The sequence below is a fragment of the Megascapheus bottae genome, chromosome 6 (genome assembly GCF_031878675.1).
Source record: "Megascapheus bottae isolate mThoBot1 chromosome 6, mThoBot2.hap1, whole genome shotgun sequence".
Taxonomy (NCBI): Eukaryota; Metazoa; Chordata; class Mammalia; order Rodentia; family Geomyidae; genus Megascapheus; species Megascapheus bottae.
In genome coordinates, this window is record NC_143514.1 from 77,556,943 (window position 1) to 77,837,706 (window position 280,764).

Here is a 280,764-nt window from a genome sequence, read left to right on the forward strand (position 1 = left end):
CACATACCTATATTAACATGTATGTGAAAACACTGCATGCACGCACATGCTGACACAGGTGTGTGCAATGCACATACTCACATGCACATCCACATGCGGGCACAGATGCATGCAGCTTCGGCACGCCTGTATGCCTGTACACACGGTTACATGCATGCACTCATGTGTTTGTATGCTTGCACATGATACACACTTGCAAATTCCAGAGAGCCCCTGTCTCATAAAACAGACCAACAGGAGAAGTCATTGGAGACCAGTGGACGGTTGCAGCAGGAGGCCAGCTGTCCAAGAGAGCAACAATGTGGTACAGAAGAGGTTGAAGAGATTTCTCCTTGCAATAAGGAAATACTTGGACAAGCAGGGGAGCACAGGCCTGTAACCACAGCTACTCAAGTGGAAGAGATAGGGAGATCAGGGTCTGACATTAGCCCTGGGCAAAAATCATAAGCCACTTACCAAAACATAACCAACTCAAAAAGGGCTAAGGGGACGGCTCAAGTGAGAGAGCGTCTGCCAAGCCAGTGTGAAGCCTGGAGGTCAAATCTCAGTACTGAAAAACACATTGTATGAAGCAAGCTCTGTGTCGGATGTGCCATCCCTCTGCTCCATGACTCTGAGCCTGGGTTTTCCTCTCCGAACTCGGTACTGGGGGCTCTGAGGGGTTAACATTCCTCATTACTAGCAGCTCAGAAATTCCCCTGCCATGCTCAGCCAGAGTTTAATAGAATCCAGGGCGTAAAAAAGAACCGGACGGCTACAACATCGCAGCGCTCTCCGTGCCATCACTCATAATTGCCCTGGTCCGTTTATGACCCTCGGTTGCCACGGTGATGAGACAGCCCTGGGGGCCGCCATTCCCAGACAGAACGTTCCTGTCCTCCCTGTGAGGAAGCAAGCGCTCCAGGAAGAAGGGCCTGGGCCTTGTTAGAGAGAGAACTTTTAATCTGCTTCACTTGCCTTTTTTTTTTTTTGTCGTCGTTGTTAGAGCTAATTGCTCACAAGGGCTGAGAACCTCCATGACAGTCTTCAGTGATGCTAGTTAGGAAACAAACAAACAAACAATCAAGCCAACTAAAACCCCAGGATAAGCAAGGGCAGCCTAGCAGGACTTCCTGCAGGAGGCAGCCCTGCACCCCCCACCCCTCATTTCCATCCATCTCTGAGGAAGTCTGACAGCAGGGAGGCTGTGGCCAGGCAGAGAGGGAAGGTCACGTGGCTCTGCTTATTCCTCAGGAAATAACTCTGAGAAGCCAGTCAGTGACTCTTGCTTGTAATCCCAGCTACTCAGGAGGCTGAGACCTACGGATCATGGTTCAAAGTCAGCCCAGGGAGTGTGTCCTTTCACCACCAAAAGACCAGAAGTGGAGCTGCGGCTTAAGTGGTAGAGTGCGAGCCTTGAGTGAGAAAGCTCAGGGACAGCATCCAGGCCCTGAGTCCAAGCCCTATGACTGGCACACACACACACATGCATCACATGATACCCACACAGCTTCTGGTATGTGTGTTTGAACTGAATAGGCCACACTTTAGAAACCCTGTCCTAGCCCAGGGCCAATGTCTCAAGCCTCTAATCCTAGCTACTCAGGAGGCTAAGATCCGAGGATCATGGTTCAAAGCCACCAGAAAACTAGAAGTGGAGCTGTGGCTAAAGTGCCTGCGCACTAGCCTTGAGCGGAAAGCTTATTAGGGACAGTGCCCAGTCCCCGAATTGAAGCTCCACAGTGACAAAAGAGAAAAGTTTTCTCTCTCTGCACCCCCACACTCCAGTTCCCTGCCAGCAGGACTGGAGGCCTTGCTGTCTCTTCCCCACACCCCATAGCACTTCCTTGAGAAGTTGAAGGCCAGGTATCCTCTGAACTTCTTGGGGACACAAAGCAGGGCGAGGAGGGGAGGGTGTGTGCAAACAGACTCATCTCTAGAAGAGAGGGATTACGCGAATTACAATTGATTTTCCACTGTTAATGAAGCATGAACCCGTGTGATTGCATCTTGAAAAGATTTATAATTATTCATTGAATCTGGGAAGATAATTAAACTTCATTAAACGCAGACATGACAAGCTTTCAGAGCAAGCCGAGACCTCCACGTGGGTGCTTGTGTGAGGCTCTTGATCGAGTGGGAGCTGGAGGTGGAGGAGAAGGAGGGAAAGGAGGAGGAGGGGGAGAAGGCGGAGGGGGAAGAGGAGGAGGGGGAGGATGGAGAAGGAAGAGCTGGGGGGAAATCTCACAGACACTCCACTCCTAGATCTGTTAATCTCTACCCTTTGGGAACCCCACCCTCATCTCTTCCCTGTCCCTCCTGGCAGATGAGGATGGGAGATTGGAGGCACCTGTGTCCTGTCCAGAGCCCCTAAAAAGGGTTCTGGAAGGGGAGACTGCCCATCTGCCAGACCTGTGTGGGTTAAAGCAAGGGTAGCAGGGAGAGCCTCCTGTGGTGTCTTTGTGTGTGCACAGATGCACATGGATATGCAGGAGTGTGTTGTGTATGTATACATGTGCAGTGTGTGCTTATGTGTACATGACAGTGCACACATGCACATAGGCAGTGGAGAGGTTTGCAGGTGGCATGTAGTGCCAGGGGTGACAAACCCATTCACTTTGATAAATTCTTTTATATGATCAGATGCACAAGGCATTGCACTTTTGTGTTCCTCTAAGGATGGTGGGCAGGGCTGGAAAATGGAAATGGCCTGGGAGGGGGAGAGGAGACTGGATGAGGGAGGGCTGTCCTGTCAGGAAGTGAAGGTGGGAGCTGTCCCTGAGTACAGATCTGGATTCTAATCATGCATCTGTTACCCCGCAACCCTGTGGCCTGTGAAGAGGGACTCAGCCTGGCTGGGCTCCCATTTCCTCACCAGTGGGTTAATAAGATTGCTTTTCTTGGGGTAATGAGAGTTTGGCACTGTGCTGTACATGGCAGAAGAGCTCGCTAATGGACAGTGGTCTGGGGTAATCTGAAGGAATTCACCCTGCCACTTTTTGAGAACTCAGATCTTGTGTCAGCTCTCAGAAGCAGGGGCTGTGGCTTGTGGATCTCCAACTCTCTTGTTCTCACCCAGGAAGTAGCACCACAAAGATGACACAGAGAAGTATTTGATGTGTGGCCAAGGAATGAAGAATAAATAAAACACTGCGTACTGCTAATAAAACATTCATGCCTGTAATTCCAGTTTATTCAGGAGGCTGAGAGTTGAGGATCATGACTAGAAGCCAGCCCAGGTAATAAAGTCCATGAGACTCATCTCCAGTGAACCAAAAAGCCAGAAGTGGAGGTATGGCTCAAGTGGCAGAGTGCCAACCTTGAGAAAAAAAATATCAAGGACAGTGCCCAGATCAAGCATTTAATCCCCAGGACAGGCACATGTGTGTATGTGTGCATGCACTTGCACGTGCGTGCACACACACACACAGCTTAAGTTGTTGGATGAACTATTTCCAATATTAGTGTGTGGATAGGCTGGAGAGAATAAAGAAACCCTTTGGAGGTTAAAGATTATAGGACAAAACCTATAATTCCAGAACTAAAAGTGACAACTTACTCCAAGCCAGTGTTTCAATGGGACATCTGGTCAACCCTGACTAGAGCTTTAAAACATCGGTAGATGAAGAAAGGAGCCAGATGCCAGTGGCTCATGCCTATAATCCTAGCTACTCAGGAGGTTGGGATGTAAGGATTGCTGTTTGAAGCCAAGCAGGGCAGAAAAGTCCCTGTGAGACTCATCTCCAATTAACCAAAAACTAGAAGTGGTGCTGTAACTCAAGTGGTAGAGCACTAGCCTTGAGCAAAAGAGCTCAGGGAGAGAGCCCAGGTCCTGAGTTCAAGTCCAGTGATCAATGAGAATGGGGAGGGAGGGAGGGAGGGAAGGAAGAGAGGAAGAAAGACCAAAAGAAAGAAAGAAAGAAAGAAAGAAAGAAAGAAAGAAAGAAAGAAAGAAAGAAAGAAAGAAAGAGAGAGAGAGAGAGAGAGGAAGGAAGGAAGGAAGGAAGGGAAGGGAAGGGAAGGGGAGAGGGGGAATGCGACTGAGGCCGTACAAGGCAGAGACTGAAATGGCCAGATCTCTGCTAGGAAAGTCTTCCAAAGCTGATCTGAGAAACCCGCCCAGGCTCAGGTGGAGGAAAGAAGAAAACAGGAAAAGAAAAGAAAAATCACTCAGCAGGAAACTCTTAACCGCATGCTGTTCCTCAAGTGGGTCTCAGGTTATATTGTACTCTACTCTTGTGGCCTAAAATACTATGAGCAGGAAATTGGCCCCTGATGGGCAGAGGCACCTGGGTGAAACATACACAAGTCTTTGCTTGAATCCGAGGCTACAAATTATTCCTACAGAAATGCACTGTGCATCTCGGTCACCCAGAAGAAAGGATTGTGAAAGTTCAATGGCAGATACTCTACTACTTGAGCCATGCCCAGACTTTTTTGTTGTTGTCATTTTTCTAGTAGGCTCTTCGTTCTCTCTCCAGGGCTAACCTGGACTGTGATTTTCCTACTTACGCTTCTCATGTAGCAGGCATGCAATATCGTGCCTATCTTTTTATTGTTTGGACAAGGTTTCACTAACTTCTTGCTAAGGTTGGCCTTAGACCACAATTCTCCTGACTGTGGCTTCCTCAGAGGCTAGGATTATATGTATGAGCTACCACATTCAGATTCTAAGGGGATTTTTTGTCATTTTTTTGTTGGTCACAGGGTATGAATTCAGGGGTTGGGCATTTTGAGCCACAGCTCTACTGGTTTTTTTTTTTTTTTTTTGGTGCCAGTCCTGGGCTTGAGCTCAGGGCCTGAGCACTGTCCTTGGACTTTCTCAAGGCTAGAGCTCTACCATCTGAGCCTCAGCAACACTTCTGGCTTTTTTCTATGTATGTGGTACCAAGGAATTGAACCTGGGTCTTCATGCATGCTAGGCAAGCACTCTACCACTAGGCCAAACTCCCAGCCTGTCTTTTTTTTTTTTAAAGAAACCGGTGACATTGTTCAAAAAAACAGAAATGTACACATTATCTGACTTATGAAATGGTAATGCCTCTGTACAACACATTCATAATAGTAAATTATATTTAATAATCAAAATCATGAATTATATTTTAAACCCACTGTGCTGTAGGACATTCTTCTATTAAGCAGTTAGTCTCAGAAATAGCTATTAAAATATTTGAAAAATTGGAAAAAATAATAAGAGAGTCCCTTCAGGTAAGAACGTATAAGAAATATGAGTGTAAGGCTGGTGTCACTCCAGGATTGGGAGCTGAGGCTGAGTACCGACATTTCAAAGCTAGCCTGGCTAGAACACAGTTTCATCTCAGAAACAAACACAGTGAGTAGATAATAAGCTACTTTGAGCAGGCATTTTGTCAGAAACAGTAACTACAAACCTGAACTGCAAAGATGGCAAATGTTGGATTTTTCAGATCTGAAATCCCAAATGAGTATGTAAATATTTTAAAATGTAAATGTGAGTATCTAAAAGTATGACAGGAAAAAAATGAGATGATGGTAAAAAAAAATTGTTTTAAAGAAAAATACCAGCCTAATTGGGGGAAAAATTCAAGTGAAATATCTAGCCATGAGAAGTATCATAAATGAAATTAGAATGTCATATTAACTAATTAGGATCAGACAGAAGATGAGACACGGCTATGGGGAGAATTAGTGAACTAGAGCGAGACAAAGCAAAAGGTTAGCACACAAGAGGGATGGAGAAAGGTCAGGGATAAAATTCTGGGGTGGGGGTGGGGTTTATAACATGAAGAGTCAGGTCCAAGAACAGAATTGCTCAGAATTTTCCAGAATTGCCTGAAAACCCTCCAACTTTGCAGTTCAGAAAACTCAATGAATCCTAAGCCAGATAATTAAAAAAACAAACAAACAAACAAACAAAAAACAGCTTCCACTGAAACCAACTATGGTCAAACTACAGAGTATCATAGACAAAGGGGAAAATCTTAAAAGCAACCAGAGATGAAAGAGAGCTTTCCTAGAAAGAAATGTCATATCGGCTGATAGACGAGTTCTCAGAGAAACTCGGGGTGCCAGAAGACACCTCAACACTGTAACACTTTCCCAGAACTGAGAGACAGAACCTGTCACCGAGAATTCCTTTATTGCTCAAATGAATTTTTAAGAATGAAATCAAAATAAAGACATTTCCAGACAAACAAAAAAACTGTCAGAGTTTACAACCAAGATCCTCAATAAAGAAAGTCTTAAAAAAATAATAATAATCAACTTCAGGAGGAAAGGAACTGATCTGGGTAGGAAGGCCTAAGATTCAAGAAGAATATTAACAGAAAGAAAAGAATAACTATGTGGATAAATGTCAATGCACATTGACTGACTATTTTTAAATATTTAAGTCATGGCTTGGAAATAAATGAATAAGAGAAATAACATGTGAGATGGCAGCCGCTCACGCCTATAATCCTGTCTACTCAGGAGGCTGAGATCTGAGGATCACAGTTTGAAGCTAGCTCTAGGGGCAGAAAAGCCCATGAGACTCCTATCTCCAATTAACCATAAAAAAGACAGGAGTGGAGCTGTGGCTTGAGTGGTAGCTCTTGTTTTTTTTTGGTCAGTCCTGGGCTTTGAACTCTGGGCCTGAGCGTTGCTGTCCCTGAGCTCTTCAGCTCAAGGCTGCCACCCTAACCCTGGCACCACAGCGCCACTTCCGATTTTCTAGTGGTTAATTGGAGATAAGAGACTCACAGACTTTAGTGCCTGGACTGGCTTTGAACCGCGATCCTCAGATCTCAGCCTCCCGAATAGCTAGGATTATAGGCGTGAACCACTGCACCCGGAGGTAGCTCTCTTTTATAAGCTCTTTTTTGTTTTTAAAAAAAAAAGAGCTAAGGGGTAATGCCCAGGCCCTGAGTTCAAGCCCCAGTGCCAACACACACACACACACACACACACACACACACACACACACACAGAGCAATATTTGCATGTAAGTTGGAAGGGATATGACCAGAGTAAGTGCATGTGAAGGTCCTGGAATTGTGAGGGAGGAGAATATGGTTAGAAATCACAGATATCAATTATAACCGAAAAATGCATGTCAAATTTTCTATGTTAATAATAGAATTGGAATAGCATATATTGTTATTTTTACATTAATAGGAAAAATAAAATTAGAAATAAAAACATTTCAATCAAGCCACTCAAAAGAAGGGAAAGAGGAAAGGAGTATAAGGGAAGGAAGGTGGAAGGATGGAGAGAATGAGGGGACTGGGAGGGGTTGAGGGACGGAAGAAGGAATTTGGGACCAGATAGCAATTGCCCTGTCCAGGGTCACACAGCAAATTAGAAGCAAAGTGAGGACTAAACTCCAGATTTCCTGTCTCCTTCACTTTCGTGTTTTACTCCATAAACCATGTGTCCTCCCTCAGTCTAGTGGGGATCCATTAGAGCAAGAACCACTCCCAACCGCGGCAGAACCACACTTTTCAAAGTGCATGGAAGGATTGGACATGATAGTGCATTCCTCTAACCCCAGCTAGAGGCAGAGATAGGAGGATCTTGGACCAAGGCTGGTTCTGGGCAAAAGCATGAGACCATATCTGAAAAACAAAGTAAAAATGAAAGTAGTACTCCCCTCCCCCCCAAAAAAAGTACAAGAAAAGTCTATAACAAGAACTCCTTTGATCACTGGAAACAAAAAGTCTTGTGTCCGCCCATCAACCTAAGATTCAGCATCCCTATGGATACAACACAGGGGGTGCTCACAGAAAGCATATGGGGTGGTGACAGCAACTGGATCCTTTTGGAAACATGGTAGCCCAGGCACAGGGATCTGAACCCAGGTAGCCTGTCCCCTCAGCTGGAGCTCTCTGTGCTTCCCAGCCCCCCCAAGCTGTGGGCAGAGGAAGGAGACCGTGTTCTGGAATGATTCTAATTAGAGCTTGGATCTGAAACAATGCAGACAACAGCTCTGAAAACTGTCTGGGGACACTTGGGGGACTGGATATTAGATGATGTTATTGTTAACACTCCGGCGTGTGCTCACGCTATTGCAGTTATGTAAGGCTGTGTCCTCGGGAGACAGGAGCAGTTCTAGTTCTAAACTCTGGCAAGCAATTTCTTCCCTTGGCCGTCTATTAAAGACCAGGTAAGCTAGGCGTCGGGGGGTCACACCTGTCATCCTATCTACTCAGGAGGCTGGGGCCTGAGGATCACAGTTTAAAGCCAACCTAGACAGGAAAGTCTGTGAAAGTCCTATCTCTAAGCAACCACCAAAAAATCTAGAGGGAGCTGTGGTTCAAGTGGTAGAGCATCAACTGTGAGCACAAAAGCTCAGAGACAGGGCTCAGGCTCTGAGTTCAAGACCCAAGATGGTGAGGGAACAGAGAGGCCTTTTCTGGGCCCTGTGAATGAACTCAAAGTCCTCCTCCAACTTTGAAGCTGTGTTCTTTGACCTGAGTGATTCTCTGCTGCCTGCAGTCAACTTTACCATCACCATGGGCTCCAAGAAAGGCGGGGTTCACAGGGAGTGAGTGGGGTGACAGGAACGCTACCCGCACACAGGCCGTGGATTCTTGTCATCCTAATGCAAACATCCGAAAACTCAGGGGACACCTTTTCCTGTGCTGATCCAGTAAGAAAGTGAGAAGAATTCTCTAGAACTCCTTCAAGGTCGACGGCTGAGCTCAAGGTCACCCCAGCATCATCTGTGACCCGGGGCGGTTGTAACTGGGCAGATCTTCCTTCCCCCCTGCCCCCCAATTCTCTCTACTTACCCTGAAGTCAATGCTTGCAGCCCAATGATGGCCCAAGACCTTGCAAAGTTCTGTCTCCCCATGGAACAAAGAAATCTCTCTCTGCCTTCACCATGTTTCTTTATTTGATGTCTGGGGGTGAATAGCTAGGCCTAATTTGGGACTCCTGGACTTTGGGGCTGGGGTCAGATCAGTGCCACCACTGTTTCCAGGTTTCTTCCAGGTCATCTTGGTGCCTCCCCCCCACACAATGGCCCAGGGGGTGTTGGTTCCCTCTCCTCCCTGCACCCAGCCACACCCCACTCTCACAACCTTGTACTTTACCACCATTGTCAAACATAACGATCCTTCCCCTGGAGAGAAACTGGGTTCCATTTTATGTTTTATTGCCTGAAAAAGGACATTTTTTACCTTCCCACAGTCAGCAGCCGGCAGGAACAGGGCGATAAATCTCAGCAAAGACTTCCACTGAGATAGATGGTCCAGCTAGGAGACCACAGTGTTCCAGGCCAGGAAGGAGAGGATAAACAAGCAGTCCATTCGCTTTGCCAGCCCCTCCCAATGCCCGCCCTGTCCCCTGAGCCACTAGGTGCCTGTGGTGAGGAGGGGCTGCTACTACAGGCCCCAAGGAAAGGGCAGGGGTAAGAGAAAACCCTGAGCCTTGGACCTGGCCTCTTCTCCAGTCCTTCTTGGACCACCTCAACAGAAGACACAGATAAGTTTGTCAGGTGATTTCTGTACACCGGCCCAGGCTTCTTTGTGTCTATGTGCTGGTGCCAGGTCCTGAACTCAGATCCTGGACAAACAAAGAGCTCAAAGCCAGCAGTGCTCTATTTGAGCCACAGCTCCACTTGTAGTTTTTGGTGGTTCATCAGCAATGAGAATCTCAAAAACTTTCCTTCCTAGGCTGGCTTTGAACTGTGATCCTTAGATCACAGCCTCCTGCGTTGCCTGGATTACAGGCCGAGAGCCACAGCACCCTATCCAATCCAGGCATTTTGTGTGCAACAGCCCTGGCACACGATGTGTCCCTTCTGATGTCCAGACAGTGGACCGAGGCTCGTGATAGAAGTCAGCTAGGAAGGAGGAAGCCAGAAAGGGACCGTGGGATTTTCTGGAGCTCAATCATTCAATCACTGGCCAAGGAGCTGGCCAAGGAGAGCTTGGGGAAGATGGCAGCAGAGGTCCCAGGACCAGTGCGGAGCTGGCCCTTGTCTTGAGCTCCTCCTGGAGGCTCCATGATCTCCCTGGGTCCTTCTCAGCAGCCAGTCTGTCACTTGTGTGAACTGCAGCCCCTAAGCGCAGGGTGGACGGGCCACTCCGGAAAAGACCGAAGCAGCAGCCTAGATCTCACAGCGTGGGTCCTGATCACCCCCCTTACCCAGCCAGCATCTTGCCCCATCCCTAATGATCGTCTAGATATTTCCTAGTATTTATTTCATTTTGATTGATTGATTGATTGATTTTTTTTGTTATATATGACAGGGTCTCATTTATCTAGCCCAGACTACCTAAACTTGCAACCCTCCTATATCTCAGCTTCCAGAGTGATAGGATACAGACATGCAATACCAGGCCTGGCTCCTACGCATGCTTGCTTGCTTGCTTCCTTCCTTCCTTCCTTCCTTCCTTCCTTCCTTCCTTTTCTATTTCCTTTCCCCTTCCCTCCCCTTCTTCTGTCCCTCCCCTCTTCCTCTCTTTTTTCTTTCTTCCTTCCTTCCTTTCCTCCTCCTCCTCTTCCTCCTTCTTTTTCTACTTCTTTTCTTTTTCTTCTTCTCTCCCCCTCTCTCTTTCACTCTCTCTCTCTTCCAACACTGAAGTTGGAACTCAAGATCTTCTGGTTGCTCAGCTTGTTTTGCATGACTAGTATGCTATCACTTGACTCCTGCTTTGCTTTTTTTCTGTTTTGTTGTTGTTGTTTGGCTTTTGGTTTTGAGTCTTATACATACTTTTCTGCCTCAGTTGGCCTGCAACTGAGATCCTCTGAATGTCAGCCCCCTGGGTCACTAGGGTTTCATATCATTCTGTGTGTGTATGTGTGTGTGTGTGTGTGTGTGTGTCCATGCTAGGGTTTGAACTCAGGGCCTAAGCACCGTTGCTGAGTTTTGCTCAAGGCTAATGTTCTAGCACTTGAGCCACACTTCCACTTTTAGCTTTTTGGAGGTTAATTGGAGATGAGAATCTAAAAGATTTTCCTGCCTGGGCTACAATCCTTAGCTCTCAGCCTCTTGAGCAGCAGGAATTACCAGTGTAAGCCACCAGTGCCCAGCTCGTATCATTCCATTTTAATATACTTGAAAATGTGCATTTTCACCACTGACTATCCAATAACAAGATCATGAAGTTGTAAAACGTAGCACCTGTGAAATAAACCAGGCACACAATACCACAGATTGTGTGATTTCCATATATATGAAATATCCAGACAAGCAAATCCATAGAGACACAAAGCAGATTAGAGGTTGCCAGGGACTGGGGAGGATGGCGGCTGGGAGAAGTGGGGTGGGGGAGGAGAGTGAGTATATTGTCAAATTGGCTGTGCTGATGGCTGCACAACTCTGGGAGTGCACTAAAATCTAACCACACACTTCCACATAGTAGACATTCTATGATGTCAACTCTCTCTTAGGAAAGCTGTTTGTTTGCTTTCTTTTAGGTGAGTGAGCTTTTAATTCATACCTCCTACTCTCCTACTGTGTGGCAGCCAGCGCTGGGAATGGTACCCTCCAGTCCCTGATGGAAGATACGCCCCCCTCCTCAGCTGGGCATGGTAATTCCATTTCATAGCATTTTTTTGTTCTGCCACACTCTAAAAAAGCAGGAAGGAAGGGCTTTGTAATGTGAGTCAAAAATCCCAGGAAGCTGGGTGTCAGTGGCTCACGTCTGTAATCCTAGCTACTCAGGAGGCTGAGATCTGAGGATTGCAGTTCAAAGCCAACCCTGGGCACTAAAGACCATGAGACTCTTATCTCCAAAGAACCACTAGAAAACCAGAAGTGGTGCTGTGGCTCAAGGGGTAGAGGGCCAGCCTTGAGCTGAAGAGCTCAGAGACAGTGCCCAGGCCCAGAGTTCAAGCCCCATGATTGACCTAAAACTATAAGTAAGGGCTGGGAGTTTGGCCTCGTGGTTAAAGTGCTTGCCTAGCATGCACAAAGGCCCGGGTTCAATTCCTTGGTACCACATACATACAAAAAAGCCGGAGTGGTGCTGAGGCTCAAGCGGTAGAGCTCTAGCCTTGAGAAAGTCCAAGGACAGTGCTCAGGCCCTGAGCTCAAGCCCAGGACTGGCAAAAAAGAAAAAAAAACTACAAAGTAAAATCCCGTCCTTTCCGGTCAGCCCTTGCACTACCACTTGGGCCGAGTTCAGGATCTGCAGAACTCGGATCCGATCACTAGGGACTTGCCCAGGGCCAGATTCCAGAGACTGCGGCAGCTCAGGGGCACACGATGGCTGGCAGTGGTTGGTACAGAGGAACATACTATTCTCTGGTTTTCTGTAGGCCATAACAACAACAACAAAAGAAATCAAAACCCTGGGATCTCTAGACAGTTTTGTATCTCAGGTGCATCATCCCAAGAGTGTGTGTGTGTGTGTGTGTGTGTGTGCGTGTGTGTACATAAATACATGTGTGCGTGCCCGGCAGCCTTCGAATCCTGATTCTCAGATCTCAGCCTCCTGAGTAGCTAGGATTTATAGGTGTGAGCCACAAGTAACTGGCAGTAACTCTGTTTTTTTTTTTCCAGTCCTGGAGCTAGAACTCCAGGCCTGAGCACTGTCCTTGGGCTTTCTCAAGGCTAGCACTCTATCACTTGAGCCACAACACCACTTCAAGCTTTTTCTTTGTCTGTGGTACTGAGGAGTTGCACTCGGGGCTTCACTGGACCACTAGGCCCCACTCCTGGCCCTCTGGCAGTAACTCTTTACCTGTTTCCCCTCTGCCATATTTGAGCCTCTTTGTTCCTCTTAGGAAATTTCTTTGCGGCTTTCCTGGAGGGGAAGGCTAGACAGAAACAAGCTGCAGTTCCAACCTGCCCAGCTGTTTCAGAGGCTGCAATGAGCACAGCAAGGGACTAACTTGTTTAGCAGATCTTTCTGAGCTTTGGTTGTGTCTTCATTCCATTGTCTCCTTGATTCCTGGAAGATTCTTCATGGGACATTACACGAGGCCTTCTCTAGAATAAACTTCTGATAGAAACTCAGGAGAGGAACTGAGGATTGCTGGCTGGATAATAGGACGAGTTCGGATAACTCATTTCTCCCCTGGTGCTTGCACTGTGTAAACCTTAAGTTCCTTCTCCTCTCTGAATACACAGGGGAGAAATCACATCTCTTCTAGAAAAAGGACTGGATCAATCTAGAGGGGAGAGGTTGTAGAACTGGGAAGAACAGGTAAGCACTGAAATTTCTAGAACTTCCAGACAGGGCAGGAGGAGTTGTTATCCTGCTGGGCTTGTGTTTGGGTAGCTCCAGAAAGGCCCCTCCCTCTTCTTGAAGGCCAGCCAATGAGAATTGCTCTAGAAATGGGTGCCCACCTACTTTGGGACCATCCCAGGCTTAGCCAGATGCTTCCTGTAGAGCTCGGATGTGCTTTCAGCCTCAGGCTTGAAGATCTTTAGGAACTTGGAGTCAGGCAAAGTGAAGCCAGGTAGAGGGGTGTCCCACCAGCTAGGTAGGCAACCCAGAAGCCGAAGGTGCCATGGTCCTGATGGTGTGGTTGCCAGGCCCCATGTGTTCTCCAGCCCATTATCAGCAAAGGCCACGTCCCTCTGGGGGTGTCAGTGTTTCCTCCGTACCATTCCATGACATTGCTTGTGAAATCTGGGGGTTTTGTTTTGTTTTGTTTTTAATAGTATTAGGGTTGGAACTCATTCCTTTCTCTTTTTCTTCATTTACTGATTTTATTTTTTACTGTCGTTTCAGACACGGGTCTCTTTACCTAGTCCAGGCTGACCTCAAACTTATGATCCACCTAGCTCAGTCACCTGAGCGCTGGGATTATAGGTGAGCACTGCCATACCTGGCATTTGTTATGGCTCTGGATATGAAAGTTCTTCCCCCCCCTCATCTGCACTCCACCAAATAAAAAGGCTCCTGTGTAGAAGGTTTGGTCCCCAGCGGATGGTCCCCAGTGGATGTAGTTGAGTCATTGCTGGGAACAAATCTGTGGTGGTCTATTGTCAAGAATAGAAACCTGACTCCTGGCGGAAATGACAGGAACTTGCTGACACGGTGACCTAACCACTGGTGGAGAGGCCCGTCGCAAGGTCCCCAGGCAAATGCAGTAGACCAAGAGGACATCAGCAAGGGGAAAGGTGGGTGTGATGAAAAGAGAATGTATGTCACAACTGCACATGCCCCCCCCCCACACACATACCCAGAGGCAGTCCTGCCATAACCAAACAAAGGAGGATGGAGCAACCAAAGTCCACGTCCAGAATTCTGCCAAGCCCCAAAGATACAGGTGCTAATGTTAACCAACAGAAAATAACAACACTAGGACACAGCCAGGATGATGGCACACCCCTAGTATACCAGCAGTGAAAGGCAGAAGCAGAGACAGAATAAAGAGGGAATAAAGTATTTGCTGTAACTTCTCTGGGCATGTCTGCCCATCAAACACCCCATCCTGCAATACAGCCATAAAAGTACAAACCCTCAACCACAAGCACCCAATTCCTGTGAAGGAGTCCTTGAGACTCACAAGCATTTATAATGTGTGCACAAATGTCCAGGTGTAGCCATGGGGCCATTAAGAACCCAGCCTCATTGGGCATTAGTAACTCATGCCTGTAACCCTTACTGTTCAGGAGGCTGAGTTCTGAGGACAGCAGTTTGAAGCCAGCCCAGGGACAAACAGTCCATGAGACTTATTTCTAATTAGTTATAACTGGACGTGGAGCTGAGGCTCAGAGACAGCAGCCAGGTCCTAAGTTTCAATTCCAGGAGTGGGCTCTCATTTTAAGATAGCTTCTGGGGTTCCATCCTTCTTCTACCATTACATTCTAGCCAGTAGGAAGGGGAGTGCAGCCCCTCTCTTTGTAAAAGGCTTCCTACATGTTCAATATTTCACTTGATTGCTTTTCATTGGCCAGAATTTAGATGGGATCCACCCCTCTTTGAGGACTTGTCTCGGTGACAGTTTCCTTGAACATATCAAGGGCACCGAGAATCTGGAACATCTGAACTTGAACAGCAAATCCTGGGGTCTGGGAAGGGCCCAGCCCCCCACTCTCAGTGAGCCTTTCTCTGTGCCCCAAGCAATTCCAGCTCCTAAGTGAAATAAGCAAACTTGGAAACTAGCCGGCTGGTCTTTGGAGCTCACGCCACACTTTTTGCCTGAGTTTTGGCTTCACTGTGTGGCTTTGGCAAAGTCCTCTGGACCTCTGTTCCTCCAGCCATGAAGAGAGAAAGTAAGAGCCCCCACCTCCTCCAGGGGCTGGGGCAGGATGGGTTATGTAGATACATAGACGGTGAAGGTCATCAAGAGGCCAATCAAAGCTCCAGTCTGTTTAAGGCTTGAGGATTGATCCACAAGGAAGGGGAGGTGCTGGGGGCGGGGGGGGGGGGTAGGGGAGAGTGGCAGCCTGGACATTGTCAAGTCTGCTGGTGGGAGAGTCCATTCTACAGTCAGTGGGTGGAAAGGGGGCTGGGTTCCTTGGAACAGTCCATCTCCAGCACCGTGAGGAAGCCCTTGCCCCAAGGTCTCCATGGATCAACCAACGATCTGGTGCTTCTCCCCTCCAAGATGTTCAGTGCCGGCCTGGCAATGCCCCTCCCCAGCTCCTGTCTCTGGCCCCAAGGCCCCTGGCACTTTCCCTGTCAGTGGGTCCATAGAGGAGTGGACTGCCAGAAGGTTGCCCATTGCCATGGAAACCAAGGCCAGAGCCCAGCACCCTGCCGTTCTTGAGCACATGGCAGATGTGCCATCTCTGAGTCCTAGGTCTCTAGATGTTCTCCCACCCAGCAGATGCACACATGCACACACACGTGTACACACACTCACACTCAATCCCAGCGACCATCTGGCTGACCTCAGGGTCGAGCCGTCATAACACTGTGCTGTCCTGGGGCCCATGACTGTCCAGAGATGATGACAAAGGCACAGATTGGTCCAAAGGGCTGAGACGGGCTGCTGGGGGCAGTCCTTGTCACAGTCTCGAAGACACCCACCTGGGCCACAGCATGCAAACACGGTGGGAGCTGAAGCTCTGGCCCTTTAAGAGACAAAAGAGTGGCACAACTGCCAGAATTCTTGGGGGTCCAGAGGAGAGGGCCAGGGTCTCACAAAGACTGGTACTCATTGCTGAAGGGAAATGATAGCTTTTGAAGGGAGAAATCGAGCAGATGTCAGCAGTCACAAATGTAAGAGATAGGACTAAGTGCCTTGACTTGCCTCAGTGGGTCCCACAATTAACAACCACGATGATGATGATGATGATGATGGTGATGATGATGATGGTGATGATGATGATGGTGATGGTGATGATGGTGATGATGATGATGATGATGATGATGATGATGATGGTGATGATGACATTTCTCATTTTGGTATTCTCTCTCACACACACAAAATGCTTGCACTGAATCAAATCTCAAGGAGACAATTAGACATATTCAAGCTGTGGGGAATTCTTCAAGTTATCTGGTATTTTTGGAGACAAAAATGTCAGTTACAAGAAGGACCAAAAAGCTTAGATCAAAAGGAGCCTGCAAGGGAGTGACAATTCAGTGCCAGGCTGGCTCCTTATGGGAATCCCAACTGGGTACAGAACGGCTCTAACAGGCATTTGCGGAACAATTGGGGAATCTGAACGTTGAGCAGTGCCGAGATAACATGATTGGATCTGTGTTAGAGTCCTTGGCAATAATAATTGCATTATTGTGCTTCTGTTGAGATGGTCCTTGTATAGGGAGATATGTACTAATTGTTTAGGATAGGAGAGTTACGTGGCTGTCATTTCTTTTCAAATGATCAGAAGAGAAAAAGAGAGAGAGAGAGAGAAAGAGAGAGCGCGCAAGTAAAGGGAGGAGAGAGTGAATGCACAGGAGGCCAATGAGAATTAATGGCCATATCAAAGCAATGTGAAGGACGGACAAACGTTGGAATGGTTGTGCTTTCAATATTTATTTTGAAATATTCAAAATAAACTCAGAGCCAGAGGCTAGTGACTCACACGTGTAATCCTAGCTGCTCAGGAGGATCATGGTTCGAAGCCAGCCTGAGGAAGGAAAGACCATGAGACTGTTATCTCCAATGAGCCACCAGAAAACTGGAAGTGGTGCTGTGGCTCAAAGTGGTAGAGCTCTAGCCTTCGGCAAAAGAGCTCAGGGGCAGCACCCAGGCTGGGGGGAGTTCAGGTCTCAGAAAAGCCCCAATTTTTCATGGAAATTCTGCAAGGCTAGGGGTCCCCTTGTAAGTTTTTCTGTCATCCTTCCCACTATGGGTCCATTTGTGGCTTTTTCTCGTAGCAGGAGAGCCTTTACTTACATTCCTATGTGGAAGAGTGAAACCTTTACAAATCTTTGCTTTGATTTGTTTTGGGGCTGGTACAGGGGTTTACACTCAAGGCCTAGGCGCTGTCCTTTGCCTTTTTTTGTTTTTGTTTTGTTTTTTGGCTCATGTCTAGTTCTCTACCACTTGAGTCACAGTTCCATTTCTAGCTTATTTTCAGTGGTTAATTGGAGATGACAACAACAACAATGAAGAATCTCATGGATTTTCCTGCCTAGACTAGTTTTGAACCATGATCCTCAGATCTCAGCCTCCTGAGTAGCCAGGATTACAGGTGTGAGCCACCACACTCTGCTCTCCTCTCTGACTTTTTATTCCCATGGCCCTTGGGCCCAGTGTCACCATCCAGCTCTGTGCATTCCTCTGCTGTCTACATCCTGTCCCTTACATCTCTTTGCATGGCTCCATCAAGGTGTGCCTTTGTCCCCGGCTAGTATTATGGACAAAGCAGAGGACAAAGACCCTCCCCAAAAGGGCTGGCACTGTCTTGCATGCTGGACCCTTCTCTGCCTCAAACTCTGGGCCTGGACATTGTCCCTGAGCTCTTCAGCTCAAGGCTAGTGCTCTACCACTTCAGCGTCGGTGCCACTTCATTTTCTGGTGATTCATTGGAGATAAGAGTTTCACGGTCGGCCAGGAGTTTGGCCTAGTGGTTAAAGTGCTTGCCTAGCATGCATGAAGACCCGGGTTTGATTCCTCGGTACCACATATAGGAAAAAGCCAGAAGTGGTGCTGAGGCTCAAGTGGTAGAGCTCTAGCCTTGAGAAAGTCCAAGGACAGTGCCCAGGCCCTAAGCTCAAGCCCAGGACTGGCAAAAAAAAAAAGAGTCTCACAGTCTTCAATGCCCGGGCTGGCTTTGACCCATGATCCTCAGATCTCAGCCTCCTGAGTAGCTAGGAGTACAGGCGTAAACCACAGGAGCCCAATATCCAATGCCCTCTTGAGCCAGGAGCAGGCTACGTGGGCAGGCGCAGAGGGTTGGGAAGTTTGGAGGGACTCGTGATGTTCGGGTCCCACCTCGGTCACTTCTCAGCATCCCACTCTTCTAATCCAAGCTATGAGCTTGGAGGAAGCAGATTGAGAGTCCGGCTGTCTCTGTAACTTGGTTTCTAACTAAGTTCCGGGCCACATCCTCGGCTTTTCTTCTTTGTCCTCAAGCTGTAGGAGATGAGATTTTTCCCAGCAGAAGCATCCAGGGAGGCCCCTGGGTGTTATATTTCACTGCTGGTTGGTGGCCGTGTTTCCCCTGCATGCTGGCAGCTCCCAGCTAGCACTATCTGATGTTGCAAGTATTTATAAAGATTGTATCCCCAACCCTTTCAAACGCCTCAGTCGTGTGCCAGTCGATGTGTTCCACTCCGTGTTTTCTCTGTCCCAGCTGAGCCCAGTGAGTTTCCATCTGCATTGCCAACACACAGCTCCATCAGCATCCTTCTGACGGCCATGCTCAGTCTGATGTGAAGGACTTGAACCCAGGGTCAAGTCTCTCACTTAGCTTTTGTGCTCAAGGCTGGCACTCTACCACTTGAGCCACAGCCCCATTTCCAGCTCTTTGCTGCTAAATGGGATTTAAAAAAAAATCTCTTGAATTGATCTGCCTGGCTGGCTTTGAGTGGAGATCCTCAGATCTCAGACTCCTGAGTCACTGGGATTCAGGCAAGAGCCACCAGCCCCACTCAAAGTCTATCCTCAAGTTAATCCCATGGCCCGTATCCCATCAGTGGTGCCACCCCTGCTAGATACCTGGCCTCTAAGGCCTCAGGCCAGCTTCCACTTTGCCCCCACCCCACCTGAATCACTGATGGACCTTGAAAATAACAACAAAAAAGACTGGAACCCATCAAGTATGAAGTCCCTATCTGGGTGGTTGGTGTCTGGCCAGGCTTCTCTGAGCTGGAAGAGTTTTTGTAAGGCCAGCAGTAAAGTCCAGACATAGGGAGGACAGCCCCCCCCCCACCTCTGGCAGAGGGTCACATGCCCTCCATACTCTGCCCCATCCCAGAGCTCCAGCTCCTGTTGGAGCTGGCAGTGGGCCAGGCAGGGCCACCTTGGCACTGGTGATTGCCTTTGCAGGGGTGAAATGTCTTCCAAGCTGGGGGGCAAAGGCGGCCAATAAAGCAAAGCATGGAAGTGAGTGCCCCCAGGCCTGCCCCAGAGGCCTTGCCATGGGCCCTGGCTGAGGACCCCTGGGCTCCCCACTGGGGAGGGGGCGGGACCTCTGGGCCTCTTGTCAAGGCTGCCTGCAGGGATTCCAGCATGGGGAAAAAGGGGTAGGGGGTGGAGGGCACGCCCAGGCATCAGGTGTCAGCCTGGCTTTTTAAGCAAAATCAAAAGGAAGTAAGATTTAGAAAAAATTTCCTAAGAGCAGCGGCAACTGAATGGAAGTCACATCAAAACAGTGACAACAGGGGCCGGGAGTTTGGCCTAGTGGTAGAGTGCTTGCCTAGCATGCATGAAGACCCGGGTTTGATTCCTCGGTACCACATATAGGAAAAAGCCAGAAGTGGTGCTGAGGCTCAAGTGGTAGAGCTCTAGCCTTGAGAAAGTCCAAGGACAGTGCTCAGGGCCCTGAGCTCAAGCCCAGGACTGGCAAAAAAAAAAAAAAAAAACCACACACACACACACACACACAAAAAGAAACAGTGACAACAACGACATAGCCATCTCCCTGCTAAGCACACCCTGAAGAGGGGGAAATGGGAAGTCAGGCAGTCACGTGCACACGAATATACAAAGGTAATAATAGCACTTGCCACAGAACCAAAAGCTGGAAACGGCTCAAGGCCCATCGGCAGCTGAACGGCAGAGCCAAACGTGCTGTGTGCACCAATCTGAAGGCCGTTCCGAGCTGGCTGCATCCTGAGCAGCCAAGAAAGCACCCTAAAGAGCCCATCTCACTGGAATTACTCCCTTTTGGAATCTGTCTCCAAATACAGTCTCACTGGCCATCAGAGCTTGAACATACGAATTTGGGGAGGACACAGGTTGACCTGCAACCGCAATCGCCACACTTGGGAACAAGGACTCACCAAGCCACTGGGCAAGGGTGCTGGGTACAGCTTCTTCTCTCCTGGGAATGAAGAGCAGCCATGGGAGAAACAGAGCCAGGCAAGATGGCTCACACCCATAATCCTAGCTACTCAGGAGGCTGAGATCTGAGGATCTGTGGGTCAAAGACAGCCCGGCACTAAAGTCTGTGAGACTCTTATCTCCAATTAATCACCTGAAAACCAGAAGTGGGACTGTGGCTCAAGGGGTAGGGTGGTAGCCTTGAGCTGAAGAGCTCAGGGACAGTGCCCAGGCCCAGAGTTCAAGTCCCAGAACCGGCAAAAAAAAAAAAGGGTGGAGGAGGGGAAACATCCTCGTCACAGTGTCTAAATAACTTTATCTGTTATTTTGTGGCACAGTTAAAATACCTGCTGTGCAATGGTTTCGCAGGTGGATCTCCGTGAGCCAGATTGATCAACATGTGTATTTCATCTGTGAAATTCACTGAATGTCAATTATACCTTGATAAAGCTGCCTTAAAAATAGATGGATGACTCAAAAGTCAATTGATCAATTTACCTATTTTGTTTTTTTTTTTTTTTTAAAAAAAGTCAAAAGCTAAGCACTGGTGGTTCATACCCGTAATCCTGGCTACTCAGGGAACTGAGATCCTGGCAGGAAGGTTCCATGAGACTTAAAAACTAATCATCAGAAAACAGGAAGTGGAGCTGTGGCTTAAAGTGGTAGAGCACTAGCCAGGAGAGGAAAAGCTCAGGGGCAGAGCCCAGGCCCCAAGTTCAAGCCCCAGGACCTACCCCCTCCAAAAAAAGTAAGTAAAAATAAACAATGCCAAAGGGCTGGGGGCATGGCTCAAGCGGGAGAGTGTCTACTTAGAAAGCACAAGGCCCTGAGTTCAATCCCCAATATGGGGTGGTGAGGAGAATAACCACAAAACCCCTAAATGCAATGTGACTTCCTGGATTTAATCCAACCCTTAAAAAAACGCAGCAGCTGAAAACAGATGAAACTGGACTTAAGTGTGGAGTTTAGGTCATAGCATGACACCAATGTTCAAGTCTTGGTTTGACAAATGGGAGCTAGTTAAGAAACTATTTTTTTTTTTTTTGCCAGTCCTGGGCTTGAGCTCAGGGCCTGAGCACTGTCCTTGGATTTTCTCAAGGCTAGAACTCTACCACTTGAGCCTCAGCACCACTTCTGGCTTTTTTCTATGTATGTGGTACCGAGGAATCGAACCCAGGTCTTCAGGCATGCTAGGCAAGCACTTTAACCACTAGGCCAAACTCCCAGCCTAGTTAAGAAACTATTACAGTAAAGGAAACTAGATGGCAGGAAGTCTGTGCTATCTTTATTAGTTCTCTGTGAATCTATAATTATTCCACTGAAGTAGAAAACTCTCCACCTGCCACAGGGGCTCTGAAGCCCTGGTTTCTATCTGGGGGCCGACGTTCAAGATTCTATCTCAGATCTGAGCTCCGAAGCACTGGTTCTGGCTAGTGGAAATGAGAGGCTGAGCTGAGAGGAGAGGCCTATATATCACCAAATTCTTCTGCTCCGCAGTCTACCCTCAGCTGCCCTGGTAGATTGGATGGTCCTTTAGCAGGTCAAGGTCCATCCAGGACCAGCAGGTTCTCAGAGCCCTGGGGCTGCCCATCATAATCTTGTACCCCCTGTGCTGTTTGTCTAGGCAGCTACCTCACACAGGAAGTCTCCAAACATTGACTCTGCCTTTCTAAGCCGGACGTAGTGACATACATATAATCACAGAACTGTAAGGCTGAGATAGGGACTGAGGTAGGTGAGTTCAGTACTAACTTGAGAGCCAAGTCAAAAAAGCAAGAATCGCCTTTTGCATGGCAAGTTCAAAGGGGAGGAGGGTGCAGCCCCAGAGACAGATTCTGATTGGCCCATCTTTTGTGTTACACTCATCCTTGAGCCAATCACGGTGGCTGACTGGGATCACCCAGTTATAGGATAAGGTGACAATGAATCCAGAAAAGTGTGAGAATAATTTTTAAAAAAAGTAGTTCTCCAAAATGAGGAGGGAACAATGGGGAAGATGTAAAAGAAAATCTGGACTCTCCTTGTCTTTCCTCTGTGAGGCCAGCCGCAGCTGCAAAGCTTTCCCACAACTTGGCCACCTCCATTCTCCAGACCCAGATCACACTTCCTGCCTCTCGCAGGACCTGCTGGGAGGTGTGGGAAATCCTAACAGAGCCAGCACCTGTCCCATTGTGCCACTTCAAGGTGATATCTGTATGGCTTGTCCCTCCCTAGCCGCCACCTCACCCCTCACCTCAGCTTCCTATGTAACCACCTGCACCCCCAGTCCTTGCCACAGGCTCTTCTTTGTGTGAGGGGGACTCCGGCTGAAATGCCCAGGTATATGCTGGCTGGTGACTAGACAACATGTCACTCCATCCTTGAGAAAACAGGTGTGGCAAGCCCCAGGTGCCCCCAGAGGTTTCCAGGGGAATCCCAGGAGACCATGTTCCTCAAGTTCACCCCAGGACCTCAGTCCCCCCTCGTTCTAAGTGTCATTCCCGAACAGCTTCCCGACTGCAGCCTCACAGCCTGGTGCCCTCCCCCACCCCAGCCTCTTCCTGAAGCCCCCAGGGAAGCTGAACAGAGAGAAAGTGATTTCTCTTTCTCCACTAATTGCTTTCCACAGTCTGCTTCTGTCCCTCCTGCTACCCCGCCTCCTCCTCCTCCCCTTCTCCTTCGTTGGTCTCCTGAGGGATAGGACACAGAGCTAAGGCTCCCCTGGGCCTTGCCTGTCTCTCTCAAGATGAGTTTCTGGAAGGCAAGCCCAGAAGCGACAGTGATACAGCCCCCAGGGGAGGATGGCGTCCACACTGCTTTAGGGACACCAAGACCAGGCCTGGCCCCAGCGGGTGCAGGCTAAGGAAGAGCCCACAGGCCCGCTCGGCTTTCCTTCATATACCCTGGCCTGCCTGGTGCCTGGACCACTCAGGGCCTAGGTGAGGGGTTTCCAGAAGGAGTCTGTCCCGGCTGGAACAGCGGAGAGCCCATGGGAGACTCCCCTCCCCCGTCTCCCACCCTCCTGGGGTAGGGAGAAGCCCTCTTCTCCCCCAACTGTGGCTACAGATCATAGAGCTCCCGCAACTGGCTCCAGAGTCACTCCCTCCACTCGGGACTGCGCTGAGTGTGGAATACGAGAAATGCGTCGTCGAACTCACACCTGTAACCCTAGCTATTCAGGAGCCTGAGAACTGAAGCTCATGTTAGAAACCAGCCCTGAGACCCTGATTTCTAATCAACTATCTAAAAGTCCCAAGTGGAGATGTGGCTTCAGTGGGAGAATACCATGAAAAAGCTGACACGGTACTCAGGACCTGAGTTCAACGCCCAGGAGCAGCACAAAACAAAACTACCACAAAAGAAAGGGCTAGACAGGAGCAGTGGCTCCTGCCTGTAACCCCAGCTACTCAGGTGGCTGAGATTTGAGGATCTCGGTTCAAAGCCAGCCCAGGCACTAAAGTCCATGAGACTCTTATCTCCAATTAACCACCAGAAACCAGAAGTGACGCTGTGGCTGAAGGGATGGGGTGGTAGCCTTGAGCTGAAGAGCTCAAGGGACAGCGCTCAGGTCCCAGAGTTCAAGTCCTACAACTGACACCCCCCCCCCCCAAAAAAAGAAAGAAAACAGAAAGGAGTCGTCGTTGGGTCAACCCATTTCGGGGCTGTGTCCTTGGCCCACATAAACCAGCTCCTCTGGATACTTCCTGATGCTACCGTGTCCCCTCCCCCTGCCTCCTTCTCCCCCTGACTGGGTCTGTGGAAGCCCAGACTCTTCCTCCAGAGCAAGCTAGCTGATAGAGGCTAATGGCGTCTGCCTTGCCTGTAAGACACCCAGACTGAGAGCAGAGCCGGGCACGCAGCCCAGGCAGGCAGGACAGCCATCCCCACAGCTCCACAAGCCAACTCCGAGCCCAGCTGCCCACATGTAGTTCTTGGAGGCCAAGAAGAGAAACAGCATCACCAGGTTTGATAGCAGGAGAGCCAGGTGGAGGTGGGGGCTACTGCTGAGCTTCTCACACTAAAGCCACCAGTACCTCCTGCCCACCCCATCCCACCCCGCCCCATGAAGGGGGGATCTTTGGCCCAAAGACCTCAGGGGTCCCGTTACCCCAGGCCCCAGACTCCCACTATGGCCCTGCCTCCTGGGGTCCCCTTGAGGCTGTGGAGTCTTCCATCTAGAGGAAGTGTGAATGCCAAAGGGAGATATTCTGGAAACCTGAGCTCCGGGGCTGTCTCAACAAGAGACATCCTTCATGAAGTCCCTTCAAAGGGCAGAGCCTGAAAGGGCTGTTTCCATCAAGACAGAAGAAACCCAAGACCCAGCTCCGGCTCAGTGAGCTAAGCAGCCAACAAGAAGGGAGATGGAGATGGACATTCTGGAGGAAGGACCAGGATGGGACAGGGTCCGAGTGCCACTCAGTGCCAAGCCTCCCGTGGCTGCTCCCACCCAGATTCCTTCCCCTTCCTTTTACATTTATTTGTTTCTTCTTCCAGTTTTGAGGATTGAACCCTGGGCCTCACGTGTGCTTTTTACGGCTGAGCTCCATCCCTCCAGCCTTTGAAAAAACAAAATTATTTCTGAGCTACAGTTCCTCTTCCTTTATCCCACAATCCCCCTTGTCTCCACCTCCTGAGTAGCTGAGATCACAGGCGTGTGCCATTCAACTCAGCCCCTGGTCTTCTTCTGGCTGAAACCCAGGGAAACTATGCCCCAAGCACTGTTAGTTCCTACCACACCATTTATGCTGCCCAGATCTCTGGGGTCTTCCATTTTCCCCTCCAGAGGGCTTCATGACACCCCCACAAGGCAGCGATAGTTGGCAGCTATGTGCCACGGGCACCTGAAAGTATTTTTTTTCCCAGGCTTCCCCTCAGGCTGAACGTCCCTTTCTCTGTCACCCCAGCCCCTGAGCTAAGCTAACTTCTATTCAAAGTTTAACATCCAGCTGAGCAGTCCTGGGGTTTGAACTCAGGGCCTGGGTGCTGCCCTTGAGCCTCTTTATGTTCAAGACCAACACTCTACCACTTGAACCACAGCACCACTTCTGACTTTTTCTGAATAATTTATTGGAGATAAAAGTCTCACGGACTTTCTTTTCCAGGCTGGCTTCGAACCATGATCCTCAGATCTCAGCCTCTTGAGAAGCTAGGATTATAGGCGTGAGCCACCAGCGCTCAGCTGCCATGAGTTTCTTGCCTCTGATTAATCACCAAAACCCAGAAGTGTTAGGTGTGGGGTTCAACTCCAGCCCTGGACCCTGCAGGTAACTGAGCTGCTCCTGATAATGAACCAGAGCATTCTAGAAGTCAGAGGGCATCGTGTGGATGGTAGGGAGAAGAGGACAGCCTCCCTGTCTCTCTGTCTCTCTGTTTCCCTAGTTTCTGCCCCTAGGAGTCCAGGTCCACCAAACTACTTGCTTTGTTTTGTGGTCTTTTTGTTCTTGGTGTACTGGGGATGTAATTCAGGGTCTTGCATGTACTCTCCAGGTGCTCTACCACTTGAGCCATGCCTCCAGTCCCTATAGTTTCTGTTATTTTTCAAATAGTATTTGACCTTTTGCCCAGGCCCAGCCTGGACCATGATCCTCCTCTTTATTCTTCCTTCATGGCTAGGATGACACCCAAGGGCCAGCACACCTAGTACCAGGCTGCTGCTTTCTTAGCCACTTCTACTTGCCTCCAGGGACAGAAAAGTCTCCTCATCCCCGCATGCATCCACACGTTTTGTTTTGTTTTGAGGACAGTGATATATAATTCTCCTGTCCCAGCCTCTCTAGTGCAGGGACAACAGGGTATACCACACTGCCTGGTTCTATCTTGTTTACTTTCATAGCTAGAAGCCAAACCTCCCTCTGATCACAGACACACACACACACACACACTCTCTCTCTCTCTCTCTCTCTCTCTCTCTCTCTCTCTCTCTCTCTCTCTCTCTCTCTCTTCCCAGGCATCCAGCTTCCCCATGTGACAGGAAATTGGTGAAGCATCAAAGCCACGTGTATCCTTCCCACTGGTCACTGGGCCAGCCATGGACAGATGCCTTCCCTGGCAGCCCTTTCTCCTGCCCTCAGCACAATCTTGCTTTTCTGTGGGAGACCCTGATCTTCCATCCCCCGCTGCTGCACAGGGGACCTGGGCATCCTGCCAGCCAGGCCTAGCTGCCACTTGATTCTGCAAGAGTTCCAGGTTCCAAGCAAACCCCAGTGACACCAGTACTCAAGCCCAAATTCCAGCTGTCCAGCACTCTGGGGATGGAAATGGGCTTCTGGATCCCCCCCCCCAGCATGCAGTGTGAAGAGTGATTCTGTGGTGGCCCTGAAAGAAGGAGGTAGGGCCGGTGCCGTGGCTTATTCCTGTAATCCCAGCAACTCAGGAGGCTGAGATCTAAGGATTATGGTGTGAAGCCAGCCCAGGTCCATCATGGGAGACTCATCTCCGATTAACCAGCAAATATGGAGGTGGAGATGTGGTTTGAGCAGTAAAGTAACGAGTGTTGTGCTCTAAAACTCAGGGACAGCACCCAGGCAAGAAGAAGATGGGGAAGGGGATGGGGAAGAAAGGAGGGGAAGCCTGGTAGTTCCTGGGAGGTGGCAGGCAGGGAGAGGAACTGCAGGGGTGGCCTCCGGCTGAGAGCAGGAGGGAGGAGGAGGAGGGAGCTCAGAGGCTGCAGGCCATACTGACCTAGAAGACGACGGTCCTGCCAGAAAGAAACAGCCGAGACCCACAGAATGGAGGGCCTTGCTAATTAGCCATTTTGCCTTTTATGTATTTTCATTAGCAAGATAAAATAACACCTAGTCATGTAGCTGTCTCCTGGTTTGGGAAATAAGCAGTCATAAACCACCTGTTTTTTTGGTGGCTAAAAGAAGCGACGGTGAAGCTGTGGCTCAAGTGGTAGAGCACCAACCTTGAACAACAACGAAAAAATGCTGCTGGGTGTGGTGGCTCACGCCTGTATTCCTAGCTACTCAGGAAGCTGAGATCTAAGGATCCAGGTTCAAAGCCGGCCCGGGCACTAAAAAAATAAGATACTCTTTTTTTTAAATAAATATTTTTATTGTAATTAATAGAGGGGTTATAGTTATATTCGCCAGATAGAAAGGAACATTACTTCACACACTTTGTACACCTTCTCATGTTTGTTTGTTTGTTTTTGTTTTGTTTTGTTTTTGCCAGTCCTGGGCTTGAACTCAGAGCCTGAGCCCTGTCCTTGGACTTTCTCAAGGCTAGAGCTCTACCACTTGAGCCTCAGCACCACTTCCGGCTTTTTTCTATGTATGTGGTACCAAGGAATTGAACCCGAGTCTTCATGCATGCCAGGCAAGCACTCAACCACTAGGCCAAACTCCTGGCCCCAAAAATAAGATACTCTTATCTCCAATGAATCACTAGAAAATGGGAAGTGGGGCTGTGGCTCTAGGGCTAGGGTGGTAGCCTTCAGCTGAAGAGCTCAGGAACAGAGCCCAGGCCCAGAGTTCAAGTCCCATGACCCACACCCCGAGTCCACGCCTCAGGACCAGCACCCTGCCCATCCCCCCAAAACCACCAGGCTACCCCTCCTTAACTGGAGAGAGGGTCTGGTCCCCAGACCCCAGCCTGACAACTACAGGGAGAGGGAGACAGGTGCTCTAGAAAGGGGGTGTGGGGAGGGCAGCCAGGTCTCCATGGTGACCGGTGGGGAAGTTGCCCAGGCAACTCTTGGAGGTCCTGGCCAAGGGCTCCACTCCCACGAGTTGGGGCCGGGGTTGTCATGGAAATTCCCTTCAGCCCTCAAGGATGGGGCACAGGGGGTGAAGGCTCAACCACCAGTCAGAATAGAGTGACAGCTTGTAGCAGCAGAGGAAGGGTGGGGGGAGAAAGTTCCAGAACACAGGGCACTCCCTGCTCATGCCCTCTCCCCATCCGTCCCCACAGCGCCCCTCCTGGTTCCTGACCTGCCAGGTGCAGCCTGTGGAGGGAGCATCAGTCCTGCCGTCCACCTCTCAGTCCTTCTTCCTCAGTGATCAGGAAGAGTCGGCAGCGAGGGTCACCGTGACAACCGAACCAAGCCTGTGGTTTCCATGGTGACAAGCCCTCAAAGTTAGTTGTATTTATTTATTGGGAATTTCAAAGGATTTTCCACCCCCTTGGTTGGGGAAGATGGAGGACAGAACTCTCATGAACCAAACCAGGCGTGGTGGCTCACGCCTGTAATCCTAGCTACTCAGGAGGCTGAGATGTGAGGATCACGGTTCAAAGCCAGCCCGGGCAGGAATGTCCCTATGAATTGTCTCTCCAATTAACCACTCAAAGATAGGCAGCGGAGCTGTGGCTTGAAGTGGTAGAGCACTCGCCTTGAGCAAAAGACCTCAAGGGACAGTGTCCAGTCCTGAGTGCAAGTCCCACCGCTGTAAAAAAAACATTCAATAATAATCTTTATCAAAATAAACCCCAGGAAGTGGAAAGAGGAGGCATTTGTTGTTGGTTTTGCCCCTGCTGGCTTTGGTTTCTTTTCTTTTTGCCTTGGCTGTTTATTGTCTGGGGAGGTAAGTGAGGGGCACAGAAATGGAGGGAACAAGTGTGAACAAATACAGCAGCAGAGTCTATGTTCAGAAAATGAACTACACGACTTGCGGGTAGGACGAGAGGGGAAAACTGAGAGAGGGCGAGGAGGGGTGCCATTGTCCAAAAAGAAATGTACTCTATAACAAAAAATGTAAATTAAAAAAGCCAGCCTGAGGGTGTGGCCCAAGGGGTAGAGCACCAAGTGAAAGTGCTGGGCCTTGAACTCAACCTTAGCACCACTGAAAAATAAAGCACAGCCAGTCACCCATGGCTCACACCTGTAGTTCTAACTACCCAGGAGACAGATCTGAGGGTGGCGGTTTAAAGCCAGCTTGGACAGGAAAGCCCATGAGACTCTCATCTCCAATGAGCTACTATAAAAAAAAACCCAAAAGCCGGAAGTAATGCTACGGCTCAAGTGGTAGAATGCTAGGCTTGTGAGAAAGAATAAATGAATAAGTAAATACATATACGCAGCATACATCACATTAACCAATAACAGAAACCCACAGAGCCCAACAGAACAAAAGCAGGGGGATGAGGACACTAGAGCCAAGGGAGGCAAGATAAAGATGGCCCACAGAGACCAGTGCGGCTCTGTCCAAGCAAGCACACTGGAAGGACTGACAGAGGGGGGGATGTACCCAAATCCAGCAGCAGTGGGGGGGGGTGGCCTTCTGAGTGAGGCTATCACAAAGAGAAAAGCTGAGGGAGGCAGGGGAGGTGAGGAAAGAAGAAGGGAGGAGGGGAGGGGAGGGGAGGGGAGGGGAGGGGAGGGGAGGGGAAGGGAGAGGTTTGTTACTGCAGCATAACCAGTGGGGGAGATAGGATAATTCACTGCCTCTGGCTCTCACCCCCCCCCAGAACTGGGGTCCAGGGGAATGGTCACCGTTGGCCCTGGAGGAGGGAAGGGGCTCTCGTTCCCCTCCCACTGAAGCTTGTTTGTAGCCGAATGAATAATTCATTGTAAATGCCTTGGAGATGAGTGGAGGCTCTATGTCGCCACCCGATTATATGTACCATAAAAAGCAAGGGCAGTCATTTATCTCTTCTTGGGGTGGGGGGCGCGGGGGTCTGCCAGGCAGGGGAGGAAGTACACCGGGCTTGGCATGAGGCATCATTCATTCCTCCTGGCTGTGAGACTAGGCTGCTGCCACCTTTACTGATCTGGCATTAAATAATTCCTGCTTCGGTCTGGAAGCCAGAGAGAGAGGGGGTCCTTTTCCTTCTCCAGGGGAGGAAGCAAGTGAGGAAGGAAGCAGGGCCTGGCCATTGGGAGAGGGGGAGAGGGCTGGGGGGGAGAGCAAGGAGAGGTGGGCTGAGAGGGAGGAGGGGAGAGAGGCACAGTTTGCACTCAGTAGTTTACCAGAAGTTGTCATGTCCTTTCCTTCTCCTTCCCCCTCCCTGCTTTCCTTTCTTCTTTCTTCTTCTTCTTCTTCTTCTTCTTCTTCTTCTTCTTCTTCTTCTTCTTCTTCTTCTTCTTCCTCCTCCTCCTCCTCCTCCTCCTCCTCCTCCTCCTCCTCCTCCTCCTCCTCCTCCTCCTCCTCCTCCTCCTCTTCTTCTTCTTCTTCTTCTTCTTCTTCTTCTTCTTCTTCTTCTTCTTCTTCTTCTTCTTCTTCTTCTGTTTTGTATTTTGTTTTCTGTGCATGTGGTACTGAGGAATTGAATCCAGGGCTTCATGCCTGCTAGGTAAGCATTCTACCACTAAGCCACGCTCTCAGCCCCTCTTTCTTTTCTTTTTCTTCCTTCCCTTCCCTCCTTCTTTCCCTCCCTCCCTCCCTCCTTCCCTTCTTTCTTGCTTTCTTTCTTTCTCTCTTTCTTTCCTTCTTTCTCTCTTTCTTTCTTCCTTTCTTCTTTTTACCCTAGGGCTTGAACTCAGGGCTTGGGCACTCTCCCTGAGATTTTGTGTTTAGGCTACCACTCTACCACTTGAGCTTTCTGTGGGTTAAGTGAAGATGAGTCCCATGGACTTTCCCACCTAGGCTGGCGTTGAACTACAATCCTTAGCTCTCAGCCTCCTGAGTAGCTGGGATTATAGGTTTTAGCCACCATTCTGTGTCTCTTGAAGGCCTGCGTCATGTGTAAATAGTGACATGGGAAGACACAAGTGTGTCTCCTTCACTGGACATGGGTGTACTTCAGGTCTGCAGCCCCCGTGGGCAAGTAAGCACACACACACACACACACACACACACACACACACACACATGCATGGTCCTGGTGGGAGGGAGGGCTGTTCCCTGTCACCTGAGCATGGCTTCCTGCAGCTCCCGTCACTCACCTGGGATGGGCAGGCGAGAGGCAGAAGACACAGCTGGGCTGCTGGCTCTTCCATTATTTATGACACGTTCGTTATTTCGCGTATAAATAATCGATGACTGAACATGTGGTGGGCACCACTGTGGAATATTCATGAACATGTTTGGGGGTGCAGCCGCCTCCTGCACTCCCGCGCACACCCCAAATCAAAACCATCCTGATGAAGACTTCATCTGTCAGGCCCAGGCCCTGGCTCCCTCCATGTGAGAGGGAGCGCATGCTCTCTGGGTGCCCGGAGGTTCTGCACATCTGGGCAGCAGGACCTCAGATGCCCCAGCAAAGAGAGGGAGCTCCACCAGCCTTGGTCCCAGCCCAAGACCATCAACCCCTCTAGAGACCCCCTGACCGTCTCCTGGCTAAACACCTAAAGCTAGACTGGGAAGGGGCCCGGAAGGCCAGAATGGGGCTTCATCCTCGTGCACACTCACAGCTGCCCATTTTGTAGATGAAGAAACAGAGGCAACGGAACAGAGCACAGGGATTGGAACCCAGGTCTGTCTGTCAGTGTGTCTCACCCAGTGGCCCCAAGACCCAGGCAGGTAGACATGTCACCCTGCCAGTGCAGCTGAGCACTGCAGGAGGAGCTGGGCCCCTGCCACCCTGGCCTGTGGAGAACAGGTGTGGCCTTCAAGGCAATGGGGTTGCTTTTACTTCCACTGCTGGAGGCACTGCAGGCAGGCGCACTCACAAATCAGGCCCAGAAAGCAGCTGAGGTCTCAAGGATAGAATTCTGGGTTCACTGCTGCACCCCCACCCACCCAGGAGACGCCCTCAGGACATCTCAGCTCTGCAGCAGAGATGTCAAACCTCTTCTCTTCTGAAAGCAGCCCCTCTGTGGACTTTCTGGAACCCTGAGCTTGTGAAGGAGTTCTGTGATCGATGAAGGATGTCTGCATGGTGGGGGCCCAGTGTGGAGGAGTTCTGTGATCGATGAAGCATGTCTGTCAAGGGAGAGGCCTTCAAGAATGTGGCCTGTGTGTCACGTAGTCATCCGTTCATCTCATTCTGGTGGTGGCCTTTGGGAAAAGACCCCGGGGTTGTAGCACTCTGGGGATGGTTGTTTCCTTCCCTCCTTCCCCACCTGCACCCCCCTAACTTCAAGCACACTTACAAAGCTGTTCATATGACAATGGTCAACTGCCCCCCACCCTCTGCCCTGTCCTCCATGCCATCTGTCCTGTGTGCCTGCAGCAAGTGTGGAAATTCCCGGACCCTTGTGGCCTCATTTATAAAAGAAACAGAGATAAAGCTGCCAGGTTGGGCTGAGGTTGCTGGCATTAAACTCTCTGTGTATGGCAATAAAGAATTTTTTTTAAATTAAAAAGTCAGAGCTGCCTGCCACGGATCAGAGAGCAGCAGCCAGCAGCCACCTGTCGCCAGGCTTGTGGAGCTCCACGTCATGAGAGGGCACTGGAAGGCACAGTGGGGAACTTGAGTCATCTGGATCCTTGGAACAAACAGCACAGGTGAACTCTGCCGTCAAGATTCAGACACAGTGGATGGAATCCTTACAACAAACTCCAAGTCTCCTCCTCCACAGCCTCTCCTGCCAGCCTCCCTCCCAGCTTCAACCCAACCTCTCAACTCCAGCACTTCCTCGTGCTCACCAGGCACACCCCAGCCTCAGGACATTTGCACGTGCTGTTCTCATTGCCCCTTGCTTCTTCCTGTTAGCTGTGATTCCCTTCCCTAGGTCTTTGTTCAGATGTTCCTGCATCAGGACAGCCTCTCCCTGTGCCCCTACCCTTCCACTCTTTACTTGGTTAATTCCACAGTGTTATCTCACAGCATCTCTGTTTCTTGTTGTCTCTGTCCAGTTAGAAGGCAGAGGTCTGACCCACTGGGAGGGGGCCACGTCCTGGAGCTGGGAGTGGAGTCTGCAGGGAGGCAGACTGCAGGGGTCTGGATGGTCGTGGGGTCAGATCAGTGAGAGGAGGCCAAGTTTGGGTTTTATCGCCAAAGACCCAGGTGCAGAAAGGCTAGCGTCTCGCCTGCCTTCTGACATCTGCACTGTACGGAGCGGCCTTTGCTCAGGGCCCTGGGCTGAGCCCTTCCCATATCTGTCCTTCAGTGTCCTGGAGCCAGACATGGTGGCCCACGCCTGTAATCCCAGCTTCTCAGTACTAAGCCAGTCCAGGCAGGAAATCCTGTGAGACTCTTAACGGCAAAGAATCACCAAAAAACTGGAAGGGGAGCTTGGCTCAAAGTGGCAGAGCCCTAGCCTTGAGCACATGCTCTAGGACTGGCACCAATAATAGTAATAATAATAATAATAATAATAATAATAATAATAATAATAAAATAGGCAAGACTACCCTGGTCTGAGGTAGAGACCAGCCACAGTGACATGATCACAATCGCACAGTAGGGCAAAGGTGAGATTGGCATTTTTGCTGGCCATGTTGTGTGTACCCAACCCCTGCTGGCAGCTTCTTTGCCCTCCAGACTTCCCAGTTCCCCTCAAACAAAGCAGAGGCTCTGCCCTGAGCAGAACATTTCATCCAGGCAGCCCTGTGCCCACACTGCCAGTCAACTCCTTGCCCACAGCTCACCTTTTCCCTGTCCTCTCTTTCATCCAAGCAAGTCCTTCCTTCAGTCTAACCTGAAACCCAGCAGCTGAATTGTCCACCTATTTCTCTTCACCCCACCTCCAAGGAAGTCGGAGAAGTCTAGCATGAAGCCTGTGCGACACTGGCAGCTGTGCAATTGAGATGCTTCGCAGAGCAGGCGGGTAGGGGACGGGAGGGAATTCTGACATGCCCCAGTGATTTCCGCCCCCAGTCCAGCACCCCGGGGCTGTGTCAGCACCTTGGCCCCAGCCCTGCCTTGCGCAGTGATTTATGGCTCTGTCAATCTGCAGGCTGAGATGTTAAGACAACATGGCCGGCTCTGGAGCAGCCATCCATCAGGCATGGGAGATGCAAGCCTGCCAGACACACAGGGATCAGGGATGAGAGACCCAGTCTGGGGTGACAGGGTCACACACACACACACATGCACAGGCACACACACGCACTGATGGGCCCAGAGGGCCTTACAACTAAACTCCAGGTTCTGGTCCCATCTCTTTGTGGATATCCAGGACCCTCCTGGCTCTGGGGATGGCAAGGGGAGGGGAGGGGCAGCTCCTAGACCATGCCCCCCCCCCTCTTTCTACACACACACACACACACACACACACACACACACACACACACACACACCCATCTGTTTCCCGGCTGGCTGTGATTTCTTTGTTTCTCCCTTTCTTTGTCTGCCCCTTGATTTATGAGACGGCAACTGAAGATCTCTTCGCATTTAACTTACTTTGGAGCCCATTCCTGTTGTTTCGATGATAAATCAGTGTAAATAAAAAGCAAACTTTCCCCTGCTCGCCTGGGGTCTGACTGCTGGCAGCTGTGGAAACCCTGGGGCAGGGGCTGGGAGCGCCCCCTGGGGGCCAGAGTGGAGATGGCAGCCCCCACCTGGGAAGCCAGGCCTGAGGGGTCCTGGGATCCTAAGGGCAGGGGAAGAGAAGGGAGGAATAGTCTTCCACCATCTACCTGGCAATCCCAATATCCAGCCTCATGTCTGCACCCCATCCTTCCATGAGACTTGTCACAGGCCTCCATAGCCTCCCCCCCCCCCCCCGTGAGAGCCGGGCATGATTCTGCCCAGGGCACCAGCTATCCTCCACCAGCAAGTGTGGCCCACTTAGGAAGCTGCCAGTGACACCCATACCTCCAGGCCACCCTGAGCCTGAGCCAGAGCAGGGCTGCACCAGGGAGGGGGCTGCAGGTGAGGACAGGACAGGGGGTCCCTCCTGGGCTTTGGGCACAGGGCTAGCTGGAGACTGTGCTTGTATGGATTGGGGGGCGGCGTGTGGAGAACCTTGGGGGACGTTGAAGTCTTGGAAATCTTCATGAATCACAGCTGGAGGACTCCATGGAGCCACAGCTGGGACCCTGTGAGGCGGGCACAGGGCAGGGGGCGCAGGCCAGGGAGGGGGCCTATCACCAAGCCATGGGAAACAATATCTGGGCAGGCAGAGCTGAGCCCAGGGTGGGGTGGGGCAAGGGGCAGCGCCAGCCACAGCCACTTGGCACCCTCTGGGAGATGTTTCAAGAGGCAACAAGGTGCTGTGTTTCCTCTAAAAATAACGGTGCCAGTAGATCTTTTCTTGTGGAAAGAGAACAGCTTGATTCTGCCCCTGCAGGCTCCTCCTCTGGGGTTAGACCAGGGCCAAGCTAGGTGCCAGCTAGGGCCTGGACCCAGCCTTCCTGCCCCCACCCACACTGCCCCCAGGCAGCCTGCCTCTGTTTCCCCTCCTGTCCCTCCCTCCCAAGCCCCCTTGTTTTCTTTGGTCCTCACTCTCAAGAGGCAGAATTTAGAGGCTCTGGAAAATGTTCTTCCCCCAGACAAAAGTGCAGACCCCCCGATTTATGTGCCATGGCCTCCGTGGGAGCCAGCCCGCCAGGGCCAGAGGTGGTGGCACATTTTGGGCTTTTTTGACAGGCCTGAAGGTCTGCCCAGCTAAAGCAGAGCTTTCCAGGATCAGTTTGCAGACCCAGGCACAGGCAGGTGGATCACGCCTGTAATCCCAGCTGCTCAGGAGGCTGAGAGGATGCCAAGTTGAATCCTGTCTGTGCAGGAAAGTCATTGAGACTTTTATCTTCGATTAAGCACCAAAAGGCTGGAAAGGGAGCAGCGGCTCGAGTGTAGAGTACTTGTTCTTTTTGGCTCAGCCTTGAACCCAGGTCCTGAGTTCAAGCTCTAGGACCAACACATGTATACACATACGTATACACACGTGCCCATACACACATGCAGTGGCAGTTCTGTCCTCTAGTGAACAGGGTGGAGGGACTCCTCTCCTCTCCCCAGCACTCACGGGAGCACCCATTTCTCCAGGAGCCCCTGTCACCCCCTGGTAGAGAGTTCCAGCCTCACCCCATTCCCTTCCACCGCTCAGGGTTGGCACAGCAAAGCCTGGCGCTGCCACCCAGGCCAGCCTCCCTCCCAGCTGGAACGTTCTCATCTTCATGTAGTCATTCAACAAACAGGAAGCACACGATCTTGTTCTGGGGGCAGCGTGGGAGCTGTGAACAGGGCTCACCCCGGCCTTCATGGCTCTGCCTGACCTGCTTTTGCGGGGGACAGGGGGGGGGAGGAAAGGAGCAAAGTGTGAACGCTAACACGGGAGCCAATGGTGGGGTGTGGTGGGGAGATGACCCTGGGGCAGGGGTGTCAGGAGAGATGACACCTGGAGGACCAGGGAAGGAGGACCTGGCTGGAGGGGGGAGGTCAGGGGCAGGGCCTGACCGCGCAGGGGTCGGAGGCCAGGGGGGAGGGGAAGCTCCCTGGGTTGCACAGGTGTGGGTGGTTGGTGGGACGTGAGCATGGCGGGTCTGCAGGCTGGGCTTGCGGTGCTGGGGTGATGTCCTGTGTCTGCCCGGGGAGCCTGGCACCGGCTTCCTGCCCGTGCCGGACCCAGCTCTCAGCCCTGGTCTCCTGGAGCCTTGTCCACCTGCAGGTGGCAGCATGGTGGGGAGGGACATTTCCAGCCAGGGAGGGGCCAGTGCGTGGACTGGGCAGGCAGAGCTCAGAGGACATGTTTCGCCCCCTCTGGGCTGTCAGGCTTCATGTAAGAAGTTCATAAACCGGCATCTGGACGGCCCAGAGGATATGATTTACGCATGCCGGGGAGGAGCTCTCACGAAGGCCCAGCCATAAAAGGCCATTAAGGGAGTGAAGGAACCACGGGCAAAGGGGCAAGCGCTATGGATTCCAGAGTGGCTTAAGCAGAAGAATTAAATAGGCATTTGGCGCCGAGAGACATCATTAATACCTAGACTGGGCACTCAAAGAGCCTTTGAATCTCAGCTGCCCTCAAAGTCCTGTTCTCTGCTCTGGAGCCTCTGAGAGGGGCATGTGGAAGGGAGGGTGTCCCACAGCTCAGAGGTCACCGAGGGATGTTTGATGACACGCTGCAAGATGCGACTCTTTCAGGGGAGGAGGAGGACAAGACAGGAGACCAGGAGAGCCCAGTCCAGCCTCCAGTCTAGCCTCCTGCCTTCTGTCTCACTGCCAGCCAGAAGGACCTGCCACTTGGAATCTGTGGGAGCTCTCGGCCCCCTTCTTGCTCTTTAGGACTCTGGTGGACACCAGACACTGGCAGCCCAGGTCCATAGCAGCCACTCAACTTCTGTCCATATAGGACTCCAAGGTCATTCAAGTGACACCTCTTCCGTGAAGCCCCTCAGAACTGCAGCCCCTGTTCTGTCCAATACCAATGACCACGGCACCTCTAGAAGGCTCCAAGATGGTGTAGACCCAAGGCTAGATGCAGAGCCCTCCCACTCTGCCAGTTTCTGCTTGGGGCTCGCCACAGGTTGGTGCCCCTTGCACACCTGGTCTGGAGTGGAGTTCTGAGTCGGCCCCCCCATCCACAGACGCCATCGCGCCAGCCCCACCTAGCTCCGTCCTTCTGGTGAGTTCTTCTCACAATTTATCTCTCCTGCTGAAATTAGCATTCCTTTTAAATGTTTTCACACCCTCCAACCGTTCCTTAAATGTGCATATTAACTGGTGAAACTACTTGCCTTAGCTACTTCTGCGGCCGCACATTAATCTCTATACAACCCCATTACACTTAATAGGGTGCGTCCTCTCCAGCTCAGCCTCATAAACGCAGGGTAACTTGGGAACAGGCTTGCAGCTGCAGAGGCCAAGGGCAGGGAGGGCTGTCCCCGTGCAGGTGGGGGCTTGGTGACAACATGGTTCCCAGGGCCAGCAGCTTTGTCCTGGACCTCTGACTTCCACTTTTCACAAGGGGAGAAGCTGCAATCAGGATTCGAACTCCAGACGTTCTGACCCAGAGCCTAAGCTTTTGGCTCCCACCTGACCCTCCCTGCCATGGGGTGGGTTCAGAAAGAGGTAACAGGCAGGAAGTGACCACCTACGAATGATCTGAACTTAGGGGAGGGCAATTGGGAGATGACAAGGGACCTTTGTTGTTGTTTTGTGCCAGTCCTGGGGCTTGAGCTCAGGCCCTGGGTGTTGTTTGCGCAAGATTGACACACTGGTAGAAGTGGTACTTAGCTGTAGCCCTACTTCTTGTCGTTAATTGGAGGTAAGAATCTCATAGCTTTTTCTGCCCTGGCTGGCTTTGAACCATGATCCTCATAGCTCAGCCTCCTGAATAGCTAGGATTACAGGCACGAGCCTCTTTGGCCAGAATTCCTGACCACCATTGATTTTTGCTTTTCTCCCAAGATGGAGACTCCCCATCGGCCAGTTGTGACACTTTTCATGGCTCAGCCTGCGTCCAGAGGGCTCAGAATCCATGCTTCTGTATTTCTTAGGCAGATGCTAACAGCTCAGGAGGCCCAGAAACACTGGCCACCCCCAGACTTCTGCTCTGCTGGGTCCGTACTTTGGAAACTTGCTATCAGGTTGAACTGTAAAAATCCCGCCTAGGCCTCCAGCTTCTGAAATCTGCATGATTCCGTCTCTGTCCTTCTGAGTGTGTGTGTGTGTGTGTGTGTGTGTGTGTGTGTGTGTGTGTGTGTGTGTGCGCACTCGCGTACATGCACTAACGTGCATGACAACACTTGGGCTTAAACTCAGAGAGTGGGAACTCTCCCTGAGCTTTTTCACTCATGACCGACACCCTGCCAATTGAACGACACCCCACTTCTGTCTCTTTTGGTGGCTCTTTGGAGATCAGAGTCTCGTGCAGTTTTCTTCCCTGGCTGGCTTCAAACCCCCATCTTTAGATCTCAGCCTCCTGAGTAGCTAGGACTATAAGAGTGAGCCAGCCCCTGGCAGGCTTCAGATAGCAAGGACTGGCAACCTGAGCTGGTTCTACAGCCACCTAGCTGTCTTACCAGGCTTGGTGGCCAGAAGGGAGGCTAAGCACCCTAGGGAAAGTGGCAACAGGAGAGCAGGGCCCAGTTGCAGGTCAGAATGGGATCCCAGCTCCTGTGACGGAACCCAGGGGCCCTCACTCATGTGATTCTCTAGTCAAGGACAACCTTTAGTGTCTGCTCTATTCTAATCTCCTTTATCTTAATACAATCTTTCCCTGTTGAACTCGCCAGAGCCCCAACTGCTATTTTCAACGGAGGGGATTATTATTATTATTATTATTATTATTATTATTATTATTATTACTACTAGATACTGTGATTACCATTGGACTTCAGTCTTTGTGGAGGGGGAAATTAAGTTTTTCCCTAAGCACTCGGGACCCACTCTGCATGATGATGGAGCCCGCTGGCTGCCCCATGGCAGGAATCAATTACCAACCTGGCCTCTTGCCTGCCATGACCCAGCAGTTTGTTCCCGCATCTGGGGCGACTAGCCCAGCACCTCCATGAGGGGTGTCGGCTTCACCTGCCCCATTCTTGGCTGCACCTTGGGGGAGAGATGATAAACACGGCATTTCACTGGTTCAATCCTCTCCCTCCTATATTTCAGGCAGAGGAACGGAAGTCCAGAAAGCTGTGACATGCTGGCACCAATGATCCTGGGATGCCATCCTGGCTTCAGAACTCACATCTTGTTTGTCCTCTTTCCTGCATATCCTCTCTCCTGCCCTGTCCTAGCTGAATGGAAAGATTGATAAGCAGAAAGAGCCAGAGACAAAAAAAAAAAAGTCCAATCCCACTACACCTGCCCCCTGCCCCATATCAGTTGTGCTTGGCTGGGTTGAAGGAAAGGCTCCGGGGGCCTCCTGCCAGCCAGCGCCTGCTAGGGCACACACAGAACCACCACCCCTCCTCCAAGCCCCCAACACAGCCCAGCTGGGCTGGGCCTAGGGAGGGCAAAGCATCTGTGCTGCAAGCCCAGGACCACAGCGGGGCACAGAGGAGGCTCCAGGAGACTGCGTAGATCCAGAGGAAGGTGGGAGCCCTTTGGAAATGCCAGGAAGGTGCCAGCAGCCAGAGGCAGTCCCAGTGGTTATCTTTCCTATCATTGTCACTTCATTCACGTCTTGGCTGAATTCTCAAGCAAGGATCCAGGCTGCTTATCTGGTGCCATTCTGTGCATGAAGAACTGAACTCTCACACATCTTATTCCTGAGTTCTCTTGGGGCTCTGCCTGGGGGAGCCTCTCCTAGTGCAGCTGGTGCTCCCCACAGCACCTCTGTGTCTCCCCCTGCAGTGGCTCTCTGCTGCCCCCCTGCCTGCTGGCTCTCTACTCCATCCTCGGGGGCGAGAGAATGGGAGAGAGAAGGAAATTGAAAAGTCTATGTCTTGTCAGGAACAGCCAGTACTGGGGATCCTGGGTCCTGAGTCCACCCTGACACCAGCTGGGGCCCCACTGCTTCTGGTGATTGGTTTGAGCATCAGGACAGCTCTGGGGAACCAGACAGCGCTAGGCCTCCAAAAAGGGGACCCCACTGAGCAGATCCCTGTCCACAAAGGAAAGGAACTGCAGGAACCAGGAGCTGAAGGCTCACGACCATCATTCTAACTACTTAGGAGGCTGTGATCTGAGGATCGGCGTTCCAAGCCAGCTCAGGGAAGAAAAGGCAGAGGGGCTCTAATCTCCAATTAACCAGCAAAAAGCCAGAAGTGGAGCTGTGGCTCAAGTAGTAGAGTGTCAGTCTTGAATAATAACAACAACAACAAAAAGCCAATCAAGAGTGCATGGAGGCTGGGCGGGGTGGCTCAGGCCTGTAATTCTAGCTACTCAGGAGGCTGAGATCTGAGGATCACAGTTCAAAGCCAGCCCAGGCACAAAAGACCATGAAACTTTTTTTTTTTTCTAGTTGTGGGGCTTAAGCTCAGGGCCTGAGAACTATCTTTGGACTTTTCTCAAGGGTAGAGCTCTACTCTTGAGCCACAGTATCTCTTTTCCGCTTCCTAGGAGGAGCAAAGACGACCATAGAAGCAGCCTCTGGCCTAGAGACACCCCTGGAAAAGGCCCTGGTCTCTCCAACCTCCTTCCCCCATGGTGATGTCAGAGCAGCAGCAAACCAGCAGCTGGAGGATCTACAAAAACACTCTGTCCACATCCCCCCAATTCTCTGAGATGATGGTTTATGGAGAGCTACGTCTTCCAACCTAAATCTACTTGCCAGGACTTGAGCCGCCGTCGATGTAAAACTAATGAAAGGGTTTAAGAGTTCCAAGCTCCAGGTCCTGTGGATAAATTCCCTTTCATGCCGTTGTTACAGCCTGTCCTCCACGGAGCTGCTGTGGGTCTTTGAAGCGGAGGGGAAACCTCAAAGGTGGATCATTTTCTCACCTCCCCTGGAGGAGGAGGGAAGTGGGCAGAGGTTTGCCAGCTCATCTCCTCTCTTCCTCCTGCCACGGAGGAAAATAGCACATCCAGGCTGGCAGGAGCCCTCAGGGCTAACACTTCTAGAAAAGACCACACACAGAAGAGGTTGGAAGGCTGGGTGCCTCAGCTCACGCCTTCATCCTAACTTCCTCGAGAGCCTGAGATCTGAGGATCACAGTTCAAAACCAGCCTAGGCAGGAAAGCCCATGAGACTCTTATCGCCAAATAACTGGAAGAGGCACTGTGGCTCAAGTGGTAGACAACTAGCCTCGAGCAAAAGAAACTCAGGGACAGTGCTCAAGCCCTGAACCGAGGACCTGCATGCACACACACACACACACACACACACACACACACACACACAGAGGAATTCTGGACATGAGACCAGTGCCCACCTGTCCCATCATCTCTGTGCCTTGTTGGACACCACTCTCCCAGAGGCTCAGCCCTTGGTCACCTGCAGCTGGGGTGCCTGTTGGGCTATCTAATAGACACAGTGACGCAGAGACACAGTGAGCATAGGCTTCCCGAAGATTTGAGTCCTTTCCCTCTTTAGTCTTCCTTTCTCCTCCTTCCATTTGCAGGTCTCATGTGCACTGCAGAGCCAGAGTACCCTGTATGTGTCAGGGACCCAGGGACCTCAGCCCCAGGCTCTCCTTTCTTTGCCTCCTGGAGCTGCGGTGGTGAAATCTCACGAGACTTGTGGGTGGGCAGGAGGCCAGGGATCTCATTACCCTGGACACAGTGGGCTAAAGGCAGTGCGGCTTAACTGGGCCAGACTGCCCTGGAAGCAATCCTTGTAGTGGGCCTGTGAAGCAGTCAACAAATAGGAAATGAAGCTGGGGGTGTGTGATCTTGAGGAGTCATTCCTGACCTTGACCCTCAAGCCCCCTCAGCCTTCCTCCCAGAAAGCAGGCAGGCAAGGCAGCTCTCTGAGTACAGGCCAGATGGGACATTGGGGCCACACAGGGACATGCAGTCAGGTTTCAGGCCAGAGGAGCCCCATAGAAGAGACTTGATGCTGTGCAGTAAACTTGGCTGCACGCTTGCTCTAGGCATTTGCAATCGGAATTGCTACCTTGGTACTTTGGAGGCATGGAAAGAAGAAATGAGCTCAGGGTCTCTGGGAAAAGACCTTTCCACCTGTTTTAGAAATGAGCTTTGTCTGTCTGCTGTTCATGTGCCTTCCAGGCTTAGAAGGGAGGGAAGGGGCCCTTGGAGGGCTCCCGGTGGGTACAGGAAACTGGGGCTGGAGAAGGACAAGGTTCAGAGAAAAAGGGGGCGACAGGTACCTCAACACAGAGATCTCCTAGAGAGAATGGGCTGCACAGACTGGAAGCTGACGGCATGGTCCAATCCAAGGGCCCATCTTGCCAGACTTCAGTATGCCTGCCTCCCCCCTGCCTGTGGGGCTGCATCTGCCTCTGCTCTACCTCCCCACGCTCATTCATCCACTCATCTACTCATCCATTCACCCCATGTCCTCTCACCGAGGAGCCTCTGCGTGTCAGGGAACAAGGAAGAAAGACAGAATTGAAACTCTGGGTAGCTCTTTTCCTCCCTAAGCCCTCCAGTAAAGAATAAACAGGCCTGGTGCTGGTGGCTCGTGCCTGTATCCTTAGCGACCCATGAGGCTGAGATCTGAGGGTTGAAGTTCAAAGCCAGCCCAAGCAGGGAAGTCCATGAGACTCTTATCTCCAACTAATCACCATAAAAAGCTTTAAGTAGAGCTGCGGCTCAAGTGGTAGAGCTCTAGTCTTGAGCAAAAGCAGCTCAGGTACAGCGCTCAGGCCTTGAGTTCAAGCCTCAGGACTAACACAGGGAGAGAGAGAGAGAGAGAGAGAGAGAGGGGGGGGGGGAGAGAGAGAGAGAAGAGAGAGAGAGAGAGAGAGAGAGAGAGAGAGAGAGAGAGAGAGAGAGAGAGAGAGAGAGAGAGAGAATTGTGCAGTTACCAAAGAATGTGACAAAGAGATCCCAAGACAGACTGGAAGAGCCTTCACAGAGGAGTGCAAGGAGTGCACGCTGAGCTGAGTGGTAAAGGCTGAATAGGAGTTCTTCTCAAGAAGAGGAGAGGGAGGAGGAGTGGGAAGGGCACTCCAGGCAGAGGAAGCAGCTGGCACTAAGCAGGGCAGAGGTGGCAGGGCAGGCGTGCTCCGATTCCACAGAGACTGAGGTGGGACTGCAGAAAACTCCTCCAAGACGCAGCCTGGCCTTGTTCACCTCTCTCTCTCCCTGTATTAGTGAACTGTTGCTGCATAACAAACAGCCCCACAGGTGGCAGTCGAAAGCAGCAATAAATACCTCTGTCCCTGCCAGTTTGTGTAGGAGGGAAACTGAGAAATAGCTTAGCTCCAGGCCTGGCTGGCTGGGCAGCAGTTTCTCTTGATGCTTCACCCCATCAGGATGCTGGCTGTAGGATAAGGGCCCTGTCCCCACAGAGACCTCCTCTGGAGTCAGACTGAGCTGCACAATACTTTGTGACCCAGCCTCAGAGGTAGCACAATTATTTCTCTGATCTCCTCTGGCCACAGGAGGCTGTGGAGAGTAGAGGCTAGGGGCTGCTGCAGCAACCTGCCACCCTGCCTGGGGAAGTTCACAGAACCAACACTCAGACCTGGAAGTAGGCGCCTCCAGCAATGCCAGGATGCTTTGCAAGTGGGCCTTCCCAGCGTGACCTGCCTGGTGGACATGCTGGGTGAGGCAGGTGCAGACCTCTTGAGGGGACAGCTGGGGGGCCTTGGGCTCTGCCAGCTCAGATGACCCTACCTCCTCTCCCATTTCCTCCTGGTTTCCAGGTGGTCACCCCCAGACAAACCCAGCCAGTCCCTGATTCCCCGCCAGTTGGATATCCACACTTGGCAAGAACCCGCTAGGCCAGTGAAACCTATGCAGGAGATTGGCTCAGAAATGAGCCCAGAAGGAGCCCAGAGAGGCTGCAGAGGTCCAGCGTGGGCCCCGGGCTGAGGGGGCTCTCCCGCCCCTCATGCTGTGCCGGTCTGGTATAATTACACCGCCAGGCAACACCTGCAGACAATTTTATCACACTCAGTATAATGTGTAAATACCATTAAGTTAGACAGATTTTCTCATTAATTCTGGGTCCCAGTGACAGACCAGGAATTAACACAATTGATTTTTCCAGTCCCCTCTCATTATCAATCATCCCCCACCCCCAGAACTTAGTCACATTTCATCTGCTCTACCTGGACACGGCATCCACGCGGAGGCTTCAACATATATTAAACTAATAAAGAGCAGCCGGTGCTGCCCTGTCAGCCCCAGGAATGCGTGGAGACGAGCGAAGACACAAATCTTGGGTGAAAAGTTGTTTCCGAAGCTTCTAGAGAGGAAGGATGAGCGGAGCTTGGGAGGATGCGGTTCTGAGATCCTGGGACTGGGAAATGGGTGGGTCCCTGAGTGAGTATGCAGTGCTATGTGACAATCCACCCCAAGGCTCACTGGCCCAAGGCTTACCGGTCCAAGGTAGACCTAGTTGCTCATGGTTTTGTCTGGGCTGGACTGCGGGGGTGGCTGCCACCCGCTGGTCTCCAAGTAGCTTCCCAGGCATGATACCTGGTGATCTGGTGCTGGTCAGGTGACCTCGGCTGGTTAGCCCATCGCTGCTTCTCATGGCTTCGGTTGTCCACTGTGTGGCAATCTCAGGGCATCCCAAGAGGGTGGGGATGCAAACTCGGAGGTAATGGAGATCTGGGCTGGGAAGTTTTAAGAGCAGGGTCTGGTACCACGATCTCCAGGTCAGAGTGAGTCCAAGGATGATCTGAAGGTTCACGCCTAGAACCCTAGTTGCTCAGGAGCCTGAGATCTGAGAATCACAGTTCAAAGCCAGCCTCCGCAGACAAATCCAAGAGAATCCAATTAATCAGCCCAAAATGAATCGGTGGCTCACGGCTGTAACCCTAGCTACTCAAGAGGCTGAATTTGAGGATCAAAGTTCAAAGCCAGCCTGGGCAGGAAAAAATCTGTGAGAATTTTATCCCCAATTATGGTGTGGCTCAAGTAGTAGAGCACCCAGCCTAAATGAGAATGCCAAGGGACAGTAGCCAGGCCTTAGGTTCAAGTTCTAGTACCAGCACACGCACATGTGTGAGGGGAGGGGGAGGGGGTCTGGGTGAACCTGCTGAGCCCTTCGCTCAGCAGGGGAGGAGAGGGGCCCTGAAGCAGATGTCAGAGGAAGCACAGTGAGGCCTGAGGTGCAGGAGTTTCTGGGTCTCCATTTCAGCCCCATTGGGAGTGACAGGGGATTGATTTCTGAGCTGCTCAGCTTGAGAGCATTGAAATGTATCCTTCCATCCCTAATCCCACCAGGGCCAGAAGAGCTGAGCTCATTCTGTGGGGAGTGCACTCACCCTGCCAGTATCAGAGCAGAAGCTAGTAGTGAGGCCCCCAGGCCTCCTTGGGGGCCACTGCTGCCTTCCTAATTCTCTCAGGAGACGCCTCGACTCCTCCCTCCCAGGGCAGCAGCCCTAGCGTTGGATGTTTCTCATCTTGCATTGTATCCCCATTCTCTATGGTTACAGATAGATTGTTCCACGGCGAGCATCTCCTCAGCCTTGCGCCCATATTTTAGCAAGCACCTTTGGGAAATCTGATGCCTTCCTTTGCAAGGCTGACTAATGGTGGAGCTTGAGCCACTGTGGCAGGGTGATGCAGAGCTGCTTAGAGGGAAGAAAGCCTCCAAACTTCCCTTAAATCATGATCATGGCCAAGGAGTAAGGTGGCAGAATGTCCTGTCGAGGACAAGGTTTTACCAGCAAACCTGCATGCCACTGTCACAGGAGATCAGCAAATGAATGGATGAATGGATGGATGGATGGGTGGGTGGGTGGGTGGATGCATGAATGGATGAATGGATGAATAGGTGGGCAGATGGATGGGTAGGTAGATGGATGGATAGGAAGATAGGTGGATGGATGGACAGATGGGTGGATGGATGTACGGATGGCTAAATGGATGGATAGATAGATGATTGGTGAGTGGATATATAGATAGGAAGACTGATGGATGAATGGTTAAGTGGATGGGTGGGTGGACAGCTACATAAATGGATGATTGAATGGAAGGATGGGCAGAAGAGTGGATAGGTAGATGGATAGGCAGATAGGTGGATGGATGGACAGACGGGTGGATGGATGGATGGATGGATGGATGAGTGAGTGGATGTATAGTTGGTTGGATGGGTGGGTAGATAGCTACATACATGGATAGTTGGATGGATGAGTGGGTAGGTGTATGGATGGACAGATAAGTAGGTAGGTGGGCAAATTGGTAGATGGATGGATGGGTGAGTGAGTGGATGTATGATTGGGTGGATAGCTACACATGGATGGTTGGGTAGATGGGTGGGTAGGTATATGGATGGATGGGCAAATAGGTAGATGGATGGATACATGGATGGTCAGTTAAATAGATGGATCAATGGATGGTGGATGGGACAGGTGGGAAGATTGGATGGATGGATGGATGGATGGATGGATGGAGCCCAAATAATGAAACAGAAGCTCTTGACTTTATCACCCCTTGACCTCTCCTGGTTCCCAAGACTCCTAGGGGTCCAGGCAGAAGGCCAGAAATCCCCAGCATCCCTTCCCTGTAAACCAGCTTTGGGGTCAGATCAAGTGATACACGGAAGGCAATTCCTCCAGTAATGGGCCCAGCATCAGCAGGGCTGTTTGGCAGCAGTTTAGGGGTGGCCCTATGCCCACTCATCCTCCCCAGACCCCAAGCCCTGCAGTGGGATGCACTTTCAGAAAGAGCCTGAGATAATCATGAGATTCTGTCTCCATCTATTGCTCCACCTCCTGAGCTTAAGTGCTTGTGAGGGACAAAGGGACAGGACAATAACAGCTGTTTTTCCAACAAGCCAGTAAAAATGCAGACCTGGGGGTGGAGCGCATGTTAGCACTGGGTCCCTGAGGCAGCCCTGATCTGCAGCAGTAACTGTCACAGGCTCCTTTCTCAGAAAGATCGTCTCCCACTCAGGGTCCTCCCTTGTCTGCGTTTATCTTCACCTGGGGTCCTCTCAGGCTTGGCTGCCGAGAGAGTCAGATCAGGCTGGGTGCCCTTCTCTGAGGAGGCCCCTCAATTTTCTTCCTGTGTCCCTGTAAGCCAGGGCCACCAGCCTGAAAATCAGGCCATGTGCAAGAGGCCCTGAGGGGAGCCAGGGAGAAGGGCTGGGGGAGGGAGGGGAGAGGCAAAGTGGGGGAGCAAACAGTCAGTGGCAAAAGAGGCAATGGTGGCTCTTTCAGACTCAGAGAATGCTGCTGCTTTTAGAGAGAGAAGAGAGCAAGGTTGTGTGCCATGCTGGCTAAGCTCCAGTGAGCCATATAACCCCTCCGTCTGTGACACACAAAGACGCCCTAAGTATCCTTCTGGTCCTGAGTTGGATGGCTGTCCTTGTGGTTGTGGTTGAGAGGATCCCCCCCCCACCCGCCCAGGATGGGCCTGACCTCTTCTAGGAGAGCTTGGCTCTCATAGAGAAGCTGCACCTCCCTGCCCCCCAGCTCTGGACAGGCCCCATGGGCAGCAGCCTCTGCTGAGGCCCAGGACATGGATTACAGAGGCTTTGCTTCACTGGAGGGCTTTGCTTATCTTCACACTTCATCCCTCTCTGCTCCTGGAAAAGATCTCAGCGGAGCTGGAGCGCTCCTGCACCCCGCCCCTGCTCTGAGCTTGAGGGATAAGGACAGCCTCCTCCTCTCTCTGCCTGGAGCTGCTCTGGGCATCATGGCTCAAAACCCCTACAGTCTCCTCTCATCTTCCCTGCAATTGCAGCAAGATTGTACTCTGGCAATTGAGATTGTTTTTTTACAAAGCATTGCTCATTGCATTCGATTCTGTTCATTTTGGGTGCCCAGGGTCTCTGTCCTGGTGGGGAAAGGGGGCCTGGGTGCCACTGTCGTCTTGAACTCCAGGCCTGATACTTGCTAAGCAGGCATTCTATGATGTGAGCTACGCCTCCAGTCCTTTACTGCTTCAGTAGTCTTTTAGAAGGGGTTCCACATGTTTTGCCCATGGGCTGGGGATGTACCGTAGTGGTAGAGTGCTTGTCTGTGAAGTCCTGGGTTCTGTTCCTCAGTACCACATAAACAGAGGTAGAAGTGGTGCTGTGGCTCAAGTGGTAGCATGCTAGCCTTGAGCAAAAGACGCTTAGGAACAATACCCAAGCCCTGAGTTCAAGCCTCAGTACTAGCATACATACACAGAAACCCAAACATTTGAGACCCTCCTACATGTAAGGCCTTCTACTGGGATGACAGCCATATACCACCATGCCTTTTGGTTGAGCTGACATCTAAATAACTGTTTGCCCAGGTTAGGATCAAACCTTGATCTTACCATCTCTGCCTGTATCCTGCTAACAACTCTGTGTGTGTGCGTGTGTGTGCACGTGTATGTGTACAGATCTGTCCTGGAACTTGAATTCGGGGCCTGGACACTGTCTCTTATCTTTTCACTCAAGGCTGATACTCTACCACTTGAGTCGCAGCTCCACGGCTGGCTTTTTGGTGGGTAATTGGATAGGGGTCTCAAACTTTCCTGCTTAAGCTTTGAATTGCGATCCTTGGATCCGCCTCCTGAGTACCCTCTGGCACCCAGCCTCTGTTTGTATTTTCCCCATGTAGCACGGATGTTTATCACAGGCGTAAATGAGAGCACCTGGCACTGTACTGGCACTGGAAAGAATGATCATGTCTGTTGTGTGTCCTTGGCTCTCTGGTGGACCCATCTGGGTTGTATAAAAGCAGCTCCATCTTAATCTACTCATTAACAAGAAGAGAAGGGGAACTTTATGAAGTTCCTCGTAGGTACTAAGCCCCATGCTAAGTACCCTCAGGACTACTTGGGAAGGTTTGAACTCATGGCCTTCCAATAGCCAGGGAGGCATTCAGCCACTTGAGCCACACAGCCCAGTCCTCCATGCGCTATTTCACGCAAACCTCACAATGATCTGTCAGGAACATAGAAGAGCCGGGTCCTGGCGGCTCACATCTGCCATCCTAGCTACTCAGAAGGCTAAGATTGGAGGATCCCAATTTGAAGCCGGCCTGGATGGAAAGTCTGTGAGGCTTATCTCCAATTAGCCAGCAAAAAGCCTGAAGTGGAGCTGTGGCTCAAGTAGTAGAGCTCCAGCCCTGAGTGAAAAAGTTAAGGGACAGCCCCCAGGCCGAGTTCAAGCTAAAGCTTGAATACTTTCTTACTTTTTCTTTCCTGCTTTCACCTCCCCGCCCCCCCCCCCCCCTCTCTCTCTCTCTCTCTCACACACACACACACACACACACACACACACACACACACACACACACACACACAGAGTTTCTGCTGTATTCTCGTCCATCTCTTCCATTCCCAGCCCCAGGCTGATGGGACGTCACCTCACCCCATATTCCCCAACCCCCTCTCATCCTCTCGCACCCCTTCTACTTGGGAGTATGTGACCAAGACCCTCAGCGTCTTTGCACAGTGGTCTGCACTGGGCATTATAGCCTTTCTTTCCCTGTTCCTCCCCCTGCCCCACCACCTCTTTATTCTGATGAGTCCTGGCTCACCCTTACCTGTCCCAAGACAGGGCCTTAACTACTTCTAGAGGCCTAGCTCAGCGGCTCACCACGGGAGGGCTGTGCCAATGGGAAGAAAAGCAAATCACAAAGGTCAATTGGCTGGAACCCAAGTATGGTTGGTGCCAGAGACGCTGGCCTTTCCCCCAGCCTGCAGAGTCTGGAGTGAGCAATGCAAGAGCCCGGCAGTCCATTTGTGACAGTGGCCGGCGGGCTGGGAGGAGGGGGCTGCCGGCCCCATCACTCCAGAGACGGGGGTGGAGTGAGCTGTGTGGATGCAGGTCTCTGTACCGACAGTCTTTCTGCAGAAAACAAGACGGGGGCATCAGTCATAGCAGTGCCTGCAGTCACGGATGAGATGCTGACACCTGAAAGCCATGTCCCTGACAAGGCACTGTGTGCACATGTCTCCAATTATAAGGGACTCACCATTCCCCCTACCCCCCCCCACGCTTCCCAAGTCCTACATGCTGCCTAAATGTGAGCACCAGAGCTCTCTCTGCTGTTCCTGGCTTCACCCTTGAGAGGTCTCCTCCTCTCTCCCTCCTTCCCCCTCCCCCATCTTTCCTGCCTTCCCTCCCTCTCTTGCTCCCTCTGACACACACACACACACACACACACACACAGCCCAATCCCTCTCCTGTCAGCCCCCTTGTGGGTCTCCTCTCCACGCTGACATGGTTTTATGGGCCCTCACCAATCAGCCAACTGCTTTCTGGACAAGATCCAATTTGTTAATAACATCTTCAAAATGCGATCCTTAGAAACATCAAATCTCTGCCGCAGCTGTTACCAATACAAAAGAACACATATGTGCACACACATGCGTGCAGAGATGGGGGTTTCTACTTTCTTCTTATTTCCTAGATTATTCCTCATTTTCCTATGGGTATATTTATACCCATAGCGTAGCAAGTCTAACTGGAAAAAAAAAGTTCTTAGAGCCGGCCCAGCCCAGTCAAGGACGCTGTGAGGGCCAGGTAGCAGGAGGCCCTTATCTTTGCTCTGGACAGCGATCCCCTTGTCAATCCTCCTGGATTACATTCACCTACAAGGAGGTCAGGACTGGCTCAAACTGAGCTTCAGGCAAGGGCACAGGCAGACAGAATTAGGGCAGTGAGTGGTGTGTTTACAGTTCTTTTCCCTCCCAGCCCCAGAAGACACCAGCCTGGAGGTGTCAGGGTCCTCTGGGAAGGATGCTGAGCTAAGCCACGGTGAGGGGAGTTAGGCTGGTAAATAGTGGAGCTGGCTACACAGAGAGGAGTTGACGGAGCCTGGGCAGAGAAAGGAAGAGAGTGGCCGGGACGAAAGCCCGGCAGGCCCCCGTGTTGATCACGGGCATACTAGACCAGCAGTGGCCACGTCAAGCGCAGGCTTCCAGGCTGATGGCTGGCATCAGATAGCAGAGGGGTGAGCAGGCACAGGGTCTGTCCAGCGCCAGTCCCTGACTTGTGGAGCCATCAGTTTGGGATTCTAGGGTCTCCTAGAGGTTTGAGTGGAACCCAAGCGGTCACTGATGTTGCCACACACTGGGGGAAAAGGATGACTATGACCCAAAGAAATAAGTCATGTGATGCACCCTGAGGTGACCTGAGCAAGGTAGACCCTCTCCGTCTGCCCCACCTCGATCGCCCCTTCCTGACAGCACACTCTGGTGTCAGGGGAGCAAGCGTAGCATCTATTCCCGCTCTTTCTGACCCATCAAAGCCACCTTCTAGCTGGGTGCTGCGGCTCCTGCCTGTAATCCTAGCTACTCAGGAGACTGAAGCACTGACGTCAGGAAGACTCTTACCTCCAATTAACTGCCAGAAAACTGGAAGTAGCACTGTGGCTCAAGTAGAAGAGTGGCTAGTCTTGAGCTAAAAAGCCCAGAGACAGTGCTCAGGCCCAGAGTTCAAGCCCCACGACCAATCAAAACAAACAAAACCAAAAACGGCCTTCTGATTTATGAGCATCCTGATTGTCAGGCCATTTGATAAGCTCTTCCTGAAATCTGGGCTGTCTCATTCCAGGTCTCAATATAAGGTGTTAAATGTATTGAGCCGAGGGCGGAGGGCAGAGGGCGGAGGGCAGGGCAGCATGTGCCTCTCAAAGCTTCCTTCCAAGCCGCCACTGCCATGCATATTTGTCAGCTCGCCTCGACTCCTTCTGTCTCCAGAATTTATTTAATGACAGTGTTATCTATCTCACAGAGCTCTGCCTTGTTCATAAGGATATATTGTCAAATGCAGAGCTGAAACCCAAATGTACTCAATCTACTACATGTTCTCAATTTATCAGTAGGGCAACCCCATCAGAAGAAAAAAAAAAACGAGGTTAATATGGCCTGACCACTAACTAGCTCTTAAGTGGTCCCAACAGGCTCTGCTCAGGGCCTGGTCAACGCTGGCCAAACCCTGCCCTCCCCACCTGGCACACCAGGAGCCCTCCCCACCCCGCCTGGAACTGCCAGCCCCGGCTTCCCAAGACGGATGCATAATCCAGCAATACAAATCAGAGGAAAGAAAAGAAAAACTGGAAGGCAGGTGACTGCTGCACCTTCTCTTTTTTTAATTAACAGGTCTACAGAAAACCTTCATTGAGTCAGGGGACATAATACAAATTATGGTGATCTGCATATAAAACCTGGCACTAAACATGGCCTTTGGGGATAATTTATAGATACATAAAAAATGTGCATTAAAACCTGCACCAAGCATAGTGCAGCAGCTAGCTGACAGTGGTAGAGGCAGGTCTGCTCTGTGGACTCCAGAGGCTGCTGGTGGTAACAAGAACCTGTCTCCCTCTCCCTCCCCCCATCTCTCTCTCTCAATCCCTCTCTCTCTCTCTCTCTCTCTCTCTCTCTCTCTCTCTCTCTCTCTCTCTCTCTCTCTCTCTCTCTCTCTCTCGCAGTTACTACATCAGCTTTGGAGGAGCTTCTCTGAAGGCAGGATTCCTATAAACACTAACATGTTACAAGCCTGGCGTGAAACAGAAATACTGCTGGGATAAAGGGCAGGAGAGGAGGGTTGTCCTTCTTTCCCTTGTCTCTGGGAAGCTCAAGTTCAAGGATCCTAGCTGACGGGTACATAAGCCACCTGAACTTCAGAGGAACTTCTGCAATCTCCAAGTGCAGTCTTCCCCCGGAAGCAGACCAATCATGACTTAAGGAGTGAAATTATACTTAGCCAATCTAAAGAAATAGAAGCACTCCTCACAGCATTTGCTGCAGGCCAAGCCTGTCCCAGGCTTGGCTCAAATGCATCTGAGTGACCCTCGTCTGAAAGTCGCAACTCCGACGACTGCTGTTCCCCCTTGGCGTGATCTCACACCCACGCCCGGGAGAGATGGGCCTGCTGCAAAAATAGACAGCCCTGTCACTGGCTGCTGAGGCGGGACTGCCGTTGGCTGGACTACATTCACTGGGTCGCCCAGAGGAGCAATAGCCCATCTGTGGCTCTGGAGAAAGTGGCAACTGCCCCTGGCTGAGGTGCAAAGCTGCTGCTCTACCTGGCCCCACAGCACAGCAATGCACACCTAGGAACCAGGCTGAGGGACAGAGGTGCAGGGCAGGCACAGGGCAGTGTTAGGAGAGGTGGCCAGGACGGGGAAAAGCTCTCACAGTGGCTCACAGGGATGGTGCACCACTACAATTTCTGGCTAGGAGTCTGTTCTGGCATTCGAGCAGATTCTACCAGAGAAAAATATCCTGCGTTTTGTTTTGTTCTTTTTCTGTGCTGGTACTAGGGCTGGAACTCAGAGTCTCAAACTCATTCAGCTTTCCTGCTCAAGGCTGGCACTCTACCATTTGAGCCATGCTTTTGCTTCTGGCTTTTTGCCTATTAACAGGAGATAAAAGTCTCTAGAATTTGCCTAGGCTGGCTTTGAACTGTGATCCTCAGATCTTGGCCTCCGGAGTAGCTAGGATTACAGGTGTGAACCACCAGTACCCAACTAATTTTACCCAAAAGTGGGCCCTTCTCTGTTGCCTCCAGGGCAGGGTTTCTCTCCCAAGGCCCTGTTTGACCATCTTGTGGCAGGCAGGCGAGGCAGATGTGACATTTTCCTCCAGGGTGGCAATAGTGAAAGGCAGAAAGCCAGAGCTACATGGGCTGCTAATAAGGGCACACTCTCCAGCGAGCAGCCACCAGGAGACCAGCTCTGAGAACAGCCAGGTGCACCCAGATTAGTGGCACCTGACACCAATGACTGCTGTTTCCTATGTGACCAAGATAACAGAATGGCATGGCACAGGAGTCTTCAGGAGTAAGAGGCCAATCCAGGCTGCCCCATGGAGAAGTTTAGGACTCTGCAATGAGGCCGAACTTGCTAAATTCCATTCTAAAGTAACTGGACAACACCCTCTAGTGGAAATTATAAATAAAACAAGGAACAAAGTAGCTCGTTCCCCTTCAGACGCTAGGGTGCCTACAGGATTCCCAGAACATGGACCAACAGATCAACAGAACACAGTCCTATCTCAAAAGGAGGAGTGCACAGCCCCCCGTTATTAAGACCACCCTGCCAGCTCTCTCTTCTCTCTGGCTTCAGCATGCCATGAGAGAGGGGGTGGCGGGGAGCTGCTGGTCCTTCAGAGTTTGGGCAGACTGCCAGCGGGCGCCAGGATGATGCCAAAGACGTAGAAGAGCCCCAGCAGGAGGTTGAGCTTGGCCGTCCTCTGGGGTAGCTTGTTGAAGGCCTGGCTGCGGAACTGCCTCTCCAGGGAGAAGGCCACCGGCATGGTGAGCAGGGGCAGTGCCAGGCTGATGCTACAGTGCGTGGCCAGGATGGTGAAGCTCAGGTAGGGCAGGAAGAGCAGCACGGTGTAGAGCACGTAGGAGAAGGTGGGGCCGATGAGGATGGCCAGCGTGACGATGCCCGCCTCCCGGTCGGACTCCACGTCCCGGGTGTTGTTGGAATGGAGAATGGCCTCGGTGCTGAGTGCCAGGGGGATGGCGTAGAGCAGAGGGAAGACGGCCAGCGAGCCCACCTGGACGGCATAGGCGAACATCACCGCCAGCGGGCCGAAAGTGATGAGGATCACCAGGTCACCCAGGGCCACGTACTTGAATCCAATTCCTGCGGCCAGGAGAGGCAGAGGCAGAGAGGTGGTGTGAGAGCCAAGGCCGGACACAGAGCGGGGCTGAGCAGTTGGGGGGGGGGGTCGGCTGGTCAGGAGAGCTTTTAGCTGGGAGAAGTGCTCACTTGGGATTCCCCACAGCAAAATCTGGTTTCATCTCCAACTATCCCAGGTACAGAGCGAATGGTCAGGTGTCAGAAGCCTCCAGCCCTGCCAAGCTGCAGGGCCCAGCCTCGGGGTCAGAAAGCATCTCAACGACGCAGACGCTAACTGTTGACAGTCTGCAGAGGACCCTGAGCCGTAGGAGCCAAGGCCAGGCTTCAGCCAAGCTCATCTTCACTGTAGCAGCACCTTGGTCCTTTATTTTTTGCAGGTCCTGGGGATTGAACTCAGGGTCTGGGTGCTTTGCCGTCCCTGAGCTTCTGTGCAAGGCTAGCATTCTACCACTTGAGCTACAGCGCCACTTCCAGGCTTTTTCTAAGTAGTTTACTGGAGATGACAGTCTCACAGACTCTCCTGCCCAGGCTGGCTTTGAACTGAGATCCTCATATCTCACCCTCCTGAGTAGCTAGGATGACTGGTGCCTGGCTCCTTGGTCCTTCAGAATGCAGCATCCCTAGAAGGTACCAGCAAGCTACTGACTGCTATTGTTGTTGTTATTTTGGCCACTTGAGCCATGCCCCCTTTAGTTTAAGTTATTTTTCAGACAGGGTTTCACTTTTGCCCATGTCTGGCCTAGAACTTACATCCACCTAACTATGCCTCCCAAGTAGCTGGGATTTCAGCCCTGAATTAGTAGGCTTGGCCCCAAGCTATCCACTCTCTTGCTTATTTTGGAAGATTCCCAAATGGATATAAAGGTCTCTGGCTGGGAAACATACTCCTGTACTCAGTCTCAACCTGAATGACCAGCCGGAGGTGAGGAACTGGAGCAGGGATCTGTGGCCCACCTTAAGGAGGTGCTACTTAAACATCAAGCACAAACTCAAGGATGTAAAGGGGCTGATGGCCTCACTTTATCAGACCCGGGGCTCCCAGCATCTGATACACGGCCAGGGGCTTGTGCGAGAAGCGCACAAGCCAGCAGACTTATAGAGAATTGCCCTTCAGGCATTCCTACCCCTCCCAACCCATCTGCTGAATGAACCAGCGCAGTAAGACATTAGGTCAGTTCTCTACACAGTAGCCAAATTTCATCTGTAAGACATAAATCAAAAAGCTGGCAAGGTAGAGCTGAGGGGTGGCTCCAGTGCTGAGTGTCTGCCTAGCAAACAAGAGGCCCAGAGTACAGGCAATCCACAGCACCTCTAAGAAAGGCCAGAGGAGGGGGGAAGGAGGGAGGAGGGGAGAAAGAGTAGACGACCAGATAGACAGACAGGTAGATAGATGGATGGATAGGTGGATGGGTGGGTGATTACAGGGATCAGGTGGTGGCCATGCCTGTCACCCCCCACTCCGGAGGTCCCAGCACGAGGATGGAGAGTTCTAGGTCAACTTGGGTCACACAATGAAACTGTCTCAAAATCAAGTGAAATCAAACACAAATGCGGACAAGGCCATGGAGCCACTGAAACTCTCACATCCAGAGGCAGGAGGGGAAGGAGGGCAAACATCATGTAAGCTGGGAGGAGTCTGGGGAACTCAGTCACCTAGGCACTGGGCATTCTCCAGGGACATGGGAATAAATACCCACAGAGAGACTAGAGCAGGCATGTCTAGTCACCATGCCCAGGGCTCCGAGCTGGACACATGAACAAACTGAAAGAGGGGCATGGCCTATGGTAGAGCTCTCACCTAACATGCAGGAAGCCCTGGGTCTGATTCCTCGGTACAATACACAGGAAAAAAAGCCAAAGTGCTGCTGTGGTTCAGAAGGGTAGAGCTCCAGCCTTGAGAATGCCCAAGGACAGTGTCCAGGCCCTGAGTTCAAGCCCTAGGACTGGCAAAAAAAAAAAAAAAAAAAAAAAAGTTCACACCACCACAGAGCAACATACAGAATTCTAGACCTAGCAAAATGAACTTAATGTGAAAGAGTAGAATGTGGGTGGCTCATGCCTTTCATTCTAGACAGGAAGCTGAGAGCTGGAGGGTGGCAGTTCAAAGCCAGCCTGGGCAGAAAAACTTATATGAGACTCTATCTCCACTGAACTAGCAAAATGCCAGACTGGGGGCAGCCCAAATGGTAAAGTACCAGCCAGAAGGAAGTAGATCGAGAGCATGAGGCCCTGTACGAGTGTTGGCACAGAAAACAAAAACCAGAAACCTAAATCTAGGAGCAAGAAACCAGACCAATGACTGTCTCTGCTAGGGGTGGGCAGGGAGATGGAACTTTGGGGTCTGCGTGGGCCAGGGGTCCAATACCCAGCGGTGAGCATTTGTCAGTAACAGTGAAGATCTACGCATTCCACGTGATGTCACTTGTACACCACTAAAGTGAATGATTTTATAGAGCGAAATCAGAGTACAACATTGTTCTACATCCCAGTGCTTCTTGTTTATTTGGTGAGATATTTTTTAATAACTGGTGCGGGCCAGGCACTGGGCTGGGTGCCATGGGTTTAGCTGAAATTCCAGACTGTGGAGAGTGACCAGTCTCAGGGCCAAAATAATTAGCCAAGTTAGTGCTGGACATGGCCAAATGTTAGAAGGTTCCTGTGTCATGCAAAAAGAATAAGCAGCAAAGCATGCTAGGTAGGTACTGGAAGTGAAAGGAAGGTGTGTGGTTGTTTTGTTGAAACAGGGCTTTCTATGTAGTTCAGGCTAGTGTCAAACTTGAGACCCTCCTGTCCCGGCCTCCCATTAAGGGGATTACTGGCAAGTGATTTCACGCCAGGCTAGGTTTGTAATGCTAAGGTAGAAAGCAAGTCCTCATTAAGCTCATGTGGTAGAGGTTAGAAAATGTGTCACCTGGGACACACTTAGCCCAGAGAACAGTATTCCAACTCAGGGACAGTACCTGCAGTGGACCTGAGGCAGGTGTACACAGGTCCTGAGAACCATGTGACCAGCTCAGGGTGAGCAGGGGGAAGGAGGAAGGCAGGTAAGAGCTGGGGGAGGGCTGAGGATGGATATTCAGGGGCTTGGGAGAGGGAGCGTCAGTATAAAGACATTGGGATTTACTCTGCACAAAACGGGACTGGCAGAGGACTGACAGCTGCCTTAGTTATCAGCGTTTGTCTGACTGCTGCTCTGAACACAGCCTGGGAGGGACCAGGCAGACGCTGGGATAATCCCGGGAGTGAGGACGGGTTGGAAGTAGGCCATGGTAGGGAGCGGCTGGATCCTAAATGCACTAGAATGAAAACTGGGTTTGCCCGTAAGCTGGACACAGGATGTGAGGAGAGCCAGGAGGAGGCCCAGGGTTTTAGGCCTAAAGACATGAGGGCTGGGAGTTTGGCCTAGTGGTAGAGTGCATGCCTAGCATGCAGGAAGTTCTGGGTTCAATTCCTTGGTACCCACACACAGAAAAGGCCAGAAGTGGTGTTGTGAAGTGGTAGAGCTCTAGCCCTGAGAAAGTCCAAGGACAGTGCTCAGGCCCCGAGCTCAAGCCCAGGACTGGCAAAAAAAAAAAAAAAAAAAAAGCCAGCGGAAAGCATGAGGTCCTGAGTTTGAGCTCCAGTAACTGCACATAAATAATATAAAACAAAAGTATGGTCAACAGCGATAGGGGGGCCTGACTCAGCTCCACAGGCTAGGCTACAAGGTTCTCATTTAACTGTTCTTTGTTGGTGTTGTTGCCAATCTTGGGACTTGAACTCAGGGCCTGGGGCTATCCCTGAGCTTCTTTTGCTTAAGGCTAGCACTTCAGCCACAGCACCACCTCTGGCTTTTTCTGTTGATTTGGTACTGAGGAATTGAACCCAAGGCTTCATGCATGCTAGGCAATCGCTCTACCGCTAAGCCACACTGCCAGCCCCGCTTAACTGTGCCGAAACGTTCAAGACCCACACATTGTAGATTCCAGGTAGAACGAACACGACTTAGAAAGGGACTTCTGCCTTCGTGTACAATTCCTGTGCAAAGCATTTTCCAGGACAGGGCCCCGGTCCCGAGTCTTACCTCCGGTGTACAGAAAGGAGCCAGAGAGACCCCCGAAGTAGATGAGCGCCAGGTGCTCCAGTTTCAGGGGAGACAGGTAGTAAAGGCCGGCGGCACACACGCAGCCCAGGGTGTAGAGGAAGACTCCGAACCGAACAACGTCCTGAGGCTCCAAGATCCGGTCCACCAGAGTCCTGTCATCACTCTTTTTGTGATCGATGCCCTTGGAGAAGTCGTAGTAAGTGTTGACCAAATTGCCGGCCCCGTGCACGGCCAAGACAGCCACGGCGCAGCCCACCAGCACGCTGGGGTCCAGGACGCCCTGGGCTCTGTACGCCAGGGCGCTGCCCAGGGCCACCGGGGTGAGGGAGGCACTGAAGCTCCAGGGCCTCAGCGCCAGCACGTACGAGGCGCACTTCTGCCGCCAGGAGCGCTGGGGCGGCCTGTCCGGCTCCGACCCGCCGGGGCCCAGCGGCTCCCGCTCCCCGGCCTGGCCGGCGTCCCCGGCGTGCACGGGGATCTTCGGTCCCGGAGCCGGCAAGGCCGCCATGGAGGCCGCACGTGGCTCAAGTCCGCTCGGGAGGCGAGGCGCTCGCCGCGCCGGCCGAGACCGAGGGCGGGGCCGCCCGGCCTGCCCTTCCCTTCCGGGCCCACCGCAGGGTACAGCAGGGCTGGGACCGCCGCGAGGTCCCTCCCACCCCGGCCAGGAGGCCCAGCGGGGCCACCCCCCACCCGCCCCCCGCGCCAGGCCTGTCCGCAGTCCCAGAGCCCCGTCACGTCAACGCAAGGCCCCGCCTAGGCGGCCCGCCGGCCGCCGGGGCCGCCATCTTGTGCGTCGGTCTCAAGGGCCCGGCTGGGAAACCCGGGCCCCGGTTGCCGGAAGGGCCGGGGGCTGGGAGGGGCCCAGGGGCGGGGCCTGAGGCTGGGAGGGGCCCGGGGGCGGGGCCGGAGGCTGGGAGGGGCCGGGGAGGGGGCCGGAGGCTGGGAGGGCCCGGGGGCGGGGCCGGAGGCTGGGAGGGCCCGGGGGCGGGGCCGGAGGCTGGGAGGGGCCCAGGGGCGGGGCCGGAGGTTGGGAGGGGCCGGGGAGGGGGCCGGAGGCTGGGAGGGCCCGGGGGCGGGGCCGGAGGCTGGGAGGGCCCGGGGGCGGGGCCGGAGGCTGGGAGGGGCCCGGGGGCGGGGCCGGAGGCTGGGAGGGGCCCGGGGGCGGGGCCGGAGGCTGGGAGGGGCCCGGGGGCGGGGTCGGGGCTGGGAGGGGCCGGGGGCGGGGCCGGAGGCTGGGAGGGGCCCGGGGGCGGGGGCGGGGCTGGGAGGGGCCCGGGGGCGGGGCCGGGGCTGGGAGGGGCCCGGGGGCGGGGGCGGGGCGGGGGCTGGGAGGGGGCCGGGGGCGGGGCTGGGAGGGGCCCGGGGGCGGGGCCGGAGGGTCCGGAGGGTCCGGAGGGTCCGGAAGGTTGGAGGCTCTGGCCGGCCTGCAGCCGGGGTCCCAGTACAGGTGTCCTCCCGAGGGCCCCCACTGCACACCTAATTCCAGAGTCACTGGAAACAGCTTCGTTGAGCCTCCTACCTCCCACCCCAAAGTTTAAATAAAATAAAGCAATGCCAAGGTACACTGTTATGTTGTGACTTAGAGGACGCTTTCACTCATAGAGGATTTATTTCTCTTCATTTGGCCAGCAAAGAAGCCAGAATGTGAGATGTGGTTCAAATGACAAAGTACTAACTTTTGAGCATAAAAGCTAAGGGTGGGTGACCGGCCTTAAGTTCATGTCTCAGGACTCCCCTCTCCCCACCACACACACACACACACACACACACACACACACACACATAGATTATATGACTCTAAAGATCAATAACTTAGTGTTATTGCTGTTGTTTTATAACTTTGTGTGTGTGTGTGTGTGTGTGTACCTTGTACAACATGATCTCAGGCCCTGGGCACACTGATGGTGTGATGAGATTCTCCAAGACTTTACTACCTTGGTTGGCTTTGAACTGCGATCCTTACATTTCAGCCTTCTGAGTAGTTAAGATTACAGGCATTCCCAGCTTTAATAAAAGTATTTATTTAAAAAAACAAAACAAAACAGTTGGGAGCCTTTTCCTTCCTCACACACATTCTTGTACATTATCACTAGTGTCTACCTAAGCTTTCTTTATTATGAAGGCATTGTATTTCATTCAGATTCCTCATATGAAATGTTTTAGGAATTGTCAATGTTAGGCGTTGCCACAAAACCATGCAGACATTCAGGCACAAAGAACAAAAAAACGGTTTATTGCCAGGAAAGGACCAGCAAGGCCCCTTCTCACAAGAGCGAAGCACTGACTATTGTCTTGAGATTACCTATAGAACCTAGGAGGTCGGAAGCAGGGACCTTCACATGGCTGTGTGGACCAGGAGCTTCATCATCACCACGGGATAGGATTTGTGACTGCTGCCCAAATGGCAGATAAGGGATCTGCAGCTGCCCAGACTGAAGGTCACTTCAGTGAGGTCTTGTTGCTTTTTACGGTTGTAACCGTCCCCAGAGGAGTGCCATTTCAAGGTAAAGGGAGAAGAGGCCGATTATTTACTGCCTGTACCAATGGACCTAGTGTTGCCTGGGAGAAGAACATGGTATTGGGTTTTATTTTCCCAAAGAACTTCCTAAAATGATGTTGCTTTGAATTTTTTTTTCCATTTGCAGTAAGTTCTTGGCAAAGGTTCTCAAGGCTGATCCTTTTTAAAAAATAATGTTTATAGCCGGGCAGGCGCTGTGGCTCATGCCTGTAATACTAGCTACTCAGGAGGCTGAGATCTGAGGATCACGGTTCAACGCTTACCTGGGCACAAAAGGACCTGAGACTCTTATCTCCAATTAACCTCTAGAAAATGGGAAGTGGGGCTTGGCTCTACCCTTGAGCAGAAGATCTCCAGGACAACGCCCAGGCTCAGGGGCAGGCCTTACGCTGAAGAGCGCAGGGACAGCACCCAGGCCGAGTTCAAGCCCCATGACCTACCAAAAAAAAAAAGTACTTATTTATTCCCAGTCCCGGAGCTTAAACTCGGGGCCTGGGCACTATGCCTTAGATTCTTTTTTGCTCAAGCTTAGCGCTCTACTACTTGAGCCACAGGGTTTCTGTGTATGTGGTACAGAGGACTCGAACCCAGGGCTGCATGCATGCTAGGCAAGCACTCTACCACTAAGCCATGTTCGCAGCCCCTCAAGACTGATCTTGTAGGCTAAACAACTGTGAAAAATCAAGAACATTTAATAAAAAGATTTTTTTCAAATGCATATTGTTTTACAAACGAAAGCACAGGGCCCAAGGCACAGTGAGCCCCAAGAGTTGACGTTTTCTATAGCAGTGATGGGAGGCGATTGGAGACTTACAGCCTCTTCCCAGAGTGCGGCCGGGGCCGCCCCGAGCCTCCAGGCACCGCTCCTGGTCCCTCCCTGAGGAACCAGATAGCGGACCCGCCACAGCCCCTAGGCCGAAGGGGAATCTAGTTCTCGAGGCACCGGATGTGTGCGTGGAAGTGGCTGAAGTAAACTCACGCCCGATTGGTTCTCCCGAGCGGGCCGAAGCGTCTTTTCTCTTGCTACTGGCCGTCTGGTTTGTCTATTTGAACAGTCCCCGCCCCCTAGGGAAGCCGGGTTTGGAAGCGTCACTTCTCCTTCATTCCTATTGGTCTTCGTTCCGGTCCATTTTATCTTTGAGACTTCTGATTGGATGTCAGGACCAGGATCCCGCCTTCCCTCCCTCCCTCCTCGTTTAGAGGACGGCCGGGAAGGCGGGTGGTGGGGCCGGGGGTCCTGAAGCGGCGGTACCGGTGCTCCGGGAGGCAGCTGAGGCTTCGGCCGCAGCAGTGCGGTGAGTGTGTGGTCTGGCCCCGACCTCTCATGGCGGCGGGATGTCCGGACTCAAGGCCAGCCCGGCCCTGGGACGGGGGCGGGGGGCGGGAAGCCGCCCGTCGGCAGCGTGGAGTCTGTTAGCCCCGGCCCGGTGACTGGGCGCAGCTTCGGCCCGCACCCCGGGAGGCGGCCCCCAGCCTGCTCAGGCCCCCCGGGGGACCCCCGGGACTTGCGGCTCCGAAGGTCGTCTGGCCGGCTCGCACCCTGCGGTGCTGCGGTCGTCCCCGTCCCTGTCACCACGGCCCCTTCCTCCCGGCCACCTACAAACGCGGGGCCTGCCTGGGGAAGCGGCGGCCTCGAGGACCCGGATCTCAGAGCCCGCTTGGAGCTCCCGTCGTCCTCGCCCCTGCCCTGAGGTCCGCCATCCAACTGGAACTTCCTCAAGTCCTTGTCTAGAGAGAGCCCGGGGGTGTTTACCTGTGGGGACTTAGGGCAAGTCCAGCCTGGAGGAGGAGGGGACATGCGCGCTGGCGCGCACACGTGTCTGTGCGTGTGTGCCCGTGTGCGTGTGTGTGAAATTGGATCGGTGTAGGTTACTCTCCTGGTAGCTACTTTATTGCTGCTGCCTGCTTGTTTGTGTTTCCTCTTGCATGGTAAACCTCACTGAAGAAGGATTGGTACGTCCTGGAGTAGTGACTGATCGCAGGAAGGGCTTAGTTTCTTCAGCTCACATTGGAAGTCACACCTTGGTGTCAGTGGGGGGATTTCTTCCATCCTGTTCAACCCCTAACCTCTTCCCCCCAAACCCAAACTGAAACTGGCATTGCCACTGGGCATTGGCTTCCAACTTGAGATCTCTATAAGCATAAAATGCTTGCTGGAAAGCTGGACATGTGTGTCTCATGCCTGTAATCCTAGCTATATAGGAGGCTGATTTACAGATCAAGGTTTGAAGCCTGCCTGGGGAGGAAAGTTTTTGAGACACATCTCCAGTTAACCACTAAAAAAGCTGGCAGTGTGGAGGTCTATCTCAAATGATAGAGGATCAGCTTTGAGCAGAAAATGCTAAGCAAGAGCTCAAGGCCTTAGGTTCAACTCCTAATCCTAGCACAAAAAAATAGAATATATGATAAAATATTTTTGGAATGGTTTGCTAACTGGGTGCTGGTGGCTCTCCCCTGTAATCCTAGCTAATCAGGAGGCTGAGATTTGAGGATTGTGGTTCAAAGCCTGCCCATGTAGGAAAGTCCATGAGATAGTTTTTCTCCAGTTAATCACAAAAAAAAAATCAGAAGTGGCACTGTGGCTCATGTAGTAGAATGGTAGCCTTCACCAAAAGAGCTCAGCAACAGTGCCTACCCAGGGTTCAATCTGTAGGACTTGCAAAAAAAAAACCAAAAAACAAAACAACAAGGCAATGTTTGCTAGATTTTGGAGACTATACTGAAAAAAAATTAATAAGGCCAATTGCTGATGACTCACACCTGTGATCCTAGCTATTTGGAAGTTTTGAGATCTGAGGATCCTGGTTCAAAGCCAGCTTGGGCAGGAAAGTCTGGGAGACTTTTTTTTTTTTTTTTGGTGGGTCATGGGGCTTCAACTTGGGCTGGGCATTGTCCCTGAGCTCTTCTGCTCAAGGCTACCACTCTACCTTTGAGCCAAGCCCCACTTCCTGTTTTCTAGAGGTTAATTGGAGATAAAAGTCTCAGGTCCTTTTGTGCCTGGGCTGTTTTTGAACCTTGATACTCAGATCTCAGCCTCCTGAGTAACTAGAATTACAGGCATGAGCCACCCCGCCCAGCTGTGAGACTCTTATCTCTAATTAAACACCAGAAAACTGGAAGTGGTGCTGTGGCTCTAAGTAGTAGAGCACTAACCTTAAAAAAAAAAAAAAAGCCTCTGGGACAGCTCCGGGCCATGACTTCAATCCCTACAACCATAATATTATGTTCAGTGTTACTATAGCGTCTCCTGTAAAATATTCTCTTTCTATCTCACTGAGGAAAGGGGCAACGCAAATCATTTTTGATTCTTTTCCCCCCTCCCTTCCCTGGCACTGTGCTGTATAGTGGTAGTTACAATAATAAGAGCAAGTACTGGTTTTCAGAACTTGGTGTGTGCCCAGCACTGTTTTAAACATCGTGACTCTGTGTGTTGTTTCATGTGTCTTGCTGTAATGCCCAGATTGGTCTCCCATTCCTGGGCTTAGTCCTCTGGCTTTAAACTTGCCAAGACCATAGCAGAGTTTGGCCTAGTGGTCGAGTGGTTGCTTAGCATGCATGAGGACTTGGGTTTGATTCCTCGGTACCACATACATAGAAGAACCTGGAAATGATGCTGTGGCTCAAGTGGTAGAGCACTAGCCTTGAGAAAGCCCAAGGACAGTGCTCAGGCCCTGAGTTCAAGCCCCAGGACTGACCAAAAAATAAACAAAAAACCAGCTCCCAAAGACCTGAGACTGCATGTGTACCTCTGCACTGTGCACTGTTAATTTTTTTTTTTTTTGAGAAGGGGAACAATGTCTTACTCTGTGATCTGGGATGGCCTCGTACTTCAAAATCCTTTTGTCTCCACCTCCTGAGTGCTAAGATTATAGACATGTGCCATCATGCCTGGCATCTGTGAGCACTTTCGGATACGTGTTAACTTCAGTGTTTTAATTTTTCACCTTATCCCATGAGTTAGATGCTGTGATTCTCCTGGTGTGCTGGAGACACTGAGGAATTTTAAATGTGTTCTTCCGGGTATATATATAACTTTGGAATAGCTCCATAACCCAGCCTTCTCTAGTACACAGCCTCTTACCATGTCAGTCCTCATTTATGGATGTAGGCTTTCTGTGAGTCCCCTGCCTGACATGACTGGTGGTCTGTGTTGAGCCAGGGCCATAAAGATTGTTCCCATGGTTCATCTGGCATATTGAAGGAAGCTTCTCTCCCATAGAATCTCAGGGCAAGATGCTGGGGACGGGACCTGCCGCTGCCACCACCACCACCACCACATCTAGCAATGTGAGCGTTCTGCAGCAGTTTGCCAGTGGCCTGAAGAGCCGGAATGAGGAGACCAGGGCTAAAGCGGCCAAGGAGCTCCAACACTACGTCACCATGGAGCTTCGAGAGGTTGGGCTGCTGTGATGGGGCCATCCTGTGGGGGGCGATAGGGCTGTGTGTGCCATCCCTGGTACAGATGCCTTTTGAGAGCTCCGTGGGAAATTCTACCCAGCCTCTCACATGCAGTGTGTACACATAGAGCAGTGAGCATAGATAGATTCAGCTGCCCTTTAATCCCCTCCCCCCCCCCACACACACTTTTTCCCCCACTACCTACGATTGGGATGGGATTGGAAAGTTGATAGCTTGGGGTTTTCTAAACAGAGACCAGTCTTGAAGTCGGAGACAGTGACCTGTTCATCCTTGTACCTGGAGTACTAGGAAGAATGCAGGACAGGATACACAGTCTTGCCAGCTATAGAAACCTCAGTAGTGTTAAATAAGCAGGTGGATCTGGAGTTAAATTGCTCTATACTTCCAGGGTAAAGAAATAGACAGTTGTCTTCTTGGTTTGAATTATATCTTGGTTTCTAGTCTGAAGGTGCCAGCCCAACCCTGCTACCACTACCAGGGAGATTCTAGAAGTAGTCTTAGTGCCTCTTCCTTTGCAGATGAGTCAAGAGGAGTCTACTCGCTTCTATGACCAGCTAAACCATCACATCTTTGAGTTGGTTTCCAGTTCAGATGCCAATGAGAGGAAAGGTGGCATCTTGGCCATAGGTAAGGACAGCCTCTGTTAACAATACCAGCTAGAAATACAGGCAGCCTCCTTTTGTGTCTGTACTGCCACTAGATGAGTTAGATACACAGTTCATCTTCATGTAAAGAACTTTAAGGTATGGGTATTCTAATAGCAGGGTTCCTGGGACAAAGCAAAACATATTTTTAGATGTGGAAACTGAGTCTTGGAACAACCAAATGACCTTTTTTTTTAGGGCAGTTTTTCAGACCTGAGGCTAGAAGCCAGCTTTCTACTACCTCATGTTGCCAAGGTCTGGCATAGTAAGACTTGCCAGAAGAAGAAGAAGAATTGGTACGGCTAATAAAAGTCAGCTCATAACCCAGCAGCAGTGGCTCATGGCGCTGCTAGTAATCCTAGCTACTCGGGTGACTGAGATCTGAGGATTGTGATTTGAAGCCAGCCCAGGCAGGAAAGTCTGTGAGACTCTTAGCTCCAACGAAATCACAGAAGAAGCCAAAAGTGGCCTTGTGGCTCAAGTGAAGAGTGCTAGCATTGAGCAGAAGGAGTTCAGGGACAGAACCTAGGCCCAGAGTTCAAGCCTCCTGACTGTATCCTGTGAATTACTGCTCCGTTCCTGTTTCTTTTCCTATTTTTCTTGAGAAAGTAAATATATGTTGCTTTATGTAAGTAGTTCTGGCACCAATGTCAACTCAGGTTGTCTACATCTTTAGCACTTAGGAATATGCTCACAGTAAAAGCTCAGTGTTGAGAAATTAAAGTCTTTGAGCATTCCTGGCCGGCCCAGGCAGCATCTTCAATTTTGTTTCTTCTCTTCCAGCCAGCCTCATAGGAGTCGAAGGCGGGAATGCTACCCGAATTGGACGATTTGCCAACTATCTTCGGAACCTCCTCCCCTCGAATGACCCAGTTGTCATGGAAATGGCATCCAAGGCCATCGGCCGCCTCGCTATGGCAGGGGACACCTTCACTGCTGAGTATGTGGAGTTTGAGGTGAAGCGAGCCCTGGAATGGCTGGGTGCTGACCGAAACGAGGGTCGGAGACATGCAGCCGTGAGTGCCTTCAGGGAGAAGCCCCACGGGAGGGTGGGGAGGGCCCCTTCACTTCCTTGCAAGGCTTTCCCTGAAAATGCTAGTTTGATTGGGCCATGATTCCAGGATTCTTCCTGTGAGAGTGGACCCAGGAGTAGATGGAATAGAGATGGGACTCTGGTTGCTTTTCTCTCAGCTCCCTTAAAGGGGCAGTACCACGGGAAGGAGCACAGACATGGGCACTGAGTCTTGGCTTTGGTCACTAACTCTCTGAAGACTACAGGCCCTCAGTTTCTTCCTCTGTGAGTTGAAAGTATTTACCGAATACTTGTCATGTTTCAAGCACAGTTGCGGGTTGTTGGTATAGAGGTATAGAAAGCATCAAACACATTGGCCTTTCCAGAGCTTCTGTCTAAACGTGATAAGCCTTAGCTTGTTATCAACCAGGGATACTGAGCACAAAATGTTTGATCAGTTTTGCTCTGCCTCCTCTGGCCCCAGGTTTTCCTAGCCAGGAGAGTAAGACCCTCCTTTTCCTTGGGTGTAGCTGCTAGGATGACAGGAGACTGGAGGAAATAAGAGTTCTCAGCTTGCTCTTCTCTCCTAGGTCCTGGTTCTCCGTGAGCTGGCCATCAGCGTCCCCACCTTCTTCTTCCAACAAGTGCAGCCCTTCTTTGACAATATTTTTGTGGCTGTATGGGACCCCAAGCAGGCCATCCGTGAGGGAGCGGTGGCTGCTCTTCGAGCCTGTCTCATTCTCACCACCCAGCGGGAGCCAAAGGAGATGCAGAAACCTCAGTGGTACAGGGTGAGGAGATGGCTTTGTTGAGGCCATGAGTGTGAGTGTAGCCTATGTGCTTAGAAGGTCACCTGGCAAAAGCAAGCCCCTGGGCACAGAGAAAGGATCACATTTATTTGGGTTTCCAGAAGTCCTTTTATTCTCACTTCAAGTCAGTACTTAGTTGATTGCATTGCATTGAACAAAGATCCATTGACAGCCATACCATGACATGACAGTGTGTTAACTAAACTATGGCACAGGACGTTCCTGTGAGTAATTTGAAGATGGTTGGGTTGTAGTTCCAGGGTCGCACAGTTGTCTAGCATGTGCAAAGCCTTGGGTTCCATTCTCAGAACCACAAAAAGAAATAAAAAGAGACCTAAAGATGATAGAATATAGAAACAATGGGTCTGTTGGACTCAGTGAACTATGGTGGTAATTTGGAAAGAGCCATTTCCCTCCTCTCCAGTGTCATGACGCCTGTGCTGATGGTGGCCAGCAAAGGAACCTCCTGGTGAGGCACACGTCACAAATGGAGATCTGGGTTCTAGTCTTGCCTTCAATTACAACTTTGGACATATCACTTTGTTTCCTTGAGTCTGTTTTTTTGTTTTTGTTTTGTGGGTCATGGGGCTTAAACTCAGCCTGGGAGCTGTCCCTGAGCTCTTCAGCTCAAAGCTACTGCTCTACCCCTGGGCCTGGACGTTGTCCCTGAGCTCAAGGCTACTGCCCTACTTTTGAGCCAACCTCCACTTCCCGTTTTCTAGAGGTTGGTTGGAGATAAGAGTCTCAGGTTCTTTTGTCCTAGGTCTGGCTTTCAACCTTGATCTTCAGATCTCAGCCTCCTGAGTAGCTAGGATTCTGGGCACCAGAACCACTGCCACTGCCACTGCGCACAGCTTCCTTGAGTCTGCTTTTGTTGTCATTATTTTAAGATAGCATCTTCTTGCTGTAAATCCCAGGCTGGCCTTAAACTTGTGATTCTCCTGCTTCAGCCTCCGAAGTAACTGAGATTACAGGTGTGTGCCATCACGCCTAGCTTTCTTTGAGCCTGTTGTATTTAGCTAGTAGACATGATAATGGTATTTGCTTCTAAGACTTTTTGTGAGCACTTAAGCTAAATTCAAGAGCTCGACAACTAGTATTGTTGATAGTGTTTGCACAGGCCACCAACCAACCCCATCACACCTCAGTCCCTCTGAACAGATGGAACGGGCCTCTGGTATGTCTAACTTAGGACACTAGGTAATCAAGCATTCTGTTTTCATAGCACACATTCGAAGAAGCAGAGAAAGGGTTTGATGAGACCTTGGCCAAAGAGAAGGGCATGAATCGAGATGATCGCATCCATGGAGCCTTGCTGATCCTCAACGAGCTGGTCCGAATCAGCAGCATGGAGGGAGAGGTGAGAAGCTGCACCTGGGGAGTCCAAGAAGTCTGGGCAGCAGGACTGTGAGCAGGCAACACGAGTCCTCACTCTCATGGAGCTGACAGTTTACTGTAGAGGAAATAGACAGCCAGGAAGTAAGCAGATTATTTCAGATGGCAAGAAGTCCTATGGAGAGAACAAAAACAGGAAGTAAGGTAGCAGGCAGCAGGGTAGGGGCAAGTGGCCAGTGGGGAAGGCCCTCTCTGAGGTGCTCTGTGAATGGGATGCACGTGGTGTAAAGGAGTCACGTTGCAGCTAGCTGGGGAGCTGAGCTTCTGGATTGAGGTAGGAGAGTTTGATGCCTTGATGAACTAGAAAGAAGGGAATTGTAACTGACGCAGTGGGAGTGAGGCAATGGGAAGAAGATGGGGACAGAGAGGGAACAAGAGCCTAAACGAACAAACCTCACCCTTCCTGAAACACACCAGCAACTATGTGAACTGCGGATGTTGGAGACTTGCACATCTGAGAATGATGTGGCATTATGCCTTTTTGATGGGCATGCCTACTTGTGCGAGCAAGCGTGTGGAGAGGCAGCCATGAAAGCTGGGAGTTAGCTTGAGAAGAGGGATTTACAAGTACAGGGATTTTTTTAATTTTAATTTTTTCCCCCATCCTGGGGCTTGAACTCAAGAGTCTGAGCACTGTCCTTGGGCATTCTCAAGGCTAGAGCTCTACCAGTTGAGCCACAGCGCTTTTTAAAATTTAAAAAAAAAAAGTGTTTTTATTGTCCAGATACAGTTACATTCACGGGATAGTAGGTACGTTACTTCTCACACACTGATACCCCTTCTCATGTTTTTGTCCCCGTTTCCCTCCTCCCACCCCTTCCTAATCATCTAACAGCACTTTTTTTATGTGTGTGGTACGGAGGAATGGAACCTGGGTCTTGGTGCATGCTAGGCAAGCACTCTACCACTAGGTCATGCTCCTAGTGCCAAGTACAGGGATTTTATTTGGAAAATAATTGTGAGAAAGTGTGTGTGTGTATGTGAGAGAGAGAGAGGGAGGGAGGGAGGGAGGGGGAGAGAGAGAGAGAGAGAGAGAGAGAGAGAGAGAGAGAGAGAGAGAGGGGGGGGGGGGGGGAGAGAGATTGAGCGGAGTCCACAATGCACATCTGACCCTTAGTACACACAGCAAGGAAGAACCCTTGGCTGAAGCTTCCTTGTGTCCATGCATGACCACTGTGGGTCCCAGTCCAGAATCCGCCTCAGCACAGGCCCGTGTGGGCCATGAGCAGGCATGCCACCATCGGTACTACCTATAGGTACTGCCATAGTTACTCTGTGTTCCATTGTGGGCCTCAGTACCTCCTGGGAAGTGTGGCCTTGCACAACCTAGTGATTCTGGGGAGAGATGCATGTGGAGGGTCATCAGCATGTAGGTATCATTTCAAGGACAAGCTGTATAAAAACTACAAAGAGCCTAGTGAACTTGGGGAAGAGATGGGGAGCATGAGCCTGAGGCCGGAAGATGAGGAGAAACCAATGGAGATGAAGCAGCCAGAGTAGCAGGAGCCTGGAAAGCGTGTGGTCCAAGGAGCAATGTGGAGAAAGAGCCTCAGGAAGAACAAACAGCTGAGGACTAAGATTTGGTGTTAAATTTAGAAGCATGAGAGCCATTGGGGAATTTTGATAAGAATATTGGACAGGATTTTCTTGGCAGGGGTGGGGGAAGGGAAGAGATGTGTTGAGAAAAATTTAGAAATTGGGAAAGTTGAGCCAGGCGCTGCTCAGGAGACTGAGATCTAAGGGTTATGGTTCAAAGCCAGCAGGGGTAGGAAACTTCACGAGACTCTTACATCCTATTAACTACTAGAAAAAGTCCTGAAGTGGTATTGCTGCTCAAAGTAATAGAGAGATAGCCCTGAGCAAAAAAAGCTCAGAGATAGCACCCAGGCCCTGAGTTCAAGCCCCAAGACCACCAACAACAAAAAGTGGCCAGGAGTTTGGCCTAGTTATAGAGTACTTGCCTAGCATGCATGAAGACCTGGGTTTGATTCCTCAGTACCACATATACAGAAAAAGCTGGAATTGGTGCTGTTGCTCAGTGATAGAGCTCTGTCCTGAAGAAAGCCCAAGGACAGTGCTCAGGCCCTGAGTTCAAGCCCCAGGACTGGCAAAGCAAAACAAAACAAAAAACCAGGAAATTTAAAAAACCCTTTCACGTTTTTCTCAATTTGATGTGTTGGAGGGTTTATTTTTAAAACAGCTTCAGAAATGGACACACGAGCATTGTCAGCCAGCTTGGTCCACATCTCTGTAGACTGGGATTCTGAGATGTGACTCACCTGTATCCACATCAGAAACTTCAGGGTAGAAGAAGGGTACCAGAATATCCTCAAGATAGTGCTGCCGAGGGGCTGCCCTCACCTTTGCAAGAGGCTCGTAAACCCTACAGTTTGCAAATTAGTCTCCCTAAGCCTTGTTGGTGCCTGCTTAGAGGTAGGAGTGGGGGCGTCTTTGCTGTTTAGTAAATGGTGCTCTTCTGCCCACGTCAGAACAAAATCAGGTCCCCACAGGGCTCCTTCACTGTGGAGGCTTGGGCAGGCAGGTTCTGGTAGGCTGCCTGTGTCCATAGGGAAAGCCACTCATTAGTAAACGCGGTTCTTCTCCCTCCCCCTACATGTGCACAGCGTCTGAGAGAAGAAATGGAAGAAATCACCCAGCAGCAGCTTGTACACGACAAGTACTGCAAGGATCTCATGGGTTTTGGGACAAAACCTCGTCACATCACCCCCTTCACCAGCTTCCAGGCTGTACAACCCCAGCAGTCAAATGCCTTGGTGGGACTGTTGGGGTACACTTCTCACCAAGGCCTCATGGGGTTTGGGGCTTCCCCCAGCCCTGCTAAGTCCACCCTTGTGGAGAGTCGGTGTTGCAGAGACTTGATGGAAGAGAAATTTGATCAGGTAAATGGTGAAAGGCCCTCTCCCACTTCTCCCAAGCACCATCTGCCTCCTTCCCTCTGCCAACCCCTTATCCTTCCTCTCTCAGGTATGCCAGTGGGTGTTGAAGTGCAGGAATAGCAAGAACTCGCTGATCCAAATGACAATCCTTAATTTGTTGCCCCGCTTGGCTGCCTTCCGACCTTCCGCCTTCACAGGTGAGGATGTCTGTAGAAGACAGCATTGCCCATCTAGATTATTAAACTGGGACGAGGTGATTGCAGAAAAGTGTGTCCAAGGCCTCAGAAACATCAGGACATAGCAGCTAATCTGTGGGTTCTTTACTCAATGTCTTCAATTTTCTGTTGAAAGAAGACAATCAGAATGTATAGGCAGAAGAGCAGTTCTAAGCCGAGCAAGCTCTCCTGTGGAAACTAACAAATTCCTGGATGGACTAAAAACACCAAGTAAGAGAACCTTTGGGTGGGAAGTGTGCAGTAGCAGCCTGTCTGGGCCAGGGAAATTTTGGTGACCTTCCTGCTTCTGCCCTGGAAATGGTCACTGAAGTGCTTCACTCACAGAAAGGAAGGACTAGATGTTTCAGACAGGCTCCCTAGAGGGTAGAGAGGGAATTCCCATATTCCTTCCCTGTCCCCCGTCGAATTCCTGGATATGAAATGTGGCCCAGCAGAGGTTTTGACTTCTCCAAGAAGCCATCCTGGATTGCTCTAGGCAGAAATGTTCTTCTCTATGGTAGGAAAGCTTTGTCATCAGACCTTCAGTCCTTCACGATGAGGTTTTGGACAGGTTATTTCACCTTATAAAATTATAAAATTTAGAGTAACAATCCCAGCTCTTCAAGATGAATGGTGTGGGGCCGGGAGACTGGCCTAGTGGTTAAAGTGCTTGCCTAGCATGCATGAAGACCTGGGTTCGATTCTTCGGTACCACATACATAGAAAAAAGCTGGAAGTGGTGCTGAGGCTCAAGTGGAAGAGCTCTAGCCTTGAGAAAGTCCAAGGACAGTGCTCAGGCCCTGAGCTCAAGCCCAGGACTGGCAAAAAAAAAAAAAAAAAAAAAAAAGATGAATGGTGTGGGTACCCAAATATTCTGTAGTGCCCAGGATAGAATTGGCCCCAACAAATGGAAGCCATCATCATCATCATTATTATTATTGCCTCCATAAGCTACATAGGTCCATTTTGGAAGTAAGGTAGGCTTGTATGTTATAATAACACTCTAGATACCTGTTTGTACTTGCTCTCCACACTTCTGCCTCCTATTTGGTGAAAGTGAAAACTCATCTCAGCGTCTCTGTACAATGAGGTGCACATTGCCTGTGCTTAGAAAGCTTCCAAGACCAAATGGAGTGGAAGGGGAATGCTAGCCTGGTCTCAGCAGCTGTCGTTCCTAGTACAGCTAAATTCACGCTGCTAAGCCCACATGAAACTGCAGGAAAAGTATGGCGAGTGAGGTGTTAAACAGACCGGGCTGTGTGTAGAACTTGCTGTATAAGAATAAGGGGAAGGGGTGGAGGGAGGGAAATGAGGACAAAAACATGAGAAAAGGTAATTGTGAAGTAGTGCACCTTCTATCTGGCAAATATAATGTAACCCTTCTATTAATTACAATAAAAATATATTTAAAAAAACAAAAACAAGACATCACCATGAAATCACTGAGCAGGCATAGAGCAGTGAAACTTGCCCCTCCTCTTTTCAGTCTTCCATTCTGCCTGCCTGGTACCCAGAAGGTCTTCTTTTTCTTAGTGATCAGACATACCCTTGATCAGTAGAGCTTTAAATGATCTTGGGTAGTCTGTAGTTCAAAAGAAATTAATAACTAGGGCAAATTTGATCAAAGCCTGGCACATTATAGAAGCAGTTATGCTGCTCTGTTAGAAGGGTGCCAAGCAGCAGGATACACTGACTCCAAGGGCCGATGGGTTTATTTTTCTGATGGAGGTTTGTTGTTACTAATTACCATAATAAAATGTATCAATGAAATTCAGCCCGAGTAGTCCCCATAACTTAGGTGTATAAAAGCCTCTTGTTTAAAGCTCTATCTTTGGAAGTCATTATTTAAATTTTCCGGTGGTATGTGCTTTGAAAATATGAAAAATACTACAAAAATAAATAAAAATATACTCTAAGAGCAGCCAGGTGCAGGTGGTTCATGCCTATAATTGTAGCTGCTCAGGAGGACAAGAGCTGAGGACCCCAGCTCAAAGCTAGCCCAGACAAGAAAGTCCTTTAGACTCTTATCTCCAATGAACCGTCGGAAAAGCCAAAAGTGGTACATGGCTCGAGTAGTAGTGTACTAACCTTGAGAAAAACAGTTCAGGCCCTGAGTTCAAGCCCCGGGACTGGCAGCAAAACACACATACACACACGTGCATGCATATGTGCACACGCACAAGTTTTTAAGACCAAATTGGAATCTATACTACTGCTTTAGGTTTATTTCCTGCTGAAATGTTGCCCCTGTATGGAAAGGACTCGTTCCCTTGTTGGGTTCAGTTTAAATTTAGGATTATGTTACCTTGCTCTGCTTGTTTTCAACTTTTATGTGCTGTTTGGACATCTGGTCTGAGGTGTGCACGGGGCTCTGGTATCCCTAGTGGGTGTGTGGGCTTGCCTTATCTGTTGTCATAAACGTGCTCCTGGGGCAGTGTCAGTGAGGAGAAAAGAAACAAAGAGAGGCAAGAATTGGGCAGTTGGAAGAGAAACAGCTCTTCAGTTTAAATTGCCCAAGAATCGTCTGTCTTGCATACTGGCTTATGTAAACAGTAAAAATGCATGTGTAGCTTTCCAAACCATAGACCAAATATTAGTCTGTTAAGTACAACTATAATAAAAATATTTGTAGGAAATACTAAAGTGATTTCCAGACCCAACCTGAGTAGAATGGCCTGTTAGTTGTAAACAGTATTTGATACTACTTTATTTACAAGGTAATATAAAGTAGTTGAAATGATCTTTTCATTTTTTTTTTTTTTTGCCAGTCCTGGGCTTGAGCTCAGGGCCTGAGCACTGTCCTTGGACTTTCTCAAGGCTAGAGCTCTACCACTTGAGCCTCAGCACCACTTCCAGCTTTTTTCTATGTATGTGGTACCAAGGAATCGAACCTGGGTCTTTGTGCATGCTAAGCAAGCACTTTAACCACTAGGCCAAACTCCCAGCCCTGATCTTTTCATTTTTAAACAAGAGTGTGTCATCTTCCCTCAAAATAACACTGATGCTCTCATCCCCAACGCTGTCTTGGTAGACAGTCTGTGTCATGTGAGCCCAGTAGAAGGAAAAGCGATGCCCAGGCTGAGCAAAGAATACTACAAGAGATTATTACAGGACACTCTCAAAACTCCTCATTTTTCTTAAATTAGAGGGAAAACATCTATTTCTAATATTTCCCAAAGACGTGCCTTAGGAGTGTTGATCGAGCCTAGGGGTCCTCTAGCTCTGATGTGGTGGCTCCTGTCTGTAATCCTCACTACTTTGGAGTTTGAGATCAGAAGTGTCACAGTTTGAAGCCACCCTGGCAAAGGGTACTCTTGAGACCACATCACCACCAGTGTAAAGGAAAACTGGGCACAGTGCTGTGCCCATCACCCCAGCTACACTTAAATAGGAGAATTTAGGTGTAGTCTGGCCCAGGCCATAAATGAGAAACCTTATTTGAAAAATAATGAAAGCACTTAAATGTGGCTCATGTGGGTAGAACACCTGCCTGGCAACCACAGCCTTACCAAGTACTGTCAAAAGTATCCTCTAAATTCTTCCCATCTATTTTTTTGGGGGGGGCATGGGACTTGAAGTCTGCCTGGGTGCTGTCCCTGAGCTCTTCAGCTCACGGTTACCACCCTACCCCTGGATTTGGGCATTGTCCCTGAGCTCTTCAGCTCGAGGCTATTGCCCTACCCTTGAGCCAAGCCCCACCTCCAGTTTTCTAGAGGTTAATTGGAGGTAAGAGTCTCAGGTCCTTTTGTGCCTGGGCTGTTTTTGAACCTTGATCCTCAGATTTCAGCCTCCTGAGTAGCTAGGATTACAGGCATGAGACACCCGCCCTGTTCTTCCCATCTTTCTAACAGGTCTTCTTTCAAAAAAATTTTTTAATTCATTTTTTTATTGTCAAGGTAATGTATAGAGGGGTTACAGTTATATTCACCACATAGTAGGTGCATTACTTTTCACATATTGGTACCTCTTCTAATGTTTTTGTCTCCATTACTCTTCTCCAGCCTCTCCCAATCATCTTGGTTTTCCCCCTTTCACTTTCTTATCTCAAATAAACAAATAAATGTATATACAGTATACCAGGTAACAAAGTCAGATCAGTAACAGTATGAGATTAACCAAAGGGCAACAAAGGAGAAGAGAAATAACATAGTACATTAAGAACAACAATCACACTTAAAGGTAAAGCTCTTGCTTTTATATCCTAGAGACCCTTTAATTTAGTCTCCTCTGCTAGGAAAGTCCTAGATGTGTAATGATTATTACAAATGAGGGAAGCCATTGAGCCTATGTTCTTTTGGGTCTGGCTTACTTCACTTAATATGATTTTTTCCAAGTCTTTCCATTTCCTTACAAATGGGGTTGTGTTGTTCTTTCTGATGGCAGCATAGAATTCCATTGTGTGTAAGTACCATATCTTCTTGATCCAATCATCTACTGATGGGCATCTGGGTTAGTTCCATATCTTTGCTATGGTAAATAGTGCTGTAATGAACATTGTTGTGTTAGTGGCTTTAGTATGTCCTTGTTTCTGAATATTGCCAAGTAGTGGGATTGCTAGGTCATAGGGGTGCTCTATGTTTAGTCTTTTGAGGAACAGCCATACTGCTTTCCATAGTGGTTGAATAAGTTTACACTCCCACCAACAGTGTAATAACAAACCCTCCTGGCAACATCCCCTCCAGCATCTGTTGTTATTAGATTTCTTGATCCTGGCCATTCTAACTGGAGTGAGGTGGAATCTTCGAGTTGTTTTGATTTGCATTTCTTTTATGGCCAGAGATGTGGAGCATTTCTTCATGTGTCTGTAGACCATTCTTATTTCCTCTTCAGAGAAGTCTCTCTTTAAGTCTTTAGCCCATCTTTTAATGGGATGTTTGTTTCTTTGAAGATTTGTTTTGGAGAGATTCATTTTTTATTTTAGCGGTAGATGTATTTTAATATGAGGCCTTTTAACAGATCTTCTTAATTTATTCTTAAACTTGAAGTTTTTCTGTAGCACCTCTGACCTTTGATGTCTGACCTTGAGCTATACACTTTGTCTTTTTTGTGCCCAGATACCCAGTACCTCCAGGATACCATGAACCACATCCTGAGCTGTGTCAAGAAGGAGAAGGAACGGACAGCCGCCTTCCAGGCCTTGGGGCTCCTGTCTGTGGCTGTGAGGTCCGAGTTTAAGGTCTACTTGCCGCGTGTGCTGGACATCATCCGAGCAGCCCTGCCGCCCAAGGACTTTGCCCACAAGTAAGCAGCTCTGTTAGGATTTCTGCTTACTCTCAAGTTTATCCAAACAGTGAGCACACTCCATTCCAGCTCCGTAGACCCTATACTCATTCTGCCAGTTTACACTCCAGGCTGCCCCGGTTAAAGATGGTCCCTCCTCAGCTGAGTTCTAGCTTTTCTAAATGAACTGGCATACATGGAAATTAACATTCAGCTGGGCATTGGTGGTGCCCAGCTGTAATCCTAACTACCCAAGAGGTTGAGATGTAAGAATCACAGATGAAAGCCAGCCCCAGCAGGAAAATCTATGACACTCTTATCTCCAATTAGCCACCAGAAAACTGGAAGTGGCTCTGTGACTCAAAGAGCACTAGCTTTGAGCAAAAGAGCTCAGAGGCAGTGTCCAGGCTCTGAGTTCAAGCCCCAGGACTGACCCCCCCCCCCCCCAAAAAAAAAAGAAAGAAAGAAAAATTAGTGAGGTAGAATATCTTGAGAACATGTTTGTTTTCAGCTGTTTTGGGTGTCTTTTTTTTTTTTTTTTTTTTTGGTTTGCCAGTCCTGGGCCTTGAACTCAGGGCCTGAGCACTGTCCTTGGGCTTTCTCATTGCTAGAGCTGTACCACTTGAGCCTCAGCACCACTTCCGGCTTTTTTCTATGTATGTGGTACCAAGGAATCAAACCTGGATCATCATGCATGCTAGGCAAGCACTTTAACCACTAGGCCAAACTCCCGGCCCATTTTTCCTCATCTTTAAAGTTGAATAAGTTCTACCTCCTCAAAGAAGAAGAAGAAAAAAGCTTTGGCACAAAAACTCTTCAGCCTGCCAGCTGGATAAGCTAGGAATAAGACTAAGACTGGAGGGGCTATGTAATAGAGTGAAATTTTTCTCCTTTCTTATTGTATGAGCAAGAGTCCCTAGTGGATGAACAGGACCCATCCATCCTAAAGCTGGACATTCTTATCTCAGTTTCACAATAACCATGACTGCCTCTCCGAAAAGGGAAAGTCTCCTTCCTTCCTTACGGCACATGGCTGCCATCTGCTGGATAGTCATCATAAATACACAGATCTACAGGGACCCATGTGACAGCCCTCTAGAAGTGTGCAGCAGACTGCCTGCATTCCCACTTGTGGGGGCCCCTGAGGAACCTGGCCCCCACCACAAGGCAGCTTTGAAGTAGGACAAGACAGACTGTCTGTGAAATTTGCCACTATTTCTCTGCAGGAGGCAGAAGGCCATGCAGGTGGATGCCACAGTGTTCACGTGTATCAGCATGCTGGCAAGAGCCATGGGGCCCGGCATCCAGCAGGACATTAAGGAGCTCCTGGAACCCATGCTGGCAGTGGGGCTGAGGTGCGTGACGGGACCCTTCGCCTGCCCTGCCTCAGTCAGGAAGGGGCCTGGTGCACACGACAGGGACAGAAGATGGAGGCGTGGTTGTGGCACATTACATTGGATAAGCAGGATAGCTCACAATACACATAGGCTTGGTTTGAATCCTATTGATGCTGGCTGAGTTACTTACTGGAGCCTCAGTTTTCTCATCTGAAAAGTGGTCCATAGTGGCTCCTATTGTCCAGGAGAGTGGTGGGGAAGTCTTCATGGAGCCACTCTGAGCACAGTGTTTGGCATACAGGAAGGGCTCAGACAGTTCTTGTTGATATTATTATTAGACAAACTCGTGACTTAGTTTCCTTCTCCTCAGCCCCGCCCTCACAGCTGTGCTCTATGACCTGAGCCGCCAAATCCCACAGCTGAAGAAGGACATCCAGGATGGACTTCTGAAGATGCTCTCGCTGGTCCTCATGCACAAACCACTCCGCCACCCAGGCATGCCCAAGGGCCTGGCCCACCAACTAGCCTCCCCTGGCCTTACCACCCTCCCAGAGGCCAGTGATGTGGGCAGCATCACGCTTGCCCTCCGGACCCTTGGGAGCTTTGAGTTTGAAGGTAAGAAATTGCATCAGCTCTTGCCAGAATGGGGAGTGATACTGGGAACCTTGAGAAAAGTTTGAAGGGACCTAGAATTTCTAGATTTTACTGGGATCCTCAACAAGGTGCAGATTGTTCAGCAGCTCCTCTTTCCCAAACTCTCCCCATACATAGTGGATTCCTATTCTGTGATTTGTTCCACGCCGTGCTGTGTTTGGGGACAGATCATGTTGCAGGGTAGATCCAAGGAAATCATGGTTGGTGATGAGAAAGGTAGATGGATATCTCTCTCCCCTTCTCCTTCTCACTTCCTTGTACCTGAGAGTGTATTTTATGTGCGCATGCCTCTATGGGGGTTTTAATTCTTATTTAGCTTTTTCATTCAAGACTGGTGCTCTATTCTTTGAACCATACCTCCACATCAAGCATTTTGCTGATTTAATTGGAGATAAGAGTCTCATGAACTTTACTTCCTGAACTGGCTTTGAGCCAAGATCCTCAGCTCTCAGCCTTCAGAGTAGCTGGGATTATAGGCATAAGCCACCAACATTCAGCCTGAAAGGGTATGTAATGATTTAAAATATATAAGCCCTCCGTGCTGTAGTTCTCGTCACTAAAAATGCTATTGATCCATTTCCCAGGCTGTTTATTGAGACTCGGTCTTCTACAATGGTTGAATCATATTAAACAAGTTGTGTTGATTAGCAGCACAAAATGATAATGTATTTCTAAAGAATAGATAGGTTTAAACCTAACTTACCTCAAACTTTCTTTTAGGTATTTAAATCTAAGAACTGTTTAAAACAGACAAGGTAAACATGATCAGGAATCAGTTACCATCTGGAAATGAAAGGACTTGGGTCAGAATGAAACAGTTTATTCTTTGGAAGGAATTTAGGAAGTGGGCAGCTCCATTATCCTCCATTATCATTCCCTCTTACCTTTCTGCTGTTTGGAAGCTCATGTGCCCTCCTTTAAGAGAACATTTCTAAAGTTGAGTGCTAGTGGCAACCCGGGAGCCTGAGATCTGGAAGATGGTGGTCTGAGGTCAGCCTAGACAGAAAAGTTTGTGAGATTCTCTCTCCAAAATCATCAGCAAAAAGCAAGGCTGGAGGCATGGCTCAAGTAGTGATAGAGTGCCGTCAGAGCCAGCACAAGGTTTGAGTTCACACTCTGGTACCTGTAAGAGAGAACGAGGGCATCTGCTTGTCCAGAGTAGCAGTGTTTATTTGGCTTTGTCTCTGCCTCTGTACCCAGGCCACTCCCTGACTCAGTTTGTCCGACACTGTGCGGATCACTTCCTGAACAGTGAGCACAAGGAGATCCGCATGGAAGCTGCCCGCACCTGCTCCCGCCTTCTCACACCCTCCATCCACCTCATCAGCGGCCATGCCCACGTGGTTAGCCAGACCGCTGTGCAAGTAGTGGCAGATGTGCTCAGCAAACTGCTCGTGGTTGGGATAACAGATCCTGGTAAAGTTGCTAGATAGAAGCAGTCTGGGGGATTCAGGAACCGGGGGTGGGGAGGGGCAGGTAGAAGTAGCTGATTTCATTACATGGCATCTGTCAACTCTTTTCCCTGGCATGGGATTAATCTTGGTTTCTCTAGCCCATTGGTGTAAAATAGTCTGTGTTAATTCTTTTCCCTTTGCCCCTATGAGAAGAGAAAAGAATTACAGAGATGAGATGGAAAAAAAAAACAACAAAAAACCTGGAGTCTCCTGGCTGGACAGATGGCAGGGAGCTAGAGTGGGAAAGGGCTAGAGAGAAGGGTAGGGAGTCACAAAGAAGATTTCAGAGGCTCGTTTGCTCTTGCAGACCCTGATATCCGCTTCTGTGTCTTGGCGTCCCTGGATGAGCGCTTTGATGCACACCTGGCCCAGGCAGAGAGTTTGCAGGCCCTGTTTGTGGCCCTGAATGACCAGGTGTTTGAGATCCGGGAGCTGGCCATTTGCACAGTGGGCCGTCTGAGCAGCATGAACCCTGCCTTTGTCATGCCTTTCCTGAGAAAGATGCTCATCCAGGTAATGGGCTGACAAGCCTGGAGCCAGCTTAAACATCACACTCCCCACTGTCTGCCACGTACCTGAAGGAAATGACGTTTACTCATACCTTGTCATCGTTAGAAGTGGTCATAAATGGTGTCAATCAGTCAACAAACCAGGAAAGTGTGCTTGTATTGGCACTTCTGCTTTTAGCCTGATGACTTAACTTCTTTAGCTGTTGGTCCATGTGGGGAATATAGTCACTTTTTTAATGTTATTTTATCGTTGTTATTATTAAGGTGTTGTACGGCAGTGTTACCATTTCGTAAGTCAGGTAATGAGCACAATTCTATTTTTTGAACAATGCCACCCTTTTCTTGGTTTTCCCTCCATCCTTGCCCCCAAGTTGCATAGCTTATTTTCCACTTAGTATATACTGAGTACCATGACTGTATTTGCTCACCTTTCTTCCCTCCATTTCCATAGAAACATAATTATCATTGAGCCTGCCAGCTCTGTTGTACTGAACGTTTGGTGTAGAGATATCTCCTAATGTGAATGTCAGTTTGTGCATTCATTTGAGATGTTGGAGGGCTCACTATGCCATGAGTACTGGTCGGTGCTGACAGTGTATCCATGAGCAACCCCCACACACAGCTCCTGGCCTTTAAAGCTGACTTAAAGGACATCTCAGTGTTCTGATATTGGGGAATATAAATTCCATTGAATGAACTTACCACATGCTTGGTTTAGCATACCAGAACACTTTTTTTTTTTTTTTTGCCAGTCTTGGGGCTTGAACTCAGGGCCTGAGCACTGTTCTTAGGCTTTCCTCAAGGCTAGAGCTCTACCACTTGAGCCACAGCATCACTTCCGGCTTCTATGTATATGGTACCAAGGAACTGAACCCAGGTTTTGGTGTATGCTAGACAAACACTCTACCACGAGGCCAAACTTCCAAAGAATCAAACCTAGAGCCTTCTCCATGATAGGAAAGCATTCTACCCCCAAGCTTCACCCTAGCCCTAAAAATTCCACAATTAGTTAAAAAGAAAATTTAATTCAACCTTGATACAGATTTCCTTAAATGAGCTTATGCATGTTCATGTGTTTGGCCTCTCCCTGAGGCAGAGGTAATGGAGTGTAGCATTGGTCCGTGGGGCAGTGGGGCTCTCCTGCTCAGGTCAGGCCTGGCTGCCACTGACATCAAGAACTACGCTATGCTCCTTGTTGCCTCTCTTCCCCCTCCCCTCTCCCGCCCTCAATCTATTTTGTACTAGTCCTGAGCCTTGAACGTGACCCTGGGTGCTCTCCTTTATGGTTTTTTGTTTTTTGTTCTAGATGAGTGCTCTATCACTTGAGCCACAGCTCCACTTCTGGCTTTTTTGGGTGCTTAATTGGAGATAAGAGTCTCAAGCCCCACTGGCTGGTTTCAAACCTTAATCCTCCGATCTCAGCCTCCTGAGTAGCTAGGATTGTAGATGTGAGCCACTGGCACCCGGCCTCAACCATCTCATTTTGTTGTTGCAGATCTATTATTGGTTTTTCTCTCATCTCGTTTTGCTTTTGTATGCTGTGACTATGAAAAACAGCCTGTCAAGGGGATACAGAAAAATCGTGGTTATTCAATCAGTAACTAAAGATAAAATATAATGCTATACTGTGGTCTTTTCCCTAGGGTAGATGGGGCATTCATTTCCTTCACTGTTCAGAACTCTAAGTTGTCTAACTCTGTCTCATCATGAGAATAATGTCCTCCTGTGCTAGTATTTCAGGAATATCAATTAAACAAATATATTACTTTTGCTAAGCGAGGCCCCAGGGGACCTTACTGGTGTCATTGCTAATATTTTAGATTTATTTAGATAAGCCTTGGACAGCTCTGGCTTGTCAACATTTCTCTCAATACCTGGTGTTCTGCAGTCTGTTGCTTCCTTTGTTGTTGTTTATAAACCTTCCTTAGTACATAGTGTTTTTTTGTTCCCAAAACTCTAATATTAGCCGTCCATTGTTGAGCTGCACTGTTATTTGCCTGGCTTTTTGTTGTGGTGGTGGGTGTGGTGGTGGTCATAGGGCTTGAACTTTGGGTCTGTGTGCTGCCCTGAGCATTTCAGCTAAAAGCTAGTGCTCTACTACTTTGAGCCACAGCGCCATGTCCAGTTTTCTGGTGGTTATTGGAGTAGTGTCTCACAGACTTTCATGCCTGGTCTGATTTTGAACAGTCAAACCAAGATCTCAGCCTCCTGTGTAGTTAAGATTACAGGTATGAGCCGCCAATGCCTCGCTATGCCTGGCTTTTGTAAAGACCATGGGACATTGGGCCGCTGTGACAGACGGATAGGGCTGGTTTCAAGCTGTTCTTGTCCTAGGTGCTTAACTGCAGAGATCTCCTTTGCTGAGCATCTTTTGGAGGTCTGGTTGTTTCCTCTGGCGCTCTGCCAACTGATTCACAGCTGTCTGCTCTAACAACCTTTCTTCCTCACAGATTTTGACAGAGCTGGAACACAGTGGCATTGGGAGAATCAAAGAGCAAAGTGCTCGAATGCTGGGACACCTGGTGTCCAACGCCCCCCGCCTCATCCGCCCCTACATGGAGCCTATCCTGAAGGTAACACCCAGCCAGTGGCCAGCATGGTGTTTTCTTTCCTGTCTAATCCCAGTGTGTTTCAGCGATGCAGTGTTATAATCCTCTTTGGTACATTGAACAAAGGAGGTCATGACTGTGGTTCTAGGCTTAGAACAAGAGTTACATGGAGCATCTTTAGTGAAAGAGTACCAAGAACTGCACCAGTTGCAGGAAAGAGCTCTCCTGAAGAGATAAGGGGCTTTAAGCATTGAATTTTCTTGGAAAGGAGAAGTAGGTAGACGACATAAAATACTTTAGTCATTTGAAATCTTGGATAGCAATGTGAAACCAGACAGATGAACACAGAGAAAAACTGAAAAGGAGACAGAGGAAATGCCATGGAGGCAAGTTTGGCATGTTTTCTTGTATGATTGTGGGTTGTTTTTGGGGGGGGAAGGGGGGAGTAAAGTAGAGGATTATTTTATTAGCTTATACAAGGGGAGATTTCATTGTTACATGGTTTTGTTTTTGTTTTTGCTTTGCCAGTCCTGGGGCTTGAACTCAGGGTCTGGGCAGTCCTTGGACACTTTTTGCTCAAGGCTAGTGCTCTGCTACTTGAGCCATAGCACTGCTTCTGGCTTTTTCTGTATATGTAGTTCCAGGGAATCAAACACAGGGTTTCATGCATGCTAGGTGAGCGTGCTACCGTTAGGCTATGCTCCTGGCCTTGTTATATGTTCTGGTTATAGTTTTACTTTTATTATTTTGCAGTGCTAGGGATCAAACCCTAGGACCTTGCATATGCTAGGCAGTGTGCTGCTGCTGACCCATAGTGCCAACACTCTTGAGCATTTTTTTTTTTTTTGCCAGTCCTGGGGCTTGAACTCAGGGTCTGGGCACTGTCCCTGAACTTCTGTTGCTTAAGGCTAGCCCTCTACCACTTGAGCCACAGTGCCACTTCTAGCCTTTTCTGTTTATGTGGTGCTGAGGAATGGATCCCAGGGCTTCCCAGTGCTAGGCAAGCACTCTACCACTCAGCCACATTCCCAGCCCTCTTGAGCAAATTTTACTGAGAGATTTCTGGGACTGGGAGTTTGGCCTAATGGTAAAATGCTTGTCTAGCACGCACGAAGACCTGGTTGATTCATTAGTACCACATACATAGAAAAGCTGAAAGTGGTGCTGTGGCTCAAGTGGTAGAGCATAGTCTTGAGGAAAGCCCAAGGACAGTGCTTAGGCCCTGAGTTCAGTCCCCACAACTGGCAAAAAGAAAGAAAGAGAGAGAGAGAGAGAAAGAAAAAAAAAGATTTCTGTGGAACTAGAGGCATGGCTGAAGTGGTAGTAGAGTGCCAGCTCTGAGCAAAAAAAGCTGAGGGAGAGCATGAGGCCCTGAGTTTAAGCCCAATACAGAAAGAGAGCTATTTAAAATATATAAATAGACTCTTTGGAGTTGAAAAAAAGTAGAGAACTTACCACTAGAGATTTTTTTTTTTTTGCCAGTCTTGGGGCTTGAATTCACCCAGGGACCTGAGCACTATCTCCTTGGGCTTGGCTTTTTTTTTTTTTTTTTCCAAGGCTAGACTAGAGCTCTACCACTTGAGCCACAGCACCACTTCTGGCTTTTTTTCTATGTATGTGGTACCAAGGAATCGAACCTGGGTCTTTATGCATGCTAGACAAGCACTCTTACTACTAGGCCAAAACTAGAGAATTGTTTTAATGAAGTAAAGGCACTTGATTTAGAAAATTAAGATATAAAGGTAAGTGCAAAAAGAGAAAGGTTTTAGTATATGCTGATCTACATTCCTTTTCTCATGCCTTATTTCCGTAGGCTTTAATTTTGAAACTGAAAGATCCAGATCCTGATCCAAACCCAGGTGTGATCAACAATGTCTTGGCCACAATCGGAGAACTAGCTCAGGTGAGTGACAAATGCTTTCTCCATAGGGTTTGAAGCCATTTAACCTTTTAGGAAGTCAGAAAACTTCCCAGTGCTGTCGTTTCTGAGTCTGTCTGCTCTTGTTTTCACTTCTTTTTTGCAGGTTAGCGGCTTAGAAATGAGGAAATGGGTTGATGAACTCTTTATTATCATCATGGACATGCTCCAGGACTCCTCTCTGCTGGCCAAAAGGCAGGTAAGTGCCACTGTTTGCTGACTGAGATGTGGACCTGTGGATCCACAGACCTTGTTTTTCTTTGTTCCCTTCACCGGCTCAGCCAGTAGATTTAATTCTCCACTCTATAAAAAGAAGAAATCGAGTTGAGAATTAGGTGTCATCTTGACCTAGAATCACTTTTAATAAGTGTCAATGCTGTGCTGTGCCATTTCAAACACTCTACCCCTCAGCCACATTCCCAGCCTGCGCCTCAGCTTTTGGGAGCAAAAAAAGAAAGCCTTGGACACAGCCTGTGCTAGTACAGCTTCTGTTCATCCTGTCTCTGTAGGATATTCGATGACTGCCTAAAATTCAGCACCGTTGTAATTTCCTGTTGAATCACCTGGTAGTTATTTGGAATACAGAAGAAAGACATACTTCCTTGGGAAAGAGGTGTGGATATTTTGAACCAGTAGTGGTTCTAGGTTCCTATTTGATCAGCAATGTTATTAAATTCTTGCTCTAAGGGGGTTTGTTCATGTTTAGTGTCTTTACTGGAAATTTCTCTTTTAATAGCTTCTACCATTATAATAGCTTCTCATTATAATCCTGACACAAAGAGTATGAGTGCTTTCTTTTCTCTCATATTGGCTCAACGAACCCTGTGGTTCGTTCTATCTTCTGTCTATCCAGGTGGCCCTGTGGACCCTGGGGCAGTTGGTGGCCAGCACTGGCTATGTGGTGGAACCGTACAGGAAGTACCCTACCTTGCTTGAGGTGCTATTGAATTTTTTGAAGACTGAACAGAACCAGGGCACACGGAGAGAGGTAGCGAACCTGGGAACTTGGTCTTTAAAGACTACTAGGACAATGGAGGGGAGGGGTGATGGCATTCATGTGCTCCACCATACTGGCCAGCCTCCTGTTCCTCTCTTTTGTGTTCATGGAGCTGGGCCTTGGGCTATGAATTGGGGATTGTGGAGCTTGAGGAAGCAGGAATCCATTGTCATTGGATATTGTGATGATTGTTTCCTTTCTTTCTCCGCTCTCCCCCACAGGCTATCCGGGTGTTGGGACTCCTGGGGGCTTTGGATCCATACAAGCACAAAGTGAACATCGGCATGATCGACCAGTCCCGCGATGCTTCTGCTGTCAGTCTGTCAGAATCCAAGTCCAGTCAGGATTCCTGTAAGCCAGACTTGCCAGCTCTGACTCCAAAGTCCCTCATGCACTGATTTAGAAAGAATGTTAGTTCAGACAACTCAAATGGCACTGGCTCAAGCCAGGAGCTGATGACTCACACCTAAAGTCCTAACCACCCAGGAGACTGAGATCTGAGGATCACAGTTCAAAGCCAGCTCAGGCAGGAGATTCCGTGAGTCTTACTTATTAAAAAGTGGAGCCATGGCTCAAGTGGTAGAGCGCTAGCCTTGAGTATAAAATCTCAGAGACAGTGCCTAGGCCCTGAGTTCAAGCATACACTCGTGCGTGCACTCGCACACGCACCCAACTGTACTGGCTCATTTAGCAACTTTTGAATGAAAAGCCCTTTATTTCCTCTTGAATCTAAGCAAGGGTGTTACTCCTGGTATGGTCAGGGTCCTCATGGCTGTCCAGATTCTTTGTCCAGGGTAAACAGACGGAGTCTATGCCAATGAGGGAGCTTGGGAATCATTACTCAGTTTTCTCTGTCTACCATTCATTATTAGTGTCTCTGATGTCTTTCACCCCCATAGCACCCAAGGAAGAAAAGGATAGAGCTTACTTTGCCTTAATTGAGGGAAGTCAGAGACAAGGGTTGGTACATAGAAAAACCAGTAGCCCTCAGAGCCTGGAACCTTTTTCTCCACGTAGGGTCTGGCACTAGAGTCTGCCTCTTGACCAGTAGCTTGAGGGCATGATGTAGAGGTGGACTATAGACATGGCTCCTGGACTTGGCCCACTGTCCACCAGGGCAGGCCTGTTCCTCACTCAACATACAGGTTCCAAGTATCTCTCCAGCTGTTGGCACATGTGCTTTTCCCCAAAAGAAATGCTTTCCTCCACAAGTAAGATCATATTGGTTTAATTCCTGCTTCGTCCTGGGTGTTAGGGAAGTGTGTTGTCCCATCCAGCAGGAACATGGGAGCAGAGCCTGAGCCCAGGCTCCTTGGTGGTTTCCTCAGCAGCACCAGCCCGCGTCTTGGTGCCCTCTTTCTTGTTCTCCTCACTGCATGTCATATCCCTAAGCAGTGTCCCCCAGACCCCTGCTGCTCAGACTGCACCTTTTGCCCTCGGTCTTACTGAAATTCCCCAGGGTGAACCAGGCAGCTGTGGGACATGTTTGCCTACCTAATTCCCTTGACTTTCATTTGGAGGAGTAATTACTTTTATTAATGGTTTCAGCTATGAAGTTGTGAACTGTCATGGTAAGAAGCCAAGTTAAGCATAGCAATTTCAAGAGAACTCATAATAGAACTATTTTATTTAGTCTTTGATGGTTTGGGTAATGAAAGTCAAAGCCTGTTTAGTCCCTGGTAGGGAGAGCCTATTTGTCAGTTCCTAGTAGACCCCTGATTACCAGCTGTATCAGAAGATATCAAGGAGGATGATACCATGCTTTGCCCAGTACCAGAGTCATATCATGAACCCTGGGACTTGCTTCGTTGCTTTGTCCTAGCTGACTACAGCACCAGCGAGATGCTGGTCAACATGGGAAATCTGCCTCTGGACGAGTTCTACCCAGCCGTGTCTATGGTGGCCCTGATGCGCATCTTCCGAGACCAGTCTCTCTCCCACCATCACACCATGGTGGTCCAGGCCATCACCTTCATCTTCAAGTCCCTGGGGCTCAAGTGTGTGCAGTTTCTGCCCCAGGTCATGCCCACATTCCTGAACGTCATTCGGGTCTGTGATGGTGCCATCCGGGAAGTAAGTACACCAAGTCTCCATTCTTGTTCCTCTCTGCTTCACCCCACTCATGTGCAGAAGGCCCATCGGAGCCTCAACTACCTAACTGCCTTCTGCTTGCTGCTAAGAATCAGACTCCTCCCCTTAACTCTGAACACCCACGTGTACAGTCAGCCTGCTCCAGTTTCTTGGTTTAGCCCCACCACCTGGCTAAAAGAAGAACAGATATTTTATTTTTCTCTCCTGTCTCTTTGTTTTCTATTTCATTAATCTGCTGTTTATCATTACTTTCCATGTTTTTTTCTGCTTAAAAAAATTTTTTTTTGGCATTAGGTAGTACTACATTAATTGTCAGTCTTTTCTAACACAATTCGTTATGGCTATAAGTTTTACTCTCAGTTACCACTTAGTGCTTTTCTAAAATTTTTACACTTCAATTTATGTGCCATAGATTTTATCCTTAAATACACATTAAAAATTTTTTTTTGCAAAGATGTGCATTCATCACTAGCAATCTTAAGTATAGGTAGCTTCTATTGCTGTTGCCAGCAACCCCCTGCCCTGCTGTCATTCGCGTTCCCTGCTCCATGCTTGGGCAACCACTGATCTACTTTTTGTCTCTAGAGACTTTTCTTTTCTGGATGGTTCACACAATTGAGAGCAAAGAAGATGAATCTTTTGTATTTAGCGTCTTTCACATAACATAATACTTTTGAGATTTACCCATGTTGAAATATAAATCAAGAGTTTACTGTTTTTGTTGTTGAGTAATATTTTCATTGGTAAGAAATAAGTATTTTCAGTCAGGTGCCGGTGGCTCATGCTATAATCCTAACTAGTCAGGAAGATCACAGTTCAAAGTCATCCCAGGCACCAAGTCCATGAGACTCTTCAACTAGTGGTGCTGTGGCTCCAAGGGTTGTATCGCTAGTCCTGATGAAGAGCTCACGGACAGTGCTCAGGCCCAGAGTTCAAGCCCTAGAACTGACACCCTTCCCCCACCCCCCAAAAATCTGTCTTTTAAATTTGGTATGTCTTTTATAGTAATTGCTGATGTATTTATCTGTTCCCACCATTTCTGTGGTTCTCCTGCTTTGTCTGTCTTTCTTTATAATTTAATTGTTGTTATTAAGGGGTTATACAGAGGGCTTACCATTTCACAAGAACATTTCATGAGTACATTTCCTTTTTTGAACAATCACACCCCTTCCTTCACCTTTCCCCAGTATCCCCCTTGTCTTTCTTTTTTAACATAACTGAGTTTTTATTTTTTTCTCTTTCTTCTCTTAGCCACCTTTAGTTTAAAAAAAAATTTATAATGTAATGAAGGCAAAAATGGCTTCTGCAGTTAATAGCATTTTGTCAACTTGGTTTCATCTGTTATCTTTATACATGGAATGTCTTTGTTTTCTGATTTTGGGTCTTGCTATGTTGCCCAGGCTTGTCTTGAACTCATGAGCTCCAGAGATCCTCCTACCTCAACCTCCTAAACAGCTGAGACTAGAGATCTGCCACAATTTGTGTGTGTGTGTGCCAGTCCTGGAGCTTGAACTCGAGGCCTGGGTGCTGTTCCTGAGCTTTTGTGCTTAAGGCTAGTGCTCTACCACTTGAGCCAAAGTTCTATTTCCAAACTTTTTTTGGGGGGGGGTGTGATTAATTGGAGATAAGAATCTCATAGACTTGCTGGGAGTGTGGCCTAGTGGAAGAATGCTTGCCTACCATGCATGAAGTCCTGGGTTCAATTCCTGGGTACCACATACACACAAAAAAGCCAGAAGTGGTGCTGTGGTAGAGTGCTAGTCTTGAAGATAATCCAAGGACAGTGCTCATGCCCTGACTTCAAGTCCCAGGACGGGCCAAAAAAAAAAAAGAAAAAGGAAAGAAAGAAAAGAGTCTCATACTTTCCCGTCCAAGCTGGCTTTGAACCATGATCCTCAGATCTCAGCCTCCAAAGCAGTTAGGATTACAGATGTGAGCTACTAGTACTTGGCTACAGAGTTGTCCTTATTCGTTTGTGTGGATGGAGGGTAAGCCTGAGGGTTCTGTGTCCCTCCTGGCATCAGCTTGCTGACCTCTTTTTCTGTTTCAGTTTCTGTTCCAGCAGCTGGGGATGTTGGTGTCCTTTGTGAAGAGCCACATCAGACCTTACATGGATGAAATAGTCACCCTCATGAGAGTAAGTACAAGTTCAGCACTTACCTGTTCGTCTGTGTTGGAGGCAAGTTTGGATAATGTAGACATTTTCTTCGTGGGTCATTGTGGAATAGTTAACAATCTACATATAAAAGGTGGGGCAAGGTAGCCCACTTGATTTGGAGGAAGAGGCAGAGCGGGGTGCTTGCTCTGGGGTCTATACTCCCAGGTTCAGGAGTTCATGGTGGGAAGTCTGCAGAGGCATCTGGGAGTAATTAGCTGAGTTATTTTGTTTCACATACAACAAAGCAATTGTACTTTTTTTGTGGTTGTTGTTGTTCTAGCCCTAGGACTTGAACTCCTCAGGGCACTTAAACTGAACTGAACTCAGAGTACTGAAATGAAGGGAACTGGACTGATTTCTGTCCCTGAGCTTTTTTCCTCTAGATTGGCATTCCTCCACTTGAACCACATCTCTATTTCTGGCATTTTGGTGGTTAATTGGAGATAAGAATCTCAGGGAAGGGGACTGGGAGTTTGGTCTAATGGTAAGAGTACTTGCTGAGCATGCACGAAGACCTGGATTTGATTCCTTGGTACCACATACATAGCAAAAAGCCAGAAGTGGTGCTATAGCTCAAGTGGTAGAGTTTTAGCCTTGAGAAAGTCCAAGGACAGTACTCAGGCCCTGAGTTCCATCCTAGTGGTAGAGTGCTTGTCTAGCATGCACAAAGACCCGGGTTCGATTCCTTGGTACCACATACATAGAAAAAAAGCTGGAAGTGGTGCTGTTATTCAAGTGGTAGAGTGCTAGTCTTGAGAAGAGTCCAAGGACAGTGCTCAAGCCCTGAGTTCAAGCCCCATGACTAGCCACACGCAAAAAAAAGAATCTCAGGGACTTTTCTGCCTGAGTTAGCTTTGATCCTTGATCCTTAGATCTCTGCCTCCTGAGTAAGTAGGAGGATTGCAAGGATGAGCCACTGGCACCCAATAGTAATTTCGATTTGACATTGACTCACACAAAGCTTCTTCTATACTGCCCATAAAACTAGTCTTGAGGGGGGATTGGGAATCAGGAGTGCTAGCTTGGTGAAGTACCATGGTCTTCTGACCAGCACTGAGAAACAAGAAGCGTTGCCCTGTGACCTCCAGAATGTCACCTTCTGACCACAGTGGCATCTGTGAATGAGCTTAGGCCCCAGGATTTTATAACAGATAGTAACCAGTTTCTGGAAGATGCCAGATTAATGGCAATATTGTTTTCCTATTGTTGTATATGATGTAAATGATTGCATTGGGAAGATTTCTTTGCAGACATCGTTGTGTTTTTCTCAGAGATGTTTTTTCCTACCCCAGACCTCTCCAGTCAGTTTGCAGGAAGCAGCATCTGCCAAAATAAAAATGGCTGGCTTCCCAAATGGAACTTTCTAGTACTTGAGAGCAACTGGAAAAACTCCTACATGTATAAATCATTAAAAGTTGCTTTCTCCCCCCACCCCACGAGTGCTACCACAGAGGCCTCTGTATAAGGAAGATTTAGGCCAAACACTAAACCACCTGGTAGATGGTCTTTTGGGTAAGGAGAAAAAGGAAGCTAAAATGACCTCTGACTCATTCACCCAAAAAAGACGTAGGAGCACGCGACGGTATGAGGCAGGGAACCCGCAGCTTTCCTTTCATCCAGATGAAGAAGGCTCCTGGAGTTCTTCCTTTGGCTGATGATCTGGGCTTTTTAATGAGTTCCCTGGAGCTCAGGAGAATAGTCTGTGAGTCATGATTCAACTCATGTCCCCAGGCAGGCTGCCGGCTTTTTTGAGCAGAGAAAGCCCTGCAAAGAGCTCAGGGTACTGCAGTTGGGAGGCAAGCGGGTTTACTCTGAAGATGGTAGAGTACAGTCCAAGTGAATGAACATCAGACACACCGGGGGCCTCAAAAAGAAATCCGTGGTGTTTTTATCTCACATGAACATAGGTTTTTCAGAGAGAATATTTCTCTCCCAGCAGAGAGAAAGTAAGTTTTTCCAAACTTCTAGTCAGGTTTTTCCATTCTAAATTGTTAATTCTTTAAATATATTTTTTAAATAAAAATATTCTATAAAATCTTTTATCTGAGAAGTTAGCCTTGTTTTTGTTGATTTCTGGTATGAATTATTCAGAGGCAACAGAATTACTAATATTCCTGGGTTGCCATCATTAGTGAAATTTCTATTATCAGTCGATCTGCTCTGGAATTTAGAGAAGGCAAGAACATGCTGTCTTTCTTAGATTTGAAAAGCCAGCTTTCCCTGGAGAGAGACCCTTATGCCAATTCCCCACAGTGTTCTTAGGCAGGATCCGGAAGCCCATTGGCAAGGTTGTTGTTTTGGTAACTCCTGTGGACTAGTTACGTGAGTGTGAAAAGTCCTCGCTGTGTAGTACCTTTCCAGGCCCGATGCTTAGACTTTTGAGGACTAGATGTCAGATGCCTTTTGGCAAAGTGTAAATCCAGAAAGGGCAGTCTCGATAATGCTAGAATTACTCTTGGTAAAGATAAAAGGATTCACTCTATACTACTTCTAAGGTCTTGTGTGACTTAAATTTTGCTGTTTGTTGTGTAGACATGTGTTTGAGTGGCTAGAGTATCAGATGCTCTGATAGAGACTAGAAATACAGAGAAGGATCAGAAGGATATCTTTCCCCTAACTACTGTACAGTCTAGCAGAGGGAGGTTGCAAAGTGAATTAAACACTACAGGTGTGGGGCTGAGAGCATGGCCTCGTGGTAGAGTGCTTGCCTAACATGCACAAAAACCCAGGTTCAATTCTTTGATACCACGTATACAGAAAAAGCCAGAAGTAGTGCTGTGGCTCTAGTAGTAGAGTGGGGAAAGCCCAAGGACAGTGCTCACGCCCTGAGTCCAAGCCCCTGGATTGGCAAAAAAAAAATCCTGCAGGTGCTAGGAAAAGTGAAATGTGAGTTTTGAGGCAGGCTGGGTGGAGAGAGGATAGTGGTGTTATCATCTACAGTTAGCTTAGAGGAAGACATAGAATTGTAGACATAGGGTACAGCACGAACACACATCAGGGAATGAAGGAGCCTGGCACAGCTGGGGAAGTACAATTGTCCAGCATGGCTGTGGTTGACAGTGTGGCCCAGTGAGATGAGGGCAGGGGAGGTTCACTGCGGAGAGACGATCGCTGCATTTTTGCTTCTGTATTGGCCATCTCTGTTCTTGGGTTCACTTTTCAGCAAAGGAGTGCCTAACTCTGCCCTGCCCTCTGTTGCCCTTTGTAGGAATTCTGGGTCATGAACACCTCGATCCAGAGCACCATCATTCTTCTCATTGAGCAGATCGTGGTGGCTCTCGGGGGTGAATTTAAGCTCTACTTGCCCCAGCTGATCCCGCACATGCTGCGTGTCTTCATGCATGACAACAGCCCAGGCCGCATCGTCTCCATCAAGGTGAGGGAGATTTCCAGCTTTCTCCAAGTCCCTGGCAGTGAGACTGTGCTCTGAGTGACAAGCCAATACCTGCTTCACAACACCAAACTCCAGGCACACGGACAGCTGAGGCTCACAGGCTTAGAGAACACTTAGAGTTCTCTCTTCATTCTCCTTATATTTTGTCTCCTTTACTGGCATATTCTTGGTAACTGTTTAGTTCTAAGTTAGTTTTTCTGTATTTTCCAACAACAGAATCCTTATCAATTAAAATAATAAGAAAATAATGTAATATATAATCAAATGAAATAAGGAGAACACAGGCCACCAAAAGAATGTAGTTCAGCCAGAAGCTGGTGGCTCATTCCTATAATCCTACCTACTCAGGGAGCTGAGATCTGAGGATCATGGTTAAAAGCCAATGTGAAGCGGCACAGTGGCTCACACCTATAAATCCTAGCTACTCAGGAGGCTGAGATCTGAGGATCAAGGTTCAAAGCCAGCCCAGGCACAAAAGGACCTAAGACTCTTATCTCCAGTTAACCACTAGCAAACAGGAAGTGGGGCTTGGCTCAAGGGTAGGGTGGTAGCCTTGAGCTGAAGAGCTTAGGGACTGCGCCCAGGCCTAGTTCAAGCCCCATGACCCTCCCCCACCAAAAAAAAGCCAGTGTGTATGGGAAGAAAAGTTTGTGCTACTTACCTCCAGTTAACTACCAGAAAACTGGAAGTAGAACTGTGGCTTAAAGTTTAGAATGCTAGTCTTGAACACAAAAGCCAAGGGGCAGCACCCAAAGCTGTGAGATTCTTAATTAGCAAAAAAAGCCAAAATTAGAGTTGTGGTATTTGATAGAAGGCCAACCTTGAATGAAAAAAATCAAGTGAGAGTATAAGTCCCAGTTCAGGCCCCAGTACTAGCACCAAAAGCAAAATAAAAAAGAATGTATAGTTCGAAGCCACTTGATAAGCTGGGCGTGATGGCTATAACCCTAGCTACTCAGGAGGCTGAGATCTGAGGATCGTGGTTCAAAGCCAGCCCCGGCACTAAAGTCCATGAGACTCTTATCTCCAAGTAACCCCCAGAAAACCAGAAGTGGCCCTGTCGCTCAAGGGGTATGGTGGTAGCCGTAGCCTTGAGCCGAAGAGCTCAAAGACAACACCCAGGTCACCAGATAGGACTTTGCTGACGTTTGCCAGGCTGGCCCTAAATTAAGATCCTCCTAACTACCACTGATCTCAGCTACTTTTTATTGTGATTTTTTTGTTAACTGCTCCCTTTTGCAGTTGTTGGCAGCAATCCAGTTGTTTGGTGCCAACCTGGATGACTACCTGCATTTGTTGTTGCCTCCGATTGTGAAGCTGTTTGATGCCCAGGAAGTGCCACTGCCATCCCGGAAGTAAGCACACTGCCCTTAGGGACCAACAGTCATTGAACTGTTGGTGTTTTTGTTGAACACACCCTTTTCTTAAGTCTCTAAGCCATCATTTTGATCATTTCAACTGCCATTGCTTTGATCTAGGAATGTCCCTGACTTATAGAAATCTTACTTGTCCCCACCCCACTCCAGTCATTTACTGGAGTGTACACTGGATCCATGTCACCCACAGTATCTCTGAAGCCCTTTTCTGCTTTACTCCATGCTGATCGTAAGGTAGCCACGGCTCATGCTTATTGTAGGGCAGCGTTAGAGACAGTGGACCGCCTGACAGAGTCCCTGGACTTCACTGACTATGCCTCCCGGATCATTCACCCCATTGTTCGAACACTGGACCAGAGCCCAGAGCTGCGTTCCACAGCCATGGACACACTGTCTTCCCTGGTCTTTCAGCTGGGGAAGAAGGTAAGACAGGAGTCCTTAACAAATGCTCTTCTGCCTTGTTCAGACAGAAGACTTTGTGAGCTTCCATGCTTATTAGTCTGTAGGCCTCAAACCACCACTGGAGAACATAGAATGATCTGATTTTTTTGTTGTTGTTGTGCTTTGTCTGTTAAGTAAATATTCATTGAGCCACTGTGTGGACTAAGGGCTCTTCTAGAAGTAAGAGAGTGAGAGGATAAAGCCTTTGCTCTCACAGCCCTCCATTCCAATGAAGCAAAGCATCTCATATGCCTGGTGCAGACAAGTGGGGAGAAGGATCCCTCTGGTAAACTGTACTGACAGAGCCATAAGTACAGTAGTCTGGGGGAGCTGGCTGCAGACAGAGGCATATATAGTTAGATGGGAATTCCAGAGCTACCACAACAGAAGGATTAACTGTATTGTAATTGTGGTAATGATTCTTTTCTCTGTTCTTCACTCTCCAATGCAATGCTGTCTTGTGTCTCTCCCTTCTTGTCATAGTACCAAATTTTCATCCCAATGGTGAATAAAGTCCTGACGCGACACCGCATCAACCATCAGCGCTACGATGTCCTCATCTGCAGAATTGTCAAGGTGGGCCACCTCCCTGCTCAAGTCCCCAGGGTCGGTCTCCTCGGTATTCCTGTGCTCTGAGTATGTTTACTGTTGTTCCATTAAGGACTAGAATTGGCAAGTTTTTTTAGTGAAGGTGTTTTTTTTCAACACAAATAGGCCATGTGGTTTCTGTTGGAGCCACTCTGTTTTCTGCCATGGCCTGAAAGTGGCCATCTGCAGCACGAAAGCCAATGGGCTGACTGCATTCTGGCAGAACTTTCTGGACATTGAAATTTGAGTCTCTCACAATCCTCACGTATCGCAAAATATTTTAATTTTCTTTGGGTTTTAGTTTTTCAACCATTTGGTACTGAAAAACCATTCTTCAGTCTTGGGTTTTACAAAGGCAGGCAACAGGCCATAGGCTGCGTTGGCTTTTAACACTTGATTGTGCCTGTACTTATTCACTGTTCCTTCATCCTGGCCATTTGCACAGTTAGATGCCTGAACCACTGAGTAACTTGCTTGCCAGTGACCAGGAAAGATGAATCTACAGTGGGAGATTCATCCTAGAGTTCATGTGCAGCCTTTTGCTTCTGGTTGAAGCCCTGGCTCTTTGGGAAGGTGTGACTCTCCCAGGATTTATGTGTTTTCTAAACTAGAAGTTTTTGGTAGTGTTGCAGCTGTTTCCTCTGGCTCTACCAGCAGGGATATACCCTTGCTGATGAAGAAGAAGACCCCTTGATTTACCAGCATCGAATGCTGCGGAGTGGCCAGGGGGACGCACTGGCTAGTGGACCGGTAGAAACGGGACCCATGAAGAAACTTCACGTCAGCACCATCAACCTCCAAAAGGCAGGTCCATTGTTTTCAGAGGACTCAGCAAGGCCAGCCTTTCCTAATCCAAGTGTATACCAAACAGAAACCAGCCTCGGTGGTTTCCTGGAAGTCTAGATACCATGAACGTAGGCCCTTATCACCCCAGGTGTCTGGCATATCTTCTTCATTTTTCTTTTTATAGTACTAGAGTTTGAATTTAAGGCCTCTACTACTCAAGCCATGCTGTCAGCTATTTGGCTTTAATTATCTTTCAAATAGGATCTCAGGCTTTTGCCCAGGCCAGCCTGGATCACAGACTTCTTATCTGTGGCTTACTGACCGAACAAGACTATAGGCACATACCACTACACTAACCTTTTGCCTGGCCTGTGGTCCTCCCCATTCTTCACCTCTTGAATAGCTGGGATTATAGATATGAGCTGCTACAGCCCAGAATATTTTTCCTAGTGGAGGAAAAGTAGAGAACAAAGTATCCTTTTGTATTTCTGCTAGAATTTCAGTAGTAAGAATTTCATTGCAAATAGCATTGCCATTAAAAAAAATTAATTGCCCTTTTTTATATATCTATATAAGCAGAAATAGTGAGCTCCTGAGCCATCATTGATGCTGGCAGGATCTTCAAAGAGTCGCTCTTCATTTGACTGGGGCTTTTGGAATGCTTATTCTGGTTCAGGCGATCTGCGATCAGGGTTGATACTCTGTGTTCCAAGGAGATCCCAGGGACTGTCAAGATCACTCTGAGTAGACAGGTTTTAGATCTTTGCATTTGGTCATCTCTGATGACCAAAGCCTGAGGCATGCCATGAGCCAGCCACCTAAAAATAAGCAGCTTGAAAATTTAGAATAATCAGTTACTTCACCAACTTTTAAGTAATAGACCAGCTTGCTCGTTTTCCACATTTTGTATTAATCAGTGCCATTGGAGACTCTTAAGCAGCTCCCAGTTTCGATTTCAACATGGTGTTTTTCTTCATTATTAGAGGCTGACTCACAGCAGCTCCTCTTCACGTGATGCCATAGAAAGGAGTCAAGATGAAGAGGGCCTGCCAATGCCAGTGGCGCATACCTTTAATCCTAGCAACTCAAGAGGTTTAGATGTGGAGGACTGTGATCTGAAGCCATTCTGGACAAGATAGTCCACAAGAATTTATCTCTAGTTAACCAGCAAAAGTCAGGAGTGGAGGCATGGCTCAAGTAGCAGAGAGCCTGCTGAACAAGCAAGCCAAGCAAGTGAGAGGCTCTGGGTTCAAACTCTGATACTGGCTCAAGAAAAAAGGAGTAGGGTAGGTCTGTGTCCTAGCCTACTCATTCTCTCCTTTTGGCTATGCCTATGAAGATTTGAATGTAGACCCCGGAAGAAAGGCACGCTCATACATGCTCAGGGCTTTATTAGTGACTTTATGCCCATAGATAATACCAAGTGATCTACTAAGAAATGCTTAGTAATTTAAGCCAGGCGTGGTGGTTCACTTCTGTAATCCCAGCTATTTGGGAGTTAGAGACAGGAGAATTTGAAGTTCAAAGCCAGTCTGGGCAAAGTGAATTGGCCTCTGTCTTCAAAAAGAGAAAAGACTGGGAACATGCTGAAATGGTAAAGCACTTACAAGCTCAAGGCATTGGGTTCCATCACCAGTAATGTCCAAAATAAACAGATAAAAATACTGATTTCCGATGAAGGTGTCCCTGGGTAGGGGAACATGACTTCAGGGGAAGGACAAGGACTGCAGCCACATAACCTTTCCATGAAGTTGCGAGGCTACCTGCCAAAGCCTCACGCTGAGAGAGATCAGAGCACATTTGCACCCAGATGCCTCCAGCCAGCTAGGGTTCAGAATGTCCTTCCAGGCAGCTGTTGACCCTGCTTTAGATATTGGTTCTATTTTAGGAACTCCTCCCAGTAGTTTTGTTTTCTCCCAGGAAGCTTTCTTTTCGACCAATGACTTGAAAAAGAGGTTGAAATCTTGCCAGTCAAGCAACAGAAAGAATCTCTGGTTTATCTTACCGAAGAGGACAGATCAAGTTCAAAAAATGCTAAGCAAAACCCTCCACAGCTGACTCCTGGGCCATTTCACTGAAAAGCAAATCGTATTTCCATATAGACACGTCATGACAGGGAGTAAGTGTGTTTATCACTCTTTTTTTTTTTTGCCAGTCCTGGGGCTTAAACTCAGGGTCTGGGCACTGTCCTTGGCCACATTTTGCTCAAGACTCCTACTCTACCACTTGAGCCACAGCGCCACTTCTGGCTTTTTCTGTGTATGTGGTACTGAGGAATTGAACCCAGGTCTTCGTGCATCCCGGCCCCTTTAAAGACTCTAATATTCTTTTCACTTTGGGGAGCAGTTTTGGTATTTGAACTCAGGGCTTTATGTTTGTTAAGCAAGATATTCTTCCATTGAACTATGCTCACAATCCTTTTTGCTTTAGTTAATGTTTTGCATAGGAGCTTACATTTTATGCCTGGGCCAACCTGGACCACTCTCCTATTTTGCACTTCCCACCTAACTAGAATGACAGGTATACCTCCCCCATGGCAAACCTATTAAAATGGGGATCTTGAAAACATTTTGCATAGACTGACCACAAACCATGACCCTACCCACGTCTACTTCATGAGGAGCAGGATTACAAGTATGAACTACCGCACTCAGCATAAAGATTCTAATGTTATTTTGAATTCCTTGCAGTGTTGGGGATGGGCCTTGTACACGCTAGGCAAGTGTTCTATCAGCAAGCTATATCCTCAGCTCCTTTTGTCTCCTTTTTTTGGCGGGGTGGGCTGGGAGCAGATAGGGGATATGTAATCTCACTATGTTGTCTGAGCTTGTTTCAAATTCCTGGGCTCAAGTGATCCATCTGTCTCAGCCACTAGGATTATGGGCATATATCATTGTTCCTAGCTTAATAGTGTTCTATTCTTGAAACATGGTCTCACTGAGACCTAGGCTGGCTTTAAACTCACTCCTCTTGCCTCAGCCTTCTAAGTGCTGGGATTACTGCATCATTATGTTCGGCATTGTTGTGAGTACTTTGTCTTTAATCACTTATTCTTCATCTTTTTTAAAAACTCTGAGTTAAGTGTTATCATTGCTATCTTTATGAATGTGGACTTTAAGGCACTGAAAGATTAAGTGATTTGCCCAAAGAGCAAGAATTCGATGTTTGTACAAATTCAGCACCTGCTTTCTTATTACTGTGCTGAATGATCTTTGTCTTATCTAGGTCCTATCTTAGAGGAAGAAATAGTTCTTTGTTTATGCCTTAATTTTTAAGGTGATAGACAGGGCTGTTATTTACAGATCTGTTATGAGAGTAAGAAGCTGTGTACAGAAAGGGACTGTTCCCATTTCACTCAACAAAATCAGGCCTTTTATAGTCTCACTCTTCCTTCTCTTTACTTCTTAAAAATTCTCATCAGAAAGCTAGACACTCATGACTCATGCCTGTAATTCTAGCTACTCAGGAGGCTGAGATCTAAGATCATGGTTTGAAGCTACCCCAGGCAGATTTCATCTCCAGTTTACCAAGCAAAAACCTGGAAAGGTGTGTGGCTCATTCAAGTGGTAGAGCTTCGTGTGGGCAAGAGGTCAGGCAAAAGCCCAAGGCCCTGAGTTGTACTAGAAAAAAAAATTATAGTAGCAATTTTTTTTATCTCTTATAATACCTCTGCTTTGATTCTGGTTTATAATAATAGCTGTATAATTTCCCTTGCTGATAGATCCTCAAGATGGCAAATCTGTTATTCCCGAGAGATGATCATTCACAGATGGATAGGTGGTGTAGCACAAAGGCACACAGGAATCCTTTCATTCCCTGACCACTTTACTAATCCAAGTCTGAAAACTGCCATAACTTAATGATTTCCTCAGTTTAAGGGGATTAACATGCCTGGTTCTTGGAAGTTAAGGATCTTGGAGTTGCAGGTGTGGCTTAGTTGGTAGAGTGTCAGCCAGTGAGAGAAAGTGTCAGGTGCCAAGTTTGAGGCATGGGCTCAAAACTGAAAAGAAAAGTATCTAGTAGTTAGGGCTAGGTAAGTTCAGCTAAACGAAGGTACTTTGATAATAGTAGCAAATTTTTTTTTTTTTGATCGATTGTGGGGCTTGAACTCTTAGCCTGGGTGCTGTCTCCTCGCTCTCCAGCTCAAGGCTATCACCTTCCCCGTGAGACACAGCACCATTTCCAGTTTTCTAGTGGTTAATTGGAGATAAGAGTCTCATGGACTTTAGTGCCCAGGCTGGCATTGACCCTCAATCCTCAGATCTCAGCCTCTTGAGTAGCTAGGTTTACAGGCATGAGCCACTCTACTGGGCAACAGTAGCATCTTTTTGTTCATCTGTGTAGGCTAACTCATTGTTCTTCTAAATGTGGCAGTCTCAGTCTCTGAATGGGAGGACTAGGATCCCAGCCAAGTGTTTCTAAGTTCAGAAAAATAGGTGCTCGCATACAAAACTAACATTGTGCTGAGCTGTTCTAAATTTATTAGCCTTATTAGCAAATCCTGAACACACCCTGTGAAGTGAAGCTATCATCCTCATTTTTCAGATATGCAAAATGAGGCATAGTTGACTACCAGAGAGCCAATAAGTTACATAGACGATATGAACTTGAGCCATTGCCCTGCAAAGTGTGGCTTTGGCTACTATAATCGAAACTGATCCTCTGCTAAACCCAGTCTTTCCATCTACTGGCCTGCGCTGCACGGGAGTATTTTGTGGTGCTGGAGATGGATCCCAGGGCCTCAAATATAATAGATATCTGCTCTACCCTTGAGTCAAACACCCAGCCTCAGAGTGGCACACTTGATTCCTGTAAGATTCAGAGTTTTGAGGAAAGCTAGAGAGGATAAACTAGAGGGTCGAGATGAAATATCTTGAACTCAAAGCAGTGGCTTTGAGCTCACATTTCACCTACCTATAATATGACTCGAGAACCTTGCTGCTACTTTCAGGGCATCCTGAGTTCTAGCCTCAGGCAGGGCACTCCAATCCTGTCATGCCTTGCAGGAGACCCTTGGGCTTTGTTGAATGTCCTCTAAGGGTGACTGATTCTGCAGCAATCGCCCAGCCAAGTGAACTGTAAGAGAGGCCTTTTCTAAATGGTCACAGCCTTTGTTTATACCTTTTAATTAAATATTCTTGTGTATTTGTGTCTTGGAGGCATTTGGTCATGAGAATTTAGATGATTTATAAATCCAAGTACAATTTATAAACCAAAGTAGAATAAATAATCATCAAAGAGATGGTGGCTCTTTACAGTTGGCTGGTAAAGCTGGTTGTTTTTTCTTGTTCTTGTGGGACCACAGGCCTGGGGAGCTGCCAGGAGGGTCTCCAAAGATGACTGGCTAGAATGGTTGAGGCGGCTGAGCCTGGAGCTGCTCAAGGACTCCTCATCGCCCTCCCTGCGCTCGTGCTGGGCCCTGGCACAGGCCTACAACCCAATGGCCAGGTATGGTGGGTCAGGCCTCCCTTCTGCCCAGCTTTCTCTCCCTGGTATCAGTAGATTTGTCTGTGATGGACATTTATTGTTTATAATGAGGCATAACATGGTGATGTAATTAACAAGCAACCTTTTTCATTAGTAAGAAGCAAAAAGCAGGAATTTCATTTTACTCTTTATCAGCACACTTGTTCTTTACTATGTATACTTAGCTAGCATAGTAACAGTTACTAGGATATTGCTGTTTCCACAGTGAGATGGCATATGCTCAGCTGTCCTTCTGTATTTTCTTCTGCCCCAGGCATCCCACAGGTTGTGGTCAATAAACACATAGCACTTCTTCACATAGTTGCAAATATGTTAACTGGGGATCCTGTATGGACTCTGAGCCAGATCAAGAACAGTTACTTCTTAATTTGCACAGGACATCTTTCATAGTCTTCATGTTAATCCTTTGAATTTTCCATGGTGCTTTTTCTATCAGATTTCAATACTTTACACACACATATATATGCATATACATATTATTTTTCTCCATATATATATTACACACACACACATACACACACACATATACACACACATATACTGTATACTCTTTTGGTTGTTGTTGGTCATGTGGCTTGAACTCGCCTGAGCGTTATCCCCGAACTCTTCAACTCAAGGCTATTGCTCTACCCCTGGAGCCACAGCGCCACTTCTGGTTTTCTGGTGGTTAATTGGAGATGAGAGTCCCACCAACTTTAGTGCCTGGGCCGGCTTTCAGTGGTGATCCTCAGATCCCAGCCTTCTGAGTAGCTGGGATTACAGGCATGAGCCACTGGCACCCAGCCATATATGTACTCTTACAACAGAAAGTGTATAGACTGCACCAGATGCTAAACCTACCCATTACAGGTTTATCATTTCCCAAATATTTCCCAATTTTTTTTTACCAAACTTTCCCCAACATTTACCCCAAGAAAGTGAAAAATAGAATTATAGTTAGATGCCTAGGATCACAAATTGTCTATCTATTGTGATACTGGGATAATTTCAAGTTGTTATAGTGATCTTAGAAATGGCATCTGGTGGGCCGGGAGTTTGGCCTAGTGGTTAAAGTGCTTGCCTACCATGCACGAAGACCCAAGTTTGATTCCTTGGTACCACTTATATAGAAAAAAGCCAGAAGTGGTGCTGAGGCTCAAGTGGTAGAGCTCTAGCCTTGAGAAAGTCCAAGGACAGTGCTCAGGCCCTGAGCTCAAGCCCAGGACTGGCAAAAAAAAAAAAAAAAAAAAAAGGAAATGCCATCTGGTTCAAAGACTTAAATTATTCAGCAAAATTTGGAACTGGAAGTGTGGCTCAAGTGGTAGCAAGAAAGCTGAATGAGGAGCTGGGTGAGGTGGTGCACGCCTATAATCCTAGCTACTGTGGAGGCTGAGATCTAAGGATCCAGGTTCTAAGCCTTCTGGGCACTGTAGACCTTGAGACGCTTATCTCCAGTTAATCACTAGAATAGGGGAAGTGGGGCTGTAGTTCCTGGGGTAGAGGGATAGAGCGGTAGCCTTGAGCTAAAGAGCTTAGGGAAAAGACCCATACACAGGGGTTGGACAGTAGCCTGGAGCTGAAGAGCTCAAGGACAGTGCTTAGGCCCAGAGTTCAGGCCCCATGACCCACAGGAAAAAAAAAAAATAAAGGAAAAAGAAATGGCATCTATCCCCGAGTTTTGCCTAATAGTTAGAGTACTTGTCTAGCATGCATAAAACCCTGGGCCGCTTCCTGAGTACCACATACACAGAAAAAGCTGGAAGTAGCTCTGTGGTTCAAGTGGCAGAGTACTAGCCTTGAGCAAAAAGTGGCCAAGGACATGGCCAGGAGTTTGGCCTAGCACTGAGTGCTTGCCAGGCATGCACAAAGACCCGGGTTTGATTCCATTTTCTCTATATATGTTTTGATACCATATACATTGAAAAAAGCCAGAAGTGGTGCTGTGGCTCAAGTGGTAGACCACTAGCCTTGAGAAAACTCAAGGACAGTGCTCAGGCCCTGAGTTGAAGGCCCAGGACTGGCAAAAAGAAAAAAAAAAAATGTCCAAGGACAGTATCCAGGCTCTGAGTTCAGAGCCCCAAGATTGGCAAAAAGGAAAAAAAAAAAAAGAAAAGAAAAAAAGAAGTGGCACCTCTTAGCTGGGCACTATTGGATCCCACCTCTGTCATCATAGCTACCAGGAGGCTGAGGTCTGAGGGTTGTAGTTCGAAGTCAGCCCAGGCAGGAACGTCAGTGAGACTCATCTTCAATAAACTCCTCAGGAAAGGCCAGACGTAGCCCTGTGGTCTACTCAGGGACAGTGCCCAGACCCTGAATGTAACCCTAGGACAGAGAGAGAGAAGGTGGGGGGAGGGAGAGGAGGAAGAAGGGCACCAGATGTTTGTAAGACTCCAGTTGTTAGAGGATCTTTTAAGATGTCCCTATGTGATTCTCCTGGCTAATGCTTTTAGTTTCTTTTTTCTTTCTGTTTTTGTTTTGGGGGCTGAGATTCAGGACCTGTACTTACTGGTCAGCTTTTTTGCTCATGGCTGGCATTCTATCACTCTAATCATACCTCCAATCTGACATTTTACTGGTTAATTGGAGCTAGAGTTACTTAGGCTTTTTGCCTGCACCGGCTTTTAAGTGTGATCCTCCGGGTCTCAGTCTCCTAAGTAGCTAGGGTTATAGTTCTGAACCCCTGGCACCTGGCTTACTTCTAGTTTCTTAGATTCTGTTGTCTGTTCTCTCACCCTTTCACACCTCCCTCCTTTTTCAAACTAAGGATTCTGGTTGTATATGGAAAGCAATAGCAGATGCTGCCTTTGTCCTTCCTGATCTTAGAAATAAGGATATTGCCTAAGAAACATCCCCAGAATCATTTGAAGGTTATTATGATTTAATTCTTTCAATACTATCTTCTGTATTAGAAATCCCCTTACTGTTCATCCCCTCTAGTGAAGAGGAATGATGCAGAAGCTACCAAGTAATGTGCCGATGGAGACAAGCTACCTTGTGTGTTCTTTCCCCCTCACCTTTTCAGTCCTCTGGAACTGCAGTGTCCACACTTGTACCATGTAATATGGTAGTCATTAGCCATGTGTGGTTATTATAACTTAATGTTTAAAATGACCGTTAAGTGTATCAAGGGGTTGTACTTCGCCTTATTCTATGATATATGTGTTATTGAGGGGATGGTGGTGTTAGGAGAGATGGGGAGAATGAAAGGAATAACATTGCATGGTACTTACAATGCCATTAAATGTAAATCAAACTCAGAATTCATTCTTCAGGTATCCTTTGCCACAGTTCAAGTGTCCAGTAACAACCATATGGCTCAGGAAAGATGTAGATAATTTCCAACACGTTCTGTTGGACAATATTAGTCTAGGTAACTGAAGTCCCACATACCAGAAGCAAATTGATTGACTTGATGGCACCAGAGCCATAGAAAGGATTCTACCTCTTTCTCTCCTCCCTTCAGGGATCTCTTCAATGCTGCGTTTGTGTCCTGCTGGTCTGAACTGAATGAAGACCAGCAAGATGAGCTCATCAGAAGTATAGAGCTGGCCCTTACCTCTCAAGACATTGCTGAAGTCACGCAAACTCTCCTAAATTTGGCTGAATTCATGGAACACAGTGACAAGGTGAGCCTTTTCTCCGTTGTCTAGATGGAGGATGACAGAGGACCAGCTGGTAGGAGAGGAGATACCCCATCGGCCATTTGCCCATGCTATGGAGTTTTGTTCCCCTTTAGGGCCCGCTGCCACTGAGAGATGATAATGGCATTGTTCTACTGGGTGAGAGAGCTGCCAAGTGCCGGGCATATGCCAAAGCACTGCACTACAAAGAACTGGAGTTCCAGAAAGGTCCCACCCCTGCCATCCTGGAGTCTCTCATCAGGTAGGCCACCAGCACTTTTCTTCTGCTGCTCCATCATCCGCTTCATCTGCTCTCGTCTCCCACTGCCTGGTGCCAGTACACTGGTGTCACTTGGCAATTCTGCCACCTGGTCTGGCCAGCACATTTAAGTAGCATGTGTTTGCAGAAGCCTCTCCCCAGTTGCGTAGCCATGATTGTCCTGTGTGCTGACCCTTCCCACCTGAGCTCCACTGCTTTCCAACCAGGGAAAGTAGTCAAAAGGCAATTCTGTCATCACCCCAGCCTGGGAATGCAGGTTGGAATGTAGATTTGGGGTTAGATGGCATTCTCTATGTAAGGTTAGGATGCACTGGTTTCTAGACCTTATTGGATACCCAACGCAGGGTGAGGTGTTAGTGGCTGAATCTGTGGGGGCTTGGATCTTCCCCCTTGACATTCTATGAACACGAAAATCAAAACTAAGTATGAGACCTGATGTTTTTTCCTTTGGTTTTGGTTCCCTTTTCTCCTTTCCTAAGATGGTTTTAGTCTCCTGGGCATAGACAAAAAAGGTGTGTTTTTGTTTTGTTTTGTTTTGTTGGGGGGGGGATTTGGAGGGGTCGGGGGTAAGGCTTAAACTCTGGGCCTGAGCACTGTCCCTGAGCTCTTCAGCTCAAAGCTAGTGCTCTCCCACTTGAGCCACAGTGCCACTTTTGGTTTTCTGGTGGTTAAGTGGAGATAAGGGTCTCGCTTTCTTTCCGGGGCTGGCTTTGAACCATGATCCTCAGATCTTAGCCTCCTGAGTAGCTAGGATTACAGGCGTGAGCTACCATGCCTGGCCCCATTACCTTTCTTTGATGTTTCTTTTTCTTTTCTTTTTTCTTTCTTTCTTTTTTTTTTTTTTGGCTATTCCTGGGGCTTGAACTCAGTGCCAGCACACTGTCTTTTGACACTCAAGGCCAGTGCTCTGCCACTTGAGTCACAGTGCCACTTTCGGCTTTTTCTGTGTCTGTGGTACCAAGGAATCAAACCCAGGGTTTCGTGCATGCTAGGCAAGCACTCTACCACTAGGCTGTGCTCGCAGACCTCTTTGATGTTTCTGTTGTAGCTTTCACTGATGCTGTGATACTGCTTTTCTTAAGCACCATTGTGATGGTATGATGTCTTCTTTACCGGGGAACATTAGAGAAATAACCAGAGGCAAAGCTGTTTGGAGAAACTGTGCACATTCAGCCTTAGTCCTCTCTGTGGGAGCCTGGAAAGAGACTCATCCGAGGGGTCTCACCACTGCTATGTGTGTGTGTGGTCTACTGCTGCCTCTTTCTTGTGCCTGGTCTTGGGCATCTGGCTCTAAAATCATAGATTGAGTTCTTTCCCCCACAGTGGAGACTTCATAGTGAAATTCCTGCTCCCCTTCTCCAATAAATTATACACCTTGTACCTGTTTTGCCTGTGAACATACTGCTCTCTGCCAAACTGAATTACCTTTTCTACTCTTACATTCCCTTTAGCAATTTGTCTCCTTTTTTTTTCTCCCAGTCCTGGGGCTTGAACTCAGGGCTTGATCACTGTCCTTGGGCTTTCTTAAGACTAGCACTCTACCACTTGAGCCACACCACCACTTCTGGCTTTTTCTGTGTATGTGGTACCAAGGAATCAAACCTAGGGCTTCATGCATGCTAGGCAAGCACTCTTACTACTAGGCAAGCACACTTTCCACTAGGCCACAGTCCTGGCCCAATTCGTTTTCTTTTTGTTTGGAGACAGGGGCCTTGGCTTATATAATGTACCTGTTTCTCCCTATTTGCTCTGTGTGTGTGTGTGTGTGTGTGTGTGTAAACTGTATTCTGTTGACACTGTTATTCTCTGAGTTCAGCCACCTGTCTGTATACCTATTGGCTTTTTCACCTCTCTATTCCAGGATAAGTGTCACCACATGTTACACACTAAACCAGGCTAGCATCTAGACAGTATAAAGGGTGCCCAGTCCTCACAACTCCCATCTGTTAGTAAATACAGTTGCTCATTGGGGGAAGAGTGGATGCGAGGTGCTAGATCCCTAGCTGGAAACTTGCTTAGCTGGCGTGTTGCCTGCCTTTCTTCTTCCACCATGGGGTTAGAATCAGATCGTAGCTGAATGCTTCCACCGCCCAGCCTTGAAGTGTGCTCCTTTTTAATAAAAATATTCCTGATTAAGAAATCTTCAAAAAGAAAAACCAACACGGTCCAGGGTCACCAGATGACTGAGCCTGTCCAGCTGCTTTGTCTTTGTCTTCTGCATAGCTCTGTTCATTTGTGTCCCTGCTTCCCGTATTTCATAGGCCTGCTCAGGAGCAACACCAAGCTCTGCTCTGGTTGGAGGCTGTGCTAGGCCCCCTCTTTGGTGTCCATGGTGAGCCTGCACCAAAGCACCTTGGGAAATGCCATGAGAACCCCTCCCCATGGGGATTTGAAGGGCAGTACTCCCTACACCCTCTGTCTCTTTTTCCGAGAAGTTTCTCTCAAAAAAATGAGGGAAAACACAGAAGCTGATTTAAATGACTTGACCCCCTTGATGGGCACAGGTAACTTTCCTCTGTGTACTAAGTACAAATCAGGAGTGTTCGTTTGCAATACATTTTGAAGGCAAGTGGTGTGGTGGCTCCCCTGGGGGTGGATCAGTAGTCCAGTCCCTACCAGTCCCTACCAGTGTGGTGACCTTTGTCCCTTGCCTCCTCTTCCTCCTCCTCCTCTGGGTGTCCCCAAATACTGAAGTTAACTCAGAGACCCTTTCTCTCTGTTCATGCTCTAGTTTTTTTGTTTCTGACTTTTGATCATGCTGTATGTAGTAAAGGTCGAAAAAAACAACTTAGAAAATGCTCATCTTAAAAGTGTTTATTGTAGAAGGAAATGACACATGAAATGTTTAAAATATTTTCTTTTGACAAAGCCGGATGCTTATGTACAGCACGAATTGTTAACCACAGCCCATCTACCTATACTTTTCAGTTATTTCTTACAGACAAAACAAGAGCTCTTTGCATCCACGAAAACAGACATATCTGTGTTGCCGGGGAATGTTTTAAGTCAGTTTTGTGCAAATATTGAGGGATTGTGCCCACTTCCCACCCTGTCAGATCCACGAGGTGCCTTTCAGTGCTAATCTCTGATGCAGGCAAGAGGAGAGGGGCCAGGATTCTGACTGTCAGGCCCAGGGCCCCACAGCCTCCTGCAAGAGTCCAACCCAGAGTAACTCAATGCCAGCCCAATGAGGTCTGAGTTTTTTAAAAGCACATAAACCAAAGATAACATCACTGGGTTTAAAAATCAAAATTGCCCTCCTCCACCACCAACTTTTGTTCCTTTTTGTAATCCTTGAGGCCTCTTTTTTGGTAAGCAAATCATAGTTCTTTTTGGCAACCTAAGCCTTCGAGAAAATGGTCAAAGTGTCCTCACCATATTACTTCCCCACAGATAGATCATGTGAAAGGAAGAGCTGCCACTCTGTGCAGAGGTCAGGGGCAGGAGGAGCGATTCAGCCCTGCACCCTGGGAGTTCTACGAGTCTGTGGCAGGACCCACCAGCTTTACATGCTTCACCCCTTTACCATAACAGCCTTGGTTGGTACATACAATTTTATCATACGCGTGTGCTCACTTTGCACAACACACGCTAGTTCTACTGTGCTACTATCAGAGGTGGTGGGCAGTCCTCATCCTTGCCCTCCTAACCCCACCAGTCTCACTTCTGCACCCTGCTTCCCAGAGGCCTCCTTTCAGGGCTTGAAGGCTTCGGGGCGGATCTTCATCTCCACCCGTTTGAGGGAGTAGGTGGCCCCATGCCAGCCATACCAGGTGATGCCATCCAGGTGCTTCCTGTGCTCCCCCAGGCGGTAGTACACCCCGTTGAGATTGGAGTCCGTGCAGCAGTTGTACCAGTATCCACCTGGCATGAGAAAGGAAGCAGATAGAGCCGGTAACAATGAAGTCACCACAGACAGAATAGCAATAGCACAGCTGAAAATTCTCTCTGTCCTCAAGTGAGATTCCTGGGCTTTCCACCTACATTCCAACAACCCCCCTCACCCCCCAAACCTCACCTTTGCGGAGCTGAGCACAGTTGTCCAAGCAGTTGTCATTGTCCTTGTCCTTGGTGCTGAAGACCGTGTTGTTATGGTAGCGGAGGGCGTCCTTGCCCACATTGCCACTGTAGTTCCCCAGGAAGAGGCGGTAGCTGTTGAGTTCGTTGCTCAGAGCGAAGTGGCTGTATTCAGCGTAGCGTGTGTTGCCCTCCCAGTCCTGTTGAGGAGAAAAGGGTTTTCGAGAAGCAGCAGAGGGGTTCGTAGCATCCTGTGCCTCTCCTCCCTCTCCAGCCCTGGAGTCAGATAGCACTTCAGAGGTATAACTATAGTAAGGCTTTGTGCCTTGTTACGTCTAGTTAGCAGGAGTACGGGGTCAGAGTCACCATATGGCCTTGAGTGGCCCTTCTCTGCCCTTCTCTGCCCCGTCTAAAGCTGTAGAGCTGTTTCTTCCAAATGGCTGTTGTAAGGGATGGATATTGTAGAGTGTTGTGAGGAGAAAGGGAGTGCCTTGAGAACTTCTTGTGCGTTACTACCCAGCCTTGGCAATGTTTCCTATCCCAGGCCCAAGCGGTGATGGTGCTGTTTCAACCCACTTGACCCCTTGGGTTTGTCCCATCTGGTCTGAGTCACACTCAGCCCTGTTTTACTGAGAACTATGGAAGAAAAGAAAAAGAGGAAAACTTCCTGGACCGTAGGCATGTTGGGAAACATCACAGTGACTGTGCAGCTCTGTAATGGGTGTGATATAAAGTGATGACGTAAAATGAGGCCCCCAGGTGGGGGTATGGCTGCGTGTGGTGGACGTGGGCCCATCCTGGGATTTCGAGCCTTGGGCTCACCTCCATCTCCACACGGAGCCGGGTTGGCTGTCTGGTGAGCCGGTGGATGTGCTCATTCCCCAGCCAGAAGTCTCCCCGGATGCTGCCAAAGCCTTGCTTGTACTGCTTCCAGTCTTGGTAGAAGGAGACAAGGCCACTCTTTCGTCTCTGGATGATGGTCCAGCCTCCACCTGCAGTCTCCATATCACAGAACACCTGGAACAGAGGAAGGTGCTCTGGTCAGGGCTCACGGGAGCAGGCAACGGAACTGGAATATACTTTAGAAGACTTGAAGTGTAGTTGATAATGATTTGAAGGGACCAGACAGATGCCTGGGACAGGAAACACATAAATTGAGTACTTGCATAGCTCTCCAGTGATTGGTGCGTTTTTGCCTTGTGAGTTTCTTTTCTACACTCCAAGACAAGCCCTGCTGTCTACATACCCCTAGGGGTGGAGAGCCGCTGTGGGACACACAGCAAGTGGGCTATAGTAATCTCACCTCCAGCTCAGGGCTGCCCAGGAATTCATCAGGAGGAAGCTTGTACACTCCAGAGATGCGGTAGTTCTTCTGGTACAGGGACGAGCAGTCATAGATTGCATCTGCAAATGGGGACATGTAGGAACGAGTGGGGCTCGGGCTCTGGCTGGGCAGGTATGCCTGCTGTACCAGAGCTGTCTCCAATTCTACCTCAGTATGCCATGGGGAATCCCCAAACAGTACCCGTTTGGAAAGGTGAGCATCAGGAGCCGGGCTTTGCTAGCAGGAGGAGGAGTCAGTGGGACAATGAAGTAAGTCATTTTAGGTTATGTCTGGGTAAGGGATCCTGCTGTAATTGTAGCCATGATTCTAGAAAAGGTAGCACGTGAGGGCTACTTACTAGATACCCCTGTGGGTAGCATCAGACTTCTTGGACAGCCACCTCTACTAGAGAATGAGGCATGAGTATATCAGAGGGTCTTGTCTGCTTTTTCTTAATTTGTTTTTGCTGCTGTTTTGCAGTACTAGAGTTTGAACCAGAAACTCAGACTTGCTGGGCTGGCACTTTACCACTTGAGCCCTCTCCCTAGTCCATTCGCTTCTGTGGTTTCTTAGAGTAATGGCTACTGCCTCCTGGGGTCCTAATTAAAGGAGATGGATTTTACAGTTTTCTCTCTCCTCGGTCTTAACAATTTTAGGTGCCTAAATGAAAATCAGAGCCCTGAGGAGCCCTTTGAGGGCTCCCCAGAAGGTTTTGTTAAAATAAGGAAATGAGATTGTCCGGTTTTCTTTTCTGGGATTTAAATCTGCTTGATTTAACTACGTCCTTGCTACTTCTGGGACGACTTCTCTATGCTGCTGGCGTTTTGAAAGAATAGCAGAGTGGGTTTTGAAAGAAACAGCTATGTCTTCTGATAGGAGTTTGAGAGCAGGCTCTTGCTATCAGGAGATGCTTTCTGCTCTCCACCACCAAGGATTTTTTCTTGGTTACCACTGCACAAGTTGTGGCAGATGGTGATGTTACCATCATGGGAGTTGTCCAGAATGCTCTGGTCCTGTCTCTTGGAGTAGCTGGAGGAGGATTAAATGCTCAGAAAGTCCCTACTTAACTTGCTCCAGGGCCTACATATTTAGAACATAGAGATGACACACTTTCAGCTCACAGTGAAGGAAAAGAGCTTGTCCTGTCCACATTGAAAAGTAATCATGTCTTTCCCTTTCTCTTCCTTTATAATGCAACCAGCAGCTTTTCATATTAGTAAGAAATGATGTATCAATAGGATCTGCTCCTTACAATTAGTATTTTCTGATAATTTTAGAAAATCAAACTTACCTCAAACAAAACATTCATCTGTGCCAGGCTAACAGCAGCTGCAAGTTACTTTTCAAAAGAAAGCATTAAATATTCCTAATTTTTGGCCACTAAAAGAGGCCATATTTTACCACTGCATATGCTTTTATGTTATTTGGGAGAACTTTATTTGGAACTAAAAAAAAAAAAAGTTGAAGACCAGGATTAGGAAACCTCAGATGTCCTTTGCTGAGTATAAAGAGCTTCTTCAGAATGTGTGGACAGTGTCTCTCCTTTGAATTCTGAACCTCTGAGAGGAGATGGGTGTGTAGGAAGAGGAAATAAAATTACGTAAATGCCCATTTCCAGGAACTCTTCCAGGCCCCCGTATTGAAAAGTATTCATGTAGTAATGAATGGAATTCCTTCTTGCCTCTGGAGTTGAGAGTACAATGTGTCGGCTCTTGGTAAGGAAGTGGCTGTGTCAACCAAAGCAAAGTCAACTGTGCCTCCAGCATTCGCTGTGTGACTTTGGGCAAACCAGGTCATCATCGGTCAGTGTTTCCAGGTGAGAAGTCACACCTGCTCACCTGCTGAGACACTGTACAATTAAAGCAACCTATGAACACACTGGCAGTGTTTACAGAACACTAGAACCAAAAGGACCATTCTGTAAGCCTTCATTGGGGGGAGAATGCACACTACCAGAGAGCCCTCCCTCCCCTCCCTGCAGTTGTACTGATGAGAATTCACCTAGCACCTATGTGACTGGGAGCCTCCCAGCGGCTGGGCCATGAGGCAGGGCCTAGCTCAAGCACACGCCCTCCTTACCTGCAGAGGTCTGTGTGACAGTCTGCGCTGCCTGCAGCTGCATGATGTCAATCTGATTGTTCATCTCAGAGTACTTGCTCTCCGCATCTGTGAGCCTTGACTCCATGCGCTTGCCATTGCTCTCCAGCTCCATCACCTGCATGACCACACTGACCCAGTCACTCTCCTGCTTCTTGCTCAGGTCAGCCAGCAGGCTGCTTAGATTGGCAACCTGGGCTCTGAGCTCCTTCATCCCCTCGCAGCAGGTGGCTGCTTTCAGCTGTGCAGGTGTCTTGCGCTTAGGGGGCTTCTGCAGCCACACCGAGTGTCCCACAAAGGCCACAATGAAGACACAGAGCCAGGTCACAGCTGAGAGACGATTTTTCGGCATCTTTCAAAGCCCTGGATGTGCCCACCGGATGTCCTACAGAGTGAGAACGGGCCTTAGCACTTTCTGTCCGGATGCCTCCCCGCTGGTGTTTTCCTTCTTTGCTCTTTCTTAGCGTTTCTCAAAGCTGTTTCTGAAGGTGGAGCCTAATGGATGTCTACTGTGTTTCTTCCCAGGCCTGAACAGCCCACCAAGTCAGCATCTTAAATATTGTTCATGCCTGCACCTCCACCCCACCACGGCCCTGTGAGGGCCTTAGGCCCCGCCTACTGTATCTGGGAGGGTCAGGTGCTTGTTGGGTGAAGTCAGTGTAGGCTTGGGCCAGAGGAGGGGAGGAAGGAGACAGGGCGAGTCTTTCTTTCCTTGCTTGCAAGTGTCTGGGCTCCAAAGAGGACCTGTATGTTTTCCAGTTTTGCCTATTAGATTGTGCCCCTGCCAGCCACTGGCTCAGCTCTATCAGCAGGCAGGCTGGTTTGGAGGAATTTCCAAGTTCCATTCTGCAGGTTATATAACCACGGGGTGAGGGTGAGGTAGGCAAGAGAGAATTGGGAATAGAGTCCACTCATCCAGAGAGGCCTGCTAATGTAATTCATGCTGTTTACATGAGGCTCTGGTGCATTTTGGCATCTGCTGAATGTGCTTTTAACAAGACTGGATGTTCCTTTCTCTGGCCTGATGGAACCTAAGTCGAATTTAGAAAAGTTCTAGAAACAAGAGGCTAAAATAAGTATCTTAGGAAGCAAAAAAAGAGACTTTGCCATTTGTATCTACGAGATAGTGTTTCTTTTTACACAGTCTGTCTTTCCATAAAAGTGTAGGCCAGTATTCTCTTCTCTTACTGGCTGTTTTGTAAGGAGGTGTCAGACACCTGCAGCAGAGATGAAAATACAGCCACACAGGTGTGGTTCTGGGATTGGCTACCCATACTAGAGTCTGACTTTAGGCACAGAGAATAGGTCCACCCTTGACCTGTAGTTCAAAACTTAAAACATGTATTAAAGGGTGGAGAACAGCCCCACATCACCCTCATCCTGATAAATCCATACTGAGAGTCCCATTTCTCTCTTTCTATGAAATGTGGTACGTGTGTGTGTACATACATAGGCAGTCCAGGAGCTTGAACTGAGAGCCTGGGCACTGTCCCTGAGCTTCTGTTCAAGGCTAGCACTTTACCACTTAAGGCACAGCGCCACTTCCAGCTTTTTCTGTGTATGTGGTACTGAGGAGTTAAACCTAGGGCTTCATGTATGCTAGGCAAGCACTCTACCACTAGGCCACATTCCCAGCCCTCCTTTACTTTTTCTTTTCCTTCTTCTCTTTTCCTGTTGTCATCAGTGGCTCATACCTGTAACCCTCCCTAGCTATTCAGGAGGCCGAGATGTAGATGTGAGGATACTAGTTTGAAGCAGCACAGGCAGGAAAGTCCATGAAACGTATCTGCAGTTAACCACCAGAAGAGCTGAGTGATGCTATGTCTCAAAGTGGCAGAGTGCCACACTTGAGTGCAAAAGCTCAGGGACGGCGTCCAGACCCCTGAGTTCAAGCCTCACAACTGGCCAAAAAAAAAAAAAATTCATTAGGGACTCAGATGGACCAGGGTTTGCATGTGCCTCCACGGGAGGAGCCATGCTGCTGGTACCAGCAGCTTTGTATTCTGTGTCTAGAAGTGAGTCTTTGCGGGTCCCTGCTATCTCTGCAAAATCTAGCTCAGCTGGGCCCTGCATTTGTTGGGTCCACAGAATTCACTAATGGTGAGCATCCTGCCAAGTCTGCCAACTCCAGAGAAATCTAGCCAGCAAATGACACTATGCTTATTAGCAAGCCACATGCTACACAACATCTGACATGACCTGCTACCCAGGGATCCCTTGAAAGCAGAATGAACAGGGAGACTTTGTGGATTACCAGTCAACTTTTGGGTTTTGGGTTTTTGTTTGTTTTATTGTCGGGATAATGTATAAAGGGGTTGCAGTTACATTCGTCAGGTAGTAGGTACATTTTTTCTCGCACATTGATAACCCTTCTCATGTTTTTGTCCCTGTTTCCCTCCCCCATCCCCCAAATGGGTGTCTCTGTTGTTGTTGTTGTTGTTGTTGAGTTCCGGAGCTTTGCTGGGTGATCGTTCTGTTATTTTTATCAGACCTTGTTCCAAAAAGGTTTTAACTTGGCTTACTTTACAGTCAGATGTAAAGAGGGAGAGAAACTAGGGCAAGAGAGACTCATTGGCCACCCAAGTGCACATACACCTCTCTGTGTAGCCATTATGTTCATCTAAGGCCACCTGTGTGCCACTGAGAGGCGCTAGAGAGCACACTCCAGCCTCTCAGATGGCTACCTCTTCTAAGTTTCCCTTCGAGTGGGTCTGAAGGCTCCTGCAGGTTACCTTAGATTATCCGCATGCATATTTTTATTTGAAAGGTCTTTTGCCATTATGGCTCCTGTCATGTCTTCTGTGAGACTATATCTACCTTCATGTGGCACAGATGAATAAGTTCTGCTCTGAAAGCACAAAAGACTTCTATCTCCCAGCTGATTATTTGATTATTTGGTTCAGCCTGCTCCACCCACTGCCCAGACAAGGTCAGACCATCAAAAGCAATGAGAACCTGCTTATATAGTAAGTCCATTGGAACCTGTGAGAAAAGCCTGGGGAAGTTGCTAGTGTCTGCCTGGCTATGCCACCCACTGGATTTATGCATTCGTCCAAGCCCCAGCCAGAGAAGAGAGGAAAATAAACCAATAAACCGGAGCTTTGAGTTACCCTTAGGACTAGAGCTAGAAGCCCCTATCTCTCCCCTGTGCTTAAGGCAACTAAAAAGAGAAGCTGGATTCTGGAGTAGATAACAAGCAACAGTTACCTGGGGACAGAGCTGGAGTTGTTTAAACATTAGCAAACGGAAAGGGATTTGGGGGAGACAAATGAGGAGATTAAGCCAGGAGCTGGTGGCTCACGTTTGTAATCCTAGCTTCTCCGGAGACTGAGACCTAAAGGATCTTGGTTCAAAGCCAACCTAGCCAGAAGAGTCTGTGAGTCCATCTCCAGTTGACCAGCAAAAAGTCCAACTGAAAATGGGGACTCAAGTGCTAGAATGCCAGCCGTGAGCAATCAAGCCCAGGAAGCCCAGGACTCGGAGTTTGAGCCCCAGCCTCTTACTCTTGTTTGGCTTTTTTTTTTTTTTTTTTTTTTTTTTTTAATCCATGGCTGGTGCCCTTCTACTTAACCACTCCTTTAGTTCCATTTAACCAACATCTGAACCCCAACTACCAGCTGTCTGACCCCCAGCTGGAATAAGTGTCATTCGAGTCTAATTGAGTTCATCTTTTCAGATTCCACCTTTGAATGAAATAATGCAGTTTTTGTCTGTGTCTCACATATTTCATCCAACTTAATGTCCTCCAGATTTGCCCACATTGTTGCAAAATAAGCTGATTTTGAATGAGATGTTTTTGGTTTTTTTGTTTTTCAGTTGTGGGCTTGAACTCAGGCCTCAGGGTGAGAATTAAATTTAAAAGAAGAAATTATACTATTAGATAAGGAGATTTTAAGCTTTAACAAGGTAATATTTGTCATAAAAATAGGCTGGTAGAGCTAGGAGCATGGCCTAGTGATAGAGGGCTTCCCTAGCATGTATGAAGCCCTGAATTTGATTTCTCTGTACCACATACACAGAAAAAGCCAGAAGTGGTGCTATGACTCAAGTGGTAGGGTGTTAGCCTTGAGAAAGCCCAAGGACAGTACCCAGGCCAAAGCCCCCAGGACTAGGGGTCGGGGGCGGGGGAAGGGAAGCTGGTAAATGGAACAGAATTATGTCCAGAACAGACTCACACTTACAGACACATGGTTTGTGAGAAATTAGCACAGTCATTAGGACAAGCACAGTAGGGCAGCTATCAAGCCTTCTGGAGAAAAGGCTCCTTATCTCACATCCCAAACCATAAAGCTTCTAGAAGGTAGCTTAGAAGATAAGATTTTCTTTAGCCAAGATTTCGTAGATATCAAGTCTCCAGAACAAAGGAAAACATCAGGAGGTACAAGAAAAATAGTCATTGCTTTCCAGTAGAAGATACTACAGAGTATTCATTTCCAATATGTAATTTGTATATATTGTATCCAGAGTATATAAGAACTTTTAGCTGGGTGCCAGTAGCTCACATCTGTGATCCTAACTACTCAATAGGCTGAGATCTGATGATTTTGGTTCAAAGCCAGCCCAGGCCACAAAAGTCCATGAGACTCTTACCTGCAAATAACCACCAGAAAACTGGAAATGGCTCTGTGGCTCAAGGGGTAGGGTGGAAGCCTTGAACTGAAGAGATCAGGGACAGTGCCCAGGCCCAGAGTTCAAGCCCCATGACCGACTAAACTAAAAACAAAAAAAACAAAAAAAAAACAAAAAAAAACTTTTAACAAATAGTTGGAGAGAGGGGGTAAGCCAAATTAAGAGACGGCCAAAAGATATGAATACTTAGTTCACAGAAGAATATCTCCAAAGGACCTGTAAAAGGGGAGGGGAAAAAAGGTATTTTATCCTGTTAGTCATTTTAGAAATTCAAATTACAGACATGATGAGATGTCAGTGTATACCCACTGGAACTGAACTGGAAAAGACTGAAAATACCAACAGAAAAGTGAGCACACATGCTCCAAAGACATGTAAGGAATGTTTGAAGGGACACCACACAAAATCCCTCAACTACAAACAGTTCCGCTCTCCCTTGGCAGTCAGCTTGGTGGTGCATTCCTTCACACAGTGAGGTGCTCCTGAGTGGCGGAAAAGAATACTGCCATGACCAGCAGCAGCACAGCACAGCTGACAAACCAAGCGAGCTATCGGCTGGGTTACAGTTCAGGGTGGTGGGACTCCAGCTGAATGAGCAAGGGCACAGGGGCAGGAGGAGGCTGGGGAGCTCGCAGCACGTTCAGTTCTGCGCTTGGTCTTGAGTAGTCTTGTCTTTCCTTCTGTTATGCTAGCTCATTCCTTCCTATGTATGCGTTCGACTTCAATTCAGAAGTTTGTTTAAGAATACAATGCATATAAAATACGAGTACTAGTATTTGACACACAGTCGGTGCCCAGCAAGTATCAAGGATTAACATTCAGTACACAATTGTCATCTCATCAGAAAAGTCCTCCCTGACCCCAAACCAGCTTCTGAGGGTACTGTTCTCTCCCTGGTGTTTATTTACCTCCATGACAACTCTTTTTAGCATATTCCTAGATCACTCACCAGTGAGCTCTGTGAAGCACAGATGATGTCTGGCACTTGGTACAAACACAAAGGACAGAGAGTGAGCTCCAGACAGAAGGTACTTTTTCCCTCAATATCTATTCTGCTGACTCTCATGGTCATTTCTAGTATTTTATCATGGGAAGGTCATCATATTCTTTTTTACTTGCTTTAAGTCTGCTTTTCTTCTTTCATTTCATTTCTCCCCCGACCCACCTCAGGACATGAGTTTGAAATCAGGGCCTCATGTTTGCTTACGAGTTACCCTCCTAGCTGTTTGTTTTAGTGTTTTATGCTTTTTCTCCAGGCCTGATTGACCTGTGATCATTCCACTTTTCCCTTCTATGTAGCTGAGACTGTAGGCATGAGCTCCTCGTTTGGTCATAGAAGCAAAGCTGTAAGAAATGGGAGGGTTGAGATCATTTGGTTAAACCCTCCTTTTTTAAAATGAGTATTAAACAAGAATAGTGGCATAAAGGAACACAGTATATCCAGATCAATTTTAACGCTTTCACTCTCCTTTTTATCTCTCTTCTTCCCTTTTTTTTTTTTTTCCCTTTTTTGTTGGTTGTGGGTCTTGAACTCTGGGTCTGAGCACTGTCCCTTGAGCTCTTCAGCTTATCCCTTGAGCCACAGTGCCATTTCCAGTTTTCTAGTTGTTAATTGGATATGAGTCTCACAGACTCTTGTGCCCAGGCTGGCTTTGAACCGTGATTCTCAGATCTCAGCCTCCTGAGTAGCTAGGATTACAGGTGTGACACACCAGCACCCAGCCTGTTTGCCCTTCCCTCCCTTCTTACAACAACTTCAATAGTTGAACACTCTTATTTAATTAGTAACTTGAGGCAGCATCCTTAATGTGTACTCATATCATTTCCCTGGAAATCAAGAGTTTGAGTTCACCCTTTTTTCTTTTTTTTTTGTTTTTGCCAGTCCTGGGCTTGAGCTCAGGGTCTGAGCACTGTCCTTGGACTTTCTCAAGGCTAGAGCTCTACCACTTGAGCCTCAGCACCACTTCCAGCTTTTTTTCTATGTATGTGGTACCGAGGAATTGAACCCGGGCCTTTGTGCATGCTAGGCAAGCACTCTACCACTAGGCCAAACTCCCGGCCTTCACTGAGTGATTTACTGCTAGACAAGTTTCTCATGAGTCTCAAAGTACAACCCCAAGTTAATACACACACACACACGCACGCACACAGAGACCCCATCTACTTCTTCCCCACCCTCGATCTTGCTCAGCCTCCCTACCTTGGTACACTTGAGTGGGAAGCATTCCAAAGATGACTTATTTGGACTTTCTCCTACGGGAGCTCGGGGCATATGAGGAAGTTTCATTTTTAATTTGCAGTGCTTTGCTGGTCTGTCCTTAGAGGAAGAATTTCAAAGGCATTGCAATATTAAAGTAAAATTTGAATTTCTGCTGTGAGGTCTCTAATCACTACTTCCTGATTTTGATTACTTATTGTTAAACTCTCTCTCTCTCTCTCTCTCTCTCTCTCTCTCTCTCTCTCTCTCTCTCTCTCTCTCTCTCTCTCTCAAAAATATAATTAGTGGCAGAGAAGATTAGAAAGGGGTTTTGACTGTTCGTTTAACCACAGTGTCAGCAAGCCCCCCCAAATGAGCCAAGCCTTGGTTATGTTTATAATTTGTTCTTTAAAATAGACTTTGGTCCAGAAAACAACATCGGAACTCCTGGATCCTTATGCCTACTTCCTAGAGTTAGCTTTTTTTTCTGATTAGACAAAGAGTACTTTTATCTTCCTCATCAAAACAGTGCTATTCTACCAGGAACAATATACACCCACCAAGGCCATCCCAAGAATCCACTAAATATAATTCATACATTTGTAATTGCATGTTATTAGACTAGACCCTTCTGGTTTTCAGACAAATCTATATCTCATCGTGTTAATTATAAATACAAGTACTCCTTGTGTGTACTTGGGGAGCTGAGGTAGGAGAATGGAAAATCAAAGCTAGCTGGCTACATACAGACCTTATCTAAAAATAAAACATTAATTCTGAGCACCAGTGACTCATACCTGTAACCCTAGCTATTCAGAGTCAGCCTGTGAGATGCTTTTCTTTCCTTTATTTTTTTCTTCCTTCCCCCCCTCCCCACTCTGGGGCTTGAACTCAGGGCCTGAGTATTGTCCCTGAGCTTCTCTGAGCTCAAAGCTAGTGCTGTACTACTTGAGCCACAGTGCTATTTTCTGCTTTTTCTGAGTAGTTTATTGGAAATGAGTCTCATGGACTATCCTGCCTGCGCTGGCTTTTGAGCCATGATCCTCAGATCTTAGCCTCCTGAGTAGCTAGGGTTACAGGCATGCACCACTCGTTCCCAGCTTGCTGGCAACTTTTATCCTTACAATCTATTGAGAAGCTTTCTATCCATTGTGTCATGTAATTCTCTGATGACTGAAGAAAATAGCATGAACTGTATTTTAGTTTGTTTGTTTTTGCCAGTCCTGGGGCTTGAACTCAGGGCCTGAGCACTGTCGTTGAGCTTTCTCAAGGCTAGTGCTCTACCACTTGAGCCACAGCCCCACTTCTAGCTCTTTCTATGTATGTGATACCAAGGAATTAAATCCCGTCTTTGTGCATGCTAGGCAAGCACTCTACCAGTAGGCAAAACTCCCAGCCCAAACCATATTTTAAAGATGAAGAATTTAAAACTCTGAAAAGGTGACCTGTTTGTAAATGGCAGAATTAGAGTTCCAACAATGTAAACCCAAGTTTGTTGACTCCACACAGAGATATAATAGCACTCCAGATATTGCGGGGATCCCCCTCCTCCAGATCCACTGTGGGTTATGGTGGGAAACTCACTACCCTTTGTGAGGTAGTTTTCCCATAGTAAGACAGGTTCCTCTTTTCTTCCCCTCCCTGGTCTCAGGGATACAGGGGCCAAGGGCTAATAGATGGGAAAGACTGAAGTATGCTTTGCAAATACGAAGTATTGGGTTATTACTTTCACAAATGTTAACTTTGTTAGTTCATCAGAGTTCTGGGAAGTTCTTTCTCAGTGTTGTTAGAAGAAATGTGGTGGAAATCTTTTAATAATATTTGTAACAGTAATCTCTTCCAATATTACCACATTGAACCCAAATCCTGGAATTTTCCCAAAAACACTAAAAATTAGTTCTACTCAAGAATACAGTTTGTACTCGTGGCAATAAATGAGATCCTTGCTCGTTAGATCAGTCTAGATTCCCAAGTTGGTATGTCACATTTTCTTATTTTGCCCTGCTAATAAACAAAATTGAATCATTGTAAGTCTATGACTACTCTTTCCCTGTCCTTCTACAGTACAGGCCTATTAGAATAAGGGTGTAAGCCCCATGGCTCTGCTGTTTCATGATATCCTTCTAGCCTCCAGCTCACCAATGCCAGGGACTGGGCCTTCCAGCCTTCATATGGTGACTGTCCTCAGATGACACTGAGCACTCACACTAGGGCCAGGGACTCTCCACACAAGGGACTGTCCATGAAAGTTCCCTTTACACCTTCCCTAGACGGACTGGAAGGTCCCCAAGGAGCCTTCTGAATTTGAAATGTGTTTTGTAATCATGGGACATTCGATTATTATTTCACAACTGTTTTGACTCTGGCAGGGGGACAGTCAGCATGGCTGCACAGCCATGGCTCCAGGGTTATAGGTTGTGTCATCCACATGTATGGCTAGCCTCAGTGGCACCTGTGTGGGCTTATGTGCTTTAAAAAAATTTATTTAATACCAGTAGTCACCTTGGAACTCTGGGTACCAGTGCTCAGGTTTTTCCACTCATAACTGGTACCCTACCACTTGAGCCATACCTCCAGTCCTCTTTTTGTGAGCTTAGAATCCCAACCATTTTGATTAATTTTATTTCTATTATTGAAAATAACTGATGAGACCTAAAGTTTAAGAGTTCGGATGGATCCACAGGGTCATGCACTACAACACAGAGGTTGGGATCTAAGCTTTCTACTTTTAAAAAATGGGTTGTGGCTCCTAAAATAACATGGGTTCTAGCCCCAGCACCAAAGGAAAAAAAAAAGAGAGAGAAATGAGGAGGGAGGGAGAAGGAAAGGAAATAGAGGAAAAGGAATAGAAGGGAGGGAAAAGCAGAGAAAGGGAGTGGAAGGAAGGAAAAGGAAAGATCTGTTATCTGACCAGAAACATCTGAGAGGAAACACTGCTGGGTGAGGCACAGGCCCAGAGCACCAAATGTTAGAGTTCTTGTAGCTACTCTGAAACCAAAGATAGGGGATCAGAAGTCTTTGCTTAAGTCCAGTACAGAGGCTCAAGCCTATAATTCTTGCTACTTGGGAGGTGGAGAAAAGAGATCATGATTCAAGTCTAACTCAGGCAAAAAGGTTTGGAAGCTAATTCAGCCAACGACTGGGGGCAGACAGTAGCCCACCCACCTCTGTTATGCCCAGGAAGCACAGTTTTGGAGAATTGCAGCCCAGGGTGGCCCAAACGTAAAGTAAGACCCAAGCTCTAAAGTAACCAATAGAAAAAGGGGCAGGAGATGTGGTGCAAGATGTAGAATGCCTGCTTAGCAAACCAGAGGCCTTGAATGCAATCCCCAGAGGCCCCAAAATACTCTCAGGTGAAATCATTGAGCGAGAGCTTAGTGGACAGTAATAGATGACCGATGCTCATCGGAAAAACCTTGTCCCCAGCCCATTACCCCCACACTTCCATCCTTAGTCTAGCCGTGCTAGTGTAACCACCTTTTCCTTTTGTTTCCTCAGCATTAATAATAAGCTGCAGCAGCCCGAGGCAGCAGCTGGGGTGTTAGACTATGCCATGAAACACTTTGGAGAGCTGGTAAGTTCCTCGTTACTTCTAGGAAATCAAGAGGAAGAGACATGGCTAATAGCCACTGGCTGCCCCCTTGAGAAAGCTGCTTTGCAGTTCTGTTGTTTTTCCCTGTGTATAACTGTCTAACCCAGACTTAAGGGTGAGAGGGACAATGGCTCTCAGGACTGCATTCATACTGAGCAGTGATGAGACAATGTTAACAGCTCTAACACATGCCTCACCCTCGGCTCAGTGTTCATGTGTCTTATCTAATTCAGTCTTCACAAGAATACTCTGAAGCCAGGCACCGTGGCTCACACCTGTAATCCTAGCTACTCAGGAGGCTGAGATCTGAGGATCATGGTTCAAAGCCAGCCCAGGCACAAAAGTCTGTGAGATTCTTATCTCCAATTAACTACCAGAAAACCAGAAGTGATGCTGTGGCTCAAGCGGTAGCATGGTAGCCTTGAGCTTAAATGCGTATGAGCAGCACCCAGGTCCCAGAGATCAAGTCCCATGACCCACTTAAAAAAAAAAAGAACAGGGGCTGGGAGTTTGGCTTAGTGGTAGAGTGCCTAGCATGCACGAAGACCCTGGTTCAATTCCTCGGTACCACACACATAGAAAATATGCCAGAAGTGGTGCTGTGGCTCAAGTGGTAGAGCTCTAGCCTTGAGAAAACCCAGGACTGCTCAGGCCCTGAGCCTAAGCCCAGTACTGGCCAAAAAAAACCCAAAAACTGTGAATTACCTACCATTGTTAACCCATTTGACTGATGAGGAATCTGTGGGCCCAACCGGTTCAAGACTTGTCTGACCTAACAGAACAAATAAATAGAAGCAGTACTGGAACCAGGCTGATTTGGTATTCAACCTGATCAAAATTGTCCTTGTAAACTGGCCAATTGCATTGTGTCTGGACCACAGTTAAGATTGCAGAAGGATCTGTAACCAGTTCTCCCAGAAAGAAAGAAAAAAAAAATTCATTCTATAATTTAGGCTGAAATAAAGGCATTTTTCATTCCATTGTTGCTTAGATAGCTGCTTCCACAGTCTTTGTCCTGCTGATATTAAAACATTCCCTTTACTCCTTGGAGTCTTGCAGAGGGTGTTTTGATAATCCCAGAATTATAAAGCACTAACTTAATCAATTTAGCCTTGAATTCCTTAAAGGGCCAAGAAACTCTGAGGCCATATGTTTGATGAGGAGCCTTTTATTAATGGTGTGGATTACCTACATCCTTAATCAAGAGCCAGGGGGTAAGAATGAAGAAAATTATGAATTCCTTGCTGTTTATTTTTATTTGATTGTCTATGATTTTGCCTTCAGTCATTTGGACTGAAACTTTTAAGGTAATCCTTGAGCACATATTATCTGTAACTAGACTAACACAGCGTCTTCTCAGATAACAAAATAGAAGGAAAAATATCTCATCTATCTTTGCCATAGTACTTTTGTTCCCAGTGAGCAGAAAGTACACTCCGACGTAGTATACCATTCTCCACCTGGGCCAGCCTGTACTGTGCTGTCACGTCCCCAGAGCTCAGACCCTAGTAAGTGCTGATAGAAATAAGAGCTGTAACACACTGGGCTCTGCCAACAGAAAGCCTGTACTCCGGTGCTCAGAAGGCCACCCATAAATGAAAGTGTCTCCGTCTTGGGTTCTAAGGTGGCCATTAGCTCTGGGATCGTTGTTAAACTGTGGTGGATTTTCTGTTCTATTTAGGTAGCTGAATCATATTAAGCTTGACAATGGCTGGCTTTTTCTTGGCGGAGCCTGTGCTTTCTCAGCACAATTTATGGAACAGGAATCTCATTAGAATTTTGTGTGATTCATTGCCTACACCTTATAGTTTCTGCAATCCATCGCAATTCAAAATATCCTGCCCCCTGCTTGACCTGTTCCATATGCTCCTCTCTCTACTTTCTGAGGTTCACAGAACATGTGCCACGCATTCGTCACTGGCTCCTTGTGTAGAAATCCAACATGGGAAATTTATCCAGGCTCCATTTCATCTAAGATTTTTTTGCGTTTTACACTTTCTCTGTCAGTCACTCTTCTGTCCATTATAGAAACCCTCGTGCCAAGCTTCACTAGTTGTGGAGGAAGGCACTTGGAAGCAGGGGCGGCAAAAGGCATTGGCTCTTCCAGTCCTCACTAGCAGGAGGCGTAGGTTGACAATGTGCTGTAGAAATGACCTTGCTTCCTCAGACCAGGCAGCTCAGCAGAGTGGTCATTAGTACACAGATACACAGACATCAATTTTATTTAGAAAGAGAAGGGTAATGGGAGAAACTAATGTGGGCCCTGCATTCTGTCCCACACATTCATGTCATTGTTAGGAGAACTCCCTGGAGAGCCACTTCCCTGCTCTGTTGGAGAAATAGTCCATTACTGAGCTGATTAAGCCCAGAAGACAAACTGAGGCCGAAGACAGAAGGCAGACATAGAAAACACATGGAACAGTGTCCTGGTCGGACACCGGAGGCCCATAGAGCATCTTGCCCAAGTGCACAACCCTGTCAGCGTGGCGCTCTGTCGGCCAGGGCAGTGGAATCCTGCCTTTGGCCCTGATGCTGGAAGGGTGGCCAAGCACCACACAGGAGACTTGTTGGCGGGGAAAGGTTGCCCAGAGAATTTTAAGTGGTAGTATTCTATTGTATTTTAAGTTATTTCCTGAAAGCTTAAAAAAATGCCTTAAGAATTCAGAGAATCAAGAATTTGCAAAAGTGATTTGTCTTAAAGAAATGCAGATGTGGCCTGTGTGCTGGCCTTCCTGGCCTCATCAGGCAGCCCAGCATTCGCCTTCTAGCAGAGAGATCCTGCCCTTAGCACCTTTCCAGCTCTGTGGAGACCCACCTTCCCTGTCCTCCTGGCTCCTGATCAGGATAGAAGTGGGGCTGTGGATGGAGCATGGCCTGACATGTGCTGTGAGTTTATCTGAGAATCCACCAAGCAGCCCACCTCCAGATACCCAGAAGTGTTCCTCAGATCGGGCCCAGGCGTACTGGGATGGCCACGTGTCATGTGCAGAGCACACCACCCGAGGAAAAGGGCTGTGGCTCCCCCTCGTCCTTCTTTCCCATTTGCAGGAGATCCAGGCCACCTGGTATGAGAAACTGCACGAGTGGGAGGATGCCCTCGTGGCCTACGATAAGAAGATGGACACCAACAAGGATGACCCAGAGCTGATGCTGGGCCGCATGCGCTGCCTCGAGGCCTTGGGGGAGTGGTGAGCCATATCCGCGATGGCCTCCTCGGCCATGCGGACTTTGGTTTTGTTTGTTGTTTTGTTTGTCTGTTTTGTGGAGGTTAGTGCTGCAGTTTGAACTCAGGGCCTTGTACTTGCTTGCCTGACTTGCTCAGCTAGCACCCCACCACTTGAGCCGTGCCTCTAACCCTACTTTTTGCTGGTTATTTGGAACACAGAGTCTCATGACTTTTCTGGCCGAGCTGGCTTCAAACCTCACCCCTGCAGATCTCAGCCTCCTGAATAGCTGGGCTTGCAGTTGTGAGCCACTGCTCTTGGCGGAGACTGATGAGTCTTCCGTTCTCCCCGCAGGTCATCACTTCTTTCACTTGACATTGTCCTGGGAATCATCTGTCACTAGTGTTTTGAATATCTATTCAGCTTCAGCTGCCAAATAGAAAAGCAGAATTTTTTTTCAGTGCTGCCATTTGAACTCAGGGCCTCTCACTTGCTGAGCAGGTACTCTACCACGTGAGCCGTGACCTCATCCCACATAAGATAGCTTTGGGTGTCCTTCTTGTCACTACAACTACTTTACTACTTATCTGCAGTCTTGATTTTTCTTTTTCTTTTTTTTCTCCCAGTCCTGGGTCTTGAACTCAGCACCTAGATGCTGTTCCTGGGCTATTTTGCTCAAGACTTGAGCTCTACTACTTTGAGCCACAGTGCCACTTCTGGTTTTCTGGCAGTTAATTGGAGAGGAAAGAGTCACAGACTTTCCTGCCTGGACTGTCTTTGAGCCACAGTCCTCAGCTCTCAGCCTCCTAAGTAGCTAGGATTGCAGACGTGAGCCGTCAGAAGGCCGGTTTCTTCTTGCTTCAATGAGCTCTTGCTAATTCTTTCAGGAAATAGAAATAGTGACTGCCCTCTCCGGGCACTTCACCTTTCTGGACTACTACTTACTTTGTGTATCACAGTGTGCCAGAATGAAGGACACAAAGAGAGAAAACCTAGTCTCTTCTGTGAAGGTGATGAGCCAAGTTACTAAAGCTAAGCGGACTTCATGTCGCCACACCTACTTTACACATATTCTTTTGAAAAAATGATCCTTTGTTTCCTCAATAAAAAGGTTTTTAATAATCTAGACCCCAATGGCTCATGCCTAGAAGGCACCGAGATCTCAGATTGTGACTTAGAGCCAGCCTAAGGCAGATAAATCCACAACTCTTCAATTAACCTACCCCCCCCCCCAAAAAAAACAATGTAGGGGTGTGGCTTCAGTGTTAGAGAGCTATTGTGAGTGAGAGCTCAAGACCTGGAGGTAAATAATCCCTTGCCCCCAGTACCAGAACCATGGCTTCCTGCTCCCTTGGCTTTCTACCATTTGAGCCTCACCCCCAGCATCTGCATGAAAATTTAATATCAATGAATTTAGCCCTGGGCATTGGATCATTCATAGATAAATAGAAAAATAAATAGATGTGTAAAATGGTTTGAAATCAGCTTAATTGCCTAGGTGAAGCATTATTAGGAAGATTCAAAAGCGTTATGGATTTATTTCCATAAACGTTTCAGAGTTCATTCCAATCTGCTTCCTGAGTTTATATACAAAAGCTGTTTTAAAGCCAGGCATGGTGGCTCACACCTGTGCTTCTCAGGAGACTGAGATCTGAGGCTCTCACATCCAAGCCAGCCCAGGCATTGAAGTCAGTGAGACTCTTATCTCCAATTAACCACTAGAAAACTGGAAGTAGCACTGTGGCTCAAGGGGTAGGGCAGTAACCTTGAGCTGAAGAGCTCAGGGACAGTGCCAGGCCCAGAATTCAAGCCCCATGACCAATCAAAAAAAAAAAAAAAAAAGCTGTTTTAGGTCTGCTGGGTATCTGAAATAGTCCTAAATAGCACATGGAGCTATTTAAATACAATTTAAAATGCTTTCCTCAGTCACATTTAGTGCCACGAGGTGACTGCTGTCCCAGGCAGTGCACACTATCTCCATCCTAGACTTTGCCATGCAGTGCCACTGGGGGCAAAAGACTATCTGTTTAGAATTAGCCACATTATTTCCAGCACTTTTTTTCTCCTCACAAATCTGCTTTTCTTTAGTCATATCTTCTTCAAAGGAAGATGAGACAAGGATAAAAGTTGTTAAAATTGAGCTCTAACCAATTCCTGAAATGCTTAAGTGTTTCCTGGTGGCTGTTGGGTTTACATGTGAACATCACAGCCTGGCTTTCAAAGCCTTGCTTTTTTGTTATGTTTTAGTTTTGGTTTTTGAGGCAGTGTCTTATTTTATATACTCTTGACTTCAACTCTCAATCTTCCTGCACCAGTCTCCTGAGTGCTAGGATTACAGGTCCAGCCTCAAAGATTTTTTCTTTTTTATTGTGGCTCCAACCCAGTTCTTTATTCCATTTCTCATTAGCCTCTATCTCAAATCCTACCTCTGGCAGATGCTTTGCTCTTCTCCAAACCCTGCATTCATTTGTGTCACTGCCTTCTTCTTCTGCTTCTTTTCAGCTTTTTGAAAACCTCCCCACCATACTTCCTTCTTAAAGTATTTTCTGTCCTTTCCCTTCCACATACCCTTTCTTTCCAACTTAGAGATGACCACTCTCACAGGCTAGGCTAGCTTGGGTACTGCAAAAGAGATGTGAGATGTGATTACTGGAGGTGGGATTTCATCCAGTCCCTCATTGCACTTGAGGAGACCATCTCAGTTGACACAGTGGCCTGAGGTCTCCCAACGCTGCACTTCTCGGTCCTGTATTCCTCTGATCTCTTGGGTTCTTTCCAGTTTTATAATTACCTATAAAGTATAAGTGGCTAGTAGTGCTGACCAAGGGATTTAAGAATGCTGGAGACTAAATAGATTTAAAAAGAGATGAAAGAAGCAGAATTATTTTCCTGATCATATGCAAGTTTTTGATATGCTTCATTCTGTCAGTTCTGTTTAGAGTGCAATTTCTGAATTTCTTTTGCTTTAAGCATATCCATATTCCGAACCTGCCTGGGGCAAGTATTCTCCTAGAGTCGTCTGAGGAATGGTGTGGAATTGCCAATGAGTTAAGAGGTTCACTTTCCCCAAATTCATTGCCTCCAGGAAGCTGATCCCAGGCCTTGCTAGGCAAGTTGCTGGATCAGTGAATCACACCTCACCTCTTAAGGATTATATAGTCTCTGTTTGGTTTTGATACTGGGGTTTGAACTCAGAGCCTTGCACCTCCTAGGCAGGCATTCCACCACTTGAGCCACGTCCCCAGGCCCTTTTGCTTTTGTTGTTATTATTATTATTTTTTTTTTTTTGCCAGTCCTGGGCTTGGGCTGAGGGCCTGAGCACTGTCCTTGGGTTTTCTCAAGGCTATCACCCTACCCTTGAGCCAAGCCCCACTTCCTATTTTCTACAGTTTAATTGGAGATAAGAGTCTCAAGTCCTTTTGTGCCCGGCTGGCTTTGAACCTTGATCCTCAGATCTCAGCCTCCTGAGTAGCTAGAATTATAGGCATGAGCAACACTCAGCTTTTTATAGGTTGAGATGGTGGTCTCCTGACCTTTTTGGCTAGGCTAACCTTAAACCTGGATCCACCCCCCACCCCAATCTCTGCCTCCAGACTAGCTAGTATTTTTAGGTAGGAGCCAGTATGCCCAACCTGGAGAGTACAATTTTAACATCAGTAGAAATTCTCTGTGCGCACGCACACACACACACACACGCATATTTGCCAGTCACACTTGAACTTGAACTAGGGCCTGGGCATTGTCGCTGAGCTGCTTTTGCTCAAGTCTAGCACTCTACCACTTGAGCCATTGCACCACTTCTGGCTTTTTCTGTTTATGAGGTACTAAGGCTTTATGCATGCAAGGCAAACACTCTACCACTAAGCCACAGTCCCAGCCCTAGTCCTGAGGCTTTTGAATGCAGGCCTGGGTACTCTCCCTGGCTTTTTCTGCTCAAGGCTAATGCTCTTACTATTTCAGCTACACCTCTACTTCTGGCTTTTTGTTAATTTGAAAAGAGAATCTCATGGACTTTCCTGCCCTGGCTGGCTTCAAACCATGATCCTCAGATCTCAACCTCCTGAGTAGCTAGGATTACAGACATGAGCCACTGGCACATGGCTGAAATTCCCTATTCTTGACAAAGCTTCTACTCTGTGTGCTGGAATCTCTTAAGTACCATTTATTTCCCTATTCTTCTCTCTATGTACTGGCTTCTACTCTTATGTACTGGAATCTCTTAAGTACCATTTGTATGTCCATATGTCTAGTCCTTATCTATATACTCGGGTATTGCATAATACTCTGAGAGTAAGCAGTATCTTGATTTCTGGTTAATGCAGTATTTTAGAGATTGACTTCATGTGGGCCTCATCTTAGACTGAATCCATTTGTCCAATACTGTTTTTAAAAGCTAGCTCTCCCTATAACTTTGAGCCCAAAATGAATGCCCAGATGTGTCTCTTCTGATTGCTTTCTCTGTAGATTTGCCAAAAGGAAACATCCCAGATTGTGCTGGCAGAGGAGATGATATTTAATATTTATGAAGAAGCCAGATGTTCAGTATATTTTACTTGACACAGTTAGATCAGAGTCTTGATAAACTCACATTCAGGTTATGAGCACCAACCCACAAGGACCACAAATAGCTCATCCACTTCCCTATTATATGACCTGCAAGGAAGTGCTTTGTATGTAAAGGCTCCCAGTTTGAGGCAGACTCCATCATGCTCCCTCCTCCAGATAATCCCCAAGCAGAAGAGAAAGGTTGGTGAACTGTAGAGGGAATTTGGAGTAAACTGACTTCATATATCTTTTCCTTCAGGGGGCAGCTCCACCAGCAGTGCTGTGAAAAATGGACGCTGGTGAATGATGAGACCCAAGCCAAGATGGCTCGGATGGCGGCTGCGGCTGCATGGGGCTTAGGTAAGGCTCTTCCCAGGTACCCAGACAAGGTAGAGTGGGTGAAACTGGAGCTCTGTCAGGAGGCTGCAGTAGGGATGTCTGCCAATATAAACCCATCACTGTCTACTCATTTCTCAATATCACATTTGCCCTTTTTTGTTTTTGTTTTGTTTGCCAGTCCCAGGGCTTGAACTCAGGACCTGAGCACTGTCCTTGGGCTTTCTAGAGCTCTACCACTTGAGGTACAGGACCACCTCTGGCTTTTTCAATGTATGTGGTACCAGAACCCTAGCCTTTGTGCATACTAGGCAAGACTCTACCACGAGGCCATACTCCTGGCCCCACATTTGCCCTTTTCTACCTTGTGGTTTCAACTAACTCATGAGACATGAGTACAATTAGATCTTCATGGGAGACTAAGGAAACCAGCAGATAGGTTCAGACCGAGAGGCAGTTGGTGAGGGCCATATGCCTGCACTCCGGTCAGACACTTCTGACACCAGAAGCGTCAGATTTCTACCACACACACCTTCCCTGTCAGACCTTAGCTCTGCTTCCTGTGATCCAGTTTCGTTCCATTACTGTTTACCTAGAAATCATGTCAGACCCCCTCCAAGAGACTCCACCTACTTCAGGCACCAGGTTGCCAGTACCAGGCTGTCTTGTGTTTCTAACTAAACTACTATAAATCAGGATTCCCGCAGCCTCCCCCTCAAGTTTCATGATTCATTAGGGTACTCATAGAACTCCAGGAAGTACTTTACGTGTTTTGTTCTGTTTTATTGGGGATTGAACTTGGACCTCAGGCTTGCTAGGCAAGTGCTTTAACATTTGAAACCACCAATCCTGTTTACCAATTTATTGTGGAGAATGCAGGTGAACAGTTACAGCAGGGGAGGTCCAGAAGGGTCTTTAGCAAAAAAGCTTAAGGGTACAACCCTTTGGATCTCATTGTTTGAGAACATTTTCTTTCTTTTTTTTTTCTTTTTCTTTTTTTTTTTTTTTTAATGCCTATAATGAGTCTTGAGTTTTTGTGCTCAAGGCCAGTGCTCTATCACTTGAGCCACAGCATTATTCCCAGCCTTTTCTGTTTATGTGATACTGAGGGATGGAAACCATGGCTTCATGCATGCTAAGCAAGCACTCTACAACTAAGCCACATTCCCAACCCCCCCCCAAATGTGTGTGTGTGTGTGTGTGTGTGTGTGTGTGTGTGTGTGTGTGTGTGTGTGTGTGTGTGTGTGTATGGGGTTTTTTTGTGTATTTTTGTGTGTGTATGTTTTTTGTGGGGTTTTGTTGTTGTTGTTTTTTTTTGTGGATCATGGGGCTTGGACTCTGGGCCTGGGCATTATCCCTGAGAACTTCAGCTCAAGGCTACCGCCCTATTCCTGGAGCCACAGCCCCACTTCCCTTTTCTAGTGATTACTTGGAGAAGAGTCTCAACAGTCTTTAGTGCCTGGGCTCTCTTTGAACCTTTTTCTGCAGATCTAAGCCTCCTGAGTAGCTAGGATTACAGGCATGAATTACCGTGACTGGCTCCAAATATATTTCTTATACCTCAAGGGATTTGTTTTTGTCTTCAATAAGATACTGGTTTATTTTTCTCTTTCAAATATGAAGACTAGAGATAGACTGTCCTAGACTGGCATTGCATCTCCATCACCAGTAATCTCTTTGCATTTGTCCACATTGTGTACTTAGTCCAGTATGGTTGTTGGAATTCTATCCAGTCTGTCTTCCTTTCACATGGGAGTGAAAGGAGAAGGCAGCCAAGTATCTTCTTATTTCTTATTGTGGAGCTTCCCTAACATTCAGAAGTTAAGAGAATAGCTATTAGACCCCTATCTGTCCTTCAACTCCAACAATTCCAACCATTTTGACCATTTTATTTCCTCTGCTCTCCATGCCAGAAACTTGCCCACCTCCCTTCTTATCTCAGAGAGTTGGAAAGTAGAGACTATCTTTGACTCCCTGTAGACAGGTAGATTTCTGACGGTTTGGCGAATGCAGCAGGTTCCTGAGAGGGTAGGCAAGGACAGAAAGGAATTCGTGGCTGTGCAACGTCACCTGTGGAGTCTGCAGCATAGAGGACAACCACCCACTTCCATTCTGCCCCTTCTGACTAACAGAGAAAGTTTCTATCCTTTCCTGTCGTGAGCCAGGACCGGATCCAGACGTCTTTAAAAACAAATTACTTCCTGAGGAGTCATCCTTTGCTATCTGCCTTTGCCGAGAGGCAGTAGGAATGGATGAGGCAATGGTCTGGAGTGAGAAGTAGAAAAATGCCTTGTAAAATCAACAGCTCTGCAGTTGACAGCGAATGAAGCCGATACTTAGGCAGATGGTGTGGGCAGTCCTGGCATCTGATGCATGTTCACTCCATTGTGGGCTGGGGAAGTGGGTGCCTCCCCTCAAATACAGCCATTTCCCCAGTCTAAGACAGCAAAACCTCATAACCCAGCCCATCTTTCTGTTCTAGCAGAACCTCTTACAGTAGTTACCCTCTTGAAGCTAACATATTGCCAGTGTACAGAGGCCAAACTGTTGAATCCCATCTGCAATCTGCATAATCATATTCAGTCATGTAGAGGAAAGCATCATTTTCAGTGTCCCACTGAACAAAGGTGCTTTACCTATATCAGGGCCATTATGATTTCATCTTACCTGGAGAAGCTGCAGGGTTTTCTGAGTTGGCTAGAAGCAACATTAAACCCATCTGATGTTGCTGCTCTGCTTCCTCTCATCTTCTGTGGGACCATGGGGCAGCCTATGGAGTGGAGTCCTATGTGTTGAAGACATATGTGGCTTTATTAAATCACTCTATACAGTCAATGCTGAGATCTGCAGAATTTGACACATCAGACTTCTGTTCCTGTTTTGTAGCACTAAAGCAAAGCACGCAATGACACACTTATTCGAGACGCTGCTCTCGCCCATGCAGTGCTTCTTTGCTTGTGTTTGTGAACCAGGTCAGTGGGACAGCATGGAAGAGTACACCTGTATGATCCCTCGGGACACCCATGACGGAGCATTTTATAGAGCTGTGCTGGCGCTACATCAGGACCTCTTCTCCTTAGCTCAACAGGTAAACACCTACCTGTGTCCTTCCCGGCCTTCCAGCAAAGAAAAAGTTACAGTCATGGCCTGTCGTCTCCTCAGTACGTGAATCTATGTAAATATGCTCCTGAACTCAGCTCTGTAGCTTGTTGCAAGGCCTTGGATGCGTAGCACTCCCTGAAGGCACAGCAGCAGGAACTGGTATGCTCTGTGCAGGGGAAGTCGGTTCTGGAAGCTACTATTGCAGTAGTGTCTCTGATCATTATGCCTTTTTATCACCTTGCCTTAGCACGTGTAGCGACAGAAGCTGTTAGGTGCACCAAAGCAGAATTTTAGAGAGCCAGTAATCCCCGCTGCACAGCACAAGTCAGTGACAGAGTGTCTGGCTGTACAGGGACACACATCGATTACCTTCAAAGAAGCTGTGCTGGCGGGCAGACTGGATTAATGAAATGATTGCATTCACCCCATCAAGCACTGAGCCCTTGGATAAGGTGTTCTGATAAACCATCTGAGCTCTTCAAAGATGGGGACACAGTAATTAACCTTAAACACACACCAAAGGAAAAGCTCACAGGATTTTTGTTTTGTTTTGCAAGTCCTGGGGCTTAAACTCAGGTCCTGAGCACTGACTGTCCTTGGGCTTTCTCAAGGCTAGAGCTCTACCACTTGAGCCACACCACCACTTCCAGCTTTTTCTATGTATGTGCTACTGAGGAATCAAACCTGGGTCTTCTTGCATGCTAAGCAAGCACTCTACCACAAGACCAAACTCCGGCCCCAGGATGGGTTTTAATTGATGGAGCAGAAATGACTCAAAGTCCTATGGCGAATGTATAAGATCTAGGTCTTCTGAGCCAGAGACCCAAGCGCCCCCATCCCTGGGGACAGTCCCAGAGGCACCTCTTCATGAGGACAGGGTAACTGGAAAGCCAGATGACCCCCTGGAGCCACGCAAGTATACATAGTCTGTTTTCACAACATGCCCAGCAAGGAAAGACCTAAGAAGGTAGAACCCCAGAAGTGTCCTCCTGAGATGCAAGAACACAGTTTCCGTTTCTCAGTGGTTGTTTTTCTTTCTGTCCACACGAGATTGTGTGAGTGACCTTATGCTTTTGGATGCCACATACTTCTGCTGTTAATGAAAAACTTTATTGTGTCCTCAACACATTCAGATCTGAGAAATGCTTTCTTTCCTTTGGTGAGGTTTTCTCTTCATCACTGGGGTTTCAATGACACAGATATCTTCCACAAGTAGTGGGAAAGCCCTAGGGAACCTAAGTCCTCAAGTGCAGAACCTAGTTCTAAGGTTCTTTCTTTGTCTCCTAGTGCATTGACAAGGCCAGGGACCTGCTGGATGCTGAGTTAACGGCAATGGCAGGCGAGAGCTACAGCCGGGCGTATGGGGTAAGTGTGCACGTGGTCACTTTGGAGGTTCACTTTAGTTCTGTTTTCAGAGTAGATGATTGAGGATTCAGAGTGCTTGAGGACAGGCTTGTTTTCTGACATCAGAAGGGATGTTCATGCAGTAATTAAGTTGGAATGGATTTGCTTCCATCAGGCTATGGTTTCTTGCCACATGCTGTCAGAACTGGAGGAGGTGATCCAGTACAAACTTGTCCCTGAGCGACGAGAGATTATCCGGCAGATTTGGTGGGAGAGACTTCAGGTGAGCAGTAAGCATTTCTGGTTCCGTGCCTGGAGTCCCCACCCTCCTGCTCTTACTCTGCATGCTGTTCCCGCCTTCTCTATTGAGCAGAACCCTCAGCTCAGCTCAAGCTGTGAGAGAATGCCAATTGAACAGCCCCCTTATGTCCTTCCTAGGAGTAAAAGAAAATATGGTAGCATGGTAAAAACATTTGTCTAGCAAGTGGAAGACTCTGAGTTCAAGCCCAAGGGTGCTGTCAAAGAAAAGAAGAAAGAAAACGTGTACTTAGAACCAGCCATTCCTAACGTCACCTTTCAGAAGCAGTTCTCACCCACTAGCTGGGACAATGACAGTTCCTTAGGTCAGAGGCCTCCCAGCTCCTCTGTTCAAACTTCCTCCCACTGCAGTTTCCCTTTGTAGAAACCTTTGACCCTTCGGGAGACAAATGATCAATGTTCTGATGATAGTAACATGAGGAGCTGCCAACCACAGGCCCAGGAGGTTTCCAGGGCTCTTGGGCAGGACTGCCAGCCCTCCTTCCCCTTGGATAGTTTGGAAAAGAAGATCATCAGCAAGAGAGAAATCAAACTGATACGTAATTCAATAATAGAGCACTTGCTTTGCACACTCCCGGCCCTGAGTTATATCCCCAGCACTCAGAGAAAAGGAGGGAGAGAGTGCTCTTCACTGTTCCAGGAATTGCTGGTCTCTCTGCTTCTCACAGTTGATCTCCTCCGTTATCATTACCATTTTCTTTCTTTTTTTTTTTTTTTTTTTTGTCAGTCATGGGGCTTGAACTCTGGGCCTGGGCGCTGTCCCTGAGCTCTTCAGCTCAAGGCTAGTGTTCTACCACTTGAACCACAATACCACTTCTGATTTTCTGGTGATTAATTAGAGATAAGAAACTCATGGACTTGGGGGGCTGGGAGTTTGGCCTAGTGGTTAAAGTGCTTGCCTAGCATGCACGAAGACCGGGGTTTGATTCCTTGGTACCACATACATAGACAAAAGCCGGAAATGGTGCTGAGGCTCAAGTAGTAGAGTGCTAGCCTTGAGAAAGTCCAAGGACAGGGCTCAGGCCCTGAGCTCAAGCCCAGGACTGGCAAAAAAAAAAAAAAAAAAAAAAAAAAAAAAAAAAAAAAAAAAGAAACTCATGGACTTGGGTCAGGAGTTTGGCCTAGTGGTAGAGTGCTTGCCTAGCATACATGAAGACCTGAGTTCGATTCCTTGGTACCACATATATAGAAAAAGCCAGAAGTGATGCTGTGATTCAAGTGGCAGAGCACTAACCTTGAGAAAGCCCAAGCTTAGGCCCTGCGTTCAAGCCCCAGGACTGGGGGGGAAGGAGGGAAGTCTCATGGACTTTCGTGCCCTGACTGGCTTTGAACTATGCTCCTCAGTTCTCAGCCTCCTGAGTAGCTAGGATTGCATGAATGAGCCACCAGCACCCAGCAACACATTTCCTTTTTAACTAGCTCTACATCTGATTCTAAATTCTATCTCTGGACCAGTTGAGCTTTGGCGTCCAAGCTTTTTTGTAGCCTGCTATAGACCTTTTGACTCCATGCTGCATTCCTGTCTAGGAAGCACAGGGCACATTCCACTGGCCAGGAAAGAGCAGCAGGCAGAGGAACGCCTGTGAATCCATCCTTTATGGGTCTGATGTGAGCACATGCAGTTCTTCTCCATGTTTTATTAGTAATTATGAAATTCCCAGTGAATGTTTTGATGGAAAATTGTCTCCTGGGCACCAGAAGGAATTCTACAAAGCAAGCCTTTCCCATTTGGCTTGTCCACGCCCTGGTGTCTTAAGTGTGATGGGATGAGGAGTTTCCAAATTAGGGATCCAGTGAATCTTCAGACATTTTGTTCAGTGGCATTTATAAATATAGAGTTGGAAATGGATGGATGAATGAGTCCTGACACCATGATTACCTTAAGCCTTTGTGATTTTCTCCAGGAAAGTTTTCAGAGAACAGCATACTTTCTGGCCTACAAATTCTTTTGACATCTGGGAGAAAGCAGCCATTAATGAGAAGTAACCAAAACTGTCACTCAGCATGCTTTTTTCTATTTTTTGACTTCCCAAATCACTGTTGTCACAGTTTGTGGAATGGAAAGCTGTTATCCAAGGCTAAAATTAAAGTATTGCTCTGTGGTGGAAATTTGGCCCTTAATGGTTGGCTGGCTGTCAAAATGGACTGCCTGGGCTGGAAAACTGCCATGTTGTGGTCAAGTCATTAAGATTAAAATCTCCAGCCAGTATCTGCCACGGGGCAAATTAAGAGGCCAGCCTTGGCTGCATTGGGTGTCTCAGGCTCTCAGCCAGGCTCAGGTTGCTGTCTGTCATGTGGGAAAACCAGGGAGCTCCACTGCTAGACTGCTGTTTCTATAGAGGACAGCTCCATGGGCTCACGGCATTGGCCTATAAAGTAGCAGATCAGAAGAACCCATCTCCCATCCTGAATCTGACTTAATAGAAAGAGGAAAAAGGGAGGTTGACTCCTAGCAAACACGTTTTTCCAACATCAGAGAACTCAGATTTAAATTTAATGAGGCCTTTCTCTTTCCATATGTAAGGATTTTTCTTTTTTTTAATTTTGTGCCATACTGAGGCTTAAACGTAGGGCCTGGCACTGTCCTTGAGTTTTTTTGCACAAGGCTAGTACTCTACCACTAGTGCCAACACTGCATTTTCCAGGTTTGGGGGTGGGGGGGGCAAATTGGAGTTAAGAGTCTCAAAAAAGCCAGGTGCTTAGTCAAAAAATAACTCAGGGACAGTGCCCAGGCCTCAAGTTCAAGCCCTACGACTGATCCCCACCGCCACCCACCCCCCCACCCAAAAAAAAAGAAAGCGTCTCAGTGACTTCCTGTTCAGACTGGCTTTGAATCACAACCTTCAGATCTTAACCCTTTGAGTAACTAGGATTACAGCATGGTCTACCAGTGCCCAATCTGTTTCAGCTTCTTATACAGTTAATTTTTTGAATTTTGAATGATAAACTTTAAATATAATTTCTTTGTCAGTGCTAATCGTCTTCAACCAGAGAATAATGCAAACTAATAATTATTAGCATAAAAGAACTTGATTATAGGCTCATACCTATAATCCTAGCTACTCAGGAGGCTGAGATCTGAAGATTATACTTTGAAGCTAGCCTGGAAAGGAAAGTTCATGAGGCTCTTATCTCCAATTAATGACCAAAAAGAGCCAGAAATGGAGCTGTTGTGATAGAGCACTATCCTTGAACAAAAAAAAGCTCAGGGACAGTGCCCAAGCCCTGGGTTCAAGCCCCAGGACAGGCAAAAAAAAAAAAAGAACTTTAAATAATTTGATTCATTTAATCCTCACCATAACCCTATGAAACTGATGCTATTTTGACTCTACAGATCAGTCACCAGAGAGGTTAAGTAACTTGCCCCAAGAGACACAGTGGCAGAGCTAGGGTTCAGGCTCTTTGCCCTCATTCTCTACTGCCTCTCAAACTTGAAAAATCCCTATCATGTGCTTCATTTACAGTGTCCCTAACTTGAGAAAGTTCACATTGTCTCTGTGAATTTCCTTGTTGACTCAGAGTAGATTTCCCTGTGGGTTGTGGAGGGGTGAGGTGGAAGAGACGGACCTAACTCTCCCTTCTGGATGTTCCCTGCATGTTCCAGGGCTGCCAGCGAATTGTGGAGGACTGGCAGAAAATCCTCATGGTTCGCTCCCTTGTGGTCAACCCTCATGAGGACATGAGAACCTGGCTCAAATATGCGAGCCTGTGTGGCAAAAGTGGCAGGCTGGTGAGTAACCCCACTACGCAGCGGGGTGCTGCTCCTGGCCTGCTTCTGTTTAAAACTTGTCCTATCTTGTTTTGAAGGCTCTTGCTCATAAAACTTTAGTGTTGCTTCTGGGAGTGGATCCGTCTCGGCAGCTTGACCATCCTCTGCCCACAGTTCACCCCCAGGTGACCTATGCCTACATGAAAAATATGTGGAAGAGTGCTCGGAAGGTAGGTACCCAAATCCACCCAACCGAAAATTCCCGCCTGACCTGCCTCTCACTGCCAGAGGGAGCCATTGTCCTAACCACTTCCCCCAGGATCAAGGGGCTCTTCCTGATTCTCAGAGTGAATCACAGACAAGGATCCATACGCCATCATTGAGCAAACCAAGGAGTATGTTCCTAGTTACATTTATTGGTATCCAGAATGGGCGAGGACGTTAAAACGTAAAAGACAAAATTTCTCAAAGAAGACCAGATTGGTCTTTTGCAAGACCAGTTTGATTTTCTCAGACTTTTCGGCTCCTTTCCTGTCATCAGTTTGGATTCTGAAGCTACAACCTTCAGGGTGTAATGCTGAAACAGGGAGGGAAAATGATCTCAAAGCCAAAGTAAAATTCCTCTTTATTTATGGACCAGCCATTGGGAAACAGATGTGGCTCCTGATCTTTGTTTTTGTTTCCCTTTTTTAAGCAATTTCCCTGAGTGATGATGATTACTAAAAAATAAGCCCTAGAAGCAAAATCACACCTGTTTTGGCTCCTAGGCCCCCCAATCCCCAACTCTTCTCCTTACCAAAAGGCAGAGGAGGTCTCAGCCTTCTCTTGCCCTTCTGGTGCCCCTAATGAGAAAGGAGTGAAACTCTAACATAGAAAGAGCTGGTAGTATCGTAGTTATATCTGCAGAGGAGACTGAAAGGTCCTTGGTCTGGTCTCAGACCTCATTTCTTTTGTACATGACTGACTCCATGTGACTTTGAATGCTACCCAAAAGGATCAGCAGCCCTTACCAGGCACCTGGCATCACTTAGGGTCTGGTTTCTTCTCCAGGCATGCAGTTGAATCGTTTTGTGCTTCTGGGTTTGGTTTTGGTTTTGTGTGTGTGTGTACTGGCCCTGGGGCTTGAACTCAGGGTCTGGGCTCTGTTCCTGAACTTTTCTGCTCAAGGCTAGCTCTCTACTACTTTGAGCCCACAGCACCATTCCCAGATTTTTGGTGATTAATTAGAGATAAGAGTCTCACAAGCTTTCCTTCTGAGTTCGAGCCCCAGTACCAATACCACCATACCACCATATATATACGTGTGTGTGTGTGTGTGTGTGTGTGTGTGTGTGTGTATGCTTTTTTTGTTGTTCCCAAACTATCCTGTTCATCTATTCTATATGTCTGCCTAGCTAATATCTTGTTCCTTTTCTTCTTCTTTTTTTTTTTTTTTTTTGCCAGTCCTGGGCTTGAGCTCAGGGCCTGAGCACTGTCCTTGGACTTTCTCAAGGCTAGAGCTCTACCACTTGAGCCTCAGCACCACTTCTGGCTTTTTTCTATGTATGTGGTACCGAGGAATTGAACCTGGGTCTTCATGCATGCTAGGCAAGCACTTTAACCACTAGGCCAAACTCCCGGCCCCATTGTTCCTTTTCTTCTTAAACACACGAGGGCCTTCTTGGTTCTTGTGTGGGTTCTTCTGAGAGAGATTCCTGATTTTTAATTCTGAAGTTTTTGCTATGCTGGAGCCTCCAAAGCCGTAGTTTATAAACAGATGCTAATGCTTTATCAGCCTGAAACAATTCCCCCAGTTCCTAATTTCCCCTGAGGCCCTGTTACTATAATGAAGTAAGCACTTGTTTCAGATTGCTTCATAGGACTTTCATTTGGGATAGCCAGGCCTGGAACTTTTCCCACACTCATAAAACTGCTAATTAATGTTGGCCAAGGAGAGCTAAAACTTGACTTGAGTAAACCATGAAGGCCCCAGTGTAGCCCAGCCCCTCCCCACAACATGCCCTGGTCTTCTGTCCTGTGGGGTCCTCACGTTGTTCTAGGAGGCGCTGTTGACCTGAGCACCTGACACCTCTGATCCCATGACCCTTCCTGCCTCTGTCCTGCCGCAGATCGATGCCTTCCAGCACATGCAGCACTTCGTGCAGACCATGCAGCAGCAGGCCCAGCATGCCATTGCCACAGAGGACCAGCAGCACAAGCAGGAGCTGCACAAGCTCATGGCCCGGTGAGCGCCCCTGCCTCTCCAACTGCTTCTGCAGCCAGGGACCAGTCAGGCTCCTGGGGTGACTGGCTTTCATCTTTTCCAGTAGGGATCCCAAGCAGCCATCAAGTCGAGCTGCGCCACCGGCCCCTACCACTTACACGTTCCTAGGCTCAGCACCAAGAACACCCACGTGCCAGCTTCACCCTAGAGTCAGGTGTCAGGGTTAGACTTCTCCTTCCAAATAGAGCAGAGCTGCTGCTAATTTAATGTTTACATAAGGTAGTCAAGCTCAGTTTTGTCATCACTTCAGAGGTATAAGAGTCCCTCTGGGGTGGCCAAGGTGTGTGAGGCATCATGGGCAGAGCCTAGTCAAGCATTGAGGACTGTACCTGGAGTCCACGTTAATATCGCCACTGGCCATTAGAAGCAGAAGGGGAAGGGAGATGCCATATGGCAGTCCATACGACACATAACTCTATAACAATCGCACAGAGCTTCAATTTGGGGTAGATAGGTCTATGCAGACTCACTTGGACCAGATACCTGTCTTATTAGCCAGCACTGGAAGACAAAGGCTATGAAAAAGAGATGAAATCTCCATGAAAGCCCACCTACAGACCCCAGCCCCTTCCATCCATGTGGCTAGACATTCCCATCGCGTTGCCTCTTAGAGTGAGAGCAAATACCAGACGGGCTCTGGGGTACCCCAATGTCTCTTGGTCTCCCTAAGAGAAGGGATGACACGGGGGCTTGGTTTTGTGTTTTTAGGTGTTTCCTGAAGCTTGGGGAGTGGCAGCTGAACCTCCAGGGCATCAACGAGAGCACGATCCCCAAAGTGCTGCAGTACTACAGCGCCGCCACCGAGCACGACCGCAGCTGGTACAAGGTGACAAGGGGCGGAGCTGGGCTCCCACCTTAGCCTTCTCCATACAGAGAGCCCAGGGCCCAGTGACTTGGTAGACTTGCCTGAGTTCTCTGACTCCTCCAGGAGCTGCTCTGAGCCAGGGAGCCTGGAGTGTCAGAGACTCAGGAAGTCTCTTAGCAGTTTAACAGAAGCAGACAGATTGATCCGTTGTTTTATCTGAAAAATATATTTTGAGGGCTGGAGGTATGAGTAAAGTGGTAGAGCACCTAACAAGCATAATGCCGTTCGATCAAACCCCAATACTGAGAGAGATTTTTTGGGGGTTGGTTGGGATGTAGCACTAATGGTAGAGCAGTTGCCTCACGTGTTCAAGCTCCAGGGCTCCATCCTTAGAGGACCCGAGAGAGGGTGTGAGGAAGGAAGCTACGATATTTTTTATCCCGCCCTCCTTCTACATGTGGCACTGGAAGTGCTCAGGAGCATCTGGACACAGAATGGATCTCTGGAATTTTATTTTCCCTTGGGTCATCTGTTCCTTCCCAGATTCTTCCTGACTTAATCCCTGTCTTCTCCTCAGCTAAGAACTGAACTTTCTGTTTTGTTTTCTTTTTGTTTTTATTGGAAAGAGCTTGGTAACATCCTGTTACATTGTAGGAAACCCTTCAAAAAGACAGAAATGTATAAAAAATGTAGCTGGCTGCTACAAGCCTGAGTCTTGGAAATATACATCTTTGGAGAAAGCACATATTCTGCTCTTTCATTCTTTTTTCTCAGGGGCCTTGGTAATAGCCATTTGGTATAGCAAATGTCATCAGTTTCTTTCCATAACCTCCTTAACTCACTAATACTTTAATTAATCTCTCTGGGATTCTACTTGCATTTGAAAACCATAGAAGCATTTACAATAAAATCTTGTTCTCTAAGCATGGTTCATGCTGATCAGAAAAATATCCATTGACACTAAGGATTTAGCATCTAAGACCCTGGGTTCAAGCCTCAGTAAAGTCATGGCGGGGGGGTGGGGTGTACCTGTCCTTTGTGGGACAGCTATGTGTCCAAATCTGTAGAAACCAGTCTAATGAACTCATGGTTAACAGGAACCTTCCAAATCAGAACCACGCCCTACAGTTACTTTCTTCACTCAGCTTTTAGAATTGTAGATTAGAAGAAAAACCTTCACTCTGGGAACTTCAATTTTTGGGATTTGTTGTTGTTTTGTTTTGTTTTCTGGTCTTGGGACTTGAACTCAGGAGCTGGGCACTGTCCCTGAGCTTCTTTGTGCTCAAGGCTAGCCCTCTACCACTTGAGCCACGGTGCCACTTCCAGCCTTTTCTGAGTAGTTTATTGGAGTTGTGAGTTTCACAAATTTTTTTGCCTGGGCTGATTTTGAACCATGATCCTCAGATCTCAGCATCCTGATAGCTAGGATTTCAGGCTTGAGCCACTGGTACCCAGCTCTCAGTATTAATTTTTTTTTTTTTTTTTTTTTTTTTGCCAGTCCTAGGCTTGGGCTCAGGGACTGAGCACTATCTTTGGGCTTTCTCAAGGCTACTTCTGGCTTTTTTCTATGTATGTGGTACCAAGGAATCAAACCCAGGTCTTCATGCATGCTAGGCAAGTACTCTACCACTAGGCCATACTCCCAGCAATCAGTATTAATTTTTTTTTTTTCCAGTCCTGGGGCTTATACTCAGGGCCTCAGCACTGTCCTTGGATTTTCTCAAGTCTAGTTCTTTGCCACTTGAGCCACAGTAACACTTCTGGCATTTTTCTATGTCTGTGGCACTGAGGAATTGAACCTGAGTCTCCATGTATGCTAGGCAAGCACTCTGCCACTAGGCCAAACTCCCAGCCCCCTCAGTATTCATTTTTAAGAGCTTTTTCTACTGCATGTATGTCTCCTTAGTTTTGCATGCCTTGTACTGTTCCTCTCACAGCACTGTATGAATGCCAGCACAATTGGTCTTGTTCACCTTGACCCTAGGTCTGTGCCTAGTTCTAAGTAGGCTTAAAAGGGGTATTTGTTAAGCTGGGTACTGTGGCTCACACCCATAATCTTAGTTACTCAGGAGGCTGAGATCTGAGGATCAAGGTTCAAATCCAGCCCAGGCACAAAAGGACCTGAGACTCTTATCTCCAATTAACCTCTGGAAAATGGGAAATGGGGCTTAGCTCAAGGGTAAGGTGGTAGCCTTGAGCTGAAGAGCTCTAGGACAGTGCCAGGTCAAGTTCAAGCCCCATAACCCACAAAGAAAGAAAAAAAAGAGGTATTTGTTGGTATTTGTTACATGAATGAAAGCATGGGAAAGCTGAGTGGAGATCATTGCAGAGTTCTTCCTCAGTTCTGATCCGTCTCCTCTGCGCGGATGGTTAGGTGGATACCTTCATGTCATAGCTCCTCAGCAAGGGGCTCAGGAATTTCCTGGATATACAGAAAGTCTGACTATTAGTGGATTTTTATTTAATGTCCTGTCACTGTATGTTGCCATGCTCAGATGGAACTCTACCTCTGTCTCTGCTTCATAGGTGGTATATAGTGACTGCAGGCAGCTCAGAACCTCTGACCAAACAGGTGCCAAGCTTCTTCCATAGATCCCCAGCCCTGACACTCTCATTTGTCTACTTCTTCCTGCCCTGGTCAGTTTGCCTCACAGAATCCCTAAGTCTTCAAGTTTGTGAGGTTCAGAGGTTCCTTGAAGCGAGGCCTGCACTCTGCCCCTCTTGCTATGATCCCATGACCCCACGGCATCTTACGTCATAAGTGCAGACAAGATGAGTATGGCACACTGGATTCAGTAAGCCGCCTCCTTCCTGTGTCACAACTCTCCACCAGGCCTGGCACGCATGGGCAGTGATGAACTTCGAAGCTGTGCTACACTACAAGCATCAGAACCAAGCCCGTGATGAGAAGAAGAAGCTGCGTCATGCCAGTGGGGCAAACATCACCAGTGCTACCACTGCCGCCACCACAGCTGCCACTGCTGCCGCCGCTGCCAGCACAGAAGGCAGCAACAGTGAGAGCGAAGCGGAGAGCACAGAGAACAGCCCCACACCCTCCCCACTGCAGAAGAAGGTCACTGAGGTAGGGGCTCCTGGACCAGGCAGACACAGCTCTGAGCAGTGGATGGGGGTGAGGTGAAGGAGTCTGAGGTTTTCTCTGTGGCACAGGACACATGGCCTGTCCACCTCTGCTGTGTGTGCATGCACACGGGCTGGGAATGACTCCCTGGGGTCCTTCCATGTGGTGAGCCCATTCTCTGTGGGTGGCCGCCACAGCTGCAGGTCCACTCGGAGGCCAGGACCTGGGGGAGCAGTCCAGAATGTAGCAGGGCAGCTGCAGGCTCAAGGAGCACTGCACAGGGAGCCTCAGCCACCCTGAGGCATTCGCCTCTTTGGACCACTGTCTAGCAAGCTGCTGTTACCCCGAGATAGGCACAGTTAAGTGGGGAAATGCCATTTATCGAGTATTTGCTCTGTGCCAGATGCTAATAAAAGCTTTTCCTGCATAACTGCCTTAATACCCATACCTACCCTCTGAGGCCATGGCTGTTACTGTGAGATTGCACCCATTGTATACATGAGAAAACCAAGGCCAGGGCTGTCACTGTGAGAGTGTACCCATTTCATAGATGAGAAAGCTGAGGCAGAAGTGTCACTGACACCTGTGTCCTCCACCAGGATCTCTCCAAAACCCTGTTGATGTACACTGTTCCTGCCGTCCAGGGCTTCTTTCGGTCTATCTCCTTGTCCCGAGGCAACAACCTCCAGGATACGCTCAGGTACAGGGAAGGTGGGATGAAGTTTCCACAGGCCGTGTTAGTGGCAGGACACAGAAGTCACACCACAGTCCCCAGCATGGGCCCGTGGACCTTTTCTCCTTCACCTGGCACCTTTGGTCAGCTACACTTCAGTCCTGTCTTGTCCCTTTCCTCCTCCATCTGGGCTGAGCTCCTGCTGCCCTTTTCTATAGGCCTGGAGTACGGCCTAAGTGGTAGAGTACTCACCTAGCATGCACGAAGCCCTGGGTTCTATTCCTTGGTATCACATACACAGAAAAAGCCAGAAGTGGTGCTGTGGCTCAGGGGGTAGAGCTCTAGCCTTGAGAAAGCTCAAGGACAGTGCCCAGGTCTAAGTTCAAGCTCTAGGACTGGCAAAAAAAAAAGCTGAGAACACAGTTGTCTGTTCCAGAGTCCTCACCTTGTGGTTTGATTATGGCCACTGGCCCGATGTCAATGAAGCTCTAGTGGAAGGGGTGAAGGCAATCCAGATCGATACTTGGCTGCAGGTAAGGAAGCTGGGTGATGGGTACGGGTGGTCAGATTCTCATGTGAGTCCCCTTGGAGCCACGGTTGAGTAACAGCATTAAGGAAGTAGAGCTTGTTCCCCAAGTCCAGGCTCCACGTTTTCCTCAATTTTTGCTAGACAATGGAAAAAACGAACCATTTTAGGATCTAACAGACCAGACAAAACAAGTTGCAAGAGCAGATCTTCTGATCGTTTGTCAGAAGAATAACTAGGGTCTCTTTTGAATACCAGGTCATACCTCAGCTCATTGCAAGAATTGATACTCCCAGACCCCTGGTGGGACGACTCATTCACCAGCTCCTCACCGACATTGGTCGCTACCACCCCCAGGTATGTGGAAAACCTTAGCCTCTGCTCAGGCAGCCGCCCTTTGCTAAAGCTGCTAAGTGTACAACCTGGACGGCTGGTGCTCTCTCCCTTGCCTTTGGAGAGAGAGAGCTAGTGGGGTCCAGCTAGTGGGGTTCTCAGAGTCCCCTCCAAGGTGGAGTGGCCCCTTCCTGGTAGCTTTATGTGGTGTTATGTCACCACTTGTAAGGCTCACATCAGGTTCTTGTCACGTGTCCCCCTGTCTGCTTCAGGCCCTCATCTACCCCCTGACAGTGGCCTCCAAGTCTACCACAACAGCCCGTCACAACGCGGCCAACAAGATCCTGAAGAACATGTGTGAGCACAGCAACACCCTGGTCCAGCAGGCCATGATGGTGAGTCGGGAGCCAGCATGGCCTCCACTGGCCTGGCATCCACTGGCCAGGCCTCCACTGACCTTGCCACCTGGAGCCAGCAGGGCCTCTGCTGATGTAACCACCCAGGATGGCCTCCTCCTCCTCCTCCTCCTCCTCCTCCTCCTCCTCCTCCTCCTCCCAGTAGTGTTATGCGTTCTCTGGCTGTCCAGTCAGGCCTTCGCAGACACAGCTCATCCCCATGCCTCCCTTCCTCCCTCTGTGTGCAGGTGAGTGAGGAGCTGATCCGCGTGGCCATCCTCTGGCATGAGATGTGGCACGAAGGCCTGGAAGAGGCCTCTCGCCTATACTTTGGGGAGAGAAATGTGAAAGGCATGTTTGAGGTGCTGGAGCCCCTGCATGCTATGATGGAACGGGGCCCCCAGACTCTGAAGGAAACATCCTTTAATCAGGTATGTCCTATGAGAGCACAGGAGGACATCAGCCTTCCTCGCATGCCTTCCCTCCATAGCCTTCCTACCAACCCTGAATAGCTCAGTGATCTGAAAACATCAGAAGTGAGCAGGGTATGATGATGGCTTCACTACTGTAGTCCCAGCACTCAGAAGGTTGAATCAGGAAACAAATACACAGGGCTGGGAATGAGGCCCTGAGTTCAGGCCCCAGGACTGGCTAAATAAATAAATAAAGCAAAAACACGAGAAATATACTTAAGTGACAGGAAACCCCCTCCCTCTTCCATGCTGGGGCTGGAACTCAGGGTTTTACCTATGTCAGGCAACTGTGCCACCACTGAGCCATACCCTCGGCTCCCTCCTGAAATTTCAATTGGAAAATCCTGTTTCCTCCAGAAGTCCTCGCATCTCCCTAACTGGCCCTTTGCTAATAAGTCACCCTCACGACCTGGAAGTGCCACATGGGGACTCACCTTTCAGCCACCATAGGCGTGTCAGGGTTTCTGCAGTTTTCATGAGGCTTTTGACCATCTTGCCAACTTAGAAATGCCCCTTGCTTCCCCTCTCAGGCATATGGTCGAGATTTAATGGAGGCCCAAGAGTGGTGCCGAAAGTACATGAAGTCAGGGAATGTCAAAGACCTCACGCAAGCCTGGGACCTCTATTACCATGTGTTCCGACGGATCTCCAAGCAGCTGCCCCAGGTAGGGGCTGCAGCTGTCATCACACACTTTCCTTTCACCCTACAGGCTTTGAGATGAGTAACTGCCTGCATTTAAAAATCTCTTCCTGGAGGCAGCAAACTAAACCTTTGGTAACTATTCACAGCTCACATCCTTGGAGCTGCAGTATGTGTCCCCCAAACTTCTCATGTGCCGGGACCTTGAACTGGCTGTGCCAGGAACATATGACCCCAACCAGCCAATCATCCGCATCCAGTCCATAGCCCCATCCTTACAAGTCATCACGTCGAAGCAGAGGCCGCGCAAGCTGACCCTCATGGGTAAGGACTCCTGTGCTCCCTCCCCTCTCTGACATAGTCTTTGACAGGCTTTAGCTGCCCCGTGTTGGCTGGGATGGGAATGGAGGACAGCCTCTCCCCTGGCTCATCTCCTCAGGGCTCCTCACTCCCTCAGAGCAGTGCTTGTTGAAGTGAGGCTTGTGGTCACGTGCCTGGAGAGGTGATTGTGGAGTCAATGTTGGGGAGGGATGGCGCCATCAGAGAGGCACCAGATATCTGTGATGTCTGTCCCTGAGGGAAGTGACAAAATACTTTGAAGAAGGAGCTTCTGGACTCCTGATTAATTGGGGGGAGTGGGCAGTCCTGGGGTTTGACCTCAGTGCCTGGGTACTGTCCCTGAGCTGCTTTTGCTCAAGGCTAGCTCTCTACCACTTGAGCCACAGGTCTACTTTTGGCTTTTTCTGAGTAGCTAATTGGAAATAAGTCTCATGGACTTTCCTGCCCAGGCTAGCTTCAAACTGAAATCCTCCAATCTCAGCATCCTAAGTAGCTAGGATGACAGATGTAAGCCACCAGCTCCTAGCTGCCTGAATATCGTTTGTTTACTGTCAAACCTCCCTTCCATGGATAATGGTGTGTCAGATGAACTGAATTCACTATTCACTCATTGGACTGAGTATCACTATCCTACTTGGGCCGTTTTGAAGAAGGCCTGATTACTCTGATGGCACTATGACGCATCTTATTCTTTTTATTTTTTAATTGTTTGACCTTGGATGTGATTTTTATTTCTTTATCTCTTAAGCAATTTCCTTGAGGACAGATTTTTTTTTTTTCTTGCCAGTCCTGGGACTTGAACTCAGGGCCTGAGCTCTGTCCTTGGACACTTTTTGCTCAAGGCTAGCACTCTACCACTTGAACCACAGCACCACTTCTGGCCTTTTCTATGTATGTGGTGCCGAGGAATTGAACCCTGGTCTTTGCACAAGCTAGGCAAGCAATCATACCACTAGGCCAAACTCCCGGCCCCCAGATTTTTGTATGTTACCAATCTCTCATACTTCAAATGAGGCATCTCAGTCTTAATATCACTTGTTTTTCAAATGCACTGTTTACCAAACAATACCCGTTAATCATGGTCTACAAGTGATGGCCTCTCCAGAGGCCAGTGTCTACTCAAAAAAAAACAAAAAAAAACCCAACTTGGGTCAGCTAGAAACCAGTAGCTCACACCTCTAATCCTAACTACTCGGGAAGCTGAGATCTGAAGATAGTATTTCAAAGCCAGCCTGTGCAGGAAAGGCTGTGAGCCTCTTCACTGAGCCACCAAAAAGCTGCTGATGCCTGGTATAATCATAACTACTCAAAAGGATAAGATCTGGAGTCCACAGTTTGAAGCCAACCTGGGCAGAAAAGTCCCCTTGAGATTCTTGTCTTGAATTAACCACTTAAACACCAGAAATGGCACTGTGGCTCAGTGTGATAGAGCACTAGCCTTGAGTAAAAGAGCTAAGGGAGACGACACTTAGGCTCTGAGTTTAAGCCCTACAACCAACAAACAACAACAAAAATACTGGAAGTGGAGTTGTGGCTCAAGTGGTCAAGTTCTAGCCTTGAGTGAAAAAAGCTCAAGGACAGTGCCTGGGACCTGAGTTCAAGCCCCAGGACCAGCACCAAAATTAACAAACCAGGGGCCAGATTTGCTGTTAGTTTTGATTTTTGGTGTTTTGTTATTGAAGATGGTTGGTTGGTTGGGGTGTTGTTCAGATCCAAGGTCCTTAATTCACAGGACCAAAAGATTCTTTTAAGTTGCTCTTACAGGATCCTTGGTGGACGCTAGTGGCTTCGGTGAGTGGGTTCCAGACGTTCTCGGGTAGGCTAACTGCCTCTACCCTTCCTTGCAGGTAGCAACGGGCATGAGTTTGTTTTCCTCCTGAAAGGCCATGAAGACCTGCGGCAGGATGAGCGAGTGATGCAGCTCTTTGGCCTGGTCAACACCCTGCTGGCCAATGACCCCACATCTCTGCGGAAAAATCTCAGGTGCTCAGAACACCATGAAAACAGCAAAGCTTTGGGCAGCCTCTGTTTTCTCCTACATCTGTTTATATTATCATGTGCTTGATAAAATAAGTGTGCAGCTAGGCCGGGAGTTTGGCCTGGTGGTAGAGTGCTTGCCTAGCATGCATGAAGACCCGGGTTCAATTCCTCAGTACCACAAACATAGAAAGTGTTGCTGTGGCTCAAGTGATAGAGCTTTAGCTTTGAGAAAACCTGAGGACAGTGCTCAGGCCCTAAGCCCAAGCCCAGGACTGGCAAAAAAAAAAAAAGGGTGCAGCTGGATAACTGGCAAAAGTTGTAAGTACCGAGGTGCCAAACACAAGGAGATTCTCCAGAATTGTGCCTCACTGTGAAATGCCTTCAGGGAAACTCAGAATGTAGCAGTTTGAGATTAGACTGGAGATTCTGTCATCTTAGTGTGTTATTCTGTCTTCTTCATTTAGGAAGCTATTGTCCTCTACCCTTAGAAGTAGTCTCTCTCCCACATAGAGACACAGGGAGGAAGCAGCCATCTTGATGTTGAACTTACCCTCTACAACTGTTGGTTCTGTTGGTATTTTGCTCTAGTCAGCGCCATCTCATACAAGAGTCTGAATCAGGCACCAAGGAGAAAAGAAAAGACTGACTTGATGCTTTTACCCCAGCCATGACGTCATGGGGAGGCCACTGTGGCTCCCACCCTCCACTGTTCTTCATTCTTCACAGAGGGTCCCTCACTACACAGCCCAGGGCATAGAGCATAAAGATAAAGCAGATCCTGAGCTGATCAGCTGCGTAGCAGCGTGGCTCGAGGAGTGGAGCCCCTCCCTAGCAAAGTCAAAACCCAACAGCCTCAAAAAAGAACAAAAAGAAAGGGGGAGGGGGTGCACTTTGTTTACTGCACAATGACCCTGCCTTCCTGTGCGTGCTAGCATCCAGAGATACGCCGTCATCCCTTTGTCCACCAACTCCGGCCTCATTGGCTGGGTCCCGCACTGTGACACGCTGCACGCCCTCATCCGGGACTACCGGGAGAAGAAGAAGATCCTGCTCAACATCGAGCATCGCATCATGCTGCGGGTAGGTGTTGAGGCCACACCGTCCCCGCACCTGAAGCCTTCGCTCCCGCGTGGACATCGCCACTTAGAGATCTTTACCAAAACAACCGTTTTTGAAGAAACCTTAAGGAAGTAAATCCTACAGCAGGTGACCTCTAGGAGTATAGCCTACTGTGCCCAAACTTAGCATGCGCCAGGCCCAGAGTTCTAGCCTTCCCTTCCTCCCCTCCCCCGCGGAGATGACCAAGAGATAAACGGATCCAAAGCCCAGAAATTTGATTTTTAGCACACCAAGCATAAATGTGTTCACCTAATATATAGAAAGCAGGGGCGAAGTCATGGTTAGTAGATGCAGAAGTAATTAGAAAGAGAAGTGTGTGTCACTCTCTTCTGCTTTCACCCCGTTGGGCCTGTGTGAAAGTGAGGCCTGCTGTTCCTCCTTCAGGCTCTGGGCCTTCCTGTGACAGCAGGTTAGTATAGCCATTCCACTTTTCCATTTGTGGTATGAGTTCCTTTCTCCTTTTGGTTGTGGTGGTAAAATTAGAACCCAGTTCTTCCTGGCTCCTCAGGCTTGTTTCATTCTCGTTTATACTGTTGGCTGAGTTATTATCTTACTGATGGTTTGTGTCCTGATTCAGATGGCTCCGGACTATGACCATTTGACACTGATGCAGAAGGTGGAAGTGTTTGAGCACGCTGTCACCAACACAGCTGGGGATGACCTGGCTAAGCTGCTGTGGCTGAAAAGCCCAAGCTCAGAGGTACAGACACCAGGCCCTCCAGGCACTCTATACCCTTGCCCTATGGTGGAACAGGTTTAGATGAAGTGGTTTGTTGTTTTCTACAGTTGCTTATAATAATATGACTTCTATATGTTAAGGAAAATTAGTATTTTTCATATATACATATGCATATATATATGACCCATAACTTCCCTGTTTACTTACTTTAAAAAAAACATTTTCTGTCATGGGACTTGAACTCGGGGCCTGGGTGTTGTTCCTAAGCTCTTCAGCTCAAGGCTACTACCTTGAGCCATGGCTCCACTTCCATATATATTTTTTTTTCTTTTTTCTTTTTTTTTTTTTGCCAATCCTGGGGCTTGAACTCAGGGTCTGAGCACTGTCCTTGGACATGTTTTTGCTCAAGGCTAGTGCTCTGCCACATGAGCCACAGCACCATTTCCGGCTTTTTCTGTGTACGTGGTATGGAGGAATCAAACTGAGGACTTCATGCATGCTAGGTGAGCACATTACCACTAGGCTACACTCCTGGCCCCATAACTTTTTTTTTTTTTTCAGATGATTGTTTAGACTGGACATGGTACCACATGCTTGAAATCTACCACTCATGAAGTTAAGACCAGAGGATCCTCTAGTTTGAGCCCAGCCTTGACTGTATAGAAACACCTTCTCTCAGAAAAATAAACAAAAATGAGTGCTAGTGGCTCACTTTTGTAATCCTAGCTGAGATCTCACTAGGTTGAGATCTGAGGATCACAGTTTACAGACAGCCTAGGCAGGAAATACTGTGAGACTTTCATCTCCAATAAACTCCTTAATAGCCAGAAATAGAAGCTCAAGTGGTATAGCACTGACCTTGAGTAAAGAAAGCTCAAGAGGGCCGGGAGTTTGGCCTAATGGTTAAAGTGCTTGCCTAGCATGCATGAAGACCCGGGTTCGATTCCTTGGTACCACATACATAGAAAAAAGCCGGAAGTGGTGCTGAGGCTTAAGTGGTAGAGCTCTAGCCTTGAGAAAGTCCAAGGACAGTGCTCAGGCCCTGAGCTCAAGCCCAGGACTGGCCAAAAAAAAAAAAAAAAAAAAAAAAAGAAAGCTCAAGAACAGCGCCTAGGCCCTGCAAACGAAAAAGAAGTAGCAGCCAGGTCTGATGGTTAGAATATACCCATAATTTCAGCTGGAGGCCTTGCCTCAAAAACAGAATGTAGGCTGGGAGTTTGGCCTAGTGGTAGAATGCTTGCCTGGCATACACAAAGACCAAGGTTTGATTCCTCAGTACCACATACTTAGAAAAAAAGCCAGAAGTGGTGCTGTGGCTCAAGTGGTAGAATACTAACCTTGAGGAAAAAGCCCAAGGACAGTACTTAGGCACTGAGTTCAAGGCCCAGAACTGTCAAAAAAAAAAAATGCAAACAAAAGAATTGGGGCATGACTCATCTTGCACCCTCCAGGCCCTGGGTTCAACAAGGGGAAAGCGAAGGAGAGGAGAAAGGAAAGAGAAAAGGGATTTTTCTCAGCTTTTATTTGAGTTATATTTTATTTTATTTATTTATTTTTAGGCTAGTTATGGAGCTTGAACTCAAGGCCTGAGCACTGTCCTTGAACTTTTCTCCAAGCCAGAGCTCTACCCTTGAGCCACAGCATCACTTCTGGCTTTTTTCTATGTATGTGGTGCTAAGGAATCAAACCTGGGTCTTTGTGCATGCTAGGCAAGCACTCTACCACTAGGCCAAACTCCCAGCCCTGTCGTTACACTCTTAAATGGATGTCCTGAGTGGATATTTTTATTTATTCAAGTTTTTATGTGACTAAGACAAGCTTACTCACCTAAGCTCAACAAGTTTATAAATAACTTTAATAATAAGCATAGCTTATTATTGTAGATGGAATGTTTATTCTACTGTACATTCTTTTTAATATAATTTTATTATCTTTAAGTAGATACACAAAGGAATTTCAATCCAGTGTGTCAATGTATGAATACAGTGCCTCTTGATCAATGTCCTTCCATTGTTGAAATTATGTTACTAGTGTCCGAACTTTAATTCTCATACTCTCCATGTTGTAGGTATGGTTTGACCGAAGAACCAATTATACCCGCTCTTTAGCAGTCATGTCGATGGTTGGATATATTTTGGGTCTGGGAGATAGGTGAGTGAATTTAATTTGTTTCTTTTAGTCATCTTTCTACCTTGTAGTTTTCTTTTTCTATGAGATTTATGACCCTTTAGTGAATCACTTTGTATTTTATGCTTTAGACCACCTTTCCAGCATCAACCTTAAGTCTCTAGTCTATGTCAACAGAATAATAACATCATACCGGAGAAACACAAAACTATAGTTCCAAAGTGTTCCTTTCCCCATTGGTTAGTTCAGTATAAAAGCCAGGGACTAGTGGCTCATGTCTGTAACGTTAACTTCCCAGGTGGCTGAGAGCTGGAAGATCACAGCTCGGAGCAAATCCAGGCAGAAAAGTCTATGAGATTCTATCTCCACTTAACCATGCTGAAGGCATGGCTTAAATGATACAATACCAACTATAAGCTGAGCAAGAAGGCAGAGAGAGTCTGTGAGGTCCTGAAATCAAGTCATGGAACCAGAAAAAGCCATATTGAATGATTCCTTTTCTTTACTATATACTTAATCACAACTATTACTAAGGCAAATAATTCATAATTCTCTCCCTAGAACTAAAACCAACCAAAATAGTTATGCTTTTTTTTTTCTTTTTTTTTTCTTTTTTTTTTTTTTTTGTCATGGGCTTGAACTCAGGACCTGGACACTTTCCCTTAGCTCTTTTGCTTAAGGCCAGTGTTCCACTACTTTGAGCTACGATTCCACTTCCGGTTTTCTAGTGGCTAACTGAAGATAAGAGGCTCATGGACTTTCCTGCCTGGGCTGGCTTTGAACTGCAGTCCTCAGATCTCAGCCTCCTGAGTAAGGATTACAGGCAGGAGCCACCAGGGCTTGATCTCAGAGCCTGGGTCACCATCCTTGGACTTTATTTTGCTCAAAGCTAGCACTCTACCACTTGAGCCACAGAGCCACTTCCAGCTTTTTCTATGTACGTGGTATGGGGAATCGAATCCAGGACTTTGTGCATGCTACGCAAGTACTCTACCACTAGGCCAAACTCCAGCCCTTGTAATAAATTTATCCAAATGTACAGACTGGGGAAAAAAGAAAACACAAAGGCAACTAGGGAGGAGTTCTGGGCATGGCGCTCAGTGGTGGAGCACTTTCCCAATGTACACAGGCCCTGAATTCAATCCCCAGAATGGTGGGTAGGGACAGGGAGGTCATGGTATTCAGAAATGAACTTACAAGCTAAATGCCAGTGAATCACACCTATAATACTAGCTACTCAGAGGCTGAGAACTGAGGATCACGGTTCAAACCCAGCCTGGGCGAGAGACTCTTATCTCCATCATCACCAATTAACTACCCAAAATGGAAATGGAACTATGGCTTAATTGATAGAGCACTGATCCTGAGCAAAATAGCTCAGGGACAGCACCCAGGCTCTGAATTCAGAGCCCTAGGACCAGCATCACAAAAAAAAAGAAGAGTTGACTCATGAGAATCTTAAGAAAACTGCTCTCACTGGACTCCAGTGGTTCACACTTGTAACCATAGCCACTCGGGAGGCTGAGATCTGAGGATCTGAATTTGAAGCCAGGACTTCATAAATGGAGGGAGGGAGGAGGGACTATATTCTTATTGTCTGCTGTTTTTCTTTCCTTTTCTTTTTTTGCTGGTCATGGGGCTTGAGTTCAGGGCCTGATCATTGTCTCTGAGCTTTCACACTCAAGGATAGCACTCTGTCACTTTGAGCCACAGCACTGCTTCAGGTTTTCAGGTGTTTAATTAGAGATGAGTTTCACAGACTTTCCTGTGTGGCTGGCTTCAAACCATAATCCTCAGACCTTGGCCTCCTGAGTACTGTTCTCTTTTGGAATCATGTTTTGTGCAGTTGAGAATAAAATTACTCTCTGTACCATTGCACCTCCCTCCCCCATTCATTCTTGTTTTTAAAAAATGAGGATAGGGCAGGGAGTGTGGCCTAGTGGTAGAGTGCTCACCTAGTATTCATTCACAAAGCCCTGGGTTCAGTTCCTCAGTACCACAAAAGCCAAAAGTGGTGCTGTGGCTCAAAGGGTAGAATGATAGCCTTGAAAAACCATAGGACAGTGCTCAGGCCCTGAGTTCAAGCCCTAGAACTGGCAAAAAAAAAATCCCATCCCCAAAAAAAATCAGCCTGCTAGATGATCCTATGTAGACTGGCTTAGGGGTTCAAGCAGTCTAGTCCTACAACAGCTATGCAGTTGGAGAGACAGAGCTGGGTCACTGGGCCACTGTCATATCTGTCAGAATCTACTTATCCTGGGGTTTGAACTCAGGGCCTGAGCACTGTTCTTAAGCTTTCTCAAGGCTAGAGCTCTACCACTTGAGCCACATCACCACTTCCAGCTTTTTTTCTATGTATGTGGTACCCAGGAATTGAACCCAGGTCTTCATGCATGCTAAGCAATCACTCTACCACTAGGCCAAATTCCTGGCCCAAAGCAAATGCTTTTAAATCTTCATTTCAGCTTGCAAGCCCTTTTCTGGAAAAGGCTAGATAGTAAATATTTAAGGCTTTGGAGGTCTCTGGTCATAAGTGCTCACCTGTTCAATCATGGCACAGAAGCTGCTTGAAAGAAACCAGGGAGCGAGGCGAGGCTGTATGCCAGTACAGTCTGACTTATTCCAAGGCAGGCAGGGGACAGACTTGCCTGGTGACTGTAATGGAATTTCACATTCTTCTTTTTTTCTTTTTTTCTGTTGGTCCTGGAATTTGAACTCTAGGCCTGGGAGCTGTCCCTGAGCTCTTCAGCTCAAGGCTACCACCCTATCCCTTGAGCCACAGCACCACTTCCTGTTTTCTGGTGATTAATTGGAGATAAGTCCCATGAATCGAAAATCATGCCCATGCCAGGCTGGCTTTGAACCGTAATCCTCAGATCTCAGTCTCCTGAGTAGCGAGGATTACAGACATGAGCCACCACACCTGGCCTGGTATTTCACATTCTTGTTGCTTCATTCATCAATGCTTATCTGTGATTTCTGCTCTCATTTGTGTTTCTCAAAGACACCCATCCAACCTGATGCTAGACCGTTTGAGTGGAAAGATCCTGCACATCGACTTTGGGGACTGCTTTGAGGTGGGCACAGTTCCAGAACTCTTTGGAAAGCTCACCCTGCTGTAGGCAGACTTAACCCAAGAGGCCCCTGTCATGCTGTTTCTCTTCCTGCCAACATGATGAAAAGTCAGTCTTAGTGATGGAGTCTAGCCTGTGGTTAGCCTACAGCCCCTGTAGTCAAGGACCTCTGGCTATATACCCTCCCTACTGAGAAGAAGCATTAATCTTAAATCCCTAGTTTTTACCACCAGAATAATTCCATCACACTGGACAGACGTAAAACTATAGTTCCAAAGAATTACTTTCTGGCTTTCTGGATTTTTTAGTTTTTTTGTGTATGTTGTCTTGGTTTGTATCTGGCTTTTTAGGCATCTTTTGAATCCTTATGATAAATGTCCTCCCTGCCCTCTAGCTCCTTTCCATGCTAAATTTCCTACACTGAAATGAGACAGAAGCAAGCAATGCACAGAAAGGCCACCTGTTTCACCTCCCATTAGCTGAAGGCAAGCATCTAATCATGGATTCCCGTTCTTTCTTCATGACCCTATAGGTTGCTATGACCAGAGAGAAATTTCCAGAGAAGATTCCATTTAGGCTAACAAGGATGTTGACCAATGCCATGGAGGTGAGGAGATGCTGATGACAAGCACGTAGGAAATAGGGCCGGCACACTTCCAGTGTCCTCTGACCATACTTCCTTGCTAGTGCTCCCTGGGTCCTGAGTATCTCTGTGGTGGCCCCTCTTTTTTCCCTTTGTGTTAGGAATGGCCTTTGAAAGCCTTAGCTCTGCATGTCACATCTGGTCTCTTGGTTTGGGCCACAAGGTACCAGTGAGTCACCCTTAGTACTAGGCTGTGGCTTCCCCAGGTTACAGGTCTGGATGGCAACTACAGAATCACATGCCACACGGTGATGGAAGTGCTTCGGGAACACAAGGACAGTGTCATGGCTGTGCTGGAAGCCTTTGTCTATGACCCCTTGCTGAACTGGAGACTGATGGACAGTGAGTATTATCTGTGGCTGGGTCTGGGGTTGGGACCCTCCCTAAATAGAATATCTGACACATGACACTTAGCACTGTCCTTGGGCTTTCTCAAGGCTAGAGCTCTACCACTTGAGCCTCAGCACCTCTTCCAGCTTTTTTTCTATGTATGTGGTACCGAGGAATTGAACTTGGGTCTTCTTGCATGCTAGGCAAGCACTCTACCACTAGACCAGATTCCCAGCCAGTTTTGTTCAGTCATGAGACTTGAACTCAGGGCCTGGGCACTCTCCCTTAGCTTTTTTTGCTCAAGGCTCGCACTCCACTATTGTGAGCCACAGCGCCACTCGCAGTGTTCTGGTGGTTAATTGGAGATCAGAGTCGCATGCTCTTTCCTGCCTGGGCTGGCCTTGCACTGCGATCCTCAGATTCCATCCTCCTGAGTAGCTAGGATGACAGGCAGGAGCCACTGGCATCTGGCTCATTCTATGGCTCTTTAAGGTAGGGCGTGTATCCTAGTGCTCTTTATTCTGGGCTGTTGAACTAGAATTTTATTAAGAAATGCAAACCGTTGTGATTTGAGGCAACAGTATCTTTGGCTATTTTTTGTTTCTTTTCCTAGACATTTACTAACAAGAGCCTTCTAACCCACTGCGGTTAAATCAGACTTCTTTCTCCTTTGCTACCTGTATTATATCATCAGGTCTAAATCTGTGGCCTGAGGCATCTGTACCTAGTTGCAAGTCCTATGCTAACACTTCCTGCCCTCTTACTCCTGAGGATTAGGGTTTTGTTCATTCTTCAGCATTATAGCTTTTGGGGAAAAATTTTTTTATACTTTTATGATGATTAGACAATAACAGCCAGGCACTGGTGGCTCATGCCTGTAGCCCTAGGTACTCAGGAAGCTGAGATCTAAGGATTGAACACACCAGAAAACTGGAAGTAGAATTGTGGCTCTAGAACTAGCCTTAAGCAAAAGAACTCAGAGACAGCCCTAGGCCCCACAATCAAAAAGGGAGAGAAAGAGGGCAGGGGGGCGGGAGAGAGAATAACCTACAAAGTTTTGAGCATTTTTACTCTTTCTTTTTCTAGCAAATACCAAAGGCAACAAACGATCCCGAACGAGGACGGATTCCTACTCTGCAGGCCAGTCAGTAGGTGAGTGCATGCCAGGGGAAGTAACACGTGTTGTCCCGGGTCCCCGTGCCTCTCACATGGAAGAGGTTGTGGCTGTATTAGCAGGCAAGATGTAAAGTGGTCATGCCTGCTGAATATGAAGGTCAGTGAGTTTTCTCTGGATGGTGATAGTCTGGCAGAGATACAATACTCCTAACATATTAACCCACGGGCTTATTGAACTTCCAGGATGAGGTCAAAAATTCACTAAGTGCTAAGCCCCTAGTACATGTTTTTCTTACTGCCTGGCAAGATGGAACAGATACCTCAGACTGAAATTCTTATTAGACTGTCTGATCTTAATCTGTCTATAAAAATACAGGTACTCAGGTATGATGGCACATGCCTGTAATCCCATCACTTAGAAAGCAGAGGCAGGATTGGGATTGTTAGTTTGAAGTCAGCAGTGGGCACACAGTGAGACTCTGTCTCAATAAACATGAGGCCAATTATCACTGACTCACCTGCAATTCTAGCTACTCAGGAAGCTAAGATCTGAGGATCCAGGTTCACAGCCAGACCAGGCAGGAAAGTCTGTGAGACTCTTACCTCTAATTAACAAGCAGGGACAGTGCCAAGACTTTTGAGTTCAAGCCCTAGGACACACACACACACACACACACACACACACACACACACACACACACACACACACACACACACACACACACACACACACACACACACACACACACACACACACACACACACACACACACACACGTACGTACGTACGTGAAGTGTGGCTGGATGCCAGAGGGTCTCATCTATAATCCTAGCCACTCAGAAGACTGAGATCTAGAAGATTACAATTCACAGCTAGCCCAAGTAGAAAAGCCTGTGGGATTCCATGTCCAGTGCAGATGCATCTGAAGTGGTACAGCAACTGCCTTGAGCAAGATTACAAAGCCCTGAGGTTAAGCCCTGGTACTAGCAAGAAAGAAAGAAAGGTGTGTTCTGTGTGTGTGTGTGTGTGTGTGTGTGTGCGCGTGTGTGTGTGTGCGCGTGTGTGTGTGTGCGCGTGTGTGTGTGTGTGTGTGCGCGTGCGTGTGCACTGTGTCTAGACCACAAATGTTCCTTTGTTTTATTTGGTCTTGTTTTTCTGTACTGAAGATGGAGCCAAGAGCCTATTGCCTGTTAGTTAGGCAAGTATTCTGTCACTGAGCTGAGCTCCATCCCAATCTTTCAAGCTTATTAACAGCTCAGAAATGGTGACATAGAAACAGCAGAGCTACGCTTACATTGCTTGGAGAAGCCCAGGGAACTTTTATCTCCAGGAGTGTCCTTCGTAGCCAGGACCCTCCAAAAGCCAGAGTACTTCAGAGCGTTGAACCTTTTGGGGCGTGTTGCAGTGTTGCTATTTGGCTCTGTCTAGTCTCCTCTCTTCCCATCCCCTTTTTTTCTCTCACAGGATCTTAACTTAGTTCACACTTTGGGAAATACTGTTGCATGCAGAAAAGTAAATATTCTTTACAAATTCTTGCAATAATGAGAAAAAGAAGTAGCAGCCAGGTCCGATGGTTAGAATATACCCATGATCTCAGCTAGAGGCCTTACCTCAAAAACAAAATGTGGGCTGGGAGTTTGGCCTAGTGATAGAGTGCTTGCCTAGCATGCACGAAGACCGGGGTTCGATTCCTCAGTACCACATACATAGAAAAAAAGCCAGAAGTGGTGCTGAGGCTCAAGTGGTGGACCACTAGCCTTGAGGAAAAAGCCCAAAGACAGTGCTCAGATGCTGTCAAGGCCCACGACTGTCAAAAAAAAAATAGAACTGAGTATATGTACGTGGAATGGGGGAGCGGTGGGTAGCCTCGAGCAGTAGCATCCTCACCCAGCAGGCCTTCCTCATGGGGAGGCCCTTCCTCATGGGGATCCCCGATGTTGGATCTGTTATGGCCTCAAGTCCCTATGAATGCTGGTTTGGCTCCCATGAACAACCATGGGAGCCCAGGCAGGGGCTTCATTTTGAACTATAGCGGTGAGGCAACACCGTGGAGGGGGCATTGACCATTTATCCTGATGAGGGGATGGAATCTGGATGGCTGGATAGAAGACTGTTTCATAGGCATGTGTGGTGTCACCTGTGGACAGAATAGGCTGTGCCCTGGTGCTAGGGATTGAACCCAGGGCACGCCACGTTCTGTGCAAGCGCTCTAACACTGATCTGAGACCTTGTGCAAATGACTGGTCTAATTTATAGTGTGCTGTCACTAATTGGTTTTATTATCAGGGCCACCTCAGGAGTACATTTCGGGGGGCTATTGGAGCTTTGAGTTAGGGCTGCTTTTGCATAGTTTTTTTCCACTCAGGCTGGTGCTCTACCACTTGAGCCAACATCAACTTCCAGCCTTTTACTGGTTCATTATTGATAAGGGTCTAACAGATTTTTCCTGCCCAGAATGGCTTTGAACCTCAGATCTCAGATCTCTCCTGGGGTTGTTTGTTGTGTTTTTGCCAATGCCTGGGCACTGTCCCTGAGCTTGTTTTGCTCAAGGCTAGCACTGTACCACTTTAGCCACAACGCCACTTTGTTTTTTCTGTTGATGTGGTACTGAAGAATCGAACTCAGGGCTTCATACATGCTAGGCAAGCACTCTATCACTTAGCCACATTCCCAGCCCCTGAATACGTTATTAAGTGACTCTTGTATGCTGCCCACAAGTACAGAGTCAGTTAAAATAAGTAGTTTTGGTTGCACCAAATGTAATAGTCCTGATTGTGCATATATACCTTAAAAATGAAGACACATGGACTGAGGTGGGGCGTGGCTCAAGTGGTAGAGCACTTGCCTAGCAAGCACAGGGCTGAGTTCAATTCCCAGTGCTGCCCAGAATGTCAAGTAGGGGGATCATTGTCTTAACTTTCATTTGGAAATGGCAGTTTTTGAATACTTCCCCCCCAGTCTTGGGTTTTGAACTCAGGGCCTGGGCACTGCCCCTGAGCTTCTTTTGCTCAACACTCTACTACTTGAGCCACAGTTCTACTTCTGGCCTTTTCCGTTTATGTGGTATTGAGGAATGGAGCCCATGGCTTTATGCATTCGAGGCAAGCACTCTACCATGAGACCACATTCCCAGCCCTAACGCAACTCTTGATTCTTCTCTGCTGAAGACCGTATCAGACTTTTTCTACTCATGACTGATATGCACATTTTCTGAAGGCTCTTCAGTCATATGTGAACTATTTCAATGATAGCTTTCTTATATAACTATCTGTTTTTATCTGAACATGTTTTAACTCTGGGCTTTTAATTTGTGCTTCTGTTCTCCACATTAGAAAACTGAATTCATACTATTGGCTTAAAAATGTATGTTTCCATTCTGATAAACACTATATTCTTTTTTTTTTTTTGCCAGTCCTGGGCTTGAGCTCAGGGCCTGAGCACTGTCCTTGGACTTTCTCAAGGCTAGAGCTCTACCACTTGAGCCTCAGCACCACTTCCGGCTTTTTTCTATGTATGTGGTACCGAGGAATCGAACCCGGGTCTTCATGCATGCTAGGCAAGCACTTTAACCACTAGGCCAAACTCCCGGCCCTAAACACTATATTCTTCAGTAATAACTCACATTTGATGGCTTTATAGATGTAAGAACTTAGAAATGAATAAAGAGTAACATAAAGCTTTCTCCTCTCCCATGAGGTCATTAGGGCAGGTGTTAAAGGAATGCAGTATGTGAAAAATTAGAAGCTAACACCAACAACGGCTTCTTAGTTGTTTGAACTTTTCTACTAATTTATTTTTCCCCCCTAGAAATTTTGGACAGTGTGGAACTTGGGGAACCAGCTCATAAGAAAACAGGGACCACAGTGCCAGAATCTATTCATTCTTTCAGTAAGTTCACCCTCTGAGGAACTGCACCAATGACTCAAATCATTGAGAAAGTACCAGGTATCCTTGAGCACAAAGAGGCTCAGGAATAGTGCCCAGGCTCTGAGTTCAAGCCCCAGGACTGACAAAAAGCAAAGGGAGGGAGAGACGGAGGGACGGAGGGGTGAAGTGGGAGGATGTGAGGGCTCAGCAAGATGAGGCAACAAAATCGCTTGTGAGAAGAAAGGCTCCATGAATTTCTCCTTGAATTCTGAGGACAAAGATGGGCACCAAGGAAGAACCAGTCAACATCCACAAAAATGATGGATAAGCAGGGAGCCGGGCAGTGGTTCACGCTGTCATCCTGGCTACTCAGGAGGCTGAGATCTGAGGGTCCAGGTTCAAAGCCAGCCTGGCACAAAAGGACCTGAGACTCATCTCCAGTGAACCTCTAGAAAAAGGGGAAGTGGGGCTGTGGTTCAAGGGGTAGGGCGGTAGCCTTGAGCTGAATTGCTCAGGGACAGCGCCCAGGCCGCCCCAGGACCACAATAATTTTTTTTTTAAATGATAAGCAGGAGCCCCTAGAATCTGCGATGGTGAGCTAATCCTGCTGGTATTTCTGCTTTTGTGCATTCCAGTTGGAGACAGTTTGGTGAAGCCCGAAGCCCTCAATAAGAAAGCTATTCAGATTATTAACAGGGTTCGAGACAAGCTCACAGGTACATATGCTTGTTCAGATGCACTTTCAGTACGGGACATCTAGGGGAGCAGCCCTACTCTGGAGTGGGTGGTCAACACCTCCAGTGGTGTGGTGAACAGGCTTCAGCCTCCTGTGGCTCTTGCAGTGCCTCAGGCCAGCCGTGGGGCACCTCCTCCGCTTCTCCTGATGATGATCAATTTTACTTAGAGTTCACTTCATCTCATTTAACTCAGGAGGCGAGTAAAGTTCGGCTGGAATATGGATGGAGTCCAAAATCAGCCAACTCGATGACTATGTGTCACCACTGTCACTGTAATGTGATGCTCGAGTTCTGACCACTCAGGCTTTTCCTATCTAAGGGGTTGGGACAGTGGCTGGGGAGAGGAGTGTGTTTTGGACAAAGAGCCACTCTGGTCATTTTTCTTGCACTGGGAGAGATGTAACATGGAGAGTGGACACTCACTTCCTATGTGACCTGAGCCCCCTCAGAGGGAAGGAAAGGTCACATGAGACCCTCCCTGGGCACTGGGCTTTTCAGTCAGGTGACAGTGATAAGCACCCATACCTGCTATATTCTCAGAAACAATCCTAGAGAAAAGACCCCCATTCCAGAGCTGCCCTCCAGTCCAACACCTCCCCCGCCAGGCGCACGCAGGTGCCTCACCAGGGCAGGAAGTTGGCCAGAAGGAACCAGAGTGCATTAGCAGCAGGTGTGAGTGTTTGTGCTTGTCCTCCGCAGGTCGAGACTTCTCTCATGACGACACCTTGGATGTTCCAACACAAGTAGAGCTGCTCATCAAACAAGCCACGTCCCATGAGAACCTCTGCCAGTGCTACATTGGCTGGTGAGTGCGATCCCGGGGGCCAGAGCTTGCACTCACCAGCGGTGCTTCTTCTTCCACAAGGGAGGACACAGAAAAGGGGGCAGGGGGAGCACTGTTTAGGGGGCAAGCACCAAACTAAGTTAAAATTGCAAGAAGCAGGGTGCTGGTTGTTCACACCTACCATCCTGGCTACTTGAGGCTGAGCTCTGAGGGCCACACTTGGGTTTTGTTTGTTTTGTGTTTGTTTTGTCAGTTGTGGGGCTTGAACTCTGGGCCTGGGCACTGTCCCTGAGCTCTTCAGCTCAAGGTTACCACCCTACCCCATGAGCCATAACGGCCACTTCCATTTTCCTGGTGGTTAATTGGAGATCAGCAGAGTTTCACAGGCTTTAGTACCCAGGCTGGCTTTGAACTGCAATCCTCTGATCTTAGCCTCCTGAGTAGCTAGAATTACAGGCATGAGCCACTGTGCCCGGCTGAGGATCACAGTTTGAAACCAGCACAGGCAGGAAAGTCCATTAGACTTCTTCCAGTGAACTTCCAAAATGTCAGAAGTGGAGCTGTGGCTCAAGTAGTAGAGCTCCAGCCTTGAGTTAAAGAAAAAAAGCTCTGGACAGTGCCCAGGCCCAGAGTTCAAGCCTCAGAGCTGGCATCAATTTTTTTTTGTTTGTTTCTTTTTTCTTTTTCTTTTCTGCATTAAGAAAAGTGGCTTAAACTATATAGTACAACCGCTTGTTAGTTTATTTGTGAAGGTTCTTTTGGGGTTTTTTTTTTTTTGCCAGTCCTGGGCTTGGGCTCAGGGCTTGAGCACTGTCCTTGGACTTTCTCAAGGCTCGAGCTCTACCACTTGAGCCTCAGCACCACTTCCAGCTTTTTGCTATGTATGTGGGGTACCGAGGAATTGAACCCGGGTCTTCATGCATGCTAGGCAAGCACTCTACCACTAGGCCAAACTCCCGGCCCGGTTCTTCTGGGTTTTTAAAGACAGGAAGGACATAGGAAAAGACCCCAGATCATAGAGACAGAGCAGAAGATGAAAAGACGGATGCTCGGGAAGCATAGCCTCCAGCCCTTGATGAATTGCTGAGGCATCAGAAACTTGAGACAGGAGATTCAAAAATGTCCTTGAAGCCTGGAGGGGTGGCTCACACCTATAATCCTAGCTACTCAGGAGGCTGAGATCTGAGGATCACAGTTCAAAGCCAACCTGAGCACAAAAGTCTTTATCTCCAATTAACAGCCAGAAAACTGAAAACTGGAAATGGCGCTGAGGCTCAAGGGGTAGGGCGGTAGCCTTGAACTGAAGAGCTCAGGGACAGCGCCCAGGCCAGGGTTCAAGCCCCGAGACAAAAAAAAAAAAAATGTTTTTTTTTTAATTAAAAAAATGTCCTTGAGGGCCCTCACTAGTGCTAGCTTTCCATGGGAAATGTCACCGAAAGCCCTAGGATCTGCGGGAGGAACGGCTCGGGGCTGTCAGCCAGTGGGATGTAGCGACTCTCTGAAGAGGCTCAGCGAGCTAAGCTCTTCCTTTGCTGTCCACTCTCCTAGGTGTCCCTTCTGGTAGCAGGAGCCCAGCGTGCCACAGCGTCTCCTCTGAGGCCTTTCTTTGTACTTTGCTCTGTGCTTCCACTAAACTGAAACTGTGGTCAAAAAGTTCAACCTTATTACATATTTTGAAATGTAAATGAAAAGAACTACTGTATACTCCAAGTTGGTTTGAACCAACTTCCTAGCTGCTGTTGAAGAAGTTAAGGTCAGAAACACAAGGCTTGATTGAATTCCCAGACAGTGAAACACAATTATACTACATACATCAAGCCATTGATGGGGGGGGGGACGGGACAGAAGATCCATAACTTAGAAATACGGGTTTTGACTTAAGAGAGCTCATTGTAAGCTCATTGTAAGTTACTGACAGACCAGCCTGCTCATCCCTGTCCTGTCCGTGGGACACAGCAAACCCAGCACAGTCGACCCTGGACCGGAAGGAAGAGAAGCCGCCTTCAGTGCTCTGCCCACCCTCTTACCTCAGTGTCCCTGGACAGCAGCAGCATTTGCAGGATGGGACAAAATGGGTGACAACTGACTGAGCAATGCTGCAACTCCCTTCAGTACAGGACCTCCCCACCAAATGGGGCACAGGACCTCACGGCACAGTAGAGCCCACTCCAGTCCTGTGGCTCGGAGCAGGGACTCTGAGCACAAGGTCTGCCCTGGAGGAGCTCAACATGGAGAAAGACATACTAGAGCGGGTGGGGACTGTGAGGGAGGAAGTACTCTAATGCACAAGTACAGAGTGCAGCCACTGTCTACACATCACGTATCAGAATAGTTTTTGTGCCAATAAAAGAGATGAAATTTTAAAAACATGCACATGACTGGGTTTTAATTTATAATTATTAATAAATTCTTAAAGGGAAGCTGGGCACCAGTGCCTCGCACCTGTAATCCTAGCTAATCAGGAGGCTGACATCTGAGGATCAAGATTCAAAGCCGGCCCGGGCATTAAAGTATATGAGAGTCTCATCTCCAATTAACCACCAGAAAACCAGATGTGGCGCTGTTGCTCAACCATTTCAGGTATACTGCGCAGGTCCTGAGTTCAAGTTCTACCACTGATAAAAAAAATTCTAGCTGGTTATGGTGGGCTCACACCTGTAACCCTAGCTACTCAGGAGACAGAGATCTGAGGATTGCGGTTCAAAGCCAGCCCAAGCACTAAAGAACATGAAACTCATCACCAATTAACCTCTTTTAAAAAAAAAAAAAAAAAAAAAGCAGGAAGTGGCTCAAGGGGTAGAGTGGAAGACTTGAGCTGAAAAGCTCAAGGACAACACCTATGCCCAGAGGTGAGGTGGTTGCCTTGAGCTAAAAAGCTCTGGGACAGTGCCCAGGACAAGTTCAAGCCCCAGGACGCACCCCCCCCCCAAAAAAAAACCAATCTATAAATGGCACTGTGGCTCAAGGGGTAGGGGGAGAGCTTTGCGCTGAAGGGCTCGGGGATAATGCCCAGGCCAAGAGTTCAAGTCACATGACCAACAAAAAGAATTCTTAAATGGGACAGTAGACTACTTGCCTGACACGCACAAGGTCTTAGGTTTTGTTCTCAGCACCATACACACACACACACACACACACACACACACACACACAAAACGACTTATCCCTTCAGTGTTATTAGTGTTTATTACTAGGGACTACAGAGAAGACAAGGATACTGTATAAAAGAGACAGCCTACCACAGAGAGAATGGCCCAAAGTACTGAGTTACACAAGCCCACAGGTGGAAGTGACAATTCTGCTGCCACCCCTGGAAAAGCACAGTGAAAGAGTCCATTTGGGGTGTTTTGTTTTTGTTTTTTGCCAGTCCTGGGCTTGAGCTCAGGGCCTGAGCACTGTCCTTGGACTTTCTCAAGGCTAGAGCTCTACCACTTGAGCCTCAGCACCACTTCCGGCTTTTTTCTATGTATGTGGTACCGAGGAATCGAACCCGGGTCTTCATGCATGCTAGGCAAGCACTTTAACCACTAGGCCAAACTCCCGGCCCTTTGCCGTGGGTCTTAAAGGAGTGGTAGTTTGTCACATGAAAAAATTAGGTACATTGCTGGCATCAGAGGAAACACCGAACACCAAGATTTCAAAGCCTGAGACCTGCAGCACGCATGCACACCACCCAAATCTTACCAGCAGTCCTCATGGCTCAGCATGCATGGCTTGGTGGTTACTGGAAAATAAAAGGAACAACTAAGAAGTCTAGCAAGGAAAACCATACACATCTTACCAGGTGCCAATTCAAAACTACCTGAGATAGCAGAAAGATAGACAAACCCCCACCTCCAGTTAACAATCAAAAAGCCAAACTCAACAAGAACCAGTGTCTCAGGCATGCAATCCTACCTATTCAGGAGGCTGATATCTGAGGATCACAGTTCAAAGCCAGCCCAGGCAAGAAAGTCTGTGAAACCAAAAAGCCAGAAGTAGAGTTATGGCTCAAGTGGTAGAGAACTAACCTTGAGGAAAAAAAGCTCAGTGCCCAGGCCCTGCCTTATTAAGTCCCAAGAACAAAACAGACTTGCAAGGCACTGATGGCTCGAGCCTACAATCTAAAGCCAGTCTAGGCAAGAAGAAAGTCGTCTAGACTCTTATCTCCAAGTAACCACCACAAGGCCAGAAGTGGAGCTGCGGCTCAAGTGGTGGAGCTCCAGCCATGAGAAAGCACAAGGACAGTGCTCAGGCCCTGAGTTCAGGCACCAAGACTGGCAAAAAGAAGCCAATACTCATTACTAGAATTCAGAGGCAATATTAAATTGTCGTGTGTGTGTGTGTGTGTGAACAGGCTTGAACTTCGGGCGTCCCACTTGGTTTTCTTGCTATAGGCCAGCACTTCGCCACCTGAGCTACTCCTCCGACCTGTCGTTTTGCTTGTTAACAGGAAACGGAGGCCTCCCCAGATCTCAACCTCCAGAGCAGAAGGGATGACTGACAGGCGGAGGCCTCCCCAGATCTCAACCTCCAGAGCAGAAGGGATGACTGACAGGCGGAGGCCTCCCCAGATCTCAACCTCCAGAGCAGAAGGGATGACTGACAGGCGGAGGTCTCCCCCAGATCTCAACCTCCAGAGCTGAAGGGATGACTGACAGGCGGAGGCCTCCCCCAGATCTCAACCTCCAGAGCAGAAGGGATGACTGACAGGAGGCCTCCCCCAGATCTCAACCTCCAGAGCAGAAGGGATGACTGACAGAAGGAGGCCTCCCCCAGATCTCAACCTCCAGAGCTGAAGGGATGACTGACAGGCGGAGGCCTCCCCAGATCTCAACCTCCAGAGCAGAAGAGATGATGGGCGGAGGCCTCCCCCAGATCTCAACCTCCAGAGCAGAAGGGATGATGGGCGGAGGCCTCCCCAGATCTCAACCTCCAGAGCAGAAGGGATGATGGGCGGAGGCCTCCTCAGATCTCAACCTCCAGAGCAGAAGGGATGATGGGCGGAGGCCTCCCCAGATCTCAACCTCCAGAGCAGAAGGGATGACTGACAGGCGGAGGCCTCCCCAGATCTCAACCTCCAGAGCAGAAGGGATGACTGACAGGCGGAGGCCTCCCCAGATCTCAACCTCCAGAGCAGAAGGGATGACTGACAGGCGGAGGCCTCCCCAGATCTCAACCTCCAGAGCAGAAGGGATGACTGACAGGCGGAGGCCTCCCCAGATCTCAACCTCCAGAGCAGAAGGGATGACTGACAGGCGGGGAGGCCTCCCCAGATCTCAACCTCCAGAGCAGAAGGGATGACTGACAGGCGGAGGCCTCCCCCAGATCTCAACCTCCAGAGCAGAAGGGATGACGGGCGGAGGTCTCCCCAGATCTCAACCTCCAGAGCAGAAGGGATGACTGACAGGTGGAGGCCTCCCCAGATCTCAACCTCCAGAGCAGAAGGGATGACGGGCGGAGGTCTCCCCAGATCTCAACCTCCAGAGCAGAAGGGATGACTGACAGGTGGAGGCCTCCCCAGATCTCAACCTCCAGAGCAGAAGGGATGACTGACAGGCGGAGGCCTCCCCAGATCTCAACCTCCAGAGCAGAAGGGATGACGGGCGGAGGTCTCCCCAGATCTCAACCTCCAGAGCAGAAGGGATGACGGGCGGAGGCCTCCCCAGATCTCAACCTCCAGAGCAGAAGGGATGACTGACAGGCAGAGGCCTCCCCCAGATCTCAACCTCCAGAGCAGAAGGGATGACTGACAGGCGGAGGCCTCCCCAGATCTCAACCTCCAGAGCAGAAGGGATGACTGACAGGTGGAGGCCTCCCCAGATCTCAACCTCCAGAGCAGAAGGGATGACGGGCGGAGGTCTCCCCAGATCTCAACCTCCAGAGCAGAAGGGATGACTAACAGGCGGAGGCCTCCCCAGATCTCAACCTCCAGAGCAGAAGGGATGACTGACAGGCGGAGGCCTCCCCAGATCTCAACCTCCAGAGCAGAAGGGATGACTGACAGGCGGAGGCCTCCCCAGATCTCAACCTCCAGAGCAGAAGGGATGACTGACAGGCGGAGGCCTCCCCAGATCTCAACCTCCAGAGCAGAAGGGATGACTGACAGGCGGAGGCCTCCCCAGATCTCAACCTCCAGAGCAGAAGGGATGACTGACAGGCGGAGGCCTCCCCAGATCTCAACCTCCAGAGCAGAAGGGATGACGGGCGGAGGTCTCCCCAGATCTCAACCTCCAGAGCAGAAGGGATGACTGACAGGCAGAGGCCTCCCCAGATCTCAACCTCCAGAGCAGAAGGGATGACTGACAGGTGGAGGCCTCCCCAGATCTCAACCTCCAGAGCAGAAGGGATGACGGGCGGAGGTCTCCCCCAGATCTCAACCTCCAGAGCAGAAGGGAGGCCGGGCGGGAGCCACCAGGCCCTCCCTGCCCACGAGGCTTTCAGAGGGCGGGCTGCGAGGGGTGGACAAGCCAGTAGTCCCATCCCGTCCTGCAGTGGACGGTGAGGCGAGCCAGATCCTCCGTTCCCAAGGTCGTCACGGTATAAAGACAGGAGGCGGAGGAACGGTCCGGCTGTCCGCCGAGAACCCAGGAAGACAGCCCGGTCCAGGGCCGTCTTCTCCCAGCCAGGGCCACGACGCCGGACCCGCGCGCATGTGTGCTGCGCGGCGCATGCGTGCTGCGCGGCATCCGCGGCGGCGCGCTCTCGCGAGAGGAAATTGGCGGGCTGGAAAGATGGCGCCTCCCAGTCCTCGGGATCCTCAGGCTCCTTCGGCGACTAGCGCCGCCGATCCCGACGGGGAGATGGTGCTGCCCGGCTTCCCGGACGCAGACAGCTTCGTGAAGGTGAGTTCCCGGGGGCGCAGCGGACTCGAGGGCCCGCGCGACCTGGCCGGCCCGGGCCTCGGAGGGTCGGGCACGGCGCCACCCGAAGGCCCGGCCCGGGGCTCGCGGGGCTCGGGGACTCGCGGGACTCTGGGGGCTCGGGCGCTCGCGGGGCTCGCGGGGCTCGCGGGCTCGAGGACTCGCGGGCCCGGCCGCCCAGGCTCCGCCGCGCCCGGCGTCCCAGGCCTCGGCCCCGAGGCCCTGCGGATCAGGCCCGGCCCGGCCGCCACCCGGGCTGCCCGCCAGCGCTCGGCGGTCCCCGCTCGGGGAGCGCGGGGCTCGGGGGCCCAGCCGTCATCCACACCGCTGCCCGCACGGCGGACACACCTCGACCTCCACCTCCACGGCGAGCGCACCCTAGACAGCGACCCGTCCGCTCCGCGCGCCGCCTCCGCCGTCAGCCCGGCAGAAAGGACCCCGTGAGATTCCTGTCAGGCTGGAGCAGGAGAGCTGACGGAGAGCCCGCCCGGCCCAGAGTTCAGGCCCCTGGAGCAGCATTTGAAAAGAAAAGAGGAGAGAGAGAGAGACAGGGCCGGGAGTGTGGCCTAGTGGTTAAAGTGCTTGCCTAGCATGCATGAAAACCCGGGTTCGATTCCTCGGTATCACACACATAGAAAAAAGCCGGAAATGGTGCTGAGGTTCAAGTGGTAGAGCTGGCAAAAAAAAAAAAAAAACGAGAGAGAGACAGAGGAGATGGATGGAGAGGGAAGAGGAGGAGGAGGAGGAGAGAAGAGAGAACTAAATTCCAAACGAGGGGGGCGTGTTTTATTTTTTTTTTTTTGCCAGTCCTGGGCTTGAGCTCAGGGCCTGAGCACTGTCCTTGGACTTTCTCAAGGCTAGAGCTCTACCACTTGAGCCTCAGCACCACTTCCGGCTTTTTTCTATATGTGGTACCGAGGAATAGAACCCGGGTCTTCATGCATGCTAGGCAAGCACTTTAACCACTAGGCCAAACTCCCGCATCCCCAGACTTGGTTTTGTGCTCACTATTGAACTCTCAGGGCCCAGAATGGAACTTGGGGTCAAATCACTCTGAATATTAGTTGGATGGCTGTAGATTGGATATATTTCACATGTGATATAGCCAACAATATATGCAAGTAGAAAAAAAAATTGGCTGAATGCATGGATGAGGATCCTTGTTTAAACATGTGCCATCTTTTCTGGATTTTGACAGTTTGCTCTTAGCTCTGTGGTGGCAGTCACTAAAGCATCTGGAGGCCTACCACAGTTTGGTGATGAATATGACTTTTATCGAAGTTTTCCTGGCTTCCAGGCATTTTGTGAAACACAGGGAGACAGGTTGCTCCATTGGTAAGTACTGTGCATTATTTTTCCATATTAGTGAAGGAAGTTAAGATACATAAAGAAATAGCTAGTTTGTCTTGAAATTTTCTCTCAAACATTTTTTTGCTATAAAGAAAATAAAATATGAAAATGATATGAAAGATTTCAATAGAGAAATGCTACTTTGTAAATTTTTTCTTTAGCTTTAAAATATATATTTTCTTTTTGAGGGAAAAACTGGGAGAGAGTGAAAGGGTGATATTGTCCAAAAAGGAATGTACTTATTACCTTGCTTATGAAACTATACCCTCTTTGTCCGTCACCTTTATTATAACAAGAAAAAAATATATTTTAAAAAAATATGGCTGGGGGCCCACAGTTTGGCCTAGTGGTAAAATGCTTGCCTAGCAGCATAAAGACCCAGTACCACATATATAAAAAAAAGCTGGAGGTGGTGTTGCGGCTCAACTGGTAGAGCTCTAGCCTTGAAAAAGTCCAAGGACAGTGCTCAGGCCCTGAGTTCAAGCCCAGGACTGTTTAAAAAAAAAAAAAGATACAGCTAAGCATGGTGACTCACACCTGTAATCCTAGCTACTCAGGAGGCTGAGATCTGAGGATCATGGTTCAAAGCCAGCCCAGGCACTGAAGTCCATGAGACTCTTATCCCCAGTATTCTTGAGGTTGAAGGCATGGTACAATGCTTAAGCACTAGCCAAATAGCTTTAAAAAAAAAAAAAGTCAGATACCAAGTTCTAGCCAAAGAGCTAAAAAAACATCAGATACCAAGTTCATTTCCTGGACACAGATTTAAAAAGAAATGTTCAGGTAATTTCTCCCCACAGCTAATAGATGAATAAAATAAGTCTGTGCAAGGCTAGTAAATTGTTCAAGGTGACACAATTGAGTGTGTGTGTGTGTGTGTATTTTTATATTTTAAAATCATAACTCAAGTTTTACTTGTCATTGAGCTGCACCCTCATCCCCCAACCATTGTTTCTTGAAGGTTGGTGTAAAGGTGTACCTTTCTTTCCTTCTTTTCTTTTTTTTTTGGTCAGTCATGGGGTTTGAACTCTGGGCCTGGGTGCTATCCTTGAGCTCTTGGCTCAAGGCTACTGCCCTACCCCTTGTGCAACAGCTGCACCTTCCGTTTTCTAGTGGTTAATTTGAGATGAGTCTCAGGGGCGTCGCGGCTCATGCCTGTAATCCTAACTACTCAGGAGGCTGAGATCTGAGGATCAAGGTTCAAAGCCAGGCCGGGCACAAAAGGACCTGAGATTCTTATCTCCAATTAATCTCTAGAAAACAGGAAGTGGGGCTTAGCTCCAGGGTAGGGTGATGGCCTTGAGCTGTAGAGCTCAGGGACAGTACCCAGACTGAGTTCAAGTCCCATCACCCACACACACAAACACACATAAAGAGTCTTTCGGGCTGGCTTTGGCTTTGAACCTCGATCCTCAGATCTCAGCCTTCTGAGTAGCTAGGATTACAGGCGTGAGATACCATACCCAACAGGGCTTATATTTCTTTGGTTTCAGTAAAGAGTGTGAGAAATCATCTGAGCTAACCAATTTGAGTATTCTCCCAGGGTGTGGGAGATGAAAGAGAGATTTACAATCTGTTTGACCTTGTATTTTGGGGTTTTTTCCCCCCTCAGCATGAGTAGAGTAATGCAATACCATGGGTGTCGCAGCAACATTAAGGATCGAAGTAAAGTGACTGAATTGGAGGACAAATTTGACTTGCTAGTTGACACCAACGATGTGATTCTGGAGAGAGTGGTGAGTATTTACCACACACACCCAACAAGTGAAGAGCCTTGGATTAGCACATAAGGAGAAACTCAAGTACTTTAGAAACGAAGTGAGTTTAACATTTCCCACCAGAAATAACATTCCTCTTGTGAATTAACATTTTCTTACTCAAAACAGCTACAGTTGTCTTCAGAATATAATGGGGTTGTAGATGTGGCTCAAGTGGTAGAGTACTTTTCTAACAAGTACTCCTGAGCTCAAGGCCCAGTACCACTAAAGAAAAAAAAAAAAATCCCTCCTTGTGGCAGCCTGTTTTTCAAACTTCTGAGGACATATTGATCTTCTAGATATGCACATTCTATTTTAAGAGAAGAGTCCTGGGCTAAGAAGGTGACTTAGCATGCATGAAGTCCTGGGTTTGATTCCTCAGTACCACGTAAACAGAAAAGGCCAGAAGTGGCACTGTGCCTCAAGTGGGAGAGAGCTAGCCTTGAGCGCAGAGAGAGGGTTAGGGAAAGAGCCCAGGCCCTGAGTTCAAGCCCCAGGATTGGAGAAAAACAAGAGAGAAAGAGAGGCCTTTGCCATCTTTGCTATTCACATTGCAAATTATATGTTAATTCTGCCTAGCATACTATCCGTTTATACCTAATTGTATACCAAAACATTACAGAAATGCACAAAGGTCATCCAAAAAAAAAAACATTACCTGCATCCTGTGATAGTCTTTGGGACACTGAAATTTTACCTGACAGTCTTTGGGACACTGAAATTTTACCTGACCTATGAAGTCTTCTTCCTCGTGTAAGGGCCTCTTTACTGGTCAGCTATCCCCTGGCTGTGCTTCTATTACTTATCCAGGCTGATGTTCTGTATCTGCTTTGACAGGGCTTCATGCATGCTAGGCAAATTCTGCCACTAAGCTCTGTTCCCAGCCTTATACAACTGCATCTAAAATACTCAGGCTGGGGCTGGGAATGTAGAGTGCTTGCTTAGCATGCATGAAGCCCTGGGTTTGATTCCTCAGTACCACATAAACAGAAAATAGCTAGAAGTGGTGCTGTGGCTAAAGTGATAGAGTGCTAGCCTTGAGCAAAAGAATCTGAAGGACAGTGCCCAGGCACTGAGTTAAAGACATTGAAAAAGTGGACCTGGGGGGCCGGGAGTTTGGCCTAGTGGTAGAGTGCTTGCTAGCATGCACAAAGACCCGGGTTTGATTCCTCGGTACCACATGCATAGGAAAAAAGCCGGAAGTGGTACTGGGGCCCAAGTGGTAGAGCTCTAGCCTTGAGAAAGTCCAAGGACAGTGCTCAGGCCCTGAGCTCAAGCCCAGGACTGGCAAAAAAAAAAAAAAAAAAAAAAAAGTGGAGCTGGAAGTTTGGCCTAATGGTAGAGTGCTTGCCTAACATGCACAAAGACCCAGGTTCGATTCTTCGGTACACGTGCATAGAAAAAAGCCAGGAATGGTACTGAGGCTCAAGTGGTAGAGTTGTAGCCTTGAGAAAGTCTAAGGACAGTGCTTAGGCCCTGAGCTCAAGCCCAGGACTGGCAAAAAAAGAAAAAAAAACATTGAAAAAGTACCCAGACTTCTGTGTTTGGATTTTTAGTCCAATTCAGAGCTGAAAGTCAGTCAAGGATTGAGAGGAACTGACAAAAATTGTGTATATGTATAGTGAATATTAATTGTATATATTTATAGTGTATGTTATATTTTTATATATGCATTTCTCTTCTGTAATCATACATTATTCTGTATTTCTTATAATGTCAGGTAATTCTCTTTTTTTAACCTCACAAAGAAAATACTTATTACGTCTTTGGCTCTTAGGGTATTTTGCTGGATGAAGCATCAGGCGTGAATAAGCATCAGCAGCCTGTCCTTCCTGCAGGCTTGCAGGTGCCTAAAACCATCGTGTCCAGCTGGAACCGGAAGGTGAGGCCCTGATGAAGTGGAGCCCCACTGTCAGCTTGATGGCTGGGCTTTTGCGCCTTCTAATTCTGACTTGATGAACACAGAACTGGCCACTGCCCCTTTGAATTGTTTTTGTGAACAGACATACGCTCTCATTCCACTTTCTTATCCACCCTTACCCTCACATTGTATGGCTGATGGAATCTTCTTCTTCTCTTTTTGGTTCTGGGACTTGAACTCGGCCTGAGCACCGGCCTGGGCACCGTCCCTGAGCTCTTCAGCTTAAGGCTACCCTCCTACCCTTTGAGCCACAGCCACCACTTCCCGTTTTCTAGTGGTTAATTGGAGATAAGAGTCTCTCAACTTTAGAGCCTGCCCTAGCTGGCTTTCCACCATGATCCTCAGATCTCAGCCTCCTGAGCAGCTAGGATTACAGGCGTGAGCCATTGCGCCCAGCTGGAATATTCTTGTCTTGTCAGAAGACACGGGTTGGGGCCGTGTTGGTGTGGCCTTTGACTAGTAGAGTTCCTACCTAGCATGCACGAAGCCCTGGGTTCAATTCCTTGTTACCACATACACAAAAAAGGCTGGAGTGTTGCTGTGGCTCAAGTAGTAGAGCCCTAGCCTTGAGAACACCCAACGACAGTGCCCAGGCCCTGAGTTCAAGCCCCAGGACTGGCAAAAAAAAAAAGCCAGGCTGGAGTTTATTTTTTCTAATTCACCAAGCTGCTATGTCATATAGTACATATATATATGCATTGTTCTTAGGCTGGAGAATATGCCAAAAAAGCAAAATCTGAAACATTCCGACTGCTTCATGCAAAAAACATCATCCGACCTCAGCTCAAGTTTCGAGAGAAAATCGACAATTCCAACACACCGTTTCTTCCTAAAATCTTTATCAAGCCTAATGCTCAGAAGCCCCTCCCTCAGGGTGAGTGAATGCAGACAGCCTGCATTTGAGCCTTCCCCACTCACAAAGGGCGGGAACCTCTGGGCCACCGTCCTTCCTCCAGAGCTAGAAGACACAGAGGGCCCTATCCTTGTGTGACCGTGTTTTGTTTGGGTCTCCAGCTCTCTCAAAAGAACGGCGGGAACGGCCACAGGACCGTCCTGAGGATTTGGATGTGCCCCCGGCCTTGGCAGATTTCATCCACCAGCAGCGAACCCAGCAGGTTGAGCAGGACATGTGAGTGCGGCTTGTGTTCGTCTCTGTTCAGCTCTCTGAAGAAATGACTGGAAGCCAGGAGTCAGTGCCTCATCCCCGTGATCCTGGGTACTCAGAATGCTGAGGCCTGAGGGTTGCAAAAATGTGAGGCCCTCCTCTCCGATTAACCACCAAAAAGCTAGAAATGGAGCTGTGATTTGAGTGGTAGAGAGCTAGTCTTGGCAAAGAAAGCTCAGGGACGGTGCCCAGGCCCTAAGTTCAAGCCCCAGGACTGACACTCAAAATAAAAGAGAAATGACCAGTTTTAGTAATCATACTATAAAGGTGATCAAGTTGTCCCTGGTTTACTTGTAGTTACAATGCTTTTATCAAGGGAAGATACCCACAGTGGTCCTTTCCCATGTGTTTTTACACTTTATATCAGAGCAGTGAGTTTCCCTTGGGAATTACATCAAAAAGTTTTCTTATTTTATGCAGGTTTGCACACCCTTATCAATATGAACTGAACCACTTCACTCCACCAGACTCAGTGCTTCAGAAGCCACAGCCGCAGGTGAGTGCCCACCTTGGCTAGGGCAAGAGCTTGAGGGGCTGGAAAGAATAATCCCCCAGGGACTTGATGTAGTCTTCACCTCCATTTGATGCTCTTAGGGTTGTGACTTTGAGTCATTCCCTGGACTTGTACTTTACTTTGTGTTTTAGTGAGAATTGTTTTTTAACGTTCCTCTCTTTTTGTTGATACACTTTTTTGATTCAGTTATACAGACCTGTAGAAGAAACACCCTGCCATTTTGTGTCCTCCCTGGACCAGCTCGTGGAACTCAATGAAAAGCTCTTAAAATGTCAAGAATTTGCTGTAGACTTGGAGGTATCTTCTAATTAACCTTAATTAAGTTTTTGTATTTTCTCTGACCTCCCCTACTGAAAATTATAAAATTAGCAATAACTTAATCTTTCTCATATAATTTTGCTCTACAGTTGTCGTTTCAAAATCGGCAAAGGAAGGGCTGGGACAGTTCAGCAGTAGAGTACATGTTTACCATGTACAAGCCAGGCACGGAGAATAAAAGTCTAGATTCCTTTTTTCACTCTTGCCTCTTTCTGAATATTTAGCACCATGTTATTTATTTAGTCGTTTGAAAGGCTTGAACTCCAAGCCTGGGTTCTGGCCCTGAGCTCTTTTTGCTCAAGGCTAACACTACCACTTTGAACCACAGCACCACTTGTGGTTTTTGAATGGTTTATTGGAGATAAGAGTCTCACCAAGGGGCCGGGAGTTTGGCCTAGTGGTTAAAGTGCTTGCCTAGCATGCATGAAGACTCGGGTTCGATTCCTCGGTACCACATATAGAAAAAAAGCCGGAAGTGGTGCTGAGGCTCAAGTGGTAGAGCTCTAGCCTTGAGAAAGTCCAAGGACAGTGCTCAGGCCCTGAGCTCAAGCCCAGGACTGGCAAAAAAAAAAAAAAGAGTCTCACCAAGACTTTCTGGATGAGCCTGGCTTCAAACCATCATCCTCAGATCTCAGCCTCCTGAGTAGCTAAGATTACAGGCATGAGCCACCTGCACATAGGTTATTTTTTTAACTTTTGTTTCCATTTCCTGGAATTCGTTTCAATAAATATTATTTTATATGATCAGAGGCATTGTGCCTTTGGGTTCCACCTGTAAAAGAATCCTCCTTTGGTATCACTGTTTAGCATCACTCTTACCGGAGCTTCCTGGGACTGACCTGCCTGATGCAAATTTCCACCCGAACCGAAGACTTCATCATCGACACCCTGGAACTTCGCAGTGACATGTACATCCTCAATGAAAGCCTCACAGACCCTGCTATTGTGAAGGTAAGCCAGCACCTTGGCTCCCGCCTGCCAGGCGGGACTGCAATGCTTCCTGCTGGACAGCTCCCCTTCTTTCCACCTGGACTCAGCTCCTATCCTATGGTTCCATGTGCTAAGCTGCTTGGCTCTAAACCCAACTAGCTTGTTTCCACCAGCCATGTCACTCATGTTAATAACTGCTACAAGAATTACTTAAACAAAGGACACACATAGAGGTAGAAGCATACCTTTGTGTCAGTGGCTGGAAGGAAGCCGCTTTACTGAACAATTGAGATTATCAAATAAGACTGCATCCCACGTTAATAACAGCATTTAAAACTGTGCCTGTTTTAGTCCTTCGGGCTCTCTGGGTCTGATAACAGAGCTGCACGGTTGTGCTGGTGTGAGGTGTGTCCGTGGCCTTTTGTGTCCAGGTGCTCCATGGTGCCGACTCTGACATCGAGTGGCTGCAGAAAGACTTCGGGTTGTACGTGGTGAACATGTTCGACACCCACCAGGCCGCGCGCCTTCTCAGTCTGGGCCGGCACTCGCTTGATCACCTGCTACGGCTCTACTGTGGCGTGGAGGCCAACAAGCAGTACCAGCTAGCCGACTGGAGGATCCGGTCAGTCTGCGTGGGATGAGGACAGCTGGAGGCTCATTAACCTCATCCCTGCGGGCGTGTGTTGAGGCTCCAGCTGTGTTTGAACAGGATGTGACTGGCATCTCGCCCCCAGGTGTTTCCTGTGGTACAGAACAGTGAGGCTTCTTAGGATGCTAGTGGGGAGTGTTCAGTGAGCTGGGTTCTGTTAGACTCTGCCTCTTTGAGAGTCATTGAAAAGCATGCCCTGTTGGTGTCAGCCCAACAGGTGTCAGTCGGGGTCGTGTGGTGTGAGAGGAGGCTAAGGTGCAGGGACTGGGCAGCATTATACACTTGGTTATGCTTTCTGGCAGGCAGTGTCCTCCTAAGCACTGCAGCTGACACAGGAAAGTCCCCCGCGCTTTCCTCCATTCCCACACACCGGACTTCTACGTAGGCAAACTAATAAAGCCCAACTCTAAGAAGGAAGTTTGTACCACTTCCAATTATGGGGTCCTAGCTCCATGCCACTCACAGGCTATATGCTGAGGGATGTTATCCTCTGCCACAGCCCAGCGACCTGTGCGCCCATCTCCATTTCACTGGTGAGATAGGTTTACCCTGAGAGATGAAGCTTTGTCATACTGAAGCGCAGGAAGTACCCCTGGTATTGGCTGGAGAAGAATGCTTGGGGGAGAGAGCAAGAATCTTTGCAATCAGAAGCCCTCCTGCATAGACAGGAGGGCTGCTGCCCGGAGCAGTCATGGAAGCCATATCCTGTGTTGGAATTCTAGCCCCCTGCCGGAAGAGATGTTCAACTATGCCCGGGATGACACTCATTACCTGCTTTACATCTATGACAAAATGAGGCTGGAACTGTGGGAGCGAGGCAACAACCAGCCGACCCAGCTGCAGATGGTGTGGCAGCGGAGCAGGGACCTGTGCCTTAAGGTATGGTACTTTAAGCCGCACAGACCCAGCATTCAGGGTACGGTGTGGTCAGAGCCACACACACCCCACCCTGATTCTGGTTCTTACATTATGCAAGAGCCAGATGATTGAAGAGCCCAGGGCACACTTTGGATCACATTGGTTTTGTTGTTGCCTTAGTGCTGAGGCTCTGTCTGGGCCTCCTGCATGCTGGGCAAGCCCTCTGCACTGGACTGCAACGCCAACATGCCTCTTGACACTTTCTAACACTTTGCAGAAATTCATGAAACCCCTCTTCACGGATGAGTCCTACCTTGAGCTGTACCGGAAGCAGAAAAAGCACCTGAACTCTCAGCAGTTGGCGGCCTTTCAGTTGCTGTTTGCCTGGAGAGACAAAACTGCTCGGAGGGAAGATGAGAGCTATGGGTAAGGTTCCAGTGACACTTGCTGCTAGATTGGGCCACAACGCTAAGGGGAAATGCCTTATTAGCATTTAATGGAACTTGTTAACTGGATTTGATGTGATGCTATTGTGTTGTTTTCCTTCTTTCAGATATGTACTGCCAAACCACATGATGCTGAAGATAGCTGAAGAACTGCCTAAGTAAGTGTGGTAGCTGAGTAGTGTGTGTGCTCAGCTTCGTCAGTAGAGGCATTCTGTTTACTCTGGGACTAGTACTCCAAGCCTGGAAGATAGCAAGTTCAGGGGGATCCCATGTTCTTGCCAAAAGCTGCCATGTAAGAAGGAAGATGTCTTCGTGGGATGTTTCAGAGGTTTTGCCTTGTATCAGGGTCAGGGTAAGCCTCTGAACCGTGGCAACACTTTGTAGAAGAAAACATCTCAGTTTCTCTCATCTGCAATCTTTGTCTTCTGGGCTCATGATTCTCAGCATGATAGCACGTTAATTGAAGACTAAATAGGACTACAAAGCCACAGTCTGATGTTACTCCAGAGTGACGCAAGACTAGGGACTTGTCTCCACCTCTTCCCATTTGCAGGTCAGGAATCCTAATGGGGCCTGCTACAGCAAGAAGCACTTGTGCCAATAGCTGGCCATGCTGCCCTGACACAATCTGTCTCCATGGTCCTCATCTTGCACGTGGCTTTGCCCAGTCCCTGTGCTTACTTGGGAGCCTTTCCAAGGCTCTTCTTTTCTGATGAGCTGTGCGTGTTCTCCCTTGTCCTCAGGGAACCTCAGGGCATCATAGCTTGCTGCAACCCAGTTCCGCCCCTTGTCCGGCAGCAGATCAATGAGATGCATCTCCTAATCCAGCAGGCTCGGGAGATGCCCCTGCTCAAGGTGAGAAATTTCTTCCACTCAACTCAATAGGCCTGTTCCCTATTGGCTAGCGCCTGACCTTAGGGGTCTCAAGTCTCCCTTTCTGAAGGGCCCCGAGGGAGTCCTGGGGTCTGAAATTTCATGGGTGGGTCTTCTTGGATTTAACTGTTGTTGCATTGCTGCATGTTGCTATCATTGCTTGGTGGGGATTGGGTTTGCAGTCTGCCTCCACGTCCTGTGCACACATTCTGCCGTTTAGCTATAACCGCAGCTCCTGTATTTCTATGTGATAGTCAAGGAGTACAATTTGGCGACACCAGTGACTCATACCTGTAATCCTAGCTATTTAGAAGGCTGAGATCTGAAAATCAGTTTGAAGCCAGCTTGAGCGGGAAAATCCATGAGACTCATTATTTGTAATTAAGTACCCAAAAGTCGGAAGTAGAGGTATGACTGAAGTGGTAGGGTACCAGCTTTGGGTGAAAAAGGCAAGGGAGAGCATGAGGCCCAGGAGTCAAGCTTCACTACCAGCACACACACAAAAAAAATGGGCCTGGGTGGGGCTAGGGGGCTAAAATTCATCCTTTCTATTTTATGACCTTTACTAGAGCAAGTACCATGTAGTGGCCAGGCCATGTAGCAGTTGTTGTGGTCAGTTAACCCAGTGGATTGAGTTGGATAGGGATCTGGGGCTGGGTTGGGGTCAGTTAACCCAGTGGATTGAGCTGGAGTAGGGATCTGGGGCTGGGGACTTCACTAAGGAAGCCCAGCAGCAATCTGGCAGAACGTGATCACACCCTTGTGTGGAGAGAGGGAAGAAGCGAGCACAGGATGCATCAGAAGAAATGGCCAGTGAGCCCAGGCCCCAGTGGCTCATGCCTAAAATCCCAGCTACTCAGGAGTCTGCGATCTGAAGAGCATGGCTCAAATGCAGCCCAGGCAGAAAAAAATCTATGAATTTTTTTGGGGGCGTTGGGAGTCATGGGGCTTGAACTCAGCTGGGCACTGTCCCTGAACTCTTCCACTTAAGGCTACCGCCCTACTCTTGAGCCGAGCCCCATTTCCATTTTTCTATAGATTAATTGGAGATAAGAGTCTCAGGTCCTTTTGTGCCCAGGCTGGCTTTGAACCTTGATCCTCAGATCTCAGCCTCCTTAGTAGCTAGGATTACAGGTGTGAACCACTGCACCCGGGCCAAATCTCTGAAACTTATTGCTAATAAAATACACACACAAAAAAAGAAGTGGAGGTGTGTCTTAAGTGGTAGAGCACTGGCATTGAGCCCCAGGGGACACATATACACATACTGGTGAGCTGCTTAGGGACGGAAGATAGGCTGTGTAGTGTTGAGCAGGACGGTAGAGGCATCACATGGACAGCAGCTAGGTTTGCTAGTGTGGAGGTAGGATGCAAGGTCACTCACCCAAGACGCTGAAGCCTGAAAGAGCACAGAAGTTGAGAAAGGCTGATATGGGGTCAGACAAATGTAGGTGGAGGTGGGAATCCCATGGGGATTTTTCCATCTCTTTAAAGATCTTTCCATTATGTAATTGAGTAACACTTCATTCCATAAAATAGAGAAAGTGTTTCCTTGATTTGTGGTCTTCTGTTTTTTATTGTTTTTACATTTTAGACAGAGTCTTGTTAGGCAGTTTAGACGGGCCTCAAACTCATTCTGTGGACCAGACTGGCCTTACAAGTCTTCTGCCTCCACCTCCCAAGTCCTGGGATTGTAGGTGTGTACCACACACACTGGGCATGGTTTTATGTTTTATTATAATATTTCAAATGTGTTGGCGTAGCAGTAATAACAGTATGTGGTCAGTATTCATAATTTTTGGAAGATTTTTGGCCCAGAAAGAATTGAAGATAAAACCAAGCTCTGGTGGCTCACACCTATAATCCTTGCTACTCAAGAGGCTGAGATCTGAGGCTCACAGTTCAAAGCCAGCCCAGGCAGGAAAAGTCATGAGACTTTCCCCCCCCCCCCCCAATCCTAGGGATTGAACTCAGGGCCTGAGCATTGTCCTTGGGCTTTCCTCAAGGATAGTGCTCTACCACTTGAACTACCACACAATTGCAGTCTTATTTTAAAATATCTTTCTGGACTAGGGATGTAGCTCAATTCTTGCTAGCATATAAGCAGCTCTGTGTTCAGTCCAAGTCAACACTGCTAAAGGCAAAAATTGTCATGGTTGGAGGTGTGGCTCAGTTAGTAGAGCAGTAGCCAGTAAGCAAAAGTGTCAGGTACCAAGTTCAAGTCCTAGACGTGGAGAGGAGGAAGGAAGGAATTGTGTGTGGTCTTCTGAGCTGCGTGAAGGCCTGCAGGCCCTGCCTCATCATGATAGAGCTCTGCTCTTGTACACCAAGTGCTTTTGGTTTGGTTTTGGTCGTGAGCTTGGGGCCTTTTACTTGCTTGCTTACTGGGAAGGCAGTTACCACTTTAGCCATGTCCCTACCATGCTTGCTTGGCTGCAGTGAATTTTCAGCAAGGATAGCTATCACTTTTCCCGAGGCCAGCCTCGGAGGGCAGTACTTCTGCCGCAGCCTCCCAGTGGTGGAGCTGGAATTGAGGCGACCACCATACCCAGCTTGTTTTTTTGAGATGGAGTCTTGCTGACATTTTGCCCTGCTGGCGTGAACCGCAATCCTCCCAATCTCTGCCTCCCAAGTAGCTGGGATTACAGGTGTGAGGCACCGTGTTCGGCCACCAAGCAGTTGTTGAGCATCACACAGTGGCAGTGCCAGGCACTGAAGGGATGTGAGGATGGAAGTCATCTGGGTCCCTGCGAGCCTTGTGAGGAGCGGTCTGCCGGGGAGCCCGTGTCATCGAGTTCACGCAGCTTCCTGCATTGCCCCTTCCTTCCTCCTTAGTCTGAAGCCGCAGCTGGGATGAAGAAGAGTGGGCCACTGCCCAGCGCTGAGGTACGCACCGCCTCTGCCGTGGCACCTGCGGGAGGGGCATCAGACCTGACAGGACTGTGTCTGATGTCCACGTGTGCCCTGCTTTTCCTTGCAGAGATTGGAGAATGTTCTTTTTGGGCCTCATGACTGCTCCCATGCCCCTCCAGAAAACTACCTGGGCACCCAGTGTGGCGGTGAGTGGGGACCTCTGGACCAGCAGGCAGGGCCAGCTGCTGGGCTCAGAGCCCTCAGGGGTTGACTCTGCTGCCTTCTGTGCCTGTAGGTTCTGGGCCTGCTCAGAAGCAGCCGAGCCTCTTTGCCGAGGAGCCCTTGCTGGACACCAAATGCCTCCTTGCTACAGCCGTGATCTCCTTGTTCAGTGTAAGCAGTGGGAAAACCACGGAGCACCGTAGAGGCTTGGGGTGGGGGCTCCGCCCGGTAACCTGTCTGGAGCCCCTGTGTGGAGTGAGGCACTCCCCCGCATACTTGTGCACACGTGTCTGGGCTTCTGCCCAGCACCGTGAAGAAACCCTGTGGGACAAGTTGCCCGGTGGGGAGGAGGGGGCTGCGGAGCCCAGCGGGGTTCCTGACAGGCAGAATGCACATGGTGTCCACGGAGCTCCACAGCCACATCCGCCAGACCTCACTGGCCACACGTACGCTTTTGAGTGATAGGCTTTCTGTGCTGTGGCTGCTTTTAAGCGGGGAACGCCTGCAGGCTCTAAGGGTAGGTCCTGACTGGTGGACTTGGGAGAGGCTGCATGTAGAGGCTCTCTGTCTAAGATTGGTCCCCACCCTGGAGCCTGCCTGAGCCGGGCCACGTACATAAACAGCACGTCTTTTGTGACAGCAGTGGCTGTTCTAGGCATCCTGTGAAAGGAAGGCTTGAGTGTGGGTGCTTCTTGGTCACCATAGGTAAATATTAAAATAACAAGGGAAAGGAAAGCACAGATAAAGCTGACTGTTTCACACTGGGGTGGGAAGAAGGGAAAACTGCAGTGATTGTTAAAGTTGAGAAAGAGGGGCCAGGAGTTTGGCCTAGTGGTAGAGTGCTTGCCTAGCATGCACGAAGCTCCAGGTTCGATTCCTTGGTACCACAATCAGTGTTGGATGAAACAGGTACCAAGCTCAGTAAATACTCAGATGATGAAAACAGCAGTTGATTACAAGATCCCCCCCAAGCCTGATTTGTGAGACAACACAGTGGAAATGAAGTGTCAATGCCTCTACTTTTTTTTTTTTTTTTTTTTTTAATGGTTCATGGGGCTCAAACTCTGGGCCTGGGCGCTGTCCCTGAGCTCTTCAGCTCAAGGCTACCACCCTACCCCTTGAGCCACAGCCCTGCTTTCCATTTTCTAGTGATTAATTAGAAATAAGAGTGTCACGTTCTTTAGTGCCCGGGCTGGCTTTGAACCGTGATCCTCAGATCTCAGCCTCCTGAGTAGCTGGGATGACAGGCGTGAGCCACCATGCTCAGCTCACTTCCAGCTTTTTATCACCTACGTCACATCTCCAGCCCTGTAATTTTCTTTTTAAACTGAATTACATAAATGTGGGTCTTGATTTGGTAGTTCATGAGAAAACAGTGTAGGGAGCTTAGCTGACCACAGGTTCATAGAAGCTATCAAGAAGACTCAGCAGCTATCAAGCTAGCGTGGACCCAAGGCTGCATTGACAGGGGAGGGCAGCTCAGTCTAAAGAAGACTGTAGCTTCCCTCAGCTCTGTTGCAAGCTAACAGGAGTACAGGAGAAGTAAAAAGAACACAGGTTTATATAGCAACTTTCTGTTGCATCATTTCACTGATTGTCCATGCAGGTTTGTAATTCTAAGTTTCAGGAATCAAGCAGGAGGACCAGGGTTTAAATCCTTGTTCGCTAGTTAACTGTGAGACTTCCATGAGCTTCCCAAGCCTCAGTGATAGTTTGCAGGATGGTGAGAACATAGTGAGACTTCATTAATTAAATACTGCTTTTAAAAAATGGTTGGCATCGGGCCCCAAGTTTGGCCTAGTGGGAAAAGTGCTTGCCTAGCATGCAAAAGAACCGAGTTTGATTCCTCGGTTCCACATATATAGAAAAAAGCCGAGAGTGGTGCTGTGGCACAAGTGATAGAGCCCTAATCTTGAGAAGCCCAAAGACAGTACTCAGGCCCTGCATTCAAGCCCCAGGACTGACAGAAAAAAATGGTTGGCATGGGCTGGGAGTTTGACCTAATGGTAGAGTACTTGCCTAGCATGCACAAAGACCTGGGTACCCCATACATAGAAAAAAGCCGGAGTGGTGCTACAGCTAAAGTGGTAGAACACTAGCCTTGAGGAAAAAAGCCCAAGGACAGTGCTTAGGCCCTGAGTTCAAGGCCCAGGACTGGCAAAATTAAAAAAAAAAAAAAATGGTTGGCAGGGCCAGGAGTATGGCCTAGTAGTAGAGTGCTTGCCTAGCATGCACGAAGCGCCCTGCATTTGATTCCTTGGTACCACATACACAGAGAAAACCAGAAGTGATGCTGTGGCTCAAGGGTAGAGTGCAGCCTTGAGAACGCCCAAGGACAGTGTCCAGGCCTTGAGTTCAAACCCCAGGACTGGCAAAAAAAAAAAAAAAAAAAAAAAACGGTTGGGCCTGGTGACGGTGGCTCACCCCTGTAGTCCTAGCTACTCAGGAGGCTGAGATCTAAGGAACTTGGTTCAAAGCCAGTCCTGGCACTAAAGAATGTGAGACTCTTGTCTCCAGTTAGTCACTAAAAACCAGGAAGTGGGGCTGTGGATCCAGGGGTCAGGCGGTAGCCTTGAGCAATAAAGCTCAAACAGTGTTTGGGCCCTGAGTTCAAGCCCCAAAACTAACAAAAATAAAAAATGTTATACCACTACTACTGAATTATTTGAGCCCAGGAGAGCTTGAGAAACAGAGCCACTATTATTGAAGTCCTACTCCTGTCTTGCTTGCATTGTGAACTGCGATGTCATAATATCCATGGTAATGAGTTTTGATCTGTCCCTGCAGGAACCTAGTGCTGATGAAAATGGAAAGACTCCATTGACAGTTGCACAGAAGAAGGCACAAAACATAATGCAGTCCTTTGAAAACCCGTTTAGGATGGTGAGTGGTGTGCTCAAGTCTGGGGGCTGCGGGCTTTCAGGAAGAGGAGCTGGCGGCCAGTACATTGTTCACCTCGGGCCTTGTGGGCCCTCACCAGCCTCAGCCCCTGCCCGGGTGCCATCCCGCCACATTGCTTTTTCTTCCTCCGCAGTTCCTGCCTTCACTGGAACACCACGCCCATATCTCCCAGGCCGCCAAGTTTGACCCGTCCTCAAAAATCTATGAAGTAAGTGGATTTGACACCTTTCCCACGAGTGGCTTTGTAAGGGACAGGCTCTGGAAGATTGGACCAGGCTCCTGTCCGCAGCAAGCTCCACGTGGTGGACTCCAGATCCTTACAGACCCCCAGAAGTGGACACAAAGGCCCCTTCCGCCTGAGCATTGCTTCCAGACAAGGGGAAGAACTCCAGTGGGTTTCCCACAAGCACTCAGGAACCTCTGAGAAGGAGCTTGACCTGGGGCGGGGCTCAGGATGCTCGGGTTCTTGTCTAGCATGTACGAGGACCTGGGTTCAAATCCAGAACCACAAAAATAGTTTGGTTTTATTTAAGTTTAATTTATGTGTAATAAAGTACACAGATAATGGCTTGGTATCACTTTAAAACTCTTAAAGCAACAGCTCAAGTTCGAAAACACAGTCTTACACTCCTTGGTATGTATTACCAGCACAACAACTAAAACCTGCTCTCCTCATGTGCCAGGGAAGTGGCATGGCTAGAAGCCTCCCTCCACCCAGCTGTGTGGCTCTGCCATAGTGACAGCTTGACAGGCCTAAGCTCTGTGCTCATTCTGGAAGTGGGGTTTGTCTTTTGCCCACCAGTTGTGCTGAACAAGCTGTCCATCCCTTACCGTGCTTGCTGGGCACAGTGGCTACAAAGAAAAACGTGGGGGCTGGGGATGTGGCTCAAGCATCAGAGTGTCTTCTTAGCAAGCATGAGCACCCACCCCCCCAAAAAAAGGAAGACAAGACTGGAGCGGAGGCCTCCCCGAGTTCCTGTTTACCAGCCTTGTCACTTGGACAGATTATTGAGCCTTCTCTATGTCTCTCCCCCACCCCTAAGGGTAAGGTAATGGTGGTACCGTTGTACCAGGGTCCAGAGGGGGCTGGATGTGAAGCCTTCACCCATGGCCTGGACACCCTTGTACCTGTCTTCCTTTACATGGACTTACACACCCAACCAGCTGGAGGCTGGAATTGAGGGCGTGCGTGCCCGCGTGCCTGCCTGCTTGTAGTTAAGTCACTAACCACCACTACCATGCCTGGCAGCTATGGAGGGTATGCTCCTGTTCTTTCTAATTTTAGATCAGCAACCGCTGGAAGCTGGCCAGCCAGGCACAGGTCCGAAAAGAATCTAAAGACACTGCCAAGAAGAAGGCAGCTGAGCAGACAGGTAACGCGCTGTTCCTGCGTGTTCAAGCAAGGGCAGCCTGGCCACTCGGCAGGGCCAGACACAGCAGTGTGCAGCGCAGCCCTCCCCAGCCCTGTGGGGTTACCTTCTGGGGAATGGCAGGCAGAGCCCAGAGGCAGGGGTGGGGCTTACAAACAAGACATTGAACAAAGCCCCACAGCCAGCTACACGAAGATGTCTGCACAAATGGCAGAGTCCCAAGGCCCCAGGTAGAATTCCAGTATCCAAAACGTGGCTGAGCCTGGCAAGAGGGGGTAAAGAAGAGAGTGGGTGGGGCCTGTGTAAAGATTGCCAAGACTGAGTGAGTTGAGGACCTGCAGGGCCTGAGCAGGGGGTCCTGAACTCACTACCTTCAGGCCACCCCTCCAGCAGTTGTGTTGAGAGCTGAGGTGCATGGGCAGGAGCCCCGGATAGAGCTGGCTGCACATTGCTGTTGCCAACAGCTGGAGGAATGGGGTGTCCGCATAGGAGGGAGGTGGTCGGGGAGCTGCTGAATGGGGAGGGGTCTTGGGGCCGGGACCCCTGCTCAACATCCTCAGAGCATTGGCAGGGGAGACCCAGCGGAATTTGGTGTGGCTCCCAGTTGAGGACAGGCAGGACAGAGCCTCCTGAGGGTCAAGATGGGTCCCCACCCCCCAAGTGCTGGCGGGCTGGGGAATGGAGCAGCGATTCCACAAACCCTTGTGTCTTGCAGTGGCCCAGGAACAGGTGAAGGAAGAGTACAAAACCGCAGCAGAGCAGGCCATCTCTGTGCGACAGCAGACTGTGGTATGTGTGGATGCTGGCTCCTGGCTGGGAGTCAGTCGCCTTGGCTGCCTCGGGACCATGATTTGCCATGTCCTTGACATTGCTGATGGCCAGTTCTCCCTGGCTTGTCCCTCAGGGTCTGCCTTGATTTCCCCTGGCAGTTCTCTGTGTGGTAAACCCACATACTTTGCTGCCACACAGCAGGGAGCAGGCATCGAGCAACAGGTAGTCCTCAATGCCCCCAGGCCTTTGGAATTCCATTCTTAAGCCCTGTGCCTCTTACGTTGCCTATTGTCCAGTTCAAGACCTGTTCCAGAGCCAGGTGCCAGTGGCTGACACCTGTAATCCTAGCTACTCAGGAGGTGAGATCTGAAGGTCCAGGTTCAAAGGCAGCCTGGGCACAAAAGTCTGTAAGACTCTTATCTCCAATTAACCACTGGAAAATTGGAAGTGGGTTTGTAGCTGAAAGTGGTGGAGCACTTGCCTTGAGCTGAATTGCTTAGGGACAGCCCCCTGGCCCAGCGTTCAAGCCCCACAACCAACAACAACAACAAAAAATATGTAAGTTGATGATGAGTTGTGCGTTTAGTCTGCCTTTTAAGCAAGTTTCTCAGATCTCACTCTCCTGAGTGGCGAGGATTACAGGGGTCAGCCGCTGGCACTAGCTCATCTCCTTACTTCTGAAGCAGCTGAGGCCCTAGCCAGTCAAAGCTCAACCTCCACTTGGGGTTTTGATAGCCAAAATCTTAGGTGTTCTAACATCCCAACACTTTCTGAGCACTGACACAGTGCCACAAGTAGAAAATTCCACACCTTGAAACCTTATTTCATGCCCAGAATTACTTCAAATACTATACAAGCATAGCTTGGGCTTTGTGGCCTAGATATCTGTCCATGAAGCCTAAGTGATGTGTGATTTTTCGATTGGTGCCCCTTCCCAAGATGCCTCATGATATATATATAGATAGATATAGATATATATGCAAATCCCCAAAGATGCAGAAGAAGGCTGTAACCATCTGCCCCAGCACCACAGGGAGTCCTTTATCTGGAGGCATGGCTTCCCTACTCATGGCTACCCTGCCTCCCCGCTTGCAGCTGGAAAATGCTAAGAAGCGGGAAAGAACCACAAGTGACCCCAGGACCACAGAACAGAAACAGGAGAAGAAGCGACTCAAAACCTCCAAGAAGCTCAAGGTCCCAGATCCAGCACACAGCACGTTCACTCCCTATGACTACAGCCAGTCAGACTTCAAGGCTTTTGCTGGTGAGGATGGGACCCCGCCTCTAGGAGACATCTGACTGTGCCAGCTGCTGCAGGCTCACTCACAGACAAGGCGCCAGTCAGAGGAAGGGATGGAAGTTTGCAATGCCCCGGAACTAGCTCTAGCTTAGCAGGATGCCCCTGCCCCACAACGGGAAGGAAGGATAGCATGGATGTTGAAGGCCCCCAAAGCCCGTGGGATGTGGGACCTCATATGGCCCTGTATCGGAGCTGGTCCATCCATGCTGAGGAGGCTACACATGGCGCGCGCCCCTGCAGACAATCTGGCATCACCCTGCTTGGTGCACAGGTGTACTCCTGACTACTGGAGCTCGGATATGTGTGGAGCCTGGCTACGGGGCTGCCTCTGGGCCTGGCAGATGGGGAGGTTTGTCAGCTCAGTGACTGATCACTGCCTCTTGGCTCTTCCTGCAGGAGATAGCAAATGCAAGTCTTCCTCCCAGTTTGACCCGAACAAGCCCATGGGGTCTGGCAAGGTAAGGAAGATCTCCAGCATCTAGTGGGCTTGGACGTTTTGTTTCTTGGCAGTAAAAAGGGTTTGAACTCGAGTCCTTGGCATCTACCGCTTGAGCCACTTCTCCAGCCCGGTTGCTTCTATTCATTCCTTGGCTGAGAAGCAGTCTCTAGGAGGCCTGCTCCTCTGTAAATCTTTTCTTTTTTTTTTTTTTTTTTTTGGTGGGTCATGGGGCTTGAACTCTGGGCCTGCGGCTGTCCCTGAGCTCTTCAGCTCAAGGCTACCGCCTGACCCCTGGATCCACAGCCCCACTTCCTGGTTTTTAGTGACTAATTGAAGACAAAAGTCTCACATTCTTTAGTGCCAGGACTGGCTTTGAACCAGGATCCTCAGATCTTAGCCTCCTGAGTAGCTAGGATTACAGGTGTGAATCTTTCATTTCCTCCCAGGTGTAGACTATTGGCTGCCCAGCAGTCTAGGAAAGCCGCTTTTAGTTTGCTGCTCAGGAATTCTAGCCAGAAGCTAGAAACATGCCTCCAAGTCCTGGAGCAGCCTGGGTCATCCCTGGGTACCTGGCCCATCAGCGCTGCATGGTGCCCTCCACTCTTCCTCTCAGCCTTGCCCTCCAAGTACACAGGCGCCCGGCTGCTGGCGCTCAATGCTGCTTTCCCGGGTGTCCGAATTGTCACCCTCTAAATGGTTCTTCTCACTTTTCAGAAATGCATTGCAGCCAAGAAAGTTAAGCAATCAGTAGGGAACAAAAGCATGTCCTTTCCAACTGGAAAATCCGACAGGTATGTGGCAGCAGCCAGGCACCCCACAGGAAGCTCCACCCTGCTCTGCACCCTGGAACCCTGAAGTTGAGTGTAGCCAAGGGGCTCCCACTGGGGAGGGGAGAGAAGAGGCCCCTCACAGCTGTGAGAAAAGTCAGTCTGCATGCATGCTCACCATTGTTGAAGAATGAATGCTTTCAGGGCTGGGAGTGTGGCCTGGCAGTAGAGTGCCTGCCTAGCATGCACAAAGCCCTGGGTTTGATTCCTTGGTACCACCTATCCAGAAAAAGGCGGAACTGGTGTTGTGGCTCAAGTGGTAGAGCACTAGCCTTGAGAAAGCCCTAGGACAGTGCCTAGGCCCAGATAGAGTTCAAGCCCCAGGACTGGCAAAAACAAAAAGAATGAATGCTTTATGAACAGCATGAATCCTCATGCTAGAACAATCTGAGGCCAGGGGCTGGAACAGTTTAGGGCTTTAGACTTCGGTCTGCTCAGCCCTCCCAGAGCCTTGAGCAAACTGTTTCTTCCCTGTTTTACTGGGCTCTGTGTGACAACTTGAAGTAGTAACTGATTCCCTGCTGTGTCTGCAGAGGCTTCCGGTTCAACTGGCCCAAGAGATAGTGATGGAGGAGTCCCAAGCCCTGAGGACAGCTCTGCAGGCTGCTGCAATTTTGTACAGACTCATTTTTAAGCCATTAAAGCTAATTCCTCCGAGAAGAAACGTGTCCTGACTTTGCTGTGTGGGAGATGATTGCGCCCACAGGGTGTGGGTGCTAGAGAAACTCAGGCCTGAGCAAACAGGTGCACGGGGGACTTCCCGTGGCCAATTGTGAGGTCCCTCTTGAAGCCCTATGAGCCATGTTGTGTGCGCTGTGGGGTAACACAGCCTCCTGGAAGAGGAACTGCATGCCGGCACGGCTGTGGTCCCTGCAGACTTGTGCCTGTTCATCTCATGCTCCCTTACCTGGGAACATTTTTCAGAAAGAAAGCCTTTGGGGCTAGGGGTATGCTGAAGGGTGGGCTGCTCGCCTAGCTTGGGCAGAGTCATGGGGCCAATCCCAGCTACTATAGAAAAGAAAAATTAAGAATAACATACTCATTGGAAGAAATGGAGAGGACAGAAAACTACAACTATCTCTAATCCACATGGAGACTTTTTTTTTTGGTGGGGGGGTCAGTCATGGGGCTTGAACCCTGGGTCTGGGTGCTGTCCCTGAGCTCTTCAGCTCAAGGCTACTGCCCTACCCCCTTGAGCCAAGACCCACTTCCAGTTTTCTAGTGGTTAATTGGAGATAGGAGTCTCAGGAAGATCTCAGCCTCCTGAATAGCTAGGATTACAGGCATGAGCCACCATGCCCAGTGAAAACAACCTTTTTGACACTGTAGCATATTTATTTCCAGACTTTCTACTGTGTATAGATGTAACTGTAGTAGTTGGTCCCATAGTCCTGGATTCAACCAAATTGCAGATTGCATTGCATTTGCATAATAACTACTACAATGAATCTAGAGAGGGTTTTAAAGAGCTACTGCTGGGCATTGGTGTCTCACACCTATGATCCTAGCTACTCAGGAGGCTGAGATCTGAGGATCTAAGTTCCAAGCCATCCCAGGCAGGTATGGCCCTGAGACTGAGCTCCAATTAACCACAAAAAAACAAAAAATGGAGTTGTGACTCAAGGGGTAGATCACTATCCTTAAGCCAGAAGCTCAGCGACAATACCTAGAACTGAGTTCCTGGCCAGAAAACAAAGAAGGGCTGGGACTGGTTCCATGGCAGAGCAATAGCCCTGCACACAGGAGGCCCTGGGCTCCGTTCAAATTTACACTACAAAATAAAGGCTTATACTTTAACATGCTAAATTTTAGTCAACTCCCATGATTCAACATACGGATTTCCATCTAATTTTCATTTTGTTAGTACAGGAACCTCAGGGTCTGAGCATTGTCCATTTGCTTTTTTTTGCTTAATGCTGGTGCTCTACCACTTGAGCCACAACTCTACTTTCTAGCTTTTCACGGGTTAATTGGAGATGAGTTACATAGGCCAGGAATGGTGGCTCACGCCTGTAATCCTAGCTACTCAGGAGGCTGAGATCTGAGGATCCTGGTTAAAAGCCAGCCCGGGCACTAAAGTCAGAGACTTTTATCTCCAATTAACCACTAGAAAACCAGAAGTGGCGCTGTGGCTCAAGGGGCAGGGCCGTAGCCTTGAGCTGAAGAGCTCAGGGACAGTGCCCAGGCCCAGAGTTCAAGCCCCACGACCCATCCACACCCACACCCACACCCACACACAAAATAGTCACATAGACTTTCCTACCTGGGCTGGGTTTAGACATCAATTCTCAGATTTCACCCTCCAAATAACTGGGATTATAGAGGTAAGACACCAACTTCTTGAGGCCTCTGTTTCCTTAATCTTCTTTATCTTTCCTTTTTTTTTGCTAGTCCTGGGCTTGAGTTCAGGGCCTGGACACTGTCCCTGAGCCTCCTGTGCTCAAGGCTTGCCCTCTACCACTTGAGTCAGCACCACGTCCCGCTTTTCCTGTTTATGTGGTACTAAGGAATGGAACCCAGGGCTCCACGAAGCATGCTAGGCAAGCACTGTACCACTAAGCCACATTCCCAGCCCCTCCCTCTTTTTTTTTCCTCATGTACCAGTAATTGGGTTCCTATTTGTTGAATTTTTGTTTTATTTTCCTAAGTAGTCCGGGCTGCTGGCTCACATTGACTCAGGATCCACCTGCGCCAGCCTCCTGAGTGCTGGGATTACAGGCGTGAGCCACGATGGTTGGCGTTATCTTACTCATAATCCTAAATTGTGACCCAGTCTTTGTTTTGTAGGACTCCATTTTATTCTAATCATGGGATGGACTGTCGAGTCCTGCAGACAGTGTGTTTCGTGACAGTGCTAGAGGTGCTGGAGATGGAACACGGGAGTATTCCCGAGGCCAGAGCTCTTCTCACCGCTATCCCCTGGCCTAATCACTGGTTTTGTTTAGGCTAGGACCCTTCTCTGAAATCTATCCCCCAAATCCCTGAGGAAGCTGACTGGAGAAAGGAAGGCAGCCACTAGTCTCCCGTGAGCTACTGGCTTGTGAAGAACAGCAAAGCGATCCCCTGTTCCTAAGAGGTGGTTTATATGAGGACAAGACTGGTTGAAAATGACAGTGAAGCCAAACTCTGTGACCTAATACTTTTGTAAACAGAGTTGGTTGGTCCATCAAACATGGTGAGTCCTGTCTCCTATCTTGCTGTTGTACCATCAACTTGCACACAGGTCTTCTACATTATGGTTCAGGCTGCCCGAACTCTGACTGCTCATTATATTCCCATTCCAAAACACCTTTTTCTTTTTTTTTTTCCTGTTGGTCATGGGGCTTGAACTCCACTGTCCCTGAGCTCTTTAGCTTAAGGCTACTTCCCTACATCTTGAGCCACAGCACCACTCGCAGTTTTTTGGTGGTTAATTGGAGATAAGAGTCTCATGGACTTTAGTGCCTGGGCTGGCTTTGAACCAAGATTCTCAGATGTCAGCCTCCTGAGTAACCAGGATTATAGGTGCCGCTGAAGCACACCTAATCTCTTGTAGAGGATATTACCTAAGCTGGGCACCTGTGGCTATTCAGGAGGCTGAGATCTCTGGATCAAGGTCTGGACCCAGCCAGGGCAAGAAAGTCTGTAAGACTCTAATCTCTGATTAACCACCAGAAAACCAGAAAGGGCACTGTGACTCAAAATGGTAGAGCACTAGCTTTAACCACAAAACTTAGGGAAGTGCCCAGGTCCTGAGTTGAAGCCCCACAACAACAACCAAAAAAAAAAGAAGAGGGGTTGGGAGTTTGGCCTAGTGGTACAGTGCTTGCCTAGCATGCACAAAGACCCAGGGTTCGATTCCCTGGTACCACCTACATAGAAAAAAGCCAGAAGTGGTGCTGTGGCTCAAGTGGTAGAGCTCTAGCCTTGAGAAAGTCCAAGGACAGTGCTGAGTCCCTGAATTCAAGCCCCAGGACTGGCAAAAAGAAATGAAATGAAAAAAAGCCAGGTTAGTGGTTCACACCTGCAATGGCCATTACTTGGGAAGCAAAGACAGGAGGATCAAGAGTTCTAAACCAGCTGGATACTGGTGCTTTGTTCACACCTATAATCCTCGATGCTCAGAAACCAAAGCCAGCCCACACAGGAAAATCAGATTCTTTTTTTCATATCTCCATTTGAGTGTTGTACAGAGGGGTTACAGTTACATAAGTGATTTTTTTTTCCATCCTGGATGTGGAGCGTTGACTGAACATGGTAGTGTACTAACCTTCAACAAAAAGCTCAAAGACAATGCTTAGGCCTTGAGTTCAAGCCCCAAGACAGACAAAAATAAAGTTCCAAGCCAACCTGGACTCATGAGGCCCTACAATATGGACACTTTTTAGGGGCTGGCCCCCTCACTGCAGGTCACACGTATGCCGCTGTGACAGGGAGGAGTGTTGTGTTGACCACTGCCATTCTTCTTGACAAGTGAGCTGTCCTAGTTTTAATGGGTCATACAGTGAGGCACTGGTTGGTTTTTTGCTTTTTTGGGGGGAGGGGTGTCATGGGGCCTGGACGCTGTCCCTGAGCTCTTCAGCTCTAGGCTACTACTGTACCCTCGAGCCAAGCCCCACTTCCACGTCTTCTAGAGGTTAATTGGAGATAAGAGTCTCAGGTCCTTCTGTGCCCTTGCTGGCTTTGGACCTTGATCCTCAGATCTCAGCTTCCTGAGCAGCTAGGATTACAGGCGTGTGCCACCGCACCTGCTGGTTGGTGGTCTTTTTGTCATTTCTGTTGTTGCTGGTCCTAGAAATTGAACTCAGGTCAGGGTGTTGTCCCTAAGCTTCTTTTTGCTCTACTACTTGAGCCACAGCTCCACTGTCACCTTTTTTGGGGGGGAGGGGGAGGAATGAGTTGTAATTTAGTGAAGATTTAGTGTCTCACAGACTTTCCTCCCCAGACTGGCTTTGAACCACAATCCTCAGATCTCAGCTTCCAAGTAAGTTAGGATGACAGGCCTGAACCGCCAATACCCAGCCCTGCTGGTGATCTTTCCTGGGCTCATGCTACTGCACATTTGGGTACTGTCTGTATTTGCAAGAAGACTTGTTTTCTTTTCTTTTTTTTTTTTTTTTTTTTTTGCCAGTCCTGGGCTTGGGCTCAGGGCTTGAGCACTGTCCCTGGATTTTCTCAAGGCTAGAGCTCTACCACATGAGCCATAGCACCACTTCTGGCTTTTTGCTATCTATGTGGTACCGAGGAATCGAACCCAGGTCTTCGTGCATGCTAGGCAAGCACTCTACCACTAGGCCAGACTCCCGGCCTGAACCTTCAGGTATGCATTATCTCCAGCACATTACCCAGAAGGCAAAGCCATGCTTCACTAATCGATGCCAGCGCAGCATGTCACTTCCCCTACCTTCCTCACCGACACACATGCCGAAGAACGGAACCGATTCAGCAATCCACCATCCAGACAAAAGCAATCTCGCAGACTCTGCCATCTCCAGACATAACCTTAGCCTCCTGGCCCAGGGCACAGACAAGGAAAGGGTCAACTCTAACCCAGAGGAAGTACAGGCTGGCTCAGGCATGCCGGGTGTGACTCCATTTTAGTCACTGTGATCCTTGACTAAATAATCTGTCTTGAAACAACTCCGTGGGGGCTGTCAGCTGGCCGTGCATTGCCTGTCTCTGCTTGTCTCCCCCTTTAAAGGAGACTGAAGAGCCCAGGCTGTCCGGCTCCAAGGCGCGGGGCTGCTTCTGAGGAGCAGCACTGCGCCCCTGGGCCTGGCATCAGACAGGGGACGGAGCTCCCACTCCGGGTGGAGGCTGCAGAGCGTCAGTCAGAGACCAGCCCTGACACTGTCACGACGGCCTGACGCCAGCCAGGGCCATCTTCCTTCCTTGGCACGCCAAGTGCGCACGGCGCAATTAGCATTTAATATTTGGCAATTTGCATGCTTAATGTGATTCTGAGCAGTTCCTTGACATTTTCTTAAAAACAGCCCCGCCCCGCCCACCCATCCGCGAGCAAGACCCAGCCTGTCAAAAAGAAAAGAAAAAGAAGTCGTCGCCTTGGCACTGAATATGCATGTGTTGGGGCTCTGGCTGGGCACGGCTGGTACATCTGGACACTCGTTTATCCAGCAGACAGCGGCTCGTGCCTCGAAGGGGCAGCGGCGCGGGCTGTGACATCCAGTAAATCAAAGCCCTCTCTGTGTTCCAGTCCGGTCCGCAGCCGCCCCGCGCCCCCCGCCGGCCGACCTGCGCGCCGCCGAGGCGGGACGCGAACTCCTTCCGCAGGCGCAGCCCGCCCCGGAACCCACCGCAGCCCCGGCCCCCCGACCCCGCCGCGCCCCACGTGGCCCCGGGAGCGGGCCGCACTACCCTGCTGCCACGGACAGCACGCACGCCTCAGCCAATCCGCGCCGCGCTTCGCGCCGGCGGCCGTGGAGCGGCGGACGAGGCCTCGCCGCTGATTCGCTGCGGGCCAGACCCGTCTCTGCGATTGGCCATCTTGAGGCCCGCCCCCTGCCGGCAGGCCCCGCCCCCAAGGCGGGTTAGGTTGTGGCGCGGGCGGCGGGCGGAGCTGGTCCCGTTGTGCTGCGGCTCCGCGCGGCCTGCAGTCCCGGGCCCGCGCCGCCCGCCCGCCCGCCCGCCAGCCATGGATCCCGGCCCCGCCGGCCCCGACGCGCCCGGCCCCGCCGCCATCCGCGAAGGCTGGTTCCGTGAGACGTGCAGCCTGTGGCCCGGCCAGGCCCTGTCACTGCAGGTGGAGCAGCTGCTCCACCATCGGCGCTCGCGGTACCAGGACATCCTTGTTTTCCGCAGGTACCGACGCCGCCCCGGGGCCCGGGCCACCCGCCGCCCGCCCCGGCCGCCCTGCAAGCCGCGGCCCCCTCGGGCCCCGGCCCTGCCGCCCGGGCCCCCGCTGACCCCCTGCGGAACTGTCAGAAGTTCTCGGGGACCAGGCCCGGCCCCGCCCGGCTCCCCTCGGCGTCCCGGGCCCCGGGGAGCGCGCGGGACGGAGCCCCCGGGGAGCGCGGCGGCCCACGTGTCAGCCCCGGGACACGTCAGCCCCGGGGACCCCGATCCCACCCCGGCCCGCGGTTCCCCGCCACGTGTCACCCCGGCGGGCGGGTGGGGGCGAGTCTGCGCACTCGGGGCGGGCCGGGGCACGATCGCGGACCCCGGTCCCCGACTGTCACTCCGCCCGCAGCAAGACCTACGGCAACGTGCTGGTGCTCGATGGCGTCATCCAGTGCACGGAGCGGGACGAGTTCTCCTACCAGGAGATGATCGCCAACCTGCCCCTGTGCAGCCACCCCAACCCCCGGAAGGTACCGCACCCTCCGGCCCCGCCCTTCTCCCAAGACAGCCGAGGCGCCAGGTGCGCCCGTTTCCGCCCGGCCGCCAGGGAAGGTGCTAAGCAGGAATGGGGGGTGTCAGTTCCCCGAGGGGTTCCAGACCTGGAGCAGCAGCCTGGCGGGGGCTCTTCCACCAACGCGGGGGCTCGGAGGCCAGATTGCAGAGGCAGGGAGTGCATACTAGCGCCCCGTGTGAAGCCAGAGCCAGAGGAACTGAGATGTGGCCCAGCCCTGCTCTGCGGGAGCCCAGACCCGCTGGCGCCCTGACTGACTGCCACCTCTGCCCAGGTGCTGATCATCGGGGGAGGCGACGGGGGTGTCCTGCGGGAGGTGGTGAAGCATCCCTCCGTGGAATCCGTGGTCCAGTGCGAGATCGATGAGGTGAGCGCCTGCCCTGCTCTGGCCCTGTGCCCTGGGTGGGGCCAAGGGATTGGCCTGTGTTTCCTCTTCTGACAGACCCAGGATAGTTAAAGGGCTTTGAACTCAGAGCCTGGGTGTTAATTCTTTTTCCCTCAAGCTTCCTGTTTTTTGGTGGTTAATTGAAAGTAAGAATCTCATGGAGCAACCAGGTGGCTCACACCTGTAATCCTGGCTACTTAGGAGGATGGGATCTGAGGATCAAGGTCGAAAGCCAGCAGGGGCACAAGAGGACCTGAGACACTTACCTTCAGTTAACCTCTAGAAAAGGGGAAATGGGGCTTGGCGCGAGGGTATGGCAGTAGCCTTGAGCTGAAGAGCTCAGGGACAGCCCCCAGGTGGAGCTCAAGCCCCTTGACCACAAAAAAAAAGCCTCACCCCTGTAATCCTAGCTACTCAGGAGGCTGAGATCTGAGGATCAAGGTTCCAAGCCAGCCTGCACACAAAGGGACCTGAGACTGTTATCTCCAACTAACCTCTAGAAAATGGGAAGTGAGGCTTGTCTCAAGGGTAGGGCGGTAGCCTTGAGCTAAAGAGCTCAGGGACAGCATCCAGGCCGAGTTCAAGCCCCATGACCTCTCCCTCCCCCAAAATAAAATAGAATCTCATGGATTTTTTTTCTGCCCACACTGGCCTTGAATTACAATCCTTAGTTCTCAGTCTTCTCTTGGGTATCTAGGATCACAGGTGTGAGCCACCAGGGTCTGGCTGAACCGAGCTGTTAATTCTTAGTTTGTTTAGAACTCACTTTCAAGTTAGTGTCAGGTGGGCCTCAGGTCTTCCAGGACCTTTGCCTCTCTTTACACAGCCTGTTGCTAGTGAGTATCTGCCGTGCCCCAGGGGATGCCCGAGATACTGGGGCCCAGTTAGCCCTGGGGGCTGATATCTAGGCTCAGGGAGACATCAGAGGATGATTGCATGGGGCTTGGTGGGCAGGAGGAAGGAATCAGGCTGAGGAGCGAAGCTGCTGGCCAGTGGAGGCCAGGCACGGCTCTGGGCAGGGATGGAAATGCAGCTGTCTGCAGTATGCCCAGGCGGAGATGGAGAGCGGGAAGAGAGGTCTGGCAGCAGAGCTCTCCCTACTGTGCAGGTGTAGAAGCAGCTGCCAGAGGGGAGAGTCTTGTGGAGGGAGATACTGATGGGGGCACCCCTGGGGGTCCGCGTGAGTGGATCCTTGGCCCCATGGCCCAGTCTCACACCTCCTGTCCCTTCCCCAGGACGTCATCCAAGTCTCTAAGGAGTTCCTGCCTGGCATGGCCGTCGGCTACTCGAGCTCAAAGCTGACCCTCCATGTGGGCGATGGCTTTGAGTTCATGAAACAGAACCAAGATGCCTTCGATGTCATCATCACCGACTCCTCTGACCCCATGGGTAAGGGGTGGGGCCCTCCAGCAGCCACGAGGCTGCTGCTGTTCCATCAAATTAGCACAGTGACTGGTCTTCATCAACTGTCTTCCTCTTGTCCTCCCCACCCAGGATGGTAGGAGAGACGCTGGCATTGGCCCACTGAGGCCTCAGTTTCCCCTCCAGCCTCTTTGCACTTGACCCGCCAGCCTTGGGGTGGGGGTAGATGCTAGTCCTGGGTTAGGGGCTCCTCTCTTGCGTTACAGATGAGAAGCCTGTGGGAGTGCGATGGATAATGGGGGCTTGGGCCAAATCTTCCAGGCAGCGAGTGTGGTCACAGCCCTGTCCCCCACAGGCCCTGCAGAGAGCCTCTTCAAGGAATCCTATTACCAGCTCATGAAGACGGCGCTCAAGGAGGACGGGATCCTCTGCTGCCAGGGTGAGCGCCATGCAGGAGGCTGTTCCAGGGGGCACGGGGTGGGTGCCATAAGGGAGACTGGGTTGGAGACACCGTGCAGAGGCCAGGGACCGGCGGTCCGTCTGCCCCGCCTCACCCACGCTGCCTGCCGCAGGAGAGTGCCAGTGGCTGCACCTGGACCTCATCAAGGAGATGCGGCAGTTTTGCAAGTCTCTGTTCCCAGTGGTGGCCTACGCCTACTGTACCATCCCCACCTACCCCAGCGGCCAGATCGGCTTCATGCTGTGCAGCAAGAACCCCGTGAGCTGCCGCTCCTGCGGGGGGGGGGGGGGGGGGAGGAGGAGAACCCTACCTTGACGTGAGAGCCCCACCCTGACCCCATACCTACCCTCCCGGCCCCCAGAGGACCAACTTCCAGGAGCCTGTGCAGCAGCTGACCCCAGCCCAGGTGGAGCAGAGGCAGTTGAAGTACTACAACCCAGACGTGCACCGTGCGGCCTTCGTGCTGCCCGAGTTCGCCCGCAAGGTGAGGGGCCAGTGGGGTTCCAGCCAGCCTTGCCCTTCTCACCCGAGCCTTGCGCTGACTGGCTGCCCTTGCGCCCCACAGGCCCTGAACGATGTGAGCTGAGCCTCCTGGTACCACCACAACGCTGCCAGGATCCTGACTGGACCAGGGAGCCCCGGGCTGCTGGGCACCGCAGGACCGGACCAAACCTCCTGCCGGCTCTTGCCCACCAACCAAGTGTTACAGGCCCCAGAATGCTGCCTGGCCTGCCCTGCCCTGCCGGGCGGACTGTCCATGTGTCTGTCTGTGTGTCTGTGTGTGGTGTTTGGCCCCAAGCCTCTACCAACTCTGTACAGCACCGTCCCGCCCTCTGTTGCCCTGGACAAACACGAGTATTTATAACAACCTCGGGAGTCCGGTCTATGCCCTTCGCACGGTTTATGCCCTTCGCGTGTGTCACAACCCCAGGCAAGGGGTGTTCTGGAAGCTCCAGGTGTGACATGGGCCTGGCACAGAAGACACCAAGGCCATCAGACCAGCCCCAGGTCTGTGCTGGGAGCCCTCTCCTGGGAATACTGGAGCACTGTTCATAGCAGTCTGTCATAGCCCTGGCCTGTACAGTTGACAGATGGAGGCCCGAGACCTGTGGCTTCTCTAGCTATAGCAGAATGTATCCCTCCTTCCCACCCCAAGTTCCTTGGGCAAATCCCTGCGTGTTCCATTGGTGTTGGGGTGCCCTACAGGGCCGGGCCTGTCTGTGCCCTCTCCAAGGTGCTGAACCAGCCACAGCCTCTTCACCCAAGTGCCTCAGGGAGGTCTCCAGTCCCCTTCCTCGTCAGAAGCATGGGCACTGGGGGGCAGGGCTGAAGGTCCCCCCCGACCCGCTGGGCCAGGACCCCGGAACAGCAGAGTGTCTCTGACCAGCTTTGCTGCCAGCACTGGTCTCTAAAACATGTCTCCACCTTTCCTTGAACAAAGGTCTGCCTTCTCCGTTTGTACCCTCACCCCCTAGGTGGGCAGGCCTCATAAATTGAGCCACAAACCAAGGAGGTGCTTGACAGTGGACTGCATGTCCGCTCTGTCCTCCCTGACGGCAGTTCAAGCCGTAAGCTGCTCCATCCACCCACAGGGCCCTCTCCCAACTCCTCTGCCACCTTGTCTTACCTATGGTGGGTAGAGCTTTACCTATTCAACATACAGCACATTTGGATGTTTTGTTTTTTCCCAGTCCTGAGGCTTGAACTTTGGGCCTGGGCACTGTCCTTGGGCTTTCCTCAAGGCTAGCACTCTGCCACTTGACCCACAGCACCACTAACAGCCTTTTCTGTGTGGGTATGGTTACTCAGGAATTGAACCCAGGGCTTTGTGCATGCCAGGCAAGCACTCCACCACTAGGCCACGCTCCTGGCCCCACATTTGGGTTTTAGCTTGACATGTACAAGGTTGCAGGTTCGCATTCCCAGCTTTTGGAATTGGGGGAGAGGCTGGCTGGTGGCACAGACCTGCAGTGCCAGTACTCTGGAGACAAGGAGGATCATGCGCTTGAGCCCACCCTGGACTGCACAGCAAGCCTCTGCCTGAAAATTGGGGCCAACAGAGGTAGCAGGGGAGAGGAGCTGTGGTGGATGTGAAGACCTTTGCTCAGCGGTAGATTCTGGGCCCAAAGCCACTTCCCCAGCTGTGGTCTCTGCCAGGCTGCCCAACACAGTGAAGACCTGTGAGGCCAAGGCAGCTCTAGGGAGATCCTCCCCGAGTTCCCAAGAGGCCGACAGGCCAGTCTGTGGCATGGGGGAGGAAGTCCCGGGGTGGATTTGGTTTTTGTCGGAGGAGGGGCCTGGGCGCTCACTCTGGGATTTTTTTTTTTTATTGTAATTAGTAAAAGGGTTACATGGTATTTGCCAGATAGAAGGTGCATTAATTCACATACATTGATTCCCTTTCACATGTCTTGGTACCCGTTTCCCTCCCCCCACACCCCCTCTGGGATTTTTCACTCAAGGCTAGCACCACCATTTCCAGCTTTCTGGTGACTGATAGGAAATAGTCTCACAGCCTTTCCTGCCTGGGCTGGCTTCAAACCGGAGCCTCAGATCTCCATCTCCTCAATAGTCAGGATTACAGGTGTGAGCCTCCATCGCTTGGCGTTTTTTTTTTTTTAATTTTTGGCATATTAACCATGCTTTCAGGACCGTGCTTGTAATGTCAGTGAGGCCGGCCTGCCTCTGAGTGGCTCCTTCTGCATGCAGCCGGGCTCCCAGCTCCTGCTGAGAGCCCCCCAAAGCCCCTGGGACCTCCTGGCTGGCAGTGGCTTTTGTGAGCACTGGTTTTATGCCAGTGAGGTAGCCTTGTAACTCTCCTCAAGGAAAGCCACTGCATTTCCTTTCACCCAACAATCTTATAGGGGTGTGTGTGTGTGTGGGTGTGTGTGTGTGGGTGTGTGTGTGTGTGTGGGTGTGTGTGTGTGTATAGATTGGCTTGAACTTAGGGCCTTGTAGTCTCCCTGGAGCTACGCCTGTGCCACTGGCTGGTTTAATTATAGAGTTTCCTAGGCTTTGAACTGAGATCTTTAGATCTCAGCCTGCTGAGCAGCTGGGATAACAGGCGTGATCCATGGGTGCCTAGTTCGGCTTCTAGATTTTGCTAAACTCAAGTTCAATGTTCAGCCCAGGGCTGTGGTAAGGGCTGTGCTTTGCCCTTAGTGTCCTTTCTTAATCCTTTTTTGCTGTTTGTTTTTGTGAGTCAAGGGGCTTGAATTTGGCCTGGGGGCTGTCCCTGAGTGCCTCTGCTCAAGGCTACCACTCTACCCTTGACCCAAGCCCCACTTCCCATTTTCTAGAGGTTAATTGGAGAAAAGCATCTCAGATTCTTTGGGGGTCCTTTTGTGCCCGGGCTGGCTTTGAACCTTGCTCCTCAGATCTCAGCCTCCTGAGTAGCTAGGATGACAGGCGTGAGCCACCACGCCCGGCTTAATCCTTTATTAAGACAAAATAGCACACACAGTTCTGGGAGATGTGTGAATGTTCTGCAAATGAAGCAGAGCCCAGGCAAGGATAGAGGAGGCCCTGACTGGACAGCCTGCTGATTGGAACTCCTGACAGTGAGTTCTTGTGATGCGTCTGTGGTGGGCCTGTGCCCTCACCCTGGGTCCCGTGCCACCCCTGCGCACACTGTCAGGACCCGCGCAGTCAGAGGGTGCCAACCTCTGCAGTGCAGCTCCAGTCGGGGAATGCAAGTCAGCTGGGTGTTTACCCCACAACACAGCCTGCTCACTGCTCAGACAAGCCTCTGCCATGTCTTCTGCTTGTTTTCCCAGGACATCTTTTGGTTAATTTTCATTTTCTTAGCTGTCCATAAAGTTTTCACTGATGATCCCCAAATGCATCCTCAGTTCCGTGAAGCTCTTCTACAAAGTCTCTGAACATGCTGGGCTCTCATGATTCATACCTATAATCTTGGCTACTTCAGGAGGCTGAGATTGGAGGATCTGGGGTTCCAAGCTGGTCCAAGCAGGAAAATCTTTGAGATTCTTACTTCTAGTGACCCAGTGAAAAGCCAGAAAGTTGAGCTGTGATGCAAGTGGTAGAGTTCTAGTCTTGAATACAAAAGCTCAGGGACAGTGCCCAGGTCCTGCAGTCCAAGCCCCAGGACCAGCATAAAAACAAAACACAGGGGGAAGGGGGGGAAAAGAGCCCTGTGGACTTCATGTGTCATCCTGGGGCTTGAACTCAGGGCCTGGGCACTGTCCTTGAGCTTTCTCAAGGCTGGCCGCTCTACCACTTGAGCCACAGCACCACTTCCAGCTTTTCTATGTATGTGGTACCCAGTAATCAAACCTGGGTCTTCATGCATCTATGCAAGCACTCTACCACTAGCCCACACTCCTGGCCCCTGTCATTTTCTTATATAACCTGTTCAGAGCTTTTGGCTCTTCAGATGCAGTCTCTTATTAAGGGATTTTTTTTTAATTTTTGCCAATCCTGGGTCTTGAACTCATGGCCTGGGCACTGTCCTTGAGCTCTTCAGTTCAAGGCTACCACCCTACCCTTGAGCCAAGCACCACTTCCCATTTTCTAGAGGTTAGTTGGAAATAAGAGTCAGGTCCTTTTGTGCCCTTGATGGTTTGAACCTTGATCCTCAGATCTCAGCCTTCTGAGTGGCTAGGATCACAGGTGTGAGCCACTCACTCGGCTGTCCCTGACATTCTTTTGCTCAAGGCTAGCACCCTACCATTTGAGCCACAGTGCTCCTTCCAGCTTTTTCTGTTTCTAGGATACTGAGGAATCAAACCCAGGGCTTCATGCATGCTAGACAAGCACGCCACCATTAAGGTTCTTTCCCAGCCCTGGTTGTTTTGTTTTGTTTTGCTCGTCCTGGGGCTTAAACTCAGAGCCTGAGCCTCTTGGAGCTCAAGGCTAGTACTCTATACTGCTTGAGCCACAGGTCCACTTGCAGCGTTTTCTGAGTAGTTTATAGGAGACAAGAGTCTCGTGGACTTTTGAACCCAGTCCTCAGATCTCAGCCTTCTTAATGGCTAGGCTTCCGGTGTGAGCTCCTGGCATCTGGCTTGTTATTTATTTTTTATTTATAATTTTTTTGCCAGTCCCAGGGCTTGAACTCGGGGTCTGGGCAGTGTCCTTGAGCTTTCTCAAGGCTAACACTCTACCACTTGAACCACAAACCACTTCTGGCTTTTTCTATATATGTGGTGCCAGGGAACCAGACCCAGGGCTTCCTGCACACTAGGCAAGCATTCTACTGCTAGGCCACACTCCTAGCCCTTGGCTTGTTTTTATTTTTGTGTGGATACTGGGGCTTGAACTCGGGACCCAAGCTCTGTCCCTTAGCTTGCCTCTCCATTACCCTCCTCCCCCAAATTCCTAACTCAAGGCAGGCACTCTAGCACTTGAGCCATGGCTCCACTTCCAGCTTTTCGGTTGCTAATTGGAGATAAGAGTCTCACAAAACGTCCTGCCCGGACAGGCTTTGAATCACAATCTTCAGATCTTAGCCTCCTGAGTAACTAGTATTACAAGTTTGAACCACAGGCCAAGGGGAAGAGGAGGTGTGGCTCAAGTGGTAGAGCAAGCTGCTCAGACTGAGGACGATGTTATTATTCTTTGTGGCTAAACATTGTTGATATAATCTACATTTTTGTCCTTTAAAATATTTTCTTTTGCTAGCCAGCACAGTGGCTCACACCTGTAATACTAGCTACTCAGGAGGCTGAGATCTGAGGATCAAGGTTCAAAGCCAGCAAGGGCACAAAAGGTCCCCAGATTCTTACCTCCAATTAACCTCTAGAAAAGGGGAGGTGGGGCTTGACTCAAGGGTAGGCAGTACCTGTGAACTGATGATCTCAGGGACAACGCCCAGGCCCACGAGTAGGGCAGTGGCCTTGAGCTGAAGAGCTCAGGGATAGCATCCAGGCCAGTTCAAGCCCCAGGACTCACAAAAAAAATTTTTTTTCTTTTGCTGAGCATGGTGGCTCTGTTGTGCCCAAAATTTCGGGGTCCCCAAAGACCACCAAGGAGCCGAATTCAATGTAAGCACTTGAGAGTTCCTGGGCTCCCAACCATCACCCATGTAGCAGGTCAGAACTGAGAGCCCCAGCAGTCCAGTTGGAGGGGTTTTTACGGTTAACAGTGTTATCTTTGGTCAACTTTCCGAGCTCTAGGGCTTGTCACATCCCTGGTTAAGACACTCTGAGGGTTTTCTGGGAACTTTAGTCCATACCTTTGATAACAGGCCTTCCTGTAAAATGGCTTCACTGGGGTTAGGGCTCCACAGCTCACACCTGTAATCCTAGCCGCTCAGGAGGATGAAATTTGAGGATCTATGTTCAAAGCCAGCCCTGGCACTAAGAAGTCCTGAGACTCATATCCAATTAACTACCAGAAAGACGGAAGTGGTGCGCTGAGGCTCAAAGAGTAGGGCGGTAGGCTTGAGCTGAAGAGCTCAGGAACAACACCTAGGCCAGACTTCAAGTTTCACGACCTACAAAAGCTTTTGTTCTCTTAGCCAGGAACTTGTGGCTCATGCTTTTAATCCCAGCTACTCAGGAGGCTGAGATCTGAGGATCACAGTCCAGAGCCAGCCCAGACAAATCTATGACTTATTTAGCCACCAAAAACCAGGAAGTGGAGATGTGGCTCAAGTGATAAAGCAACAACTTTGAGTAGAAAAAAAAGCCAATGAGAAGTCAAGGCTCTGAGTTCAAGCCCCACGGCTGTCAAAGAATCCCTCCCCTTGCAGCAGGCTGCTTGAACACAGCCAGCTGACTGGCTGTACATGTTCACATTGCAGTGCTCTTGTGTTCGCAGATAAATCTGTGCTCGGGAAAGCAAAGGTTTTGTTTGCTTGGTTGTTGGTGGTGCCATGGAGCAAACCCAAGACTTTCTGAAGAATGAGCACACACTCTACCACTGAACCTCCCCACCATCCATGGGGTTATTTGAAACAAGACTTTGGGGAAAAAAACCCAAGGACAGTGCTCAGGCCCTGAGTTCAAGCCCCAGGACTGGCACAAAAGCCTTTGCTGTGTATGCCAGGCGTGGTGGCTCACACTTGTAATCCTAGCTACTCTGAAGGCTGAGATCTGAGGATCGATGTTCAAAGCTAGCCGGGGCACAAAAGGACCTGAGATACTTATCTCCAAAACCGGACTCCATGACTCATGCCTATAATCCTAGCTACTTAGGAGGCTGAGATCTGAGGATCACGGTTCAAAGCCAGCCTGGGCACTAAAGACTGTGAGACTCAACTCCAATTAATCACTAAAAAATGAGAAGTGGGGCTGTGGCTCAAGGAGTAGGCTCAGGAACAGCACCCAAGCCCAGAATTCAAGCCCCATAACCTACCCCCCTCCAAAAAAAAAGTCTCACAGAGTTTTCTTCCTGGGCTGGCTTCGAACCACAATCCTCAGATCTCAGCCTTCTGAGTAGCTAGGATTACAGGTGTGAGCCCCCAGTGCCGGGCTATATTTGGTTTTTATTTACGTTCAGGTGAGTTTGATTTAGGGGGTGGTGTTGTCTGTGTCTATTTTGGGGAAAACTTTTTTCAATCTGATCCTCTGAATATTTTCTAGATATTTTTATCACTGGGGTGTGAACTCAGAACCTTGCACTCATTTATTCTACTTGTTTGCCTGGAGCTCTACCACATGAGCCATACCTCCAACACACTTTTTTCTTTTTTTGCTGGTTAATTGGAAATAAAGTCTTACAAACTTTCCTGTCTAGGCTGGCCTTGAACCACTGGCCTCCAGATCTCAGCTTTATGACAGGCAGAAGTCTTTCTTCTTTTCTGGAACCTGTGGAGAGAGAGGTTCCCCTCCCCAGGTCTGTGTTGTCACCTATCCCCACAAGTCACAGCACTGAGGGTGAGGTGACGGCAGTCAGAATTTGTGGCAGGCTGCTGTCCCCAGATGTGACCTGTAACAGGGGCCAGCAGAGATCATGGCGTCATTTCCCATCAGAATCCCAGAGTCCACGGGGCAGGGGGCAGGGCCAGGCGCTGGGCAAACAGACCAAAGGTGAGGCGGCCTCCAGGGCAGTGTGGCCAGCTAGATGGACGCCATGAGGTAGACCGGGACTCCCGGCCCCCAGTGGGGTGCAGCGGAGATGCCTTGGCCCTCGCTGACCTGGTCTCCACCCCGCAGGCTGCTGGCCCTTCCGGGACTGCTGTGGGCTTTCGTGGCTGCAACCTCAGACTCCAAGTGGCCCGAGCCTGTGTTTGGGCGCCTCGTGTCCCCTGGCTTCCCAGAGCAGTATGGCAACAACCAGGAGCGGCGCTGGACGCTGCAGGCTCCCCCCGGCTACCGCCTGCGCCTCTATTTCACCCATTTCCACCTGGAGCTCTCCTACCTTTGCGAGTATGACTTCGTCAAGGTGCCAGCAGGCATGGAGGGCTGCGGTGAGGGGGAGGCTTCCCAGGAAGCGGGCGAGGGCCTTCCCCCCCAGTGACCACTTGATCCCACAGCTGAGCGCGGGGACGAAGGTCCTGGCCACGCTGTGCGGCTGGGAGAGCACCGACACGGAGCGGGCGCCGGGCAACGACAGCTTCTACTCGCCCGGCGCCAGCCTGGAGGTCACCTTCCACTCTGACTACTCCAACGAGAGGCCCTTCACAGGCTTCGAGGCCTTCTACGCCGCCGAGGGTGAGCCGACCCCAGGGCCTCCGGCCGTCCCTCTTGCCCCTGCCCTCGGTCTCCTCCGACAGGTGACATCAGATTCTGGTCTCTGAGGGACACTGTGTGACCCAGGGCAGGTGGCTCGACCTCTCTGTGCTCAGGGCCGTCCTCTGGGTTGATGGCTGTTTCGCAACCCCAGGCCTGTGTGATGCCAGTCCAGCAGCAGGGCCTCTGCTCAGTCAGGCCCTGAGGCCACAGCCCAACCAAGCTCTGGCCTGCCTGCCTGCCTCCCGACCTTGCCTCTTTCTTCCCAGACATCGACGAGTGCCACGTTCCCCCTGGAGAAGCACCCCGTTGCGACCACCACTGCCACAACTACCTGGGAGGCTTTTACTGCTCCTGCCGCGCGGGCTACGTCCTGCACAAGGACAAACGCACCTGCTCAGGTGAGGTCCCCAGGGGAGCCCCAGCCCAGCGCCTGCCCTGGGAGATTGGCACAGTCCTGGCTCAGAGATCTTACGAAGGCTGGCACACCTGGGCTCCCTGTCCACAGAAGTTAAGGGTAGGGCGCAGGGCGTGGCCAAGTCCCTGTTTCTGGACCCAAGTCAGCTGACCCCTCCACCACCACCTATACCCTCTCCCTTGCCCCTTTACCAGGCCGCTGTTCTCAGGAGCTGGCTGACCATGCTGGACCCTAGGTCTCTCTCCCTCTCCCCTCTCCCTCTTTTCCCCCTCCCTATACCAGTCCTGGCATTTGAACTCAGGGCCTGGCTGGAACCCATAGTTCTATTTCCAGCTTTTTGCTGGTAAATTAGAGATAAGGGTCTCCTGGACCCCGGCTGCTTTACATTCTGCCTGGTCTGGTTTTAAACCTCCATCCTCAGATCTCAGCCTCCTGAGTAGCTGGGGCTACAGGTCATGAGTACCAGCGCCCAGGTTTTGCGTGTGTCTCACTGTGATCTCTCTTCCAGAGCAGCGCCTCTGACCTGCCTTTGTGCAGCTACCCAGCTCGGCGGGTCAGAAGGAGAGGGGGGGCCTCAGGGACAGGGGCTGGGGCCAGACGGCCTGCGGCGCCCCAGCCTCTGCACCCACCACCCCAATAAACCTGGCTGTACTTCCTGCACATGGCTGCGTGTCTCTGGGCAAAAGGTTTGTAGGGAAGGACGGCGCTATGCATTCTGGGCCTTTCCCTTGACCCCTGCCCCTTTCAGGGGCCACAGGCTCCCTTGCCACATGACTTGTTCCAGCCTTTCATGTTGGGATGAGACACTGAGGCCCAGAGAGGGGAGCGGTTTGCCTGAGCCACCCCTCCCCAGCGGATCAGCTTTGTCATCCCTGTTTGCCCATGAACATGAGACATGGGGGAAGAACGCTCCCTTCCCTGCAGGAGAGGCAATTCTGTGCCCCTACTGTGCCCGGGTGATGCCCCTGCCCCATCAGAAGCAGTCCCATAACAGAAGGCAGTACTGGGACACCCCATTTCCTGCCTCCCACACAATGCCTGCACCCTCCCTCTGCATGCTGGAAGATGGGCCTGAGTCTGCAGCTAGGTTGGCCACCATATGAAAGAAGCAAATTCCCTTGTTGGTACCATTAGCTGTTTGTTTATCGCCGGTCCTAGGGCTTGAACTCAGGGCTTGAGCTTCTTTTGCTCAAGGTTAGCACTCTGCCACTTGAGCCACAATGCCACGTCTGGCTTTTTCTGTGTATGTGGTACTGAGGAATGGAACCCAGGGCTTCATGCATGCTAGGCAAGCACTCTACCACTAAGCCACATCCCCAGACCCCTTCTGGCTTTTTGATAGTTAGTTGGAGATGAAAGTTTCTCAGACTTTTCTGCCCTGACTGGCTACAACCAGTAATCCTCAGATCTCAGCCTCCTGAGTAGCTAGGGTAGCAGTGGGAGCCACTGGTGCTGGACTCACGCTGTTGACTTGAACTTCCCTCGGCTGTCCCTAGAGCAGGGCTGAGCCCGTGGAAGGAATGGTCTGGAAGGAGACAGATGGTGGACACATGGTATTGCTGGAACTCGCCCGGGATGTGGCGGGAGCCAGAGGGGCCCCTGGGTTGGGGCAGGCTCTTCCTTACTTTCCTGAAACTCTAGAGACATTAGGGAAGGCATCTTTGCCTCTTTTCTGGCACCTGCTTCCTTCTGCCTTGTGACTCAGGGGTTGATCAACCCATCCTCTGGTTGGGGGGTGGTGGCAGGGACTGGAGTGGGTGAATGTTATGACCGTAGAACCAGAGGACTCCCACCCTTTTCCTTTTGTCAGTGGTGGGACTTGAACTCAGGGTCTGGGTGCTGTTCTTGAGCTCTTGCTTTACCACTTTGAGGCACAGCTCCACTTCCAGTGCTCTGGTGGATTGATTCTCCTACCTGGGCTGGCTTTGAACCGGAATCCTCAGATCTTAGTCTTCTGAGTAGCTAGGATTTCAGGCGTGAGCCACCAGCCAGCTGTGGTACTAGGAGACTTGGGTCCCACCTGTGCCTCGGCTGGGCAGGTGCAGAGACCTGGGCCAGCCTAGGGTCCCAGGTCTGTGCCCTGCCCTGCTCCCCAGAGGCGGCCCACCCGGATGAGGGGCACAACCATGCCACCCCCTCCTCTTCCCTTTCCCAGCCCTGTGCTCAGGCCAGATTTTCACGGAGAGGTCGGGGGAGCTGAGCAGCCCCGAGTACCCAAGGCCGTACCCCAAACTCTCCAGCTGCACCTACAGCATCCGCCTGGAGGAGGGCTTCAACATCACCCTTGACTTTGTGGGCTCCTTTGATGTGGAAACGCACCCCGAAGTCCAGTGCCCCTATGACTTTCTCAAGGTATGGTTGGAACCTCTCCCTCGGTGACCCCACCTCCTGCAGCACCCCCACACCCCACTCCTGTCCCTTTAGGCGACTATGGAGAAAGGGCCAGGCCCGGGCACCAAGGCCTCAGGCCTCTTCCTCCCTTAGATTCAAACGGGCAGCAGGGAATACGGCCCGTTCTGTGGGACGACACGGCCGCACAGGATTGAAACTCACAGCCATACAGCCACCATCACCTTCGTCACCGATGCCTCCGGGGACCAGACGGGCTGGAAGATCCGCTACACCAGTACAGGTGAGCCGGGAGGGGGCTCAGAGCCCGGCGGATGGCTGAGCTTCTGTCTCCTCTCCAGCATCAGGGGGCCCCAGGGAGTGAGACTCCCCACCAGGCTGAGGAAGGGGCTGAAGTATGGTCCCTTCCTTCCTCCCTTCTACCCATCCATCTCTGCACCCACCATGCACCATCCACTCATCCATACAGCCATTCTCCCTACCCCCCTTCCCACCATAGCCTTCTACCTGTCCATCACCTAAACACTCACTCGCCCACTCACCCATCCATCCACCACCTGACTATCCACCCACCCACCCACCCACCTATCCACTCACCCACCCATCCACCCACCCACCTATCCACTCACCCACCCATCCACCCACCCACCTATCCACTCACCCACCCATCCACCCACCCACCCATCCACCCACCCACCTATCCACTCACCCACCCATCCACCCACCCACCTATCCACTCACCTACCCATCCACCCATCCACCACCTCACCATCTACCCACCCACCCACCTATCCACTCACCTACCCATCCACCCATCCACCACCTCACCATCTACCCACCCACCCACCTATCCACTCACCTACCCATCCACCCATCCACCACCTCACCATCTACCCACCCACCCACCTATCCACTCACCTACCCATCCACCCATCCACCACCTCACCATCTACCCACCCACCCACCTATCCACTCACCTACCCATCCACCCATCCACCACCTCACCATCTACCCACCCACCCACCTATCCACTCACCTACCCATCCACCCATCCACCACCTCACCATCTACCCACCCACCCACCCACCTACCCACCTATCCACTCACCCACCATCCATCACCTAACCATCCACTCACCCACCCACCCACTCATCCATCACCTAACCATTCAGTTACCCACCCACCTATCACCTAACCAACCATCCACCCACCCACCCACTCACTCACTTACCCATTCACCCACCCATCCATCACCTAACCATTCACTCACCCACCCACCTATCACCTAACCATCCATTCACCCACCGACTCACCCACCTACCCACTCACCTAACTATCCACTCACCCACACTCCCACCCATCCATTACCTAACCATCCACTCACCCACCCACCCATCCACCTATCTACTCACCCACCCATCCACAAATCTATCCCCTAACCACCCACTCACCTACCCATCCACCACCCACCATGTATTCATTTACCCATTCATTCACCCATCCATCACCTACCCACCCATCCACTCACCCATCCACCCATCCTCGCATCCATGGATCCACCCATCTATCTCTAACCATCCATCCACCATCCACTCATCCATCACCTATCCACCATCCACCATATATACTCACTCATTCACCCATCCATCATCTACCATCCACCCACCCATCTACCCCCTGAACCCATCTATCCATTCATCATGTATTCTTCCATCTATCCACCCATTCACCTAGCAATTCACCCCCCCACCTGTCTACTCATTCATCTACCCATCATCTGTCTGCTCATTTTCCCGTCGATACTCATGCACCCTTCTACCCATCCATCCATTCATCTACCAATTACTTCACTCATTTATCATACCCACCTATCCATTCATCTGCACATTTTTCTTTCCCATAGATGTGTACCAAGTTTACAAAATATAGAAGCCACGGTCCCCACAAGCTCTGTCTTCAGCTCAGGAGGGGAACACACTAGAACAGCCAACCCCTGTAGCAAGTACAACCTGACAGCCTCGTTCTGCTGTTCAGGCTGTGGTGTCCCAGGGTGAGTGTAGGTATGAACTCCTGCAGGGGTGTGTGTGTGTGTGTGTGTGTGTGTGTGTGTGTGATTTGAGTCTTATGGACTTTCATACCTGGGCTGGGCTGGGTTTGAACCACAATCTTCGGATTTCTGAGTATAGGTGTGAAGCCGGGTGTGGTAGCTCTCACCTGTATTCCTAGCTACACTGGAGGCTGAGATCTGAGGATCAAGGTTCAAAGCCAGCCCGGGCACAAAAATGACCTGAGACTCTTATCTTTAATTAGTCTCTAGAAAATAGGAAGTGGGGCTTGGCTCAAGGGTAGAGTGGTAGCCTTGAGCTGAAGAGCTCAGGGACAACACCCAGGCCGAGTTCAAGCCCCATGACCCACTAAATAAATAAATAAATAAATACAGGTGTGAGCAGCCAGCTCCTGTTTCCCCCTTCTGCTTTTCTGTGGGTTAACTGGAAATAAGAATCTCATGGACTTTCCTGCCCAACATGGCTGAGAACCATGATCTGCAGATCTCAGTCTCTGAGTAGCTAGGATTACAAGCGTGAACCATTGGAGCCCAGCAATTTTCATTTCGGCAGTGCTCGAGACCAACCTAGGCCCTCAGCCCGGCCACAGCCACACCCCATCCCCAAGAGCTGCCGTTGAAACCCAGATACTCGTGCTCTTTTTCTAGAAGCTGCACTCTTGGCTTGAAAGCATGCCACATGTCCAATGACTGTCCAGCTGAGCCCCAAGCAAGCGGCAAATCTCCATTTGTGCCAGCAGCTAAGTGTAATCTCGCCTTTGCCATCAGATGGCAAAACCTCAGTGTAAGGATAGAGTTTGGCCTAGTGATAGAGTGCTTGCCTAGCATGCACAAAGACCAGGGTTCAGATACCACAAACACAGAAAAAAAAAACAGAAGTGGCGTTGTGGCCCAAGTGGTAGAGCTCTACCCTTGAGAAAGCCCAAGGATAGTGCCCAGGCCCTGAATTCAAGCCTCAGGACTTGCTTTATTCATATGCCAAGAGAAATTCAGGTCACCAGCCTTAGATCCCACTGCAGAAAGAGCCCTCCAAAGCCACTAAGCCTGTTTTCCTCTGCACAGCCCAGCCGTGCCCTGATCCCAGGGCGCCACCTAATGGCCGCATTTCACCAGTGCAGTCCCAGTACGTCCTGAAGGACAGCTTCTCCGTCTTCTGTGAGACTGGCTACGAGCTTCTACAGGTGAGTTGCTTCAAAGCTAAGTACGCCCCAACTGGGTCAGGGCAGTGCGTAGAGAGGAGAAATTAACAAAAACTGGGGGCTGGGAGTTTGGCCAGTGGTAGAGTGTTTGCCTAGCATGCACAAAGCTCCGGGTTCAATTCCTCAGTTCCACATGCATAGAAAAGCCAGAAGTGGTTGCTGTGGCTCAGGTGGTAGAGCTGTAACCTTGAGAAAGCCCAAGGACAGTGCTCAGACCCTGAATTCATGCTCCACGACTGGCAAAAAATGTCTGCAGCAGATCAGAAGGGTGCAATCCTGCCTTGAATTATTTTTGGTGGTACCAGGACTAAAACTCAGGACCTCATGCTTTCTGGGTAGGTGCTCTACCACTTGAGCCATGCCTCTGGTCCCTTTATGTTAAGTTTGAGGTGAGGTTTCCCTTAGGTCTGAACTATAATCCTACACGTGTGTCCCTTTGCTGTTGGGGTTATAGGAGCTCACTCCAGTGCCCAGTTATGCTGTCTGCCCCCAGCTGTTGGTTGAGATGGAATCTTATGAACGTCTATGCTCAGGCTCTTATTTTCTTCTTCCAAGTAGCTAGGATCCCAGCCTTGAGCTACAATACCCACTTGGTTTTTTTCCCATTTTCTTTCTGGTCCTGGGGCTTAAACTCAGGTCCTAAACACTGGCCCTGAACTTTTCTGCTCAAGGCTTGCACTCTACCATTTGAATCACAGATCCACTTTTGGATTTTTGATGGCTAGTTGGAGATGGAAAGCTCGTGGACTTTTTTGTCTTGGCTGGCTTGAATTGCAGTCCACAGATCTCAGCTTCTTGAGTAGCTAGGATTACAGATATGAACCACTGGTGCCAGCTGCTGCTGCTGCTTCTTCTTCCTCCTCCTCCTCCTCTCCTCCTCCTCCTCTCCTCCTCCTCCTCCTCCTCTTCCTCCTCCTCTTTTTGGTGCTGGGGCTTGAACGTAGGGCCTGCACACTGTCCCTAAACAATTTGCTTAAGGCTGGTGCTCTACCACTTGAATCATAGCTCCTATACCCTCTTTTGTCTGGTTAGTTGGAAGTAAGACCCTCACAGACTTTTCTGCTTATACTGGGAGATTTCAGCCTCTTGAGTAGCTAGAATTACAGACTTTTTAAAAATTTTTGCCTGTCCTGGGCTTAAGCTCAGGGCCTGAGCACTGTCCTTGGATTTCCTCAAGGCTAGAACTCTACCACTTGAGCCTCAGCACTGCTTTCAGCTTTTTTCTATGTATGTGGTACCAAGGAATCGAATCCAGGTCTTCGTGCATGCTAGGCAAGCACTCTACCACTAAGCCAAACTCCTGGCCCCTAGAATTATAGACTCTTTGTGTATTTATTTACGTCTTTAAAGCTACTTTTGGAAAAGTGCTGATTAAAATGGGCAGCATTTCTGATCCTTCATACATTGCAACAACTATTTATAAAATAGCCAAAAGCGCAGAATGGAAAGTTTGTTACCTACACCCTGTGACAGTGCCTGGCATAAAATTCCAGCCCCTCTGGCCAGCTGACAGCCTTCCCAGGAAAGTTGTTTCCTCCCCCCTCCCCCAAAATCAGATGGCTCTAGAAAGAGTGCATCCTGCAAAGTTATAAATAGTGATCTCTGTTCAGGGAGAGGGAGTATAATTTTTTAAAATGCTGAGTGTATTGCTTTAGCGGCACAGGTAAGACATTAGCACCTCCTCTTTATGTTCTTCAAAATTGTCACTGAATCCCAGAGCTAAGAAGTAATAACGGTGAGATGATGATAATGCTGGATCCCTCGTAGTCCTGCCAAAGGCCAAAATCACAGAAAACAAAGCAACTCTCATCTGGCAAACTTTGGGCCAGGGCGCCTTTCCACTCCTCTGATCTTCTTAGAGCTTAGCGGTGTGTTGGCTGCTCACGCCTGGAATCCTAGCTACTCAGATGGCTGAGATCTGAGGATCCAGGGCAGAAAAGTCTATGAGATTCTTTTTATTTTTTATTATTTTTTTTTTGCCAGTCCTAGGGCTTAAGCTCAAGGCCTGAGCACTGTCCTTGGGCTTTCTCAAAGCTAGAGCTCTACCACTTGAGCCACAGCACCACTTTTGGGTTTTTCTATGTATGTAATACCAAGGAATTGAACCTGGGTCTTCATGCATGCTAATCAAGCACTCTACCACTAGGCCAAACTCCCGGCCCAAGTCTGTGAGATTCTTAACTCCAGCAAAAAAGTCAAGGGAGAGCATGAGGACCTGAGTTCATGCTTCTGTAGACACACACAATTAAAATAATTAAATGATGGAGGACCAGGAGAGGTGATACAGTTTATAATCCCAGCACTCAGAAGACGAAGGCAAGAGGACCAAGAATTCCAGACTCTGCTTAGCACAAGCAAGGCTCTGAGTTCCAGCACTATAGAAGGGGGAAAGAAAAGGGATATTGAGGTTTTTAGCAGGAACTCGGAGGTCTGATCTCAGCCTCCTGAGTAGCTGGGATGACAAGTGTGAGTCGCTGGTAACTGGCTTCAGCAGGGCTTTGGATTACACATGTACCCCACGAGCAAGCTGTGGGCTGGGCTGCCAAGAGCAGGCAATCCCTGCCCCCCCCCACAAGCTGTCCCTGCGGAAGTGTGGTGAGGGTCAGAAGAAGAACTCAGGGGCTCAGGCTTGGCAGACAGTGGAAGCAGGAGACTTACGTGCTGACTTCCTCTTTAGGGTTCTTTGCCGCTGAATTCGTTTGCTGCAGTCTGTCAGAAAGATGGATCTTGGGACCAACCAATGCCCCAGTGCAGCAGTAAGGCCGCAGTGACCATTTCCTCCCCCCCCCCCCACCATCCCTGATCCCCATTTCCACCCCAAGTCATTCCATTTACAGAGGCTCAAATCCCACATTTGCTCCTGTTCCTCATTTGGTTGAAGAAGAACCACATTCCTGGAGAATGTAACAATGCACTCAGAAAATGTTATTTACTAGCTAGCTGGCCGCTGTGGCTCATGGCCCGGTGTGGTTGCCTGTACCTGTGATCTCAGCGGCTCAGGGCTCTGTAGGCGGGGAGGACAAAAGTGTGAGACCCTGCCTGAACAATAACAAGCACAAAGAGCCGTGGTTTAAAATACAGAGCCTCTGGCCAGCAAGTGCAGGGCCCTGAGTTCAAACCCCAGTATTGGGAGAAAATAGAAAAGAGGGCTTAGGGTACTTGGCATTTCTGAGACCCTGGATTCCATTCCCACCACTTGAAAGACAGAATTTGAGGTCCCTTCTTCATAATCGGTAATCCTTGTGCTGTCCATTCTGACTTCATCTACCATGTACTCACACCTGCCCCTACCACTTCTGCACGTGCATCTGTGCATCTTATGTGCAAGGTGTCCAGGTGTTCTTAGAGAAGATTTTTTGTTGCTGTTGTCAGTCGTGGGGCTTGAACTCTGAGCCTGGGCCCTGTCCCTGAGCTCTTCAGCTCAAGGCTACGGACCCACCCCAGGGCCTGGGCATTGTCCCAGAGCTCTTCAGCTCTAGGCTACTGCCCTGCCCTGGAGCCACAAACCCACTTCTCATTTTCTAGAGCTTAATTGAATAGAAGAGTCTCAAGTCTTTTTGTGCCCGGGCTGGCTTTGAATCTTGCTCCTCTGATCTCAGCCTCCTGAGTAGCTAGGATGACAGGCGTGAGCCACCAAGCCCGGCTTCTTAGAAAAGTTTAAATTTATATATGCATGTGTTTTTTATATATTTCCATCCCAACAGTATGACTGCTGGAGCTTGAACTCAGGGCCTGGGAGCTGTCTCTGAGCTTCTTCACGCAAGGCATTTTGAGCCACAGTGTTACTTCCAGTGTTCTGGTGGTTAAGTGGAGATGAGCTTCACAGACTTTTCTATCTGGGTTGGCTTTGAACTACAATCCTCAGATCTCAGCCTCCTGAGTAGCTGGGATGGCAGGCGGGAGCAGCAGGTGCCCAGCTTGAGGCTGGCTTTGCACTCTGGCCCTCTCAGCTTTACTGGGGTTACAGCTCTTATCACCCCGCCTCAGGCTTTGCTTTGTGCACTTAGGGAAGGCATGCCCACTCCTTCCCCATGGAGGCCTTGGGCAGCACTCAGCCTTCCACACTCTTTTCAAACTTAGCCATGCTGGGGCTTGACCTCAGGGTCCTTCCCACACTAGCCAGAGGCTCCGCCCTGAGTCCCCCCCCACCCTTCTGGTCATTCAGACCTCCTTCCCTGTTCCCTGCAGTCGTGGACTGTGGTCCCCCCGAAGATCTACCCAATGGCCGAGTAGACTACATCACGGGGCCTGAGCTGACCACTTACAAGGCTGTGATTCAGTACAGCTGCAATGAGACCTTCTATGCCATGAAAGGCAATGACAGTAAGCCAGTGTTCCAAGGGGGAGAGGGGAGAGGGAGGGGGATGGAGAGGCTGTGCCCTCCTCTGGGTGCAGGTGTCAGGGAAGAAACCTTAACCCAGGCTTTTTTGGTTAAGAGAGACAAAGGATAAAAGGGTGTTCTCCCACCCACTAAGTGAAATATTACAGCTAAAGTGAGTTTAATGTCAATTTGTGCAAATCTGAAAACAGATCTTATCTGGTAAATGAGGACTACAAACACACAATATATTCCAAATGGTTTAATTTAACAAGTCAAAACCTTATCATTAAGCACTTGAGATCTTGATACATATTCAAGGTACGCATCTAAAAGGTTTCCACTTTGCTGGTAAACATGGTAATGCAGAGATCTCTTATTTATGAAATCATGTAAAATGGTTATTCAGATACCTCTGTCTCCCTCCGGAATCAACATCTTTCAAGGGTGTTCAAGCGCACAACAGACACCCATACTTGTGGCTAAAACAGTTTTGCTTTTCCGGTGATTTGCAGGCAAATACGTGTGTGAGGCTGATGGGTTCTGGACCAACTCCAGAGGAGAGAAGCCCCTCCCGATCTGCGAGCCGGGTAATGGACCCATTTATCCCCGGCTTCGTAATTGGCCAGGGGGGAGGGGGAGGGCTTTCGCTGGGGTAGGCAGAAATGGAACTTGGGCACTTGGCTCTCAGACTAAGTTATTATTTCCAAATAATAAGTTCTCATTATCCCCTCTGCATATGGAGAGGTTGTAAGGGGCTGACTGCATCAGTCATTTGATTATTTTTGACCTTATAACTAGGCAAGCATAAAAAATTAAATGATTTTTCAAATGATCTTGAGCCATTTACACATTTATAAACATGAGTTCTTCTGTTGAGTTACTTTTCTTCTCTCTAAAAACGCTATTAAAACCAAAAGCTAATAACTTCATTATTTCCCTAAGCAATTGTTTCCAATGATGTCTAGGTTTTTAAACATTAATGCAATTTGCCTTTTTAATAGTTTTTTTTTTTTTTTTACCAGAATTGGCTCCAACAATATTAGTTGAGAAAGATTTTCTAAAAAAAAATTTGATCGGTACTAATACTCATTACCCCTGTGTTATTTGGCTTAAATTCGCTTTTGTAAGCCTACGCTTGGCCCGCGCAGTGTTAGTTTAATACACGCTCCCTCCACAGGAGACTGGCGCTCCTTTCGGGGCTGGAGCTTGGACTCCGGGCCTGGGCGGGGTCCTTGCGGCTTTGTGCTCTACCGCTTGGACCGCTGCGCCACTTATGGATTTTTCCGAGCGGTTCACTGGGCATCGGTGTTTTCCGGGCTCTTCTGCCTGGCGGGCTTCGAACGCGCTGCTGCTCGGCCTGCTGGGCTGCTGGCTTTGCTTACATTACGCAGAACAAACGCAGCCGTGCGCCCGGAGCCTCGGGCTGTCCGAAGGCGGGCGGGGCCTCGGAGCTCAGCCCCGCAGCCGCCCCGGAGCCGCGCGGGCTCTGAGCGCCCTGCCGTCTGTTTCCCCCGCAGCCTGCGGCCGCTCGGCCCGCACCGCCGGCGCGCGCGGAGGCCGCATCTTCGGCGGGAAGGCCGCCCAGCCCGGGGACTTCCCGTGGCAGGTCCTGCTGCTGGGCGACGGCGCCGCGGCGGCCGGCGCGCTCCTGGGCGACCGCTGGGTGCTGACGGCCGCGCACGCCGTGTACGAGCAGCGCGACGCCCCGTCCGGCCTGGACGTCCGCCTGGGGGCCCTGCGGCGGCTGGACCCGCGGGCCGCGCGCGCGCGCGCGCACGCCGTCTTCGTGCACCGCGGGTACGCGCACGGCGCGGGGTTCGACCACGACCTGGCGCTGGTCCAGCTGGAGGAGCGCGTGGCCCTCAGCGGCAGCGTGGCGCCCATCTGCCTGCCGGGCCGCGGCGCGGGCGCCCTGGCCGGCGCGGGCGCCGTGGGCTCGGTGGCGGGCTGGGGGCTGACGCAGCGCGGCCTCCCGGCCCGCAGCCTCATGTACGTGGACGTGCCGGTGGCCGAGCCGCGCGCCTGCGCCGCCGCCTACGCGCGCCATCCGGACCCCGCGGCGCGGGTCACGCCCAACATGCTGTGCGCCGGCCTGGAGCAGGGCGGCCGCGACAGCTGCAGGGGCGACAGCGGCGGCGCCCTGGCCTTCCTGGACGCCGAGACGCAGCGCTGGTTCGTGGGGGGCATCGTGTCCTGGGGCTCCCCCGACTGCGGGGCAGCCCACCAGTACGGGGTGTACACCAAGGTCGCCAACTACGTGCCGTGGATTGAGAGCGTCATCCGGGACTCCTAGCCCGCCCCGGCACTCGGCGAAGGACACCGGGGGCGCGGCAGCAGTCACTTGGGACATCCATCCCCCTCCGTGAAAACCACACGCCAAGCTCAGGTATTAGCTCATCTCCACGCTAAAAACCGGTTAGGACTCCTCCGTTACCAGAGGCCGAACAGGAAATGTCGCTGGCCGTGTGTGGCCCCGCTCAAGGGAAGAAAATCTCTGCATAGCCCAGCCTGGCTCTGCACCCTGGAGTCCTGCCTCGTCCTCTTGTGTGCTGCACGCAGGGATGCACCACCATGCTCTATCAGCGTTAAGCAACCGCCCCGTGCTGAGCTACTTGGCGTAGCATGAAACCCAAGTACTCTGCTGGAGGGAGCTTTCTGCCTTCTCTCCCCTCCCCACAATTCATTGATTCAGCCTTGAAAACTTCACCTGAGCTGTGCAGGAAGGAGAGTCAAAGCCAGTTTGGCACACAAGACCACAGGACTCCAGCCAGGCCTGAGGTGTGACTCAAGCGAGTGTTGGCCGCAAGAACATGGAGCCTTGAGCTCCAGCCCCAGCACTGGCGATCCCATTGTTTTTGCTAGTATCAAGGCTTGAATTTTGCCGCATGTCGACGTGGCCAGCATTCTGCTCCTTAAACCACAACGCCACACCTCGTTTTGCTGATGGACTGGCCTGAATTTCATCTCAACCTCGAGTAGCTAAGAATATCAGTGTTTGGGCCAAGTGGTAGACTGCTTGGCTAGCATGCACGGAGACTCTGGTTCAATTCCTCTAAAGCTGGAAGTGGTGCTGAGGCTCTAGTCTTGAGAAAGTTCAAGGACAGTGCTCAGGCCCTGCACTCAAGCCCAGGACTGGCAAAAAAAACAAAAAAAAAAACCAGTGTCCAGCTCATTGATTTTATTCACCAGTCTTCAAGTTTTAATACTTACCACTCAGTAAAGGTTTCGTTTGGTGTGTAGCTAAACGGTTGCTACTATATTAGTGACACACCTGGCCTGATTTCTCTTGGGCATACAAAGGGAAACTTTGGTGAGACTGGCTTTTTAAGGTGGCTTTCCAGCAAACTGTCACACAGGAAAAAAGAAATCGTAGTTTCCCAGTAAGACTCCAGACACTAAACTGTTGGTGGCAACAAAACTTTTTATTCAACTGTGGTTTAAGAGAATTTTGAGAATGAATGCATTTAGATGACCAAATAGACTTTTAAGCACATATAATTGCCAAATGATTGAAACTTTCAATTCTTTTGGAGGGTAGCATACCCACCCATGTCGGTGCAGTACTGCAGACATGTTAATAAAGGCGAGTCAACAGCGCAGGCCTCCCACGACTAGGAACTCGCTTTCACAGGTGAAATGAGGGATTAAAACCATGCCATCGACAGGTGCACTTACCCCTGGGCTCCTTGAAGGCGTGCCAGTTTAGTCTTTGGAGGTCCCCGAGTACCATTTTAAGTGTTACCATGTTACTGCTGCTGAGTAACAGTGCAAGTGCTAAAATGCAAAATGCAGATGTACAGGGTTTGGAAATCGTGCAGAAAAAGAAAATTTAAAAACAACTCAAGAGCCTTTTACAGAGGAAACTAACAAAACATCGTGGCAATCGTTAAGTCTAAAGGATGACTTCATTGATACACCAACCTTGCAAAATGACAAACCTATTTATCAGAATCTATTTTGGTAAGGGAATCAGGTAAACTAGCAACACAAAAGCTGTCACACTCTTCCAGTTACAGAAAAAGTACAAGTCCATCTATTAACAATGCATCTCCAGTCTAGTCTTGAGATTTGCGAGTGAGTTTATCAACATTAATGACTATATTCCCCCTCAGAGGGTAAACCCACGTCACTTAACACTGCACAGGCAGACAACCCACCCAACCAGTTCTTAAAGCTATCAGGCTTCTTAATGGATTTCAGGCACAAGGTAATTTGTGGTTTCTTCTACATTATCCCTATTGCAATTAATTCCACTTTTCAAATCCCGAACGGAAACGTGCTGCTCGTCCCTCCTTTCAGTCGTGTGCTTGGCCACAAAGCATGAGGATGATCAGTGTTGTTCTGCCCACTTTCCCAAGGGATTTCTAGAAGGCTCAATTCCCCAACGGCCAATTTACAGGCCAAGAAAATAGAACATCACCCAAACGCACAGAAGCACCAAGACAAAGCTGAGGGCACTGCTTACCATTTTAGGTGGGGTCACCCAGACTTACTAAAAACTAGATTTAAAAAACAACAACAAAAAAAAAGCTTTTCACTTTAGACAATGCAAGAACAAATAGCAATTAAGTCTGGGTATCAGGTGTCAATGCATGACAGGTGATGAATCCATTTGACTTGAGACAACTTTTCAAATAAGTTTATTTGAAGCGAAATAAGCTACTGCCAAGAAACTTTATGAAAGTTCCATCTCAAAAGGGTCAAAAAAGGGGAATTAACTGCTATGAATTCTTTGCATTCAGGGCTGCAAAACAAAGACACATATTATTTAAATCAGTTTTATTTAAGAATTTCCAACATTGACAACTCTTATAAAAAGCATCCAAGCACAGGACACAGAACTGCAGCAAACAGCATTCTTCTGGGGAGCTAACAGACAGAGAACTTGCACCCGCGAGACACCTGGGCTCGCTGGTGAACTCTGCTTCCAAGTACTCCCCCAAAGCACACCACAAGCTCAGTCCATGTTCTCAGCCCACCAGCTTCAGTTCACGTTCCCACACTTGCAGATCGGTAACATAGGAGAACACACACCATACAGCATTCACAGCAGTGGACGAGGGGGGAGGGGAGGTACAAGTGTCATTTCACTAACACATTCAGCTAACGGGGTTATCTAAGAACAAAACTCAAAGTCTTCCCACAGATGTGGATGTCCTTTGAATGCAAAAACATTCGTACGTTATTTGCTAGCAATGCTCTCTGCACACTCTCTCACCAAAGCCCACAGGATCGAGAGACACATCTCGCCAAGTTAAAAAATATCCATTATGCACCACCAAGTCTCTGCACGCGCTCTCCTTTTCTCGCTCATACTAGCCTTTCATGCCTCGGCACCATCATCAATCCCACACAAGGTTTCAAAAGTTCAAACAGCCTTCTGGTTCCATCTCACAGCCTTGCGTTCAGAGCGTTGATACGACTCCATGACATAAAGAGTAGCGGATAAAAATGGGACACCCACCGTCAAAGACGCAGCCTGTGCAGTGTGATGGCGAGCTCTTGGATGAGAAAGCATGTAGACAGAAGCATTCCTATGGCAGAATATTTACAGCACTACTTTCAATGAAGTGCTTCTTCCATAAACATTTGAAATGAGATGAACTGCAGAGATTAAATGAAGGCTTCATATTGTACTTTTGCATGTGAGGGGAGACAAGCGTTAAAACCAAATCAAAAGAACCAAACACCGCGAGACACTGTCTGTTCCCAGGGGAAACCCATGTGGTGGGGTTCAAATTAAAACAAGGAGAAAAAGATGCAGTTCTAACCAATGGTTTCCACTTTGAACATGCAAAGAATTCTCTTAACAAGTCCCAGGATAAATGAGCAGGGAGGAACCTTTTGCTCTCAATTGTAGTGTTGGTTTACCATTCAGGCAACAGCAGCTCCCTTCCAGCCACTCAATATTTCAACCTTTTATGTAACAAAACTTGTAAAATTCCTTTAGCTCTTCCTCTTTCTAAAGAAAAATGTCAAAAATACTGCTGAATATACTCCACACGGAACAAACCAATTTGGAAAATCCTTAGTACATAGGTATTTTACAATATACTTACCATGAGTTTAGAAAAATTTGAGTTCCCACCATTCCATTCCATTCCATACCAACCAACCACCCAACCACCCACACCCACCCATCTACATTCCCCAGCCAGAAGACTTGGAATCCATGCTTGAACCGAATCCTCCATTGAACCCACTGCCTGAGCCAGCATTCGAGGCTGAGCCCCAACCAATGGCCGCACCAGAATTAGACCCACTGTAAGAGTTATTCCCAGAACCAAAAGCCTGGTTTGGCTCTCTCTGCATATTCCCCTGGCTTTGGTTATTGCCTGATGGGCCTGACTGGTTCTGCTGACTGGCCAGCATGCCCATCATACCCCAACTGCTCTGCAGGGCTGCTTGGGCGGCAGCCATCATTGCTGGGTTAATGCTGAAAGCACCGAAGTTCATCCCTCCCCCCATATTGCTACCCTGATTATTTCCCAAGCCAGCTCCACCCCCTCTACTGTTACCAAACCCACCCTGATTCCCAAAGCCACCTGGATTACCACCAAATCTTCCACTTCTTTCTAACTGTCTACTGCTATTGTGCTTAGGTTCTGCATTGGAGATATGCACACTGATGCCTTTTATGATCAGGTCCTCACCGCAGAGAGACTGGGCCACCTACAAGAAACAGGGATGGATCAACCACTAACCCCGACCCTTCCCCCAGCCCAACAAGAACCCCTGCATTTTAAGCTTCAGTTACCTAAACTGGAGGATGTTCATTTAAATCACGCCCCCCAAATACCCTTTTAATTTTTTATTTTCAAAAGGTTTGTGACACTTCTAAAGTCACATACTGAAAACTAGCAAAATGGCATCTCACAACTGACCTAGGCCCATCTAGCCTAGGACAGCAGCCAGCTGAGAAAATTAGTACCATGATTGTCTTATGGTGCTGAGGATTGAACCCAGTGCCTTGCCCATACTAGCCACAAGATCTGTGGTGAGCCACACCCCCAGCGCTCAAACAAATGATCCAGAAAAATACCTGATCATCTGCAAATGTAACGAAGGCAAAAGCTCTGAATGGTTTGGGGATGAAGACGTCCACCACCTCTCCGTACTGACAGAAGAACTGCTGCAGCTCCTCAGCTGTCATGTCCTCTGTGCAGCGCCCTACGAACACCTTTCTGCTTCTCAAAGGTTCATCTAGGCTTTGCTGGTCAAAACAAATAAACAAAAAACATCAGAGGCACTGTGCTGAGACTCAAGTGCCGGAGCGTTACCCTGGAGCAAGCTACTGCTCAGGGACAGCACCCAAGCTCCAGTTTAAGCCCCACAACTGGAGCTTAAAAACGAAACACAACAACAAAACCCAATACCAACTTGACATCCAAAAGAAGCCTTCAAGACAATGAGCATTTATTTATTTGGTAGTGGGAACTTGATCTCAGAGCCTGGACGTTGTCTCTGGGCATCCTTGCCCAAGGCTAGTGGTCTGGCACTTGAGCCACAGCTCCACTACTGGCTTTTTGAGTAGTTAATCAAAGACTTCCTGCCCAATGGCTTCAACAGCAATCCTCAAATCTCAGCCTCCTCAGTAGCTAAGTACTGCAGGCATGAGCCACCACGCCCAGCTAACAATGAGGTTTTAAATGATCAAAATACACTTGGATTTAGGAGAGACATGTCCCAGCAAAAATGATGATGTTCCAAATAACAAGTTTTTCTCTCTTTTTTGGAGGTGGTGTGGTGCTTGGACTCTGGGCCTGGGCACCATCCCTGAGCTCTCCAGCTCAAGGATACTACCCTACCCCTTGAGCCACAGCTCCACTTCCGGTTTTCTAGTGGTTAACTGGAGATGAGCCTCACATTCTTTAGAGCCTGGGCTGGCTTTGAACCGTGATCCTCAGATCTCAGCCCCCTGAGTAGCTAGGATTATAAGATGTGAGCCACCGCGCCTGGCACAAGTTTTAATTTCTTACTTAGACCAAATCAAATTAGGTCTGCATAACAAAACGTCCCCCCCCCCCCGCCCCGTACTGGAGGTTGAACTCAGGGCTTAGGCACTGTCCTGGAGCTTCTTTTACTCAAGGCTGGCTAGCACTCTACCACTTCCAGCTTCTTCTGTGTATATGGTACTCAGGAACAAATCCAGGACTTCATGCATGCTAGCCAAGCACTTTACCTTTAAGCCACATTCCCAGTTCTCCCAATTTTGTTGTTACATTTTAACCATGAGGAGGCTGAGATCTGAGGATTGTGGTTCAAAAGCCAGCTGGGACAGGAAAATCTAGAAGAATATTCTTGAATTAACTAGCAAAACAAACAAAAACCAAAAGGAGAAGTGGAGCTGTTGGGCTCAAGCGGCATAGGAAAAAAAAAAAAAAGAAAGAAAGAGGAAAAAACCCAACAGAACGCCAAAGTTTTAGTTTAGAAGAGTAATCATTTCAAGCCAATCTAAGATATTCAGTACACATTAAAGTCCTGAGACTTAAACAAGGCAAGAGCTTGAAATCACATCCGATAACATCTCCAAGTTTTTTAGTAACAATGTTCAAAGCACAGAGGAGAAAAAGAGCGAGATACCTTAGAGTTGGGGAGTTTACAGTCGCACCATCGCCCATCTATCATATGTCGCTGGGACATTACTTTCACTTGTGTTTCGTAGTCCGTAAAGCGAACAAAGCCAAATCCTTTTGAATGACCAGTTTTAATGTCTTTCTTGACCTAGAACAGATACAGAACTTACTCCAATACACACCCACACCAAAAGTTCCTTAACATAAAAAATGCAATGACATAAATTGGATGCAATATGTAATTAAAGGTTTAGATGAAGTTAGCAATTTAAGGTAAACTTAAAGGTAAAAGCAACAAGAGGGAACACAGATGAAGGCAACTAGAGAACAACATTCATTGACATTACAGAATTTTAACAGGATGTTTAAAACAACTAGATTTGGTTACATATCTTGACTAATAAATAGGGAAAGGCAGAAAACCTGCCATTAATGAAGGAGCCAATGCTGCTCACTTCCCTTAATCCTTTCTACGTAAGGGGAAGACTTGACAGTGTGCAAGGTTATGGTTCGTAGCACACAGTAGTACACAAGGCCAACTTTTGTTCAGTGCCTTCTAGGCAGAAGCAACACTGTACAACACACATTAACTTTCACCTGCTGACCTGGAAGGACAGGGCCACTGAGCTAACTAACAGAAAGCTGGGGCTCACTTGCTGGTAGAACAGGATTGCTAAAGAAAACCACAATTTACCTGCACCATGAGAACTTCTCCGAAGGTACTAAAATATTCTTTGAGATCCTGTTCAGTTGTTTCCCATGGGAGGCCCAGCACAATTAGATCTGATGTTTTCTGGACTGCCCTTTTCACTTTCACTGCTGATGAAGCATCTGTCTCATCCATTTTCCTTTTGTTATCTAAACAAAACAAGCAGAAACCTTACTAGGTACAAAGCACCTGGAAGACCCTCGGAGTAAGAGTGTACAACCAGGGAAGGGTGGTATTGGCTTTCATGACAGAAGGCTGAGGACGGGGCTGTGAGCCGACTGCTATAGCTCACTTCCCAATTCTGGGCTCCTAAAAATCTCAAGATCACAATAAAGCACAATTTCATCCTCTCAAAAGTGGTGCTGTGGCTCAAGTGGTAGAAAGCCCAAGGACAGTGCTTAGGCCCTGAATTCAAGCCCCAGGACTGGAAAAAAAAAAAGGGGGGGGGGGAGGGTGGCAGGAGAAAGAATACTTCTTATATAAAGGAGATGAATAAAAGTTGGATGTATGTATACACACAACTTTTTCTTTTCTTTTTTTTTGCTAGTCCTGGGGCTTGAACCTTCCTCAAGGCTAGAGCTCTACCACTTAAGCCACAGCACCACTTCCAGCTTTTCTATGTGGGTGGTACCGAGGAATCAAATCCGGGTCTTCATGAATACTAGGCAAGCACTCTATCACTAGGCTAAACAGTCCTGGGGCTTGAACTCAGGGCCTGAGCACTGTCCTTGGGCTTTCTCAAGGCTAGAACTCTCTACCACTTGAGCCACAGCACCACTTTCAGCTTTTTCTAGTACCAAGGAATCAAATCTGGATCTTTGTGCATGCTAAGCAACCACTCTACCACTAGGCCAAACTCCTGGCCCCTGGCCCACAACTTTTATCTCTACATGTGATTCTATGACTTAAACCTTTTCTACTCCAAACTAAGGAAAAAAAGGCCAAACTTGTTTGAGAGTGGAGGACAATGAGGGGAACAAACTGAAAATGTCCAGACCAACCTAACTTTAGGTTATTTAGAAGGAAAAGAAAACATTTTTGTTGTTGTTCTTGTCCAAGTCACTAACTCAAGCTCCAGTGATCTTTGGTCTCAGTGTAGGCATTACAGGTCCCATTCATGGCTGGACTGCCCTCGCTGCATTATAAAGTTAACATAAAAGAAAGAACCATCAGGGCTGGGAGTTTGGCCTAGTGGTTAAAGTGCTTGCCTAGCATGCATGAAGACCCAGGATTCTCGGTACCACATACATAGAAAAAAAAAAGCCGGAAGTGGTAGAGCTCTAGCCTTAAGAAAGTCCAAGGACAGTGCTCAGGCCCTGAGCTCAAGCCCAGGACTGGCAAAGGAAAAAAAAAAAAAAAAAAAGAAAGAACCATCAGGTAGCATACATTCATACTGCTAAAATGTGTCCTCTTTCTGAGCACGTGTCTTAGAAAGACCTGAATCTGAAAAACTATAATCAGGACTGTGCTAATTCAAGATCTGACTGACCCACTACAACTAACTGATGTTCAACTTCAGGATGAAAAAAAAGTTTAAGATTGAACAGTGAGGTAGGACAGCAGGGACAAAGGATCAAAATATCAGGTCCTTTATTAGAATCTTACTTACAAAACTGACAGAACCACAAAGCTTCGTAACCGCCTACACCTTAGCAATGACTTTTCAGGTAACATCACATACATACACACATGTATGTTTATACACAGAGTTCTCTTCTAAATGTGTTCTATAATTTCTATTAGCACTCTTCCAAACCCAATTACCAGCACAGTTTAAAGAAACAGGTGGGCCAGGCACCAGTGGCTCACGCCTGTGATGGCAGTCACTCAGGAGGCTGAGATCTGAGGATCACAGATCAAATTCAGCCTGAGCAGGAAAGTCTGTGGGACTCATCTCCAATTAACTACTAAAAAGCTAGAAGTGAAGCTGTGGCTCAAAGTGGTAGAGGCTAATCTTGAACAGAAAAGCTCAAGAACAGTACCTAGTACTGAGTTCACCACCCAGGACCAGCACAAAAGAAAAAAAGAGAGAGAAAGAAAAAGTAGCTCCAGTTGCCTGGCTGCTGGGGAATGGTTTGCCTCTGTGCAGGGGAGGAAACATGTAAACTGGCCATGAGCCAGGACTTAGGACAAGATACATACCCAAACGGGTTAACAAACCTTTTGGATAGTTGACAACATACACCAGATTTCCCCAGCCAGCGTCGGGGGCATGCAGAATCCCTTCCACCAGCCGGACACCTCTCATACACTGAGACACCGGGTTCCTGTAGCGCAGCCCACAGGCCCCTGGAAACTGGGCTGTAACCGTGGACAGCAGCACAGTCCCGTCATCTTCGGATGGGATTTCAATAGGCTCGTCATTCTCATCTTCCGTTACCCGGATGTACTCAGACATCTTTCTTTACTTAAGGGGAAAAGAGAGAAAAATGTGTCACGTTAACTGTCTCCTTATAATCGGCCGACACACACTCGAACTTTGACTTCCCGAGAAACTCTTGCCATTTGGCTTCTCATACTTCTCTTCCAACCTCTGAAAAGTGAGGTAAAGGTAAGGATGGTAATGTTTATTAAAACGTCACGCCCGGCTAGTTCATTCATTCCGTGACTACTTTCCGAGTGCCCTCTTCCTACATCCCAAGTGATAGAGCCGAGTCCCACGTGCCAGGCTGGTTACAAGCCAAAGGGTGGGCAGTCGGGCAAGAGAAAAGTGAACCAATGAAGCAGTCACGATTTAATTCCTCGGAAGCCCACGCTGACCTAGAATCCGGGCCGGGTGCTAGGACACGGGCGTGAGCCCCGCCGCCCGCCGCCAGTCCCTACTTTATCCCGATCGTGTGGGTCAATAAATCCCAGGACCAGGAGAACCAGGGAAGTGGAGACGCCGTGCGCGCGCGCCGGCGCCCGCGCGGGTCCGAGGAGGCGTCCCCCAAGTGTAAGGCACGAGCCGGGTCTTGCAGGGGAGCAGCGAGCGGGGTGCCAGGCGCCGGCGGGCGCCGACTCTCTCGACTGGAGGGGCGGCGGAGGCTCGGCAGGCCCCGGGCGCTGCGGGCCGCCATCCCCAGAAGCCCGCGCGCGAGGGCGCAGGGAGGCGGCGTGGGGGGCCTGGGCCTTGAGGCGGCCCTCGCGGTCCCCGAGTGCCGAGACCCGAAAACACGGGCCGGGCCGGGCCTCCGCCGGACCCCGCCGCCCCGCGCCCGGCCGTGTGGGCGCAGCCGCGCGAGGCCCGAGCCCGCTGGGGCGGGACGAGGCCCGGCCTGGCTCCGCCGCTGCCCTCCCCGGGCGGAGGCCCCGGAGGCCCCAGGCCGCCGCGTCCGCCCCCCACCCCGCGACGCGGAGCCGCGGCACCCGGCGGTCCTCGCAGGGAAGCGTCACCGACTCACCCGCTGCGCGGCGGCTGGGAAGCACGACACGGACACCGAGCGCGGAAGGTCCCGACGGCAGCCCGGCCACCGCTTCGTCCCCACAAAATGGCGCTAGGGCCGCCTCCTTCCCCCCTGCGGGCCGCCGTCCGGTCCCACCGGCCCGCCGCCGGCGGGGGGAGAAGGCCAGGCCGAGGGCCTACAGCCCCCTTCCGCGGCAGCTCCGCCCCGCGCGGCGAGTCCGGAGGCTGGACGAGCACGTCCGCAGGCTGGAGGACCGGCACTTCCGTCTGGAAAAGCAGAGGTGAACACAGCTGCGGCCGCGGAGACTTTCGGCTCCCCCTACACTCGTAGCGGATGGTTCCGCCCGGCCAACCGCCGGTCCCGGCCCTCGGCCCGAGCTCGCGCTCAGAGAAAACGCGCGAGACTCGAGTAGGCCAGGCCCGGCGGGGCGGGGCGGGGCGGGGCGGGGCGGGGCGGGGCGGGGCGGGGCGAGGCAGGAGGGGCGGGGCGAGGCAGGAGGGGCGGGGCGGGGCGGCGGCCGAGCTGAGCGCTCCACTTAAAAAGTCAGGGTCCTCCATCAAACAGCAACTTGGTTGCCAAACAACAGCAACCCGAGCTCTGCCCGGAACTTTCTAGATGCACTCATAGTTTTGTGTGCCACCTAGTATGGCCACTGTCCTCGTTTTGCAAGCAGGGAAACGGAGGCACAAATTTTTCTTGAAAAAGTGCTTTACGTTTAATGTTTGTTATTATGAAGGTGATGTACAAAGACGTTACGGTGACGTGAATCAGGTAAAGGTTACATTTCTTTTTGGTCGTCACCTGAGTATATTTTTTTTCCCAAGTATTTTATGTAAGATCAATAGGGAAATGAATAATCCTGGGATTTGAATCTCAAGACACAAAATACGAATCTTTTAATCCAGCCCTGTAATAATAATAATAATATTAATAATATTAATACTGTACTTCATCTATTTTAAGAGGCCTTAAACTTAGTGTGTCAATTTTCACTGGCAACAGTTTTGGGAACGGGAGGGAATGGGGCGGGGGTGGGGAACCTAGGAAACTGAGATGCGCATACTTTCAGCCCTATTGGCAACAGTTTCCACAGCTTTGTATATTGTATCAAGCTCAAGGGGTGAGATAAAAACAAAGGTTTCCACAAAGAAAGTATTTTTCATTTATGAATGAACCCATTCCCTGCTCTTAGCCGAGGGAAGGAATAATGCAAAGATTAAGCAACTCTCCTGGGAGATGAATTAACCTTCCCAGGCTCACAGATAGTAAATGATAGCAGTTAGATTTGAACTCAGTCTGTTCCTTCATTTCTTTCCCCACCCCCAATTAATGTTTTTATTTTGTGGTGATACTAGGGCTTACACTCAAGGCCTGGGTGCTGTTCTTTAGCTTTTTTTTTTCCTTCAAAGCTGGTACTACCATTTGAGCCACAGTACCACTTCCAGCCTTTTGCTGGTCAACTGGAAATTCAGTTCCTATGGACTTTCATGCCTGGGCTAGCTTCAAACATCCCCCTCAGCTCTTAGCCTCCTGAGTAGCCAGGATTATAAAAGTGATAGGAGTTGGTAGCAACCAGGTTTGCCTCCTGCTTGTTACAGTCTCTAAGGAAGAAAGTAGCAAATCCTGTTAAGTGCATCTCTGAGTCCTGCTCTTCACAGGAACAAGGTCCTGTCAGAACTAATTTGGATGGATGAGGGAGGAAGGACAGGAGGCAGATAAAACAAATGGCCCTTACTTATTCCTAGAATAGGGGATGAGGCTGGGCAGATGGCCTTGAGGGTTACTGCACACTGCAAAGCCGGACATCTGCATTGTGTCAATCTACCCACCCACCCACAGGTAAAATGTCAGTTTCTCCATCTCTGTTTTGCAAAGGAAGAAGCAGGCTCAGAAGCCCCGGCCTGCCTGGCCTGAGGACATCCCTCCAATATCTTGGCTCTCTCCTAAGCAATTGTTCTCTAAATTTACACAAGATCCCCCTCTCAGCTGCCTGATGCAAGAGGGTGCAGCTGGTGTGTAGAAACTGAGGAAAGGTCCCAGAGGATCCCATGAACCTCAAAGGCCCCAGGAGTTGGCCAGCAAGTTGAGGAGACTAGTCAACACGCTCGAAGAAGGTAAATCGTAGAGCTGGGCCTGCAAGGCTTATGCCTGAAATTGGGAGGCCGGGATCTGAATATCCAGGTTCAAAGCCAACCTGGCCAGACAAGTTTGAGAGTCTGTTATCTTCACCGAAACAGCAAAAAGCTAGAAGTGGTGGTAGAGTGCCAATCTTGAGTAGAAAAAGCTAAGCAAGAATGAGCAGCTCCCAGCAACCAGCATTAAAAAAAAAAAAGTCTACTACAGTCAACAGGAGAATCAATAAGGCCAGAATGAGACAGAGGCCTAGAGCTCCCTCCCCTGTCTGAGTCCATGTCTATTTTCAACTTGAAACCACAATGCCAAAGATTGTCAAAAGGGATTTGAAATGTAGTATTTTGTACCTTCTTCTGGTTTGCTTGTTTGTACTCCTGTAGTAAATCGACAGACTGTAAAGGGACCAAACAAAAGGTCTATTCATGCCCTCCTCCTCTCTTCTAAGCATTTATTAAATTAATTAGAGCCAGGTGCTGGTGGCTCACACCTGTAATCTTAGCTACTCAGGAGGCTGAGATCTGAGGATCTTGGTTCAAAGCCAGCCCAGGCACTAAAGTCTGAGAGACTCTTATCTGCAATTAACCAACAGAAAACCAGAAGTGGCGCTGTGGCTCAAGGGGAGGGCAGTAGCCTTGAGCTGAAGAGCTTCTGGGCAGTGCCGAGGCACAGAGTTCAAGTCCCACAACCAACACCAAATAAAATAAATAATTAGGCTTTCTGAGGTTTTGTGTATGTGTGTGTGGGGTAGGTCATGGAGCTTCAATTCAGCCTGGGTGCCTGTCCCTGAGCTCCTCAGCTCAAGGCTACCACCCTACCCCTGAGCCACAGCCCACTTCCCATTTTCTAGAAGTTAACTGGAAATAAGAGTCTCTTGGTCTTTAGTGACTGCCCGAGCTGGCTTCAACTTTAATCCTCAGATCTCAGCCTCCTGAGTAGTTAGGATTACAGGTGTGAACCACCATGCCCAGCAAGATACTTGAACTTTTATTTTTGGGGAGAGGATCATGGGGCTTGAACTCAGCCTGGGCAGGGCTGTCCTTGAGCTCTTCCACTTCAAGGCTACCACCCTACCCTTGGGCCCGGGCATTGTTCTTTAGCTCTTCCTCTCAAGGTTTCTGCCCTACTCTTGAGCCAAGCCCCACTTCCCATTTTCTAGATGTTAATTGGAGATAAAGAGTCTCAGGTCCTTTTATGCTAGGCTGACTTTGAACCTTAATCGTAAAACCTCAGCCTCCTGAGTAGCTAGGATTACAGGCGTAAGCCACCATGCTAATGTGATACTTTATTTATTTATTTTTTTTCTGATACTCATTTGACTTGATTAGCTGGAGCCAATCAAACCCTACTTTTTGCTGGCTATTTTGGAGTCTCATGAACTTTTCTGCACAGTCTGGCCTTGAACCTGAATCTTTTGGATCTCAGCCTCCTGAGTAAGTAAGATTACAGTTACAAGACGCTAGTACCTAGATAATTTTAAAGACAGTCTTCTAAATTGCTCAAGATGGTCTTAAACTTGGAATCTTCCAATCTGCCAAACTGGAATTATAGACCTGTACCCCCACATCTGATAATCTAACTGTATTTTCTAATATATAATCACTTTCATGTTTTATTCCTTCTACTACCACCCTCCCCCCCCCAAAAAAAAAAAACAGCAGCAGCAAAACAACAAAACTAAGTTGGCAACAGTAGCTCACAACTGTAATCCTAGCTACTCTGGAAGCTGATATCTGAGGATCAGTTCAAAGCTAAAATTGGCAGGAATTAACCACTTAAAAACCAGAAGTGGGGGCCGGGAGTTTGGCCTAGTGGTAGAGTGCTAGCCTAGCATGCATGAAGACCCAGGTTTGATTTCTCGGCACCACATACATAGAAAAAAGCCAGAATTGGTGCTGAGGCTCAAGTGGTAGAGCTCTAGACTTGAGAAAGTCCAAGGACAGTGCTCAGGCCCTGAGCTCAAGCCCGGGACTGGCAAAAACAAAAACAAAAACCCAGAAGTGGAGCTATGATTCAAGTAGTAGAATGTCAGCCAAGGGCAAATAGGCTCAGGGATACCACCCAGACCCTGAGTTTAAACTCTAGGACTAGAACATAAACAAATGAATGAATAAAATCCAAACTTAAGCCTGTCCTTTGTGCAATTTTTCACTTGGTGCTAGGACCAATCATGAGTACCGGTGTATTCAGTTATTGTGGCTCCTTAATTGCCTTCAATCTAGAATAGTTTCTCAGCCTTTGTCTTTCCTGACAATAATATGTCTTATTCAAGTCATGGGACTTGAATTCTGGGCCTGGGCTTTGTCCCTGAGATCTACAGCTCAAAGCTACCGCCCTACCCCTGGAGCCACAGCCCCACTTCTGGTAGTTTTCTGATGATTAATTGGAGATGAGTCTCATGGACTTTAGTACCCTGGCTTGCTTTGAACTGCAATCCTTAGATCTCAGCCTCCTGAGTAGCTAGGATTCCAGGCATGAGCTACCGCACATGGCTATTTTTTTTTTTTTTTTTGCCAGTCCTGTGGCTTGAGCTCAGGGCCTGAGCGCTGTCCTTGGGCTTTCTCAAGGCTAGAGCTCCACCACTTGAGCCACAGCACCACTTCTGGCTTTTTCTATGTATGTGGAGTGCTGAGGAATTGAACCCTGGTCTTCGTGCATGCTAGGCAAGCACTCTTACCACTAGGCCAAACTCCCAGCCCCCCCGCACATGGCTATTTTATGTTTAACTTGGTACTGGGGTTTGAATTCAAGGCTTCCCTCGACTTGCTTGCTCAGCTGGACCTCTACTAATTATCCACTCCTCCAACTCTATTTTTGGCTTTAGCTGTTTTTCAGATAGCATTGTGTGTGTGTGTGTGTGTGTGTGTGTGTGTGTGCATGTTTGTGTGTCTCTGTGTGTGTGTGTGTCTGTGTGTCTGAGTTTGCGTACATGTTACCTGAGGTAGCCTGGCACTACAATTCTCCATTGTAGTTGAAATTACAGGCATGCCCCACCACAGCTGGCCAAGATATTGACTCTGAAGCAATCAGGATTTATCTGATTGTGTTCCCACAGTATCCCCTAGCTTGTTCCTGTAGCATTTATGTTCTCTACTTACTGGAAGTTAGATCTAACGATGACAACTAGAACCTCAGGATGGCATTGTCACTGTTACTTGCTGGCTGCCTTGGTTCAAGGTACTGAAGATTCTAGGAAGAAACATACCCTGATCTTGTACTCTAGGAGCACACACCTGCCAAGACTATTTGTGGAGCCCTTATTCAGCCTTGATGATAGAGGTACTTGAATTCTCACACCATTTTTTTTTTTTTTGCCAGTTCTGGTGCTTGAACTCAGGGCCTGGGCACTGTTCTTGGGCACATTTTGCTCAAGGCTAGCACTCTGCCTCTTGAGACACAGCACCACTTCCAGCTTTTTCAGTGTATGTGGTACTGAGGAATCGAACCTAGGGTTTTGTGTGTGCTAGGCGAGCACTCTACCAGTAGGGTATGCTCCCGGCCCCTCCCACCCCATTTTTGCAAAGTAGGTAATGTCATCTTAATATTCCAGATAAGGAAACCAGTGCAGAGAGGCTAGGCTGGAGCTTCAGCATTCCCCAGTCCCACGTGGCCCCTGGGCCCCTGGCATGCTACACCCCACCCAGGCCCTGCTTTGCCAACACTCCTCCTTTCTCATTTCTGCCTCCCTAATTGTTGCCACTCTGATGACTTTAAAATGCTCTCATAATGGCATTTTGATTTGCATCTCTCTCATATGTCTGGAGTTGGAATATTCCTAGAATCTGGGCTCTCAACTATAAATTTGCTTCATGAAATCAAACTAGCATATTTTGTAAATAAGATAAAAACATTTTAACAGAGAGACTCATGGGTGCTTACAGACCTTCCTCCCTTTTTGTAACTGGAGGTTGTGTGTGTGTGTGTGTGCATGCGCTAATCCTATAGCTTACCCTCAGCACCTAGATGCTGTTCCTGAGCTCTACCCCTTGAACCACAGCTTTACTCCTGGCTTTTTTGTTGGTAGTGGTGATGACTAATTACAGGTAAGACTCTCATGGAAGTTCCTGTCTGGGTTGGCTTTAAAGCATGGTCCTCAGTCTCAGCCTCCTGGGTAGCTAGGGTTACACGTGTGAGCCACAGGCACTCAGCAAGCGTAAGGACTTTTATGCCAGCACTGTGGTTTGAACTCAAAGTCTGGTGTTCTCACTTGGCTTTTCCACTCAATGCTGGTACTCTAGCACTTGAGCCACACTTTAAGCCCCTGCTTTTTTGCTGGCCAGTTGGAGATTAGAATCTTGAGGGCCTGGAGTTTGGCCTAGTGGTAGAGTGCTTGCCTAACATGCACGAAGACCTGGGTTGGATTTCTCGGTCCCACATACATAGAAAAAAGCTGGAAGTGGTGCTGTGGCTCAGGTGGTAGGGTTCTAACTGTGAGAAAACCCAAGGATAGTGCTCAGGCCCTGAGCTCAAACCCAGGACTGGCAAAACAACAGCAACAACAACAAAAACAAACTCATGTTTAATGAGAAATTAGTGAAAACAGAGAGGGAATTTTCCTTCACTCATGTTCCAGAACTTGAATTCTATCCATGTATCCTTGAGGGTAGATCCCAGGAGAGAATTTTAGTGTCACCTAGTGCATACCCTGTCTTACTCAGAGAAGTTCTGGTTTAATGATTCAGAGAAGTTCTGGTTTAATGATATTTCTTAGTAGAAGAAAAACAAGCTGAGGTTCTGGAGGGCAAGGATGGTTTAAGACACACAACTCCCTCCCCAGAACAATTCAGTCATCCCAGCTGAACCAGGAAGAAAATCATGTTTCCTGTCCCAGGGGTAGTCTATTCATTTCCTGTTGCCCTAGCCAGGAAGGCTTGATATGTTTTGTAATGGACTAATTGGATAGAGATTCAGCAAGTCTGGCAATCAGCCATTGCTTGGTTCAACCGTCATAAAAAAATGGCAAAAAAAAAAAGGTAAAAGAAAAATGGCAATATGGATGCTAAATTCAGAAATGAGCAAATTCAAACATCTGGGAAATCCAATGAAAAAGGCGGGTGTGGTGGCTCACGCCTGTAATCCAGCTACTCAGGAGGCTGAGATCTGAGGATTATGGTTTAAAGTCAGCCTGGGCACAAAAGTCTGTGAGACTCCAATTAATCACTAGAAAACTGAAGTAGTGCTGTGGCTCCAGGGGTAGGGCAGTAGCCTTGAGCTGAAAAGCTCAAGGACGACACCCAGGCCCAGAGTTCAAATTCTATGACCGACCAACCAAAAACAACAACAACAAAAAACAACTCTTGGCTAGAAATGTGGCTTAGTGGAAATGTGCTTATCTAGCATACATAAAGCCCTGGTTTTGATTCCTTAGTACCACATACACAGAAAAAGCTGGACATATGCTGTGGCTCAAGAGGTAGAATGCTAGCCTTGAGCAAAACGGGGTAACACTCAGGCCCTGAGTTCAAGACTGGGACTGGCAAAAAAAAAAAAAAAAGTCTATGAGACTCTTATTTCCCATTAACTAAGAAGGAAAAAAGAAAAAAAACAGAAGTGGAGGTATGGCTCTACTTCTGTTTTGTTTTGTTTTTCTTTCTTCAATGCTAGTAGAGAACTTAAATAAAAAAGTCTAAGCAAAAGCTGGGCCCTGGTGGCTTGTGCCTGTAATCCTAGGTACTCAGAAAGCTGAGATCTGATGATAGCAGTTCAAAGTCAGCCCAGGCAGGGAAGTTCATGAGCCTTTTATCTCCAATTAACCTCCAGAAAACCAGAAGTAGAGCTGTGGCTCAAACTGGTAAAGTACTAGCACTGAGCAAAAAAAGCTCAAGACAGCTCCCAGGCCCTAAGTTCAAGCCCCATAAGTATACAACCCCCCCAAAAAAAAATAAAAAGCTAAACAAGACTATAAGGTCCCCAGTTCAAACCCCAGTGCTAGTAAAAAATAAAACAAATCCAAAACCAGTTTGTCAATTAGAGCTGGTGTGTGTGTGTGTGTGTGTGTGTGTGTGTGTGTGTGCGCGCGTGTGTGCACGTGTGTGCACGCACGCGCATGCATGCACACACCAATCCTGGGGTTTAAACTCAGGAACTCTGGGACTAGGTACTTTCCCTGGGCATTTTTTACTCAAGGCTGATGCTCTACCCCTTGAACTGCAGCTTTAGTGTCAGCTCTTGGGGCAGCTAATTAGAAATAAGAGTCTAATGAATTTTCCTGCCTGGGCTGGCTTTGAACTGTAATCCTCAGATCTTAACCTCCTGAGTAGCCAGGATTATAGGGGTGAATTACCCATGCCTGACTTGTTTGTTTGCTGAAACTTCTTTAAGGTTTCAACAGGAACCTGGTAGTCCTTGCAGGCTCTAAGCGGGGAGTGAGCTGTGTGTTGAATGTGTTTGCCTGGCCTTGTTGCTCCCCTGGGATCTGAGGGTCCGTACTGGCCAGGTCTCCCAGCCCCCTCTGGCTTGCCTCAAGGGTCCTTGTGATGTTTAACCAGCTGGTCAGCTCAGAATCTTCTACCTGTGTGTGAACAGACCCTGGGGACAAATAGTTTCCACTGACCAGACCACAGGTTCCAGGTTCCAGCACTCTGTGCTCCCAGGTGGCCCCAAACAAATTCAAAGCCATCTAGGTTGAAAGAAAAAGAACAGGGATAGAGGGAGAGTTAAGAAGGAAAGCAGAGGGGGATGCCAGTAGCTCAGCCTTGACATTCTAGCTACTCAGGAGACTACGATCTGAGGATGGCAGTTCAAAGCCAGCGCAGCCAGGAAAATCTGTGAGATTGTTGGATTTCTCTAGTCACACTGGACTCCTGAGCACTGTTCGTGGGCTTTCTCAAGGCTAGTACTCTACCAGTTGGGCCACAACACCATTTCCAGCTTTTTGTCAGTATGTAGTACTAAGGAATTGAACCCAGCACTTCCTGCTTGCAAGGCAAGCACTCTATTACAAGGCCAAACTCCTGGCCCTTCCTTGAGCTTTTCTACTGAAGGCTAGTGTTCTATCACTTTGATCCACAGCTCCACTTCCGGCTTGTAGGTGGTTAATTGGAGAGAAGAGTCTCATGGACTTTCCTGCCAGGTTGGCTTCGGATGATGACCCTGAGAGCTCAGCCTCCTGAGTAGCTGGGATTATAGGTGTGAGTCACTATACCCTGTGTGTCTCTCTCTTTGCTGGAGTTGGAACTCATGGCCTTGTCATGCTAGGCCAGAGCTGTATCTCTAAGCTACCCACCCCAGCCCCCACTCTTCTCATTTTGTTCTCCCAAGGATGAAGCCATTCATCTTATCGGGGTTGGGGAGGAGCGAAGGTGTGTGGACACAATCCAAGCTTTTTGGCACCTAAGTGACACCCCCACCCTGCAGAAGGGGGAGGGGGAGTAGGCTCCCCTTTATTTATGCCCAGGATGCTGCTTCTGAAAAGTTCCTCCTGGGAGGAGAGAGAGCCGCCAATCTGAGGATGTGGGGTGCCCACGCAGTCATCTGGTAAGTGTCCCTTAACCAGGCTTTTTAGAGAAAAAGGCTTTGTTGCCCCTGTGAGAAAGAGGGGAGACGCGTGCTGGACACTCAGTCCTGCGACCCCTCCCATCTGAGGGGAAGAGGGGCCCCAGCGGGAGGCCTCAGCCTGTGTACTGCAGGGAGATCCAGTCAGTCACCCTACTTCTCCAGGCCCCGTGATATCCCTGGTGCTGAAATTCTAGTCCTCCTGTCTTATAAAGGATTTCCAGAATGCTCGGGAAAAGTGGAATATTCCTTGTGGGTTCCCAGGGATCCTTGAAAGAAATTAGGGTTCAGTGGACAAGGGGTTCTTACTTAAAGTAATTTTCAAAGATCAAAGTCCTGGCCACCAACTGTAAGGGGACAATTTTATTTCCCTTAGGAACTAGAATCTCTTGATCTGGGCTGAGATCTGCTATTAAGAAATCATGTGTGGACCAGGAGTTTGGCCTAGTGGTAGAGTGCTTGTCTAGCATGCACAAAGACCTGGGTTCGATTCCTTGCTACCACATACATAGAAAAAAGCCAGAAGTGATGCTATGGCTCATGTGGTAGAGCTCTAACCTTGAGAAAACCCAAGGACAGTGTTCAGACCCTGAGCCCAAGCCCAGGACTGGCCAAAAAAAGAAATCATGTTAAGGGTCAGGAGTTTGGCCTAGTGGTAGAGTGCTTGCCTAGCTTGCAGGAAGACCCGGGTTCGATTCCTCGCTACCACATACATAGAAAAAAACTGGAAGTGGTGCTGTGTCTCAGGTGGTAGAACTCTAGACTTGAGAAAACCCAAGGACAGCGCTCAGGCCCTGAGTTCAAGCCCCAAAATTGGCAAAAAAGAAGAAGAAGAAGAGGAGGAGGAGGAGGAGGAGGAGGAAATGTTGAGTCAGTGTTAGTGGCTCATGCCTAGCTACTCTGGACCAAGGTGAGAATTTTTTTTTTTTGGCCAGTCCTGAAGCTTGAACTCTGGGCCTGGGCACTGTCCCTGAGATCTTTTGCTCAAGGCTAGTACTCTATCACTAGAACCACAGCACCACTTCAGCTTTTTCTGTTTATGTGGTATTGAGGAATTTAACCCATTTCTTCATGTATGCAAGGCAAGCAAGCGCTCTACCACTGAGCCACATTCCCAGACCTTTTTTTGTTTTGTTTTTTTTTCTTTTTTGCCAGTCCCAGGGACTGAACTCAAGGCCTGGGGACTGAACTCAAGGCCGGAGCACTGTCCTTGGGCTTTCCTCTTCCTCCTCCTCCTCTTCCTCCTCCTTGTTCTTTTTATCGGTTGTGGCATTTGAACTCTGGGCGTGGGCGCTGCCCCTGAGCTCTTCAGCTAAAGGCTAGTGCATTACCACTTGAGTCACAGCGCCACTCTGATTTTCTGGTGGTTCAATGGAGTTAAGAGTTTCACAGACTTTTGTGCCCAGGCTGACTCTGAACCAGGATCCTCAGATCTCAGCCTCCTGAGTAGCTAAGGTTACAGGCATGAGCCACCAGTGCCTGGCTCGAGGGACCCTCTTAACATACAAGATCTGGTTCCTTTCTGCTTAGTATTCTCTAATTTTATAATAAATTTCAGTCTGCACTATGGTTCTGCAGCCCCCACACCTACTTGTCCCTTTGTCATTGCCTGCAGCTCCAGTAACCTGGTGTTTGGTTCCCTGGATCCACCAAATGAATTCCCTATGTCTGCTTTTTGTTTGTTTGTTTGAACTCAGGACCTTGTGCTTGTTCAGCTTACTGGTTCATGGCTGGTACTCTACCACTTGAGCTGTACTTCCAGCCTTACTTTGTTGCTGGCCTATTTTGGAGATTGGCACATATGGACTTTTCTGTCTTGGCTGACCTTGAACAGAAATCCTCCAGTTTCCAGCCTCCTGAGGAAGTAGGATTACAACTGAGATTCCAGTTGTTATTGTTTGCTTGTTTTTGCCAGTCCTGGGGCTTGAACTCAGGGCCTGTGCACTGTACTTGACTTTCTCAAGGCTAACACACTTGAGCCACAGCACCACTTCTGGCTTTTTCTGTGGTATGTGGAATTGAACCCAGGCTTTGTGCATGCTAGACAAGCACTCTACCGTTAGGTCACAGTCCTGGCCCAGCACTTGGCTTTGTTCATTGGTTTCCGCACTGTTTGCGGCGGGTCTTTGTCCTGGCTCCTGTGCACAAGAGCACTGCATGCATGTGCGATTGTGCATGTGCATGTGTGTTTGGGGGAGAGGGATGTGGCCCAGTGGTTGAGGGATTACCTTGGGTGTGAAAAGCCCTGGAGTCGGAGCCCCAAGATAACCACACAGATGTATTTGACTGAATGAAACCAATCCACATACACATGCCTACCATTTCAGCTCTCAGGAGGAAGAGGCAGGAAGATCAGTAGCACGAGGCCATCTTAGGTTCTGGGGTGAGACCCTGACACAGAGAAACCCAGGCAGAAAATGAAATACTAAAGAATGTTGACGTAGGGATCTGGGGTGTGGTGGCTCACCCCTGTAATCCTAGCTACGCAGGAGCCTGAGATCTGAGGATCGCAGTTCAAAGTCAGCTGGGGCACTAAAGTCCATGAGACTCTTATCTCCAATTAACCACTAGAAAACTGAAAGTGGTGTTGTGGCTCAAGGGTAGGGCAGTAACCTGGAGCTGAAGAGCCAGGGACTGCGCCCAGGCCCAGAGTTCCCAGGACTGACCAAAAAAAAAAAAAAAAAAAAAGAGGGGCCGGGAGTTTGGCCTAGTGGTTAAAGTGCTTGCCTAGCATGCATGAAGACCCGGGTTCAAGATTCCTCGGTACCACATACATAGAAAAAAGCCAGAAGTGGTGCTGAGGCTCAAGTGGTAGAGCTGTAGCCTTGAGAAAGTCCAAGGACAGTGCTCAGGCCCTGAGCTCAAGCCCAGGACTGGCAAAAAAAAGAATGTCGATGTGGTTGGGAGGTGAGAAGAAAGGAAGAGAGGAGTGGGGGAGGGGAATCTGGTTAAGACATGTTATATGCATATATAGTCATGTCAGAATGGACCCCCTTTGTACAGATAATTTAAAAATGTCAGGAGGGGGTGGTGAAGAAAAAAGAAGGCAAAAGCAAAACAACAACAACAAAACACCCCAAATAAGCTGGGTGATGGTGGCTTACACCTTATAATCCTAGCTACGCAGGAGGCTGAGGCCAGGGATTCCAGGTTCAAAGCCAGTCGGGATAGAAAAGCCTGTAAGACTCTTATCTCCCATTAATCCGAAACAAAGTCATAAGTGAAATATGGCTCAAGAGGTTGTTTGAGACCCTGAGTGCAAGCCCTAGTATGGAAACCAAACCCAAAACAACAAAATACCCAGCGCTGCTGCCTCTTACCCATTACCCTAGCTACTCAGGAGGCTGAGATCTGAGGATTGTGGCTTGAAGCCTAGCCAGGGCAAGAGAGCTGAGAGTCCTATCTCCAATCAGCCACCAAAAGCCAGAATTGGAGTGGTGGCTCAAATGGTAGAGCATTACCCTTGAGCAGAAGAGCTCAGTGACAGTGCACAGGCCCTGAGTTCAAGTCCTTGGGCCAGTGCGTGTGCACTGCATGTGTGTACACACACACATACTGCCCCTCCAAAACAAAAGCAATCTCATAACAGCAAGAAAAGAAGTGACACCGTGGGGCTGATTGAAGGTAGGAGGGCGGGCTGGGCTGTGACCCCACGCCTCCCTCTTCTATGCAGGTTCCTTGGTCTCATCTATGTTCATCCGGGGGCATGCCTACGGATTCCCAGCTCCGGGTCAGTCAGGGACCGGCCACGCCCTGCTCTGGGTGCTCCCTCCACAGGTAAAGTAATCACGCTTTTCTGGTGTGCAGCCAGCTTCAGGCTCTTCTCTAGGCATGGACAGATAATGCCAAGCTGTGTGCAAGCTGAAAAAATGTCATCATTGCTTTTCCAAACAAGAAATTGGGGTCTTCGTGTACAAGCACTGGGTCACCTGCCCGCTGGTGCCTGAGTGTGTGTGTGTGTGTGTGTGTGTGTGTGTGTGTGTGTGTGTCCTGGGGCTTGAACTCAGGGCCTAGGAGCTGTCCCAGAAGTTTTATGTTCAAGACTAGTGCTCTATCACTTGAGCCACAGCTCTACTTCTGGCTTTTGGAAGTTAATTGGAGATAAAAATCTCATGGATTTCCTACGTGGGCTGGGTCTGCAGCATGATCCTCAGGTTTCAACCTCCTGAGTAGCTAGGATTACAGGCGGGAGCCACCAGTGTCTATCTTTCAGGCACTATTCACTGCCCTGTGTCCTGTCTCACTGGGGACAGGGGAACCACACTGACTTTTGCTAGTAGCAACTAGACAAGAGAGTTGCTAATCAGGCATGTTCCCCAGAGCTTCAGTGTCCAGAGTTTTTCAGTGTCCAGCTGTGCAGCTTGTCTGACCACCTGTATGTTAAGTCATGGAAATCGTGTAGTGCAAGATTCCCAGGCTAAAATCACATCATTCGCATAGGCTGTCAGAGCCCCCCTCCCCAGATAAACAACACCATATTTGCAAATGCTTAGCATTTTCCTCCCAGGAGCCAAGGGGCCAAACCTTTCCTTGGGCCAAGGGAAGTCTTCTCTCTGCATATACCCATTTGGCAGAAGACGAAATGGAGCCTCAGAGAGGTCACTCCAGGGCCACCTCTCTGTCCCTCCACCCCCGTGTGTCCTGCCTGGCAAATTGCATGGTTCATGTTAGAAGAGAAATTCGCTCAGGACAGGAGATTCCTCCCTCCCTTTTCACTTTTTTAAATTTATTTTTTATTTTTTGCCAGCCCCAGCGCTGACCTTGGACTTTCTCAAGGTTAGAGCTCTACCACTTAAGCCATAGCACCATTTGTGGCTTTTTCTATGTATGTGGTAGTGAGGAATCGAACCCGGGTCTTCATGCATGCTAGGGAAGCACTCAACCACTAGGCCATGCTCCTGGCCCCACCTTCTTACTTTTTGAGTCATCAGTTGGTCACATCTGATGGCTGTGGAACCTGAGCTTTCTGTCATCTTTGGCTCATTCTGAAGGCCTGGCTGGACTGGACTCTGGGGGAGAAGGTCTCATCCAGCAAGGTTCTGGAAGATTCCTGTGCTGCACGTGACTGGCTGCAGACACTGCCTGTGGATTTGGAGTGGAAGTCTAGGCCTGCCGGGAGGTGGGCATGGTGGACAACTGAAGACATGGATCAGCCTGTGGGGGAGGCAGGAGGAGAGTAGACTGACTCTCTTCCATCCCCCATTTTCAGGCCACCCCAGATTCCAGCCACAGCCATTTCCTGGGGGTACACTTAGCCGCTGCCAGGGCCTACACACTGATCTAGGAAACTGCCCTAGGCACAGAATGATGGGCAGGACAGGCACAGCCTCGCCCCACCCCTCCCACCCAAGCCTTTTGTCACCTGAGTGAAACACAAGCTCATATTCACCTAGCATCACTCCACTGGAAGAAGTAGATGGAAAACTGCAGAGCAGTCCCACGTGACCTAGGAAGGAAAAGACGCAGAGGCAGGGGAGAGAGAAGGTGGGCGCTGGTCAGGGGGTGCTTCCGGGAGGAGCGGTCTTTAAACTGAGAAAAGGCAAGGTGAGGAGTGAGGCCTGGTGTTTCAGAAAGAGGGAACAGCGCTACACTGGTGGCCCACACCTGTAAGCTTGGCTTAAGGAGGCTGAGATCTGAGGATCATGGTTCAAAGCTGGCCCGGTCACAAAAGTCTGTGAGACTCTTATCTCCAGTGAACCACCAGAAAACCAGAAGTGGCACGATGGCTCAAGTGCTAGAGCACTAGCCTTGACCTGAAGAGTTCAGGAATAGCATCTAAGCCCAGAGTTCAAGCCCCGTGACCAATAACAATAAAAGAGGGAACTGCGTGTGCAGAGATGCCATGGTGGGGGTGAGGAAAGACCAAGAATGGAAGGGAGACCAATGAGCAGTGCTGTAAGGACAATGGAAGGATTTTGACTTCGTTCTGAGGGGAGTAGGGAGCCATTGGCGGTTCTGGGAAGGGCCTGAATTGGCATTTTAGTGTCCCCATGGCTCGTGGGGAAAATGGGACGTGGATGGTCAGAGTCAGCGATGGGCTGTCTCTAGGATGCTGCTCTCGCGAGCGTGTCTCTGGCTGTGTGCAGGCTGGGCCTGCTGCCTGGAGTTTTCAGCTGAGCTTCAGGGTCCCAGGATGAGAGGGTTGTCCCACCCCACGGTTCTGACTCCAATGTCCTGGGACGAGTTCCCACTCACTCAATCATTTGATTCTCAGTCTCTCGGGGCCTAATCAGATTTCTTCAGTGCCATAATGTGCAGAGGAGGCAGGAACCACATTTCCATTTTTGGTCAAGACCAAGACTCAAACCTGGTATCCAGAGCTTTGGCTGGCACTCTACCTCCTGAGCCACACCTCCAAACCCAGATGCTCCATTTTCTGTGTTTTCCATGAGGTCCCCAAAGTCCCCAGGGAAGCGGTCTGCTGGCTCAGGTGTCCTTGGACCCTTGCTCTCCTGGCTACCTGATGAGCTGATACATGTGTGTGTGGCAGGGGTTTGACTTGGGTCCTGCGCTCTGAGAGCAGGGAAGCCCCATCCATTCTGCTTGAAAGCCATTGCCATAACCCAGGCACCTGTCCTGCCACCAGCAAAGATGCTTCTTTGCTTGAACTCCAAGTCTCATATCCTCCATGTAATTGCATTGCCTTCATCTGCACCCCTATCCATCTCTACCATCACCATTTCTACCATCTCCATCATCCTCCACCACCAACCACCATTGTCACCATCTCCACCACCTCCATCATCCTCCACCATCTCCACCATCCTCCACCACCAACCACCATCTCCACCATCTCCATCATCCTCCACCACCAACCACCACCTCCACCATCTCCATCATCCTCCACCGCCAACCACCACCTCCACCATCTCCATCATCCTCCACCACCTCCACCATCTCCATCATCCTCCACCACCTCCACCATCTCCATCATCCTCCACCACCTCCACCATCTCTATCATCCTCCACCGCCAACCACCACCTCCACCATCTCCACCATCACTACCGTCCCCATCGCTGTGGTTCCTATTCTCACAGTCACCTCCCTCACTACCATGGGCTTCTTCATTGTCACTACCTCTACACCGCCATCCTCCCCATCCTCACCGTCTGCACACTCTCATCATGCCATCCGTTCACAGGAAGAAACCGAAACACACACACACACACCGTGGGATTCAGATCCCGTTGCTCTTACTTAGTGCTGACACATTTATCGTCAAGTCACATTGCTTCCGGTCTCTATAAACCCTTGAAGAGCTGTCAGGATGACCACGTCACCTTTGCCAACTAGTCCACTGAGGCAGGCATGAGAGAGAAGTCCACCTCCCACCCTCCTTCCCTCCCTCCCTCCCAGGATGCATGTCTCGTCCATCTTGTCCCACAGAGTGCTTCTCAGACTACATGACCCTGCAGATCTCCAAGCCCCACATGGAGGGGTTGTGGCAGTGGCTGGCCTGGACCCTGCACCTGCCAGGTAAGTGGCAGCCATTGAGTGGACAGGGCCTTCCCCTGTCTGGATGGCCCTCTTCTGCTGTTCCTTTCTGTCACTTCCATTTCTGCTCACAGCCACTGTGATCAGAACCCACCCTGTTACACACCCCTGCCCGTCCTGCCTAAACCACCCTCTTCCGTGGTCCACAGCTGGGGACAGGATGAAAGAGCCCACCTGGGGCTGAGGGCCTTCAGAGGAAATATTTGCTGAGTGAATGAATGTCCGGACACATGGGAAGAGGTGTCCCTTAGAGGTGATGTGCCACCAGACCCAAACTGCCCTGGCAGAGAAGTGGCTGGACACCTTCAGGACGTGTGTGTGTGTGTGAGGTTTGAACTCTGGGCCAGGGCATTGTCTCGGAGCTCTTTTACTCAGGGCTAGTGCTCTACCTCTTTTGAGCCACAGCACCACTTCCAGATTTTTAGTGGTTAATTAGAGCTACTAGTCTCCAGGGGATTTTTCTGCCTGGGCTGGCTTCAAACCGCCATCCTCAGATTTCAGCCTCTGAGTAGTTAGGATTACAGGCATGAGCCACCAATGCCTGGCTTCATTCTAGAAATTCTTAAAGTCCACTCTGGCTGATGAGGCCCACTTCTGTCCTGGGAGGGTCAGTTACCCAAAAGGCTAGCAGGGCTGTGGAATCTCAAGAGTCTTAGTGTGTTAAAAAGCCACTTTTTCCAGAAGAAATGCTGTGGATACATTAAGCTGTCGCCTGTTCTTTGGAGAGCCATTATTAATGGAAAACAATAGATTAATAGTTTTAAAACACTTGTTCAATAAGTAATTTTTATGGCTCTGGATAGAGCCCATTAAACATTTTCTGTGTGTTATTATAAAGAAGTTTTAAGCGTAAAATCATAAAGTCAATAATCAGAAAATTAGTCACAGCGGCCAGCCACAAGCCATTAGTTTCAGGCGCTGTCAGAGGCACCTGTGGCTTTTGAGGGAGATTTTATGTCACACAGCCCTGCCAGGTGAGGTGAAGAGATGAGGTGCCTGCTGCCTCCCATAAACTTGAAGGGACAGCAAGCAGGTGTGAACAGTGGGGTGCCAGGCAAATATTTACAACGTGCAAACGTGAATGCAAAACTAAAATGATCTGGGTCAATTTGCACATCCAAGCTTAGACACTTTATTTCCCCAGTGATCTACCTTTCAGAGCCTTGCTTCCCGGCTTGATCTCTTGCTAAAGATAGCCCTGGAAGCTGCCTGCTTTTTAAAAGCAAAGCATGTCAGGAGACAATTTAGGTGGGGACGTAAACGCTCTCTGGAGTTGCCTTCCTCCACTGGGGGCCATCCATCTCCTGTCAATGACATAACAAAGTACTTGAACATGAAACTCTGGACTTTGAAAACATGACTAAAAAAGAAAAGAAACAAGAAATCAAAACAGGCTGGGTGCTGGTAGCTCATGTCTGTAATCCCAGCTACTCAGGAAGCTGAAATCTGAGGCTTGTGGGTCAAAGCCAGCTCATGCAGGAAAGTCTGTGAAACTCTGATCTCCAATGAACCACCAGAAAATGACAAGTGGAGCAGTAGCTCAAGTGACAGAGTGCTAGTCTTGAGCACAAAACTCAGGGAAGGCATCCAGGCCCTGGGCTGACAAAACAAAACTAAAAAATAATAACAAGACAAAAGCAATACAAGATAATTATGGAAATCTGGACAAGTGGAAAAAAGGTAATAAAAGCTGTCCATAATCCATTTAGCAGGGAGAATCTCTGTGTGTGTGTGTGTGTGTGTGTGTGTGTGTGTGTGTGTGTGTGTGCTGGCACTGGAGCTTGAACTCAGGGCCTCATGCTCTCACTTGACTTTTTCTACCCTATGTGGGTGCTCTGCCACTTGAGCCACTTACAGCTCGGGAATAAGTTTCATGGACTTTTCTATCTGGGCTGGCTTTGAACTGTGATCCTCAGATTTCAGTCTCCTGAGTAGCTGGGATTACAGGCATGAGCCACTGCACCTGGCTGAAATTCTCTTTGTGTTTCATTCATTCAACAACTATTTACCGAAAGTCCTATCTGCAGCTGGGATGCATCTGATACAGAAAAACCCCAATCCTGGGGCCATGAAGTTGACATTGGGCGGAGGGCAGCAGAACATCATTTATTATTATAATACATCAGTTAATTAGCAGGTGATGGGATACTAAGAGCTTCATGAAGCCAGTGCAAAGGCCCCGAGGCAGGTGTGCACCAGGCAAGCTTGGGTCAGAAATGGACATGTGGACAGAGGTAGGACAGATAATTCTGACTCAGGTTTGAATAGGACCTCGATGCTGTGGGGCAGGGGCAGGAGACAAGAGCAGAGATGACACCTTGGATGGGCACAGAGAGGGGAGGCGCTGGAGTCTGCTTACATGCCTAGAGTGGAGTCACAAGGCATTACCTTTCCAGGCTGCTGCCCATCTCTTCCTGCACATGCCAGGCACGGCGGGTGGAGGCTCTGGGTGTGCATGGGGCATCGGATGCTTCTAACCTCAATAGAAAAGCAGCCTCTGTGGTGAACCGCAGCGCTGTCCTTTCTCCTCGCAGGCACCTGGAGGAGGTCCCCCGGCAGCCAGGGTCCTCTTCTAGCCAAGTGTGGTTTCCTTCTGCATCCTGGGCCTGAGGGCCGCTTCATTTTCCAGGCTCTGTACTCAGCCTGCTTTGTGCAAAAGGAGGTGGGTGTGAAAAGCTTGTTGTTTCATTTTGCACTGCTGAGGATCAAACTTAAGGTCTAGTCCTTACAAAGCCGGCACTCGACCCCTTGAACCATGCTCCCAGACCTGGAAAATAAAATCAGCTCTCCCTCCCTTCTTTCCTCCCTCCTCCCCTCCTCCCTTCCTTCCTCTCCCCCTTCTTTCTTGCAGCAGTACTGGAGTTAGAGGTCAGGTCCTGGGTACTGTCCAGTAGCTTTTTGTCCTCAAGGCAAGAAGCCCTCAACTACTTGGGCCCACAGCTCCGTTTCTGGCTTTTTGGTGGTTAAGTGTCCACGAGGGAGTCCCTGACTGTTCCTGTCCAGGCTGTCCTTGAGCATGATCCTCAGGTCTCAGCCTCCTGAGGAGCCAGGACGGCAGGTGTGAGCTACCAGGAAGCACCTGGCCCATTTTATTTGGCACCCAGGGAAGCCTGCGAGCTTTCTGCCTGTCAGAGGGAGGCATTGGGCTTGCACATGAGCCACACACCCATGGCTCACGCCTGTAATCCTAGCTACTCAGGAGATTTGAGGATCACAGTTCAAATCCAGCCTGCATGGGGAAAATCCATGGGACTCTTTCATTAACAACCCAGGTGGCAGAAGTGGAGCTCAAGGGTTAGAGCACCGGTTTTAAACAGCAAAAGGAAAGCATGCGTTCCTCAGTTCGAGTCCCAGGTGTGGCACTGCGTGCATGAAGATGCATGCACACACACACATGTTGAGGGCGTTCAGGCTCCTGTTGCATATGGCCACGGTGACCTTCCTGAACCCCACAGCTGTCCCCAGCCCCAGGGCTCTTGGTGCGATGGTCTGGTAGCCTCCAAAGTGGGACCCTAACCCCAGTTCCTGCTGGCTTCTGTCTCCGTTCCTCATCTGTCCTCCATGAGACTAATTTCGTGCGCGCAGGGGACAGGCATTGACCTCTAATGGTGCCTCTCAGCTGTGTTTTCTTCTTTCATCTGTGCACATGAATGCTGTCCTCCTTCCAGAAAGCAAATTACAGGTTGGAAATCAGAATCTTTCGCAAAGGGGTGAAGAGGTTGGAGCAGAGCTACCGCTACATAATGAAGTGTCCTGTGGTCCCTCCAAGGCCTGGCCAGCAGAGCGTGCTCTGCAGCCCCTCCTTCATTCAGGTAGTGAGCTTGGGCAAGGACTGAGAGGGCCTGGGCGGGGCCTGGGCGGGGCCTGGGAGGGGCCTGGGAGGAACAGGGAGGGGGCCTGGGAGGGGCCTGGCGGGGCCTGGGAGGGGCCTGGGAGGGGCCTGGGAGGAACAGGGAGGGGCCTGGGAGGAACAGGGAGGGGGCCTGGGAGGGGCCTGGCGGGGCCTGGGATGAGCCTGGGAGGGGCCTGGGAGGGATCTGGGAGGGGCCTGGGAGGAGCCTGGGAGGGTCTGGGAGGGGCCTGGGAGGAGCCTGGGAGGGTCTGGGAGGGTCTGGGCTCCTCTTCAGAGACCCTGGCAAGTGGCTATGTTTCCTGAGCCTTGGGTCATAGCCAGAGAAAGGCAGCAGCTAGAGGGCCATGTGACAGACAACAGACAGCATGGCTACTGGCAGGGTACCAGGCTCTGCCGGGCATTTTGTGTGTGTTTGAACTCAGGGGGTGAGCTCTATCCTTGAGGGTTTTGCTTTGGTTTTTGTTGTCGTTGTTGGTCAGTCGGTTGGGAGGCTTGACCTCCGAGCCTGGGTGCTGTCCCTGAGCTTTTCACTCAGGCTGGTCCTCTACTGCTTTACCTCACAGTGCTGCCTGCAGCTTTCTGGTGGTTAATTCGAGAAGAGTCTCACAGACCTTCCTGCCTGGGCCGGCTTGAACCGTGATGCCCAGAGCTCAGCCTTCTGAGTAGCCAGGATTACAGGCGTGAGTCCCTGGCGCCCGGCTCCATCTGAATTTGTAATGGTCTGGTTTGAGCACAAGCCTGCCGTTGGTGCTTCTGAGAGCTGCTAGGTCTCCCCCTACCCATCCTGAGATTGCCATTCATCCTCTGATCATCAGGGCTGAATGTTTTTCTCTGCACTGGGCCTGTAATTATAGGAGCTGCCACAAGGGGGGGACAGTGCTGCTGGTGTCTGTCCAAGACCACCAGAAGAGAAGAGCTGAGAAAACCATTTCCCTGCCAGGCTCCTGCTTTGGGTTCCCCTCCCCTGCTCCTGGCCCCCTGAACCTGTCATTGAATACTTCACCAGGCAGGTGGGGATCCCACATTTCTGGGCAGGCTTGTGGAGAAGCAGGCGGCAATGCAAGAGACCGAAGACAAGTCTTTGCCCCAGCCCTCCTCCCTGCTACCCCCTCCCTGCTCGGAGAAGCTCATCGAATCCACTGATTCATTCCTGGTGACTTTCGCAGCTGCTGCTTCCGTGGCTGCACCTTGAACTTGCATTAAGTTTTAATTAAAGCCGTTTCACCGGCCTTGCCCTTGGCTAAATGCAGCCGTGGGCACAGGACACATAGATATTTAATACTTTGCCTCTCCCTGCTGATGGCGCAGGGGCCCAAGGGTGTACCCCAGCCGTGCCCTGCTCACGGCGATCTGCGAGGCTCGCTTAAGTGTGCCCACAGGCCCTGAGCGGGAGGCAGCGCAATAACTATTCATTGCCCTGGGTTAAGTGTGCCCGGGGGCACCCGTAAACTCAATGCAGTGATTAGCGATTGCTCCCACTGAAGGCTGTCCAGGTCCTGAGGAATGTCCGCGGGCCCTAAATATAGTCTGAGTGCGATCATTTAAAGGGCACCTCACATTTGGCCTGCACGCTTGATCACACTTTTCCTTCCTGCTTTCCTTCTTTTTATTTATTTATTTTGGGGGGGAGGGTTATGGGGCTTGAACTCGGCCTGGGCACTGCCCCTGAGCTCTTCAGCTCAAGGCTGTTGCTCTACCCCTGAGCCACCCCCCACTTCTGGTTTTCTAGTGGTTAATTGGAGATAGAGTCTCACAGACTTTAGTGCCCCGGCTGGCTTTGAACTGTGATCGTCAGATCTCAGCCTCCTGAGTAGCTAGGATTACAGGCGTGAGCCACTGTGCCTGCTCCTTCTTTTTCTTTTTCTTTTCTTTTCTTTTCTTTTCCCAGTGCTGGTATTTGGGCTTGAACTCAGGGCCTGGGTGCAATCTCTTAGCTTTTGGAGCTCTGGCTTTTTGGTAGTGAATGAGCAGTTAAGAGTCTCACACTTTCCTGCCTGGGCAGGGTTTGAACTGTGATCCTCACATCTCAGGTTCCTGAAGAGCTAGGGTGACAGTGTGAGTGACCAGTACCTGGACCCAAACACAAGACATTCCAGACGCCCCCAACGGGGCTTCTAGTGGGCCGGCCCAAGTTTCCTGGTGATCGTGGTGGCTCTCTGGGCAGCTGGGAGCCCCCTCCTCCCCCTCCTGGCCACCCTCACTTCATTGCGTCTTCTCTGTGGGAGGAGGGGACGAAGCCTTGGGTGGGCATCTTTGACTTCCGTGTCCTCATCGGTTGGGGGTGTCACATGCTCTCTGAGGCACTCTCTGCTGGCCAGGAATTATCCTGTGCCTCCACCTCCCCACCCCACAGCAAAGTCAAAGGGGTTTGGAGACAGTAGAAGGGGCAATCGCAGGGCAGAGGTGGCACCGCTGACATCAGGGGCTCAGGCACATCCTATGCCCACCCAAAAAACTCCTTGGCCCTCATCTACAAGGTGGGAGAATGCCACCATTCTGCTGATGCCCACCGAGAGGACCCACCACCCTGGTTTAATTGGAACTGTCTTCAGTGCAGTAGCAGAAGTATGAACTTGGCTTCTTCAGTTCCAGGGTGTCTGGGACATCTGGTCACCCTCAGGACGGTGGCACAGACATGCCATACACTTTCTCGGCGTGTACCAGTGCCTGTGTGTCAGTAGTGAGGCTTAAACTCTGGGCTTGGTGCTCTTGTTTGGCTTTCTGGCACAAGGCTGGTGCTCTAGCACTTTAGTCATCCCTCCACTTCCAGCTTTGTGCTGGTTAATTGGAGATCAGCATCTCACGGACTTTTCTGTCCAGGCTGGCTTTGAATCATGATCCTCAGATCTCAGCCTCCTGAGTAGTGAGGACTACAGGCGTGAGACACGGGCACAATGTTCAGAGAAGCCAGTTCTGAAAAGCAGGCATCTGAGCCTCACACCCCCACCCTTGGGCTCCCCAGCTGTGCCTGGCTCCCCAGCTGCCCCCTTGGCCCGACCCAGGGAAGCAGCTGAAGCAGTGACATTTCCCCGAGTCTATTGACACTTGAGTCCAAGAGCATAAACGATTTTCTTGGCTTAATGAGCAAACAAGGCGGCTGTAGGACTCTTTTGTGGCCTCCCGCGGCGGGGATGGCTGCGGTTCCTGGGCTCAGGCAGCTGTTTGCTTGTTCACCTTTGCTCAGAGCTTGCCATGAGATGCTGCTTCCTCTGTGTTCTGCAGGTTTCTCGGCCTCTGCCCCTGAGGATGCGCAGTGGACAGGTAGGTGGGGAAAGAGCAATTTTCCAGGCTGAGGATGGAGCTGAGGCAAAAGGGTTTTGTTTGTTTTGGAGACGGTACTGGTACTTGAACTCAGAGCCTACGCACTGCCCCTTAGCATTTTTTTTTTTTGCCAGTCCTGGGCCTTGAATTCAGGGCCTGAGCACTGTTCTGCTTTCTCAAGGCTAGAGCTCTACCCCTTGAGCCACAGCACCACTTCTGGCTTTTTTTTTTCTTCTATGTATGTGGTACCAGCCCTGCATTTTTACTCAAAATTAGCATTCTACTACTTGAGCCACAGCTCTCCTCCTTGGGTCCTTGATGATGCAGAGAGCAAAGGACCTCTCTCTCTGATTTGTCTTTCAGGGCTGGTTTGGAACCCTAGTCCTTAAGTCTCAGCCTTTTGAGGAACTAGGAATAAGGCATGAGCCACCAGCGAGTGCCAGGCTGAGACAGGTGGTGTTGATTTGCTTGGTCCTGTCTCGGAGAGTGCCCCAGGGGACAGCACCCACCCTTGTGTGCTGGGGTCTTGGTGGGAGAATTACAAAGATTTCTCTGGTGCCCTCCATGTCTGAATTGCAGCCACTGGATGGGCATTGCGGGAAGGGGGGAAAGTGTTTCCCAGAGAAAATTCTCTCTACCAAGTTCCCAGGGGCCAGAGTTTGTTCCTCTATTTGTTTACATATTTTTTTCTGCCAGTCCTGGGGTTTGAACTCAGGACCTCGGAGGTCTACCATGTGAGTTCCACTTCCAGCCTTTTGGTGGTTTATTGGAGATAAGAGTCTCCTGGACTTTCCCTCCCGGGCTGGCTTTGTCATGCTATCCTCAGATCTCAGCCTCCTGAGAGGCTGGGATTCCAGGCGTGAGCCACGAGTGCCAGGCCCAGGAACTGGGTTCCAGCTGCGCCTGTGGGCCAACTGGCTGTGGTGCTGGTTCATTCAGTCACATTGTGTGTCCCCCAAAACACGAGGGTACAGGCCTCCGAGTGGCTGCCATCCCATCGCGTGGGCCAGCCCATTCTACCTTGCAAGCCCCCCATTCTCCTCCATCCCTCTAGACCCCGTGGCTGCTGTCTCTTCGGGGGGAGATGGTGGTGTCTCTGGAGGATGCCAGCCTGATGGGCCTGCACGTGGACATCAATGTCACCACGGTCACTGTACAAAGCCCCAGGGGAGACCTTCTGCAGAGACAGGAGGTCAGCAGGGAACGACTCTGCCCGACTTTGGGGGGTGAGGTAGTGGGGAACCTTGAATACCCCAAAGGGTATTTCACCTCCCTCCAAGGGGCTGCCTGTGAGACTGGACAGATTTAGGCAGGCAGGTTTGAAAATTGGGTCCCATTAGCGTAAAGTGCTCGGCTCGGCAGATGAGGGGCTCGGGCAATCATGAATTCAGCGCGTCCTGATCATGGTGGCAGAGACGAAATTACCATCTCTTTAAATAGCCCAAAGTTGCCGGGTAAGAGAAGACAGCTCATGTGACATTTGCTCCCAGCCTGCTTCCTGCTAAAAATATCCCTGCTAAATAATATTTCCTGGTTACACGAGAGCAGTGGGCCTTGGCCCTGAGCTCCTCCAGCACACTGGGGGCTTCATTGAGATACTAGTTGGGAGTGGGGGGGGGCTTGTGGAGGTTTGGGTCTGGGGAAGGAGCACTATTTGGGGTCACAGAAGGGATTGTCCTGTTTCCCCAGGTGCAGAACATCTCCATGGAGCTTCTGCCACTCTGGCTGGTGGGTGGCAGCTATGCCTACTCTTTAGAGGCTGCTTGCCCACTGGGTAAGCTCCCGAGCACCCCGATGCCCGCTCTTCATCCCCTTTGCCTCTTCCTGCCTCTTTTGTGTTTTGCCTCTCCCTCTCTTTCTCCCTGTCCCATGACACTTCTTAGTTCCTGGTCTTGGCAGAGACCTTTGGTGGTGCTTGGAACAAATAAAAGATTCTCTTGTGGGGCCAGGAGTTTGGCCTAGTGTTAGAGTGCTTGCTTAGCATACATGAAGATCTAGGGTTTGATCCCTCGGTGCCATGTACGCAGGAAAAACTGGAAGTAGTGCTGTGGCTCAAGTGGTAGAGCTCTAGGCTTGAGAAAGCCCAAGGGCCGTACTCAGGCCCTGAGTTCAAGCCCTGGACTGGCAAGAAAATAAAAAAAAAAGAAAAAAAGTTCTCTTGTGTGCAAGAATTCGGGGATGGTCAGTTGTGTAAGAAAGAAGGCAGGTGCTGGCGGCTACCCTGTTATCCTAGCTCCTCAGGAGGCTGAGAGCTGAGGGTTGTAGTTCAAAGCCAGCAAGAGGAGAAAAGTCTGTGGGACTCTGATTTCCAGTGAACCAGGGAAACGTTGGAAGTGGAGCTCAAGTGGCAGGGTGACAACTTTGAGTAAAAATAAGCTTGAGGATAGTGCCCAGATCCTGAGTTCAAGCCCCAGTACAGACAGACAGACAGACAGACACACACACACACACACACAGAATGAGAAGGCTACAAATCTGGAGTCTGGGACCTTCTAGATGTTGGGGTTTCAAATGGATTCTCAGAACACTGAATAAAATTAAGGTGGGGTCTGAAGTCTGCATTGAACCCCAGGGCTCTGACCTGGTAGCTCTGAGGTCTCTGACTCAGGCCAGATTTTCATGTACTTTATGTAAAGCGGCCAGGAATGCAGGAATTCCTGCCAGCAGGAATTTCAGTGCTAAAGAACACAATGTGCAGAGTTTGAGACCGGAGGCTTCGTCCTGTATGGGTAAATCGGAAATCATTTACTCTTCATATTTGTATAGAGGTTTTTTTTTTTTTTTTGGTGTTGTTTTTTGCCAGTCCTGGGCTTGAGCTCAGGGCCTGAGCAATGTCCTTGGACTTTCTCAAGACTAGAGCTCTATCACTTGAGCCTCAGCACCATTTCTGGCTTTTTTCTATGTATGTGGTACCAAGGAATTGAACCCGGGTCTTCATGCATGGTAGGCAAGCACTCTACCATAGGCCAAACTCCCAGCCCTGTATAGAGTTTTAACAGGGACGAAGTCTCAGAATCGGGGCTCGGGAGTTTTGGGGCTCAGGGATGGCCTTGCCAAGCATATGTTTCCCTGTTGATGAGATTTGAAATCCCTTTATTTGGAGACAAATGCTTTTCATTTCACAACTGCAGAGCTGGCTTTCAATGTCCCTGTGAGATGGCTGACACAACAAAATTCTTGCTAGCATGTAAACAACTGATATGAGATGATTTTTTTTTTTTTTGTGGTTGTAGTCGGTGGTGGTGGTAATGGTAGTTGTGTTGGTACTGGGGCTTAAACTCTGGGTTTCTCATTCTCCTTTGTTTGTTTGTTTGTTTGTTTGTTTTTCACTCAAGGCTGGTGCTTAACCACTTGAGCCATACATCTACTTCCAGCTCTTGGCTGGTTAGGAGGAGCTAAGAGGGAGGGATTGCACGTGTGAGCCACAGGGCCCAGCATGTCTTGTCTCCCTGCTCCAGTGTCATCCCAGCCAGGGTCAGAGGTGCTGGTTCACATTCCCAGGCGGAGGCCCGGGCTGGTTAGAAGAGGAGCCCTGGAGGAAAGCGGCCTGAGCCTCAGCATGCTCCGGGCGCACCAGTCCCACCCCAGCACTGTGACTGGGAACCAGGATTTCTTGGTGGTCAGATTGCCGGCCGCCTCGCTGCTTCGCGTGCAGGTAGGCACGCTGGCGGGCATCGCTGTCCTGCCCTCCTAGGTCCCGTCTTTGGGGTGTAGTGTGCCATCAGGAGAGTAGAGCTGATCTGAGGACCTGTGTCCTCCTGTCCCTGAGCCCAGCACTCCTACCAGGTGGCCCCTGGTAGCAGGGGCAGCCACAGACAACAACTCAGCCAGGACCCTCATTCCTCTTCACCCACAGCCGTGCCGGGAGTCGCAGGGAGCCCCAGGGAGGCAAGCTTCCTACAGAGTGGACCTGAGCCTGCGCTTCACCCAGTCCCTGACCCCCATGCTCTGGACGGTGGAAAACTTCTTCCAGTGTGTGGGTAAGAGAGATATCTTGGGAGTGGGCGCTGGTTTATGAACCTCCTTTCCTTGACCTGAGCGCCCGCCTCCCTCCCTCCCTCCCCCTTCTCTCTCTCTCTCTCTTTTCTTTTTTCCTTCCTTCCTTCCTTCCTTCCTTCCTTCCTTCTTTCCTTCCTTCCTTCCTTCTTTCCTTCCTTCCTTCCTTCTTTTCTTTTCTTTTCTTTTCTTTTCTTTTCTTTTCTTTTCTTTTCTGACTACCAGGCCTGAATTCAGGGCCTCACACTCCCACATGGCATTTTTTTGCTCAAGGCTAGTGCTCTACCACTTGAGCCACAGTGCCACTTCCAGCTTTTTTTGGTGGTTAATTGGAGGTAAGAGTCTTACAGGCTTTTTTGCCCAGGCAGGCTTTGAACTTTGATCCTCAGATCTCAACCTCCTGAGTTGCTAGGATTACAGGTGTGAGTCACCAGGGCCTGGCCCTAACCTGAGGTTTTCTCTCCTGGGTCTGCCAGCTGGAATTGAGGACTAAGTGGTGGCCTAGGTCCCTGGGTCTGGCGTCATCACTGCTGAGATGGAGCAGGCGGCTGGGGAGAGGAGGGCGCGTGGAGGTCTCTGGCAACCTCAGCTCTCTATGAGTTTCTTCCTATTGCTGAGCCTCAGTTTTCTCATCTGGCACATGAGAAGCCCGTGGGGGGGGCATGAGAAGATGGAATTGGTGGCTTGGGTGTGGAGGCCAGGCCCAGGATGTGCCATTTTCATTTTGATCTGTTTGGCTGTTTCTGTGTGGGCTCCGTTTCCTGGGGTCACTCACTTCATACATCAGGCTCCTTGGCACAGAGCCCAGTGGGATGGGACACAACTCAACCCCAAGGGACCTCCCTGGGAACATGGCGGTGTACGTGTGTGTGGTGTGTGGTGTGTGTGTGTGTGTGTGTGTGCGCGCGTGCTCAGTGCCAGGACTTCCTCTTGAAAGGTTTTTTTTTTTTTTATTTTGGGTGAAACCTCTACCACCAGACAACCTGGAATTCACACATGCAAAAAACCACCAGGAGCAAAACCCATTCAAATACAGCACAAGGAAATACACATAATTCACAAACGATGTTGATCACTTTCATCTCATGCTTGATGACTGTCTTCAATAGAAGACAGACGGAAAGGAGATTTGACTCAGATGTTAATAGCAAAAGAATGCCCTGTTACCAGGATATGATGTCTTGCTGCTGCATAAAAATGTAATTATATTCAGAACTATATTTAAAGATTAAAAGGGGGGAGACTGCCTACCACAATCTAGCCCCCGATTCAGAATTAGAAACAAAGGAAAAATAAAAAGGCGGGATGGGGCGGGGGGAGAAGCGGATAAGTTCTAATAGTGTGCTAAAAATGAAATTATTTCTTGAAAGATTTTTACACATCTTGGCTGCTTTTCTTTTTACGATTTCCTGCAGTGGTGACATTGATTTTAGAAGGGGAGGGATAGGAGTTTATCCAAGGAAATACTTTGTTCATTAAGTACTTGGATGGGAGCAGAAACCATCAAGTTGGGCCCTTATTTTCCAGCTGTGTCCAGTGTGGAAAGAGAAATTAAAAAAAAAAAAGTCCAACAAGGTGTTGGGGCCTCACATCTGTAACCCTAAGTATTCAGGAGGATGAGATTAAAGCTAGTCTGGGCAGAAAAGTTCACGAGTCTCTTATCTCTAATTCATCAGTACAAAGCCAGAAGTAGAGAGGTGGATCAAGGAGTAGAATGCCAGCCTTGAGCAAATGTGAGCATGAGTTCAAGCCCCAGTCCTGGCACGCACACACGTGCACACGCGCGCACAAAGTTGAGTCACATCACATATAAAATGCTTTTTGTCCTAGGTTCTGAAGGGAGCACAGATTCCTCACAAGGTGATAATGAATAAATTACAAAAATAGCAATAGCAATAAAAACATTTTAGGAAGAAATTTGTGTGTGTGTGTGTGTGTGTGTGCGGGGGGGGGGCTCTGTGGGGAGATTTATACAGGGAAAGAATGTTCGTTTCTCCTTTTATTAATGTAATATCGGCAGCCGGAATGAATCTCTCCCCTGCCTGGTCTCCTGGGCCGTCTCCTGCTGGCCCCTCCCTCACCCCCCACCCCCAGGAGAGTCCAGATCTTTCTGATCTTATTAGAGCTGCTGGTGCTTGCTTTTCTGTCTCTGCCTCTAGTTCAAGCACTGAGCACAGGTTGGGGGCTGCTCTGTCTTGCCCTCCATAGGCATTCTTCTAGTAAGTGCTTCTTAGACTGAATTGCCATCAGGAATTTTGTGCAAGATGTTTTAGACAAAGGACAGGACACCTTTTTTTTTTTTTTTTCTTGTGACTAGTGAGTCCCAATGTCCCACTGTGCATGGATCAGTGACCTGCGGTGACATCCCCCACCCCAGCAAAGGGTTTATTTATTTATTTTCATTTTCACCAGTCCTGGGGGTTGCACTAAGGGCCCTGGGTGCTGTCCCTGAGCCACTTTGTGCTCAAGGCTAGTGCTCTATCACATGAGCCACAGAGTCGCTTTATGCCTTTTCTGAATGGTGTGTTGGAGATAAGAGTCTCATGGACTTCCGTGTCCCAGGCTGGCTTCCAACCTAGATCCTCAGATCTCAGCTTCCCATGTAGCTGAAATTATAGGCACAAGCCACCAGTGCCTGGCCCAGCCGAGGATTTAGAACCACAGTGTTTAGTGTGGCAAGGAAGTGTTTAGTTAAGTATTTACTGGCATTATTTTTTTTTGTGCCAGTCCTGGGTCTTGAACTCAGGGCTGAGACACCTTCAAGACTAGTGCTTTACCACTTGAACCTCAGATTCGCTTCTGGATTTTTTTGTTGTTGTTATTTGGAGGTAAAAGTCTCACAGATTTGTCTGCCCTGGCTGATGTCAAACCTCTATCCTCAGTTCTGAGCCTTTGAAGTAGCTAAGATTGCAGGCGTGAGCCATTGGCTCTCAGCATCCAGACATGTGTAAGGGTTACATTAACTCATGGGCTAGGATTTGCGAGTTCTAGCCCAGAGATTCTCCTCTGCCTCCAGGGGGATACGTGGAATATCTGGGGAGGTTTTGTGTGTTGTAATGCAGGAGGATGGTGGGTGAGGCCAGATCATTCTGGAAAACTGTGCAATGCACAGGGCTTCAACCCCACACTGGACCAAGAGCAAGCTGGCCCCAAAGTCGGTGGTGCCTCGCTGGGCCTCTCCTGAGCACCATCCACCAGGGAGCTGAGACGGGAGGAAACTGGAGGAAATGGCTCGTGGCTGGTGATGCCAAGCCTCAGTGCCAGGTGATCTCTGCAGGAATCTAAGTTTCTGAGAATTAGGTTTTTAAATGTATTTCTTTCTGGGTACTGGTGACTCATGCCTGTCATTCTAGCTACCCAGGAAGGAGGCTGAAATCTGAGGGCTGAGGTTCAAAGCCAGCCCAGGCAGGCAAGTCCATGAAACTCTTCTCTCCAAGGAGCCAGCAAAAAGCCAGAAGGGGAGAGTTATGACTCAAGTGGTAGAGCACCAGCATTGGCAAAAAGGCTAAGGGACAGTGCACAGGCCCCAAAGAGCAACACACCCACAGATACATACATACACAGACACACACACGCATGCACGCTCCAGCCATGAAGACAACTCTTGACCTCATGTTTGAATTTGACCTCCAGGTGTCCTTGGTCCACCTGATGAACAGGTGATGTAGGAGTCAAAGGGACTTATGCTTGTTTGGGTGGGAGCTGACTTCTGCCTCCTTTCTGGAAGGTTTCAGAGCAGAGCTGCCTGGCTCCACAGCCACATCAAGGATTACTTTATCCCCAGGACTGGAGACCTTTCCAGAAGAAATGCCATCTGCTGCCACGACCCAGCTCCCTACTACACGGTGGGCTGCCTGGAAGGGGGCCTCTGGGGGCCTTGTGATGCGGCCTTCATATAGGCCGGCCGGGGTGAGTCCAGGGGTGCGTTCCAGGCTGTCCTCTCTCTAGTGCTCTTCAAGGAGAATCCCATCTCACCTGAACCCTGACTTCCTCTTTTCTCCATGTTTCCTCAAAATCTAGAAACATCCCTGAGAAATCTGGGTCCTGCCAGGCTCCAAGCCTACCTGTGTCTGGTGGCTGTTAGGGGCTGCAGCTGTGTTTGGTTAGTGGGGGGGAGGGCTTTAGAAACCCAGCCTTAGATTAGGCCCCCAAGGCTCCTGACATCTGCAGGCCACAGATATCTCACTCTGAAGCTGTTTCTCTCCCATTGCTGCACAGGTGCCGGGACCATCCCTGCAAGCCGCCGGACCCCCAGGAGAAAGCCCAGTCGCCTCTGCAGCTGTTTTATCCAGAACGACACTGGGGAAATCAGAGTTCCTTCCGGCTCCCTTTTCTCTAGCCACACTCTCCTCAGAGCCCACAGCAGCTGCCCAGGCAAAGCCTTTATATCTAGTCTCCCAGGATCCCATCGCCCTGACCACACATTTGTCCTCAGGAGTCTCTTCTCCACAACTCCCCTGGAGGTCTGGCAGCTCTGTTACCCGAATAGAAAGTTCTGGAACAAGGAGGCTGGAGCAGGATCCTGCCCAGCCACCAGGAAGCCGGGGAACATTGTCTCAGGTGGCTGTGTCTGCAGCCCAGCACAGCCAGGGGTTGCCTGACCAGGCCGGCGACAATGTGCAGCCACCAAGGAGGCCCTTGTTGACTGGCCTGGCTGAAGAGGCATCAATTTCCCACCAGGAAGTCACCTCCATAACAGGGGCTGGGAATCCTCCTGAGATGGACCGTGGCTGCCTCCAGGAAGGGACTTGGGGACCCCTGGACCAGTCACCCCCCATCCCAAGGCAGGAGGCGGAAACAGTGAGATTTACCACAGCAGGAGGGGTGCAGCCAGCCTCCAGCGGCCACCTGGGGGTCTCAGAGCCCCCTGGGAGGCGCCTAGCAGCCCCCTGGATTGCTTTCCCAGAAAGCTCCACGGACTCCATTTCTAAGAAGCCTCCAGTCTCATCTGTAGGAGAATTAGACAGAGCCTCAAAAGTACCATCAAGCCCTGTAGGGCCCGGTGGCTGGTGGGAGCCAGGGACTGCACACTTAGCCAGTCCTCCGCCTTGGCCCATCTCCAGCCAAACAGTATTACCCAGCCTGGCTGATCCTGGAAACCCCTCCTCTGCTGGTCAGAGGGCCTGGCCGTCACAGGAGCCAACAGAGCACACGCAGCCATGAGTCCCGAGAGTCTCAGGCCGCCTAATGGTGTCTGGGGGAGTGGGGGTGGGGTGGGGGGAACCTGGGTCTGCCAGCAGGAAAGGGCACTAAGTGTCTCCAGGACTGCCCCAGCCCTGTTTCTGGACTCTTTCTCCCTGCCAAAGGTGTTGGGTGGGTTTGGAGGTGTGGCTCAGGTGGTAGAGTACCATCCAGTGAGCAGAAGCATCAAGTTGGGTGTTGGTGGCTCTTGCCTGTATTCCCAGTTACTTAGGAAGCTGTGATGAGATTGAAGGCAGCAAGGGGAGGGGGGAGTGGGGGAGACCGTGGGGGGCTCTACCACAAGCAACCACCAGACAACCAGAAGAAGGTGGAGGTGAGGCTGAAAGTGGTAGAGCGCTAGCCTTGAACAAAGAAGACCGGGGCAGAGTCCAGGCCCTGAGTTCAAGCTCTACGATCAACAACAACAGAAAGGATTGGATGCCAAGTTGGAGCCCTGGTTTCAGAGGAAAAAAGGGGTGGGGGAGGACAGGCTTGCCCGGAGCTGAGCAGTTCCTGGCCTACTGTGTTCACCTTGGGAAGATCCTAGAAGACCCCTGGAGAGAGGAGGAGGGGGAATCAGGGCTTTGTTTTCTCCTAATGGATGCCTCTGGTTTCCATGGCAGCAGCTGGCACCCTGCTAGCTTGGACAGCCCCATGACCTCAGATGACCTCTGATGACCCAGCATGCCCAGTAGTCCAGCAGTAGCTATGTGTGTGCCTCCTGGATGCCCTGGCCAGGCGGGCTTCCCTCAGAGGGCAGCATTGCCTCCCCCCTTTCTCCCCCCCCATCCCCACCCCAGCTGACCCCTGGCTGGAAGTGGGATTTGAAATGGAGCCAAGGAGTAGAGGCTGACATGGTTGTAGAGGGTGGGGTGGAGGGGCGCTTCCCTCCCAGGACGTGAGCTAAATAAATAAATAAATAATCAGAGTTGTCTCGGCTGATAAACGGTCCCTACCTCAAGACGGCTTCCCCCCTGCACGCAGCACCCCCCTTCCTCCGGGCAGCTCTGTCCCAGGCAGGGGCTTAATAGCTCCATTTAAGGCTTTTCCTTTTCACCACCGACCAGGGCATCGAGCGGCTTCTGCCATTACGAGGTTTTTCAGCTTCTCTCTGAAATCAAATTACTGACTCCATTTAATTTTTTAAAAGCTCCGGTGATCTCCCTTCTTGAATCTGAGCCGTGACTTCAAGGCCAGCCCTCTCCCCCCTCCTCCACCGGCGGGTCCCCCGTGGGTAACTGCTGCCCACGGCTGGCGGTACCCATCTGTGCAGGGAGGATGGGGCCTCTACCTTCCCTGGCAGGGGTTTTTGTCGGATCACACACGTCTAGGATTCCAGGGAGGGGATACTTTCGGACATTGTGTCTCATTGTCTTCCCAGGTGTGTGTCTGAGTGGGACCCTAACATTTGGCAGCTCTGCCAAGCACTTTTTTTGCTCTCATCTGTGAGGAACACTGTGGGGGGGGACACAGGGCTGGTGACCTGTCATAAACACAAGTGGACGATTGCAGCTACTTTGGGTGAGAAGGTCGGGGTGCTTCAAGGAAGAGGGAAGAAAGGGGTCTGAGAGTTAAGGGAGTTGCGTAGTACATACCTGTAATTCCAGCACACAAGAGGCTGTGGTAGGAGATATGTGAGTTCAAGACCAGCTCGAGCCATTTAGCAAAACCCTGGTATAAAACAACACAAAAGGGGGCCAGGAGTTTGGCCTAGTGGTTAAAGTGCTTGCCTACCATGCACCAAGACCGGGGTTCGATTCCTCGGTACCCTACATACATAGCAAAAAGCCATAAGTGGTGCTGAGGCTCAAGTGGTAGAGCTCTAGCCTTGAGAAAGTCCAAGGACAGTGCTCAGGCCCTGAGCTCAAGCCCAGGACTGGCAAAAAAAAAAAAAATTGCTGAACAGGGAGACCAACACAGAGCATCAGAAAGTATTGGAATCCTGAGGTGGTTTAGAGGAGGTGCCACTGTGGGTGGCACATATAGGAGCTGGGGAGACAGGGAGCCTGAAGGGTCAAGGAGCCAAGGGTTTATTCTGGCCTTGGTCCCACAGGATAAGTGTGTTTTACTTTTCTTTCACTTATGGGGCTTAAACTCAAGGCCTGGACCCTGTCCCGAGCTCTTCAGCTCAAGGCTAGGACTCTACCACTTTGAGTCACAGCACCACTTCTGTGTTTTCTGGGGGTGAATTGGAAATAAGAGGCTCATGGACTTTCCTGCCTGGGCTAGCTTTGAACTGAGACCCTCAGATCTCAGCCTCCTGAGTAGCTAGAATTACAGGCGTCCTGGGACTTGAACTCAGGGTCTTGACACTGTTCCTGAGTCTCTTCTGCTCAAGGTTAGCACTATACCACTTTGATTTTCTGGTGGTTCATTGGAGATAAGAGTCTCTGGGGCGAGGTGATGGTGGCTCATGCCTGTAATTCTAGCTACTCAGGAGGCTAAGTTCTGAGGATCATAGTTCAAAGCCACCCAGAGCAGGAAAGTCTCTGACCCTTTATCTCCAGTCAACCATCAGAAAACCAGAAATGAAACTGTGGCCTAAAGTGGTAGAACATTAACCTTGAGCAAAAGAGCTCATGGAGAATAACGCAGGCCCTGAGTTCAAGCCCCAGATTGACCATAACAACAGTGAAGAATCTCATGGATTTTCCTGCCTAGACTAGCTTTAAACCATGATGCTCAGATCTTAGCTTCCGGAATAGCTAGGATCACAGGTGTGGCCCACCTGTGCTGGCTCCTAAAGCCTGTTTTCATATGGCCAGCCTTGGCTTACCCCAACCTTGTTCCAAAGGCGACCTCTCCTCTCTTGCTGTTTCTTCCTCCAAGGCCCAGGCTGAGCCGCCCACGTTCCAGATCTACACTCAGTGAGGTTCTCACAGGGGACCAGCACTGTCAGTATCTCCTAAAATCTTGTTAAGGGGGCTGGGAGTTTGGTCTAGTGGTAGAGTGCTCGCCTAGCATGCACGAAGACCAGGGTTTCATTTCTTGATACCACATACATAGAAAAAGCTGGAAGTGGCACTGTGGCTCAAGTGGTAGAGCTCTAGCCTTGAGAAAGCCCAAGGACAGTGCTCAGGCCTTGAGTTCAAGCCCCAGGACTGGCAAAACAAACCTGTTAGAGATGCAGTCTGCAGCTGGGGACCCAGATCAATGGGAAAGTACTTAATCCCAGCTCCTTGAAAGGCTTGGGAGATGGACTTTGGAGGTTGAGAGGATTGCATTTTGAAGTCGTCTGATGATGGAGGAGAAACAAGATCCTCATTCCAACCAATAAGGCGTGGTGCTGCATACCTATCATCCCAGCCAGAAGGGAGGTGTGAGCAGGAGGATTATGGCTCAGGTTGAGCCAGGGAAAAAAAAATGCAAGACCTTATTTGAAAAATAATGCAAGCAAAAAAAAAAGGCTGGGGGCATGGTTCAACTGGTAGGTCAATTGCCTAGCAAGCATAAGGCTCTGGGTTTAGAAACTTCAGTCACACACACACACACACACACACACACACACACACACACACACACACAGAGCAAAAATTTGTCCCCTTCAACAGAAACATCAATTTCCAAAGACTGGCCGAGTCCATCTGCTCATGGTCTCCTACACATTCCTTTGAGGAGGAGAGGGAACAGTCTCCCTATATTACAAATGAGGACACTGAGGCACTGGGCCTTGCCTGAGGCCACACAGCTAGTAAAGGAGGCTGTCCTAGGCTGGCAGCCTGGTGTCTTCTTCCTCAAGAAAGGGGTCTCCTGTGGACACCTGGTGTTTCCAGGGTTCCTTAGACCAAAGGCATGATCGCACACCCACCCACCAAGCCAGGAAGACGCCTTCTCCCCCCCCCCCTCTCTCTCTCTCTCTCTCTCTCTCTCTCTTCCAGCTCTCTCCCCAATTTCCAGTCGCAATCGTAGAAGGATGCATCCAGGAAGCATAAATCTTGCCTGGCAGTGGAGTAAGAGCTCTGCAAAGAGTCACCCGTCAGGGAGATAGGCCTTTATTTCTCAATGAACCAGCCTTGTTATGGCTGGAATAAAAGAACCAGGGGTCTCCTAATGCCAGGAAACAACTGGCACATTTGATAAACTTCAGCCATGGCCAGGGCAGGGCAGGATGGAAGTCCACAGGCCGGACTACAGTCCTCACATTTCCAGATGTCTGTCTCTCTGCAGAGGAGAGTGCCGGAAGATGGTGGGGGGCCCTCAAGGACCACCCAGCTGGGGGAAGACTGACACCTGGACTCCGCAAATTGCCTTTCCTGGATGCAGCGCTGCAGTACCTACAGTGGACAGCAGGGGGCAGCAGAAGACACCGTTCCAGCCTGACCAGTGGGCACTGTTGGGGAGGAGGGCCTTGGTGGGGGGCTTCTCTGAAATGTAGCCCTTAGAAGAAGGTCAGCAGTCATCCCCTCCCTAAGCCACCCTTCAGCTCTTCCCACCCAAAGCCTTCAGGGCAGGGGGCAATGGCTGTGGGGGCATGGAAACCCTAAGGACGCCAGAGGCCATTGTGGGTGAGGTGGGGGGGAGCGGGGGTTCCTCATTTCTTTGTCCATTGTGGCCAGTTCTCCAGACTTGAGAGGTGGCCTTGCTGTGTGAGTGATGAACCCCCCGGGCTTCCTTCTGAGGGGTCTCACAGGGGGTTCTCCTCACTCATGTGTGTGGGGAGAGGCCCCCACAGGTCCGTGGTCGAGGGGAGGAGGGGAGCAGAAAGTCCTGAAGGACAAAGAGCAAGCCAGGAACCCCCCCCCCATTGGAGGTTGTGCGTGATTGGCAGGTTTACGGCCTCAGGAAAAGGTGCGTGGTATTCTGTACAATCAAGTCATTTTTAAAAATAATCTCCCTGCTTAAGTCGTACACGTTGCTAATTGCATTTTAATAAGTCTCTTAAAATCTTGCCATATTTTTTAATATCCTAATATTAGGTAAGTGATTGCGGGGACACTGGAGGGCATGAAGAGTTTATATAATGGAGGGAGGGTTATCAGGAGAGGGGGGCACCAAGTGGCTGGTGGGCTGTGTGTGAGTGGAGGAGGGGGGTTGGAGTGTCCCCAGGAGGTGTGATGATGGGGAGAATCTGTCCACAAGAGAGGCTTCTCTTGTCCATAGCTCTGGTCAAGCGGCTGGCCCCTATCGGCGTCCTTTCAGAGCTCTGCCTACGTCCTCTAGCTGTGGGAAAAAGATATCAAACTCATCTCCTTTTGTTTCCCAGGTCCCAAACTAGAACATCTGAAATTCTCCTGGCCCAGTTCAACACCTCTTCCTTTTTAGTGGTTTGCTTTTAGTTTTTGTTTTTTTTCTGTCTTTTTGTCAATCGTGGGGCTTGAACTCAGGGCCTGGGCACTCTCTCTGAGCTTTTTTTGCTCAAGGCTAGTGCTGTATCACTTTGAGCCACAGTCCACTTCTGGTTTCCTGGTGGTTAATTGGATGGAGATAAGAGTCTCGTGAGCTTCTGTGCAGGCTACCTTGGAACTGCAATCCTCAGATCGAAACCTCCTGAGTAGCTAAGATTACAGGCGTGAACCACCAGAGCCCAGCATGTGTGTCTGTGTGTGTGTGTGCCAGTACTGGGGCTTGAACTCAGGGCCTTGTGCTGTCACTTGGCTTCCATTGTACAAGGTTGATGCTTTTCTACTTGAGCCATACCTCCACTCTGGCTTTTGGCTGGTTAACTAGAGGTAAGAGTTCCTTAGATATTTCTACTTGGGCTGGCTCTGAACTGTTGGCGATCCTTGGACCTTAGCCTCCTGAGTAGCTAGAATTATAGGCACAAGTGCCTGGCTCTTATGTGTTTACTTTCTGGTGATCATTGTATTGAATTTAAGGCCTTCTGCAAACTAGGCAGACACTGTACCACTGAGCCACATTTCCAGCCATGGCTATTGTACTGTATTTCCTTTTGTGTGCTTTATTGAACTCAGATCCTGAGTTTGTACTCTGCCACGTGAGGCTTGCATATAGGCCTTCTACAGACATTTGACCTACTTTTCATATTTTTATTTATTTGTGTTTTGTTGATCCTGGGGCTTGAACTCAGGGCCTGGGTGCTCTCCCTGAGCGTTCTCACTCTAGGCTAGTGCTCTACTACTTTGAGCCACTGCACTACTTCTATTTTTTCTGGTGCTTAATTGTAGATTAGTCTCACAGACTTTCCTGGCCAGGGTGGCTTTGAACCAGAGTTTCTCAGATCTCAGCCTCCTGAGTAGCTAGGATGACAGGTGCCTGACTTTGATTACCTGTTAAACCTCTCCTTCTAGACTGGACACAGCTGAAGAACAAGGAGACCCAGAAGAAAACTCATCCTGTCTAGTGAGGGAGGAAGATGGCTTTCAGCTTCCTTTTCCTCCTCCTCCTTCCCGCACTGGGTGCCCAGCACCTTTGCCCAGCCCAGCCCAGCCCACAAAGGGCATCAGGAGGTGGTGGTGGTGGGCAGTTGCCACCCAGTGGGCCTTCACCACATGCTGGGCATTTTGCTGGTGCTTTTCCCCATTACAGCCCTGTGGGGTGAAGGTTTACCGTCCATGGGTGGCTCCAGCAGCTAAGAAGTATCAGAGAGGGGATTTGAACCCGTGGGTGGCTCTGGTGGAAGAAGCTAGACTGGGGCTGCATGGTGTCCTACAAAGTGAGGACCATGTTGAGAATGGCCGGGGGATTGGCAGAAGCCAGATATTGGCCAGCTGTGGTTGTGCATGTGCGTGTGTAATGTGTGTGTGTGTGTGTGTGTGTGTGTGTGTGTGCGTGCGTGTATGTGCACGTGTACACCAGACCTGGGGCTTGAACTCAGGGACTGCCTCTGAGCTCTTCTTGCTCAAGTTTAATGCTCTGCCATAGACTCACAGAGCTCCACTTCCGGTCTTCTCCGTGATTAATTGGGATAAGAGTCTCCCGGACTTTCCTACCCTTGACTGGCTTTGAACTGTGATCCTGAAATCTCAGCCTCCTGAGTGGCTAGGCTGAGAGTCAGGGCAGCTGTGGTCTTTGTCCTGAGTGTGGTGTCAAAGCCGAGGTCAATGTCCAGGGGTCTCAGCATCTCCAAAGGTCAGGGGTCTGGGTGGGTCAGGCCTTAGGTTACCAAACCAGGCACTTCAGCCACAGTCCGGACTTCCGGGAGCTCCTTGAGGCCCTTCCTAGACTTGGCCTTCCTCCTTCTCCTCCTCCTCTTCCTCCTCCTCTTCCTCCTCTTCCTCCTCCTCCTCTTCCTCTTCCTCCTCCTCTTCCTCCTCCTCTTCCTCCTGTTCCTCCTCCTCCTCTTCCTCCTCCTCCTCCTCTTCCTCCTCCTCTTCCTCCTCCTCCTCTTCCTCTTCCTTCTCCTCTTCCTCCTCCTCCTCTTCCTCTTCCTTCTCCTCTTCCTCCTCCTCCTCTTCCTCCTCCTCCTCCTCCTCCTCCTCCTCCTCTTCCTCTTCCTCCTCCTCCTCTTCCTCCTCCTCCTCCCGCTAGCCCATGCCACCAGCCCGGGTGGGAGGCATATGGTGAGGGAACTTCTGAACGGGAAGTCAGCGTCCAGGTCGCCCTGCGTCCCTTTTCATGTGGTTTCTTTAATCCCCCAGGCCCGGTTTCAGAAGTGTTTTACAGTTCCAGTTTTACAGAGCTACGTTCCCTTTAATGTCGGCCTGTTTGGGGCGGGGGGCGGCTTCAGTCAAAACATGTGTGCTGTACAACAGCCAGCTGCAGCCCCGCAGCCCGGGGAGGGGCGCAATGTGCGCTCCAGGCCCCTGGTGGATGGGAGCTGTCCACTGGCTCCTCCACTCAGCTCCACGCCTGCCTGGGCTTGGAGCTCAGTAGGCACCGAGCCCTCCGGTTCCAGGCCCTTTGCCCTTTGCCCTCCTGTAGCTCCTGGGGCATATGGAGGCTGGTCTTTGAGCTTCATGCCAGCAACCTGAAGCATCTCCCCCCACCCGTGCACTGTGGGACATCCCCTCCCATCCCCAATCACCTGTGGAGGTTATTTCCTTTCTGCTACACCCCCCCCCCCAAAAAAAAAGTCAAAAGAAAAGGGTTCAATAGATGCTGAGGCTCTTGCCTGCCCTCCTAGTTACTCAGGAGGCTGAGATCTGAGGATCAGGGTTCCAAGCCAGCCCGGACAGGAAAGTTCATAAGACTCTGATCTTCAACTAATCACCAAAACGCTGCAAGTGGAACTGTGGCTCAAAGTGGTAGAGCCCCAGCCTGGAGCAGAAGAGCTTGGAGACAGTGCCTGGCCCTGCCAGAGAGGGCGCGGAGAGGGAGGGAGAAAGAAGGTGGCTGAAGTCCTCCTGCCAGCCACTCTCATGTTGAGGATTCCTGCAGTAGTGCAGAGATGATGAGTGGCACTAAGTCCAGAATCGATGAAGCCCTGCCTAGTCTGTCTGTCTGTCTGTCTGTCTGCCTGGGAGGCCACCTTTCCTATCATGGAACAAGTTGTTGTTGGGGACAATTTCAGGCTATGGAGGAGCCCAGAGTCCCTGGCAGTGTGGCTGGATGGAAAGCACATCACAGCTTTTGGACTTGGTCAGGCCCTGGGTCAAATCCTGCCGTGATGTGTCCCGTATGACTGCGGGCCGATGTCTGTAGCTTCTGACCTCTGCCCCCCCCTCCTCCCCTGGGAACTGGGGACAGAAGGAAAGGACTAGAAAGGGTACATGCCAGTCTTTGGTCCATTATGAGCCCGTGGGCCCTGGCTCTCATTTACTTTGTTCCTGTCCCCAGCCATGGCCTTGCCGTCTGTCTCACTGCAGGAGGTCACAGGAATTCAACAGTGAGGGGACCTGGGAAGCCCGGCCCCTGCTGGCCTGGGACACAGGGGGCAGAGGCCACAGAGGCCAGCAGTCTCCTGCTGCTGTCTCCTTCCTGCCTGGTGTCAGGCCTGGTCTGGGGGAAGGTGGCGCTCTCAAAGCTGGCTGTCTCTTCAGAGAGAAGACCCTGAAGAATACAGTGTGGATGTCAGAGGTACAATGTGACAGCAGGTGCCATGGCTGAACCCCTTCAGCAGGCAGGGCAGCGCCCAACACTGTACACATCACATTCCATCTGGTCTGTGTGGCCGATTGGAAGGCAGCTAGAGCAGTGCCCGGCACCCAGTAGGCCCGCAATAAATACTTACTAAACTAAGTGTCTGAGAGGGTAAGCGAGGGCCTCCTCTGTGGGTCTCTTCAGCACTGACCAGCCACGAAGGCTGGCGTGCAATCCTGTCGGAAGCAGTTTCTTCCCGCTGCCCCTCTTCAGTCTCCCTGGTGGTGTCCACCTCCCCTCCAGCCACTCAGGGGAGAAATGCCTTCCTGGAGCCTGGGGCCCTGTCTGGCCCCTGGGGCAGCGAAGGGGCCGGGGGCTGGCCCGGCTGCAGCTGCGCGGGCCGGGAAGGAGGGAATCAAAGGCAGCCATGTGGGCCCTGCTTTCATCTCCCAGCTTCAAAGAGGTGCAAACAAACCCTGTCCCTGTGCCAGGCCCCAGCCTGCTCTTCCCCATCTCCTCCTCCTTTCCAGAAAGCCCACGCCCTGGTGCTGGTCCCAGAGCCAGGACCCAACGCCCAGGAGAAAGGCGAATGTCCCAGGGAGGACAAGGTCCCTGCGTGCAGTTCCATGTGGACCCGCTGGGAGCTCCAGCCTCTGGACACTAGGGGCGGGGGCTCCCCAGACCTGGGCTTTG

The 280,764-nt window shown here is 49.4% G+C and overlaps 8 protein-coding genes and 1 long non-coding RNA gene across 13 annotated transcripts; 5 read left to right on the forward strand and 4 right to left on the reverse strand.

Annotated features, from left to right (window-relative positions):
* Nucleotides 1-52,505: 52,505 nt before the first annotated feature.
* Ubiad1 (UbiA prenyltransferase domain containing 1) lies at nucleotides 52,506-59,767 on the reverse strand. The gene is made up of 2 exons (XM_090335827.1): nucleotides 59,098-59,767; nucleotides 52,506-55,037 (listed from the first exon to the last, which is right to left on the reverse strand). Exons 1-2 carry the CDS (start codon nucleotides 59,624-59,626, stop codon nucleotides 54,550-54,552), a joined length of 1,017 nt encoding a protein of 338 aa, XP_090191953.1. The 5' UTR covers nucleotides 59,627-59,767; the 3' UTR covers nucleotides 52,506-54,549.
* Nucleotides 59,768-65,855: 6,088 nt separating this feature from the next.
* Mtor (mechanistic target of rapamycin kinase) lies at nucleotides 65,856-170,113 on the forward strand. The gene is made up of 57 exons (XM_090335829.1): nucleotides 65,856-66,031; nucleotides 66,574-66,682; nucleotides 67,483-67,715; nucleotides 68,302-68,502; nucleotides 69,746-69,880; nucleotides 72,540-72,815; nucleotides 72,901-73,009; nucleotides 78,082-78,268; nucleotides 79,474-79,602; nucleotides 79,955-80,199; nucleotides 81,439-81,654; nucleotides 82,000-82,205; nucleotides 84,652-84,774; nucleotides 86,564-86,653; nucleotides 86,775-86,867; nucleotides 87,522-87,656; nucleotides 87,887-88,016; nucleotides 89,488-89,738; nucleotides 91,807-91,893; nucleotides 95,123-95,290; nucleotides 96,551-96,663; nucleotides 96,945-97,107; nucleotides 97,609-97,701; nucleotides 98,371-98,517; nucleotides 103,805-103,947; nucleotides 107,429-107,591; nucleotides 107,702-107,847; nucleotides 125,628-125,703; nucleotides 128,770-128,909; nucleotides 133,690-133,790; nucleotides 136,739-136,854; nucleotides 138,156-138,233; nucleotides 138,388-138,495; nucleotides 142,135-142,260; nucleotides 142,338-142,469; nucleotides 144,348-144,463; nucleotides 145,211-145,328; nucleotides 148,141-148,389; nucleotides 148,986-149,086; nucleotides 149,496-149,592; nucleotides 149,844-149,942; nucleotides 150,191-150,313; nucleotides 150,562-150,744; nucleotides 151,317-151,451; nucleotides 151,576-151,750; nucleotides 153,613-153,748; nucleotides 154,678-154,825; nucleotides 155,442-155,564; nucleotides 157,612-157,694; nucleotides 160,675-160,747; nucleotides 161,277-161,351; nucleotides 161,594-161,729; nucleotides 162,804-162,869; nucleotides 166,642-166,722; nucleotides 167,337-167,417; nucleotides 168,138-168,243; nucleotides 169,771-170,113. The coding sequence occupies exons 1-57, from the start codon at nucleotides 65,870-65,872 to the stop codon at nucleotides 169,784-169,786; spliced, it is 7,650 nt and encodes a 2,549-aa protein (XP_090191955.1). The 5' UTR covers nucleotides 65,856-65,869; the 3' UTR covers nucleotides 169,787-170,113.
* Nucleotides 110,758-115,835, reverse strand: Angptl7 (angiopoietin like 7). Its single transcript, XM_090333923.1, has 5 exons — nucleotides 115,286-115,835; nucleotides 113,186-113,286; nucleotides 112,705-112,899; nucleotides 111,884-112,082; nucleotides 110,758-111,729 (listed from the first exon to the last, which is right to left on the reverse strand). The coding sequence occupies exons 1-5, from the start codon at nucleotides 115,653-115,655 to the stop codon at nucleotides 111,560-111,562; spliced, it is 1,035 nt and encodes a 344-aa protein (XP_090190049.1). The 5' UTR covers nucleotides 115,656-115,835; the 3' UTR covers nucleotides 110,758-111,559.
* Nucleotides 167,413-172,725, reverse strand: LOC150062519 (uncharacterized). Of its 2 annotated transcripts, XR_016536014.1 has the most exons (5): nucleotides 172,120-172,725; nucleotides 171,907-171,946; nucleotides 168,280-168,334; nucleotides 168,063-168,162; nucleotides 167,413-167,649 (listed from the first exon to the last, which is right to left on the reverse strand). It is a non-coding gene; the product is annotated as an uncharacterized LOC150062519 (long non-coding RNA). The 2 variants fall into 2 exon arrangements; XR_016536013.1 differs by lacking the exon at nucleotides 168,280-168,334.
* Nucleotides 172,726-174,902: 2,177 nt separating this feature from the next.
* On the forward strand, nucleotides 174,903-197,192 carry Exosc10 (exosome component 10). The gene is made up of 25 exons (XM_090335828.1): nucleotides 174,903-175,046; nucleotides 176,263-176,399; nucleotides 178,027-178,150; nucleotides 179,949-180,053; nucleotides 180,801-180,966; nucleotides 181,107-181,221; nucleotides 181,678-181,753; nucleotides 181,958-182,068; nucleotides 182,897-183,040; nucleotides 183,451-183,641; nucleotides 184,391-184,547; nucleotides 184,804-184,952; nucleotides 185,080-185,130; nucleotides 185,716-185,827; nucleotides 188,681-188,731; nucleotides 188,826-188,904; nucleotides 188,994-189,091; nucleotides 191,708-191,803; nucleotides 191,955-192,029; nucleotides 193,107-193,194; nucleotides 193,907-193,980; nucleotides 195,058-195,226; nucleotides 195,659-195,720; nucleotides 196,416-196,492; nucleotides 197,062-197,192. The coding sequence occupies exons 1-25, from the start codon at nucleotides 174,936-174,938 to the stop codon at nucleotides 197,090-197,092; spliced, it is 2,649 nt and encodes an 882-aa protein (XP_090191954.1). The 5' UTR covers nucleotides 174,903-174,935; the 3' UTR covers nucleotides 197,093-197,192.
* A 5,893-nt stretch (nucleotides 197,193-203,085) lies between these two features.
* Srm (spermidine synthase) lies at nucleotides 203,086-206,951 on the forward strand. The gene is made up of 8 exons (XM_090333924.1): nucleotides 203,086-203,326; nucleotides 203,715-203,835; nucleotides 204,151-204,243; nucleotides 205,497-205,650; nucleotides 205,979-206,062; nucleotides 206,196-206,341; nucleotides 206,445-206,567; nucleotides 206,649-206,951. The coding sequence occupies exons 1-8, from the start codon at nucleotides 203,160-203,162 to the stop codon at nucleotides 206,667-206,669; spliced, it is 909 nt and encodes a 302-aa protein (XP_090190050.1). The 5' UTR covers nucleotides 203,086-203,159; the 3' UTR covers nucleotides 206,670-206,951.
* A 7,132-nt stretch (nucleotides 206,952-214,083) lies between these two features.
* On the forward strand, nucleotides 214,084-228,228 carry Masp2 (MBL associated serine protease 2). Its single transcript, XM_090335830.1, has 11 exons — nucleotides 214,084-214,125; nucleotides 214,204-214,432; nucleotides 214,524-214,701; nucleotides 214,989-215,120; nucleotides 217,293-217,489; nucleotides 217,622-217,769; nucleotides 220,614-220,732; nucleotides 223,428-223,506; nucleotides 224,939-225,073; nucleotides 225,584-225,658; nucleotides 226,589-228,228. The coding sequence occupies exons 1-11, from the start codon at nucleotides 214,112-214,114 to the stop codon at nucleotides 227,362-227,364; spliced, it is 2,082 nt and encodes a 693-aa protein (XP_090191956.1). The 5' UTR covers nucleotides 214,084-214,111; the 3' UTR covers nucleotides 227,365-228,228.
* A 1,593-nt stretch (nucleotides 228,229-229,821) lies between these two features.
* On the reverse strand, nucleotides 229,822-238,023 carry Tardbp (TAR DNA binding protein). 4 transcript variants are annotated; one of them, XM_090335835.1, is made up of 7 exons: nucleotides 237,740-238,015; nucleotides 236,517-236,763; nucleotides 234,342-234,505; nucleotides 233,655-233,795; nucleotides 232,114-232,284; nucleotides 231,617-231,743; nucleotides 229,822-230,605 (listed from the first exon to the last, which is right to left on the reverse strand). In XM_090335835.1, exons 2-7 carry the CDS (start codon nucleotides 236,752-236,754, stop codon nucleotides 230,538-230,540), a joined length of 909 nt encoding a protein of 302 aa, XP_090191961.1. In that variant the 5' UTR covers nucleotides 236,755-236,763; nucleotides 237,740-238,015; the 3' UTR covers nucleotides 229,822-230,537. The 4 variants fall into 4 exon arrangements, with proteins under 4 accessions (XP_090191961.1, XP_090191959.1, XP_090191958.1 ...); XM_090335833.1 differs by having other exon boundaries at nucleotides 230,535-230,675; nucleotides 231,626-231,743; nucleotides 237,740-238,014; XM_090335832.1 differs by having other exon boundaries at nucleotides 230,535-230,675; nucleotides 237,740-238,013.
* Ciroz (ciliated left-right organizer protein containing ZP-N domains) lies at nucleotides 237,837-271,163 on the forward strand. The gene is made up of 14 exons (XM_090334030.1): nucleotides 237,837-238,022; nucleotides 239,618-239,856; nucleotides 241,201-241,305; nucleotides 251,040-251,143; nucleotides 254,754-254,843; nucleotides 257,396-257,523; nucleotides 258,530-258,673; nucleotides 261,937-261,975; nucleotides 263,030-263,167; nucleotides 263,665-263,749; nucleotides 265,434-265,630; nucleotides 265,832-265,985; nucleotides 269,699-269,880; nucleotides 270,190-271,163. Exons 3-14 carry the CDS (start codon nucleotides 241,247-241,249, stop codon nucleotides 271,132-271,134), a joined length of 2,265 nt encoding a protein of 754 aa, XP_090190156.1. The 5' UTR covers nucleotides 237,837-238,022; nucleotides 239,618-239,856; nucleotides 241,201-241,246; the 3' UTR covers nucleotides 271,135-271,163.
* Nucleotides 271,164-280,764: the final 9,601 nt, after the last annotated feature.

Excerpts from the sequence above, each read along its gene's own strand:
- Tardbp (XM_090335831.1), bottom strand. The coding sequence starts at position 236,754 with ATGTCTGAGTACATCCGGGTAACGGAAGATGAGAATGACGAGCCTATT. Across the intron at positions 234,506-236,516 it reads TGTTGTCAACTATCCAAAAG|ATAACAAAAGGAAAATGGAT; the intron begins GTTTGTTAACCC and ends TGTTTTGTTTAG. Across the intron at positions 232,285-233,654 it reads GTAAACTCCCCAACTCTAAG|CAAAGCCTAGATGAACCTTT; the intron begins GTATCTCGCTCT and ends TGTTTTGACCAG.
- Srm (XM_090333924.1), top strand. The coding sequence starts at position 203,160 with ATGGATCCCGGCCCCGCCGGCCCCGACGCGCCCGGCCCCGCCGCCATC. Across the intron at positions 206,063-206,195 it reads CGGGATCCTCTGCTGCCAGG|GAGAGTGCCAGTGGCTGCAC; the intron begins GTGAGCGCCATG and ends TGCCTGCCGCAG. Across the intron at positions 206,568-206,648 it reads TGCCCGAGTTCGCCCGCAAG|GCCCTGAACGATGTGAGCTG; the intron begins GTGAGGGGCCAG and ends TGCGCCCCACAG.
- Ubiad1 (XM_090335827.1), bottom strand. The coding sequence starts at position 59,626 with ATGGCGGCCTTGCCGGCTCCGGGACCGAAGATCCCCGTGCACGCCGGG. Across the intron at positions 55,038-59,097 it reads CTCCTTTCTGTACACCGGAG|GAATTGGATTCAAGTACGTG; the intron begins GTAAGACTCGGG and ends TCCTGGCCGCAG.
- Ciroz (XM_090334030.1), top strand. The coding sequence starts at position 241,247 with ATGAACTTTTCTGCACAGTCTGGCCTTGAACCTGAATCTTTTGGATCT. Across the intron at positions 258,674-261,936 it reads GCAGCCCCTCCTTCATTCAG|GTTTCTCGGCCTCTGCCCCT; the intron begins GTAGTGAGCTTG and ends TGTGTTCTGCAG. Across the intron at positions 263,168-263,664 it reads ACCTTCTGCAGAGACAGGAG|GTGCAGAACATCTCCATGGA; the intron begins GTCAGCAGGGAA and ends CTGTTTCCCCAG.
- Mtor (XM_090335829.1), top strand. The coding sequence starts at position 65,870 with ATGCTGGGGACGGGACCTGCCGCTGCCACCACCACCACCACCACATCT. Across the intron at positions 87,657-87,886 it reads ACCAGGGCACACGGAGAGAG|GCTATCCGGGTGTTGGGACT; the intron begins GTAGCGAACCTG and ends TCTCCCCCACAG. Across the intron at positions 95,291-96,550 it reads GCCGCATCGTCTCCATCAAG|TTGTTGGCAGCAATCCAGTT; the intron begins GTGAGGGAGATT and ends TCCCTTTTGCAG.
- Masp2 (XM_090335830.1), top strand. Across the intron at positions 217,490-217,621 it reads GCCCCTATGACTTTCTCAAG|ATTCAAACGGGCAGCAGGGA; the intron begins GTATGGTTGGAA and ends TTCCTCCCTTAG. Across the intron at positions 225,659-226,588 it reads CCTCCCGATCTGCGAGCCGG|CCTGCGGCCGCTCGGCCCGC; the intron begins GTAATGGACCCA and ends TTTCCCCCGCAG.
- Exosc10 (XM_090335828.1), top strand. The coding sequence starts at position 174,936 with ATGGCGCCTCCCAGTCCTCGGGATCCTCAGGCTCCTTCGGCGACTAGC. Across the intron at positions 180,054-180,800 it reads TGTCCAGCTGGAACCGGAAG|GCTGGAGAATATGCCAAAAA; the intron begins GTGAGGCCCTGA and ends CATTGTTCTTAG. Across the intron at positions 185,131-185,715 it reads ATAGCTGAAGAACTGCCTAA|GGAACCTCAGGGCATCATAG; the intron begins GTAAGTGTGGTA and ends CCTTGTCCTCAG.
- Angptl7 (XM_090333923.1), bottom strand. The coding sequence starts at position 115,655 with ATGCCGAAAAATCGTCTCTCAGCTGTGACCTGGCTCTGTGTCTTCATT. Across the intron at positions 113,287-115,285 it reads TGTCACACAGACCTCTGCAG|ATGCAATCTATGACTGCTCG; the intron begins GTAAGGAGGGCG and ends CCCCATTTGCAG. Across the intron at positions 111,730-111,883 it reads CTGTGCTCAGCTCCGCAAAG|GTGGATACTGGTACAACTGC; the intron begins GTGAGGTTTGGG and ends TTCTCATGCCAG.